A 278756-nucleotide genomic window follows, 5' to 3' on the forward strand; every position below is an offset into this window, starting at 1 on the left:
TAAAGACAATTCCTTCTCTTTTTTGGTACTAGGAACTTAGCAAAGGCCTTGAGTAAGCTAGGCAGTGCTCCTCCTCCATTCCCACCAGAAAGCTTAAACGAGGATTAGATACAGCATTCACATGTCAAAATGGAGGTTGTAATATACAGCTCTCCAAAGATACATGGGTCCTCTGATCTGGCCTTCATTACTTTTGTGTTATATCTCTATTTTACTTATTCTTTCCTTGAGACAGAGTCATACTAAACAGATCAGGGTAGCCTAGACTACCCAGACAGTCTAGACAGCCCTAACTGACTCAGCATGCATAAGTGCTGGGAATACAGGTGCTCACTCTCAAGCACACTACCCTACTCGCCAAGTCTTACCAAAGCGCTGGGAGCCTGAGAAGAAAGCCCTACTCAGGACAAAGGGACGCTCTATGCCACCAGAGCGCTGTATTAGCCCATCTGCAGTCGCCATGTGCTAGGAAGAAAGAGAGAGTGAAGAGCAAATGCCATCTGTCATCTGTGACAACTAAAGAATCCTCATGTTTAAGTGCTGTCCTCCCTTTGTGTACCAACTTTCTTCTCCTGGTCCCTTACCACATATAAGCCATAGATGTTATGGATGTCGCGGTGCTCCCAGCCGCCATAGTGCACAGCATCCTTCAGCATGGTGACCTCAGGACCATTGAACACAGACGGCTCATTCATGTCATTCCACACATAAAGATTAGGAGCTGAGCCCTGAAAACACAGGCACCAATTATGTATGGGAAAAAGAAGAGGATGAAGGTAAACACTGTCAGAAAGAAAGCTACTAGAAATCCAGAACCAAGTATTTTTCAGTATTCTCCAGGATCTTCAAGTCCCCATCAAACATCACAGGCCCAACAAAAGTAATGGTACTGAACAGAAAAGCTTATTCATGAAGGAAAAGTAGAAAAGACAGAAGGCATATGGACAGTCTTTCCTACCTCATAATTGTCAAAGCTGAACATATTAGACCACCAGGCCCTCATTTTTGGGTTAGTGAAATCAGGGTAACTAGCTGAACCTGAGAGAGAAAACAACTCTCAATTCCCAAAACACAACAACAACCAAAAAAAAAAAAAACCCTCTACCTCCTTAGCTGCCCCATAGCCTATCTTTCAATTCTGGGCCTGCTTACCTGGCCAGCACCAGCCCTCATAATCAGAGCCATCCCGAGTCTTAACATACAGCCCATGGTTTCGCAATTCTTCATGAACTCGGTAGCCAGAGTCTACCTTGATGTGGGGATCCACAATGGCCACCAGCTGTAGAAAATAACAGAAGTGGTCAAGGCTACCATGCCTCAACGCTACTACAAGATGACCAAACACTGCTGCAGGACCCCTTACCTTCCGCCTCTTAGAAGCCAAGTGCTCAAGCATATTAAGGGGCTGAGGAAACCGGCTAGGGTCCCAAGTGAAATACCGCTTGCCATCAGCATGTTCAATGTCCAACCATATGACATCACAAGGCATGTTGTGATCATCAAAACCCTGATCCACTTCCAAAACATCAGCCTCATCCCGGTAGTTCCAGCGACTCTGGTGGTAGCCGAGGGAGAAGAGTGGGGGTAATGCCTGGGTCCCTGCAGGTTCGAATAATAGGGTAACCGGGCTGAAGAAATGGCAGAGATTAAGAGGAGCTCTTGCTGCTCTTCCAGAGGACCCAAGTTTGAGTTCACAGCACCAACATCAAACCTCTCACAATCACCTCTAACGTCAGCTCCACATGACCTTTCCTGGCTTCTGAGGGGACTCACACATGTCATGCACACACAACAAAAGGGCAAGAAAGGAACATAATCAGAATGGGGTTTAGATTAAACTGAGATCTTAAAGTGGGAGAGCAAAAGGGACATAGAGCAGGAAACAGGTGGAGAGACTTTCTGAAAATGTACAAACCTAACTTCTAAAGAACAGAAAAGGAGGCTGTTGGCTGGCAGAGTCGAAACGTCACCCACCTGAGAGACTAGCATACTGCCGGAAAACATCGAAAACAGAAGGGCCAAGCATCAGGAAAACATCAATAATGCCACTCTCCGACATCCAACGAATGTCTGTCTGGGGAGTCTCCCCGGATCCCTGCAGGTAATCCAGCATCTTCCCAAACAGGGTCTATGAAGGAGACAAAGGGAAATCAGCTTTTCACTGCCAACTTGAAACAAAAGCAGCTACTTTCTCATGAGTGCTCACACAGCTGGCTCCTAACACCTCACTGTAGCTTAAGAGTAAAGATATTTCCTCAAGGAAGCTTTCACAGACCACACATCAGATTGCCTTTACCACGCCTCAAGTCCTCTTGCCTTATAATAACCTGATGATACCTGTCTTCTTCCCCGAAATAGGGAACCCTCTTCTTTCTTTCTTTCCTCCTTTCTTATGTATTTTATGTATATGAGTGCTCCACTTACATGTATGCCTGCATGACAGACGAGGGCATCAGATCCCATTACAGATGGTTGTGAGCCACCACATGGCTATTAAAAATTAAACTCAAGACCTCTAGAAGAGCAGCCAGTGCTATTAACTGCTGAGCCATTTCTCTAGCCCCAAAGGTTGGTGACATAACCCCTGCAACCCAGAGATGGCAATGGCTTCACATGATGACTATCTGGCAGTGACTACAGACTGTCTCTCAAAAAGCTGTGCCATTAGTGTTCTCACTCAGATCCAGCATCGCCAGCATAAGACATGACAGACTCTCACCACATCTCTCCTCACGCCATGCTCTCACCTTCCCAGCCGTGTTGGAGGATATATCAACCCACGTCTCAGCAGCATTAAGCCAGAAGATGCCCAAGTCTCGATGAAAGCTGTGTGCCAGGAGCACAGGCACAGACCCATAGAGAGCCATGGGATTGTTCAGCTCATACTGGAACACATCCAAATTGTACAGGCGGTATGGCTCACCACCCCTAATGGCAGACAGACAGACTTAGGCCAATGAATGGCCAGGCTATAGCATTTGCAAATGCTACTTCACAGACATAGCTGAGAGAAAAGGAAAGTCTCCTTCCTTAAAACAAGTTTATAAACAAGCAAGGTAACCCAGATACAAAAAGGGAATTATGACTGTCTAGAATATGCAACTATATGAGAAATCCCCAGCCCTGACTGCCTTCTTTTCCAGCCCCACGCTAGTGTTACTAGTGGACTCACTCAGTGACCTTCAGTCTCAGGCTGTCTGCATGCTCAGGGATCCCATACACATGTTCCATTCCCGGCAGAGAAAAGTCCAAACCTACAGACGTGGGGCCTGAAAGAAAAGCAAAGGATTATTTACAGAGCTTCTGTTTGGCAAGATGCCTCTGTGACCCTGCCCAGTGATTTCCCAGCCCCTCACCATAAGGCTTGCTGTCAGAATGTGTTTTGAATGTCTCCTCCCAGGCTCCTGGCTCATCTTTCTCAGCCTTTTCCTGGGTCTCCTCTGGCTGTAAGAAAAGTGGACTGATACCCACTCATGTACCAACTGCCTTTTCCCACTCTCACCATCTAAATCTTATCCTTTAGGACGAGAAGAGGCTCAAGTTTCTCATGGGCCTTTACTCACCAGCCTCCCAGTCAGCCCTCCACTCCACTCCAACCACCCACCTTGTCACTTCAACTTGCCTTGTCACCGTCCCCAGGTGCTGCTTCAGGCTGGGCTCCATTGCCTTCAGCTGGGTCTTTTGATTCTTGCCTGGAAGGTAGGAGAGCTGTCTGCTCCAATCCAGAGGGGACAGGGACGAGGGGCTAATGGAAGGAGGGGTGAGGGAATAGAGAGCCAAGGGTCCAAAGGAAGGAACGCATTGGAGGAAGGGACTGATTGTTAAAGCTTGGGAAGGGACCCCAGTGAGCAAGGATGGGGAAAGAACCGACAAGAAAAGGGGGAGAAAATGCCAGCAGGAAGTACTTTCTATACACAGGCCCATATCAGCAGCCTCTGTTGGTATCCAGAAGAGACAGGCAAAGTGGTTCAGTGACCTGGGTTCTAAACACCAGTCCTGGTTCTGCTGCCATCATAGAGAAAAAAAGCCAAACTTTCGTGATTATGTTTTACAAAGGCAAGTTGGTGGGACCATAATAAGCCTCTCCAGACATACTCTGGGACTACAAAAGGTTTTACCAAAGAATGCTTTTCAAAGGCAGCGGGCAAACAGTTCTCTCCAGAATCTCAAATGTATTTCAAGTGAGAGCCAGGAATCATAGCAAGACAGAGCATCCCCCCCCTTAGTAAAGCAGTAGCTTCCTCCATCCCTTAAGGACTTCCAGCACTCATCTTCCTCCCAATGGGCTCACAGCCAGGGGGACAGCAAACAAAGACCCAAATACCAAGAGTGGGGAGAGGACAGATGGTGAGGGGAGGGAACAGAACGGTCTGGGGCAACTTCCCCAGAGGGCCAGAGTGAGGGGCGGGTGAGGGAAGAGGAACAGATACAGTACCAGTGGCCATGGATTTACCTAGAGAAAAGGCTCTTGATCTTATCCCATATGCTACCGAGCGTGAGACTAACTTTATCCGAGAAACTGGGGCAGGAGGAGATGAGTAGGGAAGGGGAAGGAGGCACAAAACCAACACAAAAACAGAAACATAAAAGTGAGTTTCAGTAGACAAACTTCCAGAGATGGGGGGAAAAAGAAACCATAAATAAATAAATAATAAATAAATAATAAATACATAGGAAGAAAATACACTAGGGGAATGTGATGATGTGAGAAGGGGAAGGAGAGAGCAGATCCAGGCAGACTTCCCAGAGGAGGTGCCTAGTGTACAGCTCAGGGACTTAAGTATCTGCCTCCTGATCTGTACAAGAAAGAGAAAATTGCAACCCAGATCTGGTTTTACCCTCTCTGAGAGTATTTCCCACCCTCCTGCCCCATCTGGCTGTTCTGCACCCAATCTCTTCCCAAAAGTACAATACCAGATTTTGTGACAGACATTTCAAGGCACTACCACAGTGAAGTCCCCACCCTGTACTCACGGGACCCTGGGGGCCCTCTGGTGCTCAAAAGCCATAAGTCCTCGGGCATTGACACTGAGCAGCAGGCTTCGATCTTCTAGCAGGTCAAGGCGGAACGGCCGTGCTGTCAGAATAATTTTGTAAGGTCCTTCAGCTATCGTTAGCTCCACACTGTTGTCGTCATGGCCAGAGACTGAAAGCCTGGAAAAGAAAGAGATCAAAGGAAACATACACATACATACATGGAGGCAAAGGCCAGAGGCCTGTTACAGGCAGCAGGTCACAGCTCAGGGAGAAACAAACACATTAGAGCCTTTCACTCTTTAAACATTTTTGGGGACTGGCAAGATGACCCAGCAGGCAGATGCATGCTACTAAACCTGATGACCTGACTTTGAGTTCCAAAGACCTACACTGTAAAAGTGAACCAATCCCCAAATTATCCTCTGACCTCTACATGCATGCTACGTACGGTGCATGCACACCTACACATACATGCCAGTATACAAAGAACAACAAATACACGCAACAAAATTTCATATTTTCTGTTAACTTTCTATTTCTTTAGTGGGGACAGGTTAGCATGTGCCACAAGGAACATGTAGAGGTCAGAGTACGACTTCTGGGAGTCTGAGTTCTCCTTTTCCCCTGTTGAGTGTGAAAGATTGAACTTAGGTCCTTAGGCTCAGCCGGAGGTATCTTTACCTACTAAACCAACCTAGTGGCCCCAAAATAAATAAATCAAGACTGGGTATAGGAGCACACATCTGTAACCTGGTACTTGGAAGAAAGAAACTGAGCTGCTTCAAGTCTGAAGCCACCCTGTTCTAAAACATGTTCTACACCAGCCAGAGCATAGCAAGAATCTTTCTTAAAGAAAGAGCAAAAAGCTAAAGAGACAAACAAGTAAAATGCTTGCAAAAGAACCTCACTTCAATCCTTCGAACCCACATAAAAGTATAGGTAGGGCTGGACATGGTGGGGCATGCTTGTAATTTCACTGCCAGACAATCCTTTAGGTTAGCTAGCAAGCCTAAGCTATTTGCTAAATCCCAAGCCAATCAGAAAATAAAAAAGATGAAAAACATTAAAATAGGGGGGCACAACCCAGGAAATAACATCAGAGGTATCCTGTAACTATCACGTGTATGTGTCCTCTAATTATCACATGTTATGTGTCCTGTAATTATCACTCACATGTATGTGTCCTGTAACTATCACATGTATGTGCATCTATATACATACACACAATCACAAACACAAATAAATCAATTTGGGGTGGAAGAGACAGCTCATCAGCTATCATACACTGCTTCTGCAGAGGACGCGGGTTCAATTCCCAGCACCCATGTCAGGCAGCTCACAAGCTCCTATAACTCCAGCTCCAGGGATCCTCTGTCCTCCAAGAGCACCTGCACTAACATGCACATTCCCACATACCAGTGGGTCTCACCATGTGGGTCTCGAACCTTTGCAGGGTGGGGGTAACACTTTTACAGGGGTCTCCTTAGACCATCAGAAAACAGGAAAACACAGAGATTTACAATTCATAACAGTAGTAAAATTCCAGTTATAAAGGTGCATCAAAGTAATTTTATGAGTGGAGGTCACCATAACATGAAGAACTGTATTAAAGGGCCGCAGCATTAGAAGGTTGAGAACCACTGTCATACCCAAACACACAAATACAATGTGTGTGTGTGTGTGTGTGTGTGTGTGTGTGTGTGTGATTTAGAGATCTATTAGAAGAGGCACACACACCTGCTTAATAGGCCATTGGGGTCAGGAGATAGGATTTAAAATTTAAAGAAATATTTTAGCATGCACTAATTGTAGACAGGAGCTTCACTACCACATTTCCATCCAGGCATATGGATTCTGTGTCAGGAGCAGTGATGCACGCCTTTAATCCCAGCACTGGGAAGGCAAAGTCAGGAGACCTTTGAATTTGCAGCCAGCCTGGTCTACACAGTGAGTTCTGGGACAGCCAGATCTACATAGTTAGATGCTGCTTCTAAACAACAACAAACAAAATAAAACCTCAGAAGAAAACATAAGAAATACTTTTCTCTGAGAGGGAAACAAAATTTTTCTTTTTTTCCTTCTCAGTTGATGTTTCTGTCTTTGCTTAGTTTATAAAACCAAGTTTCATTTTATAACCTAGGCTGGCCTCTAGTATCTGAGGTAAAGAGATTCTCCTACCCCAGCCTCTCAAGTAACTGGGATTGTAAAAGCCAACCACAATCCATGCCTAAATGAGACAGTTGTTTTTATGTTAGGGGTTAAACCCAGGACCTCATATATATTAGACAAGTGTTCCACCACTGAGCCCCATCCCTAGCCTAAGAGAAACAGTTTAAACAAAGCAATATGCGCTAACACCACAGGGTAGAAAACTGATGGACACAGTCACCTAAGAATATTAACCATAAAAATCTGTATTTATCCAGACACCTTTAGAGCCATCAAGAATATTCCAGGTTTAAACCTGTTGTGCTCCAGAGGAATCTGTGGAGTGTGACAACTGAATGGCTCCAGAATAGAGGAAGTACACTAGGTGGTTAACAGTGCAGCGCTACCAGTTCATTAGGGAAGACAACCAGACGACAGTTACGTTAGAGCTGCAAACTTGTGTGGGCACAAAGGAAGCCATTCCTTCAATTCTCCTATAAATCTAAACCACTGTAAATTACAAAGTATGTGTGTGGTGGGGATGGAAACTGGAGCCTTGCACAGGTAAGCAAGTGTTACTGCAGAGCTAAAAGCTCCCCAGCCCTTCTATGGTGATTTGCTTTTCTTGAATAACTTCAGCAAAGGGCCTAGCAAAGTACTCTATAATTGCACTGCTGCCTTAATCCCAAACTGTTTTCTTTTTTCTTTAACGACACCTTTAGTAAATTAAAAGGTTACAATCTAGCAAAAGGTACCCACACTATATAAATAGTAAAGACTCAAAATTAACAAATTTGCTAAGGTAATAAGGACAGACCACATAAGAGATGAATGGGTGTAAGCTGTCAACTATTATCTCACAGAACAGTAAACCCAAAAGGCAACATATAAGTAAGACCCAGGGAAAGAGCTCAGTTGGCAAAGTACTTGCCTCACAGCTGTGAGGAGCAGAGTTTAATCCCCAGAAACATATAAAAACGCAGTGCAGCAGCTTCACATAACCATTCCAATACTAGAGAGTCGAGTGGGATGCCTGTGGTTCATTGGCCAGTCAGCCTAACCTAATTAGTGTTCCAAGCCAATGAGAGATATTGTTCCAGAGGTTGTTCTCCGGCCCCACAGAGCATACATACATCCATTTATACACACATTAACATTAAAAAATTGTTCAGTTTCATTAACAAACTGAGAAAAGCAGGGTATTGTGTGGTAGCTCAGGTCCTATTATATGAGCCCTCAAGATACTGAAGCTACCAGTGGGACTAAGTGTGACCTACATACTGAACTCCAGGGAAACCTGAGTTACAGAATGAGACTCTGTTTTAAAAAAAAAAAAAAAAAAAAAAAAAAGAAGTGGGGGGAACCAGATAGATGCAGCCAGACCTATCATCTATATAAACGTATAAGTAAATATAAAATAAATATTTGAACAGTTGTGTTCTAAACACGAGAGAAAAAAAGGAAGGGAGGAAAGGCTGGCAGACTACAAAGGTGTGATCTGTGCCTTGAATACTTCCTTGTAACAGTAGTACGTGGCCCAGGCCTGACAGGAAAACAAGCTGCAGCTGTCTGTGAGTGAGTACAGAGTGAAAGAACGGCAGAAGAAGATAAGCTGGACAGGCTGGAAGATGAGGCACTAGTCAGTCAACTACTTCTATGACACAAAAAAAGTAAGTTATCACAAAGATTCACCGGGAAGGAGAAAAGTCAATTAGCCAGATATACTTCTCAGGAAAAATTTACCGAGATGTGGGGGGATCAGCCACTAAAACATCTGGCACTCGGTACCGAGGCCGCCGGGGCTCTAGCTCATCGATCCTGATCCGAGTCATGTTCTTCTGAAGGCCCTGGAGCTCCAGCACAAGCAACACCTGTAGAAACAGAAACCTGACTCTGGAGAACAAAACAAACCAGATTGTCTCTTCTCAGCCTTCTGCCTACCATTTTGATTTAAAACCCATGTTTTGGTTTGCTTAAATCTGTTTGTATGTCAATGTTTTGCCTGTATCTATATGTGTACCATGTGTGTGCCTAGTGCCCACAGCATAGTTCTTGGGATTAGAGTTGTGGATACTTGTGAGCTACTATATGGGTGCTGAGAAACAAATCTTGGTCCTTCTTAAGAGCAACTGGTAAAAGCCAGGTGTAGTGATGGACACCTTTAACATCAGCGCTCAGGAGGCAGAGGCAGGCAGATCTCAGAGTTGGTTGGAGGCCAGTCTGGACTACAGAGTAAATTCAAGGACAGCCAGGGCTACACACAGAAAACTTGTCTCAAAAAAACAACAAAAAGCAACAAGTGCTCTAAACTGTTCAGCCAAATTTCCAGTTTTCTTGATTTATTTTTAACAAGATAGCCCAAGCTGTCCAGGAACTCATGACTCTGCATGTCTCTGTCTCTTGGTATTAAGAGTATATACCACCGTGCCTGATAGCTTTTTTTTATTTTTGGAACCAGGATCTCATGTAACTCATGCTGGTTTTAAACTTACTATGCAACTGATTGCTGCTGTCCTTGAAACTCTTGATCATCTTGCCTCTGTATCCCAAGTGTTGAAATTATAGGCACGCCCCAGTTTCTTCTATTATGGGTTGTAGTCCCTATGACACAGTATAACTATATATGGGGGGGCGGGGAGGTTGTCATGAAAAAACTGACAAGTAGCTTTTCAATATGTAATGAAAATTTTATGAAAATATGTAATGACAAATTCAGAATCAAACATGGAGCTCAATTGATAGTGTACTTGCCTAGTTCAAGACTACCATAGCATAAAACCTGCTATAATATACATTCCTTAATCCCAGCTTCAGAAAATGAAAACAGGGAGATTAGAAATTGAAGGTCACTCTTAGCTACAAAGTTAGTATGAAGTTAGCCTAAACCACATGATACAAAACCTAAACAAAACCTATACAAAAGCAAATTCATAATGAACGGAAGGTTTTCCTAACTGTGCTCACGCACGCTCCCCCGACTACTCTGTACTCATGGCACCCAATGCCAACGAGCACTCCCACTATGCTCAGAGGCGAGACTCCTGTGTGTCATCACCTGTGGTGTTTTTACTCTACATACAAAGTTTCCTCTTACAAAAATGACAGTGATGGTGGTATAACCTTTAATCCCAACACTCAGGAGGCAAAGGCATCAGATCTCTGTAGATTCAAGGCCAGCCTTGTTCTAGGTCAGCCAGAGCTACACAGGAAAAAACCTGTCTAGAAAAAAAACCAAAAACCAAGAACAAAACAAAAAAATGGTAAAATTATATCTGTACCAAAGAACTGTTGTGAGATACATTTATGGCTTACTTACATATTTGATTTGTACACAAACACCACTTACACACAATTAATATTCTCTCTCTCCGAGTTCTATGATTTGTACACACATATCACTTACACACAACTAATATTCTCTCTCTCCAAGTCCTATAAAAATTTCTTGCAAAAATAATTTTTTTAAGGCAAATGTAAGGTTACAGTGTTTTGGCCTAAGAAATCAAGATCAGATTTCTTCAAAATTAAAAGTCTCTGGAACAGAGGTGTCCAGACATTAAAGAGCACTGGCTGCTTTTCAATGAAACCTGGATTTGAGTCCCAACACCCACATACTGGTCTATTAACTCCAGTGCTCACAACAGGTCTATAAGCCCAATCCCAGTAGATCTGACACACTCTTCTGGCCTCCATGTGCACTGCATACACATTTGTACCCAGACCAACATGAAAGGTCAAACACTCATAAAAATGTCAAAGTCTCAAGATCAGCCTAACACAAGACATATAGTTACAAGTTTCTCTTTCCCAAGTTACCACCCATTTCCCATCCCTACCACTCTTTCTTGTCTTGCCTGACCTTGGTGACTTCATGGATCAGATGGACTGTGAGACCATCAGGACCAAGCTGCACAGTGTCCAGCAAGGCACGATAAGGAGAGAGGCCTGGCCGAATGCTTCTCTGCCGTCTGCCAAGTCCAATAGTTGGGAAGTAAGGTTAGAGAGTATCTCAATATTCTTAGGTGCTTCTATTTATCAGTATCTTTCTTACACTACCCACCTCCCACACCCCCACTTCCCATTCACCTCCTATAGAAACATACTTGCAAAAGGAACTCTCATCACAGGTCTTAAAGTTGCTTCTATCCACAGCAAGGGTAATCCCCAGACAGACCCCTAAGTACGCCAGCACCAAACTTAACCAAGACCTATGGAAAGACAAAGAGAACAGTTAACACTCTGGTCAAGAAGGGCCTCATCTTCTTGACATAACCTTAACAGACAACTCATAAAAAGTAATCCTATTATATAGGAAAAGCCAAGTAGACCAAAAGTGAAGTCAATTCTAAGTCAGAATGGTGGAGCACATCTTTAATCTCAGAGGTAGGGCAGATTATCTATGAATTTGAATTTGAGATCAGGCTGGTCTATACAGCAAATTCCAGGTCAACCTATACTACATAGTGAGATCCTGCCTCAAAGAAAAACATTTTCTAAAGAAAAAGAAAAGTTAGTCTTGGAGGGATAGCTTGTTCACACTGCACTGTCCCTGCAAAAGACAGAGAAACTGGACAAAGTATGTCTGGCCTTTAGAGTCTGAGTATTGGCTGTAGTTACATCAGCCTCTCAGAGGAAAGGAACAGTAATAGCCAATCCCAAAGGAAATGGTGGTACCATGTGTATACATCACAACAACAAGACTAACCATGTCTGTCTTTCAGGGGGAAGGCATTAGATGGAACTAATCTGCTAGTCACAACTCCTAAGGTCCTGGAACATTAGACACCCAGCTCCTTTGATGTACAGTTCTGCAACTTCAAAACAAATCAGTCACTATCTAAGGCTGAGAAGAGTAACAGGTGAAAAATACTGCACTCCAATGAACTCCAAGAGCCTAACTGATGTACCCCTAGCTTTCAAATGACTACAGTTTTAAAAGAATCAATACCTAGTAACACCTTCAGAAACTGATTTAATTCACCTAAAAAAGGGTCTGTTTAAGCTCCCTATGGCATGGGGCAGGGTTAAAAATCACTTGAGCATAGGAGACTAATATGAGCAGCAGAGTGAGAACCTATCTCAAAAATCATAATGCAGGCTGGAGAGATGGCTCAGTGGTTAGGAACACTGGCTGTTCTTCCTGAGGTCCTAAGTTCAATTCCCAGCAACCACATGGTGGCTCACAACCATCTGTAATAGGATCTGATGACACACAGGTACACACACAAACAGAGTACATAAAGTATTTTTTTAAATCATAATATGTAAATAAATATCCACTAACCCTAACAAGTAACCAAGACTAAAACCTACTTTACATGCATTTACTTTCCCCCTTTTTTAAATTGTTTTTCTTAGTCAATGTTAGGTCAGTTCTTCTCCAGATCGGAAAATTAAGGCACCCAGGAACAGTCATCTATGGTTTCTGAACAGCTACTAAGGGGTAAAAATGGCCTTGAGCTCAGTCCTGACTGATGTTAAGAATGATCTACAGAACATACAGTACAGCACACCAATCATCAGCAAAACAGATCAGATATGCTGCACTAAAAAGCCTCACCTCACCATTACCACAAACTGTCACTCCCATGATGTGCATCAAATGGAAGACTATGAGCTAATAGCCTCATTTAAATACGTTAGTTTGGGGCTAGAGTCAGCTCAGTAGCTAAGAACAGTAGCTGTTCCTCTAAAGGGCCTGGGTTTGATTCCTAGCACCCACATGCCAGCTCACAATCTTCTGTAATTTGTTTCAAGAGAACCAACACCCTTGTCTGGCATCAGACATACACATGGGGCACAGACATGCATGTAGGGAAAAAAAAACAAAAACACATAAAAAATGATAAGATTTTAGTTTGGAGGGTGTATTTACCTACTAAATGAATCCTAAATAGACTCTCAGATTTCAGTGTCTGTTAATATTTAACCCAGGCAAAGACAAGAGTGTGAGGCCAGCCTGGTCTACAGAGTAAGTTCCACGACTGCCAGGGCTACAGAGAGAAACCCTGAAAAAGAAAGGAAGGAAGGAATAGAGAAAGGGGGTGGGGGAAGGGAAGGAGAGAAAACCTAGCCAAGTGTGGTGGTACAGACCTATAATCCCAGTACTTGGGAGGTAGAAACAGGAAGACAGTTCAATCACCCTTAACTACATATTAAATTTGAGGGCTAGCCTGGGCTATGTGAAACCCCGTCTTGAAATAAAAAATACTTGCTGTAATAAACAAACACTGCAAAACCTTGGACCAGAAGTTTTATTTACTTTCATTTATCTGCAGTGTTGAAGAGTGAATTCAGGGTCTCACATGTGCTAGGCAAACAGCTACATCCTCAGCTTCTAACATCAGCTTTTTAAATAAGTTCCTCCAGTGACTATGATTTAAGTAATACAGGAACACACTCAGGTGTTCTCTAGGAAGGACTGAGGAGATTTATAAGGTTTGGTAGATAAAAGCACTTATAGCCAAGTGTAATTACCTAAACAGAGAAGGAAAGAACCAGCTCATTCCATACATGTACAGAGGTAAACTCACATACATGTGCACGCTATACACTTGGAGGCAGAAGCAAAAGGATCTCTTATGTGTTTGAGGCCAAGCCTGATCTACATACATAGTGAATTCGAGGCCAGAGAAGCCTAAATTGACAAGATCCTGCCTCAAAATATACATGAGTAAAAAGGGGGTTGAGGCAGGGCAACACAGAAGCAATAAAACCAAGAAAGGGCCTATCATACAGTTATCCAGCCTCCATATCTACTTGGAAGTTAAAGGAAATGATCACACATCGAGGTGAATGCAATTCACAGGGCCGTGTTTGATTCCAGAAGCACCGAAAGAAAATTTTAAATGGGATCGATTAACAAAGAAAGTTCCCTAGAAGCAGAAAATTTTGGAAGGTTAGCAGGCAACCACCAGTAGTGAAAAGGGGCAGCCAGCAAAGTGAGAAAGTGAGAAAGCACTAGGAACTAGTGCACTAGGCTTTGGAGACAAGCACCTGTGAGACAAGCAGAAGACAAGGCTACTAGGAAAACCTAACCATAGGCATATATATATATATGTATATATATATATACAGCCTCGGTCCTGAGCAGTGGCTACTTACAGAAACCTTGGGCCATGGGTCCTAAGTAGCACTAGTGAGCAGTTTAGCACTTAAATACTCCCTGGAACCCTATCTTCCAGTCTATAAAATAGGTTTGGAGAGATGTTAGTAAGGATATGATTTCTGAGGGGTAGTTTCAACTATGATTTGTTGGCTCTAGGAATTCAGAAATGCCTTAAGCATCCCAAAGGAGAAGTGTTCACGAGCTAAAAGAATGAACTTTAGGGTAAGTCACATCTGTTTATTAGAGAAAATTTTGCGTATATGATTCACCCTTTTTACACTGCTGTTGACAGTACACGCCTCTCCCGACCCTTTACATCCGTTAAGTGTACCGCGCTTGACGGTGCTGATGTGTTTCCAAGCTTTTTTTAGGCTCAACAAAACTCCAGAGAGTAGACCAAACCATTCGATACATGTTGTGTTTGAGCAACATTATCCATGCAGACTGTGAACTTACTGGATCCTGCCCCAGCAGTGCCCAGCAAATGAACATTAACGAAACTGGCCAAGGCTGGTCGGGAGGGCAAATAATACCTGCCCATCGCATGGCTTCCAGCCTGAAAAAGGAGCAGTGTGGCAACAGGCTGCTTTATTACAGGCTGAGATGCATTTCGTCCTCCTACCTGCCTCGACGGCCAAGCGCACTGCAGGAAGGAGACGAAAGCATTGACCACCCCAAGCCGCCAAGGGAGATGGGCGGCTGGGAGCGGACAAGGCGGAAGAGAGCACCCAGCTTCAGCCTTTCTAAGCCACCCGAGGAGATCCAGGAGTCCCACAGACAAGGGCCGCAGCGACTCGTGAACCTGCCGCTGGGAGGCTGTAGCCAGAGGCCACCATCACAGGGACAAAGAGCCCGCTGCGAGGCCAGGAGTAGCAGGGTGATGGGAAGGCATACAGAAAGAAGCAATATGGGGCTCGGGGGATTTAGGGCCGTTCGGACGCGCCCCCGGGTTCCGGGCTCCTCACCGCCTCCTACGCGCCGACACTGCCGCTATCGCCGCCATCTTGTACCGGGTTTGCTCCTTGACCCGAACCTACCCGCCCCTGCGCACGTTGAGCCACGTACCCTAGTGCCCGCCCCTTCCGGCCTTCCAATTGGCTCGTTCAGAGCGCGGCCGGACGTCTATTCCATTGGTCGAGCGCGTTCTAAATTATGAGGGGCGTGGCTTGACGCCCCAGACTGAGTTCTCAGGCTTTTGGCAGCTTTCCGAGTCAGATAGAAACACTGGACTGTTTGTCTCAACTCGGCAAATTTTATTTAGAAAAAATGGTAGGGTTTGAAAAAAGTGACACCACTCATTACGTACGGACTCAGAAGCCTCCACCTTTCTGTAGCACCTTAGTCTCTTCTCAGTTTAACCTCGCACAACTTGTAGAGGAAAGGTCAAGTCCCCTGCCGAAGCAGAGTGGATGGTGGAGATGCCTGAAAACGGCCAGAGAAGAGCCCCAGTCGATCGATGTTGCGGTGGAGGACACTGTGCAGCACAGACAGATGGGGTCCTCCTTCACCTCCACCCTCCCTGGAAAAGTCCCGGATGAAGCGACCACGCTCAGACTGGAAGATAAACTTCTGGGGCAAGGGCCCATGCTCCCGAAGAAAACCCCAGACACTAAGCAGCAACAGACGCACTTCAAAAGGTGCCAGCTGGCTAAATACCTCGTGCATATTACCCAGGGCTGGTGGCAGGAGGCTTCCCTCAGCCATGACAGCCACTAGGATGCAGGATGCCTCCAGATGCCAGGGGGAGTGGGTTGTATCAGGGTGTCGAGAGGCTTCCCAGTGGCTCAAGAGGGCAGCCAGCAGCCCCCGCAGCAACACGGAGCAGTAGCACAGGGCTGGGGGAGCAGCTGCTACCAGCTTCAAAAGCTCAAACAGCAGAGGTTGTTCCCGGAAGCGCCGACCAATGCGGAGATCCCGCTCCACTGTGGCTCGTGCATGATCCTCTGGGGGCCAGGCCAGCTCAGCACCAGCTGCATCAGGACACACGCTCTCCACTAAGGTCACCGCAACTGCTTTGGCTGCCTCTGGACTAAGGGTGGGAGCCCCCCAGCAACCTTCACGCTCACTGCCCCCAGATGCGCTGCAGCAGTGCACTAGAAGGCTGACGAGGCTCTGGGTGTTATAGATCACTTCCTGATGGTTTCGAGATTGAACAATTTTAGGTGGCTTTAAGCCACGGCCGATGACTCCAGCGTGGAAAACTGACCAGATCCCTCCAGGACCCGGCACAGCTGCAGTGTGCCTCCGGTTAATGTCCAACAAAGAGGCAGAAGCCAAGGGGGTTGAGACAATTGAGAGAGTCTCATTGTCTCCATCCATTTCCCCTCCAAACAGTTCTGTGTTGCCCCGATGTAAGGCTCCCTCAACTAGCAGCTGTAGGACAGCCTTGAGCCCAGCTGGGGAAGTCTGAGAAAGGCGGGTAAGAAGCTGGGAGGCTGAAGCCACACCAGGGGGGCCATGCAGCCTTAGAGAAACGAAGAAGCGGTGTACCCCAGCTCTCACTAGTCCCAAAAGTTGGGAAGGGGACAAGGCTTCAGAAGGAAAGGGACATATTGCAAGGAGGGAGGCAGCAGCTTCAGCTACTTCCTCCTCTGGGTGTAGTAGGAGAGGAGCCAGATCAGACAGGTGGGCTGAGGCAGACTCCCCAAACCGGGCCCCTAAGGCTGAAGGGCCCTCACCACCCTGCTGCTCCCACCCCACCAGCAAGGCCAAATTACGAAGAAACCGGGCTGTGAAGGGAGGCTGTAAAGTCCCTGCATGCACTCGAGCCAGGCAGCTTCGAAAGGCCAGGGGAAGAAGGCCAGAGAGACTAACCACTAGCCCTGCATATAGCTGGGTTGCCAAACTCAACTCTTCAGGGCTTCTGGCTCTGCTCAGTAGATGGCCCAAGGCCTCAGGTCCACAGCTTGGTCGAGTATAGACAGAGAGTAGGCCCAGAAGCTGGTGCTGCCAGAGGAAGCGCTTCCGTTCTAGCCGTAGTGTCTCTCCACACAGCTCTCCAACATGGTTTCGTAATGCATCAAGAAAGGGCACTGGACGAGGAGGTGGGGGTGGGCCCAGCACCCCTTCTCCAGGAGACCCTCCCCGATGATGAACCAGTTTTTGTAGATGTAGCAATAGCAGCTGGATCAGCCGGTCACAGGCCTCTCTTACAGTGTCTGGCACAGCCAGGCCCTGGGTAGTAATAACTGAAGCAGGCATAGCTGTGTCCACTAAGAACTGCAGCAGGCGGTAGGCACCAGTCCCAGAGGCCTGGCTCACTAGATGCACAGCCAGGTTTAGCATGTTGTCTAGCTCTTCTCTGGGGAACCCCTGCAGGTGTTGTTGCAGCTGGCTTAGCACTGCTGGGGGCTTGAGGCAGTCCACAAGTTCTCCAGATACTGTTCCTAGCAAAGCTGGTGACATGACTGCCAGCTGCAGTAAGAAGGGAACTGTGGCCTGAAGAGAGGGTTCCCCATTCCGGCCCCCAGCACCCCCTGACAAGCTATCATGAAACATGCGCAACAGTTCCCGTCGGATGCTGTCTCCATGGCGGGAAGCCAGGTGCCCTAGGATGCCTACAACTGAGGCAATCTTGGGTACCCGTTTTTCCCCAGGGATGGCAGGAGATCCAGGGAAGGGGTCTGTAGAGGGGGTTTGAGAAGAGTTTCCACAAGCACTAGCTCCTCCTCCAGCCCCACTGTGGACACAGAAGTCCTTCAGGCCACAAGAGAGGACTCGGGAGATGATGGTGCCAGGAAAAGAAGAGCCAATATGGGCCACAACCCAGTCAAAGTGTGGGGAATGCTGGACAGAAGTGTCCAGCAAGGCATCCACACACGCATCTGGGCAGCTACCAATGAGAGCCGAGAGGCACTGCACATAGATGTCCATTAATGTGCGGGTGGCCCTGCAGCCCATCCAAAGCTGCAGCAGTTCATTGAGAGAGCCAGTGGCATGGGGAACACGCTGATGCTGACCTGAATATGTGCTGCTCAGTTGTCCCATGAGGTCAATGGACCATGCACTAATCACAGGTGCCCAGGCCTTTGGGTTGGCCCGGATAAATTCACACAGCACCTGCTGCACTTCATGTACCACATCCTCTAAGCCAGGTCCACCAGCAGGGACATGGGATGGTGGAGGTGGACGGAGGTGAGGTGGACCAGCCACAGGACTTTCTTCTAGGGCAGCTAGGTGGGCCCGGACACTCTCATCAAAAACACCTCTCAAGTGGTCCAACACAGCTGCACGAGCAGGTGGCAGAGAGCGGAGCAGGAGAAGACCACATCGAGCATGTTCACGAGCTGAGAGCTGGTGGCCCAGAATAGGGTCTACACCGGTCAGAAAAGCCTTGATTTCTTGGGACAGCTCCTGAGCACTATAAGAAGCAAAAAAAAAAAAAAAAAAAAAAGAGGAATCAGAACACTGGGAGATGTTAGGCAAGTTATATTCCTTCCATGAGCTTTGGTTTCTTTTTATGTATTAATAGGGTAGTACGTCCCTCATAAGAACTTATGAAGGTTTAGAAGCATACCCACTCCTGGTTCACCGTGGTCATTCAATAAATGCTATTTTTCTTCCAGCAACAATAATCATATGAATAATAGATTATCTTTCAAACAGCCATGTTCTTTTTTCTTTTTCAGTACCAGTTATCAAACCCAGGCCTTTAGGCATGCTATGCACTACCACTAAGCTATATCTCCCACCCCACATTTACATACTTCACCAGTACTTTTCAGTCCTCACAACAATATGGCTAGACCATTTATTATGATCCCATTTCACAGACAAAGAGATGAAAGTTAAGAAATCAGGATAAATATTCCAAGAGGCAGGAACCATTTCCAAGCTCCTAAAACAGAATTCCCTTCTACTAAGGTGCTGGTATACAGAAAGTACTCAGTGAAAATTTGTTGAATTAACAAAATATATTGAGTCTACACCTACTTTAACATCTTCCCAGCCACCTATACACGCCAAGCACACTGAACTCTCTCAATGGACAGAAAATTGTAACCTTACTAAAAGCTCTCCCTCCTAAATGTGTACTTTTCCATACTGTACAAGAATTCGGCCTTAACTGGTGGCACGGGCGTTTAATTCCAACACAAGATAGATCTGAGTTCAAGGCTAAGCTAATATAAATAATGTGTTCTGAGACAGCTATGTCAATTCATTCAGAGACCCTATCACAAGAAAGAGAGAGAGAGAGAGAGAGAGAGAGAAAGAAAGGAAGAAAGAAAGAAAAGAAGAAAGAAAGAAAAGAAGAAAGAAAGAAAGAAAGAAAGAAAGAAAGAAAGAAAGAAAGAAAGAGGGAAAAAAGGAAAGGAACAAGTGAGAATCCTAGTCACCCACCCACTGAATTAAACGCCTTCAGTGTGCCAGAAGGGAGGGTGTCCCGGGGCACAGAAGCCTTTCAATTCTCCCCATCCCCAAATATATAAGCTCTGTCTTAGAGTTTCAGAAGGCGACGTCTATTCTGTCAAACACAACCGCATTCTCTGGGCAGATAAGGTTCTGTACCATCCCTCTAATCAAAAATAAAAAGGCATCTCAAAACGAGGGACAGGGGCAAAGGAAAGGCTAGGACAAATATTGAGGCTCCGAGCCTAGGTTCCCAAGACTCTCTCCATGTAGTCTGAGCCTCCTCGAGGTAAAAGGGGCAAAGAGGCTGGGTTCTTAGGAGTGCTGATGTCCCCAACTGCTGGGAAAGCAAGGCAGGCCTAAGAAGGCATTGAGGTCTCGGCAGAGGCAGAACTACGGGCGGGGCAGGGCAGGCATTGCAGCCCAGAGTTTTAGTGAGGCAGTGCCTGAGTTCCGGGAAGACGCGACCAGAATCTCTGAGAACCCTGACGCGGATTCTCAAGGTAAGATCCGGCTTTCTGTGGAGAAGGCTGGGCATCGGCGCGGGGCCGTGCGACGAGGAGAGATACAAGGGGCTCTGACTACCTGAGAGGCGCGGGACCGTGGGTGGCGGGGGCAGGCCCGGGTGGCCCTGGGGCCCCGGGAGGGTCGCACAACGCGGACATCCCGGAGCCCTACCCGGAGCCTGAGGCGGGAGCGGCGAAGCACAGGCGACGCATGCGTGCTGACTGGAAACGCGACAGAAACCAGCGACCCCGCCTCTCAGGAAAATCAGTCCGGCTGAGTCTGGAGCCTTAGTACTTTGGTTCCGCGTCGCACCGGTCACAGCGGGTTGTAACAGGCTTGCTCTCTTTGCAGCCTTCGCTCCCACACACACACACCCCCCCCCCCAGACTCCCCCAGGGATTTCATGGGCAAATGAAAGTTTCCTGGGACTTTCATTTACAGTGCAATCTATTTTTTCTAACACCAAAAGTATAAACGTGCAACTCATGAATCCGAAGCACGGATCCGACAGTTCGGACTCATACCTATAATCCGAGCACTAGAGGCCAACCTTGTCTACAATCTAAGATCCAGGCCAGCCTACATGATGAGACTGTCTCTCAGTTTTTGAAAATAAAATTTTAAATTACTGCGTGTTTCTCTTTTTCGTTTGCCTGCTTATTGTTTGCTTGTAGAGATAGAGTCTCGTGAATTTAAACTCCTGGTCCTCCTACATCTTCCACCACACCTAGCTTTTGCTTTTGTTTTGGAGCAAAACTTCTTAGGCTCTTCTTGGTTCAAGTGCCATTCCTCCCTCAGCTTCCAGAGTAACTGAGACTAGGTGTTTACCATTATCCTGGCTTCTCAACCATAAAGACTTTACAGTCTAAGGGAGCCCATTTGGGTTTGGATTTATCTGCCATTGTTGACAATATAATAAACTCTGAACTGACCTAGCTTAGCTACCTCCAACTCAGATCCACCGATCTCTGCCTACTGAGTGCTGGGATTAAGCCTATGTGCCACTACCCAGCACATATTTCTTGATATAATCCTGAATACAGAAATCCCTCTGAATAACCAGAGGCAGTCTGAAAAGGCTAGAGAGATGGCTCTGTGGCTGCTCTTCCAAAGGACCCAGTTTCAACCCCCACACTCACATGATAGCTCACAAGCATTTCTAAATTAGTTCCAGGGTAGAGGCTACCCTCTACTTGCCTCCACAACACCAGGCACAAAAGTAGCACTAATACATGCATACATGCAGTCAAGGTCAGAATACCAGTACATATAGAAACCTACATTTGTTTTTTCATATCTTGTTTGCATACCTGTCAAATAGGTACATTGTGGTGGAACTGACATGACCACTGCTGTCTTAAATCCAAGTACCTCTGACTACTCCTTGAGACCCTATCAATGCTCCCTTAGAGAAAGTGCTGATCATTGGCCCCTGGCCTGAGATCCTAGCCACCGTGTCCACTATGACTCCCAACCTCAGCAGTATATATAATCTTCCCAGTTACATGTCATCTTGTGAACTGCTAGAATATAGGTGGAAAGCTGAGTTAACTGGAATGCTGTAACTTTGCTGAGTCACCGCTCATGCTAGGATGCAGCTTTTGCAATGCAACTGCCCAAGCCTCACCACACTCCTGTTAAACAAAGACAGTAAATATTGCTGGGTGCTGGCAGAGGTAGTTGGATCTCCCTGATTTTGAGGCCAGTCTAGTCTATACAGTGAGTTCTAGGACAGCCAGGGCTACACAAGGGAAACCCTGTCTCAAAAATAAATAATAAAGTAAAATTTTTAAAAATTGTCAGTAGTTTTAGAGAGATAATTCAATGGTTAAGAATACTCGGTGCTCTCTCAAAAAGCCCAGGCTGTTCCCAGCACCTACATGGCAATTTACAACTATAACTCCAGTTCCAGGGGATCCAATGGCAGCTTTGGCCTCTGAAGACATCTACAATATACATAGTGTACACACATACTTTGAGCAAAGGGTTCAAACCATAAAGTTGTCTGTTACTGATAGGAGAAGGAATGGAAAATTAAATATGGCAAGCCCATGTCTAATTTACCATTTTGACATTTCCTGTGTGTATGGGGGCCTATGCTTGCCAAAATTCAAGTGTGGAGGCAAGAGGACAACATTGGAGAGTCAGTTCTCCTTCCACTATTAGGGTAACAGGGATGAAATTCAGGTTGTTGGGCTTGGGTCAAGTACCATTACCCCCTGAGCTACATCATCAGCCTCCCTCTATTTAGATGTTTGCAATGGTAAAGTTAGGAAAGGGGCTGGACATGTCTCATACCCATAATTCCAGCATTGTGGAGGCAGAATCAAAGGATCATTTTGATTTTCAAACCAATCCTGGGCTATGTAAGGAAGAGCCTGTCTTTAAAAACAAAACAAAACCCTCAGAACTGGCATCTCACAGCATGAGTGCTGATGGGTAAATAGACGGTCAGGATATAAATGGCACAGAGTGGACCTGGAGAGATGGCTCAGTGGTTAAGAGCACTGACTGCTCTTCCAGAGGTCCTGAGTCCAATTCCCAGCAACCACATGGTGGCTCACAACCATCTGTAATGAGATCCGATGCCCTTTTCTGGTGTGTCTAAAGACACCTAAAGTGTACTCATATTTATTAAATGAATAAATGAATCTTTTTAATAAATAAATAAATAGCTCAATGGTTGCTTAGAATGCATGATGCCCTGGGTTCAAATCCCCACCTCCCTATCTTCATCCTTATAATAATCTGTACTTTCCAGAAATGCAAAGTTGGAAGTAGCACAGTCTAGAAAGAGGGGGTGGGCTGGAGAGATGGCTCAGTGGTTAAGACTGTTCTTCAGGAGGTCCTGAGTTCAAATCCCAGCAACCACATGATGGCTCCACAACCATATGTAATGAGATCCGATGCCCTTTTCTGGTGTGTCTGAAGACATATACATGTACTCATATATAATAAATAAATAAATCCTAAAATAAGAAAACTCTAGGCGGGCTGTTTAATTTAAAAGAAAGAAAGAAAGAAAGAAAGAAAGAAAGGAGCACTGAAGAAGCTACCTAGTTTCTTTCTTTCTTTTTTTAAGTACAGAATAGTTTATTCAGGGCATGGGGAGGGGTGTTAAGAGGATAGTAGAGGCAGAGAGAGTAGAGACGCAGAGGCTGGCCATGGGGTGGGGGGGAGCACATGGGGAGAGAAGTGGGGAGAGGAAGAGCTGGAGAGCAGGAACACAGAGAGCACCTAGTTTCTTTTTAAACTAGGGTCTTATAAAATCCTGGCTGTCCTGGAACTCAATGTGAGGACCAAGTAGGCCTTGAACAGATAATGGCCTGCCTCTGCCTCCCAAGTTTTGCTACTAAAGGCATGTGCCACCTCGCCTTTCACTGCCTGGTCTCTTGTTGCCTTTGTTGCACACAATGTGTCCTGCTTCTGAAGTGAATCCACTCACACTCAAAGGCCTTTCCATATGGCTCATGCCCACTGTACTGCACCACACTTGGTAGTTAAAGGACTAAGGCTTTATTACAAAAGGAGTTAACTGCTAGAGAGGGCCTCTCCAGTCTTTGTGTCCTCTTCCCTCCCAGTATATACCTCCAGGGGAGGTCAGGGTCCATTACAGAAGAGGTGCCTGGGAGAATGAGATACGATAATATTTTTTCAAAGTCCTCCAAATCCTTCTAGGTGCTGTTGAGAATCTTCTGGGGGAACAGGTAGGAATTTTAGCTCTTATCTTCGAGATCCTCCATATCTATGTCCTGGGGAGCTTTTGTCTTCTTTTGTCGTTTGGGCTGTGGCTGACTAGTCCTGGTTAACTTGGAGGGGACTTCCACTGAACAAAAGCAAAGAAAAAAAATGAAGCATTAAAGATAAAACCCAGGTAAAATCCACACTTGTTTTTGTGGAACCTCTGTGCCCCAGATTTACCTTCCATGGCTTCTTTTTCTTTCTGGGCAAATCGAATCTGCTGCAAGAGTTTCCTGCGCTTCTTCCCAGACAGCGTGATGTTGGCACGCGCACTGGACCTGAGCAACAGGAAACAACAAAAACACCCAGGTTAACTTGTACCAGCCTAAGCCTCAAAAGTGGCCCCAAGCTAAGAAAAGTTTATGTCTTCTGGGTTGTTTGTTTGAGAAAAGGTCTCACTCAGTAGCCCAGGCTAGCCAACAGACAACCTTTCTGTCTCAGTCCACTAGCACTGGAATGAAAAGCAGAACACATCATGTCCAGTTTGTTTAAGTTTTATAAAGTTCTGGATTCAAATTACTTAATGGGTTTTAATATCCTCAGTGAACTAACTCTAACACTTAGACTTTTAAGCAGTTTACTTGATTTCCATATTTACCTCAAGAGTATTAACCCAGTAACTTAATAATAGTATACACTTACATGTGTGTGCCTTTATCTCAAAAATCTAACAATGTATATAACCATTTGTAGGGTTGGAGACAAAAGCAAATGGATATCTAAGTTCTGAGTCTGGCTTGGACAACAGAGTTCTAGAACAGAGAAACCCTGCTTGAAAAAAAGTCGAAACAAAAACAGCAACAACAAAAGGCTGTGAGCAATGGTATTGGAAATCTTTAGTTTGGGAACTAACGTGAAAGAGAATGAGAAGGTTGGAGTGCTTTGGGCTGCTCTGAAGCTTGGTAGGAAGTGGGTAGGAACGACCAACCGGAGGGGCATAATTCTGTACGTACGCCCGCTTCTTGAGGTGGTGCTTCGTAGTCAGCCCTTCGTCTATCACAGCCCCGACCACCTGGCGCTTCCGTCGTCGATCCCGGCTTAGTACCCTGCGGCGCTTGAACAACTTCTTTTTCAGCTCCTACGGAAGAAAAAGCTGCGCATCAACGTAAGGTTGCGCACGCCCACCCGGGATCCTCCGTACGTAACAACCCCAGCCCACAACTGATCCTGTTTCTGGAGAGGAAAATGCTGGGAAGCAAAGGGAGACAAAGGCGCAATTCCCACTCCCACAGTCCAGTCACCGTCCGGGGACGATTGATCTTTCCTCCCGGAGGTGCCATAGCTTCACTCGGAGGCTTACTCCCGGAGCCACACTTCCGCTCCTCTCATAGTCTCCGCCTCGCATAAAAGACCCCGCCCCCTGACGCCCCCGGACCAATCGTAGTTTGGAGGCGGGTACCAGGCCTATATAAGATTGTTCCGCGCTCTTTGTGGTCTTTCACTGAGTGGCGTTCACGTAAGTCACGATCTTCCTTTTTCTATGTATGGGCGTTGGCATTTTAGAACTACTGGGGTCTGGGCCTGACTTTGTAGATCCTCCTTTTCTTGGCGGTGATCGGGCGTGCGGTCCCGCTCCCCGTAATGTACGGAGGTAGAAAAAAGGGCTCCGGCCCTTTCGGCGTTATGTCTTCGGTGCTTGCGGCCTCCCGTTCGCGGGTTCTATCCTCAGACGCCGGAACACCTCCGTGCAGAAATGTAGCTAGGCCCGGCAGTCCCCTCTGGACTACTCAATGCTTTTCTTTTCTTTTTCAGGTCTTCATAACCCCCCCGGGATGATAGTAAACGTTTTCTTTGGTGTTCATTGTTGTACCAATAAAGGCTGTGAACCCTACTGAGGACCCTGTATGCGCTTCATTTTTTTGCGACTCGGAATTTGTAGAATTTTAGACCGTAAAGCGTATGTTGGGAGTGTGAGTGACTTCACTGAAGATCTCTAGTCGATCTTACAGGGAACTTTAGATTCCTGCTTTCTCTGGGATTTGCCAAATGTCTACCCAGGTGGCGGGTATACGCCAGCCAGGCTTTATGACTATAGAAGGTGCGATCCTAAAGACGTGGAAATCTTAAACCTGTAGTTAACTTCTTTGGTAAAAAACCTAGCATATAATCCCAGAACTAAACTGCAGTAGCATATGCCCTTAGACATTAATTGAGAATGGAGCCCAGATTTACAAAATCTGTGTTCTGGTTCAAAACTCTTGAGCCTGAGGGTGATACTGGGTTCCATGGATGGGGGTGGGGAGACCAACATTATTGGCTGGGCTCATTAAAGCTGCAGTACTGATGAATTGGTTATGTGTCCTGCAGCCTAGAGTAGGCCACAGAACTTTGAAAACAATAATGGAGATAAATTAGAGAATACTTACCCTCAAAGGTACTGGAAGGTGGGAAATAGGAATATTCCATAAGTCTGGTTCTATAGATGCAGGACTCTGTTGGGTCCCAAAGAGGACAGAAATTGGGAGTTTCCTGACCCTCTATATTCTCAGGAATCCAGAAGGCATCTTCCTCTTGTTCTTGACCCCAGCCAAGTCCAGGGTTAAATGTTCTTAAGGGAGATGTGGGGTCCTGTGGGATCCAAGCCCAACCTGGGAGAAGAGTTAGCTTATGAATGTTAAATATTCTTGATATGTCTTTTTGATCTGAGACAAGAGCTCCATAAAGCCCTAGCTGGCCTTTAATTCAACATGTCAGGCTGGCTACTATGCCCAGCCCAGATAAATGTTTTGCCCTATGCATGTCCCCTAAAACCAAAGTTACAGATGGTTGTGAAATACCACATGAGTGCTAGGAAACCAATATAGGCCCTCTGCAAAGGTGTGGTAGGTTCTCTTTGAATTGTTGTGCCTCCTTTTTGTGTGTATGAGACAAAAGAGTTACTCTAATTTTATACTCTACCTCTAATTCAGTACTGGTTCAGTGGGAGTAGGGTTGGTAGCTTGTGTGTTTATCAAAGAGTGCAGGTACAGAGATTGACATTAAGTATCTCCATTAATTGCTCTTCACCTGATAAATTGAGAGCTTGCCTATTCAGCTAGTCTAGCTAAGTAGCTTGCTTGCTCCAGGGATCTCAGCTTTTAGAGTGTACTGTGAATGCTGGTAAGCCATTATGCCCAACTGGTGATAAAAGTTTTTAGCTCTGACTGGTGCATAATAAATGCTCAAAACTTTTTTATAACAACATAGCCATCCATTCATGTCCAAAATGTTAATTACCTCTTGATAGAGACTGGGTAATTATATCTCCCCCAATAATGAACCATTAAAAGATTATTAGAAAACGGCAAGACCCAAGGCAAACAAGATAAATAATGTATCCTGTCTCCAGAAAGCAAAAGAACAAAAGCAAATTAAGGCCATGGGTAAAGTTCAGTGGTTGATAAATTACCTAACATGCAAAAGAGACAGTGCTCTTAACCACTGAGCCATCTCTCCAGCCCCCTTACACACACATTTCTTTAAAAAATTGTAATGGCTCAGCAGTTAAGAGCATTTACTGCTCTTCCAGAGGCCCTGAGTTCAAATCCCAGCAACCACATGGTGGCTCACAACCATCTGTAGCTGAAGGCAGCTACAGTGTTCTTATATATAATAAATCTTTTTTAAGAATGTTTTAAAGCCATGGGTTTAATCTTCAAGAGTACAAAGGAAAACAAAAACCAAGCAAAAAGTAGTAGAAAGTATGGCTCCACAGGTAAGATCACCGGCAATGAGTTTAGTGCCCAGGTCTCAGAAGGTGGAATGAGAGCATAAGCTACCACAACTCTGACACCCACACTCACAAGCAAATCAAAAATACTATTTTTAATTTTTGAAGACATATTCTCACCATGTAGACCAGTCTGGCTGCAAACACAGAGATCTGCGTCGCCTCCATGAGTGGATTAAAGGCAGAAGCCACCATACCCAGATATATTTAAAAAAACAAAAATTTCCTAGACAGGGTTTCTCTGTGTAGAATTTGATCTGTAGAGCAGGCTGGTCTTGAACTCAGAGATCTCCCTAACTCTGCCTCGTGAGTTTGTGGATTAAAGGCATAACCCATCATCAATCAGCTGGGTTTTTTTTTTTTTTTTTTTGGGTTTTCTTGTTTTTTTTTTTTTTTTTTTTTTGTTTTTGTTTTTTAAGAGATGCCACTCATTTCAAAATCAGAATGGCCTAAACCAGGCAGAGTGTAGAGCCTACAGCCAGGTTTGTAACAATCTCAAGATACTAGGAAGGCTGAAGCAAAAGGATTACAAGAGTTCGGGTTACACAGTGAGCTCCAGATCAGTCTGAGGTGCAGGGTGAGCCTGCCTCAAATAAATAAATTATTTAAATTAAAAAGGACTGGAAATACAGTGAAGCAGTACAGTACCTCTCTAGGCTCTGTTCAGTGCCTAAATAAAGGTTAATAAGCAAATAAGCCAGGCATAGTGTTAGAGGCTTGTGATCCCACAGTTTGGGAGGCTGAAGCAGAACTTTAGTGTGAGGATTGTTTGAACTATATAGTGAGACTTCAAAACAAACACACAAAACACCGTAATTGTCCACTAGTGTTCATCAGTGGTATCAACTACCTAGACTTCTCTCACCCAGTGTGAGTGTGTGGGGGGGAGTGTGCATGTGTGCTCTCCTGCACACATGTGGTACTGGGATTAGAACACAGGGTTCTGTACATGCTATTATGTACCTTATTCCTAGACATTTACTGTGGGTCTAAAATATCTAGATGTCAAGGGCTTGAATTAATAAGCTGCCACTTTCACCTGGCTCTTCACTTTGATCCTGGAAGAAAGCTTCTGCATCTTCTTCACCATCAGTGAGCACCAGCAACTCCTCATGTGGCCACTGGTGGTCTTCCTGATCTTCCTCATCCCCCTCTGAGGCCTCTACCACAATAGAGGGCAGGCGGGGCTTTTGAGACACCTGCATAAGTACGGTAGGGGTGTTGGGCCCAATTCGAAAATGAGCCTGTCCCAGGACACAATACAATAGTACTCACCTCAACATCCTGATAACCTTCATATCTGCCAGTCTCTTCTCTGTTTTTAGAGAGACGATTGGCCAACCGGGGACTTTCTGGATGCCGTGAAGGGTCTGGGTTATCTCCAGACCAAGGTCCATCCTTGCTACTCCCCGGCACAAGGGCCATGACAGTGACTCTTTCGGAGTGCAGAGGGTTGGATTCCAGGTCAAGTACCTGTGCCCAATGCCCACACAGACTGTGCTTCAGTCTTCTCTGGAGAGGGCCCCTTAATCACTGCTGAGGAAAGGAAGATAATATGCTGGGAGATTATGGGCCTTCCATGGGAGGAGGGAGCCAAAGAGGAAAGACAGAGCTTTATTCTGTTTACTCCCTGAGAGGCTGGGGATGGCAGTCAAGGTAGGAGACAAGGGCACCTGGATTAAAGCCCTATAAATAAAGAGCTGTGGTGATGGATGTCCTAACTCCTTGTTTACTGGTTCCCTCAAGTGGGTTTGGTTTTGGTTTGGGTTTTTGTTGTTGTTGCTGCTGCTGTTATTTTAAATATATGTAATGTTTGTTGGTGTTTTCCCTGTATGAATGTCTATGTGAGGGTATCAAACGTTCTCCATCCTGAGTTACAAACAGAACTGGCATGTGGGTGCTGAGAATTGAAACCAGATCCTTTGGAAGAGCAGCTAGTACTCCCAATGGTTGAACCATCTATTCCTGTTTGTGTGTTATTTAATGAATACTTATGTGACTTTTGCTACTTGCCAGGGACCCTTTTTATTACTAAAAATGTATTTATTTTTATGAGTATAGGTTTTTGCCTGCATATATGTCTTTTGCCATGAAAACCAGAAAAGACATAGAACAGGAGTTACAGATGGTCACGAGGCACCATGAGGGTGATGAGACTCAAACCAGATCCTCTTGATACACAGTCCATGCTCTTAACCACTGAGCCTTCTCTCCAGCCTGCCAGGAACTCATTGTTTGTTTGTTTTTCTTTTTTTTTTAAACATTTATTTATTTTATTTATACTAGTACACTGTAGCTGTCTTCAGACACACCAGAAGAGGGCATCAGTTCTGATTACAGATGGTTGTGAACCACCATGTGGTTACTAGGAATTGAACTCAGGACCTCTGGAAGAGCAATCAGTGCTCTTAACCGCTGAGCCATTTCTCCTGCCCTGTTTGTTTTTCAAGACAGTGTTTGACTCTGTATCCTGATTATCCTGTAACTCACTGGCCTTGAACTCAAGAGAGAGATCTGTCTCCCTATGGCACCCAAGTATTAGGATTAAAGGTATGCACCACTACCATTCTGCATATCAGCTGAATTCTTTATAATATTCTCCATATCAGTCAGGTGTTGGTGGCACAAGCCTTCAATTGTAGCACTAGAGAAGCCGAGGCGGGCAGATCTCCGAGTCTGAGGCTAGCCTGGTCTACAAAGTGAATTCCAGGACAGCCAGGGCTACTCTGAAAAACTCTGAAACCCTGTCTCAAAAAAAAAAAACAAACAAACAAACAACAACTTTGTATATACTCAAACATCATCAAACTACAAGAACCTCATTTATTGTTACAAATATCAAATTTTAGGCCCACAAGATGGTTCAGCAGGTACATCAACTTGCATGGAAGCAAAGCCGGAAGGTTAGACCTTTTCATCTCTGTAGCCTAAACAGTGTAAGGAAAAAGTCATATTTTTCTAATACAGAAACCAAGATACAAAGAACAAACAATTTCCCTAGAGTAACACATCTAGGGAATATTTCCTTCTCTAGACTATAATTTGTCAGGTTATGAGAAATTACAACTTTTGTAATTTAAGAACAAAACAAAACCCACCAATGCCAAAGGTATACCATAAGGAGAAAAAGCAACATTACTTGTTTACTTAAAGTACACTTAAAGGCACATGATGGCATATGACTTTATTCCCAGCACTCAGAAGGCAGAGGCTGATGGATCTCTGTTCCCAGACAGCCAGACAGTCAGTCATATAGTAAAATCCAGAGTTGCATGGTTACATGGTGAGACCCTATCTACATAGAAGGGAAGGAAGAAGAACAGGAAGGAAGGAAAGAAAGCCAATTAGACTGGAGCTGCCATTCAGTGATAGAATGATACAAGGTTCTGACATCCATCTGTGGGACTGAGAAAAAAAAATCTGATTTTGTGGGCAAAGTAGTACAGGCCTGTAACCACTGGGATTCTAGAGATTAAGGCAGGAGGTTGAGCTCAGAGGTTAAGAGCATTTACTATTCTTAGAGAGTTCCCGAGTTCAATTCCCAGCAACCACATGGTGGCTCACAACCATCTGTAATGGGATCTGATGCCCTCTTCTGGTGTGTCTGAAGAGAGCAATAGTGTACTCACACACACACACATATGTATGTATGTATAATATTTATAAAAAAATTTTAAAGGCAGGAGGTTGTAAATACAAGGTTTCTTAGACTACAGAATAAGCTCAAAACCAGTGAAGAGAATTAAAAACCTGTTTACTACTACCATTTCCACTACCATGAAGATGGCCATGATGAAGAGGAGCCAGGTTTGGTAGCATAGCCTTAAACTCCAGCTTTCAAGAAGCACAGGCAGGCAAAATCAAGGCTAGTCTGGTCTACATAGAAAGATCTAGGGTAGTCAGGACTACAAAGTGAAATCCTACAAGTTCTTAAGAAAACAAAAACAAAAAGGACCAGATTAAATAAGCATATATATGGTACCAAGCTTGCCTGATACTCTGAAGAGAAAAAGAATTTTATTCCCGATCCTGTAAACATGGTTTTGAATAGTTTTGTCCTAACCCCTATGTGCTTTGTTTGGCTTTGAAACAAGGTCTTCCTATGAAGTCTTGATTGGCCTCTGAATCAGACTCTTCCAAATTCACCTTCCTTTCATACTGAGATTTTAGGTGTTAGCCGTTGTGTTAATTACACTGTATACTTAAAACACTAGCTGAACAGTCCTTTATTGATTTGAAACTTCTAGGGGTTAAAAACTGGCAATGCTTTTTTGGTTTGTTTTGTTTCTTTTTTTGGGACAGGGTTTCTTTGTGTAGTTTCAGACAGTTGTGAGATAATGGAAAATTGAATCAAGGTCCTTGGGAGAGCAGCCAATGCTCTTGACTTCTGAAGCACCTCTCCAGCACCAACTTTATTTTTTTAATTTCATTATTGTGTGTGAGAGCGTTTCACCTGCATATGCAGCAAAAGTCGCAACACTTCCCGCGACCAGCCCTCTCTAGCCCAGCTGTACTCTATGATTTTAGGCCAGGCCCCTCCCCGCCCCTAGGTCGCTCTAGCCCGCTTAGGGAGCAGTGAGATGTCATGGCTCCCTTCTAGGCTGCCGGAGGATGCGGACGGTGCCTCGTTTGTAGTGTAGTTCGCCATGGAGTTGGTTCGTAAATCCCTGGTAGTAGTTGCAGTGCTAGGCGCGGGAGCTGGCGTTGGTTCTGTTCTGTTTGCTCTTGTGACCCCAGGAGAACTGCAGAAGCAGTCAATGCTGCAGGTAGAAACAACAGGGCCCTCCAAGGTGGGTGTGCCTGGGGAGAGACCCTGTCTTTTGGCCCGGGATGCAAACATACTTCTTGTCCACAGGAGATGCCGGAAAGGGACTCGCGGCACCGGGACGAAGCCGTCAGGACCCAGGAACTGGTGATGGCTACTCTGAAGGACGCTGCAGCCACGAAGGAGAACGTGGCCTGGAGGAGGAACTGGACTGTTAGCGGCGACGGCAGGTCAGCATGACACCAGAGCTTGCCCATGGTCGCGGGAATCTGTAAGGCGACTTTCTTGGTGCTCCAGACGTGGAGTCGGGATTCAGGACTCTCCAAGGCACAGAGAGCTGCCGTTGGGGTAACGCGTTTAATGAGCACATCGCGTGACAGGGTCGGATGTGTGGAACCAAAGGAATTAATAAATGCAGTTCATCCATTAAGTGGATTTTGCAGCTGTACATCTAATGCTTAGAGAGCTGTGAGGGTTGGTGCAGTGGGAGCCGAAGACCAAGCGAGCTGTATGCCACCCTTCACTTGGAGAGTTAAATCTAATACCTTTTCTGACTATTCAAAACGGGTCACGTGATCTGAATTTGCTTCTGCAAAGTTTATTTTTGTGTGTCTGTGTGTGTTGTGTGAATGAAAAATAAAAGTCGGAAGTCACAGAACACTTTAGGAAGACTGTCTCTACTTATACACTATCCGCTTTGTAGGCCAAGTGCTTTCATTCACTGAGCCATCTTACCTACACAACCTTTTCTTTAAGAGCATCTGATATAGCCGAGGCTAGTCTGGAATCGGATGTGTCCTCAGGATTGATCTTAAAATATTGATCCTTCCTACACTCCCAAGTGCTATAGATAAAGGAGTGAGATTCCCAAGCCCAGCTCCAAGCCAGTCTTCAGATTAGAGTAGTCCTTGAATATCAGGTTTGCAGTGAATACCAACAGAACTTCTGTCCTTTAAGCAAAGTTGGAGAAGGGTCTCTTGAATATTCCAATGCCTCCTCTAATTATTTACTTTGGTCCAAGACTCTTAAGAGAACCTTACTATTACTAGAACTGCTTGTCAGTCCAGATTGTTAGTTCAAACATAGCATAATACACACCTATAATTCCAGTACTCAGGAAGGTGAAGTAAGAAGATAGTAATTTTAGCTTGGTGGTGGTGGCACACTCCTTTAATTCTAGCTTTTAATCCCACTACTCTGAGGTAGAGACAAAGGCAGGTGGATCTCTGAGTTCAAGGCCAGCCTGTTCTATAGAGCAGAGTTCCAGGACAGCCAAGGATAATACAGAGAAACCCTATCTCAAAACAATAAGGGGAAATAGATAGCAAGTTCAGGACACAATGAGACTACCTCTAAAGAAAAAGAAAACACGATACACAACCTCTTGGAGCTGAGTATGGATGTAGCACATCTTTAGCCCCAGCACTTGACAGATGCAAGCAGGCAGCTATCTGTGAAGCCAGCTGGGTCTGCACAGTATATTCCAGACCTGCCGGACGAGAGAAACCTGCTCTCAAACATAACAAAGGTCTCAGTCCACTGAAGGTCATAACTAGCCGGGGGCGTAGGTACTTATCTTTAGTCCCTGCAACCTGGAGGCAAAGGTAGGAAGATAAGAGTTCAAGGCCAGCCTGGTGTACTTAGGGAGTTCCAGGACTGCGGAGGGTTCACAGTGATACCTTGTTCAGAAGAACAAAAAGAAAGGTTATAACTATCTTGAAATGGGTTTAAAAAAAAAAAAAGGACTGAAAAAAAATGCAGCGATACTTGGTGGCTTCTGCCTCTCAGTCTCAGCACTTGGGAGTCAAGTCAGAATGTTAACATGTTCAAAGCTATGAAGTATGTTTCAGGCTGTCTGGGACCAGAGTTAGGATACTACCACAAAATTCCCACCATTCCCACAAAGGGTAGCTGTGAATGGCTGTGGTAAAGGCATCTTAAGCTAAGCCTGAAGACCTAAATCTGATCCCTGGAACCCGTATGGTGGATGGAGAGAACTGACTTCAGTTTCACCTGACCTCCACTGGTATAGCCATACATATATGAATAGAGTCGGTCCTTACCCCTCAGGCTTTCATTATAGTATTATGCTTTCTGTGTCTGAATCATTACACTATTTTTTTGGATATGTCACTGGGAGCAGGAACTATGCCTGGTGACACACAAAAGCCAAACCAAAAGAAAAAGGTCATAGCAGTTGAAACTACAGAAATTAAGCAAGTCTGGGGGCTGGAAAGATGGCTCAGGGGTTAAGAGCACTGACTACTTTCCAGAGGTCCTGAGATCAAATCCCAACAACCACATGGTGGCTCATAACCATCTGTAATGAGATCTGATGCCCTCTTCTGGTGTGTCTGAAGACAGCTACAGTGTACTCACATATATAAGAATAAATAAACCTTAAAAAAAATTAAGGTCACAAATCTTTTTTTGGTTTGTTACTGAGGATTAGGCCTCAGAATCTTGGGCATGCTAATAAACATTACCATTACCCATCACTGAGCTCCACCTCTAGCCCATATACATATATGTGTGTATATGGATCTTTGTATGTTTAAAACATTTTTTATTGAAGGTTCTTGTTGCAGTAAATATTAAAAAGTGGTTACCTTTTATCTGGCTCTAGTGGTTCACTCCACGGCTCCTGCTGATTCTGTCCTGGGTGTATACAACCACCCCGGCATGTTCAAATGTGACTCCACATCCATTCAGTTATCAAACAGGCTTATATATTAAATTCTTAATCCACAAATCCTCTACACAATAAGTTTACAACCAGCGGACAAACTGCCCATACAGAAAAAAATAAATTAGACCCATAGAAACCCTTAGAAACAATCATGACAACCTCATCAAGCTAGAGATGCTCCAAGAGAAACATACATACACATTGGCTTACATCTTCCCTTAGGACTCCCCGTCTCCTCTTCCACTCCTCCAGCCTTTTTTCCCCACCTACCTCTCCACTCTCCAATCATGTATTGCCTTAACATCAACCCATAGGTTCTTTTTGTATGTGTAGCCCAGGCTGATTTTAAAAGTAGTCATCCCATCTCAGCTTCTCAAATGCCAGGATTAGACTTGTGCTATTCCTCTTAGCTTCATTTATCTATTCTTGAACTTATCTTAAAGTTTCTGAGATGCAAATCCAGAAGTGAGCACTGGAGTTTGTTCCAGTTGCTGGTGTCAGCTCATATTTACCATGTGTTTAAGGCAAGGTGTAACCTTGGCTGGCCTGCCTCTGCTAGGATTAAAGGCATGCACCACCACAGCATTTACTTTCTTTACACAGGTGATATTAATGGCTGATGTGTGGCCTCTTCTCTGCACCCAGGAATAAGGACAACTCAGCAGAGACTTGACAAGACTCTAGGGCAGTTGAAAAAGCTCCATAAATCTGGCAGATAAGGTCTTGAGCCACACACCTTCAATCTCAGCTTTCAGAAGGCAGGTAGATCTGAGATCTAGCACAGATAGGACTACAACATACAGCCTGCATGTATGTATGTGTACCATGTGCCCATGAAGGTTTTAGCTTTTGTAATTGGAGTTACAAATGGTTATGAGCCATCATGTGAGCACAGATACCTCGGGTTCTCTACATGAACATTAGAGCTCTTAAGCAGTGAGCCAATCTCTCCAGCTCCTCAAAACACTTAATATTTTTTAACACGAGTGCTTGTATGTATTCATGTGTACCATGTGCATACCTAGTACCCAGAAGGCAAAATAGGGCATCAGACTCCCTGGAACTACAAGTTGCCTAATATGAGTACTAGATCTGAGTTTGAGGGTCAGCCTGGTCTACATAGTTCCAGGATAGGGTTACATAGTCTGTCTCAAAACAAATAAAAAACCCTCAGATACTATTTCATGCTTATGAATAAAAGGTGCCATGTAAATAACCGCCCCCCCCACTACCAAGCAGGTAATCAATCCTAGAAAAATCTACTGTAAACTGAAGATGAGAAAGGTTCTACTTTAACTTCCCTCCCTTTATGTTCTCATGTTGCCCTTCTCAGTGACTCAGGAGAGAGCCAGGCATATACAGAACTCAAAGGGTCTATTTATTAGGAAGGAAATGTCAGTGCTTTATCAAAGATGAAGAGGTCAGAAAGAGATGGTGGGATGGAGGACCCTCAGCTGGGACACTTCTTGGCCACAATGAGTACAGCAGAAGGCACGAGTCCTAAAGATGGAAGAAAACGTTTGAGTTACAAGGATACTTAGGTTTTGGGCTTTCAATTTTCTGGACACATACTATATCCTTTAAGCCCCTTCTATCCCAACTGCCCCTCATTTCTTTAAGCCCTGACTTGGGTCTCACAGTACATACCCAGTTCCTGCAGAGGCCGTTCCATGTCAGCCTCCGAAAAAGCCCGTCTGGGGAAGCCACTGAGCAACTGCACAGGGTCCTGGTCCTGTCCAGGTTCCTCCCCACGGTGAAGCTCCACATAGAGCCTCACAGCTGCCAGCTGTTCCCGGGCCCGGAAAGTTTGGGTCAGTGAAGTTCCATCAGGCAGCCTAACCTAGAAGGCAAGAGAGAGATGCAGTATTGTGAGCACTGAAACTGATTGAGGACTAGGCATGGGGTGGCTCACGCTGATCTCAACACTCAGGGTTATGGTACAGAGCTACAGAGCTGGAAGAACAAATTCAAGGTGGGCATCAGGTACACAAGACCGTGTCTTAAAACAGGAATAAGCAGGGTGAGGCCAGGTAATGGCAGTGCCTATAATCACAGCACACAGAAGAAATGGGAAGAAGGATCCCCACCAGAAGTTAGAGGTCAACTTTATCTTCATAGTGAATTCCAGGCCATTAAGGCTTTACAGCAGGACCTGGCCCCAAGAATAAAAATGTGTGGAGTGGCGGCACATGCCTGTAATCCTAGCACTCAGGCAGAGGAAGGGTAGCTCAAAGTTCAAGAACAGTCTAGTCTACAAAGCGAGACCCTGTCTCAAGTACCTAAGAAAGGGAAGGAGGTCCTACAGCTGGCCCTGCTTTCCTTGAGCATCTGAACCAGGACAAATACTATGTAAAGGATGATGAGTAAGCACTCACTCATGCTCTACTTCAGTGGGCAATGATAAAAGATCTCCAGTTACCTTACAAGACAAGACAGAAGTACCATATTATGAAAACAGCTGTGTAATGAATCTAAAACTGCTTAGTAAGAGTGACTTTAAATAAGACAGGCAGGTGAAATTTGATCTCTCCAGAGTAGAGAAGATAGGATTTCAAAAGTCACGAACAAAGAAGGGAGAGATTTGGCAAAGGGGACTTAAGCGTCAACGGCTCTGGGCTTGGTAATTTATAAGCAAACACTAGGTTCCAGAAGCAAGATGGTCACTTGAAAACAGTACCTGTATACGACACTGGTCATACTCCCGCTTAGTGGGGGGTTCCTGGCTGGGAGAAGAAGGAACAGGACCTGGATCTGTTGCTGGTGGGGATGACCGAGAACCCACACTACCGCCATACTGAAAGACAAAATGAAATATACTATCTCAGGGGTAGCCCACTAGTCTAGCATGTATAAAGGTTCAACCTCTAGCACCAAACAAACAAAAAAACTCCACAAGCAGGTTTGGTGGCTCACAGCTTTTAGTTAGAGTACTGGAAAGGCTGAGGCACAAGAATGCCATGGGTCTGAGACTAGTTTAGGCCACAGAGTAAAACTATGCCCCCACCTCCAAAAAAAAAAAAAAAGGCTCTTTCTGCCATCTTGGCGCCTGGAGGCCTGCTGGGAACAGGATTTCTAAAAAACACAAATATGTCTTGTAGGCTGTGGTGCAAGGCCATTTTGACTGGCTACTGGAACCAAAGAGAGCACACGGCTCTTCTTAAAATTGAAGGCGTTTATGCCCGAGATGAAACCGAGTTCTATGGAGGCAAGAGATGTGCTTATGTGTACAAAGCAAAACACAATACAGTGACTCTGGGAGGCAAACCAAACAAAACCAGTGTGATCTGGGGAAAAGTAACTCAGGCCCATGGAAACAGTGGTATGGTTCGCGCCAAATTCCAAAGCAACCTTCCTGCAAAGGCCATTGGACACAGAATCCGTGTGATGCTGTACCCATCCCGGATTTAAATTAATGAAGAGTAAATAAATGAAAGTAGATTTGTGCTCTTGTTTAAAAAAAAAAAAAAATTATGCTAAGCACATGCTTTTTCTTGAGACTGGAAAAAAACTTAACCCTCCTACTCCATTATACCCAGACTTCCTGGTCACCCACCTTCTTAGCTCTCTCTGCTTTGTCTCTTTCAATTTTTTCTCGAACCCTTTGTCTAGAATAGAGACAGGAGGAAAACAGGTCAAACATGGACAAGGTAAGTCTTCATTTCTTTCTCAGTCAGTGAGCAATGAGTACTGAGACCTGGCAGCTAACTCTTCAGCCTTTTCCCTCCTGCGCTCCTCAGCAGCCCGGCGCATCTCATCTTCCTGTAGTTTCTGCCGCGCAGCTGACAGCTCTTGCCCTTGTCTCCTCCGCTGCTTTTCTCGTTCTAAAGCTTCACGCTCCTCTCTTTCTTCACGTTCCCGCTGCTTCTGTGCCACAAGTTCCAACATTCTGTTTTGCAGAGAAGAAAGAGCTTACGCTGGACATGGAGTGGAAAGGTGAGCTTAAACAGAGAAATTAACAAAATAAGGGCATATGTGTTCCAAGACAGATGAAAGAAAACAAAACAGTAACATAAAAAGGACAAGCTAGGTGGTCGCAGTGCATGCCTTTAATAACAGTGCTCAGGAGGCAAAGGCAGGTGGATCTCTTGAGTTTGGGGCCAGCATGGTCTACAGAGCCAGTTAGTTCCAGGACAGCCAGGGAGAGAGAGAGAGACTCTGGCTTGAAAAAAACCAAAACCAAAAAGGAAAAGTGTAGCTCAGTGGTAGAGCACAAACAGCATACATCATGCACAGGAATTGTAATGGGTTCTGTTTGTTTGTTTTGTGTGTTTTTTTTAAAGGGCAGATGAGAGCCAGACATACTGGTGCATACCTATAATCCCCGCACTTGCAAAGTGGAGGCAAGAGAGTTGGGTTCTCAGGGGGAATCTGCAGTCACACAGGAGTTTGAGACCAGTCTTAAGCTACATGTTCCCCCCAATACACCCATAAACAGGAAAGGCCAGGTTCTAGCATCAGATTTGTGTTTGTATTTGAGAGGGAGGAAGATAACCCATGACCCTTGGGAAAGTGAGTGAATGGGCTAGCGATGGTGGCCCAGGCCTGTAATCCCAACACCCAGAAAAACGTGGCTTTGATTTAGCCTAGGCCACATACTGGGTTCCAGGCCTGAACACAGCTAGATAGACCCTGTCTCAAAACATAATGTAGAGAATAGTGGTGAAGATCTGTAATCCCAGTACTCTGGAGGCATAGGCTGGAGTATCCGGAGTTCAGCCTAGGCAAGAGTTAGGCCGACTCCAAACAAAACACGCACACAAAATGAACTTGCGAGTTACCTCTTAGTCTGTTCTTGTCTCTCCTCTTCACTCAAAATGGGTCTGCTTTCTCCAGCAGCAGACCCAGATCCTACAAACAAGCAACCAGTATTATTATTTATAATAAAATCATTCTGGTTTTCTCAGGCCCTCACAAGATATCTAGAATCACAAGATGTCTCCCAGTCAGGACCTTCAGGGCTAACTTGCTCTGAGGGCGTGGGTTCTCGTCCCAGGATATGGCTGAGGGGAGTCTCTAGAGGCTCGTCCACATCGGGGTCGTCTTCATGCTCCATAAGCCTGAGCAGAGAAAGTTGGCAGGAGATTAGCCTTGCGGCCGCCTTTTCCAGCCAGCGGCCCCCAAACTTCCGCCACCCATGCCGGACGCTCACCAGTCCATCGCAGCCTCGATGCCCTGGTTCCCTGTGAGGGCCAGAGCCTTCTCCCTGGGGGCAGAAACACCGTGAATAGCGCCCACCAGCCATGGTGACAGTCAGGCCGGGCAGGCCCGCGGCCTCCCACCACAGGCTAGGGGGAGGTTCCCTTACGCGCGTCCCCTGGGAAAGCCCATCTCGATGAGGCTCTCCAGAGCCGTCAGCTCCGCCATGGCGCCCGCCTCCGCTTCCGCGGGGACCTGCGGTGACAAGAAGAAAAACGGCAAGGGTCAGCCCGGGGCGACTCCGCCCGCGACGCCGCCCTCCCGGCGCTCGCTAACTCACCGGGCGGGGGACCCGGGGACGGGGAAGTAGACACTGAATGAGAAGAGCGCAGGGGAAGCGGAAGTGCCCTGTCTGTTTGTGTCACGTGGAGACAGGGTGGACGGGTGCCGAGGAGAGCCAGAAATATTCTGTCTGGTGGACGGGGACATCTGTGGACCGAAACTGACCGGAAGGAGACTGACCCACCCACTATGAATAAGCTTCTCCAGACCGGCTTGAGCCGGCTTGCAGGGTTTTAGAAATTAAAGAGTGCGGATGCGATAAATCAGCGGGTAAAAGCGCCTGCCGCTGAGCCTAATTATGTACGCTCGATTCCTAAGACACACGAGGTTGAGAGCAGAGGAAAAAGGATTCCTGTTACTTGTCCTCTGAACTCACTCTGTAGATCAGACGGGCCTGTAATCCAAAGAGGTCTACCTGCCTCTGCCTCCCGAGTGCAGATCAGGAGTGTGTCACCACCACCTCCCGGCATTTTAAAAATTTTCCGTTTTCTTTCTTACTATCCTGTCTTTTTGAGATAGGGTCTCACTATGCAGCTCTGGCTGTCCTGTACCATACCGAGACCAGGCTGTCCCCAAACTCACAAAGATTTGCCTGCCTCTGCCTTCCAAGTGCTAGGACTAAAGTACCACCACACCCAGTGGTGATGTATGTAATTTTAAAAGAAGAGTTTGGGAGAATAACTACTCTGCATGTTGTTAGTAAGTTATTTATTAGGGTCTAGTGGTGTTTTGGCCCAGCATGCTGGAGTCTGTTCATTATCATCGTTATCGCTTTGTTTTTTGAGATAGGATTTCATTATGAAGCCTTGGCTGTTCTGGAACTTTCTCAGTGGACCAGGCTTTGAAACTGATCTCAAACACAAACATCAGTCTACCTCTGCCTTTGTTGTTCAGAGTACTGGGATCAAAGGCATGGGACACCTTGCCCAGCTATCTTAAATTAAAGATTGATTTCAGGATACCCTGATCTCTATGAGACCTCAAAAACCAAAATCTTAGGCCTGTGAGATGGTTCAGTTGGTACTAGAGTTTGCCTCCCGACACCTAAGTTGGGTTTCTACAACTCACGTGGAAGGTGAGAGCCTACTTCTCTCTCTCTTCTTTCTCTCCCTCTCTTTTAAGATCTGTTTATTTAATGCACATGTACACTGTAGCTATCTTCAGACACACCAGAAAAGGGCATCAGATCTCATTACAGATGGTTGTGAACCACCATGTAGTTGCTGGGAATTGAACTCAGGACCTCTGGAAGAGCAGCCAGTGTTCTTAACCACTGAGCCATCTCTCTAGCCCAGAACCTACTTCTCTAAGAAGTATTTTTATCTCCTGACCTTTACCAACAAGGATGACATACAGGCTCCAGTTCCATAATACATCAATAAATATGATCATAATTAAAAGGAGAAATAAGGCTGGATGAGGTGGCACATACCTTTTGATCCCAGCACTTGGGAGTCTAAGGCAGTTAAGTCTCCTGTGAGAACTCTGTAAGTTCAAGGCCAGCATGGTCTGCAGAGGGAGTTCTAGGACAGTAAGAGTCACATAATCAGAACTTGTCTCCAATCCATCTCCTCTTCCAAAATAACTTGAAATCTGGGCATATAGCTCAGTGGTAAATTAGCCTGGCAGTATTTGTTAGTCATAGATAATTCATACTCTTGGACCTACTCACACTATTGGAAGGGATCTAGCCACCCTCCATCCTATCGCCAAAGGGATCTTAATCTATCCCTTTTTTTTTTTTTCCAACAGTAGGATCTATAAAGTGGTGATAGTGTTGCTATGCAAATTTCCTGTCCAGTCACTCTAGGATAACCTGCATGTGACTTGACATAAAACAGGCCCTATCTCTTTAGGCTTGCAGTACCAGCACTCTGCCTGAACTGTCCTGCCTTTTCCCTTCCCTCACCTTCGGTAGCTTCACTTATTTATTTATTTATTTGTTTGTTTGTTTGTTTGTTTATTATATAAGTACACTGAACACGGTAGCTGTCTTCAGATAGCCAGAAGAGGGCATCAGAACTCACCACAGATGGTTGTGAGCCATCCTGTGGTTGCTGGGATTTGAACTCAGGACCTCTGGAAGATCAGTCAGTGCTCTTAACCACTGAGCCATCTCTTCAGCCACATTTCTCATTTCTTTAGACTACCAAGCTTTGCTTGCTTATGTATCTCTCTTTTCTCAAGGCAGGGTTTTTCTGTGTAGCCCTGACTGGCCTTGAATTCACAGAGATCCACCTGTCTCTGCCTTCTGAGCGTTTGGATTAAAGGGGTGAGCCACCACCACCACCTGAGGCTTTTTTTTCTAGTCACTGGATCTCACATGCTCATATGTAGCCCTATTTGGTCTGGAACTTACTACATAGATCAGGCTGGTCTGCAACCTGTATATGTGCCTATCTGCCTCCCAATCAATAAGATTTAAAGGTATAGACTTGGTTTTGAAGGAACCTGGGAGCTTTCTCCAGCCTTACACCCACCACCTCAGGTCAAGACTAGACCAAGTATCAGCTTCCTGCCTCCGGTCAAGTTTAGCCCAAGTTGCATTCTCCACCTGTTCTTGGGAGGAGCAGGAACATTCTTGAAAAAATGCAGAATGTACTGATAGTCACCTGAACCCTCTGGTCCCAGGTAGAGTTTGAATGCTAGCCAATAGATTCAAAAGTCAATATGCTTCAATCAGTTTAAACTGTAACCTTGCTGATGTAACCTGTACCCCTAAAACGTATAAAAGCTGCTTGTTATAGTCATTCAGGGTTGTCTACCAGTCACTCCCACAAGGAGCTGGTTGAGAGTTGACCCCAGCTCACTAGGAAAATAAACCTCTTGTGTTTGCATCAATCTCTGATCTCTCTCATTCAAGGGAGTCTCCAGGTAGTTAAGGCTCCATTCAAGTCTTACAGTTTCACTTTTAAATTATATTTATTGATTGACAGGTGCTTTAAACTTTTTTTTTTTTTAGATTTATCATGAGTGTTTTGCATTAATGTATGTATGGCTATACCAGTGGAGGTCAGGTGAAACAGAAATCAGTTCTCTCCATCCACCATATGGGTTCCAGCGATTGGATTTAGGTCTTCAGGCTTAGCTTAAGATGCCTTTACCTACAGCCATTCACAGCTGCCCTTTGTGGGAATGGTGGGAATTTTGTGTAGGATCTCCAGCTGCCCAGGATTCCAATGTAAACTGAAGACTAGGCTCTCTCCAGGAGTCTTCCAGGCCTAAAGTGCAGGATTGAAATTGTCGTGACATCCAGCTTTATGGGCTGAGCAACTACTGATTCCTGTTGATAAATTTCCTGGACTGCATCAATTAAGCCAATCTAATAGGTGTGTGTGTGTGTGTGTGTGTGTGTGTGTCTGAGTGTGTGTATATATATATATATGTATATATTTTATATATAAAGTCAGGATACATACATACATTTCAGCTCCTCTGAAGAATCCTGTCTACTACAGGGCCTAATCTGCCCATCTTTTATTTTTTCAGTGTAACGTGGTCTTTTTAAATTAAATGTATTTATTTTTACTTTATGTGAGTGTTTTGCCTGCATGTATGTATGTGCACAATGGGCACGATTGGTGCTCTCAGAGGTCAGAAGAAGGCATCGGCTCCAACAGAACTGAAGTTTCAGGTGGCTATGAACCACCCTGTGGGTGCTGACAATTGAAGGCAGGTGCTCTTCGAGAGCAGCACATATTTTTAGCTGCTGAGCCATCTCTCCAGAACCTGCTCTGCGTATCTTTAAAGCTGATGCTCTTCACTCTGCTAGAAGAAAGACAACAGGACACATGGTGGGGCTGTTGGTGACCTCCGTACAATGTAAATAAGACATGGAGACTTTTATATAGTTGGAGCCTGTTGGCCTTTGCTGGGTCATACTTTCGTAGGGTTTATCTAAACTTGACTTCCCTGGCGGTGTCCCTGCTACATGGCTAGCTCTTTACCTTCCTACTGCACTCTGGCCTCCCTTCCTGTCTTTTCCATGTCTGCCTTGAATCTTCAGCCTCTGCTTGTCTGAAAGTTCTACCACTGTACTTCCTGCCCCAGCTATCAGCTGTTAGCTCTTTATTATAACCAGTCAGCAGTTAGATAAAGCCAGAGCATCTCTCTTAGTTTGCCTTTAGACATTAAGGGCTGCCTGGCTTTCATGTTTCCTACAGATATTGGGAGGACGTTTACAAATAGAAACTCAGACATAAGCCATAGAAATGACAATACCAAACCTCATTCAAACTCAGTGTCCCTCCTTCTACTTCCTGTGTCTCTCTAGCGCCCCCTCCCACTCTCTCTTACTCTAAGTTTTTGTTTTGAATTCTTAGTAATACTATGTCCACTTTCTGTCAACTGGTTGCTTGCTCCATCCCTTGACCTCTGGTTAATTTTATTTAATCCTGCTTACAATATTCAAGCAGAAAGCTCTTGGATTTAAGGCATGTGATAGGGCTGAGCCATCCCATGACTAAAAACATTTTCCAGCAAATAGCACAATGCCAGGGTTTACAGTGTGATCAATCAAATAGCTGACAAGATGGCTCAGCAGGGAAAGGCACTTGCTGCCAAGGCTACAACCTGAGTTCGATCCCTGACACTCACATGGCAGAAAGAAAGAACCAAGTCTCTCAATTTGTCTCCCGACCTCCACTCTCATGCATACAAGTAAAAAACATAATGGGTTGGAGAAATGATGGCTCAGCAGAGACCCAGGTTTCATTTCCAGCACCCACATGGCAGCTCACAACTTTCTGTAACTCCAATTCAAGATGATCTGATACCCTTCCATCAATATACATTTTTAAAATTTACAAATTATACAATATATATTATCCCCCACCCCCGGTGGTGGTGGTAGCGGTGTATGCCTTTAATCCCAGGACTACAGAGGCAGCTGGAGCTCGTATCTTCCCTTTTTGTCTGCTTGTTTTTTTTTTGTTTGTTTGTTTTGTTTTGTTTTGTTTTTTTTCTGTGTGTATATCTGATGCTCTGTTCTGGCTTCCATGGATTCCTGTACACACATAGTATGTGTGAAACTCACAAGCATACACACAAACACAGGAAAATAAAATAAATATATATTTAAAGCAATATAAAATTTATTTTCCTTTCTTTTTTTTGGGGGGGGGGGTGACAATATACACACACAGAAAAAAAAACCAAAAAAACAAAAAAAAACCTGCATTCGATGGTCACCTTGAGAAAATGTTAATATCACTAAAGTTTTAAGTAAAAAAGGTTTGTTTTCCTTGAAAAAAAAATTTTAAATGTTTGAAGGGCTGAAGAGATGGCTCAGTGGTTAAAAGCACTGACTGCCCTTTTGAAGGTCCTGAGTTCAAATTCTAGCAACCATATGGTGGCTTACAACCATCTATCTGTAATGAGATCCGATACCCTCTTCTGGTGTGTCTGAAGACAGCTACAGTGTACTCGTATAAATAAAATAAATAAATGTTTTAAAAAAGAAGAAGAAAATGCCACACTGAAAACCCTGCCACAGCCAACAGCAGCAGCACCATAAGTGAGCTAAGCAAACACCACTGTGGTAGAAACATCAGCCATCTTGGAACAGAGAGAGGTGATGGATTTACTTACTTAAAAAAAAAAAAAAAAAAAAAAGAGCTGTTTCTCTCTAGGGAGGCTACATCTAGCTTTCTTGTTTTGGGGCCGCTGAGTGGGATGGCTGGTTTTGAAGAGAGACCTGGGTTTATCAGTGGGGCTATACTGTGAAAGGCAGCCTGGCCCCAGCTACGGAAAAGAAAGATAGCGTCCTCAGGTCTTGAGGCCACCTTCACTATACTGTTGCATGTGGTACTGTATATGTCCCTGTTCTGCCAGTCGCATATACAGGCACATATGCACATAACTGTTCTATAGGCATGCAGGGGATTTCATCGTCCGAGAAGGTGTGTGATTGAGGCAATGCCAACATCCTTAAATTCGAGTCACTGCAGTTTCATCTTCCCTGAAAATAAAGGGGTTTGGGGTTTTGAGGTTGCATTTTTTAAACCAAAAACCAACTGAAATTCATGCTACTGCCAGAGCACAGGAGACACGTTAAAAAACAAAAGTTTGCTTGGTTCCCTTTTTACTTATTCTAAGGAAAAGGAAGACAATGACTACCTGCCAGAGAGCCTGTCCTGCTCTGTTTGTTCATCAAGATGCCTTTCTTGATATCACAGTTCAGCTCTGGATGAGGGACAGGGGCAGGAGGATAAAAAAACAACAACTCCAGAGTTAGGGAATATAAAAAAAATCAAAAAACAGGTACATTCATTAACAAATAAAAATGCAGACTTCAAAGACAAAACAAACAAAAACAAAGAAACAAAAAAAAAAAATCACAACCCAGCTCAAAATGCAAATGCCTGAAAGTTGGCATCACAAAACAAAAGTTCTCTCTTGGTTTGTATACTGACATTCTGAAAGACCCCAGGAGGTTGTGCCAAAAGCCTTTTTAATTCCAGTACTTGGAAGGCAAAGGCAGGCAGATATCTGTGAATTCGAGGCCAGCTTGGCCTACAAATGCTACAGGGAGAAACACTGTCTTGAAAAACAACAAACAAACAAACAAGTAAATAAATAAGCTTTGATTAGAAAATTTTGTCTTTTCTTCTCTTTCTTAATTTCTTCCTTCCTTTCTTTCTCTCTTCCTTTTGTGATTTAGAAAAAGGGGGGAGGGGGGTTGCTTATGTAGCCTAAGCTAGCCCAAAATTTACTGTGGAGTTCAGGTTAACCCCAAACTCCTGCTGCTCTTGTCTCACCAGTCCTAGCCTAATCACCTCTTCTCGCCGGAGACGGCGATGTGAGGTAGCTTTGGAAGGTCAGTGGCATTGAAGATTCACCAAGATTAAGAATGCAGAAGTTGAGAAGTTATTAGAATGTATTGTGGTACGGCTGCTGCAGGTAAGATAGTAAAGATGAAGATAGCACACAGGCATCCCAAGAGGCAGCACTGGGAGAGGTCTCCATGAGGGCAGTGTTTCAATGTCATGGACTCCCAGAGCAATCACAGCTAGGGCTTATGGTAGTTCTTTCTGACAAGATAATAGTCCTGCTCCAAAACAATAGCAGCCTTGTATTATGCCCATCTGTAACAATAGCCCTGCTGTCACTGTGAGGTTTGAGTTGCTCGGTAGCTATCAGCATTAGAAGTGTTAGACCGTCCCCACGTTCCCACAACAGGCCATAAAACCAAAACATTAATTAGGAGCAAGGATCTATTTCGGAGCTGGGGAGAGACATACAGGTCAGTCTTGTCATTGTTGCTGATCTGATACAAAGTCTTGGGCCAAGGACATAAAAGACTTAAGAGTTTCTTTGAAAGAGGAAGGGAGTAGCTTTTGCAAGAGACTGGAGGTCAGATGGTAACATCAGGTCAAAAGTCTCCAGTGGGAACAATGTCCATAGAAATTATTGGTATCTTAAGACATTACCATCTGGGGCTTGTTGGAAGAAGAGATAAAAATTTCCAGATGTCACACTAATAGACTGTGAAGATCCTAGGGTAGAACTAAGCTAACTCTGGATCAGTGGAACCATGGTGACGGTGACATGCCAGGGTTCAGCCTAGTATGTGTGTGTGTGGGGGGGTGGTTTCTATGTAACTCTGTATAGGAGAAACTATGATGACCGTGACATGCCAGGGTTCAACCTATTGTGTGTGTGTGTGTGTGTGTGTGTGTGTGTGTGTGTGTGTGTGTGGAGGTGTCTCTATGTAACTCTGTATGGGAGAAACCATGGTGACCATGACATGCCAGAGTTCAGCCTAGTATGTGTGTGTGTGTTGGGGGGTGGTTTCTATGTAACTCTGTATAGGAGAAACCAGGGTGACCGTGACATGCCAGAGTTCAGCTTATTTCATGTGTGAGGGGGGTGTCTCTACGTAGCTCTGGTTGTACTAGAATTTGGTACATAAACCAGGCTTGTCTTGAATTCAGAAATATGCCTTCCTCTGCTTCCTTAGTGTTGAGATTACAAACATGAGCTACCATGCCTGGCATTGTATTTTTTAAAAAGACCTATTTGTTTTATTTGTTTGTTTGTTTAATGTACATGAGTACACTGTAGTTGTCTTCAGACACACTATTATAGATAGATGGTTTTGAGCCATCATGTAGGTGCTGGGAATTGAACTCAGGACCTCTGGAAGAGTAGTCAGTGCTCTTAACTGCTAAGCCACTTCTCCAGGTCTATTTTGTTTTTAGACTATTTTTATTCTATGTATGTGGTGTTTTGCCTCTGTGTCTTCTGTGAGCCACTTAGTGCCTGGTTCCCATGGGGACAAGAAGAGGGTTTTGTACCCCTGGAACTAGAGTTACAGATGGCCGAGTCACCATACAGTTGCTTTGTCCTTTAGAAGAGTCAATCAATCGTGCTCTTAACTGCGGAGAGCCATTTCTCTGGCCCCTACCTAAGTTCTCAAAGTTAGCTGGAGTGTGCTGTGAACTGTCTTTTTGGTGTGAGCCTAGCCTTTAGCATCTAAACCACCTTTCCAGCCTTATGTATATAATGTTTTGTGTGCCTGTATGCCTACATGGCCAGAAGAGGGCACCAGATCCCATTATAAATTGTTATGAGCCACCATGTGGTTGCTGGGAATTGAACTCAGGACCTCTGAAAGGGGAGTTTAACCTCTGAGCCATCTCTTCAGCACTCTGACTCGCTTCTTTTTACTTTTTTTTTAGTATGGGTGGTTTTATCGTTGTTTGTTTTAAGATAGGGTTTCTCTCTACATAGCCCTGGAACTCATTTTGTTTACCAGGCTGACCTCGAACTACAAACTCATACTCATAGAATCTTCTCTGCCTCTACCTCCTGGGTACTGGAATTAAAGACATGAACTACCACACCCAGTTTAGATTTATTAATTTATTTATTTATCAGTTTGTTTGTTTGTTTCAGAGCTGAGGGCCGAACCCAGGGCCTTGCACTTGCTAAGCAAGCACTCTACCACTGAGCTAAATCCTCAACCCCTAGATTTATTTTTGTTTTACTATCACAGATGTGTTGCTTGAGTGTATGTCTGTGCACTATGTTTATGCATTGCCTGTGAAGTCCAGAGCTGGTTATAGATTCCCTAGAATGGAGTTAGAGAAGGTTGTTAGTTGCCATGTTTGCAAACACTCTTAGCTGCAGAGGCAGGTGGATCTCTGAGTTGAAGGCCAGCCTGGTCTACACACCAAGTTCCAGAACAACCAGGGCAGAGTCAAAATACTTTCTGAAGAAAACAAACAAACAAACAAAAACCCAACCAAACAAACAAACAAATGGTTTTGGTTGTCCATATATTAAACTTCATATTATTTAAAAATTAATTATAGTGGGCCAGGCAGGTCACCCATGATGTTAATCTTAACATTTGGGAAGCAGAGGAAGGTGGATCTCTGTGAGTTTGAGGCCAGCCTCATGTTTCAGGACAGCCAGGACTATGTAAAAAGAACCTGTCTCAAAAAGTCAAAAATAAGATAAATAAAATGAATCAATTATAAATTATGCTTTTTAAAAAAAAAACAGAATTTCTCAAAAACTAGAAAACTACTAAATGCTGGTTAACCCCAGCATGGTTCTTTTTTTTTTTTTTTTTTTTTTTTTTTTTAAATTTATTTTAAAAAATAAAGATAAATGTACAGATTTTTAAGCATTTTTGCATAAAAGTATACAAACACATTTTTATAAGGTTGTAATTAAGTATTTGTGGGTACCTATACATACACATATGTATATATGTAACAATAATATAGGAAAGGAGGTTATTAATTTGAGGAGATAGGAGAGAAACCGGGAGGGGTTGTAGGAAAAAAAGGGGGATGTGATACATTTCTATTTTAATTAAAATATATTCTTTTTTTTCCCTTTTTTCTTGATCTTCACACAGTCTGTGGGTTGTTTCTGGGGTGTTCAGGGCTTTCTGGGGTTAGTATCCCATTATCAGTGACTGCATATTACGTCTGTTCTTTTGTGACTGGGTTATCTCACTCAGGATGATATTCTCTAGATGCATCCATTTTCTTGAGAATTTCCTTAGGCCATTGTTTCTGGTAGCTGAGTAGTACTCCATTGTGTAAATGTATCACAATTTTTGTATCCATTCATCTACTGAAGGACATCTGGGTTCTTTCCAGCTTCTGGCTATTATAAATAGAGCTGCAATGAATATTGTGGTGCATGTATCTTTGTTGTATGTTGTAGTATCTTTGGGGTAAATTCCCAGAAGTGGAATAGCTGGGTCTTCAGGTAGTACTATGTCCATTTTTCTGAGGAACCGCCAGACTGATTTCCAGAGTGGTTGTGTCAGTTTACAACCCCACCAGCAGTGGAGAAGTGTTCCTCTTTCTCCACATTCTTGCCAGCATCTATTGTCATCTGAGTATTGGATCTTGGCCAATCTGACTGGTGTGAGGTGGAATCTCAGGGTTGTTTTGATTTGCATTTCCCTGATGGCTAAGGGACAGCCTATTCAACAAATGGTGTTGGTCCAACTGGCACTCAGCATGCAGAAGAATGAAAATAGACCCTTTCTTATCTTCTTGTACAAAGCTCAAGTGCAAGTGGATCAAAGATCTCCACATTAAACCAGGTACACTGAAACTATTAGATGAGGAAGTAGGGAAAACCTAAGAACTCATTGGCACAGGAGAAAATTTCCTGAACAGAACACCAATAGCTCGAGCTCTAAGGTCAAAGATTGACAAATGGGACTTGATGAGATTGCAAAGTTTCTGTAAGGCTAAAGACACTATCATGAAAACAAAACGGCAGCCAACGGAGTGGGAAAAGATATTTACCAACCCCACATCAGATAGAGGCCTAATATCCAAGGTATACAAAGAACTCAAAAAGCTAGACACCAGAGAATCAAACAACCCTATTAAAAAATGGGGTACAGACTTAAACAAAAATTTCTCAATTGAGGAATATCGAATGGCTGAGAAACATCTAAGAAAGTGCTCAACCCCAGCATGGTTCTTATACTACTTACTGCCTATGCAGTGAGTGGGCTCCCTCTGCAGGAGAGCATGTGCTCCCTCTGTGGAGAGCATGTGCTCCCTCTGTGGAGAGCATGTGCTCCCTCTGCAGGAGAGAGCTTGTGCTCACGTGGAACACAGTATGCACTTAGAACTTTTTAGTTTTGCTGACTAAGAGAAGTAGAAGTTTCAAAATATGTAAGATAATTTCTTCCAGATAAGCATTAGGATAAAAAGGTCTGGAGAGATGGCTCAGTAATTCAGAGCATTGGTTGCTCTTTCAGAGGACCAGGATTCAATTACCATCACCCACATGTGTAAATTACGACTTGTCAAGCATCTATCTGTATCCTACTCTCTTATGCAAGGCTCAGCCTTTCTTTAGAGATAAGAGTTCTTTAAAGTTCTTTAAAGTGGTGATTAAAAGTGCCTTTTATGGAACGAGACCCAGCTGTTTGTTTTGGTTATATATTTTTATAGAAAAAAAGCCATCTGTTGAGGTAGGAGCTGTAGAAGGAAGGGCAAGAGTAAGGAAGGGCTGGAGAAGGTGGGAGAACGTCAAGTCTTTTCTGAAGGGAAATGGAAACAGAGTACCAAAAGAAACCAGTTTCTGGGATGTGGGAGAGCTCAGGGCTAGGAATTGCTCGGGACTATTACAGTAAATATTAAAAAATAAAAATCAGTTCATCTCTTTACCGGCCCTGGGGTCTCAGTCCTCAGGCCCAATTTTAGTTTGGAGCTGCACGCTTCTCTGGCGCCTGGTCTGAGCCACCACGACCCACCTCGTCTGAGCAATTCTCTTCCCTTGGTGGTTTTCTACTGCCTGTTTTCCGCCTCTGTCCCGGAGTGTTTCATTACCCCAAAATCCCACTCAATCACAACTCTACAGCCCAACAGCTTTTCATACAGGTTTATATATTCAACTCTTAATCCACAAGCCCTCTACACAACAAGATTGCATCAAATAGACAAAGATACAAACTGCCCTTCTATATGAGAGATTAGATCTGTAATATCCTTAATGTTTATAGCTTTTTAACACCAATAGATCCCACCTGGTCCAGCTGGTTCTTGGGAAGCTCCATGTTGTGACGACCTTCCCCCTCTTTATTAAATTAATAAATAATTAAAAAATAAAAACATCAACAACAACAAAAACCCAGAGTTTCCTGGAACTTGCTCTGTAGACCAGGCTGGCCCCAAAACTCAAAGATCCACCTGCCTCTGCTTCCCAAGTGCTGGTATTAAAGGGGTGCACCACCATTGCCTGGCCAGTCTTCCATTGTTTGACTACCATGTGTAATGACTACATTGGAGCCACTGTTAGACAGTTTTGTAGTTTAATCTCTAACTCTCCAGCCTTCCTTCCATATCTGAAGCAGCCCCATATCCCACACCTGGTGTTATAATAGAAACACATTCCCATAACATAACTGTGTTTTAAAAGAAACCAGAATTCTCACTACATTCCCCCTTCTGTTTTATACCATTATTTTTACTGTTTTTAGTGATAAATTGTAAACAGAAACATTATCAATGAACCAAATGCTTTTGGATCAGTAGTTTTGTTTTGTTTTTCTATAACCTGGTGACTCTCCGTTGTTCTTATTTGAAAGGGCCCATATTTTTTGCTGGGGAATCTCAAGCTAGGCCCCAAAGCCATTTCCTGATGGCAGAATTTATCTTAGACACCCCTCTGGACCTACACTCACTGGTCCAGTGGCATTCCTTGCGTAGCCCAGAAAGCCTAGGTGTTCTTCCTAACATATCTTAGAGACCCATTGCCCCTAGAAATGGCTTGTTCAGGTTTCTCTGCAGTAAGTACCATATTTCTCACAGTTAATGCAGCAGCATTTTGCTATCTGAGACCTCTAGTTATAGCTTGTCTCATGATACCGGCATGATGCTCCGAGAGCAAATCTCTGTCTCATCTCTTATCCACTCATCCATTGGCACTGCCCAAGTCTTTAGCCATCTAATAACTCTTTTACATTTGGTATTTGCATTATCAAACACCAATGTCTCACCAATACCTCACAATCAATATCTCTATTAATGTCTCACATCAGGGTCTGGTATGATTTTGGTTACAGCTGAGACCAAACTTTGCAGGAAACCTGTGAAGGCTTCCCCAGAGCCTTGTGAATGAGGTGAACCTTTTCCCAGGCTCCTCATCTTCATCCCAAGCTCTTAAAGCTGCCAAGCAACATTGTTCTACAGCAGTACCATCAAACTGAATCTGTTCCTTAGATCAGAGTACTGTCCTTTACCTAGCAAGCGTTAATGATATTCATTCCTCTTGCTCTGTTTTGGTGTCCAATATTCTCGGTTTCCTCCCTCCACCAAGTTAACCATTTTAACTGCAGACCAGTCTCTAGCACAGATATTACCAGTTCCTTCCAATATTGGGGCATAATTCTATTTTGGATAGTTCAGTTACTTAATATTCATTTACATGAGGGAAGCGCATTCCATAGGAAATCCCTCAGATCTATCATTTCTATAGGACGTCACGTTATCGCATCATGATCAGCACCATTAGCAGTCCTGCACTGTACAATGTACTAGGAGAACTGATGGTCACTTTGTAATTCCTGGCCCCTCCCCTGGCAGCACACTTGGCTCAAGATTAGCCCTTTCTCTCAGATCAGGATGGAAGCTCCCACTCTCAGTCACAGATCTGAAGACCTTTTATTTCTCCTTTCTCTGGCACTAATTATGACCTCTACCTGAGATCTCCCCAGGCGCATGATCAATTGGGTAACCTTTCTTCTGGTTTCCCATTTCACCCATTTTTTTTTTTTTGTTTGTTTGTTTTTGTTTTTCAGATTTCTTCATTTCCATTCACAACTTTTCAAACTTCTCAGACATTCTCTCAACCTTTTCTTGAGGCAGGACATAGGAAGAGGAGGAAGAAGAAGAAGAAGGAAGGAGGAGAAGGAGAAGCAGAGGAGGAGGAGGAGGAGGAGGAGGAGGAAGAGGAAGAACAACAGAAAATTTCCTACGAGAGCAAAGCAGTGGGGGAGGGCAATCACGTTTCCCATTCTACCCTACACCTGAAACCACTCATAACTGTAACTATGCTGCTATGGGTTTCTTTATCTACCACCTGTATTCCACCCCAGTCCCTTCCAACTCCCCAATACTAGGCAAGAAAGGTTACAGGGGAAAGGAGGCATGGATCTCTTTAGACTACTTTCTGCTGATTAGGGGCATCAGGTTCCTTGGGGCCAATCTTTAAGACATCGCCAGCCAGCAGCAGAAACCAGCAAACTCAACAGCAGGAACCACCACCAGCAGCAGGGGCAGCAGCAGGGGCAGCAGCAGGGGCAGCAGGGCAGCAGGGGCAGCAGCAGGGGCAGCAGCAGGGGCAGCAGCAGGGGCAGCAGCAGGGGCAGCAGCAGCAGGGGCAGCAGGGGCAGCAGGGGCAGCAGCAGCAGCAGGGGCAGCAGCAGGGGCAGCAGCAGGGGCAACAGGGGCAGCAGGGCAGCAGGGGCAGCAGGGGCAGCAGCAGGGGCAACAGCAGGGGCAGCAGCAGGGGCAACAGGGGCAGCAGGGGCAGCAGGGCAGCAGGGGCAGCAGGGGCAGCAGCAGCAGCAGGGGCAGCAGGGCAGCAGGGCAGCAGGGCAGCAGGGGCACAGGGAGCAGTAGCCCCTGCAGCCTCTCTGGGCTCCGTGTTTTTATATCCTATGAAAAGTCCCCAGAATATTTAGCTGGCAGAATCATGCCCTGCCAGAGCACGGGAAACAATCATAGCTGGCTGCCATTGACAATCTGAAGCAGCCCCATATCTCATACCTGGAATATGTTTAAACGTATTTTCATAACATAACTATGTTTTTAAAGAAACCAAAATTCTCAGTACATTCCATATATAACTCATAACAGGGCAAGTTAATTAACTGTGAAGCCAGCTTACTCAGCTGGGAATGCATGCTCTTTCTAATTAAAGATGATAGAGCTATTTTCTCATTTTTCTGAAAGGTTCACAAAATAGATGAGGCAAAGCCTGTGAAGGTGAGCCATGTGAACCCTGCTGAAGCATGTGCACTTGGTGGAGCTGCTTGGTGGCGTTTTAGTCCCGCGCTGTCACCCACGCGCATGGTGCTGAAGGCACTTAGTAAGTCCTGCTGAGGTTTGTAAATACATGCTCATGTGCAGTACTAGATTTAGTGTGTGTTAAGTTTAAAAGATGAACGATGATACTTTCTTTCTCTGTCTATCTATCTATCTATCTATCTATCTATCTATCTATCTATCTATCTATTGAGACAAGGTTTTTCTGTGTGGCTCTGCTCTCCTGGAACTTTCTCTATAGACCAGGCTGGCCTCCAGCTCAGAGATCTGCCTGCCTCTGCCTCCCAAATGCTGTGGTTAATGGGATGCGCCACCACCACCTAGCTTGAACAATGACACTTTCAATGAGAATTACAAAAAGAAAAACAAAGCGTGAGCAAGTTACTGATCCTGTGCCCTGATCACTGGGCAGCCCTACCTGGCCTAGAACTCTGTGCAGTCCAGATTGTTCCCCAGTCCACAGAGATCCTCCTGCCTCTGCCTCCAGAGTGCTGAGATCAAAGTGTGTGTGCATCTGGCTTCAGGGGTGGCTTTACATTTTCCCCTAGGTTTCCTTATTAATTTACTGAGAACTAGGGTAATAATAGCTTTGCCTCCAAACAGCCAAACACCAAAACAGCCCAGTGTGGTGGCACATGCCTTTAATCTCAGCACTCAGGAAGCAGAGGCAGGAGAATCTCCATGAGTTAAGCCTACTGGCTCTACATGGGGAGTTGGGGGGTAGAAAGGGCTACAATGAGTCTCCATCTCAAACAAACAAACACAACACAGAAGAATGTACATTACTTGGAAAAATAGGCATACCTTTGATCTTGGCCAAAAGGTTAAGAAGTAATGAAATATGTATATGGAATTAAAGAGGATCGTGAGACTAAAAATATAATGATTTTAAATTCCCTTTAATGTTAATACAATGGGAAAAAAACAATTACACAAACTTGTGGGGAGTCATTGGTATAAAACTGTTACTAACAAAACCACTAACTTGAGCAGAAGCCTGTGCCTTCTGTCTCCACAGCCCTGGCTTATTTTCAGTCCTCGGCTTCCATAGATGCAGGTGGACTTTGAGCAGGCTCATCCTTAGTAACAAAACACAAGGAAGCAGAAGGACATAGCTCCAGTCCCACACCTACCCTGCAGAAGCTTATTCTCAGAATCTATCTGGATGCCACCCACAGTTGCAGAGTCCTCTTAAATATGACGGGTGTTGGCAAAACCCAGCCAACGGGCCAAACATGGTCTGCAACTTACCACAAGAGGGCTAGGAGATAAGGACAGTTTACATTTTTTTAAATAGCTACATTTCAAATTATTATTTTTTAAAGATTTATTTATTTTATATATGTGAGTACACTGTCACTGTCTTCAGACACACCAGAAGAGGGCATCAGATCCCATTACTGATGGTTGTGAGCCATCATGTGGTTGCTGGGAATTGAACTCAGGACTCTGGAAGAACAGTCAGTGCTCTTAATCGCTGAGCCATCTTTCCAGCTCTCAAATTAGTTTTTATTTTATGTGTATGAGTGTTTTGTCTGTGTATGTGTGTGTGTGTGTGCGTGTGTGTGTGTGAGTGCCTGATGCTGGTGGAGGTCAGATGTAGACACTGGATGTCCTGGAAATAAAATTACAAATTGTTGTAAGCAGCCATTTGAATGCTGGGAATAACATTCTGGCCCTCTGGAAAAATAGCCAGTGCTCTTAACTGCTGAACAATCTCTCTATCCTGTCCTTCTTTTTGTTGGTTCTGCATTTGTTTTATTCTTTTTTGAGACAGGGTCTTACTATATTATCTGGGTTGGCCTAGGATTTTTCTATGTAGATCAGGCTGCTTTGAAACTCAGAGAGATCTGCCTGCCTCTGCCTCCAGAGTGGGCAAGATTAAAATTGTAAACCACCATGCCAGGCCTTAAATGGCTCCATTTTAACTGGCTATATATAAGTACATATGTAATATCTGTAATTTTACCCCCTCAAGCCCATAAAGCTGAAATTATTTTCATCTCACCTCCAAGGATTAATTGCTATTTTTTCTAACTCCCAGCAGGGAAGGAATTTAGTGACCAGTTAGTTAGGGACTAAACAAGCTCTCAGTGCTGAGAGTCATTGCCTGGGCTTCCGCTCTGGCTTGGCTGTGTGTCTGGTGCCAGGTGGCCGCAAGCCCCACACTCCTCCTGGGAGTGGGTTGGGCTCTCTAGATGAGGCTGGCTGCACCAAAATTGTTTTTAGTCATGGACTCCCATCAGAGAGCGTCTGAATCTTGGGCGGTACCTTGCCGTCGCGGGCAACCCCACCTATCACGAAGGCAGAAATGCCAGACCAGGGCTGCACAGCTCAGCAGAGCTAAGACTGTTCCTACTCCCACGGCTGCGTGGACAAGAGTGGCAGGCTTAGGCGGCATGATAAGCTTGCGACAGGGCCCAAAGGAAGGGCCAGTCCAGTTCTCAGGACCCTCAACATCTGCCCCAGGAACATTGCTCTCCCCGGCATCATTAGAAGCCACCACACAAAGGACATAAGAAACTCCAGGCTTCAGTCCCTTCAGCTCTGCTCTCCGAACTGTGGCGTTGAGAGGAGCACTCTTCTGTGGAGCCCCGATGCTTTCCCAAAGCAGAAGCCAGTAGTGGTTGACTGGAGAGAAGGGAGCGCACCAGTGAACCACCGCGGAGCCTTCCTCAGCCACTATTTGCACTTCTCCCAGGCGAGGAGGCTCGGGCTGTTGATCTTCCCTGGAGAGCCCTGGGCACAGGCAGGCTACTGGCCCAACCTTCTGCAACTCCTTGCAGGACACCTGCAGGTGGCGGCAACGGTCATAGTCGCATCTGACAGCTAAGGAAGGTGTAGTTACTGTCACATCATCCTCTTCCCCATCCTGGTAGTCTTCCAGGGTCAAGATCTGAGCTTGGGAAACCAAGGAGGTGGTCATGGCTGCCAGCCACAGAAGAGAAAGAGAGGCCACCATGGAGTCTGGAAGGGAAGGAGGGGATGGGTAAATGCTGCCAGCCCTGCCTTCAAGGACAAGACCTGTGTGAAAAGCACAGCATAGGGTCGCGTTGGGGAAGGAAGGGGTAGGCTGAGACATACAGTCATTGTTAACTGGCTTCAGAAGTTCTGGTTGTTTGTTTTTGTTTGGCCTACGGCTAAAGTCTAAGGTTGTCTGTCCTTCCACTCCTCCTGTCTACACCTCCAAATCATTAGGATTATTAGTGCGGTTACAAATGACTGATTCATTTGGGATAGAAATAATGAAATACAGCCTCATAGGGGGAGGGAGGGAGGGAGAGAGAGAGAGGGAGAGAGAGAGAGAGAGAGAGAGAGAGAGAGAGAGAGAGAGAGAGAGAGAGAGCGAGCTATCGCGCAAGTGCTGTTTGGAAGGCACCATGCAAAGTGCTAGAAGCAGGCATCTAATGGATAAACAAACGTGCTGGAGAAGGAGGAAGAGGGAAGGATTTATTCGGTTCAGGGAAGGAAGGTGGTACGAGTCTGCAGCCACCCCAAGAAGTGACCAATCTAGAGCAATGCTTAGTAAGATTTACAAAAACCCAGAGAGAAACAGGAGACAGAAGGAAGACCGGGTGGCGAAAGATACTGGCGTCCTCACTCCCTACCTGCATTTGTACAAATCCTGTCCAAGCAATTCACACTTCTCTCTGTCAACCCTCTTCCCGGACCCATAACAGCTCTCACCAGTGGGTAGGTCTTGACACAGTGAGAGTCTGCCTCCAGACATCTGTGGACATCAGGCAGAAAGGTCCTGTCACAGGCCTCTGTCAGGTTGCATCTTCAATTCTATTTTGGCTGAGAACTTTTATACTCCTCAACTCTGATGTCACCACCTAGCCCCTGTGTGCCAAGAAGAGGGCTGGTTTCCTCAGAGGGACTGAGTCACGGGGCCAGGGATAGGGGAAGCCACATGCAGCGGTTTCAGCTGGAGGCCAGGATGCCTGGGTTCTGACAGAGGAATGAAATGTGGAAAGCAGCCAGGAACTGAGAATCCAAAGGCTGCAGTCATGTGAAGGGGTGAGGAGAGGAGTATTACCAGAAGAGGGAGGGCACCTGGCTGGTATCAGACAGAAAAACATCTGTGAATGGCTTGGGGCCTAAATCACAAAAAGCTGTTTTGGTAAAAATCCTACCACATTCATGGCAGTCATTTCCTGTCTTCTGCCTCCCAATGGACAGAGAAGGGAGGGGTGTGAAGTCCAGAGTGATTGATGCTCTCCAGACCCGCCCTACCCTATCCCCCTCCCCTGAGGGAGATGAGAATCACATGGTAGAGCAGGATGCCTGTACTTGCCAGGACAGGGTTTCCTTCCTAGGTTATGGATGGAAAGAGCTACATCGAGTGTGGTGGTGCAAGCCTGAATCTCTCAGCACTAGGGAGGCTGAGGCAGGATCACTTGGAAACAGCCTGAGTTACATAGTGAGAGCCTATCCCAGAAAAGAAGCCAAAGTGCTAACACCTGGGTGGCATGGTGCACTTGGAATTCAGCACTTGGGATCTGTGGCAGGAGAGTTGCTAAGTTTGAGGTCAGCCTCTAAGAATGTTTAAAACTTAATAAAAAGGGAGAAAAACAAAGTAGTTGTCTAAGTCAACCTTGAATACTTGGGCTCAGAGTGTTGGGATTCTGTAAACCCCACCCCAAAGTTACCTGGCAATAGCCAGGCATATTCTACCCCACAGTTACCTGGCAACAGCCAGGTATGCTCAACCCCAGTTACCTGACACTAGAAAGGGGGCTGCTTGCCTTCTCCTTTCTCTCTTGGTCTCTTGTCCTCTTGCTCTCTTCCTCCCTTGCCCCTCCTTTCCCCAATCCCTTCTCCCCTCTCTCTCCACATGCTCATGGCTGGCCTCTACTCTTCTAATCCTCTTCTCTCTCTGCCTCTACTACCCTCTTAACTCCCCTCCCCATGCCCTGAATAAACTCTATTCTGTACTATACTGTTTGTCCTGTGACTAGGCCCTCAGGGGAAAGGGATTCCCAGCATGGGTCCCCAGAGGCATCCTCCTTACCCCATGCCTCACTGCACCTCCATGAAGCCTATCGCCCCCCCCCTTCATCTTTTTCCTAACATTGGTGCCAAAACCTGATCATCTTTTTCCCAACACAAAGAACATTCCTCTCAGCTGAGTAGCGGGAATATAGATGTTCAATGTCTGACAAGAAATTGGGACATTAGACTAAATAATTTGTGTCAATCTTAAATCTTATATAATGCTCTTATACTATCCTTTTAAAGAAAGCAATACAGGGACTAGAGAGATGGGTCAGTAGCTAAGAGCACTGGCTGGTCTTCCAGGAAGATGTAATTTCAATTCTTAGCTGTGCTGATTGGTCTTATGTCAAGTTGACACACAAACTAGTTATATAAAAGGAAGGTCTGGAGAAAATGCCTCCATAACATCTGGCTATAAGGCATTTTCTCAATTAGTTATTGATGGTGGAGGGCCCAGCCCCTTGTGGATTGGGTCATCCCTGGGCAGACTATTGGGTCCTATAAGAAAGCAGACTGAGCAAGCCAGGTGGAGCAGGCCAGTAAACACCACTCCCATAGCCTCTGCATCAACTCCTGTCTCCAGGTTTCTTGTCTGTCTGAATTCTTGTCCTAATTTCCTTTGATGAACAGCAATTTGGAAGTGTAAGCCAAATAAAGCCTTTCCTCCCTAACTTGCTTTTTGGTCATGGTGTTTCATCACAGCAATATAAGCCTAACTAAGACAGTTGCAGCTCCAGGGGGATTCAATGCCCTCTTCCTGCCTCCAGGGCTGAAATGATGGCCCAGTGGTTTAGAGAACTTCCTGGTCTTACAGCAGATATAGGTTTGGTTCCCAGCACCAATATGGTAGCTTACAACTGTCTGTAACTCTGGCCCCAGGGGATCTACCCTCTTCTGACCTTATGGATTTCTGTACACATGTGGTGTATATAATTATGTAGGTTCATAAACAAAATCTTCCATGACCCAAGTTGGACTCGACAGAACCCATGTGGTGGAGGAAGGAGAGAACCGACTTGGAAACTTGTCCTCTGATGTCCATACAAGCAGCTGACACAAAATAATTTATTAAGGGAAGAAGGGAAAAGGTGCCCTCTGGGGAAGTGCTGGAATGTGAGGAATCAGCCCTTTTGTTCAGGAACTGGAGCAGGTTGGACGTTGCCTGAGGCTCCCCAGAGTCTCAGGGGCAAGGGCAGACGCTGAGGCAGAGGTAGACAGGTTGGCGTCTGTCAGCAATGCTGCATCTTCCCAGGAGCCTGAAGCGGAGCCAGAGAGGTGCCAAACAAAATTGCAAGTGAGACAGCATCGGAGGGATGGGATGGCAATCCCACCACACATCACCCCGTTTACACTGCCCCTCACCATCTGCCGCGCGCTCTTGCTCCTCTTCTCCATTCAGGGGCTGCTTCTTTGGTTTCTGTTCCTCAGATAGCTGGCCCTCTTCAGTCAAAAGGGGAACAACAGGTGAGAGAAGGTGAGAGCCAGGCACTGAAGGGAAATGCTGGGGATGAGGATTGAGGAAGAAGAACTGAATCATACCTGCTCCTGGGGGATCCTCAGGACTCTCGACATCCTCTGTCACATCTGATGGCTGGGTAGACTCCCGAGCTTCAGGTCCCACAAACAGAGAACAGCTGGGGTCAGTGGTTACCCCTGTCCTGCAATGCCACCCCACCTCCTCCACCTCTCCCTGCACCCTCTGTTCCAGAGTACCACATGCTTCATACTGGAGGCCAGTCTACCCACCCCTCAAGGATACCATCAACCAACCAGTTTACCTGGCTGATGGCGAGAGACCCCACGCTGGGCCCCGAGTCGTGAATTATCCCTTTGTCGGATGTTAACCTGTGGAGCAGTGAGCATGAGTCCCTCTGCAGTGATCTCGCCCTATCCCAATGCCCCGATCACCAAGGGGAGAAAAACAGGGCCTTTGCCCTTGAGACCTGCAAAGAGAAGCGGTGTCGGGGCCAGACAGCACCCCACACCCACTGCATGTAGCTGAAGAGTGTGATGATGCTGAGGAATGTGAAGTTGCTGGCCACACCCACGAAGGCACAGGTCATGGGGAAGTTGTATAGCAGGTACCTGAGGTGAGAAATGGGGTCAGAAAGGGGACAGCAGTTACTGGATAGCACTAGCCTCTATCTCCCCAGACATAGGACAGCTTGAGTGAGTGTGGCTGGAGCGGTCCTCTGCCACTGTGGCACCCGCTCCCCAGCCCAAGTTCCAGACCACCCTGCACCAGGTTCTAATAAAGACCAAGGATTTCAGTCCCAGAATCACAAGGCCACAGCGTTATGTTACAATGGTTACACTGGTTTCAACTGTAATCTCTCTATTCACTCCAACACTTCATGAACCAATGGATCAAGGCAGTGGATTGCATGGAGATTATATTGGGGCAGAGTGTGTGTGGGGGTGTATGTGGGTCTCACCATGTTCTCTGATTACCAGGGGCTAGACAAGGGGCTACACCTAGCTCATCTGATACTTTTCCCCCTTTTCATTATTTATGTTAAAAGTCTTTGTAGCTAAAGATTTTCTGCCTTAGGCCCACCCAGTACTGGGATGAAAGGGTCTGTCATCTCATATGTGATATTGAAAAATGCCTGTTAAGGTTTGTATGTGTCTGAGTATTTGCCTGAATGTATGTACCTATGTCACATGGATGCCCAGTGTTTCCAGAGACCAGAAGACATGAGACCCCCGGGGAACTTGCCTTGTGGGTGTCCTTAGCCCCTGAGCCATCTCTCCAGCCCCTCTCACATGGGATTTTTAAGAAGCTATCTTGAGAGCTGATAAGCATAGTGAAGCCAGGGGTAAGAACCTCTGGCCTTGTAAAATATGATGTCATTGTTACTGGTCACCTCTGCCTGTGACTCTTCATTTTGGGGCAGGTCTTGGGAAAGCTGCCAGGGCTTCCTTCCATGGTTTCTTACCTGAGCCCAGTGAAGTGCGCGTGGATCCGGAGGTAAGCTCCATACATCTGGACGCGCTTGCTGTGGACCTCAACAATTGCTCCAGTTGTTGGTACATACTGCAAGGGGACGGGTGAGAGCAGAGCCAGTCTTTGTGGCTCTTGCAGTTGCCTATGGGCTTCCTCAAGTTGGTACAACCTTGGGCCAACTGAAGAGTTGTCTGCTAACTCTTCACCCCACTTACCGAATTCTCCCTATAGTCAGAGTAGAGCTCTACTTCCAGGAGCTGCTTCTGCTCAGCAAAGCCAAACAGTAGGAGGCTGGAGAACACCAGCGTGTCAAGCATCTGGAGCAGCTGAGAGCGGTAATGCAGCATCACCTGACAGGGCCAAGAGGACAGGTTGGGGACAGGTGTTCTCTCCATCTGCCCCACACTTGAGCACTAAGCTCATTGGAGGCTTCCTGTTTCTTCACTTTCTCTCTCTAACTCCCAGTCACCACCTACCCCACATTTCCATCTGTTTCAGTAACTGCTTCCAACCTATCTGGCCTCATTTCCTAATTCTAATACAGAGAAAGCCCCTATCTAAAGTGACCTCCCTGACATAAGCAGTCTGCTCACATATAGTCTGCTTTCTGGGATGGATCCGTGACCAACACGCCACTCAAAACTTTCCTCACATAGAGAAGCTCTGTTGATAGTTTAACTGTGGGGCCCAGAGTTGAATGAGGCATTCACTACATGCTAATAAGAAGCCTCCATTTCTTCCTAGTCTTGCTAGGAGGAACTTACTCTAAGACTATAGCAATTAAGCCAGTTATCTCGAGGCTAAAGAGATGGCTCAGTGGTTAAGAGCACTGACTGCTCTTCCAGAGGTCCTGAGTTCAAATTCTGTCATCCATATGGTGGCTCAAAACCATCTGTAATGAGATCTGATGCCTTTTTCTGGTGTGTCTGAAGACAGCTGCAGTGTACTTATATATAATAAAATAAATCTTTTTAAAAAAAGCCAATTATCTCAAAGCTGATATGTTTCTGGTGTCTGCTTGTTTTAAGAACATCGGTTATTGATTCTAAAGTTGGCCATGCCATAGGGTATGAGGTGTTTGGCAAATGTTTAGCTTATTAAGCAGATTCTTCACTTATCCTGGTTTGGGCCTGATCTCAGAGCCAAGGAGGTCTTCTCTTGAAACACTACCCAGATATTCTGATTTTCCCATCATTGTCCACAAATTCCTAGATTGTCCATAAACACTCACTGAGCGTGAAGAAGTGGAGATGATCCGGCCACCTCTGGTATAGCATGAAACAGTGACTAAGAACATGCCCAACTCTTGATTCACAGGGGATTCTGGCAGTTCAAGTTCTAGGGTGACTCGATATGGTTGTCCATACATCAGCACCTGCCAAGGTAACACACATATTGTTAAAAAAAAAAAAATCTTGTGGTGTTTTGAGACTGGCCTAGAACTCACTCTGTAGATCAGGCTGGCCTCAAATTCAGAGAGTCACTGGTCTCTGCCTGCCCAATGCTGTGACTAAAGGTGTGGGCCACCATGCCTGGTATGTCTTATTTTAAAAAAAAAAAAAGTGAACTGTCTCTGCTTCTTTAAGAACTCAACAAAATTCCTTGGGTCCATAGGCCTTCCCATTGTTTAATCATGTTTTGATGCTGCCCCCTCCTGGTCACTGGGCACCCTGGCTTTCCAGACTTTTATTTGTTGGTTTGATTTTATTTGGGGCCTAGAGGTTGCCAGGAAGGGAAGCCTGTGTTTGAGTGGGTCTTGCTACATATCTCTGGCTAGCCAAGCACTATACAGCCTCAAATTCATGGAACTTTTTCTTGTTTCAGCCTCTGGTGCTGAAATTTTGGGCATGTACCACCACATTCACTTGTGAGCTCTTAGGTCTGACTTGGACTTCAATGTTTATAAGAAGATCCCTACTGCATTTCTTCTCCAAAAGTGAACAGTCACATTGCCAACTGGGCCATCTGTGATTCAGGCCTGTGTGCCGCTGGAGCTGTCCCCCTGGGCCTAGTCTGCCTCACTTGCTAATTAAGCAAGTGCTACTCTGCCTCCCTAGCCAGCTCTTGCACAATTACTGTAGTGGCAGATCATCTTGTTATCCTGGTCTTTCTTAATTTTTTTTAAAAGACAGATAGCTTATTAATTGAAAAAAATTAAGTTTGTACACTTGTATCAGTATGTGTGCAACACTGAATTTATTAAAAATAGTAAAGCTGCTTGGGTGGCAGTAAGTGCTGTTAATCCCAGCATTCAGAAGGCCAAGGGAAGAGGGTCTCCAAGTTCAAAGCCAGCCTGGTTTAAATTGCAAGTTCCAGGCCTGCCAAAGCTACACAGTTAAACTCTGTCCCAAGCAAGTAGAATGATACAAGTGGGCACCTTAAGAGGTGAATTGTATATTATATACATTGTAACTTAATAAGCCTATTAAGAAGAAGAAAAAAAACTAGAAAAGTGGTGGTTGAAAAACTAAATCCTGGGTTGGAGAGATGGCTCAGCAGTTAAGAGCACTGACTACCTTTCCAGAGGTTCTGGGTTTAAATCCCAGCAACCACGTGGTGGCTCACAACCATCTATAATTCGATCTGATGCCCTCTTCTGGTGTGTCTAAAGACAGCAGCATTAAGCATGACATACATAAAACAAATAAATAAATCTTATAAAAAGAAAAAGTAAACCCAGGCCTAGCATGGTGGTGCATACTTACTAATAACCCCAGCACTTAGGAGGCAGAGGAAGTTTGAGGTTACCCACTTCCAGCCTGGAATGATATTGTTTGCCTTTAATTCCAGCACATAGGAGGCTGAGACAGGGTGATCACAACTTCAAGATTAACTATTCTTTATTTGTTTTTCAAATAGTTTGGGCTAATCCCTCTGCCTCTACCTCCCAAGCTCCTTTGTTTTATGACAGGGTATCAATATGGGCTGGCCTCGAACTAACTCACGCAGGATGTTCTTAAACTCCTAAACTCATGATGTTCTCCCTACGGTGGTGGATCTCAGAGTGCGATGTCAGCCTGGTCAGCATCCTTCTATGTTAAGTGTCAGGAGTACAGATGTGTGCCACTGTGACAGAGCTGATATTCTACTATAAAGTCAGTTTCTTCTTAAATACTACTTAAAAAAATAATGTTCAAATTAAGATCGACAACTAAAAAAACCTCATGTAAGAAAATTACACTAATTCTTAAAGTCCTTTTTTTTTTGTTGTTGTTGTTTTATTTTTTATCTCAAGGGCCATTTTAAGTTTAGAATCCTATTTCTTATCAAAGCCTCTAGGGAGATAGCATGTGGCTATGCAGCCCAAACTGATAATAATAATCTTCCTACCTCTTTTTTCTCCTAGTGCTGGCATTAAAGATATGTGTCACAATGGCTGGGACCAACTTACAGATGTTCTTTTCAACCTGTTTGCTTCAGAGCCTCTCTTAAGTCTCTGTTGCTCAATCCCTGCTCTCCCCATCTTTCTCAAGCAATCAAAGCCTCTGTCTAGTTCTCATGCTCACCCGATCACGTCCACTCTTAGCCAGTGAGACATTGGCAACAGGGAAAGAGCAGAGGGAGGCGGTGGAGGAATCGCAGTCTGTCCTAAATGACAAGGGACAAATGACACTTTGTGAGGTGACAACCTGCTGTGCCTGCCCACACACTTGATGTGTAGGGCTCCCTCCTCTCATCTAGTCTTGTTCTCCATTACAGGGAATGAAGAACAAATGTGACCACTAGAGTTAAGATATCCTAATGAGACTTTCATCCCCTTCCCACCATTTTTATTGTTTCCTCATTACAACAGAACCTCTCTCTCTCTCTCTCTCTCTCTCTCTCTCTCTTTTACACACACACACACACACACACACACACACACACACACACACACACACACCCTCACAACTTGAATTTGAACCAAGAATACAATAAAGTCACAGAGAAAGAAATTAAAAACAGAGGCCAAAAGAAAACCAAAGAAAATCCAAAAGCCCTTCCTGGGGTTAAAGAAATAATGAAAACCAGGTGTAGCCACCACTCATGAAGAAGACAGGTGGAATGCTGTGAATTAGAAGCAAGTCTGATCTAGATAGTGATTTCCAGGAGTATGTAGAGAGACCCCTGCCCCAACTAAATAAATGAATAAAAAAAAAAAAAAAATAAGGGAGGAACCAAAGGACATGTAGGTGTTTCTACAGGCCCTCTTGAAGATCTCAGAGCATGTAGACTTCAGGATCCCTCTCCTAGAGATCTGATTCAACAGTTCTGAACGGAGACCTATGTCGGAAAACGAAATTCCTCCTAAAGGATCTACGGATATGTCTTTTTAAGATAAATTATATGCAAAACTGCACATAGTATACAGATACACAGCTCATACCTGGGCATACACACATATACCCTATATATGTAGAACTAACGTTCCCTTGAGGCTGGAGAGAGAGCCTTCATTTATGTCAAACGCACTGGTGTTCTTCTAGAGGACCAGAGTTCAATCCCCAGCACCCACGTGGCAGCTCACAACTACCTGTAACTCCAGTTTTAGGGGATCTGACCTTTCACACAATCATACAGGCAGGCAAAATACCAATGTACATAAAGTAAGAATAATTATTTAAAAAAAAAAGACTCATGTTCCATAAATGTTTACATGGACTAGAAATTTGTGACAGGGAAAAACAAGATTTTAAACCACTGATCATAAATGTTTTATGTGGCTAGGTAAGAAGTAGGACTTCCTTAGGTTACTGTACATATCATTGGCTGAAAGTGGCAGTAAACTAAAAGGCAGAGAAGGTATTTCCTAACAGCTCATGTGTTGAAAGCCAGGGCAAGTCTTAGGTGCCCATGGGAGCTGAATTGGCCCAAAGGTTTCCTGCAACCTAAATAGAACAGACTCTGATCCTTATTTGAGTCTAAAAGTGAATTTTCTTTTTCTAATCTTTTTTTTTTTTTTTTAACCCATTTGAGGCAAATTTTCAACCTGTATTCCAGGTTGGCCTGGAACTCATGGTCGTTCTCCCAATTCAGCCTCTCAAGACTGGTATCACATGTGACCAGGCCTTTTCTCCGTTTTTAACCACAATTTAGCAGCAGAGGTAGACCTAGAACCCTAAAGCGATACCATCCCAGACCTGCTCCAGCCTTGGCTCAGGAGGTGAGAAGTTCTGTTAGCACGCTAGAATCAGACTTCATCCTCTGCAGAAGTCCTTCAAGTAATTTTCAAGTTAAGATTATCCTACTGAACGTAGCAGCCTCTCACCTGTAATAGAAATGCACTGGGCTGAGGTGGCTGACCGTCGGCATGTAGGAGTAGTAGAAAGAGCCGTAGAGGAACACAGACACCCAGAGCAACAGAAGGATGGTACAGAAGAGCACCCCAAACTGCAGCATCAGCCTGCGGGCACGGCCTGCCAAGACGTGGCCCACTTCCTGGGCCCACAGTAAGGCGGGGACTGGTGGGTCATTGACCATGATGGGGACAGCAGGGGATCTGGCCCCAGCTTCAAGCTTTGAGTTCCTGGTTGGTCTTCCACAAGGACGATACCCTTGGCCATGGGATAGGGCAGCTGAAGGTTCCTGGAGAAAGAGAAGGGGAAAAATACTTTCTTTCCCAGGGGAGCTGGAGACAGAAAAGACAAGCTTATTCAACTGCCTTTGAAAACTAGAGATAGCAGGACAAAGCAATAGCATTCTTTCACACGTGTTTCTCTTCCAATTCCGCCTTCACCTCCCTCCACTGAGTTCTCCTGCGGCCACTGCCTCAGTGGAACTCTTCCCCCAGTCACTGGAGCCTGTGACAAATTTCCTTGATACGTTCACAGAAGTATTACATACAGAGAACACGGATGACATGAAACCAGAGGTTTACAAGGAGGCGAGTGACTTGCCTAGGGTCGCACAGCCTGCCAGTCCCGCTCAAAGCCAGCAGCCTCCTTAGAGCAGTCAAAATTGCCTCCCGAGTTTCTTCCCTCCGCCTGGACCTGTGCTCGGTCACGGAGGAGTGACCCCTAACCTGGCACAGCGCCCTGTGCCCAATGCTGCAGCGCCCACCCCTGGGGTAACGCGGTGGACACCAGCTCGCACCGCAGCGAGGCGGACTCACCGGCCTCCCGCTGCCCAAGCAACTTAGAGAAGGCAGTTCCGGCTGCCGAGGAAGCCCCGCCCTCTGGTCTGTCAATCGCCTGCTGGGGCTGAGCCTTGCTAGGAGGGCAGAGCCTGTAAAATGCTTTGCTCGACACTGTCTCTGCCAGAAGCCCATTACAGTTTAGTTGAGTGACTAAAGGAGCAATTCACTCTGCAATTCACTCTTCATCCAGGCCCCATTATAATCTTCATAATCTTGAGATCCGCAGCATCCCCTTGGTCCTCCTTTCCAGGTGTCAGTCACAAGCCTCTGCCAATACCTTTACCACTTTTCAGTCGGACTGAACTGGAGGTGTGAAATGGATGCTGGCTTTGTTTGTTTGTTTGTTTGTTTTTGTATTCAGTAGAGTTTCTTGGGCCTGTAGGAGTCCAAAGGGAGCTCAGAGAACCTTGCACCCTGACGGAACCTAAATCGTGTGTGTTGCGCAGACGATGCCTTCCGCTAGTCGAGCATTGGCTCCATTTCAGTCTCTAGCTTTTATGCTGCGTGACTGACCTTCTGTGACCCACGTGATGCAGTCAACCTCAAAATCCCTACAAAAACATGAGACTGGATCTCCAAAGGTGGTGTCTTCTAGCTAACGTCCTACAGGAGGCAGGGCCATTGCCCATATTTTTGAATAGTAGCAATCTACTCAAGTTACGTGAAGAATTTCAAATCAAGTCCCTATCTCCCCAATTCCACCTCTTGCCACCCTACTTCCCACTCCAAGAAGCCCACCTGTGTTCACAATATTCACACTAACTCTCGTGCAAGGTGCCTTACCTCCACTTTGTCTGATCCTTTGATCTGGTCTCTGCATGTGTCTTTTCCCCCAGCTTCTCTTCCTCGATGTATCATTTCTTCAGATGTCTTCCTGCCGGCTACCTCTGCTGCCCCCGGGTCTCCCCACTTTAGTCACTTGTGGGTACGAAGTGGCGATCTAGAAGCTGATCACCTGTAGAGTCACATTTCCCTACATGAAGAATGGAGGGTCACTGAAGGAAATGAAGATTCAGGTACTAAGTGCTGTGTCAGGGTTGTGTGTGGGGGGGGGTGTGCAGCCCAGCTGATGTCAGACTTTCAAATGAGCAGGGTCTCCCGCAGCGGGTACAGACTCTAATGCAGGGGCTGTCACAGGCTCAGACCACCCCATTTGAGAGGGGAGCCTGCTTCTGCCTCAGGTCCTTTGGGGAGGGATCTAGTTTAGACTAAGGACCTCTACCATGGGCAGGGGCAGGTAGTGAGGTAGCAACAGTGAGGGTGTGCACAGGGGATGCGAACAGCAGACAGACTCCCCCACTGTCCAGGCAGTTGGTATGCCCCAGAATCTGAGCAGCTCCTTCTAGCATCCTTCATCCTTCAGGTACCAGCCATCTGGGCAGTGCTTAAGCTGTAGAAACTGAGACCACCCCTCCAAGGCTCTCCAGTCTGAGCTCTCCAGTGACCTTCTCTGCATTAACTATCAGCGCTACTGATATTTTTAGCTCCAAGTCCTGGCAGGGTGGGGCACCTATCTGAGACAGGGTTTGGTGCCCCCTCCCCACTGACCCTACAACCCAGGCTGCTGCTGCTGTCACTTCAGGTGAGTACAGAGCAGCTTTTTTTTTCCTCTTTAGGGTTTAAGGGGACATGTGGTTGATGTGATTTCATCAGGGTGGGGCTCTTTCGGATTGAGGCTTTCACTGTTGGTAACATACTTGACTTAAAGACTTAAAATCCTTAAATTGTTTGTTTGGTTTGATGACCAGGACCCAGGGATTAGGAGAACATTTCATTTCATCTTCTCCACCCCCCGCCCAAATGGGATGGCCACTGGAGAGTGGAGATATTAGGGGAACAAAATACTGGGGCACAATCCCAGCTGTGTGGTTGCTGAAGAGCTGAGTGCTTCAGATGAGAGAGTACTGAGCTGTCCGTCTTTACTCCAGGATGAAAGGGGAGACCCCTGTTAATAGCACTATGAGTATTGGCCAAGCACGCAAGATGGTGGAACAGTTAAAGATTGAGGCCAGCTTGTGCCGGATAAAGGTGGGTGCGACCCTGGCTCCCATTAGTTCTCCAGGCCTCAGCTGTAGGTTTGCAAACTCCCGGGGGTGGGGGTGGGGATGCTTCTTTTCTTGACACCCTAAGGTCAGAAGCAGAAACTGGGCTTTGTCAGCAAAGTTGTTTCAGGGAGGAATGGCGATGGGGAAGAGGGCTGTCTCAAAGGGCACTAGAAACAAAAAGATAGCCTATTTGGCGAAAGAAACGGCAGTCCCTTTCAGTAATTCTGGTTAATGTTTCCCCTCCTGGCTGTGCCCCAGGTGTCCAAGGCAGCTGCAGACCTGATGACTTACTGTGATGCCCACGCTTGTGAGGATCCCCTCATCACTCCTGTGCCCACTTCGGAGAACCCCTTCCGGGAGAAGAAGTTCTTCTGTGCGCTCCTCTGAAGAGCGCTGTATCTCCTCTGAACTCATCTCTTCCTCCCAGACCCGCCCTTAGATTGGAAATTGTAGCAGTCCATTTCTACCCGCATTTATTCTGCGATTATCTGAAGCACAAGGCCCTCCTTACCCATGTCTACCCCATCTCCTCACCCTTTCAGGGCAACTCCAAGCACCTTTAACTCTATCTATAAAAGGACCCCGCTAAACGGCCAAAATCCTGTTTCCCTCGGTGATCCATCCATTCAGGCAATGGAGAGGGGGATGCCCGGGTGCTCACCTGGAGCTATGAAAAGGTAAAGGCATTTGAAGAATAAAGTCATTCAGAGCCTCAGAGGACAACGCCTGTGCTAGCGTTCTTGGAAAAGTGGATTCTTAGTCGATACACTTGCCATATCCAGGGAACAGGACCAGTCGAACCGGTTAGATATTGTAAGGATTGGAGATCGCAGAGTAGAAGGTACCCGAGCGCCCCCAGTGGGGGGTTGCTAAAACAGTGCTCAGAAGCCGCGGAGCATTCACGAACGTGCAACGAAAGCGGCGAGAATTACACAAGGGCTAGTAGGGTGGGTTTCCGTGGGTTCAGGGAAAGCAGCCCCGGGTGGAGGTGGCCTGAAGGGCCGGTGGGGTGGGGCAGGACAGGGCGACTCAGCGCCTGCAGCCGATGTCCAAGATGGCGGCTGCCTGTTTGTACCCGCATGGCAGCACGCGCCCAGGGTGTACGGCACTGCTCTTAAAATGGCGGTCCCCAGCGATCCCAATATGGAACGATCCCTTACGTGATACTCTGGTCTTAAAATGGCTGCTCCTGCCCTATCGAAGCCCGAGTCAGATTTTCTGTCCCATAGATATAGTCTGGAACTAGACATGCTTTGGAGACCAAGCACGGGGTAGGGGTGGGATGACACTCAAAAAGGTAATGGGTTCAGTGTGCTGGAGGCAGAGGCAGGTGGATCTCCGAGTTCCAAGCCAGCCACAGATACACAATGAAATCCTGATTTAAAACAGAGGTAGAGAGGTTCCTTTTGAGGCATTGTATGTAATAATACAAGTGTGTTACAATCCACCTTGGAGCACCCGTTCCTTGGTCTGAGACCTGTAAGTAAGAAATTTGTTTGTGCTTTCTTGTGTTGAATTAGGGCTTTTTATTTCTCAAGGTGACTTAAGAACACATTGTGAAGGGTTCAGAATGGTGTCTGACTGGAAACCATGTCTCATGAATACCTCCTAGATTAAGAATTGGTGGAGGTTTAGGAGACCCAGACTACCTCCCAGAAGCTTGTTCTAGGAGTGAATGTACACAGATGCTTATCTTTATTCTGGGTAGGAAGGTCTAATTAGGCTAGTTCAAACTTTGTACATGGGTACTATTGGGCTGCCAGGTATGTTCTCTGGATAGCCCATCATTCCCAACCCCTGTCTTTCCTAAATTTTGTCCTTTCCCAAAATGACAAGGGGGAAAGGAATAAAGCAACAAAAGTGGGGTGGGGATAGTGGCAGGCAGATTCCCTGGGTGTCATAACCAACTGGCTGAACAGATACAGATGCATGATTGCAGGCCCAGTGAGTTTCATCCATCAAGGTGGTGGGGATAACTCAAGAGTTCTTCTGACTCATAATAAATTTTTTTTCTATATGCTTAAAATATACACAGGGAATAGCAAAAGACTAAAAAACCTACTGTATCAGTGTTGGGCAAATACCAGGGCAGTAAGACTCCTTACTTATTGGATACTCCTTATTAGCTCATATGTGGCAAAAAGCCAAAGTACTTAAAATGTGATATTAAGTTGACCCATACCGTACTTTATCCCCTAAGACACCCATCTTAGTTTTCTCACGTAATTTGATACCTATTCAAATTAGGACTGAATATCTGGTTGTGGAGAAAACAGGACTAGCAACTAGTACAGACAAGGTGTAAGCTATTTCCATTAAAATAATTAAGAGCAGGGCTAACCGAGTTTTAGGATTAGCTGTTGCTCTTACAGAAAAGCTGGGTTTAGTTCTCAGGATCCACATGGTGGTTTACAACTGATCTTAACTCCACTTCAAGAGTATCCAATACCCTCTTCATGCACCAGACTGTACAAACACAGTACATACAGATATGTGGAGACAAAATATTCATGAATATAAATTTTAGGAATAGACCATTAGCACATTGATACAGGATTTGAACTCCTGATCCTCTTGCCTCCAACTCCCAAGTGCTAGAATTACACATATATACCACTACACCTTACTATTCTTGGTTTGTTTTTGAAACAGGGTCTTGCTCTGTAGGTCAGGCTAATCTGGAATATTCTGATTTTGAATTCATAGCATTCCTCCTGCCTTGGCCTATCTAGTGTTAAGACAAAAGGCATGTGATGTGTCAGGCTGAACACTAATTATAATCAGCTCTAATGTTAACTTTAAAATGCCCCAATAATGGAGCCCAAGATAGTTCAGTGGGCAGAAGTGCCTACCATCATGCCTGATGACTGGATTCAATCCTTGAATCCTAAATGGTAGAATAGAGAACCAATTCCCAAGTCATCTTGTGATCTCCTAGGTGTAACGTGGAACATGTGTGCTCCCCACATACAAAACTTACAGGCAAAAACCCAAAAGTCCTACTGAGCCATGTATCGTAGCAGCCTGAGTGACAATAGCCAATATCCAATTTCAAAAGACAAAAACACTAAAAAGTTCTAGCTGACAGTGGCAGCACACACAAAACCTTGTCTGTTCAGTGGTAGCATTGTTTCGGTGGCTTTCATTCTTCAAATTCATTAGAAAAATGAAGACTTTTCTTCTTAGGTGATAAATATCCATGCAAAAGCTTAATGGCGGGCTAGAGATGGCTCAGTGGTTAGGAGCACTTGCTGGTCTTGCAGAAGATCAGGATTCAGTTCCTAGCACCACCTTTAAGCCCACAACTGTGGGTCACTCCGGTTCCAGAGGATCCAATTCTTTCTTTCTAGCCTCTAAGGTACTGCACAAATATGATAGAGCCAGATGCAGGCTTAACATTCATGCACATAAATAAAATTAGAAGTAAGAGGTTACTATAAGGCACACACCAGGTAGATGGATCCCTACATAGGCAGTTCCTAAGTGAGGGTGTTATAGAAAGCACAGCAGTCATACACACAGAAGCTGTCCTTGGGAAAGTACAGCAATCATACACATACACAGAAGCTGTCCTTGGCTCCAACTAGTGCATCTTGACAGCTAAGCACTGAAAAATAGATGGCTCTGCACATCATGCAAGTTTGGTAGTTTGTGTTTGGTCCTTGGAACCTGCATAAGGATAGGAAAAAGATTCCACAAAGTTGTGCTCTGACCACCATGTGACCCATATCCCCATTTTCTGCCAAGTACACTCAATCCCTGTGCACACAACAAAATTTTAAATAGGCAAATAAGATGGTTGTAGTGACAAACATGTATAAATGTAGCATTTGGGGTTTTAAGGCGGGATGATTAAGAATTCCAGGCTAGTGTGGGATACAAGGAGATTCTGCCTCAAATTATTTTGAAAAGATACATTATTAAAATAAACACCTCCATGATCATTCCAGTCAGTGCAGCCACAGGAGATAGGAAAATTCAATCCAAATGGTTATTTATTCTAAAACTGGAACTACTGTGTCTACATTTTTTTTTTTGCCAGAATGGTGTAATGAATACAGGGTAAGAGTTACATATGTAAACAATGACACAGTTACATTTTTAAAAATGGACCCCCCTCAGTTTTTACTGGCCACTTCCAAGAATGCTTTACAGGTTGTGCAAAAACATTTACAGGCTCCATGTGGTATTTGTTTCTTTCTTTCCTTTTTTTTTTTTTTTTTTTTTACAAGCTTTTCCATCTACAACTACAACAGACATCTGATAAAACACTAAACAACTCTACTAAGAAAAACAAAACCAGGATTCCACTTATTACCATAATCTACACCCCACACCTGCCCCAATAACATTTCTTTTCATAATAAAAACACAAGACAGAAACAAAATGCAGACATCCACTTTGATGCAGAAGACCTCCTGAACAGACCCAACAAGGATGTGGCAGTCTCATTCTCCGTTCAACTAGAAAAACAGCTTTTTAAAGAGAGGACTTTGACTTTTCTGATGTCGAAAATCAATAGCGAGTATACTCTCTAGCCCCTATTGCCCCAAACTTCAGTGTTGAAGTTTTTGCCTTTCTGAGGGCTCTACCACCTAAAATCCAGATCACAGACTACTGTGAAAGTGTTATTTGTTGGGGGACTAAACATCTGAAGGGGCAGCTTCTGCCTCTGGAAATTAAGTTTCCTATTATAACATAATCTTGTTCTAAGGGGATTGATTTCTTTGGGCTCCAGTTTCCATCTTTTTGCCCTGACATTATAAACAATGCTTTCCCAAACTCCCTTTATAATACCAGTGAGTTACAAAAGATGCATGCAATCATTCTACCCACTGCCACACACAAACCCATTTGTGGCACCATAAGGGACAAGTGCAATAGAAAAGACACAATATGAGCAATCTTATCTCCTTCCAGGCCCCACTCCAGCCTTGGAAAGAGGTCCTTGAGCAGAATTATGTGTCCCAACAAACCGGAGACTCAGAATGAGGTCTGCACACCCTGAGAAGCCCTGTATGGAAAGGACATGAGGACAGGTGAGATCCAAATCTCACCATAAATTTAAACAAGAGAACTGCTTAGACAAGGAAGTGGAAGTGAAGTATGTCCTAGTAACTCAGCCCAGAGGTTTTCTTACCAGGAAGTGCTGTAGGGATGCTGTTGCTGAGTAAGCTTTTAGCTAAGCAAGATAATGATTTAAATTGAAGATCAATATTAAAAGAGCATTGCTATAGCCTGCCCACATTCTTGAACCCAGCAACCTGTAGCTGTCAAGAACTAGGAGGGTGTTGTTAAAGTTACAAACTATATAATCCCAAATGAAGTCTCTTGATGAGAGCCCTCTCTGGGGAATTGAAGGGAAGCACCCTTGAAGGAATCCTGTTTCAACAGTTGGGAAAAGGTGTTTCCTTACTCGCACCCACACACACATTCATAGTCTTCCCAAGTTCCTGCAGCCCAACTGAGCTGCCTCCCCACCCACAACCCTTTTCTACTCACTCTCCGTATATCAAAACATAAACAAAAACAAAAACAGCAGCAGGGCAGAGCCCCCCACATTGTATAAAATAGTTGCAATTCTCAGCACCTGGGCCTTACAGCCCACACCACAGGACTCACCTATATACAGATCCTGACCAGTGAAGTCTTGCTGCACCTCCGTGAGCTGAAACCCTGAGAATCATCCCTCCTCACACTTCTAAGAGGCAGGCAATAGTAATAAATGACTCCAGAGATCTTTTGCCTCTATCAACTCGGAAGACAGAGACTAGGGACTGGCAAATCACCATCTTCAGACTATGGGCTGTGTTCCCATCCTCCTCCAGACTTTACAGGAATTTATTGAATACAATATGGATAGGGACAAAGTATTCTGCAGTCCCCAAGAGCTCCTGTGCCCCATTGGCCTGGGAATCCTATATAATAGAACCACCCAACTAGGAGTCTCTGTGCCTAAGGCACAACAAAGTGGACAATCTATTAACTTGATAGCCCAAGAGGGAAAGGTTGGTAAAGAAAATACAAACGGTTAGTTGGTGCAAGTGATTGAAAACAGCCAATTGTTTATTTCCACTGCCCTTGCTCACAGGCACTCCATCTGCCTTTGCTCATGTCTCCTGTTCCCACTCCTGACTGCTAGCAGAACTCCCTCATGCTGTTCCCCTTCTCCCCACACCACTGTCCCTTACTGGGACGATCCAGCTGTCTTAGAACGCTGGAGGGTGTCATCTTTAGCTCTTTTCCTACCCAGCTATAGGGCACAGAATAAGCAGCACTAGGGGCTGCTTTCTATGCACGTTTTTTGATTACAAATAATCTAACTAGGTTTGAAATGTTTTATAGAATAAGACAATATTTTTTCAACAAACTTTAAAAAAAATGTACAGTTTTGTTTCCACTCCTCCCTCCCCCACCCCTGCTTGCACACCCTCCCCCCAACCACCCCTCCCTGGCAGCTCAGCCCCACCCCGACAGCCCCTGTTTTCCTTGGTTGTGTTTTGGGGGGTACCAGGCACCCCCAGAGACTCAGCTTCATGGCTGACAGGTGAAAACAGCAGGGGCTTCACCGATACCCTTGGTAACCGTAGTAATTCCTGTAGTATCGGTCTCTGTCCTGTTGATGGTGGTAGTAGTAATTCTGCCACTAGAAGAGAGGGAAAACCCATCACTCAGAGCCAGAGCTGGCTGAGGATGAAGAGGCACGACACTCATCCAGCCAGTTGTCCCCTTAGCCCTCAATATACACCAAGATAATACTACTCACATCCCGGTTGTATTGTCTGTAATAATCTCTGTATCTGTTGTACTCATAATCTCGACTGTAGAATCGTTCGTAGTCACCTCTGTATCGATCATAGAAATTACGGTAGCCCTGAGGAAGGAAAGAGGAGCGGTGACGACATGTGTCTTTAGAAGCACAACCCAGTTTCCCATTAACGAACAAGACATATTTCATCTAGACACTCTAAGCAGGGTAAATTCTTTTCCCGGGTTAAATTCTTCCAGATGAACATATTAAGTGGGCAAAACCCTAAAGCCCTAAGAAAACAGCCCAAACCCCTCTGCTCCCCAAGTCAATAGGAATGAATGGCTTCACAGCCCAGAGGGAGGAGCAGAAGGAGAGCTGCACTCACCCCTCTGTTTCCAGACTGCCCCCAGTACTGCTGCCCGTAGGCCCGGTTGTCGTAGCCTCGGCGCTGCCCGCCCACTGGAAGAGAAATGGAGAGGGCGCTCAGACAGCTGGCATGGGGTCCTGGCTCCACATCTGAGTGGAAATCAAAAAGCTGGAGCCAAAGGCAATACTAGGAGAGGAGGAGGCTTGCTCTGGCCAGGCTCACACACTGTTAATTAAAGCACCAGCCAGGATCCTTTATTAAAAGAATCTGAGAGGGGAGGGCACAAGAATAGACACAAGAAAACAAAGCCACCCTGCTTTTGAAGCTCCCCAATCCTGCAAAAACATTTTATATGACAAAAGGATACATGGCAGAATTAGAATTATAAATAAAAACTGCCACTCACAGGATCAGACTCTCAGCCCAGAAAGGGATCTGAGGTGTCATATAGCCTATACCCATCACTGTACAGAAAGAAAACAAAATCTGCATTACTCAAGCCTAGGAACCAGTTATTCTTGGTATCTAGCACTAACCACCTGCTGACTTACAGTTGTACACACATAAACATATACTTTTAAAAAGAGCAATTATAAATATGCACTGGGGATTTAACAAACTAGACATTCTGAGGGAAAATTAGTTCCACTAATAACTAACTTTCCTCGTAACACTCTAAAATGAGGGAAGAATGCATTCACTTTTATCTGCCCAATTGGACTGATTTGATAAAGCATCAAGAGATCTTAAGAAGAGAACTAGATCTCACTGCACATCCTTAAGATGGCAGTGAAGTAAAGAACCAATTTGCTCCCTTGCATGGAAGGTAGGCGTATGATGGGGCACAGTACTGTTTCAAGGAAATGTATTTTTGCCCCACAGTAACTATCTTCTGGCTTCAAGATTATGGGGAAAGTATATGAAGTGTGTGGGGGGCGGGTGTAAAGGGCACAAGAAGAAATAAACTTCATCAGGGAGGCTGTTCATTGTGGGTAGCCAGGTCTCTAGGACTCACCATAGCCTTGGCCTCGGCTTCGGTTCTGCCGGTTTCTCTTGTTGCGGTTATTTCGGCGGTTTGTCCGCTTCTCGGAGGGGGGCAGTAGCTTCCTAGCTTCCTCCTTGTACTTAGTAACAATGGGCTGAGCTTCCTCTTTTTCCAGCTCCCCATACGTCACCTCATCCATATAGTCGCATTTCTCAGGAAGAGAGAAGTTGGCTATAAGAATAAGAGAGAAGCTTGTGGGCCTAGAAAGTGCACAGACAGGGTGAGAATGCATGAACATCCACCCCAAGAAGTCATCTTTAGTTTTTGGTGGTTTGGGGAATCAAAACAGGCTTTGCAAATGTTAATCAAGTGCTCTGTCACTGAGCTATATCCAATTTTTTGTTTGTTTTTTTTCCCCATTTTGAGACTTAGCCATCAGGCTAGCTATCCTTAATTGGCTTAATGTCTTGCCCCTTCAGAAACAGCATTATAGTTATGTGAGTCAACATTCAGTTATTTATTAAAACAGGAGCTTTCTACATAGTCCTGGCTATCCTAGAACCCACTATGTACATCTATCTGGCTTGGATTCAACCATGCCCAACTTTGTTATTAATAGTGTCTAAATCACACTATTCCTTTGCAGACAGGGTCCTTCACAGGGCCCTCAAGCATCTCAGGGTGAGCAAAGGCCCTGTGGCCTCTTGTTTTCTGAAAACTGGAATTACTATTTTAGCTGTTGCTACCATACTCTGCTTCTCTATTCAGTTTTTTTTCCCCTTTGAAATAGTTTTATTATGTATAACTCAGGCTGGACTTTTGCTTTGCTATGCAGATTGTGTCCACTTCAAACTCAAGATCCTCCTGCCTTGCCCTCCCCAAGTAATAGAACAACAGGTCTGTTCACTACAGCAAGCCAAGCCTAACATTTTCAAAGCTTAACTTAGTAATGCTCTAAAATGTGCTAAGCTCATACTCACCCTTAAATAATCAAACTAACTGCTTTTCTGAGACAAGATCTCATGTAGCCCAGGCTGCCCTGGAACTCCCTTATATACTTGAGAACGACCTTGATCCTCCTGCTTCCAGTCTCACAAGTACTGAGATTATAGGCAAGTGTCACCATGACTTTTCCCCCTTTGTAAAGGCAGGGTCTATTTCTATAGTCCAGGATGACCTAGAACTCACAACAATCTTCTTGCCTAAGCCTTCTGAGTGCTAGACAAGCACTACTATGCCTAAATGCAAACTTTCTTTTCCCTAAATTGCAACAGCACAAGACAACAGGCTATGTGCAAACTAGATTTATAAGCTCTTAAGTAATCCATAATAAATCAGTAGTGAGCTATAAGGACAGAAGGAACACAGGCTAAATGTAACTGAGAAAGTTTTGGTGTTACTTATAAAGACTTGGTCTCAGGACAGATAACTCAGTAGTAAAAAGCACCTTGTTGTCCTTGTAGAGTACCCAGATTCCGTTCTCAGCACCCATACAGCAGCTCACAATCATCCATCTCTAAGTGCAGTTCAGGGGCTCTGATGCCATCTTTGGACTTCCAAGGGCACCACCATGCACACATTTAATTATTTAACACACACACACACATACACATGTACGTACATACATAGGAGGCAAAATACAGAAATAAAATAAGTAAACCTAAAGAGAGAGGGAGAGAAAGAAGAATGTGGTCTTATGTAGTCTGCTTGGCCTATAACTTCCTGTCTAGATCAAGGTGGTCTCAAGTTAACAAAGACCTAACTGTCTTTGCCTCTGCTGGGATCAAAGGCAAGCACCACCCATGCCTGGCCAAGAAGTAACATTATTAGAGCTTCAAGCTGGGACTGAGGGTACAGATGGGGTATCACACTTGCCTTGCACGTACAAGGCCCTGGGCTTTAGTTCCCAGCACAACCCACTCCATAGACACACACTTACATAAAGGCATTTCATTCATCAGTTACATATGATGGCCAAGTACATCATCTGCCTGTCTCTGGACACCAAGTTCATAGACTATGTCATAGTGAGTTTTATCTCAATTATGACTCTCAGATGAATCCAGTCATCGCTATTTTATAAAACTACACTAAATTCCTCTAAGTGCCTGAATATTTGCCAGAGGATGGTATATAATTCTATGTAAATTCAGATGCTCCAGATTATAGATGTGGGAATTGATTTCCACAACTAGGGGTTAAGAGTTTCCAGAGCCAGCAGTTCACAGGATAAGTAGGGTGCCACAAGCTAAGTATAACATGATGAAAAATATAAGAAGTACACAGTGTAAAACCAATCCACATAGTTAACACTGCCTTGAAAGGACAGTGCACTCAGGAAATACCAAATTAAGAAAATAAGCATAAATTAAAACAAAACATAGGGCTGGAGCGATGGCTCAGTGGTTAAGAGCACTGACTGTTCTTTCAGAGGTCCTGAGTTCGAATCCCAGCAACCACCTGGTGAGTCACAATCATCTGTAATGAGATCTGATATCTGATGCCCTCTTCTGGTGTGTCTGAAGACAGCTACGGTGTACTTATATATAATAGATAAATAAATCTTTAAAAAAAAAAAAAAAAAAAAAAAAAAAACTCAAAACCATAAACCTATTAGCATACCAGAAATCAAGACATGGGAGAAAGACAACTTCTATCACTAATGTAATTTAATTTTAACACTAACAATCATCTTTGCCATTTTCGTGAACCATCGATCTCAATTTTAAAACGTTAGTTATGAGTGAAGTTTCTTTTCATATGCCTGTATTTCCTAGTAACCAGGGTAGTACTGGACAAATAAGCACTTATTTAATAAGTGACTGACTCAAGCTCTCCCTTCACTTCAAGTATCTTGTTTGGATTTAAGCGTCTCATTTGTCACTTTTCCATTTTTTTTTGAGATAGCATCTCATTTAGCTCAGACTAGCCTCCAACTTCTTATTCTCCTGCCTTCATCTTCTAAGTAATGAGATTATAGGCATGCAGAACCCTGCTTTTTTTCCCACCCAAGATCTGATACCACTGCACCGTAGAGGTTGGTCTCTCCTAACTCATACATAGTCATCTTTCCTGAAAACATCTGGAAAAGTGCTGGGATTCCAAGCATGTGCTACCACGCACAGACATCTACACCCTTTCACTCTGCTCATCAGATTATCTGGTGCTGTGTCATTAAACTGCTCTTAAATGTACACTTCAGATGTGGAGAGTCACTCTTGGTGAGAAGAGGTTCTAGCAGGGTTGCATAACCAGGGAGTGGACTCTCTAGTCCATGAAATCTTAGCCCACCTTTCATCTCCAGCATTATAGACTCAGGCACATCATCTCCCTCCACTTCTTTCCTCAACTCCAGTCTCTTCTTCCAATCTTCCTCATTAGGAACAACTACCACCACTTTCCTGGAGAAGGTCTTGAACAGCAATAACTTTCTTCGTTGGCCAGAGTTGTACACATTACACTAGTAATAGGAGTAATAATATGTTTAAGGGTAATGGTCACTAATCAACTTATGAAAGAAAACTTTATCTTCTATAACTGAAGCATCAGATTAGAAGTCAATACACAATTTCCTTTAATCACTATTATCATTGCTTTGTGGTAATCAGGATCAAACCTAGGACTCTGCATATGCTACCACTGAGCTAAAATCCCAGCTCTCCTTTGATTTTTGAGATATGACTCGACAAATATTTTACATATCAGGAGAATTAAAGTTAGAGAGGTAAAAGACTTGTCCAAGATCACAAATGTAAGTAAGCTAGGATAGACTGAAGAATCCAAATGACACAAGACGCAGAATTTTCATTTCGGGATCTCCTTTAAAACCAGATTCCTCTCGAATGTCTGCCTACCTGATCAAGAATAAAGTTCCTCTTTGATCGTGAAGCAATCTGGACCAGCTTACTAAGGCACTGGGAGGCTTGCTGAACTAAGAGGTCTCGACTTTTGGGGTCCATCTCTGGCTCCTCAAGCCCCTTCATCTGATGAGTGAGAAATACAAAAAGAGTCACACAGCAAGTTTAGACTAAAAGTCAACTGTTCAAATCCTAAAAAGATCACATGAACTCATTACACTGTCAATTTCCTATAGCAGTCACTTCCAAACTTAACCTGGATTTATTCCAGATTGTATGTTTGCAGAAATTTGACAATCCAGGAGGGGTGGGCATATCTAAATACACTGGCAGTGTGTGGGGTCTTTGTTCTCATTCTCTTCAAAGACCCGCCATCCCTGACTAAGAATAAGCTATCAAAGATTTCCAGTGTCTCTACAGCAAACACCATAGCTGACTAACCATCCTTCACCACCTCTCAGCAACTGACCCTCATCTGAGTGAGCACAGTCTCAGCTCCCAGGACATTGTATCTTTTCTCAGGGTTTTCTTTTGCATATTTCAGTGCCCACTGGGTCTTTCCAGATCCAGGAAGTCCCACCATTAAAATCACCTGCAAGTAAAAGAAACAGGAATGAAATAAAAATCAATTTTATAAAACCCAGCTTTCTTTAGAAATTAATTTCCCTACCCAAGTTTGACAGTAATTTTAGAATACATTTGACAGCACACATCCTCCATTATTCTGAAGCATGAAGCCCATACATCTGCATACCTCACATTCCTCTATGGTCTTGGGAGGCACTGCAGTCCGTACTCGCTCCTCAACAGGCACAGCATGTATGAACACAAACTCTTCTGGTGGTGGGAAAAAGGGCTCCTCCTTCTGACCAAAGTTTAATTCTATGACACAATTCTTGCAAAGGACATGGGGTAGAAGGGCTCGATCTGCCAGAGATTCCTTGCTGATTCGGAATGCCACACCTAGGTCTTCTCCATTCTTGGAGAAGGAAAGCTCAACTTCTCCTGTCTCAAAATTCTATAAGGACAAAAACACAAGAGCGCTTACAGGTTGACAGGTTTTTAGGACAATGAAGTCTTACCACTTTTTTTTTTTTTTTAAAGGATGGGAGGATGGAGAGATGGGTCAGGGGGTAAAGATACTTGTCACCATATATATTACAAATTTGGTCGCTAGATCCCACATAGTAGGAAAAAACTGTCCTGACTTTGATATGTCCCCTTCCCCACAAGTGTAGGAATAAGCAATTAAGTGAATGCTGGGGCTATAACCAAGCAATACATCAAGTACACAAAAGTAAGTAGTCGGTAGGTAGCACAGCTGAGTCTTCTTAGTCTTTTAGCTACACTTTGCTACAAATTCACAATTTTCAGGAACACTTACAGCAAAACAGCCAATAACATCACTCTCCCCAAATGTCTGGCCAAATTCCTCAAACTGCCCGTTTTCTGCCTTGAGTCCTCTACCATCAAAACCATAGGAGAATTCATCTTCACCTAGAAGAGGCAACAATAAATTACCTATCTGCAAAGTTCCCAGAGTAAGCAATATAGTAACAAATACAAACAAGAAGTTACAAAATAACCTCACCAAGCTGTGAACAGGAAAAATCAACAGACCACCCAACTCGAAGGACAGAAACTTCTGTGCAGCCTTCTTTCATTGGGAGATTCTGAGTTACCTAGTCAAGTCAGAAAATGAATTCTTAGAGTCTATGACAAATGGAAGTACAAAGAGCTTTTACTAAATCTAATCTAAAGTTGTGGGCCTGGAAACACAGCTCAGAGATACAAGTGCCTAATATGAACAAAGCACTGAGCTCAATCACCAGCACATAAAACAAAATAACCAAACAAAAGTCATAAGGTCAACTGTTCAGTGTTAAGGGTGCGTTTAAGCAGGGTGCCTTTTCCTGAACTAATGAAATGCCGGACAGAAGTCTAATACACAGTTTAAATTAACATATGGTTTTCAAGAATGACTTACCTTGGCCTCAAAGCAAACTTTTCCCTTTGTTACTCCATAAGTACTTCTTGCCCCAGACCAAAGAGTAGGGAATTTTTCTGAGAAAAGTGGCTGGCCTCCATATCGGTCTTTGCTTATCTGAAAATGGAGATCCGAGGTATCTGTTAAGAAAGAAAGATACAACTGATTTATTCTAATGCTCAAGACTGGGAAGTGCTGGGCAAACGAATACATATACTGTAAAGTACCTAAGCCATGACGTTATATTCCCAAAAGTCATTTTTACATTACTCCAGAGGGTAACACAGGAGGATCACAAGTTGGAATCTAGCCTTAAACACACAACAAAGCAATCTGCTTTATACATACACGTGTCCAGGTTCACAAGCGTCTGATCCTCCTCTTCATCTTTTGCTTCTTCTTCTGGAGGTGGTGGGGACTTTGAGCTAGGTAGAAAAGAGTAAATGCAATATAACCAATGCTACCTTCTTTGAGGTGTCTGTATGGCACTGTCCATTTTACACTATCAGTGAATTATCAAATTCCAGCAGACAGTTTCTTTCAGTCAATGAGAAAGGGGAATAGGAGTTTCCATCATAGATTTATTTACTCTAAAACGTATGCCTATACAGACCTAGTCCAGTTTTCAATCCACCCTCCTTCCATACTGTAATCAACAACAGGGATACCAAAAGCAGAGCAGACACTCCCATCAAGGGCGTGTTTCCCTCACCGGCTGTGGTAAGCCTCCTCTCGGAATTCATAGTAAGCTCGGCCATGTTCATCCTTCTCATCCCGCTGTCTCTTTACCCCCCGCCGCTCACCATCTGAGCCTGCTGGTTTTGACTTTTCACTATCTTGGTCATCTCCTACAAAAGGGAGGGAAAGAAAATCAGTAGTTTTTATACTGGAGCGTATAATGAGCTCAGAACTAAGAGAATTCGAGTTAACTTGTGGAAACTGAAGCTATCTGATTGAGACAGTGTTCCTATTATACCCATTTTATTTCCAAATTCCAAAATCATTGGTTAAGACGGGCGGGGGGGTGGGGATGGGATGGAAGGGAGACCACCATGGGATAATTAAATTAGGCAAATTTTCCATTTATATTTATCTACTTCAATAAAGCCAACCTGGCAGACCTCCACACTGATAGGATAGAAAAACATCCCTAAAATCTTTTAAAAATATTCATAGGTGAATTTCAATTCTCATCAAATCTGGATTTATAGCAAGTACTTAATGACTCTTTTCTAGCACTTTTCAGCAGCTAGATGACACAGAAGCCTCACATTTTCTTTAAGAGACTACCTTTTCTGCATTAAAATGCACAGCCTTACAATGACAGGTGTATTTTTAATAGGAACTTGAAAGTTACCAGAGAAAATCTTAAGTCACAAGCAAACCATAAATAAATAACACTGCATCTTTACTGCATGGAATTTGGGGCAGGAAGGTGGTGTTGCATATTTAGTAACATCCTTCTTTTTTTGCTGTTGTTTTTTTTCTAGACATGGTCTCACTAAGTAGTTCTGCTTGTCCTAGAACTCACTTAGAGCAGAGGCCTAAAATACAGAGATATGCCTGCCTCTGCCTTCAAGTGCTGAGCCTGAAGGCCTGTGACACCAAACCTGGCAGCAACATTCTTTACAAGGAGTAACACATGGAGTTTTTCCTTAGGTTTTAATGCTTTGAAGGGTTAAGTATTTTCAACAAGTCCTCTAAAACACTCCCTTATCCTTAAATGCTTTTTATCTGCTATTTGGGATAATACAAATTAAGGGTTATGTAATAGGATTTTGGTTCCAGAACATCAGACAACAAAACTCCCAAACACTATATTTAGTGTACAATTATTGTAAAATAGATCCCAACTTTATAATACTAACAGCCAAAAAACAAAACAAAAAAACCAAAACAAACAAAAACCAACAAAACAGCACAAAAAAAAACCCCTAAGGCAAAAAAAAAAAAAAAAAAAAAAAAAACAAAAACAAAAACCCCAAAAAACAAAAAACCCCAAAACCAACCAACCAAACGAACGAACGAATGACTAAGAAGCAGCTCTCTCTCCCTCGGAAAGTCACTCTATAGATTAGCTCTAACCATGCAACCATTTCAAAAGGAGAAAGGTCACTAACTCCTGGGGGAAGTCTCCACAAATCTACCACAAGGTTATTCAAATGGTCCACTAGCACTTTTCAATCATTTCAGCTCAGGAAGTTAGGATCCTTAAAGGCACCAGTGTAGAATAAGTCTATAAACATGCTTATTTATAGACTGGGCAGGAGAATTAAAATAAAAACACAACAGGGACAAAGTAAAAAGGCCCAGTCATGTAACTAATCTACTAAAATGTTACCAGTCTAAGAGTTTCTCTTTGCTAGTTAACGATTAAACCCAACAGGCTCACAGTCTCCCATCGCTTAAGCAGGAAGGAGCAAGGTTAGACATCCACAGTCTCTTTGAAGACTAACGTGGGTTTGACAGAGCAGCATTTCACGGACTGTTTATTGCTTAACGTTTTTAAGGTTAGGAATGAACTGTCAGGTAGGCCGAAGGCCTAAGCTTCCAACTGGTCCCTGTAGATCGCCAATTTTGTCAGCATATTTTCGGCTAAAGGTATTCAGCTAAAGGGGGTGGGCAACAGAAGACTGATCCACAGGTAGCTCGAAAGCAACACACACACACTCTCTCTCTCTTTTCCATCAACGGACACCAAGGAACCACGTTAGGCAGAAACCTCCCTCCTGCCAACAGTGGAGAGACAAGACACCCAAACCCTTAAAAAGATGGGCAGTGAATGAAAGCCACCTTCCTGGGAGAAGCCCATCAGCCACTAGAACAGTGCACTTTCGGGCAAGTGGAAACAAGGAATCAGATAGCGCGGTGCAGGGTGGGGTGCTGGATCGGAGACGCACCCGGCAGGTTAGAGCCTGGCGCTGCTGTCAGTTCCTCACCTTGTTCCTCTATGGCCTTGTCACCCGGTGCCTCGGATCCGGGAGTGTCGTCTCCGCTCCGTTCCTCCGGCCCGTCTTCCTCCCCCTTGCCGCTGTCATGCTCTTCGCCACCATTTACCCCACCTGACCCGGCCGTGGCCTCCGCCGGTGTGTCGGAAGCTTCGGGTTCAGCCTCCATGGCTGACGTCTCCGGGGGCTCCGGAGGCGGCTGAGCGGCCTGGCCCAAAGCCTGAGCAGGTGGTGGCTCCTCGTCTTCGTCCTCAAGCAGCGCCTCCTCGTCCTCCTCCTCCTCCTCGTCGTCCTCCTCCTCGTCCCCGCCCGGGCCTCCGCCCGACGCGGCCACAGGCCGAGGCTCCGCCTTGCAGGCCCCGCCGGACCCGGCTCCACCAACGCCGGCCTCGTCCTCCAGCATCTCAGCATCCAGTGCCTCTTGAAGCCGCTGCGCCAGATCCATTTTGAGGCCGCGCGAATCCAGGCCCCGCCGCTGAAGCTCCGACCGCAGCTCGGTCACTTTCAGCCGCTTCACCTCCATCGCCGCCGCCGCCTCCTCCGCCTCCCGCCGCCTCCTCCCCTGCGAACTGTCGACCGAGCCCGACCGCGCAGGCGCCGCCGCCCGCCTCCGCCTCCCGCGCCAGCACTGAGCCCGCGCTAGCAAGCGCACGCACGCACCGGCAGAGACCGCACTGTTTTCGCGGCGTGTTTGTGTCGCCTTCCTCCTGCCCTGCCCCTTTCTGCTCACTGAGCCCAGAACAAGACAGTGAGGAGCAGCTTCCGAGACACTCGGTACTCGACCGCGGGGGAGTGCGCGCCGAGGACGACGGAGTTCCCTCACTCCTCCTCCCTCTTCTCAGAGATCCGGGCCAATCAGCTCAGGCGGCATAACCGCGCAGTCGCACCGAAGCCTGAGTCGGCCAAGGCTGGCCGCGGCTCAAGTGCCTCGTAGCACGGAAGCGTGTGCGCGCTCCCCTTTCCGTACTTCTGGTGTAGGCTTTGCGCAGTCGCGCCGGAGCCCCGCCCTCCTCACGTCTCTTACTTCCTGCCCGTTCCCAATTGCCGGAGCACCCTAGGTCTTATTCTAAGTCCTGTCTTGCTTATTCTTTGACTGCAACTGCTGAGACTAGCAACCGAAGACAAGCTGGAGATATGGGTGGTGCAGGGTTTTCATAGCTATAGGTAAAGGCCTTTTCAGCACCAAGGAGGAGAGAGCAATGGCCGGGACCTCTTTCTATGCTTAAATATCTACCCAGCAACAGAGGCGCCGACCCCACCCTTTCCTTCTCTCATTGGCCAGCTTGAATCGTAGCCTGTTCTCTGATTGGTCATCTGATATCGTGCGGCTTTTTTTCCTATTGGAGAAGTGGCCGGGAATTTTTTTTTTTTCCGGGTTGGTCCGCTGGGGAGGCGGAGCCGGTTCTGCGGGATTACTTTTCTAGACTCGTTTCTGATTGGGTGGCGTGACGCAATGCGCGCGCCCCATTAGATGCTAAACTGCTGGCCGGTCCTTTCCTCTCCGAGCTGCACTTAAGCAGAGTCTCTGGAGGTGTCTTCCGGGTTTTGACCTCTGCTGTGGTGCCGTGTTTTGGGCACGGTGCTTATGGCCTGTTTGCCTCACCTGTGGATTGGAGACTCAGGCCTCATTCATTTCGGTTCTTCAGTTAACAGCAGAACCATCAACAGATACTTGTTGGATAAGGACAAATAAAGAGGTTGGAAAGGAGCGAAGCCTTTTGACTTGTTTTAGTTGTTCCCGCCTACTCCATCTTCTTCCAGGTCAGAGGGTGTGCCTCAGAAAGAAGAAAACGAATTTTGCGGGCGGTCACACACTTCGAACGTTTAGTCGGGCCTTTGAATCTTCCTAGAGTCTATAAATCACGCCGGGATCTCTTCTAATGGAACTCATTTGGTCTATGGCTTCACTACCCTCACATCATTCCTTTTTTTAATTTGCCGAACTTCTACCACGGTAGAATAGATGGGACTAGTAAAAACAGCAAAGCTCAAATCCTTACGGGCCTCTTGAAGGAGGGTAATTTTCTGTTTACAAAAGAGATGCCCTAATCAATTATTTTGATCCCAATACTACTCCCTCAGTTTCTCTTTCATTTAACAGTTCCAACAGTCATGGAGAAGCGCCTTCAGGAGGCTCAGCTATACAAGGAAGAAGGAAACCAGCGCTACAGGGAAGGGAAGTATCGAGATGCCGTGAGTAGGTACCATCGAGCTCTTCTTCAGCTGCGGGGTCTGGACTCAAGTCTGCCTTCCCCTATACCCAGTCTGGGACCTCAGGGCCCAGTGCTCACACCGGAGCAAGAAAACATACTGCACACCATTCAGACCGACTGCTACAACAACCTAGCTGGTGAGTGTGGGACTGGAGGGTGTGCAGAGCATCAAGACAATACCACAGTGGTGGCACATCTCTTTAATCTGAGTACTCAGGAGGTAGAGGCAGTACAAATACAGAGCGAGTTCCAGGACAGTCAGGGCTACACAGAGAAACCCTGTGTCAAAAAGCAAAACAAAAAAGATAGAACCATCAGGCCCTGTGAACATTGGAAGATGATGTTCTTTTTCGCTGCAATCTGGTTATTTAGCAGTGAATTGAAACCTGTTTCCAGTTTGTAGAGTATTCCTAAAGCAGGCAGGATTTCCTCAAACCTTCCCTGGAGAGTTTGTGAAACTACACTTCCTGGGATCTAAACACCAGATATCTTTATTTAGGAGACCTAAGGTGGGGCTACCAATGGCTTTATCTGGAGAAATGTTGCTAACGCCTGTAATTCCAGCACTGGGGAAGTCCATGTATAAAAATGGCTTCACGATTAAGATCCAGACTGGCCTGTGGTGTGTGGTAATAACCTAACTCAAACAAGTGAGTGTAAATTGAAAAGTGGAAATACTCATAGTCCTGAGGATGTTCCATTTAAGAAAGGATAGTTACATAGGACTCATAGATGTGACGTTTATGACAGAGACTGTCAGGTGTTTAAGTCACTACACATTGGTCTATGTAAATGTCACAACAGTTCTTTCAGATTAGTCTAAGGAAATCCATCAAGTATCTGGTAACAAGTAGATTCAAAAGTATACTCAAATAGTCTTAATTCCCAGAGCTTAAATGCTTATTGCAAGATTCTGTGTCCTTTAGAAAATAGAAAATGTGCTAAGGAATTTGCCAAAGATCAACTTTCTTCAAGAAGCCTTCAGTAATCCAGCAACAGTTTAATCTTACTTACTCTCTAGCAGCTTTCTTTTCTAGAGCATAGTTAAATTTCATTTGTGTAGACTTCCCATTCTGTGGTGTCCTGACAGTATCCAATCATTGCTCTCAGTTGCTCCTCATTAGGGATCAGTGGAGCCATATATCCTAGGGCACTGCCGCTAAACTGGCAAAATCCTGCCTCGAAGCTGGGGCCCAAAGGTAGAGTAGGATGATACGATTGAGTGCATTATAGCTTATCTAGTGTCATCGATAATCCCTTAAACCAGGTCTCTCCTCTCAGGTCTATGAAAATGTTCTTTTGTTGCTGGCTTTCCTACCTCAGCCAACACCCCCTACCCCTAATGGCCAGCATTACTGAAAGATATTTCTAGTGAAATCTGTTTCAGCACATGATGAGATGTCCTATCGAGCCTGGGGGGGCATTTTATTATTTAGAATAAACAAGGTTAGAGAGATGGCCCAGTAGTTAGAAACACTGACTGCTTTAGCAGAGGATCAGAGTTCAATTCCCAGCACCCACATGGTGATCTACAGCCATCTGTAACTCCAATCTCAAAGGATATGGGGGATAGATTGTTACCTCCTCAGGCATACACATGGTTCATAAACATAAAAAGAGGCAAAACACTCATATACACAACAGTGAATGTGTGTGTGTGTGTGTGTACACATAAAATCATCATAATCTTCGCCTTGTTCTCTTTACGTTTTGCTCCTAGTTTAGTGTCTGATCATAGTCAGTGCTTGGTAAGTAGTTATGAGTTGAAATATTAAAGTTAAGTGCTAGATTAATTGATTTGTGTGTGGAGAATACCCCCAAGTAAAGTTTGCTTGGTAGGGGTGTTATAGCAGGGATGTAAAGATAGTCCAGCCTTGTTAATGACTTCAGTATATCTGAATCTTTGCAACCTGAAGATGATTTGGTTATGTTTTACAATTTTAATTATATTTAATCCCTGTAGCTGTAAAATAGAATGTTTTTCTCTTACTATTTTTACTTTAAAAATATAATTATTTTATTTTTAATTATGTGTCTTTTTGTATGTGTCTAAGGGTATGTGCACCTGTCAAAGCAGATACCTATAACATCCAGAAGAGGGCATCAAATTCCCTGGAGCTGCAGTTACAGGTGGTTGTGATCCTTCCAATGTGGGTGCTAGGAAGCAAACTTGGTCCTCTGCAAATGTAATATGTGTTCTTCACCATTGAGCCATCATTTCATTCCCTTTACTTTTTTTGGTGGTGGTGGTGATTGAACTCAGAGCTTAAGTGTCCCATTCATTCAGTCTTACTCAGCCACAACCCTTCTTTAAAGCAGAACATTGTCTTGAATGTTGCTTTCTCAAAGTCCGTCCCCAGTGACACACTCTCCAACAAGGCATCACACTTCTTAATCTACCTCAAATAGACTTACTACTCTCTGATGACTAAGAATTCAAACATAGGAACCTATGAGGGCCATTCTTATTCAAACCACCATATCGAGGATGACCTTGGATATTCTTAATCTTGCCTCTACCTCTTGGGCAAGCGTTGGGATTACAGGTATGCACCACTGTGCCATGTTACAGTTTTAAATAAACAAAAATAAAGCATGGGGACTGCAGAGATGGCCTACCAGTTAAAAGTCTTACTGCTGGTGTGGAGCACTTGGGTTTGCTTCAGCACCCACAGAGCAGCTCATATTCATCTGTAACTCCAGTTCCAGGATCGGATGCCTGTCATGACCATTTTAGGCTCCTGCATGCATATGATCCACATCTACACACACACACACACATCCATCCGTGCGAGCAAAATGAAATAAATTTTATATATTTATCATGTATGCACACATACTCCAGCATGACATGATACATGTATTATGAATGTCAAAAGAAGATTTGTGTGAGTCACTTCTCTTTCCTGGGAATCAAATGCAAGTCATCAATCTTGGTAGCAAGAGGCTTTACCCACTTAGCCAGCTTGTCAGCCAAAACTTTCATATCTCTAGTTCCCAGATGAAGGTATGGATATGGAAGACACTTTAGTTGAATAAATGAATATTGGGGAATGCCTTGAGCTGGGCAGTGGAATCTTCTATATAATAAGCCCTCCTCTCTCCCTTTAACTTGGCCATTAGCCTGTCTCCTCCAGATGGAGCCAGTGAACTATGAACGAGTGAGAGAATACAGTCAGAAAGTCCTAGAACGACAACCTGATAATGCCAAGGCCTTGTACCGGGCTGGAGTAGCCTTCTTCCATCTGCAAGACTATGACCAAGCTCGACACTACCTGCTGGCTGCTGTCAATAGGCAACCTAAAGGTAAGTGAGTGAAAGGACTTATGGAGATGAGCATATATAGAATTGTTGTCAGTGTGATTAAGATGACAGTGCTAATTATTGTGGTCTGACATTACAAATACATCATGTATCAAGCTATATGTACCGTGCCCATTGTTATATATAGCTATTAGAAATCAACAGAAAAATACTTCTTAAAGAAGAGGAAGGGGTAGAGATGGATGGTATACATATATGTCAGTCTCATCTTAGTTGATAGGCATGCACAAAGCTCTGGTTTCAATCCTCAGCATTGTTGGATACAAAGGGTATATAGTGGTGTGTATGCCTGTGATCCCAGCACATGTGAGATAGAGGCCAGAGGGTCAGTGTCTGTTTGTTACATAGGGAGTCTGAAGATGGCCTGGGCTATATAAGACCCTGTCTCAAAACAAAACTTTTTCATTTTGGATGGTTATGGCACATCTTTAATCCCAGCACTTGAGGAGGCAGAGGAAGGTGGATCTCTTGAGATTTAGGCTAACCTGGTCTATAAAGTGGATTTCAGGACAGCCAGGGCTATACAGAGAAACCCTGTCTCAACAAAACAAAACAAAAAATACCCCGCAAAATCTATTACACTGGTGTAGTACCCATGACAAGGTGGTTTTAGTTTATTTAACTTTCAGTTTATTGGTTTTTCTTTTCTAAGTGTACCAGTGTTTCACTACATATGTATTCTTTACCACTTTGTTGGTGGTATGGACCTGGGAGAGTGGGGTCTAAAAATGAGGTCACTGGGCTGGAGACATGGCTTAGCAGTTAAGAGCACTGACTGCTCTTCCAGAGGTCCTGAGTTCAAATCCCAGCAACCACATGGTGGCTCACAACCATCTGTAGTGGGATCTGATGCCCTCTTGTGTGTCTGAAGACAGCAACTGTGTACTCATAATAAACAAATCTTTAAAAAATTAGGTCATTGAAATCTCAGTAGCCAACTTTACTAAGAACATTAGACAATTTATACTTTGAGGGTTAAGAAGAATCATGAGTAAGGTATTGAGTTACAAGGACAAGCCACAAATGGCAAAAGAAAGACATGCACTTTCCACTGAGGCATATAAACAAATAGTAGTAGCCGGCTGTAATGAATGCTCTAAAGTAAACTCATTCCTATCCACTATACCTAGGAGGGGCACAAAAGCACATTCCAAGATCAATTCCTTGTTTTTGAAGAGGCTGAAATCACAAGACTTATTTTCTTGGAGTTTTCTCACAGCACTCAGAATTCCCTTCCCACAACTACACTGTTGGACTGTGTTCCAACACTATAGCTGTGCACCATATGTATGCCTGGTGCCTTTGGGCCAAAAAGGCAGTTATTCAATCTTCTGAGACTAGAGTTACAGCCTGTAATAAGACACTATATGGGTGCCAGAGCTGAACCTGGGTCCTCTGTAAGAGCAGTAAGTGTTCTTAATAGTAAGTCCCAGGAAGGAGCAGGGAAGGTGGTCATGAAATTCTCAGCTGAGGAGCAATTGGCACTTGATAGCTGTTACAAGAGGGAGGGTTAGTTTTCTGTAATGAGACGATCCCCTTGTAGGTCAACCACACTCCAAGACAGGCCCCATTCCCAAGAGTTGAACCCCACAAGTTTGACTAGAGGGGGTTGAGGAAGAAGAAAACTCAAACTTGTGTGGGGAGGGAGTCAGGGAGGCTGGAGACAGCAAGGTAGATATGAGAGGAGTGGGAGAGGAAAAGAATATGATTAAAGTGCATTGTGTAAAATTCTCAATAAAATACTATTTTAAAATCCACAACATTTTCTGGGTGGGGTGGTACATAGATTTCAGAAAATTTAAGTATATAAAAGTATGCACTTAAATAAGTTTTCTACTTCGGTGGGATTTTTTTAGGTTTTTTTTTTTTTTGTTTTTTTTTTTTTTTGTTTGTTTGTTTTTTTGTTTTTGTTTTTTACTTGTTTTGTGTGTGTTAGGGTGGAGCATTATACAGCACATATAGAGATCAGAGGACACCCTGTAGGAGCTGCTTCTCTCCTTCCAGTGTGGGCTCTGGACTCCCTCTGCTTGTCAGCCTAGCTGGACAGCAAATGCCTTTACATACTGAGACATTTTGCTACTCCATGGTTTTGTTCTTTTGAGACAGGGTTCTCCCTTTATTGCCCAGACTAGCCTACAGCTGCATCTCTAGTGCCACCCTCCCTGAGTTCGAGCTTTGCAGATTGTCACCTCACTCAGAATACTTCTGTGTTCTTGTTTCCACAGGAAAGCACTTGTTAGTCCTATCCATAGCCTTAGGAATATTTATGTTTAAACAGACATATGTGTTACTCTTCCCTGTACCAGCTCTGTAGGTCAGTGGTTTATATATACAAACCTGTTGCTGTTTATTTTGCTGTGTTATAGATCAAACTTAGGGCCTCATGCCTGCTCTGCAAATATTCCTTCCCTAGACATCCCAGCCAATTTATTCTGCATATGTAAAATATCTACTACCACCCTACCCCTTTCTGTTTGCTGCTGGAACTATACTTAGGATGTTACACTTACCAGAGACTGCGTCCATATCCTTTTAAGTTAACTAGTTTATTTTGGAGTTTTGTGGGACAGAATTTCACTATATAGCCCAGGCCAGCCAGGAGTCCTATCTATTGCTCAAGCTGGGTTGAACTTGGCCATCTGAGTATTGAGATTATAAGTGAGTACAATGAAGATTTAGGAACTTTTTCTTCTCTTTTTGTTCCGTGTGTGTGTGTGTGTGTCTGTGTGTCTGTGTGTGTGTGTGTGTGTGTGTGTGTGTGTAGACAGGATCTCCTGTAACTCAGGCTCACCTTAAATTCAGTTTGTAGCACAGGCTGGCTTTGAACTTCTGATCTTCTTCCCCTCTACTTCCCAAATGCTAAGGTTACAGATATATACCACTATACCTAGGAATTTCATTTAAAGTTACTATATCTTTTATAGAGTGGGTTAATGGAACACTGTAAATGAACCGGATCATCGTTGTTGAACCTGCTCTCCAGACAGGAGCTGGCCTTTGCTTTAGATATTTTATCATTTAGCTCAGCTAACTCCAGATGTGACCTAGAAAAAAGAAGCTACTGACCAGAATTTCAGATTTGCACTCCGTTTTCAGTACAGAAAGGAAACTGAAGCAGATGGCAAGTTCATTTCTATGTTGCTGGGTTAACACTGAATATCATTGTCATTCACCCAATCCCACCCCACCCCCAATTTTTTTTTCACAGGGTCTCTTTACATGGTCCTGGCTGTTCTAAAATTCACTGTGTGGACCAGGCTTGCCTCAAACTCAGATCTAGTTGCCTCTGCTTCCTTCATGCTGAGCTTAAAGCCACCAAGTCCAGCTTTCCTTTTATCATTCTTAAAGCAACTACTGGAAGCTAGTAGCAGAGGAACTCCAAACATAACACTAATAAAACTTTACTAATTTAGGGCTGGAGAGATGGCTCAGTGGTTAAGAACATTGACTGCTATTCCAGAGATCCTGAGTTAAAATCCCAGCAACCACATGGTGACTCACAACCATTAGTAATGAGATCTGATGCCCTCTTCTGGTGTGCCTGAAGACAGCTACAGTGTACTAATAAATAAATAAATAAATAAATAAATAAATAAATAAATCTTTTAACAAAAAAAATTTTTTTACTAATTTATTGAGTGTTGAAGCCATGAACTAATGAAGGAACAAAAGTCATTTGTTTTTATTTTTTGACTTCATGTATACAGGTGAAATGCTACTCACTGGGCACAGTGGCACACATCCAGTCCCAACTATTCTGAGAGCCTGTAAGTTCAAGACCAATCTGGGCAATACAGCTGACTACATTTTTGTTTATTCCCGGATCTCCAGACAGGGTTTCCCTGGCTGTCCTGGAATGTCCTCTGTAGACCAGGCTCACGTCAAACATAGTGATGTGCCTGTCTCTGCCTCTAAGAAAAGCCCACTTGGTAGTTTGCCTGGACTCCCATCATGGAATCAAAACTAAGCATGCTAGTGCATGCCTGTAATTCCAATATTTGGGAGGTAGAAGTTAGAAGACCGTGAATTTGAAACCAGGTACAAATAAAACCAACCCTAGCCCTATACAGGTTTTGTTTGCTTTTTAAAGATTTATTTACTTATTTTATGTGAGTGTGCTGCTGTTCTCTTCAGAAAAGTCATTGGATCCCATTACAGATGGTTGTGAGGCACCATGTGCTTGCTGGGAATTGAACTCAGGACCTCTGAAGAGCAGTCAGTGCTTTTAACCTCTGAGCCATCTCTCCAGTCCCTTGTTTGTTTAATTCAGTTTTAAGCTGGGTCTGGTGTTAGAAGCAGAAGAATCAGGTGTTCAAGGCCATTTTCTAGTATGGATCAAATTCAAAGGCAGCCAGATCTACAAGAGTCTCTCAAAAAAAACCAACAACTCATAGTGGCATTAAAAATAGATTTACTATTGTATGGAATAGTGTGATACATTCAGAGTTTGGAGAACTAAAATAACTAGGAGTGTTAACAGTGCTCTCTGGTCCATTTGGGTCATTATGCTCTATCTGTAAATGTCTTCTCCGTTGTCTTTGAAGATGCCAATGTCCGGCGGTACCTCCAGTTGACACAGTCAGAACTCAGCAGCTACCATAGGAAAGAGAAACAGCTGTACCTGGGCATGTTTGGTTAATGAAAAAAAGATGCTTCTCAACTTGAACTCAAGTGGACAAGTAAAGACCCATCAAGGGAAATCTGAGCCTCAGCAAGAGAAATTCACCCTTTACCTCTCACCCGGGTGATTTCCATTTTGTTTCCTGTTCTGCACAAGCTCTTTGCTAAGACCATCTGCATCGTTTGTTGTCTGTTCCCTAGTATATTTGTATGGTTTACAATCCATATTGTTTGCCTTGAGAAATAGACTATAGAATATTCATCGACTGTGGGCGGAATCAACTATTTGTGGCATAGACTTAATGGGATGTTTTCAGATACAGAGGAGAGGGCCAGTGAAGGACGAGACAGTAAGGATAGGCAGAAAGGAATCTACTGTTTCCTCGGATGCCTTTGTTTTTCCTAGTGTGATGTGTGTTTGTATTTGTGTGTTATTGTGAAACAAGATAATTATAAATTGAGCCCAAGTATATTTACATTAAAGATTTAAAATTAATCATTTTAGGGCTAAGGGGGTAGCTCAGTGGTAGATGCCTTGCCTAGCATATATAAGGTCCTGGGTTTGATTACCCAGTGCTGCAAAACTAACCAATTAAGTAACAAGGAAAGAATCAAAGTTTTGTTATTTAAACTAATCTTTTATACTCCTTTAATATTTCAGACACATTCAGATTCTTTTCCCCCATAAAAGTATGTTCTTTCTAGGCAGATGTGATGGTACAGACCTGCACTCCCAGCACCTAGGAGTCTAAACCAGAACACTCACAAATTCAAGGCCAGCCAGATTTTGTCTCAGAACTAGAAGGCCGGACACACAGCTCTACAGCAAACCCCGGGTTTAATTCGCCTGGTTTCTGTTTTGCTTTTTTCCCCACCTGGTAATTTCTATTCCTTGCTATTACTTGCCCTCAGTTCATTGACACAGTGACTTATTTGTCATTAATTTTTTTTAAGCTTCTGGAATGAATGCCTGGGATACATGAAACCCTGTTTTTAGTTTCTGGAGTCAAGCACTTAAGTAGATGAGAATATTTACTAATCCTCTGTCCTTGTGCCAAGAAGGAACCCAAGTGCCATGAGCTTTCTCTGGGTGCATGCATGTGTGGTGCTGGAGTTTAAACTCACCTTGCACACACTAGGCAAGCATCCTGTCATTGAGCTACACAGCCAGTCCCACAGTATTTGCTTTTGTGTTTCAGAAAGAATTTCTCTGTAGCACTGGCTATCCGTGTCTTAATATTTAATAGATACATTTCTAAAGTGTGCTCACTTTTCTGAAAGGCATTACTTTGTCTTCTTGAAAGTGTACCTTAATAAAGCATGACAGAATCTGTTTCCTCTTCAGCTGTCACTCTGTCTTGTGACAGAGGAACCTCACAGAGGAAAGAAGTTACAAGGAAGGTTGTTTTGCTTAGTGTTTTGGAAGCACCTGACAGAACCCTGAAGAACCTGTCACTCATGCGTGCAAATCTAGGGTTGTCCTTCCTCTGGTGTTCATCTACTGGTGGCTGCTTTGTCATTCTGTTTACTCTGGACTGTGCTGATGTCACAGATGCCCATTAGTAGCTAGGACCATGGAATTGCCTGTCATAGGCCTCTACGATCATAAGTAGAGATAATAAGCATGTGTCTCTAGCCATCATACTATCATAAACCAAATATGTTTCTTGGGGTGGGATCAACTAGCTTATTGATAATCCCTAAAACTCTCCTAATACTACACTTTGAATCCCCAGAACTTCAATAAAACATCCTACAAGATACAACAAAGGGTTTTCTACCAAACCTAAAAATGTCCAAGGGCAGAACTAAGTGAACTGCTAAGGTTAGCATATGTCTGTGATCTCAGCACTCAGGAGGCTGAAGCAGGAGGATTGCTTTAAGGCCAGTCTGGGCTATATACTGAATTCCAGACTAGTCAGGGTTACCTAACAAGATCATGTCTTAAAAACTCATGGTTAAAATCCCTATACTGGTTTGATAAAATTTTGTAATAGTGAATCCTGTCACATTTAGAAACCCTTTTGAAGTTTCAGTTCAGTAATTTTCCTCAACATTACTCCTTAGGTCCAATCTCTGCCCCACTGCAAAACCTGGTTACTGTGGTTCCTGTGGTATGACTCTGCCCTTGAATGGTCTGTTCCCCATGCTTTTCAAAATTAAGTCGTTGTCTTGCATGTTTTACTTCTTCAGAGCTGGTTTTGCTTCCTGGTTGTTGTGTAAATATTTTATATTAAAGGATGCTGTCCACTACATCAACAAGGAAAAAAAAATAAAACTGATATTTATAAATGCATCTTAGAATTTTATTTCGTTGATCAATTTCTCAGCCTTCCTAAGAGGTAGCACAGTGTCAGACTTATTCAGCAGCTCTTATTATGAAGCTCAGCTCCCAACAGACACTTTAAGGCACAGAAACATAAAACCAAATCTGGCATAGGTCTTGAAGAGGTCTGATGAGCCCACATTGTGAATCAGCCTTGTTCAGAAGTTTGTGGAGGGAACAGGCTCCTAGCTCTCCTAGGCTTTAAGCATTTCTAACGAGGATTTGAATGAAGAGAAAGTCTATGTGAAGGGACACACACAAAGGGCAGTTTGAGACCATATTTCCCAAACTGAGACCCATTCCTTCCATAGTTTAGCCTCAAGTGTTTAGTCAATGTGAGGGGTCATACAGGTTAGCTTTGCGGTGGAGCTAAGCTAATTCTTTAAATTTTGAATGTTCCTGTAGCCTGGCCTGCACTTGATCTCTTGGAGGTTCTCTGTGCTGGCCTCCTGGGTGCTAAGATTCCAAGCTGGAGCCATACACCAGCTGTCTTTATTCTAATTGCATTAGTGTTTTTTCTGCTTCATGTCAGTATGTGAGGGTGTCAGACCTTGGAGTTAGAGACAATTGTGAGCTGCCATGTGGGTGCTGGGAATTGATACTGTGTCCTATAGAAGAGTCAGGCTTTTTTATCTGCTGAGCCATCGCTCCAGCCTCACTAGGCTATCTTTACACACTGGTTCTTCCTAAGTTGCCCAGGCTAGCCCAATCTGTTTTGCTCATGTAAATCTTCTGCCTGAGCCTTCCAAGTAACTAACTCATGTATATTCCACTCACTTGCCTTTAAAAACAAGTGTATTTACTTATTCATGGGTTCTTGTTCTTTTTCTTTCTCCTGTGCTAGGACTTTATGAATGCTAGGCAAGTACTCTCTCACTGAGTTACACTCTGGCCCTCTGCCTTGTCAGTTAAGTATTGGGCTGACTAGCTCAGTAGTGACTATTACTCAGACTGTCTAGAGAAACTATATCCATTGCATAAGAACATTGCTTTTTACTTTGAGGAACTCATGTTCTAAAGACAACATTCTTTTCAACTCCACTCTCTACTTTTTAAGTGAAAAATCATTAACTATAAAACCTGCCCCTTTGAAGGCAACTAATTTTTATAGGCATTTTTGATATTTACTGTAGGAAACACTGAAAAAGGTGCTCCACTTACCTAGAGTAGCTTTTACTATTTATACCTATATTTTGACATCTTGGGAGGAATTAAGGCAGTAATACATTTGCATAAATAAAATTGGAAGACATATATAAAGAACGAGCTGGGATTGGTTGTATATCCTGTAGTCCCAGTATGGATAAGGCTAAGGCAGAAGATCTAGGGTTTCAGGGAAGCCTGGTCTACATAACAAGATCCTGTCGCAAAAGACCAAGGAGGCAGGCATAGTAGTATATGCCTAGACCACCAGAACTTAGTGGGTTAAAAGCAAGTGGATCAGGAAGGAGGACAAGTTAATCCTCAGCTACTTACCAAGTTCATGGCAAGACCGGTCTACAAGAAACCTTGTCTCCAAAACCATAAATCAAGGAGGAAAAGGAGTATCACTGGTATACAATTCGTCTTTCATTCTGGAGAAGATGGGGTCTTTCTTTTTGCTGCCTCCAACTGCCAAGCAGCTGGGACTATAGGAGCAGCTGCCACTGTACTTGCATTCAGATTAGAAGTTCTAAATATGACACCTCCAGGAGGTAAGAGATAAAGAAAGCTTGTTTTATTTGGACTTTTCAGTTTTCCTTCCTGTTTGATTTTCACTTAGGTCCTTACGTGCAAGAGAGGTTGTGTATAGGGCACTGGCTGCCATGTTCTACAGCTCCACCCTTCAGACTGGAAAGTTGCTTCATCACATTGAGCTTTTTCCCTTCGTCCCATCTCAACACTTCACAAACTCTGGGTTTTGGTTTATCACTCTCTATTGCCAGTAGCTGCCTGTGTAAGTTTACTGGGATCTTTATGCTCTTTAGGCTGCTGTTAACACACTGTAACCTTTTCTGGAGTACTAGGGACCAAGCCTAGAGTCTCAGGTAGGTAAGCAATCAGTCTCCAGCCCCACACATTACAAGCAAAGGTCTAAGATTAGATGACTGTAAGACCCTCATGGGGTTTCCTGCTTTTGCTTTCTCAAACAGCTATCATTTGGGTGCCTTCACAGGTTCTTAGCTCCTGTGAAGTCTCTCCCAAAGGATATATTGTTTTCTCTCACCGGTTTCTTATCTTCAGATACCTCAATTCAAATTCACAAATAGGCAAAATCTTCTAGTTACCAATATTTGACACCTTTCATGACAACAGTGTCTGTTATTAAAACAGCCAAAGACATTTCTAGGTTCAGTACAGGTGACATACAGGTGCCATACAATCAAAAGAAGAAAACTATTGGGGCTGGAGAAGTTATGATTACCCCGTTCTTCAAGAGGATGCAGGTTCAATCCTCAACATGTACATGCTGGTTAACAACCATCCATAACTTCAGGTCCAAGATTCCATGCCCTCTTCTGGTCTCAGATAACAGGCATGCATGTGGCACATAGGCAAGCATGCAGCCAAAAACCCATACACAAAATAAGAATACAGAATGGGCAGAGAGGCAGCTGGATCATTGTGATTTCAAGATGGGCCTGTTCACAGACCCATGTTCCAGGACAGCCAGAGCTACGCACAGAGAAACTGTGTCTTGAAAAAACAAAATAGGAATACATTTTAATTTTGTTTTTTGAGATAGGGTTTTTTTTTATATAAGACTTATTTATTCTATATAAGTACACCGTAGCTGTCTTCAGACACACAAAAGGGCATCAGATCTCATTACAGATGGTTGTGAACCACTATGTGGTTTCTGGGATTTTAACTCAGGGCCACTGGAAGAGCAGTCAGTGTTCCTAACCACTGAGCCATCTCTCCATCCTGAGACATCTTGGAACCTGCAGACTAGGCTGTCCTCAAGAGATCCATCTGCCTCTGCTTCCCAGTATTGAGATTAAAGTTCTACTATCTACCACTGCCCTGCCAATAAATCTGCTCTTGGTGTTTTGAGATGGTCTTTCTGTGTAACAGTCCTGTGTAATTCACCACTACAGCTGCTAAATAAATACATCTTTTTTGTAAAAGGCCAGTTGGTGCTGGTACACAAATTTGATCTCAGCACTGGGGAGCTAGAGGCAAGCTTATCTCTGAAGTCTCACCTGGTCTACAGAGTGAATTCCAGGACAGCCAATGCTGTTAGACAGAGAAACCCTGTCTTGGAAAAAAAAAAAAAAGCTTCTACCTACCTTGAACCTTTGCTTTGGACCAGTGTAACAGGCATATTGTCTAAAGTCACAAGCCAAGTGCAACAAACTTTATGACCTTGAACATATGAATAAGTCCCAGGTTTCTAGAAAGGGAGGTGGGGCTAATAACCCTCAGAAGTCGTCAAGAGCCTAGAACACAAGTTCAATTCCAGGAACCCATGTGTAAGATCCCTCTCTGTGCTCTTTCCCTAAGTCTATACCACCCTCTCCCTGTCTCACTTTTTGCCTCTTAAGCAATTAGACCCACACGCTTACCCATACAGGTGTCAGATAAAAGAACTAGAGGGCACACATGAAGGCATGCAGACTTGAAGAAACCAGTCAACACCATTCAAAGAGATAGTTTCACTGCTACTTTTATGTTCCAAAATGTAGAATGAGAAGCAGCTGTACCTCAGGAGACTTCCCAGTGCCCTTGGAAAATTGGCTGGCCTGCTTTGCCCTATAATGTTCTGTTTATCTGTCTGGACAAGAAAGGGGTAGACACCTTCAGCTTGGGAAGAATCTTCATTCTGCCACCCAGAGTGATGAGATGCCTCCAACCTTCTCTGTAGCCATCTAACAATGGGAAGAACAGGCCTGGCATCATTTTGTGCCCCCCGGATGTTAATTTTTGGGACCAAGTACAAAATCTTTGGGTGGACCTCCACCACCACTGCTATGTCTCTCTGTTGTTTGGGAGCTAGAGAGGGGCTGCACCCCTAAAATGGTGCTAGCCTCTGGATCTGGTTTGCTGCGTTTGGCCAGGTCCTCATTGTGAGCCTTGCGGATGTGGCGGTAGAGGTCCCCTGACTGCGTGTAGCTTCGTAAGCAATAGCGGCACTCATAGGGACGCTCACGCGTGTGCACTGTGGCATGTCGCCGAAGTGTATAAGAGCATGAGAAGGTCTTTCCACATGTCTTGCAGGTGGGGACATCCTCTGCAAAACTACCAAAGCTCCCTTGGGCTGCTTCATACTCAGAAGGAGGGTAGAGCGGTTCATGCAGGGCTGGTGGTGCAGGCAGGGGTGAAGTCACCAGCCCTCGATGATACTGTCCTGGACCTGGCAGCAGATGGTATGGTAGATGAGATTCTGGAGGCAGGAAGTGGTCACTTGGCCCCACTTCCTCTAGTCCTGTTGCTCCTGGCTCCTCAAAAGCCTCTCCCTGTGAAGGCTGTCCCCCATACATTGCTCCTCCAGATGGGAACAGTCCTTCAGATCCCTGAGGCTGTTCCTCTGACAAGTCAGTCTCCTCATCGGAGATCACAATAGCCTCTACTTTTACCTGGACCAGTTCTGCTTCAACTGGAGCTGGAGCCTGGGATAGAACTGGGGCTGGTGCTGGGGGTGGGGCTGGAGCCGGGGAAAAGAAGCCTTGCAGCGGCCCTCCAGTATCCCTTGGTTCCACCACCCTCAGACTCTCAGGAACCACATCAAGAGGAGTCAAAGGTTCCACTGAAACTGCTGGAAGACCTGAAGAGAAGTAATTTACAGGAATGGTCTCTGTAGAGCTACTGGGACTAGCAAGAGAGACAGAGACATCAGCCACTGGTGGAGGAGGTGCCCGAAGATGTGATGAGTCAACTTCCATGCTTGGTTGTGTAGTGTCAGCCCCACCAGACACTGGTGGCTCATCCACAGGTAAGGGAGTGGCTGGACCCTTCCATTCCTCTTTGCTCCAGCGGGCTGATGGTTCAACAGATGCCAGTAAAGGCTGTGGGCCTCGAGAACTGGCCGACAAAAACTCCAAACTAGCAGGATTGGTTTCCTCTTCCTTCTTGGTACTGTCTGCCTCTGCCAGAGCTCGGGCTTGCAACCGTTGCTTACAAACCTTAACAATGTCATTCATGTGCAAGTAGCTTGCAGCTGCCAGTACATCTTCTAGAGGAGTATCTCCCCGAAGAGCCAGCTGGCCGGCATACATAAAGTCCAAAAGCAACCCAAAGGCTGGGGCCGTGACAATCTCATTGTGAATACACACCAGATCCCTCTTGTCCAATTCCCGCTCCTTGTAGAAAAGCTGAAAGAATGGACTGCAGGAGGCCAGCACAGCCCTATGGGCCAAGAACTGGGTACTACCAACCATCACAGTGCAGTCACAAAGGAAACCCTGGGACCGTTGCTCCCGCAGGCTCTGAAGCAGCTGCTGACTGTGTTCTGGGAACTCCATAGCACCCCAAGGAGGGAAGGGTGCCCAAGAAAGTTCCCTACCACTGAGCTCCCTGGGAAGAAAAGACAGTGAGTTAGAACAGGTAACTTCCACAGCAACCTCCACATTAGCCCTTAGAGCTGGCTACCCTAGGCCTCTGGCAACAGGCCATCCCCCACCCTCAACCATGTTTCAGTTTACTTCCCTTCTTTTTCCTACTGTCCCACCCAAAGACCTGTTGGCTCCGCCCCCTAAACCAAACGTTAGGAGTCGTCCCCGCCCCTATTCGAAAAAAAGCCCTGCCCCCGGAAGTCCCGCCCCCTAACCAGCCTGTGCTTCCTCGATCCTCAGCCGGTGCCTTACAGTGACTCCTCCAACTAGGACTGTCTTTTGCGCCCAAGCTTTCCCCGGCCGATGCCTTCACGCCCCAGTCCCGGAACTTCCTGCGCTTCTCCCTCTCGCATTCCAAGGCTAAGAACACCCAATGTAGGAACTAGCAGAGAAAGCTGAGCCCTCACCCACGACCTAGCATCTACCAGGAGAGCTCCGCCCCTTCCCACCTCCACCGTCTTAATTGGCCCAAGCTTGCCTTCTCTCGTTGTGGATTGGTTTATTGTGCGCTCGGTACCGGCTTCTCCAAATTGGCAATCCCTGCCATCGCTCAGGATTCGAGGCTCACGATTGGTTGTTGCTCCTGTCCTAAACTTTTCTTCCTCATCCCGCCTTCTTTCCCCCAGAGACTTCAGGATTGGCTGAACTTCACCCGTTTCCTGTAGGGAAATTACCCGCTTGGGTGGGGCGAGGTTGGCTCTTACTCTGAGTAATCGGGAGTAAATCCTGTTTCTCCTGCTGAGTGCCTAGAAAGAGATAGAATAAAATGGTGTGATAGCCTGTAGGCGCACGTCTAGACCAAGCTTTGCCGAACTGTGGGCAGTAAGCCACACTTCTCAAAAGTGCAGTTCAGTCTTGCAGATTCCATCCTCAAAAATTACAGGATGCACCCACTAGTTCCAGGCTTAGTAGTGGTGTTAGGAACTACCTGTAAATCTTATAGTGAAGATGATGAACTGTTCTGTAGGCAAGGCCTAGTAAGGACAGGAATGAGACAGAGTCTAAGAATATCTGTGTTGTTAAATTCTTTTTCTTAAGGGAAATGGAGGGGGGCTGCGATCCGGGTGTAAAGTGAATAAATAGAAAAAAAAAACTTTTCCTTTTGGCCCAAATAATAAGCCAAGATACTATGCCACTAAACGCTTGGGCCCCAGAGAATTTATTGGGCATTGGATTTATTTACAGAGCCTAGGTGAGGAGTGTGGGTGAACCACTTCAGAAGGCCTGGGCTGAAGTGTTCTTGTAGCCATATAGAGGTCCCTCCCCCAATCACTCTCCAGCTATAAAATTCTAGTACACACTCACTCACCCCTACCTCACAGCCCTGGAGATCCCGGGATCATGTGCAATTAGGGAAGAATTATATACAACTGGCTGAGGGGAGCGACTGGATACTCGTGAGGATCCTCCACAGTCCCTCATCTTATAAAGGAAAGTCCATGGTCAACAAGCATAGCTGAGACATCTTCTGCTTGCAGACCCTCCCTGCCAAAGTACTGAGGATGATAGTAGTTTTCCTCCACAGAGAGTCCTGTACGGTCCCATGTGGTTGTGCAGGTCTGCAATACATTCAAGAGGTACAAGACGGGACATCAGAACTTCAAGTGCAGCCAGAACAACAGAGTTTCAGGACAGCCCAGACAGCATAAAACCCAAGTGTAGGTGGTATGTTCTTTTGATCCCAGCACTTGATAGGCAGAGGCAGGCATATCTCAGAGTTTAAAGACAGCCTGGTCAATATAGTGAATTCTAGGCCAGCCAGAGCTGCACAGTGAGTTCCTGGAAATAGTTCCAGGACTGGATTTTGTTTGTTTGTTTTTTAAATATAGCTATTTCTTGTTTGCTTAAAAGGATTTCCCCATGTAGCACAGGTTGTCCTAGAACTAGGAGTGCTCCTGCCAATCTCTTTACATTCTGAAACTGTGGGCAAGTACCATCACAGTTGTCAATGATGACGGGTCTAGTGATGAGGAAGCTGAAGAGACCTTTCCCCCACCTTTTCCTTTTTTTTTTTTTTTTTAATGACAGGCCCCCACTTAGCACAGGTTGTCCTTCCTCATGTTTGCTCTTGTGGCCAAGGATGACCTTACATTCCTGATCACTCTCTACTAAAGTCCTGGGAATAAATTTTTCAGTCTGTAGATGCCCAGAGTAAAGGGTGTAAAGAGATCTCTGTCTCTTGTCTACTCTATTTAAATGCAAATTATACAAGGTTTTCAGGAATGTGTAGGTGCCCTGTCGTTCCACACCAAATACCACTTTGTGCCACGTAGTCTCAGGTGTAACTTCAATTTTTCCAAACACCTATGTTTAACAATGGTTCTTAAAAGCTTTACTCTCCTTTGTAGCCCACCACCCACCAGAGGCAGTGGAAGAAAAAGGATACAGGGGAAGTGGGCCTGTCTAGAAAGTTTCTCTGGAGCAGCTCCTGTCTGTGTTGTCTGGATATCAGCAGTTCAGTTCACAGATACAGCAGCAGTCCAGATCCGGAGATTCGGGATGTAAATATAAGTCAGCAGCAGTGGCATGACCAAGCAGAGACAGCCAGGCCTCAGCCTCCACATGAGTCAGCAGGAGGGACCAGGAGGAAGACCAGGAGAAGTTCTAGGCTGGGCATCTCTCAGGGCAGTGAAGATCAGCAAAGACTTGAGACAAGTGTTGCACAGTTAGCTCTATAAGCAAGCCTAGCTCAGCCTCCATCACTGTCTATCGAGTCCTATTTATACACTCTCCAAACATCCACCTTCCTTTGGCTCCTGAACTCTGGGATTTAAGGCATGACACCACTTCCAAGTGATTTTTGTTTTCATTGTGTTTACCTAATAATGTATATTATCTGTATATGAGTTGGAGCCCATGAGTGCTGGTACCTTCTGAGGCCATGAGAGGATTTCAGGTCTCCTTAGAGCTGAAGCTGTGAGACTTCAGATGCAGGTGTTGAACTCAGGTCCTCTGTGAGAGCTTTATCTTTATTTTAGATATAAAAACCTTCATTTTAATTTTATATGGATGAGTCTTCTGGCTGCATCTATGTCTGTTTACCACAAGGGTGCAGTGTCCATTGAGGCCAGAGAGGGCGTTGGTCACCTAGGATTGAAGTCTAGCTAGTTGAGTCACTATAGTTGTTCTAGGCATCAAACCTGTTTCCCTTCAAAGAACAACCATTGATTTAAACTGTTGAGCAATCTCCCCAGCTACCCAATCTTTATTTTTATTTTACAAGCATGAGTGTTCTGCCTACATTATGTCTGTGCCACTGGCATGCAGTGCTGAAGGGAGCCAGAAAAGGGTGTCAGTTCCCCCTGAACTGGAGTTACAGAGAAGACTGTGAGCTACACTGTGGGTGCTGGGATTAAATCCTGGACCTCTGCAAGAGCAGCAAGTGCTCTTAAGGACTGAGCTATTTCTTCAGCCCCTAAAATAAAATTAAAAAAAAATTAATGTGTGTAAATATTTTACAGGGTTTGTATACATAGCCCTGGTTATCTTGGCACTCACTTTGTAGATGTGGCTTAGCCTGGAATTTAGAATCTGTCTGCCATTGTGGGTTTAAAGCATGTGGCAACAAGTCAGACTTATAATACCCTTAGCCTTTTTTTTTTTCCTAAGGATTTTCGAGACTGGGCTTTTCTATGTAATTCTGGCTGTCCTAGAACTTACTTTAAGTAGGTTGGGCTTAGGAACGCTGATGGGCAGGCCTGAGGGGGTGGGGCTTCATGTATCCCCGCCCACAACGTTAAGCTTGAATCAGATCAGCGGAAGCGACAGCGAAGAGGTAGTGGGACCTTTGCTAGTGCTTCCGGCGAGGTCGCTCTCTGGAGTGTTCTGGGCGCTGCGGTTCAAGCTTCTGTAGAAGATGTTTTATCACGTAAGCTGGATGCGGGGTAGCAGCAAGGGCAGGGACAGGAGGAGCCTGGAAGCCGGGAAGGGCCGACTGGTCACCTCCTGTGTTCAGTGTGGCTGGCGGACGCTCCATCTTCCTTTCTCTGCAGATTTCCCTGGAGCACGAGATCCTCCTGCATCCACGATACTTCGGTCCCAACTTGCTCAACACGGTGAAGCAGAAGCTGTTCACCGAGGTGGAGGGGACCTGCACTGGAAAGTGAGTGATTCACAGTGTCGTCTACTGAATGCACGCACAATGACGGTAGTTTGTAACCTCTACTTAACTCCTTCTGTCGGGGCTTGGCACTTATTCTGAGGAACTCTTTCACCCTCTCCGGCACCCGAAGCAGCTAGGTTTTGCCTGTTTTGGGCCCTCTGAAAAGTTGCTAAACAATTTTTTTTTCCATTGTGTGAGATCAGACCGTTATTATTTGTGTTGGGTTTGGAGGTAACCTCACTATGTGGACCAAGCTGGCCTCTAATTCAGAGATCTGCCTGCCACTGAGTGTTAGGATTAAAGGCTTTTGTCACATTTTTCTCTGTCTCGTTTGTTGTTTTTGAATGACCTAATTCACCTTTGACCCTGGTAAACCCTCTTGCCACAACCTGGCCTGAGACCCCAAGTCCTTCTGCCTTTGTCTACACGGTACTGAAAGAATAGTGTATGTCAGCATATCTGGGCCTTCTTGGGCATTTACTGTACAATTATGAGAGTATCATTTAATATTTCAGGTACTAATTTCAGGTGTCCTGCCTCATCTTGATCATTGAGCTATCTGAGCAGAGGTTCCATCACACACAGCTTCCTATTGCTGGTGGCTTTTTAGAGGCTCTTGACATACAGTAGCTGTCTTTCTTTCATCTTTCTTGCAGATATGGCTTTGTAATTGCTGTCACCACCATCGACAATATTGGTGCTGGTGTGATCCAGCCAGGCCGAGGTTTTGTTCTTTATCCGGTGAAATACAAAGCTATTGTTTTCCGGCCCTTTAAGGGTGAAGTGGTGGATGCTGTGGTTACTCAGGTCAACAAGGTAAGAGTGTTACTTATAGAAAGGCTTTGGGGTATTTCTTAAGGTGAGAGTCCACTTTTCTTAAGTCTTTTGTTGCTGTTAAGATTTATTTTATCTTAGTTTTGGTTTTTCGAGACAGGGTTTCACTGTGTAACCCTAGTGCCCTGCAACTCAACCCACAGACCAAATTGGCCTTGAACTCAGACATCCACCTATCTCTGCCTCCTGAGTTCTGGGATTAAAGACATGAGCCACCAACACCCAGCAATTTATTTTATTTTTAATTATTTGTATGTTACCTGGTGTGAGTTCGAGCCCATGAGTGTGAAACTTCTGAGGCTTCAAGAGCTGGAGTTGAGACCCTGGATATGGATGCTAAGAACTGAACTCAGGTCCTCTGCAAGCACTGTCAGGCACTCTTAATTATTTAGCCATCTCTTTAGTCCCACTTTTTGGTTCTTCACTATCCTTACCTGTCAATATTTCCTAGCTAGCATGGGAGCCTTCTGAACTAACATCAGCTACAATGGAAACCTGCATCGACTGAGTAGTTACTGTAACTGGTAATATGCAAGCTACTCCCTGACCTTTTCTTTTCCACTCTCTTCTCCAGACCTGAAGGTCAAACCTCACAGTTCAGCTAAATTTCCAATCCTAAGACTTTTATTCATTTGTTTGCTTTTGTTTTTTGAAACAGGGTCTCACTGTGAAACCTTGGCTGGCCTGGAATTTATTTGAGATCAGGCTGACTTTAAATACATAGGGATTTGCGTGCCTCTGCCTCTTTTAAGTGATAGGATTAAAGGCTGGTGCCACATGCCTGTCTTTGTGTGGATGTTTTGTTTGCATGTTTGTGTACCACGTGTGTGCTTGGTGCCCATAGGAGGAGTGTTGGCTCTCCTAGAACAGGAATTAACAGAAGGTTGTAAACTGCCTTGCAGGTTCTGGGAACCAAACCTAATTTCTTTGAAAGAGCAACTAGTTTTCTCAACCACTTGAGTCATTGCTCTAGCTATCTCTCCAGCTCTTTTTAAAATAAGAGCTGAGGCTAGGCCTGTGATTTTAGCACTTGGGAAGCTGAGTGAGATTTATGTAAGTTTTAAACTGCCATGGGCATAGAGTTGAGATTCAGTCTCAAACAAAAAAATAAGGATCTGGGATATCGTTTGGTGAATAAAGTGTTTCCTATGCAAGCACGAGGACCTAAGTTCTGATCCCAGCACCCTTGTAAAATCCAGGTTTAGTAATACAGGCCTGTAATCCTTCCAACTTAGAAGGGTGAAATGGATCACAAGTTTAAGGCTTGCCTGGGCTATATAAAGTAAATGCATGATTAGGTAGTGTAATTTAGTGATACCCTGTCTAAAATGTAGAAGTTAAGTTTTTTAAAAGCCAAGGGTCATATAGCTCAGTGATTTAGGGCACCTGCTGGTTCTATAAGACCTAGTTTGGCTCCCAGCATTCACATAGTGGCTCACAATCCATCTTCTGTATCTCCTAATTCCAAAGGATTCTAACATCCTCTTCTGCCTTCCATGGGCACTGCATATACATGGTGCACAGGCACACATGAAGTCAGAATACTCTCGTACATAAAAGTAATACATAAAGATGTAAAGAAATGGGCTGGAGAGATGGCTCAGGGGTTAAGAGCACTGACTGCTCTTCCAGAGGTCCTGAGATCAAATCCCAACAACCACATGGTGGCTCATAACCATCTGTAATGAGATCTGATGCCCTCTTCTGGTGTGTCTGAAGACAGCTACAGTGTATTCATATTTTAATAAATAAATAAATCTTAGAGAGATGAAAACAAATGCTACAATTTAGACTGTTATAAAACATGAATAATATAATTAGGAACTAGATAAAGATGCTTCAAAGCCTTTGAAACATGATCATTTTCCTTCCAGGTTGGGCTTTTCACAGAAATTGGGCCCATGTCTTGCTTCATCTCTCGACACGTAAGTCTGGGCATACTGGGTAGAGCCAAGGAAGAGAAACTGGTCTGTGACTATCATGTACCAATGCAGCTGTTTGAAGTGCTAACCTTTGTGTCAATTTCCTTTCAGTCCATCCCTTCAGAAATGGAGTTTGATCCAAATTCAAACCCCCCTTGTTATAAGACCATGGATGAGGTGAGCAAGTCAGGAAAGTTTGCAAGAGGGATGAGGATGACTCACACTGAGCCCAATCCCCAGTCGGCTTGACTACACTGTTCTTTCCTTTCCACAGGACATTGTAATTCAACAGGATGATGAGATACGCTTGAAGATTGTAGGGACGCGTGTAGACAAGAATGACATTGTGAGTCTCTTGCTTGATTGGCCTGGAACTCATGAACCTCCTGCCTCAGCCTCCTAAGTAGTTAGAAATAGTCCTACTGAGGATTTCTGAGAGCTGTAAATTTCTTCTTTTTTAGGACATCGCTATTTTAATATTTTGTAAAACTGTATTGTTTATGTCAGTGTGTGTTCGAGAATACACACTAGATACAGTGTGACATTTACACAGCTGTCAGATTCTCTCTTGCTGCTGTGGATTTTGTAGATGGAGGTCAGGTCATCAGGGTTGTGCAGCAAGCTCCTTCCTCAACTGCGCTGTGTTTCTGGCCAGAGCTGTTGACCTCTTGCCATCCACAATTGTTGGGATTTCTGTGCTGTTTCCATGAGGAGGGAATGGATGATAGGAGGCTTGGAATCTGGGTGGGGCCTTGCCTCACCTTCCTTTCTTCCTTTCCTCCTGCAGTTTGCTATTGGCTCTCTGATGGATGATTACTTGGGTGAGTACCTGGCGTGGCTGCTGGGACTATTCCCTGAAGAAGGGATGTGCTGGAGAGAGAATGGCTATAGGACTTAAGTGTCCTAGTCAGAGACATAAGAAGTTGTCATTCTGTTCTCTTGGAAGTCCCAGATACCTACCTGTCCTTGGGGTGGGAAATCTTTGGTTTTTGGCTGCCTGGAACACACTGATGTTTTTCCTGATTTCACAGGACTTGTGAGCTGAGCGAGGGAGCCTCCAGCCTGGTTTGGTCCTGATTTTGAAAGGATGACTTTCCAACAACTTGACTGTCCTACCAGAGGTTCAACCTGGTCACTGTTAGGGAGGAGAGAAAGTTCCTTGTCCTCAGAACACTTCAGTTGTTTCTTCCAGCTGAGCTGTGCTCTTAGACTTTATTCTTGTGTTCTAACCATAAACATGTTGTCCTGTCTTCTCTTGGTAGAAATAAAAGCTATTTATTTATTTTATTCTTGGTTTGGTCTTGTGATTTTTTTTTTTTTTTTTTTTTTTTTTTTTTTTTTTAGAATTTGGGGGAAAGTGAATAACATTTGAAATGTAAATACAAAGAATATCCAATAAAATTTAAATTAAAAAAGTTATTTATTGGGCTAGAGTGCTCAGAGGTTAAGAGCACTTTACTCTTATAGAGGTCCTGATTTCAAGTCCCAGGAACCACATGGTGGCTCACAACCATCTGTAAATGGAATCTCCTGCCTTTTTCTGGTGTGTCTGAAGACAGCCATCTATGAGATCTGATGTCCTCTTTTGGTATGCAGGGATATATGCAGGCAAAACACTGTACATATAATAAATAATCTTTTTAAAAAGATGTAGTTATGTATGAATACACTGTAGCTGTCTTCAGACACACCAGAAGAGGGCATCAGATCCCATTATAGATGGTTGTGAGCCACCATGTAGGGAAGTCTGAGACTTAGGATTCCACCTGCGTACCTGCTTTCTCTCCCTCCCCGCCACTATGTATGTATGTATGTGTGTATTTGTATATATATATATTTGGTGGCCCCGATGCTAATTTGGAAAGAAAGGGAGGGGAGATAAGCTCTTCACAGGGTGAAGTGGAAATTTCTTAGGTCTGATCAGGTGGGACACCTGTTGTTGTCTAGATGGTATGACATATTGCTGAGAACTAACTTTCAGTGTGGGATGCCTGTCCTTGAGACTGGCCATCTGTCTCAGGCATGTGCAATTAGGAATCAGGCCTCTGAAAGTGTGTGTCTGCTCATTAAAGAGTAGAATTCTTTGTAACTTAAGATAAAGTGTAGAAAGGGCTAGTTGAGTTGCCTTGTGCTCAGAGGCAGTAGATAGTGTAGGCAGAGCTTAAGGTTACCACCTGGTTACCTGGTTTTGCTCATAAGCAGTAGGAGCTCAGGATGCTTTAACATATGGTAGCTTTGTTCTGAGGACGGAATGGCTCAGCACAGTGATCCATCCCAAATGGCATCCACAGTAGCCACTTTTTTTCCCTGTGGTAATATCAATCTCATTACTGCCTCCTGAGCACCTGCCTCTGCTCCAGTTTGGAGTAAATAAAGCCCAGATAGATTATATACAGCTTTGCTAGATCTGATAGTACCTGGCCAGGTCTGGACTTTCTTCCTCTCCTGTCTGCAAGTGGCCAATGGTTGTCCAAGCATATAAATGTGAACAACCCAAATGCTACTGACTGAGCTGATAAACTAAGACCTCTGGGAATGGCCTCTCTTTCATAGGCGGACAGACTGTTCAAGCATGGAAACCACACCAAATGACTCAGCAGGGTCAGCAGCCTCAGGTGGTGTTGCCATGGCAACCCCAGTTCCACCCATCTGGCTTTTTTAGCTCAGTTCTAGAAGATTTTCTTTTTCCAAGCAGCAGCAGCAGTATCAAGACCTCAAAGAAAGAGGGGTGGATGTATATAGCCATGTTCTCATGCAGGAAGCTCCTTTCTGGAACTAAAAAAAAAAGGCAGTGGAGAGAAGGCTCAGTGGTTAAGAGGTTAAGAGCACCGACTGTGAGATCTGATGCCCTCTTCTGCTGTGTCGGAAGACAGTGACAGTGTACTCACATACATAAAATAAATAAATTTAAAAGAAAAGAATAAGGGTGGGAGAGATAGCTCAGTGGTCAAGAGCTCTTTTTGCTCTTGCACAGAACCTCAGTACAATCACCCTCACACCCTCACAACAATCTGTTTCAGGGATCCAACTACTCTGGTTTCCTTGATCACAGCCTGCGGTCAGGTGTATACACACTTACCTACAAATAAAAAATAACAGTATAAATCTTGGGGCTAGAGGGATGGCTCTTCCAGGGCACCAGTCTCAGGGGATTTGATATCTTCTTCCTTGAACCCCAGGCACACACATAGTGCACAGATATACATGCAGCAAAGCATACATATAAAATAAGTCCTTAAAAACTTTAATTAAAATTAATCTTTAGGAGATGGAGAGATGGGTCAGTGATTAAGAACACATACCAATCTTTTAGAGGATCAGGGTTCAATTCCCAGCACCCACATGGGAGTTCACAACTGTCTGTAACTCCTGTACCAGGGAATAGGACACCCTACACACACATACAGCCAAAACACCAGTGTGTATATAAAATAAAAAAATAAAGTATAGAGAACACCGAGGATGTAGCTCAGTGGTAGAACATTTGTCCATCAGTTGCAAAGCTGTTGGTTTGAGCACCTAAAGCACAGTAAATAAATGTTACTTTCTTAGGGTTTCCTATATCCCAGTTGATATGTAGCCGAGCTGGTATCTAGCTCTACCCAGGACTGGTGAGTTGGCGACCACAAGTAAAAGAGCTTGTTGCATAAGTCCGACCACCTGAGTTCAACTGTTGGTCCCTACATGGTGGAACAAGAGCATCAATCCCTCTAAGTTGTCCTCTTTTTTGCAAGTTCAAGCACACAGAGCTGAACTTTTCTTTGTTAAGATCAGAAACTGGGAAGCGGTTTGATCCCAGCACCCTGGAAGCACAGGAAGGCCTACGAGTTCAAGGCCAGCTAGCTTGTTTGACGCGGTGAATTCAAATTCAGCGTGAGCCAGGGAACAAGACACCTGTTAGCTAACCAACAAGAGCTGTTGCTTTAAGAAGCGCCACTCACGTCACCAACGACGCTTGAGTGCCTTTACCCCACATTCACACCGACCAATCTTGAGGTCGAACGCCTCTTTGGTGGGCGGAAACCTCAGTAGTCGGCCACCGATTGGCTCCTCGTATGGAGGGCGGAGCCTGAGCGCGGAGAGAGGGAATTACCGAGAGCCAGGTGAGTGGAAGCGGTCTTTACCTCCGGGGCAGGCGACCTCCCGACGCCGCAGTCCGCAGGTAAGCAGGTCCGCCCGGACCCCGGGGATCGCTTCTCACGGTGGGCTGCTCACCAGCCTCGGAGCCCGCCGGGGCCCACTCCTTTACCGAGCACGTGACACAAGTTCCGTAACCCCTGACCTCCTTACTCGACCCCACGCCCTCTGGATCTGGGATGGAGGAAGTTGGGTGGGAGGATGCGCAACCTAGAGGCCCTCATCGGTCAGTTCCCACGCCTTCTAGTCAGGAGGCCTTGGAACTGAGGCTGTGCAGGACAGGAGAGGGAGACCTTGGTCACAGACTGGATTTTGTGAGGTCTCAACAGGGGAATAGGCAAACTCCATTCTGGCTTTCCACTTACGCAAGACTGAACGCTTCCATTTTACAGATGGGTAAACTGAAGCTTACTCAGTGATGAGTCTAGTGGTGGGACTTCAAATCTTTGGGCTACAAAGCCAGGCCTAGTTCAAATACAAGCCTACTGCTCACGAATATATTATCCTGAGTTCAATTACAACAAAGCTTTGAGTCGCTGCAATCTAATTACCCAGTGCTTACTGTTTGGTTTTGGACAGTTCGGGCAACTTCTCTGAGCTAAGACTTCCTCGACTTTGTGAAATGAACAGATGTATACAACTATATATTTCATTATTAATGAGGATAGGATGAGGTCATAGAATGTTGCTAGCTGGAAGCCACGGGTATTTATGTGTTTAGGAAAATAACTAGGCTGGAGAGATGGCTGAGAAGTTCGCTACTCTTCTGGAGGACCCAAGTTCAGTTCTTGGTACCCTCATGGCAAGTCACAACTGTCTGTAACTACAGTTTCAGGGTATCTGGAACCTTCACACAGACACATAAATGCAGAGAGTGAGTTTTAGGCGTTGTCTCGAAAATAAAGAACAAGCATTCTTTCTTTCTCTTTTTTAGCAAGTGTTAATGAGGGCGTAGTCTATGCTGACCTGCTGGAGGCCTGGGATGCAGAGGTGAGCATACACACTGGTCTTTGCTGTTGTGCAGCTTACAGTCTACTGGACATCACATGCTGATTCCCCAGTACCCCTTTAAAGAGAGTGGGCTTGGTTATAAAGACCTGTGCTGTGTAGTGTGCCTTACATCCTGAGTGCTGGGGTTAAAGATGTATGCCACCACTGCCTAGCTCCAGCCTTATTTACATTTTATTTTGAGATAGGCTGAGTTGTTTGGGTAACCTTGAACTCACTTCATAGTTCAGGTAGACTTTGAACTATTATTCATCCTCCTGCCTCATACCTGAGGACAAATGTTAATACAGTCCGGTAAGACCTCTCTGACATTCACATGAGGATCTGAAGGAAGGAGTAGGTGATGGGTCACGGAGTCGAAGAGATTTGGGGAGGAGAACAAAGAAGGGGCACCGTCACACAGAGTGCTCTGAATTGAGGAAATACAGGTGGCCATGGGTGGAAGTCTAGAACACAAGACAGGGAACAGTAAGGTTTGTAGATACATGCTGGGAAGGCGCATGCATAGCCTCCCAGCTCGGGCCAGTATCTCTGTATTACAAAGGCAACAGGAACCACTGGGAGATGGCTATATGGACAGTATAGGCTGCACACTGGTTCTGGAGAGAAAGAGTGATGGGCCCTTGCTGGGGTCCTGGGAGCATTCCTGGGTCGGTCATCTTGGCCCTGGGCTGTGCTGAGCCTTTGGCTTCTTTGTGGCTTATGAAGCAGAGGAGCAGACATGGTTGAAACGGTCTCGTCTGCTTCATGCTTGAGGGAATCTCAGAGATACTGGGCAACTTTTCAACCTTTTTCCACTTGCAGCTCCACCGGGACCATGTCAGAAAGAGAAGAAAGGAGGTTTGTGGAGATCCCTCGGGAGTCAGTCCGGCTCATGGCAGAGAGCACGGGGCTGGAGCTGAGTGACGAGGTGACAGCTCTGCTCGCTGAAGATGTGTGCTACCGCCTCAGAGAGGCCACCCAGGTGTGCCGTTCCCAGCTCCCCTCGCTCCTCCCTTTGTTCTTCCCTGTCACTTCTTCCCACTTCCCACACTGACAAGCCCAGCAAACGTATGCCAGGTGTCTTGAGGTCACAAGAGAGTCTAGGCCCGAGCCTTTTAAAGAGTCTCTTTCTAGCCAGTTAGGCTGGGCACTTTCTCATGACACTTTCTCACAGTGTCCTGTTACTGAGGCAGAATAGATGGGTAGTGACACTCTGCACATGAGACACTGAGGCACACACTGGGGACATGACATGAGGAAGGTATACAAAAGCTGAGCTGGGAAGTGCAAGCTTTTGGATTGCTGGTGTGGGGTTCTTTTTTTTTCCTTAAGATTTATTTATTTTTTTGTATGTGAGTACACTGTTGCTCTCTTCAGACACACTATTACAGATCCCATAATGGTATCAGATCCCATTACAGATGGTTGTGAGCCACCATGTGGTTGCTGGGATTTGAATTCGGGACCTCTCGAAGAACAGTCAGTGTCCTTAACCACTGAGCCATCTCTCCAGCCTCCACATTGCTGGCGTGGGGTTGTTTTTGTCTTTTCAGTCTAGCTCATTTCCCTTGGGGGTTCTCACATTTGCTCCCTGCCCCCTGATTCTGAATTTTCTTCCTCCCCTCCCAGAATAGCTCTCAGTTCATGAAACACACCAAACGAAGGAAGCTGACAGTGGAGGACTTCAACAGAGCTCTCAGGTGGAGCAGTGTGGAGGTTCGTGCACTATGGTCATAGAGGGCCCAGGGGATGGGAAGCCACCTCTTCTGTTGAGATCAGGGATGGCAGTGTGGTGAGACACGGGGACAGACACACAGTGCAGCAGGCCCAGGTACTAGGCCCAAAGAATGGAAAGGCCCATGAGTTCCTGGCAGTTAGGGAAGGTTTCATAGAAGAGGTAGAGCTTGAGCCAGGCCTTAAAAGAGTGCTGAGGAAAATAAGCTAGAAGAAATAAAAAGGGATGTTGGGTAAGGAAACAACCTGAAGAAACATGGGGATATTAACCTGTCTTGGTATAACTCTGGGGCCAAGAGTACAGGGAGGAAGTATGTTTTGAGAACTGGGTATGAACAGGAGAGACTTGTACCTTAATGGGGCATAGAACCCTGACAGGTATTTGAGGAAAGGCAACATATAACCTTGACCCAGTGAACCACAGACAGCTCTGATCAACAGGCATCTCTAGCTTCTGGGGACGTAAGGACTACCCTCCAGCATAGGCTTCCCACCCGTCAGGAGAGCTGAATCCTGCCTCTTGTTCCTCCTCAGGCTGTGTGTGGCTATGGGTCCCAGGAGGCACTGCCCTTACGCCCCGCAAGGGAGGGTGAACTCTACTTTCCAGAGGATCGAGAAGTGAACCTGGTGGAGCTGGCACTGGCCACCAACATCCCCAAGGGCTGTGCAGAGACAGCTGTCAGAGGTGGCTGCTAGGGTCCTTCTTGGGGTTAGGACAGGAACCAGATGGTCTGAGTGGTGTTGATGGGCCAGCTTTCAGGGAGGGCAGAATTTGGAGGGGTAAAATCTCAACTGACATTTATTTATATCACCTAACTCTAGTTCATGTCTCCTATCTGGATGGCAAAGGAAATCTGGCACCTCAGGGATCAGGTAACTCTGTGGAGAATGGGCTGTGTGGAAGAGCTCTGTAGGAGCAAGGGGCCTCTGTGCCTTTTGGTCTGCATCTTACAAGCATGTATGGTTACCTGCTGTGCTCTAAAGGGACACAGGCCCTTGTCCAGAAGGCTTATGGTTACAGGTGGAACCCTGACTTGTTAACATTCATTATGTTGGAGGTCAAGACAGAAGTCTGGTTTGCATGCCAAGGTCCCCGAGAAGTATCTTACTTCCAGGGGATGCTGAACAGAGCTTCAGAGAGCCTGAGGCTTGTCCACTGGAAGCTTGAGAACTGAGCAGCAATCTGGGGCAGAGGGGGTTGGGAGTAGATAGAGGCGATACCCATGGAACGTACCTGATCAGAGTGCAGCTGGAGCCTGTGCCTACTTGTTCTGCTTGAATGGGTTTCTTGTGGGTGGGTGCAGGGCTGGTTGGAGGGCAGCAGCCCGCAGAAGGCTATCCCTCCACTGGTGATCACTTCCTTCCTATCTCCTCACAGTGCCCAGTGCAGTGTCTTCACTGACAGATGACCTGCTCAAATACTACCAGCAAGTGACACGGGCTGTGCTGGGCGATGACCCACAGCTAATGAAGGTGAAAGAGTGAGCCTGACTAGGCATAAAGTCAAAGTTTGAAATCTTGAGATATTTTCAGCTATCTAGTTTCTATTCTCCATAGAGCTAGTTGCTATGGTAGAACCTGTTCTCCAGTGGTGTGTGTGCTCTGGGTGGTCTCCTACTATGCCGGCCAGTCCTGACTCCTTATGCTGTGGAGAAACCCTTCTTCCTTGGGCAATGGGCAGCACAACAGGTGTTTGTAATGGTTGTGTTCCCACACCTTCATTTGGATTCCCTTTTTTTTTTTGGGGGGGGGGGTGTTTATTGATTTGGAACCAATTGAGGCATTTATTTATCTGGACTTGGTAAGGAAAGGAGAAGAAATAGAGGTCCCGGTCAGGTGCCCTTAGGTGCTCAGCCTGGCATGTTCTACAGGCTTAGTTCCTGGACTGGTAGCTGTTTCTATCGGTTTAACCTCTGCACACCACCCGTGGTCTCTCTTCTGCCTGTGGCCAGATGAGGGCTTGTGGTCTGCTCAGTGATGTCACCTCTCTATGTGCGGTTTAGATCCTTCATCTTCACATATTGAGCTGCTGCTGTTGTGCTTAAAAAACTAGGAACATGGCCAGCATGCGTTTCTATCCCCAGAACTTGGCTGGTAGGCTACCTATGCATTGACTTTCATGTGCAGAATCCTGGATTGAAGTCCCAACACTCTGAAGCAGGCATGGTGACACAGGCCTGTAATATTAGCACTGGTTGGAAGACTGCAAGTTTGAGGCGGGGCTGTGGGTTTCTTTGTAAGACCTTGTCACAGTAGATAACAGAACCCAAGGAAACAAAATTTTTGCTCTTGCTTTGCTTCTTAGTTGCCTGTAGCTAGCAGCTGTGGGGCCTGGGAGCTAAGCTCTTCTTCACTTTCTCTCCTTATCTAGAGGGCTTGGAGGATCCAGGTTTATGGACGAGGTGGGTTTCTTTGGTTGGTTTATGTTTTTTGGGTCAGGGTCTCTATGTAGGTTGGCCTGGAACTTTCTATGTAGGCTCAGCTGACCATGAGCTGAGTAGATCAGCCTGCCTCCTTCCCTGGAGCTCTAGGATCAAAGGGCACCACCATACCCTGCTGTTTGCTTTTTTCAGTTTGTTTATGTTTTACTCACTGAGATCCTCCCACCTCTGCCTCCTGAGTGCTGGAATTAAAGAACTATTTACTTTTTATTTGATGTGTATGAGTGTTTTGCCTACATGCATGTAAGTGCATCATCTTTGCTCAGAAGAGGGTGTGTGTCCCCTACAACTGGAGTTACAGACAGTTGCAAACTGTTTTGTGAGAGCTGGGAACTGAACCCTGGTCCTCTGTAAGAACAGCAGTTGCTCTTAACTGCTGAGCCATCTTTTGTTTTGTTTTTGCTGTAATAAATGTCTTCCACCTACAAAAGTAAGACCAGTGTGTATTTATTATGGAGCTACCTCTGATATAAAAGTGCACAGTCTTCTGCCTCCCACTCATGTATTTGCACCTGCTACAAGTTACTACTCTAATCTCAGCATAAGTGGTATCTGGTTTAAAGCTTACCTTTTTTCCCTTGGGTTTTGTTATGTTTGAGACAAGGGTTAGTCTTAGTCTTGCTGTGTAACCTTTGGCCTGGAACTCACTGTGGTAGCTCACGCTGGCCTCAGATTTGCAGCAGTCCTTATGTCTCAGCCTCTCAAGTGCAGAGCTTTACAGCTTTAGCCACCAAACCAAACCTATAGCTTTTTCTCAGCTGAAATTATGTTGAATAACTAGGAACTAGATATGGTGGCAAACATCGGTAATTCTAGCACTTAGGAAATGGGAAGCAGGGTGATCAGAAGTTCAAGGTTGTCCTCAGCTACAGAATTAAAGGGCAATCTGCATCAGACCCTGTCTCAAAAACCAAAGGAATTGCTCACACACTTGTGCATGCTATGGCACATGTGTGAAGGTAAGAAAATACACTTTGAGCATAATGGTGGCACTTGCCCTTAGTTCCAGTACCTGGGAGGCAGAGACAGGAGGATCTTTGAGTTCAAAGCCAGCCTGGTCTACAGAGTGAGTTCCAGGACAGCCAGAGCTGTTACACAGAGAAACCATTTTCTCCAGAAAATACTTGTTAGCTCTCTTCTACTATTATATGGTTTCTGGGATTTGAGCTTAGGTTGATGGCCTTGTGCAGCATGTATTTTTACCAGACTGAACAGTCTCATTGACCCCACCTTTTTTCTTCTGCTGTCTTTACCATGGTCCTCTACCTGCCTCCTGTGCTACATCAGGCCTTGTGCTCACTTTGTTTTGTTAACAGGTCCTGTTCTTGTCTGTGTCAGTGGGATTTCTGAGTCAGGACATGAACATTTAACATGATAATACATGGATTCTAACCCAGCCTCCAGAGTGGTGGCTTTTCTTTTATTGAAGTGATTCCTTTCAGGTTGCCCTCCAGGACCTGCAGACAAATTCCAAGATTGCAGCACTCCTGCCTTACTTTGTTTATGTGGTCAGTGGGGTAAGTGGTTAATTCTCTGGTGAAGATTCTTCTATGAGTCTTAAAGCTCATAGAAGATGCTGTTACAGTCGCAAACTCCTGTGTCCATATCTCTCTAAGCCACCCACTCTTGCCAACAGGTAAAATCTGTAAGCCATGACCTGGAGCAGCTGCACCGACTGCTGCAGGTGGCACGGAGTCTGACCCGGAACCCACACCTCTGCCTGGGGCCCTATGTCAGATCTCTGGTGGGCAGCGTGCTTTACTGTGTTTTGGAGCCGCTGGCTGCCTCCATCAACCCCTTGAATGACCACTGGACTCTGCGAGATGGAGCTGCCCTTCTACTCAGCCACATCTTCTGGTAACCACTGGGCTCAGGCTGAGCAGAGGCTGGGCTAGCGTAGTTGATTGGGTTGTGGTAGGGAACTGTATAAAGCCTCTGGTTTCTAGATTAAATGTTAAGTGTGGAATCTCTCCTTCGAGCTCCCTAGCCGGCATGCCATGGTACAATTACAATATACCAAGATATTATTAGTCTTTTGTCCCTTGGATTCTGGGCTAGTCACTCCTGGCAGTCTGTCAGAGAGGTCTACAAATGTTGTGGTAGTATCTCATTGTCCTGACTGTTGCTCTCACAGGACTCATGGAGACCTTGTCAGTGGCCTCTATCAGCAGATCCTGCTGTCCCTGCAGAAGGTCCTGACAGACCCTGTGCGGCCTCTGTGCTCTCACTATGGAGCAGTGGTAGGACTGCATGCTCTAGGCTGGAAGGTGAGGACTCTGGCTTCTCATAGATCTCTGAGAGTGGCTAGAAGCCTTGGAAAAATATCATTCATGCATATTTTATTGTAAAAGTGGTGTCTGTTTTCTGCCATGTTGAGACCTTGCCTTAGGCCAGGTTTATTGTGTGCCTTTCTTGACTGTCTATATGTAAATGTGTTATCCCTTCAGAACCTGTTTTTTTTGTTTTTTTTTTTTAATTCCTGCCCATTTCATAACACCATATTAGAAAATGCCCTTCCTTCCTTCCTTCCTTTCTTCCTTTTTAAGTTTTATTTGTTTTATGTATGTGAGTATATAGTCTGTCTTCAGACACACCAGAAGAGGGCATTAAAGGAGAAAAAGTATCTAAAAATAAAAAAGACAAACCAAAAACCAACACTCCTCACCCCCAAAGAAAGTATTTTGCCATATGCCTGTAATCCCAGGAGAAGCAGGCAGATCTCTTGAGTTTGAGGCTGGCCTGTTCTACAGACTGAGTGAGTTCCAGGACAGCCAGAGTTAACAGAGAAACTTTACTCAGCCCCTGACCTCCACTGCAGGGATTAAAAGCTTGAGCCATCATGCCTGGCTTTCTTAAACAAACAAAACTAAGGATTTAGAATGAAGCCTAGACTGGCCTCAAATTTGTAATTAAACTCCTGTAAGAAAAAGATACTAACGTTTCTGTTGGGTTAAACTGGACTTTTATGTGTTGATTTATCCCAGGCTGGCCTTGGACTTGCTTTGTGACCTTGAACCTCCTCCCACTTCAGAGCTGCCATGCTAGGGTTAAAAGCATGCACCATCACATCCATTTTATGAAGTGCTGGGATCAAATGTAGGGCTTAGAGCATGTTAGCCAACCACTCAACCAACTGAGCTACATTTCAGCTCCTTTTGAAAAAAAGTCATTACTATTAACATTACGCATTTGCATCATGTGTGTGCATAGGCATGCTTGCCATACTATGTGTGGAGAGTGAATTTTCTCTTACCTTTACTTGGGTTCAGGGCATTGAGCTCAGGTCATAAGGCTTCTAGAACAAGTCTATTTACACAGAACCATCTTGCTGGGCTCCCTCAAATGCCTTTTGTTATTGTTATCTTAGTAGTGGCTTTTAAAAAAATGATCTTATTTTTATGTGCATTCATGTCTTGCCTACATATATGTTTGTGTAAGGGCATCAGTCCCTTACAACTGGAGTTACATTTGTGAGCTGCTTCATAGTTGCTGGAAATTGAACCCAGCCAGTGCTCTTACCACTGAGTCATATCTCTGGTCCTTTACTATTGGTTTTCTAAACAGGGTCTCCATCTGTATTGCCCTAGTTGTCCTGAACTTGCTCTGTGGACTAGCTTCAAGAACTCAAGAGACTCAACTGCCTCCTCTGTAATGCTTTCCCATCCCCCACCCCTAACTCCAAATGGTGGGATTAAAGGCTTGAGCCACCATGCTTGGCTTTTTAAAAACAAAAACAGGGACTTAAAAGTGAAGCCCAGGGGCTGGAGAGATGGCTCAGTGGTTAAGAGCTCTTCCAGAGGTCCTGAGTTCAATTCCCAGCAACCACATGGTGGCTCGCAGCCATCTGTAATGAGATCTGATACCTTCTTCAGGTGTGTCTGAAGACAGTAACAGTGTGCTTATACATAATAAATAAGTAAATCTTTTTTTTTAAAAAAAAGTGAAGTCCAGGTTGCCCTCAGATTTGAAATCAAGCTCCCGAATGCTAAAGATCTGTACCTCAAAATCTAGCTCATTTACTGGTATATGATTAAGATAACCTTTTCTTTCCTTTTTGTACCATGTGCATTTTTATTGAATCCCTGGGGACAGATTTGTGAAAGTAACATTTGCGTATGTATAGGGTAAAGGGTCAAGGCCTCTTAGCCTAGGGTGAGTTCCAGATGTGGACAATGGAACCTGAGGCAGCTAGAATCCAGAATGTGACATTCTTTGTGAAATCTGTGAAATCGACTGGAAGACTACCACTGAGGTGGTAGAGAAAATAATGATGCAGATGATGACCTTGAGGATGCTGAAGATCAGGGAGCTGATGTTCAGGCACTTGACAGTGGAGGCGTAGGCCTGGGCTCCAATCACATTGCCCACCATCTTCCTGTCCCTGGACTTCACGGAGTAGGCATAGGCAATGAAGCCCAGGCAGCCGGCATTGAAGAAGAGTGCATTGAACAGGCACCAGACCACATGGTCAGGCACAGAAACCTCTCTGGGCATGTTGATCATGGTGGTTCTCAAAACAGCTCAGTCACCCTGTACTCATCTTTGATTGTCTAATAGCTTAGAGGAAGTCTGGCATTGGTGGGCAGTAAGGCTCATGGTATTTGACTCTGGAACAATCACTGTCTGGAGGATAGCTGCTGCTAAGACAGCTTCTCTGAGTGTATATTAATATCTGTAAATCTTAGCAGGATATTTTGGTATCTTTCATAGTTATTTAAAATGTAATCCCTACTTTTAAAAAATATTTTTCCTAGTAATTTGACAATTGGTCAGCATTTTCAAACATTCATGTCAAAGCCCATTTCTAATGTCTTCGTCTTTATTTAGACATGCTTTGCCTCCAGATGATTACAGAATTTAGAACTGTATACAGTCAAAGTCACGTGTGGTAGTACACTGCGTATAATCGCAGGGTTTGGGAAGCCAAAGGGAATTCTCATGAATTCAAAGCCTAGTATGGGCTCCCAGTATTGTTTTTATGTGTGTGGTCTGAATTCAATTCTAGTTTCTCTAATCAGAACACCACTTCCTTGCTGATTGTATTTACTAGCAGTCTGCAAACAATTTCTGTTTCATGATGATTTAATTATGCCTTATTAGCCCATAGTAAATGTCAGTAATGGGGCTTTTTAAAATATTGCCTGTGTTTAATGTTTTTTTTTTTTTTTTTTTTTTTTTTTTTTTTTTTTTTTTATCCCTTATGCGTACCAAAAGCTTACACATACAGTAAATCCCAGAGACACGGATATCTCAATAAGGGAGAAAATAGAGGACTGAGCCTTGTCAAAAATTCAGTGGATCTTTTGTGGGAAAGGGTGGGTAATCATGAGGGCATATAGAAGGAACAAGGTTACTTAACTGCATTCCTTTCCATTCTAGGCAGTGGAACGAGTCCTCTATCCACATCTGCCTACGTACTGGACAAACTTGCAGGCTGTGCTGGATGACTATTCTGTATCTAATGCCCAGGTCAAAGCGGATGGGCACAAAGTGTATGGAGCTATTCTGGTGAGTTACCAGTCCTAGCTTCTCCTTTCTGTCGGCGCTCAGCAGACTTATGGCACCTGGGCTTTTTGTTTACAGGTGGCCGTAGAGCGACTACTGAAAATGAAAGCTCAGGCAGCAGAGCCCAACCGCGGTGGCCTTGGCAGGAGAGGGTACCGTCCTGCGGAGGACTTGCCTTGGGACAGCCTCCTCCTACAAGAGTCTCCTCCCGGGGGCGGCTCCGAACCAGGTTTTGGGTCTGCTCTCCCACTGCTGTCAGGGGTTGCAGGACCAGAGGACCCTTCTTCCTTGACCCTGGCAGACATCTACCGTGAACTATACTCCTTCTTTGGTGACAGCTTGGCCACCCGCTTCGGCACTGGCCAGCCTGCTCCCATGGCCTCACGACCGCCTGGAGACAAGAAGGAGCCTGCGGCTGCCCCGGATTCAGTGCGGAAAATGCCGCAGCTGACTGCCAGCGCCGTGGTCAGCCCTCAGGGTGACGAAAGCCCGTGCGGTGGGACTCTGGCCGCCGCCAACGCCGCCTCTGAGAGCAGGCCGCTGCCTCGTGTACACCGGGCTCGGGGCACTCCTCGTCAGCAGGGTCCCGGCGCTGGAACGCGAGACGTCTTCCAGAAGAGCCGCTTTGCACCCCGTGGCGCCCCTCACTTCCGGTTTATAATCGCAGGGCGTCAGGCCGGGCGGCGCTGCCGCGGGCGCCTCTTTCAAACTGCTTTCCCCGCACCCTACGGGCCTAGCCCTGCGTCCCGCTATGTGCAAAAGTTGCCCATGATCGGCCGCACTGGCCGCCCGGCCCGCCGCTGGGCGCTCTCCGACTACTCGCTGTACCTGCCGCTGTGAGGCTGCCGCGCCTCCGAGAATAAATCCGTGCCCGGAAGTGACGTGTGTGTGTGTGCTCGTGGGCGGGGCTTGGGCAGTTGGCTTCCTGGTGGCTTGGGCGCCATGGCGCTGCCCTGGTTGCAGCGAATTGAGCTCGTGCTCTTCGCTGCCGCATTCCTGTGCGGTGCTGTGGCGGCCGCGGCGCTGACCCGGACCCAGGTGCGGCTGCGGGGGCGGGCCAGCCTTGGGATCCAGCATTCCTGCTAGAGGGCTGGACGCGGTTTCTACATCGGGCTATGGGCTAGAACTTCCAAAGGTCTTTCCTCCCCAGAGGAACTGGACGGGCAGAGCGTCTTCCAGTCCAGTTACTAGGGTTTTGAGACACACGGGTTGTCTTTGCATCCTTCCAATAATCGAAACATTTGTGCAAAAGAGCCCCAAATATAGTGTAGCAGAGATCATGGTGCCTCATGATTATAACACGATGTGTAAAATGAGGAAGCAACATTCGAGTCTTAACTACTAGGTAGTCTTGGTAGTAATAGTACTTTGAATCACTATAGGAGTCTAGGACGCCTACTTTTACAGATTAGGAGAGCTTGTTAAAGGACACACAAACTTAGTGATTGCTGTAGAATTTCTTCTCACTGGAAAGGGCAAAACTTGTTTTCTCTTGGGTTCCTTAACGTCTATAACCCACTGAATTCTGGTCCTGAGTACTGAGATTTTGTTGCCAGCAGGCTAGTATCTCCGTTTCACCTAAACTTGTGAACTAGTCCTTACATCTGACAGGAACCTGCATCTTGGGTACTGAACTAAAATGGACTTAACAGCTTCTCTCCACAGGCTTCCTTTGGTGGTAGCTGTCCCTTGTATGGTGTGGCTGCACTCAATGGCTCCTCTCTGGCCTTGTCACGTCCCTCAGCCCCTTCCCTCTGCTACTTTGTGGCAGGGGCTTCAGGCATCCTGGCACTCTACTGCCTTCTACTTCTCTTCTTCTGGGTCTACAGCAGCTGCATCGAGGACTCCCAAAGGTGATTGCCCTACTGTTGACAAGGGTTCGAGGTGAGATGAATCCCACCTCAGCCACAAAACTTGTTTTCTCTTTCTCAGAGGTTCTATATGGCTCCGAATTGCATTGGCCATCTCAGCTATAGCCATCTTCCTGATCTTGGTGTCTGCCTGTATACTTCGATTTGGCACCAATTCTCTCTGCAATTCCATCATCTCCTTGAACCGTACAATTAGGTAATGGGAGGAGGGAAGCCTGACAGGAGCTATCTTCTCTCTGTAGGGGACAGGTCATTTAAGGTCTTATGGCCCTTGTCTCCAAGGACAGAAATGTGCTTAGAGCATGTCCCCTCTTTCTAACAAGTTGTTTCTTTAACCTCACAGCTGCTCTGAAGCCCAGAAAATCTCATGGACACCTCCAGGAACTGCTGTGCAGTTTTACTCCAATCTACACAATGCTGAAGTGAGACAGAGGGATAGAAACCGTAGCTTAAGAACATTCACCATGTAGTATATGCTTGGCTGTACGTCAGTCGAAAGCTCAAAGTAGCTATGGGGCTTGTCACCTTTAGCCTGGTCAGTGTGTGGGTAGGCCTGGATTGGAGAGGGCTTCCCTCCTCATACTCATCTTCTCTCTCACAGACCTCTTCTTGGGTGAATCTGATATTGTGGTGTCTGGCCTTGATGCTCCAGGTCATTCAGTGCAAGTTTAAAGCCACACGATACCAGCCCCAGGAGAGGGGTGACCCAGAGTGGAGCTCTGAGACTGATGCTCTTGTTGGGCATCGCCAGTCTCACTCCTGAAGACTACTCAAGAGTGCTTTCTGCAGCCGGAACCTCCATGCCCATCCTCATCTCTGTTTATATTAGAAACCTCAGTTTTTCCCTCCAGGAGGGAAACATTCGAATTGCTTTTTCTCCTTAACTTTTTTGTACCAAAATAATATATTACTTTTCCTCATCATGGTATGGATTTCTTAATGTTAAACAAATAGACCCTTGTAGAATAGATTTATTGGCTTTTAGTGAATCCTGGGCACCTTTTCATTCCCCGGGTGGTCTCCTCATCCCTAAAGAGTTTGCATCATGTGAGAAGGATAAGCCAATTTTTCACAGGCTCCGGTAGGCACCCACAGTGTTATCAAAGAGTTGAGTGTTGGTAAAGTGTCCAGCTTTGTCCAAAAGGAAGTAGAAGCGCCGGCCTTTGACCTTCAGAGGCAGCATAGCAGGAACTTCACCTCTGTGGGCCATGCAGGAGATCTGGTTCAAGGGAACTGTGAACCGGGTACCCAAGCCAAAGGGGGCATAAGTGGTCAATGTCACCTGCTGCCCTCCTGCAAGGAGCATGACAGACCGCACAGATCTATGTGAGTAGAGGAGACCAGCACCAAGGACCAAGGCTCCTGCAGAAAAGCAAAGTGGGGTAAAAGGTTATTTAAACCCTCCTTGCAGTCGAGTCAAATTACTGTAACGGAAGTAACAGTTTTGAGCAATTATACTCTAAAATATGTTCCTAAATCCATTAAAAAAATGGTAGCTAGGCAGTTGTGGTGCACTTCATCACTAGCGAGCCAGTCTGGTCTGCTGAATTTCATGGCAGCCAGAACTACACACAGAAACCATGTCTTGGAAAGCAGAAAAGGACAGGGTCCATTATTCCATGCTGGCTAACAAGCTTGCTATATGTTCAATAACTTGTGATATATTGTCCCAAATGCTATATACAGGATGTCACTATGTATATGCAGTATTGGGGATCAAACCTAGGCCTCATGCATACATACTAGGCAAACACTCTTAGAAACCAAACCAAGCCAAGTCTCCACCCCATCAACACTTTTAAATAGATTTCTCCATTGTTAAAGGGAGAAAATTTGTCCGTGGCTTCAAACGCCTGCTCATGGTTAGTGTGAGGGGCAGATCCTGGTCTATGGTATGCAAGGTGGGGTGCAAGGCATTCCCGGAACTGTTACACCATGCCCGTACCGGGTGTTCCACTTGCTTTTTTGGAAATCCCTTTTTTCTGAGTGAGCACCACAGCAATCTGGAGCCCAAGCGCTTACCCATCGTGCCGCAACCAACAGCTAATCCGTATCGCCAGAGTGCGGGGCGCAGGTCCGGGTAGTCCCTGTTGGGATCCTCCGCAGGTACTCGGATCAGAGGTCTGGACAAGGCTGCAGCAGCCAGGGAGGTCCAGAAGATGCCCTGACCCGCACAAAACAGTCCAAGGATGACAAAGAAGCGGCCCCGTTCGTGCTGGAAAAGCAGCACATCCCGTGGGACCCCGTTTTGAATAGACCGGTGAACATTTTGGGACCGCAGCACAGCCAAAAGCCGGTTGACGCACGGCGGCGGCACAAACGCCGCCATGGCGGAGCACTTCCGTCTCCGGGGCGGGACTTCCTATCACGACGCAAATTCCCACCCCTCCTGCATTGAGGGAAACAAGCCAGTAATGGGACACAAACTACAATATCACTCTTTATCTTAAAAAGTAAAGGAAATCCTGGGGTTAAGTACACAGAGCACCTAAGTCCTTCGGGTAGTTTAGTGTCAGCTCTACAAAGTAAGCTTTGGCTTCCTGGCACCATGAGGCTCAATCTTCCGGAAGTCTTCTGTAAGTCTTCCAGAAGGTAGGTGAGGAGGATGAAGCAGCCCTTCCTCCTCAGTCACAGTTACAGGGTGGCCTCGGGCTGGACAGGAGACGGCAGATGACAGCCAGACAATATTATCCAAGGGCTATTTACAAGGGAACTTTTCTTGTGATCATTTCATAAACGCTACTTCTGGAATCCCTCCCTTGGCCTGCAGAAAGATAAAGTAGAGACAGGTGACCTCTCTCCCACTCTCTCTGCTCTGCTCAGCTCCTGTGACCCGCTGGCTGTCCAGGTACTGTCTCTGTAGTCCACACTAGCCTCGAACTCAAGAGCTCTGCCTCCCTCTACCTCCCAAATGCTAGATTAAAAGCAACCATCACCACGAAGCCTTCATCTGACCCTTTTTAAAGGCTCAGAGATTCGGTTTTAGCCACAAAATTCCCATACTTTACCTTGAGAAGAGTGAAGGCCTGAGCAGATCTGGTGTAGTCCCAGTTATTGTCTTGAAGGCACCTGGCGTATGATTAAAATAGAAAGCCACATGAGAACTAAAATGCAGCCAGTCACTCTGATTACTAAATGCCACTCCAGAATCCAACTCATGGAAAAGGCACCAATGTTTTTCCCTAAGTTTAACAAGTGCACCACTTTTTTTTTTTTAATTTATATGAATACACTGCAGCTGTCTTCGGACACACACTAGAAGAGTGTGTTGTGTCCCATTCCAGATGGTTGTGAGCCACCATGTGGTTGCTGGGAATTGAACTCAAGGCTTTTGGAAGAGTGACCAGTGCTCTTAATTGCTGAGCCATCTCTCCAGCCCCAAGTGTACCACTTGTACAAATGAAACATAAAGCAATCAAATGTCTACCAAAAATGACCACTGTAGTTTTACATTGGTAGGGAAGGATTTGCACGATTTAAAAACTAAGTTCCAGCAAGGCAAGACAATTCAGGCCTTAATCCTATCATTCTGAAGCAGGCGGGGACCTCTGTGAATCTGAGGCAGACCTGGGCTACATACACAGTGACTTCCAAGCATCCAAGGCACATACTGAGATCCTATCTCAAAACAAAAGTTGCGGAACCATATATTAAAAGACTTTGAAACTAAATATGTACCTATAGTCCTAGCTCCCTTGGAATGCTTAGTTAAGACCCTGTCCAAAATGAAGGACAAAAAATAAAAAATAAAGGGCTGGAGAGATGGCTCAGCAGTTAAGAGAACTGCTCTTCCACAGGTCCTGAGTTCAATTCCCAGCAACCACATGGTGGATCACAACCATCTGTAATGAGATCTGGTGTCCTCTTCTGATGTGTCTGAAGACAGCTACAGTGTACTTATATATAACAAAAGTAAATAAACCAAACCAAACAACAACAAAAAAATTGTTGGCCAGGTCTAATGCCTCATGCTTTTAATCATGTGGAGCAAGAGGCAGGCAGAGCTCTGTGAGTTCAAGGCCAAACAAGTACGAAGTGGGACCCTGTTTCAGGTTGTTTTAACCACCTGTAAAGGTCTCAGTGATAGAGTGACTGTAGTATATGTGCAATCTAGGTTTAATCTGTAATTCTGTTTGGGGAAGAGGGTAACCGTAGGTAGCTTGGAGGACAGAGACTATTTCTTCATTTATGCTTTAAATTTTTAAAAATAATTTATGCAGAATTTTTAGTAGGTATCTTTTTATTAAAGCACTATAATTCACTGTCAGGCTATCTGTTTTCCCTTGGTCTTATGCATGTTCAACACTCACTTCTGAGACCACTCGAGGTTCATGCCAGACTGAGTAGAAAATGCTTGCAACATTTCCTGCTGTTCTGGGGAAAGCGTGGGTACTGGGCTGGAGGAAGGTGTGGGTGCAGGCATGGCGAAGGCTCTTTGGATTTCTTCTGGGCTGGCATTCCGCACAAATAATTCATCATTTACGATACATAACCTTGGGGACAAAAAACATCTTAAATAAATGGACAAATAACCTCATCTTTCTACATTGTCTTTGTTCTCAGATCTGGTTAATATCCACATGCTCCTTCCATGTTACCTTTTATCATTTATTTATTTATTTATTTATTTATTTATTTATTCATTCATTCATTCATAGACTAGGTGTTTAGGAGAATTATATTCCAAACACACTAGACTTATACATTCACTCCCTAACATACTGATAGTTGTTAGTCACTTCATAAACTTCTATTAATTTTCTACAATTCTAAAAACTACCTGAGGAATATCTCTACCTTCCAACTATCATACTGCTATCCTGGGACTGAAAATATAACTCAAATTGATAAGCTGAGTACTCACCCTGAATTGCTGGCAGGAACAGCAATGAATGTTCTTGTGAAAGCACGCAAAGAATCTCGAGACTTCCCATCCACTGCAATGAGAATGAGCAGCAATGGTGACTTAGAGTCGCTCAAGCTTCATCTTTACAATTATCACTCACATCATGGTATTTAATACAAAGACCCCTAACTTGGCCAGGTAAGGATGGTTATTTGGTCATAAGGGAACAGAGGTAGGATTCCTCATAAGAGGAACAAAGGAACAGATTAGGAAGAATAGTAACAGAACTTGCTGTGTGCTCTAGGAAGTAAAATAGCTTAGAAAGTGTTAGCCTAGCCTGGCAAAGTGTCTGAAGTCTTTTCACTTCCTCAAGTACCACTGTGCAAGAGTATTATGAAATCATCCAACAAAACAGAAAACGAGGGGGCTGGAGAGATGGCTCAGGGGTTAAGAGCACTGACTGCTCTTCCAGGAGTTGTGAGTTCAATTCCCAGCAACCACATGGTGGCTTACAACCATCTGTTATGGGATCTGATGCCATCTTCTGGTGTATCTGAAGGCAGCTACAGTGCGCTTAAATATAATAAATAAATAAATCTTTAAAAAAAAAAAAAAAAAAAAAAACAGAAAACGAGAATGCAAGATTCAACTTTCCCAGACCCACAGAATTAACACAGGGATGAAAATGGAGACCTGCCTGACTCTTACAATTTATACTGTTCTGGTCTGCAGGTTTTTGTCATACTGCAGGTAAGACATGTGGAAGAGTTTTAAGGCCAAACCAAGATGGACTGGGCAAAATAGGAAGGAGTTGGAGAAGAAAAGGGATGAGAAGATAGCTGGGAAACTAAAGATACTGAGAGAGGCTGGACAGATGGCTCAGCAGTTAAGAGCACTGACTGCTATTCTAGCAACCACATGGTGGCTCACAACCATCTGTAATAGGATCTGATGCTTTCTTCTGGTGTGTCTAAAGACAGCTACAGTGTACTCATATACATAAATGAATCTTTAAAATTAAAAAAGATACCGAGAAAGGTTCAGAACTAAAAATTCTTACCTTCCTTGAAGACTCCATTGACAGAAAAACACAACAATGTGCTCTGAAAGAGAAAAAAAGCACCAGAAGCAATGAAGGTTTCCAACCAGAGTCTGAGCCTCCTTTGCCCAGTGAATGCTGAACTCATTAGCAACCCCACTTCTGGGCTTCTGTTAGGAGAAAATATGTACTTACTGTTTGGGCACTTATATCCACCACAAAGGAGTTAATGTCATGTTGAGTTTTGGGTAACTCATTGAGGAAGGCAACGACATTAAGACGTGTATGCTTTAACAGCCGGAACCGCAGGGCTGCAAGCAGCAGAAGGAAGAGAAACCAAGGTCAGGGCATATCTACACTGGCTAGCTCTGCTGATTGTTTCTCATTTTGATTGCTCACACAATATACTTACTGGGCTCTTTAACCTTCTTCACATTTCTGCTGTCTTTGCAGTATTCAGCTAAGCTGTTTCTAGACAGTAAGAGGGAACAATGGTGGTGGTCAGAATAGTGACTTGTATCTCCCAAAGACTCCTTTGGTTCTGGATAGGTTCTGACATGTGACACTTACCGGACAGGGTTCTGAGAGTTGGAAGGAATGCTTAGTGAGCAACAGGCGCCATCATGGTAGGCATCCAGGAGACCCTGGCGGTCTCCTGAGTCATAAATTGTATAGTACCTGTAAGAAAAGTTAAAGAAGAATCTCAATTCTGTGTCTGGAAGCAAAATGACACAGCAGTAAGAATGTAAAGGCCAGTCATTATCCCCAGCACTAAGGGCTCCTGGGATACTCACTGCTGCAAGAAGTGCAGGACCAGACTCTTTAGGTTTTCTGTTCCAAAATAGCTTCCCTGAAATCAAGCAAGACATTAGGATCACAGGACCAGTATGCTTTTCATTCACAGTTCTAATTCTAACCCCATTTCTGACCTTCACAGCTCTAATTCTAACCCTAATTCTGACCTTGCAGGGTGGTAACATAGTAGGAGCTTCGACATCAAAGGATATTGGAGGGGGTAGCTCATGGCCATCCTGCGAAAAGAAGTGAATGTAACATGAGAAACAGAAGAAAGACTAGATTTGTGAGCATACAGAAAAGCTAAAAGGCACAGAGAGTGTACAGAGATCCTATATAAACTTTGTCCATTGGCATTTCCAGAATGATGATCACCATTGTTAGCAGATTCTCAAAGAAATCTACACACCCACATTGGTGATTACAAAACACAGTCAAGACCTTGGTTGTCCTTGTTATTGAGAACAAACTGTCAGACTTACCAGGCGTAATAACTTGGGAAATCGTTCGCGAATGGCGCTGTCAAGAACAGGACAGAAGTGAGTGACGCTTCAGAGCCATCATGCCTCCTGGGCTGCTCTAGGAGCAAATACACCAAAAACCCGAGGAACAGCCCATCCCATCCTGCTCATCACCCAGTCCTCCCCCAGCTTAAACTTGGGGACAAGAACCCCCATTCCCCTCCTCACCAGGGCACCCCCTTCTGAATTGCCTTGAAGGCTGGTTCTGTTGTCTCTCTGCCTGATCCCAAGTGCCACAAGAGGACACTCTCAGCCCAGGCTTTAAGCCTAGGGCTGCCTTCCCCACCTTGCCCCCCTTACCTTCCACCTACTCACCTGTGCAGCCCCGGGAGGAGGGAATGGGGTGGGAGCCCAGGGGCTCCGCTGCCTCACCAGGTATCCACCAGTTCTGCCAGGTCTGGCCTTCGCCAAGACCAGAACACACCACAAGTATGGCACAGGATGTTGGGGCAAGGAAATGAACAAGACAGGGCTCAAGAAAGAAAGAAAGAAAGAAAGAAAGAAAAGAGACCAAGGGAAAAGAGAAGAGAAATGGAGAAAAGTAGAGCAGGGACAAAAGAGAGATGGAGAGACAAAGAGGAAGCAGAGCAACAGGGACAGATCTGAAGGCAGTCATTCAGAAAAGAAAGGCAGAAAGAAAGACCTCCTGATAACAGCCTTTTCCTTCAGCTGCCCCTTTCCTGTGGTCCCAAGGTAGATATGGAGAATAAATTCTATATATAATGGTTTGAGTTGCTGTGGGCCAGGTCTCTGTCTGCTCCCTGGGTCCCGGTCTGAGCTGGGCGTGGGAGGTAAAGCAGCCATGGGGTCAGGAGACCTCCCTCAGAAGACACGAGGGTTCAGGCCTCTGCCGAGTTGGGGGGGTGAGGGTCTGTGCCCCACCTCAGTTGGCCCCCAAGTTCTCTCCTGATGGCCCCTCTGCGACTGTGCCTGTCTTAGGTTGTTCCTTCCCTGAGGAATCTTACCCGTCTCTGGCTAACCAGCCATCCTCCGGGGCCAAGCAGGGTGATGTGAGGTGTGAGAGTGAGGGAGGGGCCATGCCCCTCACAGGGTCATTTCTCTGTCTCCTTGGTAGCAGATGCCCCTGTGGCCTCCACGCCCAGCACTTGCCTTGGGATCCCCTCGCCTGCTGGCGGGGTCCCAGCTTTGGTCACATCTTAGGGAACCCAGGTTTCTTCTCCAGGAAGGGCCCAGTTCACAGCACTGGACAAGAGAGACCACTGGCATGGTACCAGCCTCCAAGAGGCATCAACCTCGTCATAGGCAGGAAGGACCAGGCCACAGCCTTGGCTAAGTGGATCATGAAAGGAGAGTCCCTCTTAATACAATGCCAAGAGGGACCATCGAAGGACAAAGGAAGGAAAGTCCATCTCAGTAGGTAGTCCCAGTAGAGAGGGCTTTCTCAGCCTGAGCACACCAGGCTTTTGGCTGAAGACACACACATAGGTAGAACATATAAGACACCTCCACATCAGAACAAAAAAGGAGAGCTGTCCTTCCTGGGATAACAGGTAGGGAGATTCTAGAAAAGGCTGTATTCAAGAAGAAAGGAGAAAGGCCAGAATACCAGAGAACAGTAGTTAGGTGAGAAGACAGGAGAGGAGATCTGGGACAAAGCTAGGAGACACAGGCAGAAAGGAGTACGTGATCCTCCTCCCAAAGGACAGGTGGTTCCAGCTCAGGGCTGCATGTTCTCCTGTAGACGGGCACTGGTCAGGGTGCATTAGCTCAGCCTCCCAGGGGGTGAATGTCCCCAGGAGGGGAGACAGAGGCTACAACTGACCTGATATAGGTGGACTGGTCTCGGAAGGTGTCACACATGGGGTTTCTGTCAAGCCACAGCTCTTCCAGCTTCAGCCCTTTTATCTTGTCTAATTCCCACTCAGACTTCAACTGTGAAGAACGAGGAAAGAGTAAAGGGAGGAAACAGACCTTACTGAGGATAGCATAAGGATAGCAGCTAGACCCCACACTTCCAAATACTGCCTAAGTTTTCTTTCTTGCTTCCCACCATGGCTACCCAAACTCTTTTCGCCCTCTGCCACCAGAGATACAGCCAGGGGTCAATGTGATGGCTCAGTGGAAAGAAGCTCTTGCCTTGTAACCACAACCCAAGTTCTAGTCCAAGAACTTGAACTTCCACTGTGGAAGGAAGAAAAGAACCAACTCCCAATGTGGTCTAACCTCCACCCATTCATAACCAGTAACTATTAAAAACAAAAGCACCACTAGATATCAGTCTTACTTTGTTTCCAGAGAGATTTAGGGTCTTTAGGTTTGGTGCCTTCTGCACAATGCTGGACATATCATCCAGCCTGTACAGCCTGTTGTTGCTCAAGTTCAAAGACAATAGCTGTGAAGAGAACAAAGAAGTTCAGATGTAGTACCATGAGGTAAATATGTTCTTCATCCTATCCTACCCATCTCACTCTGCTTTCTAATGCAAAAAAAAGAGAAACTTTTCTCACCTCAGGAATGTTTTCTTCAATGATCCTCAGGGCGGCTGCCATACAGCTTCTGCGGTTTAGAACAACATCGATGTTCTGGGCCACCAAATCTTTAGCAAACAGAAAGAAAAGGAAATCTGAGAGGGTTTTGCCCACACCAGTGTTATAAAGGCCAATTGTTCTCCCTCTACATTTAGTAAGGATCATTCCTGTCAGCCATACCTGGGTCTGAGCGGAGGCCCTTGAGGTCAAGTGCTTGTTGGGAGCCATCATATCGTTTGCTCATGATCAACTAGAGGAAGGAAAACAAAGGGTTTAGTGGTCACTGATGGAGATTTAAAGTCTGCTGGACCATGTCACTTAAGCCAGCCTTACCTTGAGCTGTTCTACTTGTTCAGGCTTCAGTTCATTCTGTACAGTGTGGGGTGGAGCAGAAGAGTTGATGATGATAGATATCTAAAGACAAGGCACAAAGGCAAGAGTACACTTGAGGGAGGCCTAATCACCAGCACTAAGACCTAGTCCCTTTTAGTGCATCAGCACAACTGTACCATGCAGGCCCTTTGTTCACATACCCTTCTGTTTTCTCGATCCTGAATCTTATGGTTGACAGCCTTTAATGCAGAAGCGGTACTGGCATCTTCCACAAAAAACTGGGCCCGCGTACTTTCATAGTGAAACTGGAAGAAGGAAAACAAAGCGTTAGATTGAGTCCACAGGCCGTTCCATACATAGTCTTTCAAGTTTAAATTTGTCTTACCTCAATGGGGTTGAAGGGCACACTGCACTTGCTCTGAATCATATTCAGAAGCCACATTTTGTCGTATTTTCTGCCATAAGGAATCTGGAAGCGAGTAAGAAGGGTACACATGAAACCAAGCCAGCATATTTCAGTTCTCCTTTTGTATTTTCTGCCAAGATTGAAAATATGTCTAGCGCTTTGTCAGAAAGCATGCTAACATGGCATGCATGAGGCTGATAGAAGGCACTTAGCATGCTTGACTTCTCAAGAGATAGGAAGCATGCTTACATGCACAAGGCTGATTAGAGCCCTTCTATCCTAAAATAGCTGTTTTTTTTCTCCTAAAGAAGGGAACAGATGTATGGATTCCACTTGAGATATAAAGATTCCTCAAACTCCTTTCCATATACTTATTACTTCCAGCAAGATAGCTCAGACAACATGGCCACATAATAAATGCATTCTTTCTAAAAATCCTAAGGTATTATGTGTGCCTTACTTGGCCCCCAGACACTCCTCTGCCTCCTATAGTCACTTTTAGCTTAAAATGTTATTCTACATCTTGACCACACTCAGATTCTCCCCTTCCACATGTCACCTTGCCTATCCTCCTGAACTCTCTTCCTTATCTCTGTTCTTAGATGTTCTATTTGAGGAAAAAATAGACTAGTTATGATACTTCACTGTTGAGTAAACATTAGAGAAAATGGATTTAAGGGGTTAGAGGCAGGTGTCAAAACACTTTCACTGAATCCAGTCCTGTTTCCTGAATCACCCACTCTTCCAAGTACTCACTGTAATCTTGAACCAGTTCTTAGTGGTCCCATCTTGACTGGTACCAGCTCCTCCTCTCTCTGGAGGAGCTCTGTCTCTCCGTACAGTAATATGAATTCGATCTCGATCATGCCAAGTATCTCCCCGACGGTTAGGTCGGTTGGTATAGGGATTGCTGTTGGGAAGCAGAATTACATTTCTATAAACACTAGAAAAATGAAACTATCCTGATAGTGAAACTATAGCTACTAAATTGGTTCTGTCAAATATCACTTTACAAGGTGAGATGAGACATGACAAAGACAATAAATTACAGGGCTACATAATTCAGTGGGTCACTATTCAAAGCAGACCAATTAGTCACTTACTATCTTACTCGGGGGCCATCCTGGGGATCATTCATTGCCACATCTCCATCATCTTCCTCAAATCGGGAAGACCGTATACCAGAACCTCCTCTTCCAGACCTACAATTCCCCTCACTACCCTTCCATCGGAAAGGCCCACGGCCTTTCTTTCTTCTTGGAGGGAAACTAACACGGTCATCATGCTCTGGAGTTAGAAACAGACACAGAAATTAGTAAGTGCATAGTAAGGTCTTAGTTACTTTGGTGTGACCACCAGCACTCTGTACTCTTGGAAAAAACAGATATAACTAAAGGATTCCTCCACAGAGATGCCCATGCCCTAGCCAGAGCAAAGAATTTTTTCTAGGACATCAACATTATGAACAAGTTACTGGAAAACTATAGGGATGTTAGAAAATAAAAGGGTCAAGAATGTACCTAAGGGCACTGGAGAAATAACTTACCACACACCACCATCACAGGGTTTCTCTGTGTAGCTCTGGTTATCCAAGAACTAACTATAGACCAAGTTGGCCTCTAATTCAGAGATCTACATGCCTCTGCCTCCCCAGGTGCTAGAATTAAAGGAATAAGCCACCACCCCCTGCAAAATTACTTTTTTCTTTTTATTTATTCTTTTCTTATACAATACATCCTGACTGGAGCCAAACACTTATATACATAAAAGAAAAACCATAGTTCAGTAGTAGAATGCTTGCCTAGCACCATCAATGACCTGGCTATTATCCCCAGCATCTCCTCAAAATAATCAGACAAGTAACAAAAAGAGCATTTTTCATTTTAGTGTAGTAGTCCATGGTTTTAATACCAGCAGCTGGTGGATAGCAGGAGAATCAGGATTTCAAGGTCATTTACAGCTACACCCTGAACTTAAGATCAACCCAGGCTAAATGAGATCTTGTCTTAAAACAAAAGTTTAAAAGGCAGAAGGAAAGAGTCTCCCCACAAGTTCATATGAGCAACCTTAACTAAACTTATTAGGTTAGAGGCTGGAGAGATCCCTCAATGATTAGTTGTTGCTCTTTTAGAGGACCCAGAATTGGCTTCCAGCATCCACACAGTAGCTAACAGCTGTGCACTGTAGTGTAGATGCTGGGAATCAAAGCTGGTATTCTGCAAAGTGCTCTTAAGCAATGGGTCTCCATTAATATATATTTGACCCTTTTATTTTTCAACATTCCTGGGTTTTCCAATAATTTGTTCCTGACGTTGATGTCTGCTGTCTGTATGGAAGTAGCCTTTGTAGTTAATCCCAGGGAATCCAATGCCTTCTTCCAGCCTCTGCAGACACCAGACATACACACGATACACACACACACACACACACACACACACACACATATGTATATGTAAAATACTCAGACTCAGGAAAAAAAACAAAACCAAAAAAACTTAAAAAGAGTAAGGCTGGAGAGATGACTCAATGGTTTATAGCACTGGCTGCTCTTACAGAGGTCCTGAGTTCAATTCACAGCACCCATAGTGGTTCATGACTATAAAGGAATCTGATGCTCCCTTCTAGCATGCAGGTATACATGCAGCAGAGCACTTATACATTAAATAAATTAATTAAATAAACAAATAAGTAATTTTTAAAAAAAGTAATGAAAGGTGAATAAATCACAATACATTGTATATATGTATAAAATTGCCAAAAATATAGAATTTTTTAAAAAAAGAAAAAAGAAAAACACCCAGAAACTAGTTCCTATAGAGAAAAATGAAATGTGGAAGTGTGAACAACTCCAAAATCTAACCAGACTCCTGAAAACCACCTAAAATCTGCCACTTGCAATTTCTTTTGTTTGTATGTACAATTGATGGTCACAGAGCCAGATGTTATGGCCAACACCTGCAATCCTATCAAGTGGGAAGTGGAGATTTAATTACACAAGAGTTCAACGCCATCCTGGGCTACATGAGATTCTTTCTTGAAAAGTAAGAAATTCTTACAAATATGATGTATATAAAGTCTCCTAAAAACAACTACCATTTCCTTTACTCTCAATTTGGGAAATAAATGCTAGTTTCTTTCAGCAAAACAGACTACACCTCAAGGGACTTCTAGATTCAGGGTCTGGTGCAGGTTTCATATTAGGGTCCCAAAATGTTCTCCAATGTAACCAGTGTTTGAAGCAGGAGGACTCCAAGTTCCAGATCAGCTAAGACTATGCCTTAAAAAAGGGAAAGATGCCAAACACTGTGGCCTACAACTTTAATTCCAGATAGTGGCAGACAGAATTTTTAACTTTTGAAGGCCAGCCTGGTCTACTCAGTGAGTTCTAGAACAGTCAGAACTACACATTGAGACACTGTTTCAATAAAATAATAAGTACACAAATAAAAATAAATAAAACCAAGTATAGTAGTACACTGTTTAAGAAAAAGAGGATCAGAACCACACAGAGGTCAAGGCCAGACTGGGATTGAGACCCTGCCTCTCTCTCTTAGTGTATGACCTGCATATATGTAGACAAAACAAAAGGAGGGCTGAGGATACAGCCCAGGTAATAAAGTGCTGGTCTATCCTTCACACACACAAAGATCACCCAGACAGGGGCTGAAGAAGAATTTGAAACTTCAAGCCAGTCTGGGCAACTAGGTGAGCCATCTCAAAAAAATGACAAGGGATGGGACTATAGCTCTCTGTGAGAGAATAGAAGGCCTGGGGTTTACTGGAGGATGATCTTGAACCTCTGATCCTCTTACCTTAAACAATATACTACTACACTTGGGTTCTATTTATTCACCTTTTGCCAGGCTTTGAGTTCAACCAAGAACCAAAATAAAATAAAATAAAAAAGTAAAGGTTTGTGAGGCAGGCATGCCCGCTTAGAAAACCGAACTTGGAAAGCTGACACAGGAAAACTGTGATGCTAAGGCTGACCCTATAAGGGAGAATTAGCCTTCCTTAAGGATGAACTCCCTAAATGGTTATCTAATCCCAAATGGTAAACTTTACAAATACATACACCTAACACTAAATGGACTCAGCAGGTTGCATGAATTTGGCAAGAGGGGTGACATGGAAGTGGCTGGAGGAAAGAGATGAATTAATTATACCTGAATTAAAATAAAGATTCGCTGGGTAAAGATTTTTTTCAGGCATGGATTCATCAGTACCACACAAAAACAAAAAAGGTTCACAACTTTTAAAGAAATCTACCTAATATCTAGCATCCTCTAAACAATGATCCTCAGCAAGTAACCCTAGTAAAAAGAAATACATTAAGAGACAGTGCCACTACAGTTCACTGAAAAATATTCACTCCAGTCACTGTGTTTGAGGCACCCGATAGAAAATGATCTCATTCACACACACGCACGAACACACACACTTGGGAGACAGGTACCCACATGAAAGAGGTGGAAAACAAGGCCTGAAAGTTTAACTGGCTCGGGGTTAGCACAGCCAACTCCAGATTCAAACCTCAGCTGTCATACTATCCTAACCACCACAATGAGTTAACAAGTCAGGGTAGGTGTTTGGACTAGAAAACGGGTAAACAATAAGAAGCAAGCTGTACAGACAGGCTGATCGTATTTAAAAAAAACAAAAAAAACCAACCAACCAAAAAAAAAAAAAAAAAAAAAAAAAACCATAGGGAACCAGGGTAGCCCACGACCAAGTGACTACTGACTCACAATTTAAAGGAAGAGTCCAGCCGCCAAACTGAACTGACAGGCATCAACCACCGTCAAAGTTGAAAGGAATCTTGTCACCCCACCCTTGAGCCACAGGTCCTCCAACGCCAGAATCCGGGCGACTCTAGAGTCCCCGGGTCCCGCGGCGCCCCGCGCCCCCTGCCCGCGAGGCCACAGCTACCTACGGACGTAGGGCTCCTCGCGGCCTCCCGCCCCCGGGCTGAGGCCTAGGCCGCCCACCCCGACCCACCGCGTAGTCTCCCGGCCCGAGGCCCCGCACTGACCGTTGTATGACTTCCCTTCGTCCGCCATGGCACAGGCAGGTACAGGGGCGGGCTCAGGCGCAGAACCTGACGCCACCAAACGCCTGGACGCCTTGGCGCTCAGGACAGAAGCTCTCCTACGACCGGCGCCACCGCATTTATCCGGCGAAGCACGTCGCGCGCCGCCGACGTCCCCAGGATGTGGGCGGTGCCGCGGGGCGGGAACGCGCTCTCTGAGCCTGCGCAGAAGCAGGGCGGCCGCTGAGAGGCGTGGCCAGGCCCTCCGAGGCCCGCCCACGGCCGGAGCTCGGGGCGCGATGGCTTGTAGGCTGGCCCCGCCTTCCTACTTCTCCGCTGGTTCGGTAGCACCGAGCGTCGCGCCGGAGCTGAGTGGTCTGCTTTAACACTGAACTCAGACGCAGGGACGAGGGCTACACAGAATGGAGAGCTGGTCTCTGAATGGGAGTAACGGCTCACAGTCCCCGCCGGTGGGATCCCGGCAGCGTGTAAGTCGCAGCTCAGTTCCTTACCAGCCGCCGACCTATATGCCCTCCCACTTTTCTCGATTCTGCAATGGATTATGACGAAATAGAAAATTGGAACGTAAGCCTCACTGGAGCTGGAACTTAATGCGCAACTTTTCTTCCTCCAGCGCGCCTGACACAGTAACTTGCCCAGTGTGATCCCCCAAGTGTGAATTAGAGAAATCCTGTCATGTTCCCTTGTCTTTTACAAATTGCCTAATCAAAAAAAAAAAAAAAAGCTTCAAGCCGGGTGTAGTGGCGCAGGTCTTTAAACCTAGCATTTAGAAGGCAGAGACAGGCGGATCTTTGAATTTGATAACAGTCTGGGCTCCATAGAAATTTCTAGGACAGCCAGAGCTATGTAGAGACCCTGTCTCAAAAAAAAAAAAAAAAGCTTTAGTCTCAGACTCAGTAGTTTGTTGTTTACATAGCCAGTACAGAGATAACTAGTGAAGGTTACATAGTGAGACTCTCTCAAAACAAAGTCAGGGACCTAATGACCAGCGATCTCCACTCAAGGCTCTAGTCGTCATGCTGAAGCCTAATAGGCAAACCCAGGTCAGATAGGTAGGTAGGTAAAGTTGCTAATTGTTTTGGTTTTGAAATAGGGTTTCTGTGTAATTCTGGTTGTCCTGAAACTTGCTTTGTAGACCAAGTTGGCCTTAAACTCAAGAGATTCACTTGCTTCTAACTCCCAAGTGCTGACTGAAACTTTTAAATGGCAAACCCAAGAGCTCTTCTAGGAAACTTGGTGTGGCTAGGAATATCCTCCGATTCCTTGGATCCAGATGCTGCTGTGGGAGGAGGAATCAGATGGGGCACTGGTAGGCATGGAGCATGACTTTTAATACTGATCAGGAAGGACAAAAAAACCTCATTAACCTCCCTTGAGAGTCTGTTAGGTGGGTCACCTCCATTTTGTAGTGGTTTTGCTGAGGATGTTTGAAGGTGCCAAAAAGCTGGGCAGCAGAACTCTTGTTTCACTCAATTCAAAAGTTAGGATCAAGTGATTTGAAGATACAGGCAAAACGGGCTCAAACTGTTTGGGAAAGTTCTAGAAGTTGCCACCCAATAATGAATACACTTAGCTCCAGTTCAAAGGAAAATTCTAATGAAGTGCTGTTGTGGGTACAGAGCCCCAAAGCTCCCCTATCAGTGGGCCCATCAAAGCCAACAACTTAACCCTTTTGGTTCTGGTAGAGTAGTGGTTTGCTTGCTGCTGAAGCCCAGGACGATCCCACCCAGAAATGACAACATCACTAGTGAGGCTGACAGTCTTGCTGTAATTGGGAGGAAACAGGCTGCAGCATGTTTGGCATATTGAAAGTCACCAGTAGCCAAAGTCAGGTTTGTGCAGGCAACTGTAGGGCTCAGAGCCCCCTCACCTCACACAGTGAGGAGAAGGTGGCAGTCAAGTTCTAGCTGACCCAGATGATTAAGTTGGTCCCTGGGATAGTTTTACTTCCTTGCCTCACTCTCAAGAAGGCAAGGAAGGGCATTATCTCCTCTTGCTGCCTTTGGGGGAGGCTGGTATGGGTTTATAAAAATCTCATGGTGGAGACAACCTCCCCCACTGGCCCCTAGCTGGCTTCTGTTCCTGGCCACTTCACAGCAGAGTCCAAATCCAGAACCAGTGTGTTTCATGGGCCTGAGGGTAGGACAGGGTGGCTGGAGACAAGGGTGACAAGGGTGGGGAATCAGGGACACTGGCCATTCTCAGCAGTTCCAAGGAAATGGCCTTTCTCCCAACCACCTTGCACAGGCTCAGTGGCAACAGTGGCCACCTGTCCCCCAGGAGGGTCCAAAGCCCTCCATGGAGTGGCTCAGAATGAGGGAGGAGGGTTCAGGCAAGGAAGACCACAAAGATGATGAAGAAGACAATGAGGATGAGGAAGATTTTGACCATGAGCCAGCGATTGGAGGTGACTGACTGGAAGTACTTGAGGATCTCTGAATGGGCAGCCTCGACATCCAGCTGGGCTCCAAGCACATTCTCATCGATCCTGGAAACAGCCAGGAGATAAAACAGAAGGACACTGGGTTAAAAAGAAGGTTGAGGACATCCATTTATTGATATGAAAAGGTGATCACAGTATGTGGAAGTAAAAGGTGTTTCATACTATGTGAACAAACATTTATATACACACATACATACACACAAGTTTTTTTGAGGGTAGTAGATCATGCTTGACTCTAGCTTTAAAACATTCTGCCAGTTATTGGCTTATGATTGAATTATTTAACCAGTCTTATTTTCCACACCTGAAAAATGAGATAATTGATAGAAGCCCCTACCTCCTTTCAAGAGGTTTTTTTTTTTTTTTTTTTTTTTTTTTTGGTCTTTTTTAAAGATTTATTTATCAGGCTGGAGAGATGGCTCAGCAGTTAAGAGATCTGACTGCACTCTGGATTTCAATTCCAAATACATTAAAAATAGTATTTTGTTAAAAGATTTATTTTATGTGTATGAGTACACTGTAGCTGTCTTCAGACACACCAGAATAGGGCATCAGAACCCATTATAGATGGCTGTGAGCCACCATGTGGTTGCTGGGAATTGAACTCAGGACCTCTGGAAGAGCAGTCAGTCCACTTAACCACTGAGCCATCTCTCAGGCCCCTCATGAGGGTTCAATTTTCAGTGAGTTAAGTGAACCCCCAATCTATGAGCTCCCTAAATGCTGTCAGTTCTACTCATTAACATTTCCTGATTTTTTTTCTGTAATGAATATGTAGGACACTATGGGGGGAGAAGTTCAAACCATTACAGTCAGAAAATCCTGGTTGGATGATGGGAACATCTTAATATAGACAGGAACTCAAAGGATAATATAACCCTTACATCCAGAGATCATTATCTTGGGGGAACAAATCCTCAGAGGAAAGACAACTTTGAACTCAATGAGGCAAACAAAACCTTCTCCAGCCAATCTATATATGCAACCCTAAAACCCAAATACTGTGGCTGGGTAGACAGCCCAGTAGGAAAGTGCTTGCTTGGCCACCATGAGGACCTGAATTTGGATCCCAGCACTCAAACAAGCTGGCCACAGTCTCAACTGTGCCTATAGCCAGATTACAGCAGGTTAAGTGTAGAAAGTAGGAAGAGCTAGGTTTTGTTGGTTAAAAAAACCCAAACTAAGCAACCAGGTTGAAAAAAACCTCAAACAAACAAACCCCCAAAACTTAAGTTTTAGGCTAAGAGGGAGATCCTACCTCAAAGAAAATAAAGTAGTCAGACATGGTGGCACACCTCTTTAATCCCAGCCCTTGGGAGGCAGAGGCAGGCTAATCTGAGTTTGAGGCCATTCTGGTCTACAGAGTAAGTTCTAGGGCTACACATAGAAACCCAGTCTCAAAAATTAAAAGAAAAAAAAAAAAGTAAAATAAAACTAATTTTTAAAAAAAGGAGAAAAAATGAGAGTAATAAGAGGACAATCTGATCCTCTGGTCTACAAGTACTCATATAACACAATACACGCATGCCTTGTAAAGAATCTAAAACCCAGGTACTGTGTCCTATGTCACAGGATGTTTTAGACAAGATGGCCTACATATAAAGCAAGACAACCCAGTAGGATTGTACTGCCTACTGACATAAAAGTTATTTGAGCTCATATAAGTATATTCTGTAATGGTAAAGTCATCAATGACAGATTTAAGACTCGGCCCTATCAGTAAGTAGTAATGCATGATGAAATACACATTGACTTTTGCAAATGAAAATCTGTGACATAGAGCCCTAAGGAGCTGAGTATGGCCTATGTGGGGCCTTGGCAATCTGGCTAGAGAGGAAGAGCTGACAAGGGGCTGCAAGCTTAAGGTCCCACGATGACAAACATGAAGACTGAGTTCATCTCAACATCATAAACTAAATTGTGTGGGGTTTTTTTTTTTCTTTGTTTGTTTTGATTTTTTTTCTCTACATTGGAGAGGCCAAAGTATCAGGCTCATAGCTTTTGGCTATAACTACTTTGTTTTGTTTTTTTGAGACAGGCTCTGTGTAGTTCTGGGTCTTGGAATTTATTACTTAGACCAGGCTGGTCTTAGAGATCCACCTTTTAGTGCTTGGGATTAAAGTCATGCCACCATGACGTTTTTTTTTTTTGTTTTTTTTTTTTTTTTGTGAGTACAAGTGGTTTTGTTTTTTTTTAAATAATTATTTTATGTATATGAGTACACTGTCCCTGTCCTCAGACACACCAGTAGAGTCCATTGGATCCCATTAGAAATGGTTGTGAGCCACCATGTGGTTGCTGAGAATTGAACTCAGGATCTCTGGAAGAGTAGTCAGTGCTCTTAACTACTGAACCATCTCTCCAGCCCTGTGAGTCCATTTGTTATCTCATAATGAATAAAGCTCATTAAGGCAATTATAAATAGCTTTGCTTAAAAAAGATAAACCTTATAAATGCAACCTGGTATATAAAAGAGTAAAGAGGAGCTGGGGTACTTGTCTAAGGATCTGACTTATATCCTTGGGATCCATATGGTAGGAGGGAAACAACTCCACAGATGCTGTGTTACTTGTGCACCAAAACACACCTGCAGACAACACTAATTCTGCTGGGTTTTTATTTTTCTGAGTCAAGGTCCTACTGTGTGGCCCTGGCTGACCTGGAACTCACTATGGCTGGTGGGGAAAAAAAAAAACCCTTCTTCAGTTAAAAAGTGTCATGAGTTCAAGGCCAGCCTGGTCTACAGAGAGAGTTCCAAGTCAGCCAGGGCTAGAGAAACCCTGTCTTTTTTTAAAAAAAAAGAAAGTGTTTGGGGGCGGGGGAGGCGCTAGAGAGGTGGCTTAGTGGTTAAGAGCACTGGCTGTATTTCCAGAGGTTTTTAGTTTAATTCCAAGCAACCATGTGGTGGATCACAACCATCTGTAATAGTATCCGATGCCCTTTTCTGGTGTGTCTAAAGACAGGAACAGTGTATTCGCATATATAAAATAAATGAATTTTTAAAAAACAAAGTGTCACAAATAAGACCAGGCAGGGATGATGGTACAGGGCTTTTAAGCTCAACATTTGGGAGACAGAAGGAGTTAGTCAGTCACTCAGAGTTCCATGCCAGGACTACAGAACAGACTGGAAAAACATTCAAAACCAAGTATATGTAATTTATGTCTAGATGAAGCTTTAAAATTTTCCCCTCTACATTTATTTTGTGTCTGTGTATGTGTATAAGTATGCATGTGCGTGGCCCTCGTGTGGAGCTCAAAGAACATGATGTGGGAATTGGTTCTTTTTCACTATGTGGGTTCCAGGGATCACAGTCAGGCCATCAGGCTTTCTAGCAAGCAACCTTATCTGCTGAGTTTTGCCTTGAGTTATCATTCACAAGGCTAAAAACAATGACTGAGTGTGCAACTTAGTGGTAGAACACTGTCCGGCATGTGCAGTGTCCTGGGATTAATCCTGGGGTGGAAGACTATATCTGATATCTGTCCTCCCTGATATAATAAAGGTAATCTGACATTAAATGCTTCTTAATGAGATACAAGTTACATAGCATCTTCTTTCAAGTTATTCCATAAAAAGTAATATAAGCAGAGCCACTGAAGCCTGTATTTGGTTTTCCAAATACCATTAGAGAACCAAACTTTCCTGTTTTAAAAGAATAGTAAAATAGTAACAAGGACAGCAAACAACTTCAAGGCATGCAGCTTTTTCTCTTGACAAGACAGGATCATCAGGAAATAAGAGCATCAATCAGGAAACTCTACTGCACTCCATTCTGATATACATGTACAGCTGGCTGATACTTCACCAGTTTTCAGCATAATGACCAGACCAACTTCATAAGAACTGCAATTCCCCTCCTCAGTTTCACTGTCTTTCTGCTTACTAAACTCAACTTTGTTCCAGTCTGACTTGTCCTGAGATTCTTTCCTGAATGGAACATTCATATCTCTCAGGCTCCAGAATTCCAGGATTATGAATACAATCAATGAAACATGACTTTCCCTGCTTCATTCTGAAACAAAACTCCTGAAAAAGGTTGTATGATCTTTTTGCTTTTCCTTTTTCCTTGTGGTATTAAGAATCAAATCCATATGTCAGGCCTAGTAAACAAACCGTAAGCAAGTAAACATTCTATTATTGTATACTAGCTTGCGTATTACCTGTTTGTATTTTGGAACTGGGTCTTTTTTTTTTTTTTTTTTTTAAAGATTTATTTATTATAAATTTAAGTACACTGCAGCTGTCCTCAAGACACACCAGAAGAGGGCATCAGATCCCATTACAGATGGTTGTGAACCACCATGTGGTTGCTGGGACTGGAATTCAGAAACTTTGGGACAGCAGTCAGTGCTCTTAACCGCTGAGCCATCTCTCCAGCCCTGGAACTGGGTCTTAAAATATAGCCCAGATTGGCCTTGAACTTCCCATGTAGCCGATGACCTTTTAACTCCTGGTTCCCATCTTCATCTCCCATATGCACTACACCAGCCTCCTCTAATTTTTGTTTAAAATTTTTTTTATCATGTATAAGTATTTGTGGAGGTGTTAGATCACCTGGAGCTAGAGTTATAAGTGGTTTTAAGTCACCTGATATAGATGCTGGAACTGAACTTGGATTCTCAGGAAGAGCAGTGAATGCTCTTAAACCATGGAGCAATCTCTTTAACCTCAGAGTTTTTGTGCGTGTGTGTGTGTGTGTGCGTGCGCGCACATGCACGCGCACACACACACACACACACACACACACACACACACACACACACGAGTGCCTATGGGTACAATAGTCAAGTTGGGTATCCTGTTCTATCATGCTCTTTGAGACATATGTCTCTCTGTGCCTCTCCCTTATCCTAAACTTTCCTATTTTAGCTAGGTTGGCCAACCAGTGAGCTGTTGTCATCAGTCTTTGCTCCTGCCTTTGCTCACACTGGGGTTCCAAGTATTTGAGGCCATACCTAGCTTTTGTGTGGGGTGATGGGGATTTTAACTCAGGTCCTTATGTTTGTGCAACAAGCACTCACTATTTTACCACTGAGCCATCTCCTGCAGCCCTCTCCAGATCGTTATTCTTACATTTTGAAGTAAGAGCTTACTAACTGCTAAGGATGGTCTTATCTGGCTCCCAAATTGTGATTCTTTTTTCAAACTAATAGTCAGGGTGGTGGTACTTGTACCTAACACTTGGGAGATGAAGGAAGGAGATCAGGCATTCAAGGACAGTCTCAGTTACACAGGAACTATTTATTTTATTTTATTTTTTTACGATTTATTTATTATACATAAGTACATTGTAGCTATCTTCAGACACACCAGAAAAGGGCATCAGATCTCATTTCAGATGGTTATGAGCCACCATGTGGTTGCTGGGAATTGAACTCAGGACCTCTGGAAGAACAGTCAGTGCTCTTAACCACTCAGCCATCTCTCCAGCCCACAGGAGCTATTTCTATAAAGTAAATTTAAAGCTAGTCTGAGATCAGACATGAGAACCAAACAACAGAATGAAGATAACACTGAAAACATGTTTTGAAACATGTTTGTTTGGAAACAGGATTTCACCAGTAGGTCTGATTGTTCTGGAACTTGCTATATAAACCAGGCTGGCTTCAAATTCAAGACATCTCAGTATTGGAGAGAGAGCAATTAAGAGTACTTGCTACTATTGCAGAGGACCTGGGTTCAACTCCTAGTACCCACATGGTATTTCACAAATGTCTGTTAACTCTAGTTCCCATGAGTCTCAGCCTCTGGACACCAAGGCACAAACACTGCTCCACATACAAATGCAGATAAAACACACACACACACACACACACACACACACACACACATAAATCTAAAAACACCAAACTAGAACAATAAAACCCTTCAGATCTGCCTGCCTATGCTCTTGGAGTACTAGGATTAGAGGCATGTACCACAATACCCAGTTCTCATGTCATCTTTAATTTTTTTAAATTAGACTTATTTTAAAAATGTTTTAACTTGTACTTTGCCTGTGTGCATGTTTGGATATCACTTGGCATGTCTGATGCCTGTGTGGATCCACTGGAACTAGGGTTAAAAATGGTTGTGGGCCTAGAGAGATGGCTCAGTAGTTAAGAGCACTCACTTAAAAGTCCTGAATTCAATTCCCAGCGTCCACATAGCAGTTCACAGTTGTCTAATGCTATTGTCTTAGTATGCAGATGTACATGCAGACAAAACACCCATAATATATAAAATAAAATATAAAAAGTAAAAATTAAAATGGTTGTGGAACACCATGTGGGTTCTACAAATTGAACTCAGTTCCTTTGGAAATGGATCAAGTGTTCTTAACTGTTGAGCCATCTCTTTTAAAGTGTTTAAAATAGAGCTTAATTATACTGGCAAAGCTGGCCTTGAACTGGGCTCAATCATTGCTTGAGAGTAGCTATATTTTAAGGTTAGTAAGTACATTTGTATTTATTACTATGGGGTAGTATCCTGTGGTGCTGGACTCTTCACTTTTACCTGGTTACAGTTACCAAGCTCCTGCTAACTAGGCTTGTGCGGAAATTGTCTTTACCCGATGAGACTGCTGGTTGTCCCTAAACTCACTATGTAGATCAGGCTAGCCTCAAACTTAGAGATCTGCCTGTTTCTGTCTCCTGAGTGCTGGGATCAAAGGTATGCAAGCATCACCACACCAGCTCCACAAAAAATTCTTATTGAATGAATAGAAGCAGGTGAATTAGGACTAGTGGGTGGACAGGATTCACTCTCTTCTTCCAAGAGCACTAAGCTGTCCCTGGGGACTTCAAGATATCAATCCATGGAGAAGAGAAGGCTGCACAATTTGGGTTGAGAGTGTCTCACCTCTGAATCGTTTCCTCCTGTTCTTTAACCATGTGTGCCAATTGCTGAAAAATGGAGCCGAGCTCAACGATTGTAGACTCAATGTTCTGCATGGTGTCTGCCCGACTCTGGATGTAGGAATCCTTCAGAAGAAGAAAACACCATGAACTAGGGCCTAAGTTTTTAAGAACTTTTCACCACAACACATTCCAAACACTCTGGGGAACACAGAAGACAACAGAGAAACGGATCCTCTGGATTTCGGAGCCTGGTACCTGCTCATCAATGAGTTGAAGCTGTTGGCTTGTTCTAGGATCCATCATGTCTATGGCCACGTCCCTGGAGGCTCGGGACTCTGCTCCCAACACTAAGGGACCACTTCCTGGGGAAGAAAACAGGACATGGTACAATTAATGGTTAAAAGCAGGTTCAGAGCTCAGCATGGTGCTACATGCCTTTAATCCCAGCATTCCAGAGGTTGAGGCAAGGGGATCTCTATTAGTTTGAGGCCAATCTGATCAGCCAGCCACGACCACTGAGAGACCCTAACTGTCACTGTCTCTCTGTCTCTTACACATAAAGAAAGAGAGAGAGAGAGAGAGAGAGAGAGAATATGCACACACACCAACACAATTCAAGAAGAGCATGGTGGGGCATGCCCGTTATACTAGCAATAGGGAGATAGAGGTAGTTCAGTCCTCAGCTAACAAGCTAGAGGCCAGCCCAAGCTACATGAGACACTAGTTTTAAAAATAGAAAAACATTCAAAACCCACTGGCACTAGATTTAAATCCACCTCTGAATAGATTATTTGATATAAGTCTCAGGTTCCTCATCTGTAAAATGGAGCTAATAATAGTTTCTTTTCCAAAGGATGGTTATAAAACTTAAACAAGAGACTGTGATTGTGCTGGTTTGCATATGCTCGGCTAAGGGAGTAGCACTATTAGAAGGCATGGTCTTGTTGAAGAAAATGTCATTGTGGTGGTGGACTTGGAGATGTAGAACTCTCAGCTCCCCCTGCACCATGCCTGCCTGGAAGCTGCCATGCTCCTGCCTTGATAATAATGGACTAAACTTCTGAACCTGTAAGCCAGCCCCAAGTAAATACTGTCCTTTATAAAACTTGCATTGTTCATGGTGTCTGTTCACAGCGGTAAAACCCTAACTAAGACAGAAGTTGGTACCATGGACTGGGGTATTGTGTGATAGGCCCGACCATGCTTCCGTTTGGAAGAATGTGGATTTTGGGACTTTGGATTTGGAAAGCACTGAAATGCTGTATGTGGGGCTTAATGGGCCATCCTAGAAGAAATATGGAAGACTCTGTTGTTGGATTTAACTGTGCAGCCCTGGCCCAAGAAGTTTCAGAGAAGAATTTCAGTATGTGGCTTAGAGAACATTTTTGTGGTATTTTGGTGAAACATGTGACTACTTTTTGCCCTTGTCTGAAGAGTCTGCCTGAGTCTAAGGTGAAGAGACTCAGATTAAATGCACTGACAAAGGAAGTCTCAGAAACGCCCATCACAGACTTTGTTCTCTGGCTAAGTCTCATGAAGAGTGTATTAAAAAGCATAGCATGCTTATAAAGGAAAAATATAAAATATATGGCTCTAGTATTAAAGGGATGCCAGGAAGTGAAATGGAGCTGAATCCTGTGTTCAAGGATATTAAGGAAGTAGTGACCTTGGGGAAAAATTCCACCCAGCTAAATTTAAATCCAGGCACTGTGGTACAAGCCTTTAATCCCAGGAGGCAAAGACAAGCAGATCTCTGAGTTCTGGCCCAGACTAGAACAGAGCAAGTTCTAGGTGAAGAAAAAAATTCAGGCTTGGTGAACCACAACTCTAATCCCAGTGCTTAAGAGCACGCAAGATATCTGAGCTCAAAGTCAGTCTACAGAGCAAGATCAAGGACAGCCAAGCTTAAGTAGTGAAGGAGTTGGATAAAGGAAACTAGTGAGAATGTAATAGAACAAGAAGGCCAATGGCGTTCCAGCTCCAGCAAGCAGCAGAACTCGGCAGCTTTGACCACGTGGCTCTGGCTTTATATTCAAGAGAAAAAGAAGAGTACTGGGACAATTGATGCTGGTTAGCAGGAGCTAAGAAATTAGTGGTGATTAAGAAGAGACCAGCATCACTGAGGTGAAATCTTCTGGGAAGTGTTTTCTGAGAGCACAAAGAAGCTGTGTTCCAGAAACAGCCAAGGTTGTACCTCATGCTGCAGCTGTACTTGGTAATGTGTAAGAATCACTCAGGTGGTACTAATTTTGAAGGCATGAAGAACAGCTGAGGCTTGGCACTGTGACAAGCCATGGAAGGCCATTGGTGAAGGTGCAGCCTCAGCTGTAGTTGATGGCCCAGGACTGAGTCATGCAAAGGAATTGAGGCTTGGCACCACAAAAAGAACCTATGAGAGGCCATTGGTGAAGCCTAGTTACAGCAGAAGTCCCCAGTGTATTGGAGATGTTAGTACCATGGGACAATCACCAAGAACAGCAGCAGCAGTGGAGTGTATTAACCTGAGCTTAGAGTGCTACAAAGGGCAGAGTTGGAGAAGTGATACTAGCCTTGTGGATCCTAGACATTGAAACAAGCTGTAACACTGAAGTTGCCTTGCAGTCTCAAAGATGTTTGAGATGCTAGAGTTGTGGTCTATCTGCTGAAAAATGCTGCTAACAGGGAGTGGAACTGGCCCGGGAGAAAGAAGTTTGTTGTAGTCAACAAAGGAGTTGGAGATATGAAGACTGCTTTGACATGGAGATTTAGAGTTTAGAGTTTGCCCAGCTGGTTTCCTGTCTTGTTTGGGGGATTACAGTTAAGTAATTGGACGAATCTCAGAAGAGACCTTAATTTTGGACTTTTAACACTGTTGATACTGCTACAGACTTTTGAAGTTAGATTAAATGTATTGCATTATGCTACGTTTAGGTATGGCCCCCATAGATTCATGTTTGAACAAGCCTATGGGGTCCAGGGAGTGGAATGGGATGGTTTTTGTAATGCTCTGCCCAGGGAGTGGCGCTATTAGGTGTGGCCTTGTTGGAAGAAGTGTGTCACTGGGGGTGGGCTTGAAGACCCTCCTCCTAGCTTCCTTCAGATGAAGATGTAGAACTCTCTCAGCTCCTCCTGCACCATGCCTGCCTGAATGCTGCCATGTTCCTGCCTTGATAATGGACTGAACCTCTGAACCTGTAAGCCAGCCCCAATTAAATGTTGTCTTTTATAAAACTTGCATCGGTCATGGTGTCCACATCAATAAAACCCTAAGACAGTGAGTAAGTACAAAAAGCCAGACACTGTCATTTTTTTCTGATATGTCTGCATTTACCCCCATGAGAAGGCACAGGAATTAAGTGTATGTAGATCATTGAAATTCAAAACCAGGTTTGTACTTTGAGGTAATGCATAGCATCATTCTGGCCACTCTATTCTCCTACTCCACTCCTTTGTTTTACACTCTAAAGTTTAGAGGATGTACAAAACCCAGAAGAACTTAGCCCCTAGACTTCCCATAGTACCTTGACTTACCAAGGTTGTTGGGGGCAAGAGGCAGGGCTGACACTGGTGCCCTGGAGAACTGTTCCCGACGGTTCCTCTGCTGTTTCAGATTCTGATGTTGGGGAGAAATGCAAAGATCCTGAGTCCCTGGAAAGTGGATATGTTGGCCCCATACTAGATTTCTATCCACCTACAGATCTCACTTACTTCAGTCCTCACTTCTAAAACTGATTTGAAGTCATTGGACATGGAAGCCAGTTTTGACTAAAAGGCAAGGACAATTGGGTCATTTAAAGAAGACACTCTCTGTTACTCCTCTCCTCCCTCCCTCCATCACCAAGGTCCCACCTGCAATGAAACTACAATGGTGTTAGAATGGGTTTGCAGATGCCGGCCACTCTGGCTGCCCTTGGCTCTCACAAAATCTTGAAGCTGGGCAATTTGTTTGTTGAGGCTATTGATGTCCTGGTAAGAGATCAGAAGAAGAGCATTAAGCAGGGAGTCTTCAGTCATTGATCCCATCTATGGCTGTCTCTGGCTGGGAAGATAAGAGAAAACCCACTAGTGGGGTAAGCTTCTAGTCAGGTTAGAAAGTGGTGCTAGACTTTTCAAGCTCTGAAAAAGAAGTTGGGGTTTCACCATTTGTAAATGAATGACTTGTCTGCTCTCCACCTTTCTGCTCTAATTTACCCTAGGAGGCCAGAGAACACTGTCAAAGGCAAAAATTTTGTACCTACAACATGCTGACAGAGTACCTGAATATTACTCAGGAGAAGGCAAAAACCTCTCTCTCTAGGTTTCTAGATGCATCAAAGAAGCAAATTTTAACACAATTTTTCTAATATTGTAAAAGATTAGCTAGGACTTATTTCTTCAAAGCAATATATAGTGACTTCCTATCACAGCCTATGTGTCACCTACATTCTGTTCTCTTACGAGGGCAAAGAAAACCTGTCTTGATATACTATGACCCAAGAAAGTTCCAGAATAGAAGGCATCAAGAATAGTGAGTATAAGGGTTGGGAGATGGCTCAGAGATTAAGATCACTGACTGTTCCAGAGGTCCTGAGTTCAGTTCCCAGCAACCACATGGTGGCCAACAACCATCTATAATGTGATCCAATGCCCTCTTATGGTGTGACTGAAGACAGCTGACAGCATACTCACATACATTAAAATAAGTAAAATAAATCTTAAAAAAAAAAAAAAAGCCTACACACATAGGGGGGAAAAGTGAGTAAAAGGCGGGAGCAATAGCTCAGAGGTTAAGAGCACTGTCTGTTCTTCCAGAGGTCTTGAGATCCCAGCAACCACATGGTGACTCAGAACTATCAAAAATGAGATCTGGTGCCCTCTACTGGCCTGCAGGCATACATGCAGACAGAATCCTTTATACATTATAGTTTTTTTTTTTTAAAGGAAGTATAAGGGCCAGCAAGATGGCTCAATAGATAAAGAAGCTTGTTCCCATGGTTCAAAACCTCAATTCAACCCCAGGGAACCACAACTCCACATGCATGCCTTGACACGTAGGCACCACCTCTGAAAACACAAATAAATACAACTCAGTTTCACTGATGACAAGTCTATTGTCCTCAAAATTTTGATCCAAATGCACTTCTGGATTTGTTTGCTAGAATAGCTCCTTCCCTTAGGTTCTAGCTTGAGAACAGTACTATTTCCTACACAGGAACTCAAGATGAAAACTCTCAGCATACCAACTATGCTATTATAAATATAATCTATGATCCTGGCTGGACAGGTAAAGTCTCCTGATAATTTACTAAGTGTTTATTGTATACACCATATTACATCAAATATAGTAAAAGGTCTGGGGTGTAGAGCAGCAAACACAGGCCCTGGGTTTCCTTTATTGCACCCAACCAACCAACCACCCAAAAAAAAACAAGACCATTAACTGCTTTTTATTTATTTACTATTTAAGCCTTTTGCATAACAAAAAACCCTCTTCTACTTAACTCTTAATTTATTCTCTCATGGTCACATCTCCTTTGCTGCTTTCTCCATTTTAGTAAATTCACCACCATTCACCAGATACCTAGTAGTCATGGTGGCTTATACTTAAAATTCCACCTGAGGCAGGTAGACTGTGATGAATGTGAGGCCAGTCTATACAGAATGAGACTGTTTTAAAGATTTTTATGTGAATTGATGTTTTGCCTGTATGTATGTCTATGTAAGGATACTGGATCCCTTGCACTTGGAATTACAGACAGTTGTAAGTTGCCTTGTAGGTGCTGGGAATTGAACTCAGGCCCTCTGGAAGAGCAGCCAGTGCTCTTAACCACTGAGTCTCAGGACCTCAGGACTCTACCTTAAAATAGAAAGAGGCTGGAGAGCTGGCTCAGTGGTTAAGAGCACTTATTACTCTTGTAGAAGACACAGTTCAACATCCAACAACTATACGGAAGTTCAAAACCATCTGCTACTATAGCTCTAGGGTGTCCAATACTTTGTTCTGGTCTTACAAGCATCAGGAACACGTGGTACAAAGAGATACACAAAACACTCTTACATTTTTTTAAAAAAATGTTTTTAAGTAGATGCAGTGGTGCATACCTTTAATCTCAACACTTGGGAGGCAGAAGCAGGTGGAATCGAGTTCAGGGCCAGCCTAGTCTATATAGTGAGACCCTGTCTTAAAAACAAACAGAAATCCCACAACTCAAAATTCCCCTTTTCCCCATAGCCATTATTGGTTTTGTCTTCCTGTGTGTATTTTAAATCTATCCATAATGGGACTGGAGAGACGGCTCAGTGTAAGAATACTGGCTGATCTTCCAAAGGACCCATGTCCAATTCCCATCACCCACATGGCAGCTCCCAACTGTCTCTAACTCTAGTTCCAGGGAATCTGACCTGCCCCCCCCCCATAGGACAGAAGTAGGCAGAATATGTATGCATAAAATAAAACAAGAACTAACAAAAACGTTGTAAATCTATCCATACCATGTCCTTTCTACCTCATATACCCTAACCACCTTGTTTACTCTCAAAAAACCTCCAAGAGCCTAAGTGACTGCCCTCTTTCTAGTTTGCTTTCATAAGATCTGCTGCCTAGTGTCCAGTGTCATCTTCAAAACCAAAATCAGGGTATTGTCATCACTGCTTAAAAATCAAGAGCTCTAAATACAGAATATCTAATTAAAAAGAAAAGAAAAGAAAGAAAATGAAGAGCTCATCACACAATTTGGAATACAGCCTAAACGTCTAAGCTGCTTTTCACAGGACTTGTCTGGTCACTGCCTACTTCTACCATATCCTACTCCTATGCTTCCCTAGCCTGTTGTCTGCTGCCCACACTTGAAACCTTTCCTTTGGCTACACCCACTTTCGAAATGGGCATTCCCACTTTTTGGAATGCAGACCCAGCACATCTTCAGATTAATTGCTTTTCCTCACCATTCAAACATAGCTCAAATATCACCTCAGCCAAACCAGCTTTTATCAACCAATCCAGTAGTCATGGCCTTTGAAAAAGCCAATGTCATCAACTGACAGAAACAAAAGGGTGCTGAGGTGGAGAGAGAGATTGGGAGAGGGACCACCTTCATGGAAACAAGTTGAGGGGAGGAGAGAGTGGAGTGGGGAAAGGGTATAACATCTGAAATGTAAGTACAGAGAATATACAATTAAAAAAAAAAAAAAGAAACAAACAAAAGAGCCTCACAAAATCTGCCTTACTGATAAGACAATGGCAACTCAGAAGTTAGGAGTTCACACAAGGTCACAACCCTAGTGGGTGACAAAGCCACTTCAAGTTCTTCAGAGTGCAGTGGGACAGTTCTTAAGTGGTCATCAGTGATAGCCCAACAGTAATCCAATGCTCTCTTCCGTTACCATAGCACACCTTAAATGGGGTCCAGAGCTGTCTTCTTAGCCTCTAGCCTGTCCCCTCCACATTCCATCAAAGTCTGCGTGTCCCCCAGACCAGTCAGGATGATTCTACACTTGTTATCAAAGTCCACCATGTTCTTTACAACTGGCCACTCAGTTAAACAACCAACTTCAACATACTCATTTAGGCAACCAACAGTCAAGTCAGACCAGAGACGATTATAAGCATTTGTGATATACACGTGAACAAGCAGAATGAAAAATCCTGGGCAGGCACGGTGATTCATGGTATGATAGCTGTGTTTGGGATACTGAAGGAGGAGAACCAAAAATTAAACACCAGGTTGGAGCTATGCATGGTAGGCACATGCCTTTAACCCCAATACTCAGGAAGTAGAGGCAGGCACATCTCTGGTTTGCAGCTAATCTGGTCTACAAATGGAGTTCCAGGACAGCCATGGATATATAGGGAAACCCCATCTTAAAAACCACCAGCCTGGGCTATACATGTCACTTGCAAAACTAAAGAAGCTGCTCCTGTGATGTCTATGAATCTTTTGTTCCCACTCCTATTTTCTTCTTTTCTTTTGGAAAAGTAGAAGGATAGAGGGAAGAAACACAAGCATCAGTAATTATAGAGAATATAGCACCTAATACTTGAACTTTCCCTTTTTTTAAAAAAGATTATTTATTATATGAGTACACTGTAGCTGTCATCAGACACACCAGAAGAGGGCATCAGATCTCATTATAGATGGTTGTGAGCCACCATGTGGTTGCTGGGATTTGAACTTAGGACCTCTGGAAGAACAGTCTTAACCACTGAACCATCACAGTTTTTCTGCAACCATGTCTGTCCTGGAACTTCACTATGAGACTGGGTTGGCCTCAAACTCACATAGATCTCTAGCTTGCCTTTGCTACTTTGTGGGTTTCTTTTTCCCACTCTCCCTCACCCACCCCCACAACATATATACCTATCAACTAAATAGGAGAGAAAGAAGGGAAAGGGAAAAGAGAGACAGAGATCTGTGAATCTAATTTCTTTCTCAGTTCTTCTTCAAGCATACTCCCCTTAAAATAACCAACAGCCCCACCTCTTGGGGGGGGTGTCCTAGCATTTATACACCCTCTGAAAAATTCCCAGAATTCCAAACATTACACAATCACAGAAACTATCTGCAACTGGCAAAACCAAGCTTCTGCTCTGCTAGATCATGAGGCAAATTACAGTCAGGTGCTGCAGACAGTCCAAGGCAACCCCACATACCTACACCTGGGAATAAAACGAAAACAAGATCACTACAGAGATCCACCTACCTCTGCCTCCTGAGGGCTGAGATGAAAGACATACACCCACACCTGGCTGAACTTCTGCATATAACCTCCTCAGGTACCCCTACATAAGCTGAGTCAAGCTCAGATTTCATACCTTTGGTCAATCTTTCCCAGTATCCTGCTTCATTCATCACTTTGTAAAATCTTTTCTATACTAACACCTACTTATTTTACGTCAAGAATTTTGATGCTGGGTAACTTACAAGGAAGATGAGCTCTTGAGGACAATAATCTTGCTTCACAGTTGTTTCATAGGCATCTAGAACAGTGCTTTATAAATACTAGATGATCCCAAGAATCTTACTGACTCAATGGAGGAGCAGGGTGTTTGGACATGGGTCTGGATACTTACCCTCAGGTTTCATGGTGATGGAACTAATCTAATTAGACTGTTGGGCTCTCCTGATGGCTAGCAGCTCACCTGTTTGATGATGTATGTTAGCTCTTCAATTTCTACTGCTTTATCATCAAAGAGGGACTTGCGCTTTGCCACTGCAGAGACAGATGAAACGTTATGACAGGTGAGGGTAATTGCAAGGCTCAAAGATAACAGTTGAGTCGTAGAGACACTTGCCTTAAGGTATAAATCCCGTTTAAATCCCCAGCATCATAGGGAAAAAAATAAAACAAAACCTCCATGAGCCTCACCTCCTAGTACTATGTTTCACTGTCCCACCTAGGAAAGGCCTCCCAAACACTCACAGATTGTTAGCTTCTCCAGCTTGGCAAATGTATTGCTGAGATCTTTCCCAATGTGCCTGCAAATGACCATCAGTGAAGTTGTGGTAAAGGGCAGGTAAGAGGCTGTTACCATAAAATCCAACACAACCAATTCCACCCAAACCACAGGCATATCTACTGAAGACATTGTATCACCCACCACAAAGCCCTCTCAACTCACCTGGCCATGAGGGTAAATTCACTGCATTGTCGGGCAGCATGCAGAGCTGGTTTACTTGTTTGGATTCCATTCTGAAAAGTATCAAAAAGTTGATACTTTAATTCCCTTCACTATTTATGTTCAGCTTCCCACTGCTTGCTCATAGCCACTAAACACTCTAGTGCTGCTGGTGTCAGATCATCTAAACTTATCAGTGGTTCATAGCTAATTAAAAAAATAAGATGTAGGTTTAAATCCTGACTCATCCTTTGTGGTATTTAGGACAAGTTACTTAAAGCATTCTTAGTTTCTACAAAAGACAATTCCTCCTCTCCTATTGGTAAGATTCGACTACCTAAGAGTTGTAAAGTAAGTTTACACAACCAGCAAACAAAACCTAAGCATTAGCTAAATGGGCTCAGGCCTGCCTTTCCACTCCAGATCCTTACCTGACGGCTCTGCAGCGACTTGCAGGCAGACAGGAACTCCTGGGTCCGATCCCGGCAGGACATAGTGTCGGGAGGGGAGGGGACCAGGGCCACCGGGGTGGGCAAAGGAGCGATGTCACTGCTGCTACTGATAGCAGTTGCAGGGGACAGAACCTGTGTCTTTGAGAGACCCAGGTAGACACCCTGATCCGTGTTCTTAGATCCGTAGCGTTTCCGCGGGATCATCGAGTCGCATAACCTCGGACTGTTGTGGAGAGGAGAATGTCATTCTCCAGACAGCCTCTTTCCCCAAACTCTCCCCTCAACTAGCAAATCCTCGGGCCCTTTTCCGTATTTGACAGACTTTCGAGCCCAAGGCCACCCACTAATCCTGCACCCCGGACACGGCGAGAATGGTCAGTCTCCTCCAGGCCCAAGGCAAAGCTTCCTCAGATTCTCCTTCCAACTTGGCTGTAACTACAAGAGCACCAGCCGGAGCCCTAAAGTCGAGAAAACAGCCACATCCTGGTCCTGCGGCCCTGAACTTCCAGCCAGACTTTTGTGGTTGGTCCAGGTCTTAATTGTGCCCTCTTGTATACGTGATTTCCTTCACCCTTTCATAGAAAACGGCAACGGACCTCCAGAGATGGGCTCACTCCGGAGGGCGGGGGGCTAGGGGGGGTACCTCTTAAGTGTTTATTTGAAACAGGAAGTCCCACCTCCGTCAAAGTTCCGCCTGTTGGAAGACTGCAGCCACTGATTGGACAGGGCCAAAGTTTGTCTCAACAAGACCTTTCCTGATTGGATAGTGAGGTATTCGCTTACGCGGAGCCGCCAGCAGGACTTGCCCCTGGCTCCCTTCCCCCGTCAAGCCGCTGCCCCTGAGCTGAGCCGACCGACAGAGGCTAAACTCCTACTGCAGCGAAACCCCTACCTCTTCTGTTGCCTACCGCCACCGCCAGTGCCACTCTCCTCAGGTCTATGCCGCCTCCTCGCCGGACTTGTAAGCAGTGGAAGCCGGACCAAAGAACAGGAGCCGCCACGTCACCTACACGTACCTCTAACCCCGTGACGTGCTGCTGCGCCACGCCCCCTTTTTAGCCCGGTGACAGAAGGAACACACCCCCGCCCACGCAAACTCGATTCCGGTCTCCAATTGGTTAGACTGCCGCTGCGGCCCAACCACTAAAGAACAAGACCAAAACTCGAAGGGCTAGGCTAGAGGAGCCTTAAAGAGCCTGTGGCTGAGGAGCCTACAAAGCTGGAAGCCTAGGCATACGTGTTTTCAGCAGATTCGCAATATTAACTTTATTCTCTGGATGTTGGGAAGGACTGAGACACGGGTCGTAGTCAGCCCTTTTCTGGTTCCTTGTGGCTTCCCTCATGTGCAGTTCTGCGCTCCTGCATCTGATTGTCCTGCTTGCCTGACCGTGAGGACCCCCGACGGCTGAACATGGATAGCCTGCGCCACAGCACGGTGATCAGAAGACTTTCGTTAGATCTTTGTTTATGGCGGCCTGGGCTGTCCGCTTCGTTGCCTACAAGGACGATGGGACCCACTTAATTCAGTTCTGCTCTCTCCAGCCCCACCTCTGGGGCAGTCTCTTGGGGCACCTCCCACTCCCGGTCCTGAGACCCTTTTTTGTATCTAGTCCTACCTTCCCTGCCTTCCTCTGTTACTTCTTCCCTGGCTTGCTCATCCCAGATCCCACGGTCCTTGTCCTGACAGCAGCCCATGGCCCCGAAAAGGGCAAGATTCTGTCACCCTCCCAACCCAGCTTAGCTCTGGGCCTAGCTTTTGTGACGTCAGATCTCCCACTGCCAGTTGAGGGAACCCCTCCCACCTACAAGCTCTCCTTTCTCCCATCACAAAAGGTCCAGGCTCTCAGTATGTGTTGGGCTGTTTATTAACAAAGTGAGCAAGGGGCTTCAAGGACTGGTGGATCCAGGCCGCTTCTTTTTCTTCCTTCTTTGGAGAGCACCATGTGTCTGGTCCAAATCAGGGAGCTTCCGCTTGGCAGCTGCCTCCAAAGATGCCCAAAGTTCATCTGTCTCTGTGTCTTCTGTGGGCACTAGGTTGGGCTCTTGAGATTCTTGAGGCTCATCCTGATAATTAAAGACATTCAAGAGTCAGGACAGGGAAAGGGACTGGCTGAAAAATAATTCCTCTGGGCACCACTACTTTGATCTAGAAACCAATGCTCTTGTGTTCTGGAGGACCTCACCCTTGGCAACTGCCTATAAAGGCTTGAGCACTCCTCAAGGAAATTAAGTTACAGTAAAGAAGAAAGCCCTGGTCTGGATGCTAGCTGCCTCCTGTTCTCTCCACAGAGAATCCCTTACCATCATGTCTTTGGCTCTCAAATTCTCACACTTAAGTAGTTGCTCACCTCCCAGTTATCCCGGCCTGATAGAAGAAGGCAGTTTAGTCGAGACTTGAGATAAACCTGTAAAATAAAAGGAGTTTTGGGGCCCAGACAAGCTGAGACAAACATTTTTATGTGTAGCACAGGAACAGGGAGAGGCTCCAGAATAAGGTCAGTTAGAGTTGGAGAATGCCAGAGTTTAGCTCTCTCACCTTATGCTCTAGCCCACGTGGATTGCGGATCCTGTGTATCCTCAAGACTCTGTCCAAACCACAAGAGGCTAATAGGGGCTTGGAGGGATGACACTGCAGCCCGCGAACACTGCCTGCGAGGCCCTTCAGACAGCCCAGGAGACGCCCTGGAGAAGGGTGGGGCATCAGTGCTCACAGTACAGCCACTGTTCAAATCACTTACATTCCAGTCTTAATCCTCAGAATAATCTAGAGACAGGAGCTACCAGTGATATTTCAATTTTACAGGCAAAGAAACAAAGACACAGATTTCAAATAACTAGTCCTAGGTCAGAGTTTTTGGTGAAAAACAGACTTGAACCCAAAGAATGAATGTGACACTGACAAGACTCAGTGACTCAGTAGTGACCTGACTTTCTCTTTGCCCTCTGCCCTTCTCAGGCAACCCAGTCCGTCCACTTACCTTGCCGAAAATCAATTTCTGCCAGCTGCCCATGAGTGTTCCCTACGATGACGGAACTAAGGAGGATACCAGAGGGGACTCAGTACAACTTCTGGACCCATTCCAGAGCACTTTCCCTTTCCCTCAACACTCACTTGCCCTCAGGAGTAAGGGTCATGGCTGTCAGTGGGTACTCTCCATAGGTGGCCTCTAGGACCGGCCGGCGCTGCGGGGAGACTGGATCATAGATACGGACCTAGAAGAAGACTGGAATATCACAAGCGTATCCTTACCCACACTGGCCCCCATTATCTCACTTATCATCATCCTTCTAAAGACTACTGTTTTGTTGTTGTTTTGAGACAGGATCTTTCTGCATAGCCCTGCTTGCCCTGGAACTTGCTCTGTAGACCAAATTAACCTCAAACTCAGAGATCCACCTGCTTCCAGTGTGCTGGGATTAAAGGGGGTACACTACCAGGCTTGACGATATTGTTTTCTCATTTGAGGTATGTATTTAATCTCATCTCAGAATACTGGGGGAAGGGCACAGGCACCCTCATGAGCATAGTCTAAGGACAGTGGAGGAATAGAAAAGCTAGAGTGTGGTGAATTTCAAACAGGAAAGTTTAATCTTACTGAGGGAGCAATGGTCTTCATATGCTGTAAGCAAAGGTCTAGTACCTATAAGACTTTAATGTGCAAGACCATACAAATGACAGTAGTGACCCAACCCTGCCTGAGACTCAGAACTTCAAATGAAATAAGCCACAAACATCCCTAGCCAAGCCCTCACACAAGACTGGTAGAGCTGAGATATGCTCTTCCAGAGGTCCTGAGTTCAATTCCCAGCAACCACATGGTGGCTCTCAATCTCTGTAATGGAATCTGATGCCCTCTTCTGGTGTGTATGAAGACAGCTACAGTACATTTATATAAAATAAAATAATTCTTAAAAGAAGAAAAAAAAATCAGACTAGATGAGGACTACAAAGTTGCAACCATACCAGCTAGAATATGCCTAATATTGTTAGGTCAATGAACCTGGTTAGTACTACACAGAATGATTACATCATTGTTTTGACAGCCAACCTGATGTTCACCTATAATATCTGTTCCCTGTGGAACTACTGTGAAAGGAACACTCCCTTTGCTTTCTCTTTTAGGTATAGAAAGCCAGAGTTCAAGAATTCCACCCTGGAATGCAGTAAGGAGAAAGTAGTTGGCTCAGCCATGGGCTTGGTCAACAGAGAAAGTATGATATCTTTGAGAACCCAGGACAGAGATACACCATGGGACACTTTTCTGTCAGGAGACACTTTTTCCCCCCCTGAATTCAAGCTACTTCAATCTGGGAGTAAACAAAAGAGCCTCACCTGGTGGTACCCTGTGCATGTTACAATTTTCTGTGACCCAGGGAGGAACTGTATATCTTGGTCCCAAATAGGAACCCGTAGATCAAGCCAATCATTCCGTACCTGGTGTGGAAGGTAAATATGGGACACAGGTGTTGGTAAGCCTGACATGTTTCCTCCAGTCCTCCATCTCCCAAAAACCCATCTAGGTTGTGATCACTGTCAATGGCATTCATGCCCCCCCCCAACCTCAGACATAGCATTTTCCCACCCCTCATCACTTACATTCTTGGCCCTGAACACAGGCTCCTCAGACCCCTGTAGGTCCCATACTTTCAAAGCATTCTCTTTCCCACATGTGGCAACCACCTGTGTGTGGGTAGGATCTTGGCGCATCCTACACACCCCAGGACCCACCTTCAGTTCCAAGAGCTGAAAAGAACCAATGATGAATCAGTCTCAAAGCCCTTAATCTTTCTTTTACCAAATTCCCCATCAGTCCCCTACCCTACCTCCCATTCTCTTCAACCACTGGGACAGGTGAACCTTACTGGGTCAGAGGATGCCTCCTTGTCATTTTCACACCAGACTCTGAGGATCCCAGAATCCACACATGTTATAAGGGTGCTGCAAGCAATCAAGGGGATATTGGGATTTTAAAAAGTGTAAGTCAGGTTTTGTGGTGCATACCTACCTGTAATGATATGGGAAGTAAAGAGGGAACCAGGAATTCAGTCAGTCTGAGCTACATAGTGAGTTCAAGGTCATCCTGGCTACACGAGACACCCATGTTTGTCTCAAACCAAACAACAAAACACCCCCCTCCCCAATCACACACAAAATGAGCAACTCAACCCAAACAACAACATAAATCTCTTCCCTAGAAACCCAAGCCTTTCTCAGGCTCTGGACAACCTGTGCCTGTGTTCTTCCTCACATCTGCCTACCTAGGCTCAAGATCTAGATTGCTTGTCTGGGCTGTGGCAAACAGCATTTGTGATGTTCTTCACTCCTGCAGGTTCACTTACATATATAATGATGCCTTCTTGTCTTCAAACTCCAAATGGTACTTGTCCTGTATATGTAACATTTTAGTATTTTAACTCCTTAGTGTCTGCTTTTTAGAATGTCTTTATCTCTTCTGTCAAGATTATACTTGTATACCAGTTCAAAACTCCATCCTCTGCATATACTGTCTGGAGCTCACCAGCTGAATTACCAAAGCAGCCTTCTTTCTTCATAGATCTAGAAAAGCTGCTCCCAGGTTACTAACCTTGGTGACTCTTCCTTCCTAGCCATCACTTTGGAAGCTTCATTATCTTGTATCAATCACTACTTAATTGCACGTTCAAAAGCATTAAATGTGCACAGAACGTTATAAAGGAGACAGGATAAAAATTCTATCTAGGATGCAAACTTTTTCCTTCATGCCTTCAGTAGCTGTCCGAAAAATGCATGTTATAGGGATGAATGAAGACAAGAACCTTGTTTGCAATCACCTACCCCAGGGGTTGTATCACCTAAGTTGTCAGTTCATCCAAGAGAGCCCCAAACACTCTGTGACCTGGTTCTTACCCATCGGCCTGGGCGAGACCACGGAACGTGCCCTCCCCTCCTGGGCAGTATCTCTGGCTCTGGAATGTACCCTCCTCGGCATTAAAGTGCCTCACGGTCCTGTCCGCACAGCCCACCAAAATCTGCCAGTAAAGAAAGGAATGATGGGAGAAGAGCAAGGCTGCCGAGCACCCCTTAGCTCTAGCCTGGCCAGTGGCTACTCACCTGGGTCTCGCCGCCTGTGCCCCAGCACAGAGCATTCACTGCCTCCTCCCGCCGCGGCTGTCCGGACGGCGTGAAGTTTGCCGCATGTTTCCGCTGAAGGTTCACACCTGCGGGACAAGGACGTCAGTCACGCTGGGGTGACCAACAAGTGAATCCTGCACTTTCCTACAAACAACTCAGATACTCACCTTTCAGGATTCCAGTCTCAGTACCGACCCACACATGGTTCCAGCGAGCCGAGGTAGCGGCCATCGCAGACCAGCCTATGGCTTGCACTTCCGGCGCGCCGCCACCTGCATCATCAGCCGGCGCCGGATTCAGTCCGACAACGCGGGTCTCTATCCTTCTGTACCCTCCCCAACGTGTCGTTTCCTCTCTCCCTCCCCTCTTACGCCCTACCCTCAAAAAGGCACATATTTTTTTATCTCTGCATTCTGGAGGCAGAGGAAAGAGGATCTCTAGGCTCCAGGACAGCCTTGGCTGCACAGAGAAACCCTGTCTTGAAAATACAAACAAAAGAACACACCACACACAACAGACACCCCTCAAACAGGACATGCATATTTATGGAGAACTGAAAAGTAAGGATCATCTCGCATTGTCTGTGAAAAGCATAATTTCTGAACTGTAATAACAAGCTCTGGAAACCCTAAGCCTGAGAGATGACAGATTTTGACATCTAATAAAAACAGACACTACACTTGATTTTAGCCAAAAGGCTGAGAACCAGTACTTTTATTTTCCTTCCAGCTGCTCATAGCTTTTGTTTTTCTAATTTTGATATAGGCCTGATGTTTTAATTATTCTCTGATATATAATTTTTAAAATCAGTGTTTCACAAATCATACTACACAATAGTGTTTTAAAAGCTGATTATTTTTCTTTTTTAAACATTTAAAAAGGTTTATATCATTTTTTTTATTTTAAGCACATAATTATATGTTTATTTCCCTAAGGAACTCTTGAGGCAGAGGAGACCTGCTTAAATTATGGGGAGGGAGCTGCACACGGGGCTTTAATGGGGTTAGAAAATTTTTCTGTCTCCTTCAAAGGAGTCTTGGGAGGAAGGTTAGAGCAGATCCTGCGCTGGCAGTGCGGAGAACATGGGGATGGCCAGATAGCAGAAGGGTGAGGACGGGTCACATAGCACCGTCGATCAGTACTGGCAAAGAGAACTTGGGCACAGCTCCAAGACCCTCACCTCCTCCTGGCAAAGAAAGGAAAGAGCTGAGGAAACGGCCTTTCCCTCTTGCTGGGTCATGCCCTCCTCAGGAAAACATGCACACAGACATGCGCACTTCCATAGGAGATGGTCTGGTTTGCACCAAGGGGCAGGTGTGGGAGGGTCAAAGGATGCAGCTTTTGGTGAGAAGGTGAGGATGTATCCGCCCTTTTCCCTCCTTGCAGCCTGAATGCCCTGGACTTTGGGGTTTCTTCTTTTTGGCTGATGTATCCCCCCCCCCCCGTGGACTAGAGAGGATCCACAGAGTCAGTTAAGGAATTTGTCACCCAGACGAAACAGAAAGGATTCTTGACGAGGGCTCTTACATTTCTTGCTTAAGAAAAGGCCTTTTGTGTGAGAGTAAGCTGGGTAGTGTTGAGTTAGGGGCAGCAGGGAAGATGGAATGGAAGTACAGGGGAGGGGATGGTATAGGCTTAGGAGCCTGTCTGGAATAGTAGAGATAGCCTTTAGTGGACATCATGTGTGAAGGGACTGTCATTATCCTCCTTCTCCTGAGAGTAGGAATCATGGCTTATTTTGCTGAGTTGGCTCCACCTCTAACAGCACCCGGGCTCACACAGGTGCACAGTGTACCTCAGGATGAATTCGGTTCAGCCTGTTATGGCAGAAGATAGGGCACGGAATCAGACTGCCGTTACGGGAAAGCGTCCACTGGGCTCATGCATGACATCTATCTATCTCATCTCTCAGAAAGTCCAAAGTGTGGTGTTCATGGCAGGATGGAGTCCAACAGGGTTGAAGTGAGGATAGCGCCTGAGAACTAGGGCCAAGATTCACAGTCCCAGAGTTATTTATTTGATTCCTTAGTATCCACTCTATAGCCACCAAGATGCAGTTCCAGCTGGGGACCACAGAGGGGTTGGAGGTGACAGATGAAATGAGTGCATCTAAGGCTGGTAAGAGGTGGTCAGCCCTGGAGAGAGGGGGAGGGGGAGGGGGAGGAGGAGGGACAGGGAGGGAAAGAGTTGGGGGAGGGGAGGGGTAGAGGGGGAGGAAGATGGGGAGACACAGAGACACACAGAAACCTCATCTGTGAGTGTGATACGCAGGTCTTCTATACCCTGAGAGGAACAAAGGTGGCTCAGGTAGGACAAAAGGGCTGGTACAACAGGGTGTGGGAGTGCAGAGCCCTGAGGCTGCTTGGAGGTTGTGTGGCCAGGGACATGGGCCTCGTTCACTGACTGATTCACATACAGTCAGGGAAACAGCACCTAAAATCCCATCATTTTCAGGGAGACAGAGGTGTGTGCTGGAGTCCCGGCTCTTTCCTGTTTCCCAGAACCATGACCGAATGTCTTTCTGAACTCTAGCCATCTCATCCAAAGAGCAGAGTGTCTTTTGTCTTTTCAACAACTCAGGACTACAGGGAGCTGATGTGTCGGGAGTGCAGTGGTAACGAGTTCTTATAAGTTATTAACTTATTTTCATGGCGTCATCCTGCCAGCCAGATTATGGCTTTGGGGAAAGGCTACTTTTGTCCAATAGGAGCCAGAGTGACTTTAGTCCACTTCCCTTCCTTCCTGGCCACATTTTCTACATGCAGCAGATGTTGGGGAGGTTAAGGGGGGCTGTGGAATCCCTCATTTTGTTCGCTGGTAGAACTGGAAGACAGCCTTCTCTTGTTCATACGTTTCAATGGATCCTGGTCGCAGGCGCCAATCTCAGCGATGGCATCTCCTGCGGCCAAACCCTGCTCCTTCACCAGGTAGCAGGCCAGCATGGTGCCAGTTCGGCCAAAGCCTAGGGCACAGTGCACTCCAACGGCCTGCAAAGGGGAGGCTGATAGAGTGGAGTCCAATGCCCTTCCCAGCACCCCGCCCCACACATCATAGGCCCTCAAAGTACAAGAAATGGCCTTAAAGCTGTGGGGGACTGTCCTTGCTTCTGGTGACTAGGAGGCCTGTGAAATGTTTGATTCTAAGCTGGGCTCTCAGCCTGCGTCTCCTGACCTCTCTCCTGCGCTGCTTTATACACGGTACATCCAGCCAAGTGTGGTGCAACTTTTCCTGAAATGTGTCCGTCAAACCTGGGATGAGGTGCAGAATACTTACCAGGCTCTGAAGATGTAGCATGAAAAAGACTGGGTATGCCTCATTAATAATTTTGTTTCATATTGATTCTGTGTTGAAATAATATTTTTGACTTACTGGATTAGTACAAAATTAACTTCACCTAATTCTTTTTCATCTTAAAAAAAAAACCGTAGCTGATAGTAAAATTTAAAATTACAAGTGTGTCTCTATGACATATGGACCTCTAGTAAATGGGTTTCGAACCGCTTCTGACTTCAGCACTCCCGGACTCCCGGAAGTATTTCTCTTGACAGTACTTTCTTCAGCTTACTTGGCACCACCTCCTTTCCTAGCAGCATAGTTGATTCTAATCAGGGGATGGGTTCATCTAGCTCCCACCCCACCTCGCCCTGCTCCCCCACTTCCCCTCCTTCAGCCTCCCCCACTTTCCCTCCTTCAGCCTCCCCCACTTTCCCTCCTTCAGCCTCCCCCACTTCCCCTCCTTCAGCCTCCCCCACTTCCCCTCCTTCAGCCTCCCCCACTTCCCCTCCTTCAGCCTCTCCCTTCCCCAGCCTCCCCCTTCCCCAGCCTCCTCCCTCCCCCAGCCTCCCCCTTCCCCAGCCTCCCTCACTCCTTCCTGACTCCAGCCCCGGCCACGCCCACTCGTTTCCTTCCAGGCTCCGCCCTCTCGCTTTGGCTCCTGAACGCGCTGACCTCTCCCCGGGCATTGGCCTGGTCCATGATCTTCACAAATTGGTCAATCTGCTCCGGGGCCGGCGGGCAAAAGTCAGGGATGCGCAGTCGGTGCAGCGTGAGGCCGGGGCAGCTGTCACTGTGAGGGGGCCCGCGCTCCGTCAGGGACACCAGGTGTCGCACGCCCAGGTCAAGCAGGAACTGGTAGTGCTCAGGCAGCCGCGGCAACGCCAGCCCGGCCAGCCGTCCCGGGAGCACCCAGGAGAAGTTGGGGGGCTGCACGCCCATTGTGGGGGGTGGGAGGGCACCGAGAGTGAGGCTGGCCAGTCCTACTCTGCCCTGTGATCAGGTCACCCCCTGGGGCTGGATTCCGTCCCTGATCGGCACTTGTCCTAGCGGGGTTATTTATCATTTTTATATAAGTACAGTGTAGTTGTTTTCAGATCAGATTCTATTACAGATGGTTGTGAGCCACCATGTGGCTCACATGCTGGGAATTGAACTCAGAACCTCTGGAAGAGCAGCCAGTGCTCCTAACTGCTGAGCCATTTCTCCAGCCCCCTCTTTATTTTTCAAGATTTATTTATTTATTATATATAAGTACACTGTAGCTGTCTTTGGACACACCAGAAGAGGGCATCAGATCTCATTACAGATGGCTGTGAGCTACCATGTGGTTGCTTGCATTTGAATTTAGGACCTTTAGGATAGCAGTCAGTGCTCTTAACCACTCAGCCACCTCTCCAGCTTGAGTGTTTTTTAAAATACTGCTTTAGAACTGTCTTTCACCGTCTGCCTCTTTTGCAGCTATTTGCATAACCCTGCCCATCCCACTTTAACATTCTCCTGATTGGTCCACATACTTTAGAATTGCAATACCCAAGTGGGAGAGGGAGAGAAAAAAGAGAATCCCTGAATATAATTGATTTTCTTGTTGGTTCTTTGAAAACTACAAACAGCCCCTCCAAGGATCAGCAACCACCAACCCTGCCTGGTGGGGGCCCTAGCTTTTATATACCCTATGAAAAGTTACCAAAATTCCAGTTGTCACACACAAAAACTGTGGCAAAACTACACTTGTACTAGAGTACAACAAAAATCATAGCTGCTGTGGACAGTCTGAAGCACCACCATATCTGTGCACTTGGGATTAAAACAAAAACACTGTTTTTAAAGAAACCAAAGTTCCAGGATTTTCACTATATATGAGGGAGTGAAGTCCTGAGTGTACCTTGTATGACACGACAAAGGCCAAGTCCTTAGACCCAGGACTAATTGGGTCTCCATATGAGTTAGGCTAGAAGGCAAGGTTGCCTTCTGACCCAAGTACAAGTGTTTAACTGGTGACTGTGTAAAACAAAAACAAACTACAGCATCACCCTCCCGAGTATTTATAGCCTGAGACTATCTGGCTACAGAGACTTCTTAGAGACTATCCCTTCCCCATGTGCTATACCTAATAAGCTGAAGTTTTAATGAAGAGGCTGAGGTTTAGTTAGGAGGTAGTAGGATCCATTCCACCTGAGTGAGCATACCTGGCCTGTAAGTATGTCTGTATATATTCCCTTCATCTCCTTGCCACCTCTAATCAGGTTTCTAGGACCCAAGCCTTGCAGAGCAGCATAAAACTTCCTCTGGAAGAGAAGTGCTCTTAACCTCTAAGTCACCTTCCCACTACCTCCACCATATCTCACAGGAGTGTTACCCAATCACTGATTCCAGCTGACTGGCTGGCCAGCAAGTACCAGGAATCCTCTGGTCTTTTTGCCTTCCTAGAGGTTAGTTTCTCTGTGTAGGTCTGGCTGTTCTGGAACTAGCTCAGTAAATCAGGTTGGCCTTGCAACTCAGAAAACCACCTAAGCACTGGAACTGATACTTGAAAGTTAGGGACCAACTAGGGTCTTAAACTTTTGTGGATCTTTACCAATAGTGTCATCTTCACGGGCTCTGCTTGGTTTTGTTTTATCCACTTTTTAAAATAGTCTTGCCATGTAGTTTCTTTTTTAATGATTACACAGTAGTTGTCTTCAGACACACCAGAAGAGGGCATCAGATCCCATTACAAATGGTTGTGAGCCACCATGTGGTTGTCGGGAATTGCAGTAGCTCTTAACTGCAGAGCCATCTCTCCAGCCCGTACACCATGCGCTCAGCTTCCAAAATGCTGGAATTAGGGTGCAGTCTTGGATTGTAGCTAAATTTTTTCATCTGCATTATGAACTCATGGGTTTTGGAGAACTCCTTGGTACCTTTGGAGGCCAGAAGAGGGCATCAGATCTCCTGGACTTAAGAGTTGTGGGTAGCTATGAGCCCCTTCAGTGCTAGGAAGCTATTTGCCAGCTAGACATTGATAGGATTCTTACTGGGAACTTCCCCTTTGTACCCAAATGAGGAATGTCTCAAAAATTATAGCGATGGTAGGATGTCTTTGAAGCAGTCATCTGAGCACGCATTTGGGGTCCTGCCTGGACATTTTAGTGGAAACCACCTACTTAATTCTGACAGCTGGATTTTTACCCATGCCACACTTTAACTTTTATGTAACAAATAAACTTGTCATACATACAATAGACTCCACCAGTTAAAACTTCATATTCAACTATGCCTGCTAGACATTAAGCATTCTGTCCTATCCCAACTACTGTATTGTTTTCAGGCAGGGTTTCTGTTGTCTTGGAACTTAATCGGTAACTAGGGAAAAAACTAGAACCTCCCAAGTGCTGAAATATCAGCACACATTATCAGTCATGCAGTATACTCTATACAACCATCTGTAATGGAATCTAGAGCTCTCTGGTGTGACAGCAGGATAGTAAACCACCAATAAGCATTTAGAAGCATTCACTCCCAAAGCCCTTTACAAATAGATGAATCCACATAATAGTTTAAAGAACAGTTTATTGCCAGGAACAGAAAGCACTCAGTAGGATTATACATTAGCCCCTACAGATTAATGTGGCAAGAAAGGAAGTCAATTTGAAATCGCAAAGATTTCATGGTGTTAAGAGTGGTGTTTTGTAGTAAATCGATCAACGTGCTTCAGCAGTAAAGACTGCTAAAGATTATTCATTCCACCTGAAGTGCTACTGATGTAAACAGGCTGTGGCCCATGATGAGTTCTAATGTTGATTATGCTTCTGTCAGTGGCCTGGGTAACCTTAGTTCCTGTAAGGAAATTTGAATTAGGAGCAGAAAGCAAAACATAACCAGCTTCCCACCTTGCCCCCAGCCAATTCTAATGATCTGAAGGGATACCTACCTTCCCCCTCTTGCAGTTCATTCTTTTCCTCAGACCTAGAAAACAGATAAATCACCTTATTGCCTTGTTAATCAAGTGACCATTTTTCCCTTCCTATGCACAAAAATGATCCCTCAGACAGTTCCTTCTGGAACAAAATTTCCTCTTTTCCCCCAGCCAGCCCCAGTGGGTTCACCTTTTCAGGCTCTGGAGCTAGAACAGGAAGTAAGACATGTGAATGTTTCTTCATAGGGACATTATAGTTCAGTACATGTTACATCTGTTTTCTCACCTTAGTTAGCCTGGACTTGAATGGAGACATGCTTTTCATTTGCCTGCAAGATAGCAAACAAATTTGGACCACTATTATTATCCCTATTGCTAGAGGGTATTCTACAGGAATTGCACTAGCCTATTTTTTATTTGGCCCAGGATGAGCTCACAACTCAGAAAATACCTTTCTCCACAGCTATCAGACTGGGGCGGTATTCAATTCATCAGGGTGAGCAGGAATTCACAGGATCAAATTACATAATACACTACAACAAATAAAAATAGCACCAAGACACTTACCTAGCATGAACTCTTTGCTGTCAGCCACTGTATCTGAAACACAAGATAGTTATTGCAATTTAAAAAAATCCTGCCAGTCTGCTCCCATCTAACCCATCATTCTGAGAAAAATCAGATTTCCATGTCTCAACAGCAATCATCAGCCGAACGAGATTCTATGAAGTCATCACATAAATTATGTCAATATTATATATACTATTATGCTGAAATTACTTACCTCTGAACCAACAAGTATGACACTGGTAACAGAACCTGGGGAAAAAAACAAGGTATTTTAAAGGCTGGACATAAGCATCCCTGCCCCCACACTCTATCCCTTTAGTTTCTCAGGTGTTCATTTGTTTTCATGAGCAGTCATAGTGAGCTAGTTAGATTCATCATAGAAACAGCTAACCTGGTGAACAAACTCCACCCAAAGTAATTTAACTAACCTTTGAATCCTGGAGACTGGTGGTATACATGAATAAACCCCTAAATTAAGAAAGTGAATTAGTTAAGTACCGAGTTTGGTTAAGACCTTTCTTAGTTCTTTTTGGCTCTTGCTCTCACCACTTTGTCTCTCCTCTCCCATTCCCTTCCCCCCTCCATGTGCTCATGGCTGCCTCTTCTATACTATCACTACCTTCCCCCTCTATGCCCTGATATGCTCTATAAAAATTCATCTGGTTTTCAAGATTTGTCCCCAAACCTTGCCAGTTTACATGGCAGTTTTTAATCAAAATATGCTCAGTTTGGTCTGGAGAATCAAGTATCCAGAATTAAGGAAGCAAAGAAGACCTGCTAAAGGCTTTAGTGACGAAGCCACCACCACAGACTGTCTTTCATTAGTGTCAAGAAAAGACCCACTTTACCTTGAAGAAATCACCAGGAAAACCTGGGGAAGAGTAACAAGCAGTCACCTTCAACCATCAGGACAGAACAAAAAAAGCCCTTCCTCACCAAACTGCCATCAGAACTCTAACATGCTATAAATTCACACCTTCACGGAGTATCAGTCCATCAATTCAAATCATCTGACAGTGAGTTTAGAACAGTGTTCTCTAGAAACACCATAAGCAGCAGAAAGGCAGTGTGCTGCTCCGCTGCTTCTCCGAATTTTCCCTTGAGAAAGCCCAACCTCCATCTGGACAATTACCTGCCATCATCCTGGGAGGAAGTCTGAATTCTTCATGTTGTCACAGTACCCTTAACACAGGGAAACATTTTGTCACTTTTTAATGTAATCACAGCCACCTCAGCACTTTCTTTTTCAGCCCACTTTTCAGGAGTAAGATGACATCACTAATGTTCAGACATATGCTTGTCACTTAATACATTCATCATCAAGTGGTTATCTAAATATGCTCTTCCTAAGAAAGCACAAACCATGAATACCCACCTTACTACAAGCAAAATGTGTCATTTGTAAAATTGCACAGGCCTGGCTCCAAAGCGTCTTTGGGGCTGAACACACCTGAAACAGAAATCACCTGAAACTCCAACAGCAGCCTTTACTCCAAACAACCCGAATACATGTTACTTATTGTGCTACTCAGACAACTTTTCTTTTCTCCACTAAGCCATCAGAAAGAGAGAGTTCAAGTTATAAATCATCCCAGCAGCACATTCCCAACTGAAACACAACTAACCCCCCCCCCAAAACAATCCTGGGAAAGCCGTCAACACTCACTCTGAGATAAATGCTTACTCCCATCCTTCCGTATGTAGGCAAGTATTCCAAACCTGTAGAGAAAGCAGGTTCGAGTTATTTCTACACCGCTTTTACAGAGGATCAAAGGCCGCAGGTCCGGGGCCAGCCTCCTCAGAGTTAGTTATCCTCAGAGATTCAGTACAGGTCTGTGAAAAGATCCTCATCACAGGGGATGGCCTTGCATTGCCGCCATTTTGTCCTTCACAAAATCCTATCGTCTCTAGGTTTTGAACTCCGCAACATCGCCTTCCCACTATGACTACCGTACAAATTACAAAAGTCCACCTCTACAAATGCTATGTCCGGGAGGATTCTCTCAAGCCACCAGAAGAAAAAAATTCATAATAAGCAGGCGGTTGTTTACAACAGAAACAGGGAAGTCTTTGTGATAAAAGTCATGCGCGGGTATAGCCACGCTGGTTTACAGGAAGGAGTAAAGTATAAAAATAAAACAAGAAAAAGAAAAAAAAAAAAAAAAAAAAACCAAACAATTTAAAACCAAGACATAGGAAACGCTACTCACCCAGGGTAAGGAAAAATGAGACCGACGCGAGCAACGTGTGGCCTATAAATAGCCTCTCGCAGAGGCCCACGGGATTTGGAGGTGGGACTAGAAGGGACGCAGGCGCCAAGGTAAGTCTTGTGCGAGCCTGAGGAATTGTGGGTAGAGGATTCCGCCCAAAGGCGCGAGTAGAGCGCTCCGCCTCCGAATTTGCAGCGCGGAAAAAGGCGCAGGCGCTTTAGGGGAATGCGGTGGTAAGCCGTCGGCAGAGCTACCAGGCGGTTCCCACCCACTGCGGTTGAAACGTCATCGCTGGAGGTTGGGCTTCGCGACCCCTACAGCTTCACTGACTGGGTCACAAGCATACGTTGATTTCTTGCCCTCGCTCACGCTAAGCCCGCGTGTCGATCCATCTCTATGGATCCCGAACCTACTGAACACTCCACCGGCGGCGTTTCGGCTCCCCGCCAGCCGCCCAGCGCGCAGACGGGGCTTGATGTCCAGGTTGTCAGCGAAGCTGGCGACTCAGGTACTGGGCCCTGGGCTGAGCTCGGTTGGATTTTCGCTTCCTTGCATGGAGCCTTTTAGAGAAAGGACTTGATGCCCTGAGTCATTCTGGAGACCGATTTTTGTGTTTTGCTTTCCGCCATGATCTTGGCCAGGATTGAATTAAGTAGGGCCAGCATTAGGTGTCATGTATGGAGCATGTTGCATGCTTTTGTTTTTAGCTGTGCTATAGATTAAACCTGCTGCAAAGGGCATGTGTAGTAGACAAGTGTTATATATACTACTGAATCTGACACCTCTGCACAACTGGGCTTACCGTTTAAAGCACTCAATATGACTTAATCTTCCACACTACTAAGAGTTAGGGATAATCCTCATTTTATACATTGGTGGTCTTAGATATAAAGAGCTCTAAGGGGAGCAATTCTTAGAATTTACCAGTTGTCTAGGTCGCAGCTATAGATTGGTTATTAAGACTATGCAACAGCCGCATCACCTCATTAATCATATGCATATAACAAACGTCTATATGCATAAGCTTGCCTTGTAAACAATTATCATTACTCTTACTAGTTGCTTTCCTGCATGACCCCACTCCATAATTCTACTATTCAAGTTGGAAAGTGTTAATGTAAAGTAATGGATGAGAAACCTGAGGCCCAAAGAGGTTAAGTAATTTGCTGAATGTAATCCAGATAAGCAATATCAGATCCAAGGAATAAATCTAGGAAGCCTGATTTCAGAGTCAGCACTAGTTGCTCTTTGAGAAGACCCTAGTTCAATTCCAGTTCCAGGGGATCCAAAACTGACTTCTGGCTGGCCTCCAAGTGCCACTCGCTCACACACCTAGAGTAAATAAATTTAATTAAAAAAACAATGTTGGGCAAGTTGATACATGCCTTTAGTCCCAGCACTAGGGAGGCAGGGTTAGGCAGAGTTTGAGGAACTCAGCATGTGCCTCATAATGAGTTCTAGTCCAGCCAGGGCTACATAGTTGAAAACCTGTCTCAAAAAAGAAAAAAAAAATGTATTTTTGTTTTTATTTTTTGAGACAGGATTTTCCTGTGTAGTCTTGGCTGTCCTGGAACTCGCTTTATAGATCAGGCTGGCCTCAAACTCACAGAGCTCTACTTGCCTCTGCCTCCTGAGTGCTGGGGCTAAAGTTGTGTGCACCACCACATCCCAGCTTTTCTTAAAAGATAGATTCCATAGTGTTTACGATAAGGGTAGAAGTGATGATTCAGCAATTCAGATCAAATGGTGTTTTTGTAGAGGACCTAAGTTTAGTTCCTAGCACCCATGTCATGTGGTTTATAGCCACCTGTAGCTCCAGCTCCAGGGAATCTCTCTTCCGGCCTTCTTGGGCACCTGTAAACATATGGCATATATTAATGAATATACAAACGTACACATAAATAAAAATTAAAAGGAAAAACAAAAGGAAACCAAAGCACAAAATCATTTCACTTTCCAGATGAGAAGAGTGATGTGCACATACATGTATGTATACATGTATATGTCTGCATGTATGTATGTATGTGTGTGTGTGTATGTGTGTATATATATATATCTGGTAGGACTTGGGAGAATGGAGCCGATAAATAAGCCGACTCCATATGCTTCTGCCTCCCTAGTGCTGGGGTTAAAGGCAAGCCACCATGCTTGGCTCATTCTGGACTAAAATAATTTTCTAGGATTCTCTTTTGAGTTACTTGTTCTTTGATTAATAAGTTGAATAAAATCCTGTGTTTCATCTTGTGTTTGTTTTGAGTTGTGTTTTAGCTTTCAAAAATTATACCTTAATAACTCCTTGGCTTTTTTTTTTTAATTTTTTTATTTGTGTGTGTGTGTGTGTGTGTGTGTGTGTGTGTGTGTGTGTGTCTGTGTATAATGTGTATGTGGGTTCAGGAGTCTCTGGAAGTCACAGGTTGACTTTGAGGAATCCATTCTGTCTTTATAGTTTGGGTTCCAGGAGTTGAGCTCAGGCCATCAGGATTGTGCAGCAAGTATTTTTACCTGATAAGCCTTCATACCACCCCATGGATCTTGTTTGTTTTGCTTTTTTTTTCAAAGATTTATTTATGCGAGTACACTGTCACTGTCTTCAGACACACCAGAAGAGGGCATCAGATCCCATTACAGAGGGTTGTGAGCCACTGTGTGGTTGCTGGGAACTGTGGAAGAGCACTCAGTGCTCTTAGACACTGAGCCATCTCTCCAGCCCCAACCCATGTTTTTATTTTGTTTTTGAGTCATTTTCTCATGTAGCCCAGTTTGGCCTGGAACTCCATATCTAACCAAGGATGAGATGACTTTGAATTTTGGATCCTTTTGCCTCTACCCTTTGAATACTGGGATTGTAGGTGTGTGCTAGGGTACCAGGCTTTATGAGGCAATGAGGTTCAAACCAGGACTTTCTGTATGCTAGCAAGCCCTCTAACTACTAACTGAGCTATATCCCCAGTCTTACCCCTCCCCTTGGTTTTTTCCCCAAATTGCCACACTCCAATTTGTTCCCTTCTAGTCCATTCTTTACGCTGTAGCTATAATGTCCAATTCACAGCACCTACATGACAGCCAACAACCATCTGTAACTCCAGTTCCAGGGATGACACCTTCTGGTCTCCAAGAACACCAGACAGGCACACAGTGCACAGACATTCATGTAAACAAAACATCCTTACACATAAATTAAAAAACAAAAACCAAAACCTGTTTAGTTCACTTCTCCCCTTACCATGTTTCAGTGCCCCTTTGCTGTCTTAAGGCTACAATCCAGTTTGACTAATGCTGTTGTAAAGAAACAGTGCTCCCTCGCTTCTGTTCCCGTTTTCTTCCTGTTGCTGTGATAAAATACAAAAAGCAACTTAGGGGGAAGACGTTTATTGTAGCTTACAGTTTCCAGTTACAGTCCACCATTGTCAGGGAGTCAGGACAAGCCTCTAAAAGCCACATTACCTCTGTAGCCAAGAACAAAAACAAGCCACTGCATACATGTCCACCTGCTTGTTTGTCCTTAGCTCAATTTCTTTTAGCTCAGGACCCACTACAGAATGAATGATGTCAAGTACAGTGGGCTTTGTCTTCTGATATCAGATAAGCCCGTTAACCACAGAGAGGGTTACACGTTAACCCAAGGTAGACAGACCATCACTGGGACTCTCTTCCCAGGGATTTAGGTAGTGTCAAGTTGGCAGTTAAGGCTGGCCATCTATAATTTTTTTAAAACATTGTTGCAGTTATTTGTGAGTGAGCCCACATATGCAGCTGTGCCCCAATGCAAGTAGAGGTCAGAGGGGAACTTTCAGGAGTTGTTTCTCTCCTACTCTAGGTCCCAGAGATGGTACACACAGGTCATCACAACCAAGTGAGTCTCAGGGACTGACTGATGGGCTTGAAGGCAAGTATCTTTAATTACTGAGCTTTCTCACCAGTTCCTTCCCCGGCCTGACCCACCATTTTCACCAGCCACAAAATGCCTGAGATTTGCCTAGGAGGATATAAGACACAAATAGAATACAATACGTAATTATTAATTTACTACTTCAGATGCACAGATGACAGATAGGGATATAGATGATATATAGGCACATGCATGCTAGATGGTGCTCGACCACTAAGCAGATATATACACATGCATTCTTTGTTTTTGAGAGCTGGGCTGGTTATGAGCTCTGACTCCTCCTGCCTCAAACCCCCCCCCCCCCCATATACATACATTTTCCCCCCAATCTCAACTGATTCTCCCATCGCTGGCTAGAGTGTGGATGAATGTTTGGTCACGGAACAAGCCTGCCCCCACCTGGTAGCAAGAGGCACTGCCTCCTTGTAGTGGAAAGAGGAAATGTGCAAAGAACTAAAGCTTCATTTTGGAACTGGGAGGCCCAAGTGGAGAAGTTCTGTCGGTCAGCCTTTGTTTTAGGGACTTAAACATTTTGAACACACACTGTACCACTAAGCTATAGCCCTAACACTATGCATTTATTTAATAATTTATTTTTTTTATTTACTTACATATTCATGCGAGTGGGTGCTATGTAGCAAGTGTGGAGTTCAGGAGACCATTTTTGAGGGTTGGTTCACTCTCACCTTGTGAGTCGCAGAGATTAAACTCAGGTCATTATGTATGACAGCAGAGGCTATTTCCTGTTTATCCATCTCACCAGCCCTAAGCTAATTTTTTTTTTCCTGTCTTTTATGATTCTGAGGATTGATCCCTGGAGCCTTGTGTGTGCTTGGCAAGTGTTCCTACTACTGAACTACACCCTAGTCTAATGGATTCATTAATTAATTTTAAGGCTTTATTTATTTTATGTGTGTGGGTGGTTTTTGCCTGTATCAGTGTCGGCATACCATGTGTGTGCTGTGTCCTTGGAGACCAGAAGAGTGCATAGGAGGTCCTGGAACTAGAATTATAGATGGTTAGCTGCCCTGTGAGTGCTGGGACTTGAACCCTGGTTCTGTGGAATAGCAGTCAGTCCTCTTAAGCACCGAGCCATCTCTCTACTCCCACTATAATTTATTTTTGAGATCGTGTTTTCCTCTGTAGCCTAGGTTGGCTTAGAATTTGTAATCTTCCTGCTTCAGCCTTCCGAAGTGTTAGGACTGTAGGTGTTCCTCACACCTAGTTCCCTTCTACTTAGTTTTTCGAGGCTATTTAAGAATATGACTATCCTCTATTAACAGCTGATACCCACCAATTCTGCCTTTCATTTCTTCCTTTATGTGGCCTGTTAAAGACACCCTGTGTTATGTAGGTGCTTTTCTGCATGTGCATAAATGACAGTGGCTCTGATGGGGGTCTCGGCTACTGGCCTAGGCTTTTGATACTTGCAGTTCTTTTGGTTTTGCTTCAGCCTGGAAGAACTGTTTCAAGGGTTATCAAAGACACGCTGGATCGCTATGATGTTAGACTTGGTAGGGTTAGACAGTGTTCAGCACATGATAGTATGTTCTGGATGTGCTGTGACTCAGTGTTTCCAAGTCACTTTGTACTTTGGTTCCATGTGATAAATGTGGTGGTTCGTTCCTATGGTCTTTGCATTCTCAGGGGCTCAGCTGTGCCTCTCCCCTTCTCACTATCAGCGCCAGACGGTCCTGGAGCCACTGCTTAGCTTGCAAATGATGCAGACACTCCTCTCAGCAGTATACTCCTGCTGACTTTGGTAACCGGCTCCTCTGCACCCTTCTTGGGCTTCAGATCTCACTAAGCCTCACACCGTCTACTCATCCCAGCTAGAAAGCTGCTATAGCTGGATTAGGAAGTGATTAGGAAGGTGTGCTGGGTGAAAAGACTGAGGGGTGTTCACTTTTCTAAGATGCTTAGGAATAGATTCCTGCCACTTGCATGTGGGGACTGGGAAATACCGGGTTACCTTGGTTTGTATTTATTTTTTGGAGGGCAGTGAGCATGTGGGGAGGTCAGAAGAAGGCTTTTGGGGGTCAGTTCTCTTTTCACTGAGGAGTGAACTCAAGCTGTCAGTCCTGGTGGGTGAGCACCTTTACCAGATGAACATCTTGTTGGTTTGATCCAATGAGCCATCTGGTTTCTAGGGAGCATTTCATTGAACCCACTTAAAGATTACTTCTGCTTCACAACCTTGAGCTTTCTGGCTGGGTATAAAGTCTGTCTGAGACTTTTCTTATCTGGCATGCCCAGGGCAGGGTAGGACTCTTATCAGCTGTGAACACTGGCATGACCCTTAACCTCTACCCACTTTGCCTCTTCCTAGGAGCTGGTGTGTAGACTTTTCTCTAGCTGGGGAGGACCTTTGGGAATTCAAAAGGACAGTGGCAGGGAATGAAACTTTTCACATCCCGTTTTCTCTACTGTTCAGACCTTGGCTTCTGTTTTCTTCTAAATACATCGCAATCTTGGCTGCCAGCCTAGGTGGGGAGAGGGAGAAAGGACCTGTTGTTTCCTTCTGCTGCTCTCTGAAAATAACCAAATTGGCTGTGGTAAAGAACACGAAGTTCCTGAGATTGTTGGCACCTCCTAGAGTTGATGTCCACTTGTTCCTGCTGTGAACCTAGCCTGCCCCATTTACCCTTCTTGCCAAGGACCTCTGCAGGGGGGAGGGGAAGATTTGAGAAACTTTCAAAGTGTGAGGGAACTAAACTCCCTCCAGGGCCTAGCTTAGTCCACGGATGTAGCCCAGCAGGCCACACTGGAGGGTGTGAGAGTTACTGCAAGGTGGGTAAGAGTACAAACAGCTTGTATATGAAAAGGGTAGATGCCTCACCACCTTTGGAATGTTTATTACAGCCCCATTAGTCTCTTCTGGATGCCTGATGCCCAGAAATTAAACATTCTCACTAGTAACTAGGGAAGGGTTCACTTCAACTCTGCAGTTGAATTTTAAAATCAAGAATAACGGATTAGAGTTGATTCTATACAATCCATGAAGCAAAGGATTGGAGTGGGTGGCCAGTAAATAGTTGTTGCCTGAGGAATTAAATTCAGAAAGTCTTGAAAGGTGAGTGCGTGTAAACCCCGAGGGGAATTTTGGAACTAAGCTAAGTCCGGAGACTGAGAAGATGTGGGTAAAGCAGAAATGGGATGTAGTGCCAAGGTCTGTGTGAAGTTGGGGAGATTAGATGTTGGCTTGAGCCGGGCCTGGGCCAAAAGTATGATGGAGGCTGGTGTCATCTTGCAGAGAGAATAGATGCTTGCAGGGAAAGGGTCCGGAGGAGGGGCTTTGGAACCTGGCCAGGACAAATTCACGTTTGTTATTCTAAGGGTTACTGGCTACAAGCTCAGTTTCCCAGACTTCGCCAGGAATAAGCGTTTGGGGTAGACTGGCTCCTACAGCGAGGCTTCTTCACTTGCGAAAAGACTTCTCTGCATCTCTTTAAGAGGCGGACCGGGGCGGAGTCCTGGGTCACTTCACCGTCGCCACGCCCGCCCGGCGGCAGAAGCAGTTAGGGAAGCTAAACTAGCCTCACGACCACGGGACACCTCTAAGCTAGGAAGGAGATCTAGGCAGGATTAGAGGCGCCCCACTGACTACAGGCCGTGTCGTGTAGCGGTTTCTGCAGGCACCATGAGCCAGGACACCGAAGTGGACATGAAGGACGTGGAGCTGAACGAGCTAGAACCGGAGAAGCAGCCTATGAATGCAGCGGACGGGGCGGCGGCGGGAGAGAAGAACGGTCTGGTGAAGATCAAGGTGGCCGAAGACGAGGCGGAGGCCGGGGTTAAGTTCACCGGCTTATCCAAGGAGGAGCTGTTGAAGGTAGCAGGCAGCCCGGGCTGGGTACGCACCCGCTGGGCGCTGCTGCTGCTCTTCTGGCTCGGTTGGCTGGGCATGCTGGCGGGCGCCGTGGTCATCATCGTCCGGGCGCCACGGTGCCGTGAGCTGCCGGTACAGAGATGGTGGCACAAGGGCGCCCTCTACCGCATCGGCAGCCCTCAGGCCTTCGTAGGCCGGGAAGCCGGAGGCATAGCTGGTGAGTGGGGGGGAGCACACCCTCATCCCTCGCCCCGTGTACCCCTCGTTTAATCGGGCATTCTATTGCTCTCCTCCTTCCTCTTTGCCCTCTCTAGAACAGCTCTGATGCTGCACCTATTTTCTGGGACGAGTCCCTGGCAAACAATCCCTTCCTTTTTTTAAAAAACAAAAACCCCCCGCTAACTCGACCCCTACTTACTCCTAAGGGAGCCTGACTCAGCACATCCTCTTTCTCCTCCCCCAACCACGAGGCCCCTGAGCTAGTTCAAACCGGTTTCTGAAGTAAAGTGCTAGGCTCCTTGCGTCAGCTGCTTTGTCTCGTGATCCAGCCCCCTTCAGAGGGAGTCGGGGCAAGTAGCGGAGAGAATGTGGAGGCTGGAGGCTTTTCGTGCCCTACTGGTTAACCTAACCTCTCCTTATAGGTCTGAAGAACCATCTGGAGTACTTGAGCACCCTGAAGGTGAAGGGCCTAGTGTTGGGCCCAATTCACAAGAACCAGAAGGATGAAGTCAGTGAAACCGACTTGAAACAGATTGATCCAGCTTTAGGCTCCCAGGAGGATTTTAAAGACTTTCTACAAAGTGCCAAGAAAAAGAGTAGGTCTTTCTAAGGAAGCAGAAAGGGTTTGGCGTTCTGGCCAAGGATAGGGATTTTGTCTGGTTTTCTCCTAACTGGCTTAGTTTTTTCAAGGCAGGAACCGGGGAGATAAATTATGTGGCTCATGTGTGAGAGTAATTTTTATATATTTTTGGTTTGGTTTTGAGGTAGAGTCTCACCATGTAACTACCATGACCAGGCTGGATGAGGGCTTACTCCACTGGTCCCAACTGCTAGGTTTAAGCATGTCACCGTGGCTCGATAAAATAAATGGCTTTTAAATTTATAGAGTAGATCCTATATGTGTAAGAGATTCAAATACTGCTTTATAAGTCAATATAGAGGACTGAAAATGGAGCTCAGTTTGTAAGCGCGCTGAAGTCCTGAGTTTGATTCCTCAGTACCACATAAACAGATGTGGAAGAATGTGCCAAAATCCCACACTTGGGAGTAGATGGAAAAAGAAGAAGAAAACAAAACATCAATATAGAAATATGTTGAAAGACTTTACCTTGTATGGGTGGGTGGGTGGGGTAACCCCTGACCCAGTAGCTCAAAGTTATTTGCTCTACTATAAAACCACTTGAGGGGGTTTGTGGGTTTTATTCAGATTTTGTACAAACTATACATAGGTGCACTTAGTAACCTTTTGTTGAAGTTCCTTGTTTCCACTTCTTCCCCAAAGAATTTCTCTAAACTGGTTATTTTTCTAGGCATTCACATCATTTTGGACCTCACTCCCAACTACCAGGGCCAGAATGCGTGGTTCCTCCCTGCTCAGGCTGACATTGTAGCCACAAAAATGAAGGTGAGGTTTTATGGCCGATAGCATACAGCTGGGGCTGTGTGGACTTATTCACAACAAGCCTCCTGTGCATTTAGTGTGGTTCTCGAAAGCAGGAGTAATACCTCTTCCCATAGCTGGAAGTATAGGCCCGGGTGCACTGTGTTTCTTCTTGTTTCTTTTCTGACTGCTTTTTTTTTTTTTTGTGTTCTTTACTTTAGAAGCAAGGCTGTGCCGGGAAGGGAATTTCTCAGATGTCAGTCTGGAAGTTTAGTTTTTCTTTTTGTGATAGGAAGTCTTTTCTTTCTCTGTGGGAATCCTGACCTGACTGGTTTCCCGGTTTTTGTTTGATCTGTTTGGAACAGAGCCCAGTCTGAAATTATAAGTACTGGAGTCTTACTATGTATCTGGGATTTTATCTTACCCCATACTTTATTATTTTTTTTAAAGAGTTAAGTCCACTATGAGTGTTTAAACATTTGATTTTATGAGTATTTACATGCATGTGTATTTGTGTACGGTGTGCATGTCTGGAACCCCAGGAAACCAGAAGAATGTGTTAGATCCCCTGGAGTTGAAGTTACAGATAGTTGTGAGCTGCTTTGTAGGTGTTGGGAACTGAACCTGGGTCCTCTGCAAAAGTGGCAAGCTCTTAACTCTGTAAAAGCTCTTAACCACTGAGCTATTTCATTAGCCCCCGTCCCAAGTATTTTATAGCTGTTTTCTAATTGGTTTTGTAAGCCCACAAAATACCTTTTACAGCCAGCCTGTTAGTGAAGAAACCGAGATGCAGTCACAAGGAGTCTTCTGGTCTGCCTTTCTCTTGAGGTAGTGGTTTAAACTTGGTAGCCACCAGGCAAAGGTAAAGCTTCTGATGTCACCTTATCTTCTGGTGCCTACGGTTTAGGACATAACAAAGTAGAGGCAGATGCTGACACTTTTGGATGCTAAGTATGTGGTGAGACTCCTATAATCATCCAGTTTGGCTCCTGTTAGTTACTGGGAGATTTGTGTTCTAGAACTGCATTGCTGAGGATGGATAACCTTAAACTCCCAAATGCTGGGGTCCTATACTTAATAGGAAGTTTGTTGAAAGTTACTGATAAGGAAGTTCAAGGTAGTAGAGAAAACCTGTAGTCCTAGCTCTTGAGAGTTGGAGGAGGCAGGAGGAGAAGTTATAGGACAGCCTCAGTTATGTAGTGATCTGGAGACTGGTCTGAAGTCAAAAAGAAAAGTTACTAGGATTATATTCAGGTGGTTGCCTCAGGTGAAGATGGGAGAGCAAGGAAAGAAGGGGGGTGTGGGGCTGGGGTTCTGTGCTGAGTGCCAATTGAAGCCAGGGCTTAAACCTTCAGGCCTCGGCCTGTTTTACAGAGCTGGCCTCTTTTCAGATGTCTCAACAGCCCTCGGGCTGTGTTTTGAATTCCAGACTTTTCATTCTTGGCCTTGCTCCTACCTGCTCTTGTGGGAGAGCACACATTCTCCAAACCTCAGGAAACAGAGAGAAGAGCAAGTACATTTGCTGTAGGGTCTTGACTGGTATTTTAATCTAGTCCTGTCTCTGCTGTTCCCCAATTATGACCTTGGCCTATTTCTTCATCTTCAGCTTGAAAGTATTATCATTCCATATACTAAGTGTTAAGTGTTAGAGCTGTGTGTGCATGTTTTTTCTTGGGTCATTTCAGTAACTGTTAAAAATGAAGGTATGTGATTTGCCAAAGACAAGACAGAGAATAGAACAATGTTATTATACAGTAAGAGTGTGGATGGAGAACCAAGGGCCAACCTTTGGAACTGGGAGATTGAAACTCTATAGGTCACAAGGAAAGTTGAGGTAGGTAAGAACTTGCTTGTATGCTGATCTTTCCTGTCTTTTGTCCCCTGTAGGAAGCTCTGAGTTCTTGGTTGCAGGACGGTGTGGATGGCTTCCAAGTTCGGGACGTGGGAAACCTGACGGTTAGTGCCCTTTCTGCCTTAAGAGGCACAAAGCTTTGGTGAGAAGAGTGAGTGTCAGCCGGGGCTGAGTGATGTTTCCTGTTCTGACTCTGCTTTTTCTCCATTAGAATGCATCCTTGTACTTGGCTGAGTGGCAGAATCTCACTAAGAACTTCAGTGAGGACAAGTAGGTGCCCAACACCCCTGCCTGTTGGAGCCTATTTTGAGAGACTCGAGAAGGGAGTCTCTATCTCGTGGCGTTTTCTAATGACACTCCTATCCTTGCTTTGTGCAGGCTTTTGATTGCAGGGACTGAGTCCTCTGACCTGCAGCAAATTGTCAACATACTTGAATCCACCAGCGACCTGCTGCTGACTAGCTCATACCTGTCAGGTTCCCCTTTCACTGGGGAGCGTATAGAATCCCTAGTGACCAAGTATTTGAATGCCACTGGCAGTCACTGGTGCAGCTGGAGTGTAAGTACCATGCTGGTGGGTTTAGGGGAAGGTGGTAGGTGGGTGGACATGCTCAGAGGTATGTCTTCCTCCAGGTGTCGCAGGCAGGACTCCTGACAGCCTCTATACCAGATCACCTCCTCCGACTGTACCAACTGCTACTGTTCACTCTGCCAGGAACTCCTGTTTTCAGCTATGGGGATGAGCTTGGCCTTCGGGCAGCTGGCCTTCCTGGACAGGTACTACATGTCTTCTGTCCAGCACAGTGTGGGAAATAATGTTTATTACATTATGGCATCTGTGAGTGGCAACAGATAGACATCAACCTTGAGGTGGAACTTTGTCAGTCATCTTGCTATATAGCAAATGTGTATCTTTTAAGCAGGGTTTTCCTGTTGTTAACCTCTGCATATCCTGGGCTGGCCTCAGACACCATGTAGCCCATTCTGGAATGAAACTCAGTTGGGGATACTTGTGTATCTATGTGGGGGAATGGGGGTAGGTACATACACAGAGATCAGAGTGCAGTTTTGTGGAGAAGATTCCTGCCTTTAGCCTTTATGTGGGTTCTGGGAAATCAAACTTAGGTTGTCAGCTTGCATGGTGCTTTTACCCATTGAGTCATCTTCCCAGACCCCAAGGGCCTATTTTTAAAGGTAATAGGTATCTGGTAAGATGTTAGTAACGATAGCTAACATTACTTTGTCGGACAGTGGTATTTTGCACCCATTGGCTAGACTTTGAGCCCTCTGGGAACTGAAGCTTAGTGAGAGTCCCGACTAGCAGAAAGGTACAAAGTAGTGGGTGCCCTGTCACAGAGCATTGCCACAAAAGTATCAGAAATTAAACAACACAAATGATGAAATAAAATTTAAAGTCCCACATTCTTTCTTTGTCAGCCTGTGAAGGCCCCATTGATGCCTTGGAATGAGTCCAGAATCTTCCACACCCAAAGTCCTATAAGTCCCAACATGACAGTGAAGGTAAGCAGTTTAGGCCTGGGCATGATGGGCGAGTGCCTTACAGATATCCAGAGACCCCCTCATTCCTTCCTTCTGCGTGTGTCCATTATTTTCAGGGCCAGAATGAAGACCCTGGCTCCCTCCTTAGCCAGTTCCGGCGGCTGAGTGACCTTCGGGGCAAGGAACGCTCTCTGTTGCATGGTGACTTCGATGCACTGACTTCCTCAGATGGCCTCTTCTCCTACATCCGCCACTGGGACCAGAATGAGCGTTACCTGGTGGTGCTCAACTTCCAGGATATGGGTCTGAGAGCCAGGGTAGGGGCCTCCAACCTCCCTGCTGGCATAAGCCTGCCAGCCAGCGCTAACCTTTTGCTTAGTACCGACAGTAACCGGCTAAGCCGTGAAGAGGGCACCTCCCTGCAGCTGGAAAACCTAAGCCTGAGTCCTTATGAGGGCTTGTTGTTACAGTTCCCCTTTGTGGCCTGATCCTGCCTATGCAGAACCTACCACCCTCTTTTCTGCTCCCTAGGCCTTTTGAATTGTGGTCTTTCCTTGTTTTTGTTTTTGTTTTTAAACTTTTGCAGATTACATTTGAATTCTTACACTGGTTGTTTTTGTCTTCAAATAAAAAATTGCCCCTGCCTCATGAGGTTGTGTCTTTCCATAATAGAAGAAGGGACTTTCTCTTCCTCCTGTTCTCTTTTGCTCTCCCCGACTCCCACCATAGTCTCAGTTCTGTGCTGCTGTTCCAGCTCTTACATCAGTCATATAGAAACCAAGGCTAACAAAACCAAGGTGTTTGGGCTGGAGCAGCCATACCCCCTCACTCTGGCCCAAGAGTCTTGGGGATTGCCAGTTCTTCCTTATCCTTCTCAGCACAGGTTACCAGCCCTTGTGGTCAGTTCTCTCGTTTTGTTTGTTTGTTTTTTTTACCAGTTTGTCTCTTCAAGAAAAAAAGGGTGGGATGAGTTGACTGCACACTGCCAGGGCTTGCCCCCCCCCCCCCCCTTTACTTTTCAGACTCTGATCCCAGCACCATTCCCCAACTCTGGAAATAGACAACAAGACAAACCCCTTGCTTCCTTAGGCTATGTAACCTCTTGTGTGGGAATGGAGAAGAAATAAGGAATAAACATCTTTGTATGATGGATATGGATAAATGATCAGGAAGGAAAGGGGGCTGGAGAGATGGCTCGGAAGTTAAGAGCACTGGTTGTACTGTAAAGGACCCTGGTTCAGTTCCCAGCATCCACATGGTATCTCACAACCACTGAGAAGGTAAAAACAAAACTAGGAAGGTGTTTTTGAGAGCAGGAGGTTTGGGCTTGTATTTGGAGGACTCAGCAAGAGGGGTGGGTTAATTCATGAATGTGGCCCAGTCATAAACAAAAGGTTTATACTGTTATAATGTCGAAAGTTAGACATGGGGTGGGTCTGTGTAGGATTTTGGTTATGTGAATGGGAGCGTGGTTGGTGCTCATGAAGTGGGAGTAAATGAGTAAGAAATGAAGATTTTTCAGCAAGGGGTGGGCAGATCACAAAGGGCTTCATAAGGTAGTCAGGGTACACAATTTGGTAGTCCATGCAGGGGCTATGGGACTGCCCTTTCAACAGCAGTTGCAAGCCACTGAATTGTTTTGTTAGTAAAGGATAGACAACTAGCTGAAGGAAGAGGTAAGTGGGCAGAGCCTTTAGCCATAAATGGTACCAAGGATGCAGGAAACTTACTTGAGCCTTAGGTGACCAGAGTTTTGGATTATCTCAGTTTCAATGGAGCCAAGAATGAGGAATGATGAACTAATTCTCCTGCCTCTACCTGTTAGAATTACAGGCATGCCCCAATCTGCCCACCTTGTTTCTGTTTTGTTTTTGAGGCAGTGTTTAGCAAGATAGTCCAGACTGTCTTCAAATTCTTAGCAGTCCTGCCTCAGTCTTCTGAGTACTGTATAGACACGCATCACCAAGCCCTGTTTCCCTGGAACCTAATCATATCAACTCACCTAGTTTCTAGCTCTGGTCTGCAACAATACTTGAGCCATTTCCCAAAGGTCGCATGCTCCATGTCTGATATCCTAGCTGATACCCCACATGCAACTCCTAAGAAACCTAGAAATTACCTTGAAGCTAAGGACAAAGGCCAGACTTACAAGCAAGAGTCACATAAGGTCAGAGAAAGTGCAACAGGCATTGAGGGCCTGGAGCCGAATGACTTCTGATTGTTTTAGCAGGCTTGATGTGTGATGAGTGGAAAAGGGAGGTTGCTGAGGCAGGTTTGGGTCTGTAATCAAGGATATGTCCTAGGATAGTGATGGAGGAGGTAGTCAGTGGAGGTGGTGGTTGCATCATGCATGGATTTTGCAGGCCAGTCACAGGATTTATTGTCCCTATTGTCAGCCAGTGATTTTTTTCAGGTGGGCCCCATAGGCTTTGGTGTTAACTTTGGCCTTCAAAGCCTTAGGAACAAGATGATATTTTGGCTAGCCTTGGGGAAAAGAACCTGTTGGACCCTGTGTGTAGGCATCCTCTACAACAGGCTGGAGCTTTGTGTGGCCTGGGCTTCTGAGGGTACTCTGGTGTAGAGGACAGATCCAAGATATTAAACGACCTGAGACCCAGCCCTTGTTTCTTCATCTTGCTCAGTAACAGAGCCTGAGCCTTCGAGAGGAGTCCATACTGACTCCTGCTCTGAAGACATACACCATCCTTCCTCCCAGCCCCACTTAACTCCTGGCATTAACTCCTCCTCTTCCTGAGGCTTCCCACCCTTTCCCTTGGTTTACTTTGCCATATCCTCCCTCCTGATCTTCCCTTTCTCCTTTTCTTTGCTGCTTAGTTTTTCTTGTATTTTAGCATAAGGTCTAACTATATCCCTGGGTGGAACTCATATAGGTCCCCCTGCTTTCCTTTCCCCTATGGAACCACTGAGGCTAGCACTCATGGGTTCTGTTTGGTTCAGATTTTACTGTGAAGTATTATGGTACTATTTTCTGCTTATTTTTAAAGTTTTTGTTTATTTATTTTTATTTATATAACACACCAAAAGAGGGCACCAGACTTCTCTCATTACAGACGGTTGTGAGCCACCATGTAGTTGCTGGGAATTGAGCTCAGGACCTCTCTGGAAGAGCAGCCAGTGAGTGCTCTTTACTGCTGAGCCATCTCTCCAGCCCCAAGTTTTTATTTTTTATTTTTTGAAGTTTTTTTTTTCTTATAAGTTTTTAATTTTTTATATATGTACTTTGTGGACTGGAGAGGTGTCTTAGCAAGTAAGAGCACTTTCTGTTCTTGCAGAAGACTTGGGTTCAGGTTCTAGCATCCTAATGGTGGCTTACCCATAGCTCCGGGTCCAGGCAATCCAGTGCTCTCTTCTGACCTCTACAGGCACCAGGCACATATGCAGCACACAATACATAAATGTAGGTAAGCAATCTTAAACATAACAAAAATAAATAAATCTAAAAAGTTTATGTTCTGGGCTGGAGAGATGGCTCAGTAGTTAAGAACACTGACTGCTCTTCCAGAGGTCCTGAGTTCAAATCCCAGCAACCCCATTGCAGCTCATATCATCTGTAATTCTAGTTTCAAGAGATCCAATGCCTCTCCCGGTTTCCAGGGGCAGCAGCCACACATGCCGTCAAAGCGTCACACACATAAAAAATAATAAAAGGCCTAGCAGTAGATAATAGATGTGAAGCAAAACAAGAAGAGACCTAGTTTGCTGCTTACAGCTACCATGGTGCAGGGAAGCCTCAAAATCTGAGTTTGTCTGGCAGGGTCCTGGCAACAGTCTGCCTCCAGATCTTTGTGTTGTGGGAATGTAAGTGGAAACTCACTCCCCACCCCCAAAATCTGCCAGTTCTGGACCCTGGCATATGCAATCATCTTGAAAGCCAAGCACAGTCTGGTTTGGTTAGTATTTACCTAGGAAACCACCTGGGAATACCAAGTTCTGTAAGACTAAACATCAAACATAAAAGAAAGGAGCTGCGAGAGGTGGCTCATGGCTTTATTGCCAGTATTCCAGAGGTAGGGGCAGGTGGATTTACATAGGTCAGAGGTCAACTTTCTAGAGCCAGTTCTCTTTCTATCTCATGGATTCAGGGATTGAACTCATTAGGGTAGTCATTAGGATGGTCAAGCAAGCACCTTTGCCTGCTGAGCCATCTACTTAACCTAAGATTAAAGATGATTTACTGAGGCTTGGGAGATGGCTTAGCAGTTAAGAACACTGACTACTCTTCCAGAGGTCCCGAGTTCAAATCCCAGCAACCACATGGTGGCTCATAACCATCTATAATGAGATCTGGTGTCCTCTTCTGGTGTGTCTGATAAATGAATCAAGATAAATTACTTTGTGGAATTGGATGTAGGGCCAATATATTAGGCAAATGCTCTACCACTGAGATACATTCTCAGTCCTTGGATAGACTGGCTAAGTGGTTCTCTAGGACCTGCAGATGGAGGTTTCTAACAGGAAAGAGTACAGCTTAGTACAGGGTAAGATCTAAGGTCACTTGAGGTATAGATGGGGTGTATAGGAAGTATTGCTAAGTGAAGAGAAAAGCAGAAGGGGGAGGTTGGAGCCAAAGGTTAAGCATATTTACAGGATAAACAGGAAGAGACTCTAACAAAGGAAGAGTAGTAGGTAAAAGCAAACTGAGCCCTAGGCATGAAGATAAGGAGGCAAGAAAGTACCAGGCAGATGTCAGAGAAGTATCTTTCAGATTGGTGATAAAGATGTAGTATTGGTAGTCTATAGGGGAACTTAACTGGAGCCTCTTGGAGAGAGTAGAAAAGTAGTTTTCTCATTGTACAGGTTTCTAGATAGTTTCAGTTTGTGCATGGTTCTCTAAAGTACCAAAAGAACTTATTGGAAGGCGATCAGGAAATGCCAGAAGAAAGCAAGACCAGACTCTGGAAATGGGCAGGAAGCAAACACCAAGAAAGCAGGAAGTTTGATTGTCTTTCAAGTGCCTGGGATGCTGCCACAGGGGACGTACTGCTAAGATCTTGTGGTTGGGCACAAAAAGCACAATGCACAAAAGCGTAGCCTCCCTGGGTGGGGTGTGGGTGGTGTTGGAATTTACAATGTGTTCTGCTTGAATGGTCCTGGTATGTCCTGAGTCTCAGGACTAAGAGGGTCATTATTTTTTAAGTGTTCTTTATTTTCAAAAAAATTTAAAATAGGGGCCGGAGATGACTTGGCTATGAAACAAGCCAGGCATTTTGCACATGCCTGTAACTCTAGCTTCAAGGAGAGAGCAAAGAGGATTGCTGGGGCTTGCAGGCTTCCAACTAGGCAAGAAAGCATGATCCCCAGGTTCAGGGTGAGACACTGCCTCAAAGGAATAGTTGGAGAGTGATTGAGGACACTCAAAGCCCTCTTTCAGCCTGCACGCACAGCACCCAGCACCCTCCCTCCCACGCAGATACACACATAAATACATGTTTTTAAGAATGAAATCAGGGCCAGTGAGATGGCTCAGTAGGTGAATGTACCTCCTGCTGAGCCCAATAATCTGAATTTGACCCCCAAGACCCACATACCTGGAGGATAGAACTGACCCCCACGTTGTCGGTCGACCTCCATGTGTGCACCTTTGCAGGTGTATTGTATCCCGTGGTAAGCGAATGTAAAAAGAAGTAAAAAAAAAAAAAACATTTTTTTTTCCTGTAAAGGCAGGGTTTCTCTGTGTAGTCCTGGCTGTCCTGAAACTCAGTCTGTAGACTGTGCTGGCCTCAAACTCAAGAGTCTGCCTGCCTGTGCCTCCTGGGATTTGCCTCTGTTCAGCAAGAAGTAAAAAACTAAAATTAGTATAAGTTGTACTAGGTTTCATTATGTATTTTCAAACAAAAGTTGTTTTTATCTAGTCTCTTGCTTTCTCCTCCATCTCTGTGGCCCAGTTTGTACCTTTTGTCCCCTGCTTGGCCTCCTTTGTCACGGAAGTCCTTCATGCCTTTTTTTCTTTCTCTTTTGTTTGTTTTTTAAAACAAAGACTCTGTATGTGGCCCTGGTGTCCTGGAACTTTCTTTATCATGTGCACCAGACCAGGCTGATCTTAAATCCACAGAGAACTGCCTGTTTCTGTTTCTTAAATGCTGGGATGAAAGCTGTGCTAGCATGCCTAGCTTCTTTTTCTTAAAAAAAAACAAAAAAAAAAACAAAAAAAAACATGATTTTGTGTGTGTGTGTGTGTGTGTGTGTGTGTGTGTGTGTGTGTGTGTGATGTGTATGTGCTGTTCACACCACAGTTTGTATGTGGAGTCAGGGGACAACTTTGTGTGATCCTTTTCTACTTTTGTGTGGGTTCTAGGGATAGACTCAGGTCATCAGGTTAATGCAGTCAGCACCTCTACTCCCTGAGCCATCTTTCTAGTCTCTCAACACTTCCTCCCTACTCTGTGGCCTCCATTCTAATACTGTAGCCCATACCCACACTCATTCTCACAAATGATTCTCTATAAGCCCTGAAAGCTAGGATCTACACACTGAAAAAGAACATGCATCTGAATCTGGGTTAAAGAGTATGCATTAGTCAGGGTTCTCTAAAGGAACAGAACAGAAAGAATGAGTTTAAATATATTAAAAGAGTTTATCAGAGTGGCTGAGGGGCTGGGATTTGGCTAGTTCAATAATGTCTGTCAAGTCATTGGGAAGTCAAGAATCTGATAATTAGCTGGTTCTTGAGGCTGGATGTCTCTGCCAGTTTTCAGTATACATTGGAATCTGGAGAAATAGGCTCTCATACCATGGAAATAATATGTCCACTGAAGTATTAATAAATTTATGAGTGAGAGGGAGGACCAACAGGAAAAACCCCGTACATTCCACTTGTCCTTTTACAAAGGCTGCCATCAGAAGTTGTAGCCTAGATTTAGGGTACGCCTTCTGACCTCAAATGATCCAGATTTAGGGTGAGTCTTCCCACCTCAAATGATCCAACCCCCCCAAATTCCTTCACAGGTGTGTGTTGCAGGAAATATTAAAAGCTAAAAAAATGGTTTATCTCTGTATCGGCCCCACAGTCTCACTCCCCAGGCCCGATTCTAATATGGAGCCCTGAGAGCCTCTGTCGCCTGATCATGCTATAAGGAGCCAATAAGAGAGGGAATTGGCTTTGGGTTTATCAGCATAGAGACCTTTGGTGACCTTGACAAGAGCAGCTCTTTTGTTTTGTTTTTCATTTATTTATGTGCACCTCTGGTGACCAGGGCTGCCTCTGTCTCTTGAGTGCTGATAGCAAAGGCATGTGTAGACAAGGCTTGCCCTGTGTGCAAGGGTTGCTTTCACTGCGATGGGACAAAACTCCCAATGAAGGTGGTCCCGGAGGGGATGTGAGGAGGAAATGGAGTTAGTGGCTAAAACTCAGCTGTAAAGGAAGAGAGAGAAACAAAGTAGCAGATAGAGAAACAAGGGAACAACAGATTTTCCTTTTGTCATTTTAAAATTGTTTTTCTAAAACATATTTTTAGATTGATTTTATTTTACCTGCATGTATGTCTGTGCACTATGTGTGTCTGGTGCCTGTGGAGGTCAGAGAGGGTGTCACTATTGTATGGTAATTCCACAAGAGAACACATGGATTCTCTTGTAGCTGAATAGAAATACTGCTGGCTGACAACTGGGTAAGGAACTTTCCCAAATCATGCAGCCCCAAGCTTTTCTTTTCTTTTTTTTTTTTTTTCAGCAATTATCTTAATTTATTGCTTCAAACAAAAAACCTCAAGAGGAAAAAAAAATCTAGTATCATCTTTTACTAAAATTTGATAAATGTCTATTATGGGAAAAAATGTTTATTTTGAAATTATTTTAATTTAGAAATAAAAAAACCTCATAGGAAGGTGGAAAGAAAAACCACAAAGCATCCAGGCAACGTTTTACTTCATGAGTTTGTCATCCCCTCATTCGTTCACGAATCCCAGGATGAGAAAGGACTCAGCCACCCACAATAATGTTATTAATAGGGATGTGGATCAGTTTCACAAAGAAGCCAATGAATCCCATGATAGCAAATCCTATCGCTGTGGCCATGGCGATCTTCTGGAATTCTTTTCTGTCGGGTTTGGTACATCGTTTAACCAGCCGAATCGAGTCCTTTACAAACTGCCGACTTGGCTCAACAAACTGCATTACCTGATCCATGTTTGTGGGATGGTGGTTTGAGAGGGTAGAGACACGTAGCTTAGGAGAGACTTGAGCCCAACGGAACCCTTTTTTTTTTTTTTTTTTTAAAGATTTATTTATTATATGTAAGTACACTGCAGCTGTCTTCAGACACACCAGAAGAGAGCATCAGATCCCATTACAGATGGTTGTGAGCCACCATGTGGATGCTGGGAATTGAACTCCGGACCTCTGGAAGAGCAGTCAGTACCCTTAACCGCTGAGTCAACTCTCCAGCCCCAAGCTTTTCTATTCTTTGTCTTTTATGCACAAATCCCACACCCTGGCCGACACACTTTGTTTAGAAAGAGCAGTTAGCACGAAGCCAAACTACAGAAGTAGAAACCACATGAGGATGTTTAGAGACTCTCCTGCATGTTGGAGCTATAGACTGGATTTTTGATGGATTAGATTTTTGTTTGGACAGGTGTTGGGGCCTCCATGCTGGGCTCTAAGGTCAGAATGGTGCCTCTAATGTGGTGTCAGTGGTGCTAAGATCTTGGGGCATGTTACATTCCTGACTGGTCCTCTGGGCAAGATGTTATATAGCCTCCTCAGCATTAACAAAGAACAGAATTTAGGCAGGGTCTTATAGTGAGTGCTAGGAGCAAGAGGATTAATGGCCCAGACATGGCCATAAATAGAGTAGTTAATGAGGCAGACCAGGAGAACACCTGTTGATAGTAGTTGTTAGATCTTTGACTTTTAAGGTTATTTTTGACCATGGCTAAACTTTCTCTAATTACCCCTGGATTGGCTGGCATAGAAACAGCAAGTTTCTCTCAGGGCTGTATGGAGAGCTTCTTGTGTCATGAAGAAGAAGACCAGTCTTCTGTGATTCTGAAGAACATTTTTTTGCTAAGGAATTTACCTGGGTTTTTAGATGGGAAATAGAATTTTCTGATGGCCTAAGTCTATGTCTACTCGAGCACTGACTTAAAGTTTTAACCCACCACAAGTAGGGTTGAAATTCCAATTGCAGCAGAGCCTGCAATTCCTGTCCTTACCAACAGGGGGATGAGAAGGGGATGCTTGCCAGGCACAGGGGTAGGTTCTCCTTTAGTGCAAACAATCCAGAAGAAGCACACTTACTTAAGCATTAGTGCAAGCACACCTAGTGGATTCTGGGGACTGGGAATATATCCAGCAGCCATTTCTGGGGTTAACCTGTTCTGCATGGCTATAGGAATTTGTACTGGTAGAACTTCTGGGGAGCATCTTAGCAGGCACTGTTCCCTTGGAAGTCCCCTAACTCGTCCTATTTACAGCTGTCAGTGTTAGACGTGGAGTTTATTGCTTGATTAGGTTCAACCCCAGTGTGTGAGTGTTTGGGGTTCAAGCATAGCCAGCTGTCCTGACCTATGAATGACTAAGGATCTGAAGTACATTTTTTTAGCATTCCAAATTTAGAGGCTGGCTTCCTGGGGTTTGCCACCTCAGTAGAGTGACTATGAGCTCCCTGGTTCTGTTATTTTTTATTTATTATAACCAAGGTTCTGGCTCAGGGGGCTTTGGGGACTTCCTCATGGGAGACAAAGAAGACAAAATTGGACAGTCATAATCATAGGGCCTGTGTCAGTCTTATCTTTAGGGGAGGAGTTTCAATAATTCACCTGTTATTGTCTCTTGAAATCTCCATCTGGATGCAGTGGACCTGTGGGTGACACTGGTGACTTTCATTGTGATGGAGGTGGTGAGCGCAACAGGGTATGGATCTTTCCACACTGGCTCCAGTTTTACCCGCACAAGATCACCAGGCTGGAACTTGTGGGCAGGTTCAGACACGGGCAAGGGTGCAGCCTTTTAAATAGTCTTCTGAGTCTGTGGCAGGGCCTGTAAGGACTTGGGGAAGGAGTGGCAGTAATTTCTGTCTTATGAACATCTCTGAGCTTAGGGAAGAGTGGGAAGTGCCCCAAACATAATTTCAAGTGGCATGAAGCCTTCCTGGTATGGGGTGAACCTGGCCTTAAGGAGGGCAAAAAGTAGAAGGTTGGCTCAATTTTTGCTGGTCAAAGGACATGTTAAAGTCTCCTTCAACGCCCTGTTTATCATTTTATACTTCTCCTGAGCTTTGTGGCCTGAAGGCACAATGTAGTTTTCAATCAACATTCAAGACTTTTGCCAGCTTTGGGGAAATTTTGGTCATGAAGCCTGAGCCATTATTAGCCCCCAGGGAAGGGGGCAACTATAAAAAAGGAATTAACTCTTGGAGAAGTTTCTTGATGACCACTGAGGTTAGCATTTGGACGGGATAGGCTTCTATCCTTCCAGGGATGGTATCTATGAAAACTATCAAATACTTATACCCAATAACCGTGGATTTTATCTCTGTAAAGTTCACTTTCCCAAGTTCTCTGGGGGTGTTTCTTTGGGCGTGGATTTCTTCTGGAACCTTTTTTTTTCTCCTTTGGGGTTTAATTGTACACAACATTTTTGATAAGATTGTCTAGTTGAGGGATGTAATTTCTAGGCATCAGTATTAGTTGTCCCCAGATGGATGTTGTGATGGAGTTTGGTGACCGTGTTTTCTGATAGTGGCAGGGAGTATGAGTCTCTGTGCAGTGAGAACCAACACCTGTTTACCTCCTGTTTCATATCTTCCCTTTTTGTCCACTTTGTTTCTCCCTGTGTGCAGGTTGAGCACTAGAGCTATTCAGGTTCAGGCAGGGTAACCATGATCTGGAGAGGCCCTACTGGTTCCCAAGGCTGCTCCCATTTCCTCAGGCCTCTGGGGAATCCTCTTCTTGATGTCCTTTACAGTGGACAATGGCTACATTTTTAGCAGCCATATGGCCTTAGTCCCCTTTCTTGATAGACATGGGCTATGGCAAATGTATACTGACGACACAGTGATGACTCTGCTAGTCACCCAGTGGAGTACCTGAGTTAACATCAGAAAGTCAGCCCTTTGTGTTGAGACCCTTGGCTGAGGGTCTGAGCCCACGCTGTCCTGTCCAAGGTGATAACTGTGGCTCCAGCATACCTGATTTCAACTTAAACAAAACTGTCCACATGAGTGTAGCGGGACACCTGTAGGCCAGGTTTGATGGATTGGTCCATTCTCCTCTAGGCAGTCATGAAGAGGCTCTCTTGGGCTAGTCCCCCTCCCCCAGGAGGGCCACTACACAGTCCCTGTCCCAAAGTCAGTTTGTGAGTTCCTTTCACTAAGTCATTTTGTCTGTCAGATCCTTTCACTGGTGTGCCTGTAGTGACAGCTACACGTATACAAGCTGCCAAGATGGCAGAAACAGGGTCGAATCCTTTGGATAGGTAGGCCATTGGCTTCTCCCAGGGTCTTAGTGCCTTAGCAAGGACCCCCTTTCCAATCCTTTACATAGGGCAGGGCATTTTCTTCCCTCCTCTTTCCCAGTGTCTCTGACTTCACCCTCTACCATCTCTTATTAGTTTCCCTGGGTGCTGCCAACATGGCTCAGGTCAGTCTTTTCCTTTCCTTTGCTTCTTCAGAGTCATGGTTCTTGTAAACTGCCAGGAGCTGACAGGATTAAGAAGTTTTCTTAGCCCGAGTAACACCATTTTACATAGATCTCAGCCTAGGTTCCTGTTTCCCACAGTAAAGGCCTTTTCCCAGAAAATAGGTGATCTCCCTTTGGTCAGGTAGCTAGCCCAGTAGAACGGTCACCCAGACAACAAATCCTGCTTGGCAGAACATTCTCCCCTGTACCTGGGTTGTCCCCCTCCTCAAGTAATTCTTCACAAAGGGTATTGTGAGAAATCCAGAAAGTTCCCTTAGTCCCATGCCTTACTTTCCCATGCCTTCTTTCCTTCTACTATCTGTATAAAACTAGCATGTGAAAAAATAAAATTTGTCAGCTTGATCAGACCACTTTACTTGCTGGCCTTCTTCGCACCTCTTGTTCCCCCATTCTCTCCTAGGTGATCCCAGGTTTCTGTTGACTGTCCTGCGGGTTGGGGCACTAAACCTTTGGACAACCTCTAATTACTGGGATCTGTTTATACCCCAAAACCCTTCTAACATCTGATGTTTCTTTCTAATATCTGGGGCTGAGTGCATGATCAGGATAGCTCCTACCTCCAGCAATGGCACCATCCACAGGTGATGAATGGACCTGGCCCATCCATCGCCATGGAAACAGCCAAGCATCCCCAGGATACACGGGTTCAGAAGCCCACCTCCACCTGGAAGCAAATGATGTCATTACTCTGATGAAAGACCAAACTCTCCTCCCCTTTTCTCTTTCTCTCCTCTTCTCCGGACCCTACCCATGTCTCATCATTCTGTTAAACCCCTTCACATGGAACTGTGCTAGTTTGGTGTGGTTTGTCCAGGCATGAGCCGAGAAATCTATTTAACAACCCTTGACAACACCAATATTGATTGTTCGCTGTTTTTTTGGTACATCTGGGTCTCTGAGGACAAATATCCAGTAAGCCTTGCAGAGGTGTTCCAGGAACCCAGAGGGCAATTCTTGGGGCTCTTGTATTACCTTTTTCACCTGGTAATTTTTCTAGTGGCTGCCTTCAATCATCCTAACAGAACCTGGAGAAGCACTCGTCATCCAGAGCCTCCTTACCTTGCTCAGTGTTAGGGTCCAAGTCAGGGTGTATGTATGAATGAGAGAGAGAGAGAGAGAGAGAGAGAGAGAGAGAGAGAGAGAGAGATCGATCTGCTTTATTTGGGTCTACTGTCCAGCAGCTATCCCCCCACCAGGCCTAAGGGTGGCTTTCCTACTTTCAAGCTGGTTCTTTCATACCTTAACTTGTAGCTGGGAGCTATTGACAGTCATCTCAGGTTGCTGTAAAAGATTGTCTCAAAAAGGCTAATGAGAGCCTGAGGTTTTTCAGAGAATGGTGGTTTCTGAGCTTTCCAACTGTACATATCACGGGTTGAGAAGGAGACATAAACTGTGAAAAGGGAAGGAGAGGAAGCACACAGATGACAGGCAGATGGAGGGAGGGTCCTGGGCGGGGAATAGCTGGAGGCCTGAGGTGAGAGGCTGGGCCCCTTCCCACTTCCACATAGGGACTTGGACTCTGGGACGGAGAGACAAGGGGCGAGATCGGTGTCAGTCTCACTCGGGACTGGAGGAAACGCTCCCAGGGTAGAGACAAGGCTAAACAAAGCATTTCCAGGAGGAAAAACAAGGACAAGAACCAAGACAGCAAACCACGAAGCAGTTAGAGAGCAAGAAAGGAAGGAGGAACTCTCTGGTGGAGGGGAGAAGCTACCTCACCCCACCCCAACACAGCCTGGGGAACTATTTCCTCCTCCTGCAGCAAGACCAGGGTCTATACTGGTTCTCCACCAGGGGAAGATACTGCTTAATCTGGAGAAACGGGATGGGGTGGCCTGGGTCTCCAGTCACCACATTTCAGATGTCCTGAACTGCCTGGGGACCCAGAGATCTGTCAGTGAGCTGTATCAAAGGAGGGCCAATTCACTTCACAGAAGGTTCCTGGGTGAGAGACTGAGACTGTAAGTCATTGTCCACAAAATGTTCAATGGCATAATTTAACAATGCTTAATTTAGCAGTGTCTTCGGGCTGTTCATTCCCCTTCCTATAGAAGCTCCCTTTTTTCCTGCCAACAGAATTGACAAAAATACATAGAGAGACACACAGCAACAAAGACAACCAGGGCAGCCACCACACAGTCTTAAACCAGGAGCTCTGATGATGTCTCATACAGATCCCTGGACACTTGAATTGGGGCCAAATCCAGCCTTCCCTATTCATCCTATGCAGAAGGCATCAAAAACACATTTACCACCAGAGGGGACAGATCCAGGCAACTTTCTGTAGTTTCCAGTATAGGGTGGAGGCATCAGGAGCCTTTGTGTAGACAGGGGCAGTCTGAAGAAGTTCCAGGGGCTTTGGAACCTCTCAGGATGTGCACCTGCTAGGAAATGTTCATTTATCAATCTAGGGGAATCTGAAGCCCCTGCGTCCCTACATCTTAGTTTTTGGGAGTCTCTGGGGCCTCCAGAATTTCGTGATAATTCCACCAGAGAATACACGGACATTCTTAACAACTGAATACAAGGCCATGTAAATCACGTAAGCTCCAAGCTTTAATTCTTTGTTTTTATGCACATAACCCACATCCTGGTTGACAACACTTTGGTTAGCAAGAACAGGTAGCAAGAAGCAAAACTACAAAAGCCAAAAAGCAAGGTTAGTAAGTTCATTTAGGAACTTTCCTGGATCCAGGACCTTTGTTCTGCCCCCTCTCTCCAGGATGCAGGCATTCTTATTAACCAATCAGGGATAACTTGGGGAGCAAGGTCTGCACAACAAAAGCTGGTGTGTTTGAATTCACTGTCTTGGGGCAAGAATGGTCTTGGGATACAGAATTTAGCATTGGAATGCAATAGCAGCACCAGACCAACCCTCTACATCCCTTCTCCTCCTGCTTATCTTTCTCTTTTCCTTTCTAGCTTTGAGGGTCAAAACTAGGCTCCAGTCTGTGGTGGGCTGGTGCTCTACTGTTGAGCTGTGCCCACAGCCCTGAGTAGCTTTTGTTTATCTGGCTCTGCCTTGAAAACTTGAAAGCTTCTTTAACTGTTGGTAACAAACCAAAACTTAAACCAACAATTAAACCCCAAGCAAGCAATGAAACCTCATAGCCGTTCCCCCACACAAACAAAAACCCAAATAGCCAAAAACTGTCATTGTATAATCTTTGTACTCGGGAGACAGACAGATAGATTACCACAAGTTCTGGTCCAGTCTGGCCTACACAGTGAGACTCTGTCTCAGAAAATGAAAAGCTCAAACTGAAACAGAACCAAACAAAATACCTTAGCCTAAGAAGAAAGACGTGCTCTTTTGTTCTTTTCCTGCACCCTGCAAGCATCCTTCTGGAAGTTATTCCAACAGGAGTCTTCTCATGCTGCCAGATTAGAGCTAGGCTTTGTCCCGAGAAAGTAACCTTTAGCTTAAAAAGCTTGTGATTCTGATTGCCTGTCTTTTTGAATAATGCGTTGCCATGGTGATACTATTTAAATTCTCAGCTCTGTTTTCTAGAAGGTATAAATACCTGTGGATTTTCTTTGTTAAGCCAGAAGAGGAAACAGAAAGATCTGTACCTCCTTTCCAAGTGAACTAAACTCAAGGTTCAAAAGATCTTTCTTCCCCCCCCCTCTCTCTCCATCTCTCTTCCTTTTTTTCCTTTCTTCTTCCTTTTGACTTGTTGAGATGGAGCCTCACTAAGTATTCCTAGCGGGCCTTAAACTCTCTTGCTGGCTGGACAGTGATGATACACGCCCTTAGTCCTAGCACGTGGGAGGCAGAGGCCGGTGGAGCTCTGAGTTTAAGTGCAGTCTGGTTTTCAGAATGAGTTCAAGGACAGCCAGGATTACACAGAGAAACCCTGTCTCAAAAAACCAAAGCCAACCAACCAACCAACAAACTAACCAACCAAACAAACTAAAAAAAGTCACCTGCCTCTGTCACCTAAGTTCTGGGGTCAAAGGCATGTGCTGCCATGTCTGGCTTTTGGAAATGTCTTAACCAGTCAAGAAGTTGGAGGATCTGGTGTCTTTCTTTTCATCTTGCTGATTGTTTGGAAGTGGGATCTTCCTAGATTTTTTTTAGTGTTGTTAGTTAGTGTCACATAACTTTCTCTGGGGAGTCTATTTCTATTCACCTCATAAAGAACAGCAACAACAGACTAAAAAAAAAAAACAGTTCTACCCAAGGATAGCTTGCTTAGTTACCAATGAGCCCACGGGTCCTCTGGAACCCAGGTCCTCTGGAAGAGCACCCAGTGTTCTTAACCACAGAGCCATCTCTCCAGACCTAGTGGTACAGAACTTTGCCTGGTGACTATTCTATGTTGGGTAACAAGAGGAGGAAAGTCCCAGTGGTTAGGAATTCTGCAACTGGGACACCCTGGTGAGAAGCCCTGGATTGTAAGAGTTTGAGTGTCTTTATCAATGCCCCCAGGTGGCTGTGTGTTGGATTGTCCTAAAGAACTGTGCCAACACCTTGACTTTGGGTTTCTGCCTCCCAGAACTGTGAGACAATCTGCTTCTGTTATTGACTCAATGTGTGTAAGTAAATGAATCCTTTTTTAAAAAAGATTTATTTATTTATTATATATAAGTACACTGTAGCTATCTTCAGACACACCAGAAGAGGGCATCAGATCTCATTACAGATGGTTGTGAGCCACCTTGTGGTTGCTGGGAATTGATTGAACTTAGGTCCTCTAGAAGAGCAGTCAGTGCTCTTAACCACTGAGCCATCTCTCCAGCCTAAATCTTTTTTTTTTTTTTTTTTAAGTGGTTTACATTATGGCCTTGTAGATGTGTGTATGTGTGTTTTCTCTCTGTAAGTTCAAAAGATGGCTGGCAAGTAGAGGTAAAGGTGCTTGCTGCTAAGCCCAGGAACCCCACTTTGATCCCCAGAAGGAGAAAATAGATTCTCCCAAACTGCCTTCTGATGTCTGCACATGCTCAGTGGCATCCATGTGCATGTGGTGCGCGCACACGCACACACATAATAAACAAATATGATTAAAAAAAAACAAACAAAAGCTTCAAAGAGTGCTCTTTCCCCTCATATGTGACACTGTCCAAATGTATCCTAAGCTACTGCATTTAGAGTCTCAAGGGCAGATCAGTGGCAAAGTGCTTGACTAGCCCGCACAAGGTCTTAGAGTCCATCCCTAGTACTAGCTAATATTGGGGTTGGCCTTGTGTGCTGTGTATTCAGATGCTGAGTTCTGTGCCCAAAGATCAAGCTGCAGTCTGGACATAGGCATCACATTGACCAATGTGCTGTAAAGAATACTCCCCGATAGTCTCTGACTGGTAAATAAAAGGCTCGAACTTCTGACTGGGCAGGGGAGATAGGAAAAGGAACTTCAGATCCAGTGAAGGTATTTCAGGTAGGTACACAAGGAGAAGAATGTGGAGAAGGAAGAAAGGGATTGTCATGAGGCAGGGTGGACCACGAGCATGTGGCCAAGAGAAGCTCACACTAAGGACACACATGGAACAGAACCAGACTCAGATGGCAAGTTATAGGGTATTTATCTGATTATTGATAGCCTACCTGGCTTAGAATAGCTCCGAATCTGCCCAGCATAGTGCCATCAGGTGGTTAATAAAGGTCGATGTCTCTGTGTTGTTTACTTGGGAGCTAAACATGTTAGAGTGGGGCAGAAACCCCATGTAGATAATTAGGAGCAAAAGGTGGCATAGAAGCCCTCCCATAATGTCACTACTTTAAGCTAACAGCTAATCAACTAACTAATAAAAATATCTGTGATTCAGAGACTGAAGAGGTAGCTTAGTGGCTAAAAGCACTGGCTACTCTTTCAGAAGACACAGGCTTGATTCCCGGCACCCACATGACTCACAACTGTCTGTAACTCCAGTTCTATGTGGTTCAAAGCCCTCTTCTGGCCTTTGTGGACACCAGCACGTGTACATACATGCAGACAAATCACCCATCCAGATAAAACAGAAAATCTTGTCAGTCATGACTTACAAATAGGCCTGTTTGTAATTTGACATTTTGAATTTCATCAAAGATTGAGGCAGTCCAGTGTGGAGGCCCTATCTTTGCTTCTTCAGCTGTAATGGCTCCGCTTTCCCAGGAAGGGAACGGAAACTCAGAGATGTGCAGAAAGTAAAACACACAGACAGAAACACATGACACAGACAGAACTGCACCCAAGTCTTCTGCAAGAGCAGAAAGCGCTCTTACTTGTAAGACACCTCTCCAGTCCACAAAGTACATACGTAAAAAAAAAAAAAACTTGGAGCTGGAGAGATTCACATATCTTAAGAGATGAAAGTGTCATTTTGTCCAAGGGTGGACCCCTATACACATCACCTTAGCAAATGTCTCTCTGGAAATTGTTGTTTGGATATGAAACATCTCCCTTGTTTTGTATTGAAGTCTTGCTCTCCACTTATTGGACCCCAATAAGAACAAATCAATCAGGAGAGTGGGTGATAACTTTAAAAATAGGCTACCATAAAGTGGGGCCTGGTTGGAGCAAGTAATCTCTGGGGTCTTTGAAGGGCATGCTTTGCTGTGGCACTTTCCTAGTGAACACTTCTGCTGATCATTCCCTCTGCCTGACAGTCTGCCTCACCAGAGGCACAGAAAAGGGACTGTGGACTGAAAACCCCAACAGTCTTCCTTCTTTTAAATAGTTTCTTTCAGTGACAACCAAGATGTCAGGTAACCAGGCCCTTCGAGGCTGAGACTGTCTACAGTAGGAATGGTAAAATGGTATTAAGGGTGAGGTGAGGGCAGAAAGAGCTATAGAAAGACAAGGTGCATTCTCTCTAGGACCCACACACACAAACCCACTTTGGGACAGATTTTCAGGGAGGACCAGAGAGGAGGAGGAAGAGGAAGAGTGTGTGAGTGTGTTCGTATGTATGTGTGCATGTGCATGCACTTCACTAATTTCCTATTGCTATAAACAAACTTAGCTAATTTACTATTGATCAAACCAACTTATAAAAGAAAATGTTTACGGTAGCTTATGGTTTCAGAGGGTTAGAGTCCATAATCATCATGGCAGGGATCATGATGGCAGGCAGGTAGGCATGGCTGTAGCTGAGAGCTTACATCCTAATCTATAGGCACTAGATATATATATAGAGAGCTAACTGGGAGTGGTATGGGCCTTTGAAACTGCAAAGTCTGCCCCGAGTGACACACCTCCTCCCCTAAAAGGACACCTCCTAATTCTTCTGAAACAGTTCCACCAATGTGGACCAAGCACTCAAATATATGAGCCTATGGTGGGCCTTCTCAATCAGACCACCTCCATGTGTATGCATTTATGTGTGCACATATACACACAGGCTAAAAATTGTCATGTAGTATCTTCCTTTATCATTTTCCACTTATTTAATTTTGATTTTTGGAGACAGGGTCTTGTTGGGTGGCCTATAACTTGCTTTATAGATCAGAGTGGCCTATAACTCATAGAGATCAGCCTGCCTCTGCCTGATTGCTGCAATTAAAGGCAGCCACCATCATGCTGGGCTTCTGACTTCTGACAGGGTTTCTCACTGAACCCAGAGCTTGACTTATTGGGTAGACTGCTGACTAGAGAGCTCTCCACTCCCTCAGGATCTCTGACCCCCAGCACTGGGGTAACAGGTGTTTGGGGTTTTATGTAGGTGCTGGGAATCCAGACTGTTGTTCCCACAGTTGTGCAGCAAGCACTTTGCCAACTCAATTGACTCCCAAGGTCTCCCATTGTTTCTCAGTTGCCATTTTCCTGTTTATCCTGACTATTACCTTCCTTCTCTGCAAAGCCCTTACTCCCAGACATCTCCCCAGTGTCCTCTCTGTTTAGTGGTTTTCTGGTGTTCCTGCATCTTCTGGTCCTCTCTGATCATTTCTTCCACCTCCAGGCTGGCTGAAATCTGTTGTCTACTGAGGTGCCTGGAGTCCTAGTGAGTAAGTGCTCTTCTTTCTGGATCCTGAAGGGAGCATAGGCAGTCTTGAAGCAAAGCAGAATAAGAAGAGTCCAAGCAGAGGAATTGGAAAGAGGAAAGGCACGAAGGTGTGAGTCCAGAGCCTGTTCAAAGACCAGGAGAATTCCAGAATCTGTTAATGAGCTGTAGGAGGGTTCATTAACCCAAGAGGCTGAATGTGAAGGCCTTTGGCTAAGGGCTTGCTTTGGGTTTTGGAGATATGGCCTCTCCCCCCACTCCTGTATCCCAGGTTAGCCTGGAACTCCATAGCACAAGCTGGCCTCAAGCTTGAGATCCTCCTGCCTCAGTTTTCAAACTGTTGAGATTATGTGACTAGCTTTCCGTTTGTGTGTGCATTCTCTCTTTCTTTCTCTATCTCTCTTTCTCTCCTTCCCTCCTTCTCTCTCTTTTTTGAGACAGGGTCTTATATAGTTCAAGTTGATCATAAACTACTGATCCCCCTGCTTCTATTTCTTGAATGCTGGGATTACTCCGGGAAAGAACAGTGTGTGTGAGTTTGTGTGTGCATATGTGTATGAGTATGCATATGTGTGTTGTTTATAAAAAAGATGTATTTATTTTTATTTGATGAGGACGAGTGTTTTGCCTGCATGTATGCATACGTATGTCTGTATCATCTTTGTGCCTAGTGTTCATGGAGGCCAGAGGAAGGAATCAGATTCCCTAAAGCTTCTGGTGTGGATATTTGTGAGCATCATGGGGTTGCAGGGAGCTGCACCTGGGCCTTCTCTAAGATCAACAGATACCCCTAACCACTGAACCATCTTCTCAGCCTGTGTTGTTTAAAGGCTTAAAAATGAGAACTGGGGCTGAAGAGGTGGTTCAGAGGCTTAGAGCACTGGCTGCCCTTGCAGTGGACCCAGGCTCAGCTCCCAGCAACCACATAGTAACCACTTCAGCTCTAGTTTCAGGGGGTCTGTTAACCCTCTTCTGACCTCCATGTATGCACATGGTGCACATACATACATACATGCAGGCAACATATTCAAACTCATAAAATAAATCTCCAAAAGATAAAGGCTTAAAACAGTAAGAGGGGCAATATTTTCTGATGCATGAGAATTTTGTTAGATTCAAATAAAGTTTTATTGGTATAGAGCCATTCTTATTTGCTCTGGTACATTATTTATGGCTGCCTTCAACTGCAGTGACAGAGACCATGTAACACAAGAGTGCTCATGTGTAACCTTCATTTTATCTCTGTTCTCCGGCCTTTTACAGAAAAAGTTTGATGCTTCTGAGTTGAGGGATTGTGTTAGCATGGTAGTAGGCAAGAGCCCTGCAGTGCAACAGAGAACAAAGGGTTAATTCTAGAACTATTTAGAGGTAGGCTGGGTACAGGCGGTGCAAGGAGCCCAGGCTGCCTTACAACTCTCTGACTTGAGCAACTGTGTGAAAGGTGGTTCCAGGAAGGCAGGAAAAACCAAACACCAGGACATGGAGGACAAGAACTGGGAGAGAAAAAGGACAGCTGGACTTTTTAGATAGAACACTCCAACTGTTAGCTCTGGTTTACCACGAGAGCAAAGGCCTTAGGAACAACACACTCTTCAGAGCCCAAGGCTGGCAGGGGAAACAGCATTCTTGCTCTAACGGTGAGCAGGTTCCTAATGCGATTTCTATTTACAGTCAGTTTTGAGTTCTGTGAAACCTGAGCTAGGTGCCTAAGAATAACACCAGGATTCTACAGGCCTTTGTTTGTTTGCTCTTGAGACTTGCATGGAGCTAGCCCCACATATCAAGACCCCTTTGCCATGCTGATGGCATACTATTCAGAGAGGGAAGGACCCATTTCTGAATGTTTACATGTGTAGGTGATTTGCTTGTATGTGTTCCTCTGCACACTGTGTGCTTGTTGCTGGAGGAGGGTCAAAGAAGACGTGGAATTCTGTAGGGCTGAAGTGAGCTCCCTTTTGTTTGTTTGAGACAAGGCCACACACATAGCCCTGGATGTCCTGGAACTCTTTATGTAGATCAGGCTGGCCTCAAACTCAGGGATATACCTTGCCTCTACCCACCAAGTGCTGGAATTAAAGCTGTATGCCATCATGACTGGCACATTATTTATTGACTTATTTTGAAGACAGGCACAAGTGGATGGGGGTGGCGTTGACAGCTTTCACTTGTATGTTCTTGCCTTCTACTGTGAATCTTTGGGACATAACTCAAATCCTCAGCCTTCATAGCTAATGCCTTTACTCAGTGAGCCTCTCACCAGTTTCCACTCTTTTGAAATTTTAAATGAGGGCTGGAGAGATGGCTCAGCAGTTAAGAGCACTGACTGCTCTTCCAGAGGTCCTGAGTTCAAGTCCCAGCAACCACATGGTGACTCATAACCACCTGTAATGGGATCTGATGCCCTCTTCTAGTGAGTCTGAAGAGAGCAACAGTGTGCTTACATAAAATAAGTAAGTAAATCTTAAAAAAAAAATACAGAAAATTTAAACAAAGAATAAAGACTTTGGCCTGGTCAGTTTTGGTGTATGATTTTTTTTTTGCAATGTGTTTTTATAATTAAAAAAGTTTATGCAGGAGACATATAGTTCATTTGTAGAATGTTGGCCTAGCATATGAGAGGCCCTAGGTTCAATCCCAATACCAGCTTTTAAAAGGAGGAGGAAGAGATAGCAATTTAGCCAGTGTGATGGTAAATTCTTTAATTCCAGCATTTGGAGACAGGCAATCAGATCTCTAAGAGTTCAAGGCCAGCCTGGTGTATATAGTGAATTCCAGGCCAGCCAAGGTTATATACCACGATCTTTTCTCAAGAAAAAAAAAAAGGGGGGGGTGGGGTGGAGGTAGGACGTATTTAAATATTTAAACATCAGGTTTCTTGATTGCCAGCAGGTGGCGCTAAAATGTCATGGTGGAAATGGAAAATGGGGCGGGGCTTTGAGTGTAGAAGGAATTCTAATCTGTTCCTCTTTAGCTGCAGTTTGGTACTGGTAGAAGAGATAGTATTCACAAAGACACAAAGAGACCTTATTCTCTCCTTATTTCTACGAGAAGGCCTTTGTTCCTGGGATAAAGAGACTCCCTCAGGGTAGAAGTGGGTGCTGTGTTTGGGATGGAAAGATGCCCATGAAACCACTCTCTCCCTTCTGGCTCATGTCATTTCCTCCATCCTGTACACCCTGGGTTGGCAGAACTTCCTTCAGAGGCCGGCAGGACCCAGATTCCACCTGCCCTTTACCTTCCTTCTTGCCCAGGTGTGCGCTGGACAATCTTTGAACCCTGTCATATTAGGATGTAAGGTTCTTCTTCCTGGTTGGGGGAATAGGACTCTTAGACTTTCCAAAGCCAGAACAGGGGTACAGGGTAACACATGGGTGAGAAACTAGACCTGGTTTCTGGCCATCACCTGTGACAGCCTCTTCTGTGGTGACACTGATTTTATAGTCATCAAGTACCTTTGCCAGTTTGCTTCATCCCTCTGACACCTGCAAGGGGTTTGCTCCCCTTTTAGAGATGAAGACACTAAAGACAGGTGGTTATTTGGGGGGGGGCATGACAGAACCACGGTGAGGTCCCCAGGATAGGAAACAAGTGATAGGTGTGAGCTGCTACTCTCGTGACTGGTCCTGATGCTGGTCTCACCCACTCCTTCTTGATCCTAACCCCACTCCCTCTTCCCTTGATGTTCCATTGGCTCCAAAGCTTCATTTCTTCCAGTACTGCTTAGCTTCCTCTGCCCCTCCACCTCCTTACCCTTGACACAGGCAGGGCATTTATTTCCAAAGGGGGCTTAGAGCTACAAGGGGGCATGGGCAAAAAGCCCTTACCAGGGTCTCAGCTGGCAACCTAGGGGGCTATACTGGTGATATAAGAGGTACAGGGTTTACATCGGATGATCATTTCCACATTGCTGGATCTCCTAAGGCTTCTGGCCAGCTTCTTCATGTCCACCTAGTGGGCTATCCTTGCCCACACTATTGGAAGATTCCATTCTATAGGCTGTGGGTGATGTGAGGGTGATTGATTGAGACATTTGACACCCCATTGGCTACTAGGATTGATGAAACTCATCTGGTTGACTAAGTAGGTGTTTTCTTCCTCTATTATCCCTCTATATTCATCCTGTCCAAAGCTGTACACTCAGTTCAAGAGGAAGACCTTACTAAGTAGAGCAGGACCCTCTTTTGGCTAAGGGTATATACCCGGAGTGGCACACCACAGCTAGAACCTCCAGATAAGTTCTCAAAGTTCAACATTTTCTGGGAGTTCAGGAGGCTTAATGTGTGGGGTGAATTCTCACTCCTTCCTCTGCAGGAATTAAAAAAAAAAGATTTATTATGTATACAGCATTATGCCGGCAGGTCAGAAGAGGGCACCAGATCTCATCACAGTTATAAGCTACCATGTGGTTGCTGGGAATTGAACTCAGGACCTTGGGAACAGCAGCCAGTGCTCTTTACCTATCTCTCCAGCCCTGCAGGGATGTTTTTGGAAGGTCCCACCCAGGACCTCAGCCTTATAGGATACTTTTTTACCCACCCCAAACTTTAACCTGTACCAGAATCACCTTGAGGTTGCTGGTTACATACAGCTGGTTTCCATCCTTGGAATTCCCCTTTGAGTAAATTCGTGGTAACCCCAGAATTTTACCTATAGAAGTTTCCAGGTGCTGGCAATGTTCCTGGTTTGGGCCACTGATAGCTTAGTGGACCTTGAGAATCTTGGCTAACCACTGGATTATCCAGCCTAGAAGAAAATGTTTGCTTGTCTGTACCCTGGAGCACACTAGAAAATCTATACTAAGAGTACGGTTTGTGGTGGAGGTCCTGGACCACACTCTGTCCATTAAGTCTCTAGAGGGGCTGGATACTGTCCGAGGTCAACCATCTAGGCAGTCAGCCATGTCCCTTCCTGTGCCCATCCTCTTGTAGAAACACCTGTCACTAAGGTTCTGGAGGGTGTTTGTAGCTGGCAGGGTCACCTGAGGGCTGTGTACAGCATTGCTGGAGTTAAGTACTCTGTGACTTTCTGGGGAGAGAAGTGGCATTTTGTGATTCTGGGCTTCTGCTCTGTGTGTTCTTCAGCTGTGACAGAACTCTTCCACTGTGACAGTGACAGACTCTAGTGGCTTTGCAGAATTCTGTTTTCCCAGCAACTCACTGACATTAGGGTTGGCTTTGGGCCTTGTGGCCACTACTACACTTTGACAACCACTGCTTAGGACTGTGAGGTTAACCTCTTTAGGTTCCTTTTCCTTACAGCACTTTAGACTGTGCCCTGAAGGTGATTCTGATTGAATGCTTTGGCCTAGTACCCTAGGTCTGTCATCCCTACAGTCTGGAGGTCAGGAGATGTGGATTACTGGAAGTCTGGGTGTTGTTTTGTGGTATAATCCTAAATGATTCTCCTGGGTCTCTGGGTTTTAGTTTCCCTGGTTACAAATAGGAGTCTGGAGAAGTTCTGTTCTTTCTGGGTATGACAAGGCCATAGAGCTGCTATGAACAAGACACATAGGGGGGTTTCACCTCAGCACCTCATTTTCAGAGGTCAGGTTAGCACCACTCACCTGAGCCAAGGACCCACAGGCTGTGCTGGGGCACAGGCTTTACTTGTTCTAGCCTTTCAATGCTGTCCTTCCTGGGTCCGCCTCATGCTGCTGCTCACTTTCTGAAGTAGTTCTTGTGTCTTCCCTGTCCTTGCAGTCCTGGCCTTGGGGGCCAAAACAGGGAGGAATTGCTTGTAATGCCCACTAGTTACGTGGCTTTTATTCACAGACTCAGCATATGCTGAGGATGGAAGGAAAGAACAGGGGCCAGGCAGGGCCTGGAGATTAGGGTGGCAGAGAGGCCATGCACGGATTGGATTGGGGAGTTTACAGAAGAGAATCTAGCCAGACCCGTGTGGGGCAAGGCTGGAGGCAGGCAGCATGCAGGAGGTCTGGCTAGATCTGCCTAGAGCAGATCCACCCAGGTTAAAGGCTGTGAGCCAAGAGGGAGGAACCAAGGTCACTTTGGGGCAGGGAGAGAGGAGAATGGGTGTGAGACTGGATAGCAGGCACCTTATCCCGCCCCCTCCCCCCCCCCCCCAGAAAAATGGCATAGAGGGCCGGTTAGGACTCCTGATGTCCGGTCCGGATGCTGCTTTGGGACTTGGTGTGTTTAGCCAAGCTGCTCTCCTCTGGTGTCACTGTCCTGCTCACGCTTGGGACATTTGCCTTGGAGATGATCCACATAGGGATGACCTGGGGACATTTGTAGGGAGGTTGGACAGTCCTGGAGAGTGTGCCTAGGGCCTACCTGGATGAGCTCTGCCTGTGTAGGGAGGAGATTTCCAGCCAGGGGTCACCACCTCCCTCCGGTTCTAAACTTTTCTCCCTGTGCTTGGTGTCATCTCCCATGCATTGGGACGCAGCGGGTGCCATCGCCACTGCAATCCAGGCCCCCTGCTGGGCCAAGGAAGGCCGCACCTTTAAACTACTGGCCCGCCCCACTGGCTCCTGACTTCCTGTTTAAGCGCAAACAGTCCAAAGCCCGGATCCTCCTGCTGGGCCTATTCCCACACAGCAGGGATCAGAAAAACCAGTTCCCCGGGTTTCACTCCCTGTCTGGGAATAGCAGCGTTTGGAAAGCTGTCTCTCTGGGCTGTCCAGGAAGGTGACCCAGGGGCCTGGGAAGCCAGGGGAGTCCTGAGCAGGGCTCTGGGGCTGAAGATGCAGCCCATTTTCCCGGGACACTTTCCACCGCTCTCTCCCTGGAGCTGGGATGGAAGGATGCAGGAGAAGGGGGCCACTAGCATTGGCGGGAAGGGGTGCGGTGCACGGAGCCAGGGCGCTTGGGGATCTTGCGCCAGCGCCGCTTGTCCCAGCGGCAGAGCAACAGCAGGCGGAAAGTGTCCCGGAAGGCTTTGTTGCAGAGTGCATAGCACATGGGGTTGACAGTGCTGTTGACGTAGCATAGCCAGTAGCCCAGCTCCCATAGCGTTTCGGGAACACAGTCCTTGCAGAAGGTAGACACCAGCACCATGATGTTATATGGTGTCCAGGTGAGGATGAAGGCCAGCAGGATGGCACTCAGGGTCCGAGCTGCCTTCTTCTCCTTGACCAGTGAGAAGGTCTTTCGCTTGGCCAGTTGTTCCTTTCCTCGGGGTTTTTGGCCCTTGCCGCCTCGGTCTCGGCCTTTCTTGGTGGGTCTCTTGACTGTATTTGGGGAGCTTTTGGGGGGCTGCTTGGTAGGTGCCTGTGCCTCAGGATCTACCATTGGCATCTTGATCACCACTTCTGAGCCAGGCTCCTCGCCTTCAGAGGATGTGAGGGACTCCATGGAGCCTTCATCCTCTTCCTCTTCTTCCTTCCAGCTGTAGGCCTGCAGAAGCCTGGGTGCCCGGCAACAGCGACAGCAGCGGCCCGGAGGTGACTCCGGTGAGCCCTCAGCCCCTGGCTGTGACCTCTCTGAGCTGCTGCTGCTGCCACCGCCTTTGCCTGGTGTCTCAGAGCCCTGTAGGGCTGCTAGCTCCCGGGCTCGGTTTTCTGTCTCCCGGTAGATGCGCCAGTACAGCGTACACATGACCGTGACAGGGAGGTAGAAGGCAGCCATGGCTGTGCCAAAAGTGATGATAGGTTGGGAGAGGAACTGGATGTAGCACTGCCCAGCCAGCACTGTCCGCTCCCCAACTAGGTACTGCCAGAAGAGGATGGCTGGGGCCCAGAGAACGAAGGAAACCAACCATGCTAGGCCAATCATCAGAGCTGCCCTGCGGGGAGTGCGCTTGGCTCGGTAGCTCAGGGGTCGGGTCACTGAGAAATATCGGTCAAAGCTGATGAGTAGAAGATTCATGACAGAGGCGTTACTGGCCACATAGTCCAGGGCCAGCCAGAGGTCACAGGCCAGTGTGCCCAGAGCCCAGTGGCCCATGAGCAGGTATGTGGTATAGAGGTTCATGGAGAAGGTGCCAATGATGAGGTCAGCACAGGCGAGGCTCAGCAGGAAGTAGTTGTTGACTGTCTTGAGCTCAGTGTTGACCTTGAAGGAGATGAGCACCAGCAGGTTGCCTGTCACTGTAGCCAGAGACAGGAGACCTGTGGTGATCCCGATGAATGCCACCTGCCAGGGACCCTTTCCTGGTGCCAAGACGGTGAAGTTGGGACTGACAGCAGGGGGCACTGAGGTGTTCATTGCAGCCAGATGGAATGAAGGGGCAGCCCCTTCCTCCGGTCACAGGTTTTCCTCAGAGAAGGGGCATCACCTGAAAAGAGAGGACACGAGCTTTGGCTAGGCCACTTGGCACCTCAGATGTAGCCCCAGAGTGCCAGGCTGACAGCATCACCTCCAGGCACTGGCACCTACTCACAGTGGCTAACTATGTGCTTTCCGACCACAAGAAAACTTGCCAGCAGCATGGGGCAGTCCTGAAAGCCGAGGACCTAAGTCCTCATTCCAGCTTCCCCTTTCAGATTCCTAGCCTCAGTTTTCTCACTGGAAAAAAAATCACACTACTTCCTGTCTTCAACATTTTTTTCCATTTACTTTTACTTTATGTGATGTATTTTGTCTACATGTATGTCTGCGTACCATGTGTAAGCAGTGTCTAAGGAGGCCAGAAAAGGGACATCAGATCTCCTGGAACTGAGTTCCAGACATTGTGACTGCCTTGTGGGTGCTGGGAATTGAATCTGAGTTCCCTAAAAGAGGAACGGGTGAGTGTTCTTAACTGCCAAGCTGTCTCTCCAGCCCCTAATTCCTGTTTTCCTTACATTTCATGTGGCAGGAATTGGGAGAATTATTTTGTATACGGATCTGTGAAATTTTCCAAGTATTTTGCTCAACCTTATTAACGTCTTCATTTAAGAAGGACTTGCTACATGCCAGACGCAGTGCTAAGCACCTAATCAAATTATCTAATTTAGCTGTCCTCCTGCTCATCCTTAGCAGGAAGGCCCTTGTCATCCCTTTCTTGCTGGAGGCAATGGTGACTGAGCAGCTTCAGCCTCTGCTATAGTAACAAGAGTGGGATTAGAGCCTGCTTCCTCCACTTGCTTTGCATGGGTTGCTCCACTGTGCGTCTTTCACCAAAGAAAGAGTTGTGGGAAGAAGGAGAAAGCTCCAGAGAAAAGAAGAGGACCGGGAGTGGTGGTCCACAGCTGTAATCCCTGCACTTGAGAGGTGGAGGCAGAAGTTTTCAGGAGTTTAAAGTCATCCTCTGCTACACAGTGAATTTGAGGGTAGCCTGGGCTACAGTTGAGGGCAGTGTTGAGACAGGCAAGGGGGTACAGGGGAATGTGTGTGTGTGTGTGTGTGTGTGTGTGTGTGTGTGTGTGTGTGTGAGAAGCAGGCAACAGGGATGATGAACTCAGCTTCCAGTCTGTAAGGATCTGGTCATATATGGAATGTGAGTGGCTCTCCTTTCTCTCTGGTCATTTCCTGGGGGCAAATGGGAGACAGGAGGGTTCCCTAAACTTTTCTGGGATCTGGAGTTTGTCCCAGGCACTAAGATTGTGAACAATGTAAGTCCAGGAGTCAGGAGAAACCCCCAGCCAAAGCCAAGGCAGATCGAAGACTGAAGGCTCTACTCAGCTAGAGCCCTGCTGCTATGTGATTTGGTGGGTTCTTTATTGTACCCCCATCTGTCTACTAAAGGAATTTAGGGTCTTTCTAGCCCAGAGCTTTGGCTTTTAGGATTGAACTGGTGGGAAGACTCTTCCAAGTTGCTTGGGGACTTGGTCTGTGACCATTGTATGACCCGGGCTGGAGGCATCTCTGTAGCTCTTGGTGGACTGTCATTGTGATAGAGCCCTCGGAGTAGGGAGGAAGATTAGTGTGTGACAGCAAGGCCCATGTGTGCATGTATGTGTGACAGTACGGTTAAAAAGCAGACTCCAGAGCTAGGCTGCCTGCTTGCTAACAGGCTGTAGGAAAAGTGCTACCAAACAAGAGGGTATTGGTATTGCCTTGCTTGCTCTTTTTTCAAGACAGGGTTGTCTGTATAGCAGTTCTGGCTGTCCTGGAACTTGACTTGTAGACCAGGCTGGCCTCGAACTCACAGAGATCCACCTGGGTCTGCTTCCAAAGTGCAGAGATTAAAGAATTAAAGGTGTGTGCCACCACACAAGGCTTTTTTTTTGGGGGGGGGGCGGTTGTTTTTTGTTGTTGCTGCTGTTTTGAGACAGGGTCTCTTATAGCCTAGACTGGCCTCAAATTTTCTATGTAATCAAGAACGACTTTGAACACCACATCCTCCTCTTTGCCTCACTGTCCCAAGTGCTGCTGGGACTGCAGGAAAGGCCTGGACTTGAATCCACACTTTGCCATTTATGTAACTTAAAACAACGGCAGCAGCAGCAAACCACCCATAGGATCTGGAGAGATGGCTTAGCAGTTACAGAGTTTAATTCCCTGTACCCACAACTCATGCACTTATGTGTAGGAAAATATCCATATTCATAAAGTGAAACTAAATAAATCATAAAAAAACCAAATAATTCTCTATAATACAACTTCCACACCCAAGGCTCAGAAAGATTATGAAAGTCAGAGAACCAGGACATCAGGATGTTTGCTGTGAGATGCTACCTTATAAGAGTGTCTAAAGTTCTATCCATTACGTCTCACCAACATGACTGGGTAAACATGAGCTGAATAAGGACTATGGAACGGACATGTTCCAGTGGGAGAGAAAACCCACAAGGCTTCAGAATTGCACAAAGAACTACAAGTAACTAGGAAACACTAAGAGCGGGAGAGATGGTCTTCCTCAGGGAAGAACATGCCACATGTTTATCCAGTATCAGTGCTCAGCCCTGAAAACATTTGGACAAGCAGCATTACACAGACTGTGCAAGTTGCATTTATATATTTAGGTATACACACACACACACACACACACACACACACACACCAACAAGTAAGGAAAAGAGGCCATGAATTTGCAAGAGATCAAGGAAAGGTATATGAGAGGATTTGGAGGGAGGAAGAGGAGGGGAGAATTGCTGTGATAGTATCTCAGAAAATGAGAGAAATCATTAAAAATGAACCATTAATTAATTTGTGACAGGGTCTCATGTAGAATGTATAGGCTTACTTCCCTGTGCAGCTGAGGTGGGGAATGACTTCAAACTTCTGATTCTACCTTTACCTCTCAGGGATAGGACTGAAGGCTTGCACCACCATATTGTACTTTATTGACTACTTTATTTAATTTACTACTATTACTTTCTTTTAAGTGCTGTAATGCCTGTAACCATAGGGTCCTCGACTGTGATGTAGGGATTAGCTAAGACCTTTAAGCTAATACCTCAAGGAACTGTTAAGAGGATTAAATAAGTTTTTGAAAATTGTGTGATTAGAATGGCTCTTGATGTGAGCATTGGGTCCCCATAAATTCAGTCTGTGTAGGAATGAGAGCTCCTTCCTGCTTAGGAGTGGCCACTTTAAACATCTCCCCTAGAGAGGGAGGAATAGTCTTACCCAGGGATGAACTTCCTAATAGATTAGGTTATTCCAATACCAAGGGACAATGCCCTGAAATCATATACATACACGTAATACCAAATGACTGAGCAGTTTGTAGTGATGTATTTAGGCATGCATACATACACACATACATACATACACACATCCACACATACATACACACATACATACATACATATATAGCAACAACAAAAAAGATGGTGTGGTTTCAGAGGGAGCAAATTCTGAGGGTACAGGAAAAGGGTTGGAGGGAGAAAAGAGAAGAGGAAAAATGACATAATTGTATTTTAATTAAAAAAAAAAACCTCTCCAAAAGATGGGTATGGTACACCTTTAATTTCAGCACTTAGGAGGCAGTCAGATCTCTAGGTGTTCATGGCTGGCCTGGTCTACAGACTAAGTTCTGGGACAACCAGAGCTACAATGAGAAACCTTGTCTTGGAAAGAAAGAACAAAAGTAAGAAAAATCAATCAATCAATCAATCACAATCAATCATCAATCAATCTCTTAGAGGGCTTGGGTATAGCTCTCAGTAAGTCACTAAGCATTAATAGGGCCCCAAGTTTTATCCCTAGCACAGGCCGGTATCTCTGATGGTACAATAGTGGTGACCATGATAATGGTGCCTATTGCTGTTTGACAGCTCACCCCAGTCACTGTTAAAGTATTTCTATACATTCATTCATTATCTTACTTAATCTTGTGTGTGTGTGTGTGTGTGGTGTGTGTGTGTGTGTGGTGTGTGTGTGTGTGTGTGTGTGCATGTGTGGTATAAGGAATCAAACATGGGGCCTTACACATGCTCACCAAGCACTCTACCACTGATCCTCAGCCACAACTCATCTCCCGTTTTGTTTTTGTTGTTGCTGCTGTTTTTTTTTTTTTTTTTTTTTTTTTTTTTTAAGACATTTCATGTAGTCTGGACTGGCTGGAAACTCACTGTGTAGCCAAGGAAAATCTCACACGTTTGATCATCCATCTTCACAGTGCTGGGGCTAGAGGCACAGGGTACCGTGTTAGTTTTACCTGGTATGGGTGATGAAACCCCATGCTAGGAAAGCAAATTGAGCGGCTTCTCCAACCCCCACACTGACTCTCAGCAGGAAAAGGCACAAGTTTACAGATAAGGGAACAGAAAGATACCCAAGCAAAACAGCCAGAGAACCTGCAGAAGACCACACAGGAAATGCACACTCGGGACTGGACCCTGTTCTTTTTCAGTGAAACTTCATTTATAAGAACCTACAACTGAACATTAAAAACCAGCCACCCCACCCCCAATACCAAACAAACACAACAAAAGAACAGAGTATCGGGCTGGAGAGATGGCTCAGTGGTTAAGAGCACTGACTGCTCTTCCAGAGGTCCTGAGTTCAATTCCCAGAAACCACATGGTGGCTCACAACCATCTGTAATGGGGTCTGATGCCCTCTTCTGGTATGTCTGAAGACAATGACAGTGCGCTTACATATAATAATAAATAAATCTCTTAAAAAAAAAAAGAACAGAGTATCTTTGGAGACTAATTCACCAATTTGAATTTTAAAAGCATTGCATTAAAACTCAATTCAGCACCCACCTACACTCCCACCAGCGTTGTGTTTTAAATCTAGGACTTTGCAGCTAGCTAAACAGTTTGCCACTGAGCCACAGCCCTAGCTCCTGACACAGTCTTGTATCCAGGCCAGTTTCGACTCACTGTGTAACCTAGGTTGGCCTTGAACTCATGATTGAGCCTCCTTCCTTAGCCTCCTGAATGCTGGGATTAGAGCTGTGAGAAACCATATCTTGTAAAATATGATTTACCTTTACTGCCCAGTCTTGTCACACTCCTTCTAAACTAGAGGCTGGGATCTGGCCTTCCCTGGTAAGGCTGCTGGTGACACTATCTTGGGTATTTGTTCTACATAGCTAATGTCTTGGCTTTCTGAATTCGGGGTTGTTTAATGCCCATTGTCCAGAGGGAACACTGAGGCCCAAAAACATCAGATAGAAAGCATAACTAAAGTCTCTTTGTTCTTAAACTGTGTACAGTCCCCCATGTGCTGGCTCTATGTGCTTTGGGGCAGCAGAGCTGAGCAAAGACCTGTAAAGGAACTCAATCTCCAGATGATCGGAGAGGTTGCATCCTCCCAACTGCAGAGATTGCCGAGAGGTGTTGTATATCTTGGTCACAAAATTTAAAGATGTCCCCTAACTTGATAGTAAATAAACTAATATTTTGTGTAATACGAAAAAAAAAAAAAAACAACGCAAATACAGTCTATGATGAATAAAATGTCTACGGCAGGATCCAGCTCTACACATGTGAGATCCCATTTCCTTAGCCCCCAAACCCCAAACCTGACCCTAGTTCCCAAGTAGTTCTTTATTTACAAAAAGCCAGTTTGTTGTAGCATTGATTGATTGAGACAGTCTTCCTGTATAACCCAGGCTGGTTGCACACTCAGAATTCCTTACCTTACTCTTCCAATGCTAGCATCATAGCCAGTGCCACCAAGTCTGGCTTGTTAATTGATTATTTTTTTATTGGATATTCTTTGTATTTACATTTCAAATGTTATCCCCTTTTTCCCCACTCACATCCCCCCCTCCCTCCCCTCGCTTCCATGAAGGTGCTCCGTCAACCACCCTCTCTACTTCAACAGCTTGGCATTCCCCTACATTGGGAAAATAAGCCTTCACTGGACCAAAGGCCTCTTTTCCCATTGATGCCAGACACTCCCATCCTCTGCTGTATATGCAACTGGAGCCATGGGTCTCTCCATGTGAACTCATTGGTTTGTGTTTTAGTCTCCCGGAGCTCTGGGGGGTTTGGTTGGTTGATAATGTTGTTCTTTTCATGGGGTTGCAAACCCTTTCAGCTCCTTCAGTTCTTTCTCTAACTGCTTCATTGGAGTCCCTGTGTTCAGTCCGATGGTTAGCTGCGAGCATGCTTAGCTGTATCTGTATGGCTCAGGAAGAGCCTCTGAGGAGGCATCCATATCATGTTCCTAACAGTAAGCACTTCTTGGCATCAGCAATAATGCTTGGGTTTTGTGGCTGCATATGGGGTGGATCCCTTGGTGAGGCAGTCTCTGAATGATCTTTTCCTCAATCCCTGCTCCTCTATTTGTCCCTGTATTTCCTCCCATGAGTGTTTTGTTCTCCCTTCTAAGAAGGACTGAGGCATCCACCTTCTGGCCTTCTTCTTTTTGAGCTTCATGAGGACTTTGAACTTCTGGTCTACTAGTCTCCACTTCCCAAGTGCTGGGATTACAGGTATGTGCCACCACACCCAATGGGCGCTAGGGACCCAGGGTCTCTTGCTAGGTGAGCAGACTACCAAAGAACTACGTTCTCAGCTAGTTTTTCATTTTTTTTTTAAACTTCAAAATTTCTGGGTGTGATACAACCCTCTTTTAATCCCAGCATTCGGGAGGCAGAGGCAGGTGGATCTCTGAGTTTGAGGCTAGCCTGATTTAAGAGTGAGCTCCAGGCTCAGGCTACACAAAGAAAACCTGGTTTGAAAAACAAACAAGTAAACAAGAGTTTAAATTTGTGTGTAAGTTTGCCTGCCAAGGTAGTACTTGCTACATTTGTGGGTACAGTAAAGGCCAGAAGAGGGTGTCCGATCCCCCGGAACTGGAGTTACAGGTATTTGTGAGCCACCTGACATGGGTGCTTAGTGACTTAGTTTGAGGTCTCACTATTTAGCACAAGATAGTCAAAGATTTATTTATTTATATTTTTTATGAATATACTGTCACTGTCTTCAGACAAATCTAGAAGAGGGCACTGGATCCCATTACAGATGACTGTGAGCCACTGTGTGGTTGCTGGGAATTGAACTCAGGACCTCTAGAAGAACAATCAGTGCTCTTAACCACTGAACCACCTCTCGAGCCCCCCTAAGATAGTCTTGAACTCACAGCAATCCTCCTGCTTCAGCCTTCTGAGAGCTGGGAGTATAGGTGTGTGCCATCATGCCTGGCCTATCATTTGTATGTATGTATGAATGTAGTATGTATGTATGTATGTATGAATACTGTATGTATGTATGTACATATGTATGCATGCATGCATGTATGTATGTATATATGCATGTATGTATATGCTGAGTTGTTTCCCCATTTCTTATGCCAGGCTTACTGGCCTGTAAATTTCTGGCAATTCTCCTGTCTTATCTCCCACATCCTTGTAGGAGCAGCAGGATTAAAAGCAAGTGAAGATGTTTGCTTTTATGTAGGTTCCTGAGGTTTGAACTCAGGCCCTCACCCTTGCATGACAATTTACTCATAGAGCCATCTCTCTCTAACTCTTTACTGGGGAGGTTTCACTATGTGCTGATGGATACTGGAGGATGGTAGTCACGAGTTAACTTGGTTTCTTATGATTTTAATCATCTGAAGGCCGAGAGACAGGGTGTTGGGATTAAGTAATGGATCCAGAAGTTTTATGATATAGGAGTTCAGGTTAGTTCTCTGATTGAAAGCATGTCCTATTAACATTCATGGAGGGCTGGAGAGATGGTTCAGAGTTTAAGAGTGCTGGTGTTCTGATAGATGACTGGAGTTAAAGTCCCAGAACCCATATGGTGCCTGACCAGTCTGTAACTCTAGTCTCTAGGGGATTCAAGGCGCTCTTCTGGCCTCCAGGGGCAACAGACAGGCATGTAATGCACAGACATACAGGCAAAACAGCCCATACATGAAAAATAAAAATATTATTTTAGTTTTTGCTTTTGAGATAGGGTTTATCTGTATAGCCTTAAATATACTAGAACTCATTCTGTAGACCATGGGCCTTGAATTCACCTGCCTCTGTCTTCCACGTGTTGAGATTAAAGTCTTTTGGCAGTACTTCCCAGCCTAATAAGTCTTAAACAAAACTGAAAAAGCATTCATGGAGGAGCAGGGAGATAGGGATTGCAGGGTGGGGCAGGCAGAAATCTCTGAATTCAATCTTCAGCTTCAAGCTTCTGTCATACTGACCTTAGGAAAGTCACCATACCAACCTAAGAGCCCTTATGTGGGGCAGAGTTTCTAGTATGAGTGTTTGTGTGTGAAGGTGTGTGCATTGATGAATGAAACCAGGGAATGGTGGGGTGAGCTCATAGCTTTGTAGGAATGGGTTGGGATTTTGGGGCTTTTCATGGTTTAGATACAAGGTGTTAAGAAATGAAGAGTGATTTTCTGCCCAGGACTCTGGCCTCCCGATGAAGACTGTTGGGAGCCTTTAATAATATTACTATTATTATCATAGCAACTGATATTTACTGGCTGCATGAGTATACCAGACATGGCTCTACGAATTATATGCATAATTTAATTTACTTGTTATAACTCCTTGAGAATAGATTCTATTATCTCCGATTTGCAAAAGAGGTGACTTTATAGCTCATCAGTGATGCACTCGTCTGCCTCTGATACCCGTCTCTGGGAGGCCCTACCCTAAACTGTTTCTGCTGGGGTATGCAGGAGAGTCTCAGTGGTCTCCCCACCCATTCCCACTAGCTTAGCCAAACCCTTGCTTTTAGGTTCTGGCCTGTGTATGTGTCATCCATCTGTGTGATGAATAAAGACTGGGTGGGGAAGGGGAGATCCAGCCATAACTGATGGGTGAGAAAGGTGGTAACTCTGCTTGTTCCATTTATTGCTTTATCTTAAGGCTTGCTACATTGTAATTGCTCAACAAATATTTGTGAAATAAATACATGAATGTGTACATGGAGAGGGGGTACACCTGAATGACTTCAGGCTCCGGAGGTTGAAGAAGAGCCTATGGGGATCATGACCTGCTTTGGAGCAGGGTCTAGGGGCCCCTTGCTTTTATGACCCTTACCCACCAGGCCTCAGTTCTCTTGGGTAAGGGTGTGTCTAGCCCGAGAGCATAGGAGAAAATTAAGCAAGAGCATCTTCATTTGTTCAGTGGTTCAAGAAAGCCCTGCCTTATTGAGAGGTACAGGGAAGGTAAGTGAGGTTCACAAATAGATGTGGAGCGTGTGTGTGTGTGTGTGTGTGTGTGTGTGTGTGTGTGTGTAAGTTAATATGAGCTCCGAGAGTTAAGGGATGAGGTCAGAGTCTCTAATACAAGGCAGACCAGACTGATGAGACTGATGACCGCCAGGGCCCTGAACCAATCCCTAGGGACTGAGGATCTGGCTGGTGAGAGGAAGAGAGAAAGAAAGGAACCACTGGGGGGAGGTTAGAAGTGGGGGGGGGAGAAGAATTCCTGAACATTAGGCTTTCCTGAGCCTGGTCAGGGAGTGAGAGGGGAGGCAGAGGATGAGAGCATGCCGGGGAAGATTTAAGAAGGAGGTGTGGAGCCATCTTGTTATTCTGGGGCTAGAAGCTGTCAGAAAAATCTGGCTGGGGCAGAGATAACAACTAGGGTGAAGGTGGCCTTCAGAGAGGGCTGTAGAATTGGGCCCCTGAGACCTTAAATATATATTAAGTGGGTAGTTCTGGCCAAGGCTTTTGACTATTCCCTTCTTTAGAGGCCATGGCCCAGAAGCCAGCTTTTCTGGGTGGCTCCCAGTAGGTTAACTTCTCTTCAGGTGGCTCTTGGTTCCTTAAAGGTTCATGACACTCCCATCCCTGATCCCCTGGCCCTGGAAACAAGGAAGTAAATAAAAGGAACAGCTCTTGTGTTTTAGGCTCAATCTATTACTGGGAGTGCCAGCTAACCTATTGGAGGCCAGTCGTCATTAAGTAAATGCTCCATAAATGCACTGCTGATCTGAAGGAGGGGCAGCTGTTGGAGAGGCATGGCCAGATTTGCTCCCCAGTGATGGTCCTTGACTACTTGACCATCTTTAACCAGGTTGTGAAGAGCCTGGCTGTTAGCAGGCTGCAACCTGGACTTTGCTCTGCAAGTGTGGCATCAGCCATTCTGGGCCCCCTCATCCTCTTCCCCACCTGCCCCTAGATCCTCACTCCTTGTACTCCCTCCTCCTTTCTCTTTCTTCTCTCTCTCCCTCCCTCCCCCATTCTTCTAGGCATCACCATGGCATCACAGCCGAGCAGAAACTCAGCTCAATTCACCCACCTCTTCTCTGCCTGCCTGCTTGGGAGCCCAAGCTCCTGCTTCACAAAGGTTGCTACACCCTTCCCTTTCCTGTCATATCCTTTCATCCTGTTCATGGAGATGTAGCACAGCATTATGCTGAGGGCAAGAAGAATGGGATTCAAGTACCAACAGGACTGCTATGTCTCCCTTCTGTGGCCATGAGTATTTTCATTTTCCCCTTTCAGCCTCATTTTCTCTGACTGTACATTGGGACAGCTCAGCCTAGACCTTTCTGGACACTTAGAACTTCCTATTGCTCTTCAAGATCTGCCAAAGCCAAAGCTATAAGCCCAGCATGGAAGTCAGGATACTTTGTAGCCCTGTTCCACCATCTCCTCCTCTTAAGTATCTCAACAGCTACCATAGCTTGCCAAGTACCCGAGGTCAGGGGTTAGAGAGCTTTCCTTGGGCAGCTCATGGAGTAGCTGGTTACCCTGAGACAGAACACTGGCTGCTGGAGACTGCTAGCCAGCGAGGCAGGGGTCACTGAGCCAATGGGCTGGAGCTGCAAATAGATGTGCACTTTAAGAAGAACTGAACCGGATCCAGTTGCATATGTAGCTGAAGATACCAGTGTCTGGCATCAATGTGAGAAGAGGCATTTGGTCCAGGGAGGGCATGTTTTCCCAATGTAGGGGAATGCCAAGGCAATGGGGTGGAGAGGGTGATTAGGAGGGAGTGCACCTTTGTGAAGGCAAATGGAGGGGGAGGGGGATGGGAGTGGGATGGGGGAAAGGGATAACATCTCAAATATAAATACAGAATATCTAATAAAAAATGAGAGAAAAACAAAAAGAGCTCAGAAAACAGTCATGAGAGCAAATGCGTAATCGATAACTGGACTATGGATCTAAACAGAGTTCTTAGGGGAAAAAAAAAAAAAAAGAACTGAACTCCTCTTGGCTGGCATTAAGAAGCCCTAAGGTGTATAGGTCTTCATGAGCCAACTGCCCCTTCTCCAGACACCTGTCTTAGAGGTGGCAAATGCAAGAATCAGACCCTCTGGCTTCAACTCCTCCTTACTGGAGTTGGGGGACACACATGTGTGTCTTAGTACCCTTGTATTGCCTGCAACCTGCCTTTTGCAAACCAAAAAACACAGGGAGGCCCTCTGGGTCCCCGTGCATGCCAGGACCACATCGTCTGGGTGGTGTGGCTATCCATGTGCTTATTTGTCCCCAAAGAGCACTGAGGCTCTTTGCCTGGTCTGCTGGCTTCTGGCCCAACACCCACCTTAGCATCCAGCTTGTCCATCTGGCCAGCAGCCTCATTCAATCCATCTTGGGGGGCTGAAGGTGGTTAGGGGAGGTAGGATTCAGGGTTTCCTGAAGGAGGAGAGAAGGAGGCTCTGGGACTGGTGTCCCCAAAAGTATATTCATGGGGTCACTCATCAATTGGGTGCTGGTAGCCAGGGCTGCCTCCTGCCCTTCCCCTTCTGCCTTTAGGGTGCTGGGGGATCTGCTAACCAAATCTGAAGACATCTCTTCTGAAGTCTAGGTTGAGTTTCCTAAGAAGGTCTTTACCTCTTCTGCCAACTAAAGCTCAGAAAAAACATCAGATGAATCCACTGAAAACCAGCAGACAGGGTGTTTGTAGCAACCAATGCCCACTGCTATACAGCCCTCTTGGCCTCTAGACCCCTCCCTGGCCACCTCCCCTTTCAAGAATCCACCCCCATTCCTGTCTCATCCTTGTCCCTGCCCTGTGTCAGAGGACCCTGATGCTTCTGCACCCAGCTCAACACAGCCTCTCCCAAACCCTCCCAAATGTACTCACCATGGGACTGGAGAGGGGTCTGTAGGGTCCTCAGCTTCACTGCTTCTCCGGGGGCCTGCAGTGTCTCCTGGGACCCAAACACCTGGCTCCCGGGGGGGAGCTGCGCCCTGTGCTGGCAGCCGGAGAGGCACAGCCAGTGATTGGCATGTCCCACCCCCTGGCACGCCAGCCTTGGGGGGGAGGGAGGAAGGGAAAGAGAGGGAGGGAGGAAAGGGAGGAAAGAAAGGGAGGGGGAGCAGGAGGGAAGCCTCAGGCAGCATCTGGGGTTGGACTAAGTCCTGGAGTGTGCCCCCCTCGACCACAAGGGCACCCACTTTGAGCCTTGAGAAGGAGGAGGCAGGACATAAGGAAAGAAGAGCCCAGGAAAGCTAAAGTCCAAGAGGAGAGAGAAGGCGGATACAGGGAGACAAACACCCACACCCACTGCACACAGACTGGCGGCACACGAGCACACACACACACACACACACACACACACACACACACACACACACACCCTCACAAAGGCACACTCTGTTTCCCGGGCGCCATCCCCCACCCAACCGGAAAGCCCCCAACTCCTGTGCACCATGTCCCAAAACACATACCCCGACACACATGCCCCGTTATTCACACGCCTGCTTCCTTTGCATACCCTCCCCCATGAACGTGCCCACGCACCCACCCACCCAGCCACACACCCAGCCACACACCCTGCTCTTCCTCCCCGCTGTGAGGGAGCTAGATTCCTTCTGTTTAAAAATGACACATTGGGCCTCACGTGAGAGGTTCCAACTTGGAACAGACCCAGAGGGTTGGCTCACCCACCCTGGGACTGAGTGATATGCCCAAATACCGGGCAGTGCACTCTAGTGTATGGGAAGCTATGGTGTGAGGGTATATAGGTATCTGGTTTATAGGGACTTGGGGGGACCTGTGCTTGTTCCATATGCTGTTCAGTGTCCGGCATGTGTGCATCCCTGTGTGCTCATGTCATTGTGCAGCCGGCGTAAATTCAGGTGTGACCCTGCCAGTCTGGAGCCAGAACGCGTGTGGGAGCGTGTGCCTGTGCTCAGTGTATGTCTGAGTGTTGCCCAACTGTGGAATTGGCTAATTTTGATAATTGAGGTAGCTTGTACCTCCCTGCCCGCCCCACCCCCAGCTTCCCCTTGGAAGACAGACAGACAGCTCTCCTCCCAGCTTGTCAAACTGTCTCCCGACTCCCACTCTAGGTTACAGGTGTGTACCTGGGGAGTATGAGCCACTTCTTTCAGCCTACAGCTTGACCCTCATCCCTCCCCCAGGCCCGTTTGGATTTCTGTGTAGAGTTTCCTCGGAGATAGAGACACCCCCAGGGGGTTTTGTCATAGGGACCTGGATCCAGCCACGCCCCAACAGAGACTTCCTGGAGAGCTGACCATGGAGGGAAATTGGAAACACTAAAAGCTCCTGTGTGTTTTGCCCCATGGGCTGGCGATGAAGCCCTGGGCGGGAGGTGGGAAGGACAGAAATCAAGATTGCCTTTGTGTAGGAGAGAAATGAGAAAGCTGAAGGTTCGAGGTGAGCCACCATTTGGTGCGGTTTTGGAGTCTGGGGCACATCCATTCTTCCTTCTCTATTTCTTACCAAGCACCCTAGTCCAATGTTGAGCCTGGAGCTCAGTTGCCTAAGGAACCAGAAAAGGAAGAAATTGGCGTCTCTCGTGCTTGGGCCAGCAGATACAGGACACAGGTGGCAGGTACATGTTGGGGTATCAATACTTTTGAGGAGCCAGGCTGCCAAAGGTACCCAGTACCTTCTTTGGCATATACTACAGTTTGGGGGAGGGAGGTGTCGGAGGCAGGGGATCTGAGCAGCTCCTCCTCTCACCCTCGGGGTCATTAGACCCTTAGGGTTAGGTAGAAAACAAGCAGTCCGTGGGGTGGTCTGCCCCCTGCTGGGCCATCATCCTTAGGTTGTTTGGAGAGCCGTGGGGGGTGCGTGTACTTGTGCGTGTACACGTGGTTAAGAGTGGGGGAGTTAGGCCTCCACATCCATTTCCGAGTCTGAATCAAGCTTCCTCTTTGCCCCCTTCCCCCAATCTTCTTGCTCTCCCTTTTCTCCCACCGCCTCTGCACATGTCCCTTTAGAAATAAAAACACTTATTTTGTGGGCGGGAGGGGAGGGTGTCCAGCTTTCCCCTGCCTCCTCTTGAGCGCCCCCCCCCATCTTTGGTCCATGCAGCGTTCTGGAGTCTGTGCAGTTTCAGAAGAAGGGGTCTATAGCCCCGTACCTCTCATTGTTGTATCACGCTTTTTGCACACCAGCTTGGCTAGGTCTCCCCATACCAGTTGGGGAAACTGAGGCACGAGGGAAGAAGGGAGGCAGCGCAGGGAGAAGAGCTCCCGCCCGGCTCGCTCACCACCCCCGCACTCGCGCCGGATTTAGCCGCAGGGAGGCTGGGAACATTGTCTTTATTTTAAGCCGCCGAGTGCGGCACGAACGTGGCAGCTCCCGACAAAGGGCTTCGCTTAGCGGCTGCAGGCGGCGCACGTGGGGGTCCGGCCAGTCCCCCACGTGACCCCCCTCTCCAGCTGCCCTGACCCTCTGCCGCTTCCCGCCCCCCTCCTTAGGTGGGGGCGGGGCCTACACAGGACTTGGGGTCTGCGCTCCTGATGGTTGCTATATTTGATCAGCGTTGGATGACTCGACCTAATCATAAATGCTTCTAAGTGGGGGTGGGGGAGGAGAGCGAGTTGTTCTGTGTTCGAATCCAACTTTAGGTTGGTTCATTCGCATTGCCTGGCAAGTTAGAGCTAGGCTCTAGGTCTGTTTAACCAGTGACATGGGACAAGTACCACCTCTCTTGATGGGCAGCTACATCAAACGGCGCCTTCAGCGTTTGAAAGAGAAAGCCATTATTGTTACTTAGGATAGGTATTGAGCGCTTATTCCCGCTAGGCTCTCCTAAGCGCTTTACTATAATTAACCTGTCGCCCACAGTTCCTGTGGTAGGCCTTTTCTTACTCCCATTTTACAGATTGAATAGATTCACAAAACGTGCCTCCCTCCGGCTTTCTGGAGGGTTCAGTGTGCCTGAACAATCCAGGGGTTGGGAACTGGGTGGTAGCTCGCAGGCTGTAGTTTGAGGCTAGTATTTTCTCCCAAAGTTAGAATTCTATTCGTCGCGTATGGTGTGGGCTCATGTGAACGCAACATTCCTGCCATAGCACTCAGGTGGAGGTCAGAGGATGACTGGCTGGAGCCGGTTCTTCTTTCACCACGTGGGTCCTGAGGATTCCATTCAGATGTGTCAGGTTGGGGGTAAGTTCCTCCCATCGTTGAGCTTTCCCCAAGCTCTGGGTAGTCCCCCCCCAAAGGCCTTCATAGGGTGGGGTGGGGAGTGTTCACGTATAAGGAAGTGTAAGGAAGCACTGCATCCCTTTTTTTTCTTATATGCTCATCCTCGATCTCAGTCCAGGACAGAATCTCAAACCTCGCTAAAACCTTCAGGGTGTCACTTCCTTCGCGCCTCAGGAAGGGAGGGCATTTCTTCCAGTTTTACCTGGTCTGTCATGCAGGTGATGCTGAGAGCCCTTGGAGAGAGGGCGGTGGGTTAGAGGAGTCACCGCTCCTTAGGGCGGACGACCTGTCTGCACCTCTTCACTCCTTCCGTTGCCAGAAGTCCTTAGTTTTAACTTTCCCAGACCTCCCCCTACACTCCAAAGGACTGCTTTCTAAATTTAAAAGGAAAGGCTACAATCCAGGTCGGAGCTTCCAACTGGCCAGGGCAAACTCAGTCACAACAAAATTATGGGTCAAGAAATCGAGGTTTTACAGTCTGGTTCTTCAGATGTAGACACACAGTCTACTCAACCAATTCTTCACCTTCCCAGCCAGTTGAATCCGGTTCCTCTTAGCAGGGGGTGATCTGGAAGCCGTCTATCCCTCACCTCACAGTCCGGAGCTTTCAGGGACCTTAGTATACCACTACCACCCAGAAGGTGAGAGGAGCTGGTTGCTAGTTTGCGTGTGTGCCCTCAGGTTCAGGCGCACTGGCTGGAGCCAGGGTATCTATGTGCAGGTCAGAGCACAACTTGTGGGTACCAGAGATGGAACTCGGGTCAGAGGCTTAGGGCTTGCCACAGCCCCTTTACCCGTAGAGTTCTTCTCTAGCTCCCCATTCATAAACTTCAGGGCATTTTTCTCCCTCTTCACAACAGCCCCATGATGCAGGGCAAGTTGGTTCCTGTTTTGCTGGACCTGAGAGGTTAGGTTAATTGACTCTGCTGTCTTTGCCGCTTCACATTTTGTGGTTTTGTTCCCAGCTTGGAGCCTAATTAGCTGGAAGAAATTGTTTTGTAAGAAAGGATGTTCTGGGAAACCCTGAGCCAAAGTCTCCCCACCCCCCATCACTCTGAAGTAATAATAGTAATGGCAACAACAACAACTATTATTATTTTCAGAGAAGCTCTCATGTAGCCCAGACTGATGTCAGACTTGCTTTGTAGCTGAGGATGACCTTGAACTTCTTATTCTTTTGCTTGCAGAGACCACACTGGTTTTCGGTGGTACTTGGGGTAGAACCCAGTGCCCTTGAATACTAGGATGTGCTGAGCTCTGCAGTCCCAGTTTTTAATGGAAACTCGAGTGCATCAAGTATGTGGTCGACTGGTTTTGAGTGTTTCACATGTTTGTAACTAATTAAAAACTTTTTAAAAATTAAAACAAACAAACAAACAGGACCTCACTGTGCAGCCCTGACTTGGAACTTACACAGATCTACTGGCCTTACCTCTGGAGCTCTGGGGTCAAAGGTCTACATTACTACATCTGGCTCACTGAAATTTGTTTACTTATTTTATTTTATGTATTTTAGTATTTTGCCTGTCTGTACATCTGTGCACCCAGTGCATGCATTCCCAGGAAAGTCAGAAAAGGGTTTTGGATCTCCTGGGACCAGAGTTGTAGATGGTTGTGGATCAACATACGGGTCCTGAGAACTGAACCCTGTTAGGTGCAGAACCAGGTTGCTTGACTTCGAATTATTGCTTTTGCCTTTATAAAGGTTCCCAGATGTCAATATGTCCACATCAGCCCATGGGAAATATGAAAGGAGAGAGCTGACTCCGTAACGTTGTACCCTGAGTGCAATGCTTTTTAGCTCTGAACCTGTAAAATCAAGTCGACAAGATCCTGGTCCTCTGAAGGCCCCTTCCTGCCCCTGGGGCCTCCTGTCAGCTTCAGCACCAACAGAGTCCTGACCAGGGTGGAGATTGATGAGAGAGGACCTCAGGCCTCCTGTTCACCCGGTCTGCTGAACACTCGGTGATTAACTTCGGAATTGAGTTAGGGCTGAAGCTCCCAGGCTGAAGCGGGGAAGGAGGAGGGGCAGAAATGGCAGCTCCTTGGTTCTGGTACAGCTTTGTAAGGGCATGGAGTCCTGAAGGCTCACTGGGATTAGCAGCACTAGAGGAAGCTTGCGGGACCTCCAGGGTATGGCCACAACCTTCCTTGCTTTTTCTATCTCCTTTTTACAGAGGCTGAGTATATCTCAGCTCCAGGGCTTGGCCAAGAAAGGAAGGAAGCCATTTCAAACCCAGAGAGACCACCGAAGAGGACATGTCACTGGGGAGGGGGAGAAGTAGGTAGGTGCTGTGTCTGTTTAGGTTTTGAATTGTGGAAGACCAGTCTATCTGGGTCCCAAAGCCTCCTCTCTTCTTGGGTAGTTTTGTGTTTCCATGCCTTTTTTTTTTTTTTTTTTTTTTTTTTTTTCTGTGAAGGGCTTTTCTCTTGAGGACATATCTAGCCTGATGTGGCTTTCTTAACCACAATAGTTAGTGGAGTGGTTCTGTATACTGCCAGAGCTCACAGATTTCCTGGGAATAGGAGTAGGGGAAAGAAAGGCAGAGGGATGTTCAGTAGAAGCTGTACCCAGAGAGGAGAGTGTAGGCCTGGGGGAGGAGGAAGACTCGGTTTAAGTAGTTCTATAATACGTTGGGGCACCAGATTGGACTAAATTGGAGTCCATAGAAACCCCATGAAAGAGGGAGTCATGGGTTCTGTCCCAGCCTCTCTTACTCTGTCCATAAATTTTGTACAGGGGAAGGCAATGACATGTGAGATGGGGCCAAGGTGCTATTTCATCTCTCAATTTCTCCAAAGATACTTTACCCAGGTGTGGCCTGAGTTCTGTCTCGCTCCCTCTTCTTCAAACTCCAGTTTCCAGGGAAGGAGAAGGGGAGGCTCAGCGAACAAAATCTAGTTTTTGGATGTCAATAGATGTTATGCAAACCAGGAAAAACCTTCATGGTTTTGCTCACAGGAAACTGTTGGAGCTAGATTTTTTAGGTATTCAAGATACCTATTCAAGATTGCCCACCAAGCCTGGAGATCAGAGTTTGATCCTTGGAGCCCATGGGAAAGATGGAAGGAGAATCCTGACTCCATAAAGTTGAACCTGAGTGCAATGCTTTTTAGCTCCGAGCCTGTGAAATCAGACCAATGTGTGATCACTCCAATACACAGTGGTCAGACAGACATGAGGCATGTGCACTCTACGATGGTGATCTTGGTTGCCTACTTGACGTACTCAGAAATAGGGAACCTCGGCTAAGGAACTGTCTCAGTCATGCTGACTTGGTTGGCATGTCTGTGGGTGGGGCATTTTCTTAATTCTAATGGTGTGGCATGTGTGTCCTCCATTGTATACACACACACACACACACACACACAGACACAGACACAAATTAAAAATTAAAAAAAACAAAAAATGGCCTGCAAGGTAGTTTAGTGAGTGAAGGTGATCGCTACCAAGCCTGATGACCTGAGTTTAGTCTCCAGGATTCACAAGGTGGAAAGAGAAAAATCAACTCTTACAAGTTGTCCTTTGACCTCCACATGCCCTTTGGACCAGTAAACTTGGTCTAAAGCTCTTAGAACAAAAGAAAACAAACAAACAAACAAAAAATCAACTCAGGAAACTAGTAGGGCTTTCTTTCTGGTGGGAATCTCCCAGAGCCTTTCAATGTCAAATGGCTATTAACTTTTGTTTTGAAACAGGGTCCCAGAGAACCTCAGACTTCATAGGCAGCGAAGGATGACTTGTGTTTTCTGATCATCCTGTTTCTATCTCCCGTGTGTTTGATCACAGTCGTGGGATACCAGACTTCCTTTCTGCAGGGTCTTTTTGATGTGAAGTGTTTCACTTGGTCTGACTGCTGAGGATCATGCCTGGGTCACCCCCGACTAGGTACAGAGAAACCCTCTGGCTCTGACACAGGGTAGTTTTAGGCCTGAATTCCTCCCTTCAAGGGCTTCCTTCCCAGGAAGGCGGAGGCCTTTCCTGGATGCTTCCCACCTCTGGGTTGTTTCCTCTGCTCTCCTCAGGGTGCTCTTTTTGTGTGCCAGGCTTCCTGTGGCCTCCTTGTTTAGCTTCATTGAAGACTCAGACTTCAATCTTGTTTCTTCCTTGAGATTTTTCAGTGACCTGAGGGCCACTATCTGAGGTCTTCTGGCAGGGTTCAGCATGGTGGTCACCCTCAAAACCAGATGCTCCACATTTCCTAGGCTGAGTTTCAGGCCCTAGCCCCAGTCCTCAGTCTCTGTGTGTCTGTCTGTCTGCCTCTTTTTTCCAGCTCTAAGCTATTCTTTAACCCACACCTCCAAGGCCCAGCCTGCTTTCTATCGGGGCATCTAGTTTTCCTTTCCAAAGTGGTTTCTGAGATTCTGGGCTCTTAAGGGTTAAGAAGCAGTCCCTTTCTCTCCAGCTGCAGCTGCAACCTACTTGGTTTTGGGCCTGGGCCAGATGAGGACAAGTATTTAGAGTAATCCTACCCTATTCCCAGTCTGGTTCACGGTGAGGGAACCCCTGGTAGGTAAGAATTACAGATTATAAACAGGAACAGTTTAGGCAGGTAAGTGGGATAAGGGAGGGGAGAGTTAGGTTGTTTTAGTTGATTTTCTATTATCAGTAACAGTACCACAGACTGGATGAATTATAAAGAAAAGAAGTTTATTTTGGCTTATGATTCTGGAGGTCTAAGGTTGAGGGGCTGCCTCTGGTGATGACCTTGAGGCAGCCCATAGTATCACATGACAAGAGACACAAAGTACTCATCTCAGGCATACGTGTGTCTGTTGGTCACATTTTCTTATAAAGATACCAATATGGGGGAGGGGCTCTACACTAATGACATTATCTAATCTTTTGTTTAATTTTTTAAATTAAAATGTGTGTGTGTGTGTGTGTGTGTGTGTGTGTGTGTGTGTGTGTGTGTGTGTAGATCTGAGAACAACTTTTGTGAGTCCCAGGTTTGGATACAACAGCCTTTACCCACTGAGCCATCTCAGTGCCAAACACTACCTAATCTTAATCACGTCCCAAAGTTTGCAACTTAAGCATTAGAGTAGGGTTGTTTTCATCCTATTAAAAACTCATGCTGGGGGTTAAATTTCAACCTGAATTTTGAAGGAGACAAATCATATTAAAATTTTGTCTCAGGTCCCCTGTAATGATTAATGTTTTGACAGGATCTAGAATTACCTGAGAAACAAACCTCTGTGAAGGATTATCTAGATTCAGTTAAAGAGGTAGGAGGACCTACCTAGGAGTGGGTAGCACCATCCCCTGGGCATAAAATGGAGAAAGTTAGTGGACACCAGCATTCTTCTGTCTGCTTACTGACTGTGGATGTGATGTGACCAGCTGCCTACCCTCTTGCTGCCATGATTTCCCTGCTATGATGCACTGTACTCTGTGCCTCTATACCCCAACTGTGAGCCAGAACAGACCCTTCTCTCTTCAAGTTGATTTTGTCAGATACTTTGTCTTAGGGATGAGAAAAGCTCATCCCCAATATTCCTTCTAACAAATACAGCAACTATTTCACCATACAGCCCCCACTTCTTAAATTGTTCTAGCATCAGTTAAGGAGTCCAGAGTTCAAGACCATCTGAGACGCAAAGCAAATGTCTTTTAGCTCTGAACCTGTAAAATCAAACCAATGTATTTGCTTCCAATACACAGTGATAGGACAGACACAGTGATACATAGGTATGCATACTCTGTGATGACTGATCCTGGTTGTCAACTTGACTTGGCCAGGAATAGGGAACCTCAACTAAGGAATTGCCACAGTCATACTGGCTTGTTGACATATCGGTGGAGGCACTTTCTTGATTGTTAAATGATGTATGAGGGTCCAGATCATTGTGGATGGTGCCACCCCCGGGCAGATAGGCCTGAGCTATATAAGAAAGGTATCTGAGCAAGTCAGAGGGAAGAGGCCAGTAAGCAGTGTTCCTCCATGGTCTCTACTGCAAGTCCTGCCTCAAGATTTTTAATAAAGTATTTACTTATGTGAGTACACTGTAGCTGTCTTCAGACACACCAGAAGAGGGCATCAGATCCCATTACAGATGGTTGTGAGCCACCATGTGGTTGCTGGGAATTGAACTCAGGACCTCTGGAAGAGCAGTCAGTGCTCTTAACCACTGAGCCATCTCTTCAGCCCATGCCTCCAGATTTTTACCTTGAGTTCCTGCCCTGTCTTCTTTCAGTGATAGACTGTAAGTCAAATAAACCCTTTCCTCCCTAAGTTGATTTTGGCCAGTGTTTTATCACAACAGCAGAGAAACAACCAGGACAGGCTCCCAGACAACAGAGATAATCTCAGAGCAAGCTTGAAGTGCAGCAGGGCAGACATGGAGTTTAAATCTCCGAGCCTGTCATGTTGTGCATGCTGTATGAGGGGGTTAGCACCTAAGGCACCGAGCTGACCTTCCATTGACTTTGTTGATGGTGGTCTAATTCATAACTGGCCGGAGGAGGAAGGGCTGTGTGGATGGGTGTGGCTTTCTGGATGGGTGTGGCTGGAAGTGCTCCATTTTCGGGGTCCTCATTGTGGTTCCGTTTCCATGGCTCTATTACATATCGCTCATTGGTATTCTTCAAATCAACCCTGTGGCAAAATTTCTGCTTGGCCTCCAAAGCTTTTCTGTGAAATCTGAGTGGGAGCCACCACAGCTCTTACTGTGTGCCCACAAAACCATGCGGATAGAGGGCTGCTGTCTACAGAAACTCATCTGGGCTTGTTTGATGGAGTGAATTTTCTGGAAAGCTAAGTTCTGGAGGGAGCTCAGGACGTGCATCTGTGGGAAGTATCCTTCAGTCCTTGAAACAAATGTGGACTTTGAGGCTTCTTGACTTGTGAGGAGAGGGGTGTCCTTGAAGAATTTTGAGACATCACAGCAGTCTGCCCTAGGATTCCACCGGTTAGCTCCTGGATTCTTCTTGTCTGTAACAGTCTCTAGTTTGAAATCTTTCCTGAACCTGGCCAAGTTGTGAATCTTCTTTTTCTTCTTTATTTTAAAAAGATGTATTTATTATATATTAAGTACACTGTAGCTGTCTTCAAACACACCAGAAGAGGGCGTCAGATCTCATTACAGATGGTTGTGAGCGACCATGTGGTTGCTTGGATTTGAACTCAGGACCTCTGGAAGAGCAGTCAGTGCTCTTAAGCATTGGGCCATCTCTCCAGCCCTCATGCAATTTTTATACCTTTTCTAATGTTTCCTCTTGCCCCCTGGATGTTGTTCATCCTTTCTCCCCCATTGGTGTTTCTATCTTCCCACTCCGTAGGCTTTGGAGAAGCTGGCCTCAGCCTGTGATCCTTCCTATCCACGGCTAAGTGAGTTTATGATGCTGGGTTCTGTTTATAGTCCTAGTCTGTGCTCTCCACTGAACCCCAGCTATACAGACTTCCTCGCCTGTGGAAGGGGCTAGTGACGTCTTAGGAAAGTTATAAGGATTAATTGATCCAGGCTCGTGAAGTGCTGGACATACTGCTCGAAGTGGATACTACAATTTCAAATGTTTTCTAGTAATTATTTTTATTTTTTGTGGTGGTGGGGATGAAACTCGGGGCTTTGTTCCTGCTAGGTAAGCACTCCACCACGGCACTGCACCCGAGGCAGAGGTTGCTTTATGGTGCAACTGTGATTAATGTTATCACTGTGGTTGCTCCTGCCAGCGGCTCCATTTGGACATCTAGAATCATCTCCAACATGACTCATCTCTAACTCCAAACTTATGCTCTCTGCAGCGTTGTCCTCTCAGTACATGACAACTGGGCTCTCCCAGAAACTCAGGACAGGAATCTTGGAGTCATCTTGCCTTTCTTTTTTTTTTTTTTTTCTTTCTCACATCCCAAATAGAATTCATTAGGAAACCCATTATCTCCCCCTGCAATGTTTTCAGAGTGTGGCTGCTGTGTCTTTGCCTGTGTCTTCCTGAGTGATTGATTTCCTCCACGCTGTCTTCTTGCTCCCAGCCAGGTCTAGCTGTGCTTTCTTCTCAGCACAGCATCTAGAATGTTCTTTTTTGATATGTGAGTTGAGTCATGTTTGCTAATGCTCCGACTTCCTGTCTTTTTCGTTTCTACCTGCATGGCCTGTGAGCTGCCTTCTCATACCTGTTTGTCGGCTTACCTTCCCCATGTTAGTTCTCAGATGTGCCAGACACTTTCCTGAGGACTTTCTACTACTGTTGCCTTTGCCATAGCAAAACAGATCAAAAATTTCTCTCTAAAAATAATTAGGCAAGAATTTCTGTCCTGTTCTCCCCATCACCTTTAATTTTTCTTTTATGTGTATGGGATTTTTGTCTGCATGACTGTCTGTGCACCATGTGCATGAAGTGCCTGTGGAAGCCAGAAGAGGGTGTTAGATTCCCAGACTGGAATTACAGGCAGTTGTGAGTTGGGAATGAACCTGTGGTCTTCTAGAAGAGCAACTAGTGCTCTTAGGTGCTGAGCTCTATCTCCAGACCCATATTGCCAAATTTCTACAGGTTAAGATTATGATAGAGTTTGCACAAAGGACTGGAAGTTTGGGGGCTGTGAGCCAACCATATAGAGACCATCCTAGAGACCTTGTTAGGGCCAGATTTCAAAAGTCTTTAGGGACTGAGGCAATGGCTCAGTGGATAAAGATGCTTGCCATCCAAGTGCCAAGCAAGACCCGAGTTTGAATCTCCGGAACATCTGTAAAAGTCTAGAGGCAGCAATGCACCTTTGTAAACCCAGTGCTCCTACAGGGAGATGATGGGGGCAGAAAAACTCTTGGAAGCTTGAGGGTCAGCCAGTCTGGTTTACACAGTGTTGAACCAAAGACTGCCTCAAACATGGTGGAAGACTGACATGCAGACTTGTCCTCTTTCCTCCATATGTGCTCTTGACACACGTCTGCCCCATTCATATACATGAGCACGGATATGTACACACACACACACACACACACACACACACACACACACACACACACATACACACACACGCATGCAGATTAAAAAGCAAGCAAAACGTTCTTGAATGACTTTGATCTGCAGGAAAACATGTGTGTGCAGGGAAGGATTCAGAACAGAGTAAAATAAGGAACAGAAGCAGCCACCACAGGTATTTTAATGCACTATTAGAATGTAAAAATGAATGCTCAAAACTATCATAAAAATACAAAACTTTTTGGGAGGCAGAGGCAGACAGATCTCTGTGAGTTCAAGGTCAGCCTGATCTACAAAGCAATTCTAAGACGGCTCTGTTATACAAAGAAACCCTGTCTCTAAACACACATGCGTACATACATTTTTTTCTGACTAAAGGCCTATTTGGGCTAGAATTAGGATGGAGCAAGAGTTGAGTTCAAGTGTAGTACCTCACTCACTCACATCAGTCTGGGCCCCAGCCAGCAGGACAAGGGCCCAAGGTCTTTCCTAGACTGGGATGAGAGGCAGATTGGGTGTCTGGGAGGGACTGGCTAAGCAGGGACACTATGCTGTTTTCTAGGGAAAGGTAAGTACAGGCTTGGTTTGGAGGCATTCATCTGACAGGAGCTCCTGGCCTGGGAAATGAGTTAGTGAATCTGGCCTCAGAGGAACCAGAAAGCCCTTTATGGGTTGGCTGGGCAAAGAACAGGGAGACGAGGTATTGGATCCAGGCACACATGGGCAGTGAGGCCCTCATCTGGGTCTTGGTCACTGCTAGGATTCCTCATAGTTTCTACTCTTGGGTCCTTTCTTAAATCAGAGTCAGAGGTAGCACAGGGACCAGGTCTTGTTCTGGGTGGCAGACCATGGCCAGCCTCCATCCCTCCTACACTTGATCTCTCCAAGGTCATCAGTATTGTTCCTATTGGCCAGGGAGAGGCAGAGAAGGATGGATGGGGTCCGTCTCAACAACTCCTAAGATCTTCCTGGTGTGTCACCCTTGCCAGCAGAGAACTCTCCAGATACAAATTCCAGAAAAGCCCAGAAACGGATGCAGAAACAGGAACCTTTCTCTGATTTTGTGGTTCGATTAGTGGAGGCTGCAGGAAGGATTTTTGGTGATCCTGATCAGGCTATGCCCCTCATTAAACAACTAGTCTATGAGCAATGCACCAAAGAATGAAGGGCTGCCATTACTCCTTACAAACATAAAGGACTTGAGGCCTGCTGGATGAAGGACTTGAGGCCTGCTGGATGAAGGAAATAGGGGGGCCTCTAACAAATGCGGGCCGCGCCGCTGCTGTTATGCAGATCACCCAAAGGAGAGGAGGGAACTCAGGAGCTTGCTTTAAATGTGGCAAGCTAGGACACCTTAAAAGGCAATGTCCAGAAAGAGGAAATACAGCTAATACAGGAAGTGGCCAACACCTTAAGATACTGGGGCCATGTCCAAAGTGTAAAAAGGGGAACCACTGGGCCAGTGAATGTTGCTCCGTAAAAGACATCAGTGAACAACCTTTTGGTCCAGGTTATGGTGGAGCTTGTCCAAAAAACGGGCAGCGGGGCCCTCGACCCCAGGGCCCACAAATATATGGGGCAGTGGAACACCATGATACAGAGCAGAATCCTGAGACTTGGCCCTCCCTTCAACATCTGAGGGACCTCGGAGAGCCACTAAAGGCTCTGTAGGTTTGGACCTCTGCTCCACCACCAGACTCGTATTAACTCCCCGAATGGGGGTCCAACTAATAGAGACTGACTTTAAAGGACCCCTTGAGCCTGGAACAGTAGGATTACTTATAGGAAGATCATCTACAGCTCTGAGAGGAATACATATCCACCCAGGAGTTATTGACCCTGACTATACTGGGGTGGTGAAAATTATGGTAGAGTCTCCGAAAGGAATTACTGCTGTTTCCCCTGGTGATAGAATAGCTCAGTTGTTACGGTTGCCTAGCTTGCATGAAAGGTTTGCTGCTCAGTCCACAGAAAGGGGGGAGAAAGGTTTTGGGTCTACCGGCTCTGACTTGTCATTCTTAGCTTTAGACCTTGATCAACGGCCAACTTTGGAGTTACAAATTGATGGCAAAAGGATTCTAAGGCTCTTAGATACCGGGTCTGACAGAAGCATAATAGTGAAGAAGGATTGGCCCTCTGGATGGCCAATACAGGCCTCTTTTCAAACTAGACATTAGGTAACTGGGAGAATTAAAACTTCTTTCTTTCTTTTCTTTTCTTTTTTTTTTTTTTTTAAACAAAGTCAACATTCCTATAGAAATGGCACTTTGGAGTGACCAGTGTTAGGTGCTAGCATCAATTATAATAACTGGATCCACAGAATAGTACTTTCCTTCCCACCTATTCTACCAAACAAACCAACACCACTTTAAAAGTGGCCACTTTAAAATCACACATTAGAAAGACCATCCTATAAGCTGCTTGGTTTCAGTAAGACTGGTCACAGCAACCCTACATAAAGGAAATGAGGAGGAGGTGGAGTAAGGAGTTTCCAAGGGAAAGGACAGTGGGTATTCTAACAATATAAAACATGGCTAACTAAGTACATGATAATCTAAGCCAAAGGGGAGGATTGAAGTTGTAATATCCAGCAGGGCTAGGTTCAATACCACAGTAGATGGGAGACTCCAGAGATTCCTTCCTAAAACTCTTGTGCTAACTCCCTGCCTAGATTCACACACAGAAGGATAATCTTATAATGACAGGACACACGGACACAGAGACACACACCCTTAACAGGAAAGTCTTAAGTCCTTAACTAGGGCTACAGCACAGCACCTTCTGCTCCTTGCCTTAATAGACTGCCACTGCCTCTGGGGTCAAATGGATCCACCACGATGGGCTCAGTACCTTTGATTTCACATCGGCAAAAAGGACAGCCCTGACTTTCTGATTCCTGCCATGACATGAGGCAGGATATGCACATGAGGTGTCCACAGGGCTCAGTCTTTACATCCGTATCATTCTCAACACATATCTCACATAGTTGAAATGTGGAGCCCATTTCACAGTATTGTTCCTGGGTGACTTTAATATGATCTTGAGGAGTTGGTTCACATAAACCTGTCAGGTCAGGATTTTGATTTCGTCCATCAGAAAACAAATAGAAGCCTTCCCTGAAGCCATCAATCAGTGCTTGGAAGATTTACTAAGAGACTTGGGCATTAATTGACTAATGAGTATTCTGAAACATCCCAAAACATTATGAAACATATGTGCTATTTCCCAGGCAAAGGTCTAGGGAAGTATCTACAGGGCAGAATAAGTCCTGTTCTACCTGTGGGAAGCCACTGTATTCGCCATTACAAGATGGCGCCCAGCCCGAAGGGAGAGTGGCCAGTTTTGAGATAAACAACCTAAGTGCGCATGCACGCCTGCCTGTTTTTGCTGAATCATGGTGACTCTGAGTATGCGAATTAGGGCGCACAGAATGCACCAATCAGGTGGCGGCACAGTCCTCCTAAGCATATATAAGGAGGGCTGGTTGCTGGGCTCGGGGTCTTTCGCTACTGCAATCAAGCCCACAATAAACGCCTGTAGAAGGATCCTGTTGTGGCGCGTCTTCCTTGCCGGCGAGATAGGCGATCGCTACAATTGGTGCCGAGATCCCGGGAACAAGAAACATCTGAGGCACAGGCGAAGACCCCAGTACTCTGGAGGATTCAGAACTACACGGCGTGGGAATAGTCCGGTAAGTATCACGGAAGGTGTACCGGATTGCTCTGAGAGGTATGCCTCCATTTGGTGTAGATCCGCTGTGGGTTGGGTTAGCTTTCCCTGTCTTGGTCGTAATTGTGCTGCTTATCTGCTATTTTCTCAATTGTCATCGCCCTGGAAAAGAGTGTATTTGTTTGGTATAGAAAAGCTGGTAACATGAGCGTAGACAGACTCGCTAGCCCCGTGTGTAAGTCCTTGTGTAGCTAAATAAGCGACATGGGAAATTCACCATCTAAAGCTATGATATCGGCTCTCGAAGCATTACTAAAAGAAAGGGGATTGAAGATTTCGGAATCAAATTTGGGACGTTTTATAAAAGAAGTAGATAAGATGGCGCCTTGGTTTGTTACCACAGGTTCTCTCAATTTACCAAGTTGGTCTAAGTTGGGGCGCGATATAGAAAGGGCCGCAGAAGAAGGGACTTTAGCCTCGGGGATAAGGCCAATATGGAAGTTGGTAAAAGCTTGCATGCAAGACAAAAAATGTGAGGAACAAGTTAGGGACAAAAGGTGCTATCGGATTACCAGGAGAGCATGTCAGAAACAGAGCGAGAAAAGAAATTAGGAGCGCGCGAGAAAAACCCGTTAAAGGAAAAAGAAAAAAGAGTGCACAAAAAACAAAAAGGACCAGAGGAAGAAAAGCGCGGAGCAAAGCCGCTTTACCCTCTGGCAGAGTTAGAGCTCCTCAAGCTGACGAGTTCTGAGGAGTCTGGGCTTTCTGAAAGTGAAAAGGAGGATTTAGAAGAAGCTGCCGCTGAATACGAAGCGGAGCGCTATAGTCCGGAAAGCCTTGCTAAGATGGCGGCTAGTGCGCCACCGCCGCCGCCTTATCATAATAAAGGCAGAAGTGAGTGTAAGTTCTCCTTCTGCTCAGAAAAGACGCGTAGAAAATTACAACAAATGTTTCCAGTGTTTGAGGATGCAAACAATGTTAGATTCCACCAACCTTTAGAACTTAAACAAGTGAAAGAGTTAGCAGAATCTGTGAGAACGTATGGCGTTAATGCTAATTATACACAGTCTCAAATTGAGAGGTTAGCAAGTACGGCAATGACTCCTACTGATTGGATGCAAGTGACAAAGGCCTGTTTATCAATGGGTCAGTATTTAGAATGGAAATCTATTTGGCATGACTATTGTCTAACCCAAGCTCGCGCTAACGCGGCAGCGGGACAAGCTGCTTGGACCTTTGACATGTTAACAGGGCAGGGTCAGTGGTCCAACAATCAAACGGCTTTTCCTTTGCCAGTATATGAGCAGATTAATATGACAGCAGTAAAAGCATGGAAAAATCTGCCAAATAGAGGGGAGGTCAGAGGAAATCTTACAAAAATAATACAAGGAGCTACTGAACCTTTTTCGGACTTTGTTGCTCGCATGATGGAAGCGGCAGGTAGAATATTTGGGGATCATGAAACTGCCATGCCTCTGATAGAACAGTTGATATATGAACAATGTACCAGAGAATGTAGAAACGCCATAACCCCATGGAAGGCTAAAGGATTACAGGCCTGGATGAAGGCATGCAGAGAGATAGGTGGGCCGCTCTCTAGTGCAGGTCTGGCAGCAGCTGTTTTGGCTGCCCAAAAAAGGAAAGAGATCACCTGTTATAAATGTGGTAAACGGGGACATGTACAAAAACAATGTAGACAGGAAATAACTCAGCTCAGACAGAAAAAGACTCCGGGGATGTGTCCAAAGTGCAGAAAGGGAAGACATTGGGCTAATGAATGCAGATCTGTAAGAGATATGTAAGGACGACTGCTTACCCCAAATAATCGAGAGTCAAAAAACGGACAGAGGGGCCCACGTCCCCAGGGCCCACAAATGTATGGGGCAGTTCAGTCTCCTGTATCTCTCCATCCACCGAATCCCTGCGCAGAGCCACTACGGGTTCGGCAGGACTGGACCTCCGTGCCACCACCAGAACAGTATTAACACCCCAGATGGGATGCCAACCTGTCGCTGTAGATTTTAAAGGACCCTTACCAAAAGATACTGTAGGGCTATTACTAGGGAGATCATCTTCTACCTTAAAAGGCTTAGTAGTGCATCCTGGAGTTATTGATCAAGATTTTACTGGACAGATAAAAGCTATGTGTTCCTCCCCACGAGGAATCTTTGCCATTTCACCAGGAGATCGGATAGCTCAGTTATTAGTGTTGCCAAGTTGTCATAGAATGTATCCTAGCTCCCATAAAATTAGAGAAAATCATGGCTTCGGTTCCTCAGGTACAGATGGAGCTTTCATATCATTACAATTAGATCAACGCCCTACGCTCACATTACAAATTGAAGGCAAACAATTTTCAGGTATATTGGACACTGGGGCAGATAAGAGTATCCTTGCAAGTAAGTGGTGGCCTACCTGTTGGCCTGTAAATCAATCAGCTCATTCATTGCAAGGATTAGGTTATGAGTCCACCCCCTTGATTAGTGCTAAAACTTTAACCTGGAAAGATGCAGAAGGAAGGACTGGTCAATTCCAACCGTCCCCATCTTAACTAAATCACCTTTAGAAGCCGCTGCAGACTTCCATGCTCTCTATCATGTACCTGCCACTACATTGAGGCTTAAATTTTCTATCTCTCATGCAGAAGCACGAGATATAGTCCTAAGATGCAGTAAGTGTGCAGACTTTATTTCACAACCTAATGTGGGGGTCAACCCTCGCGGTATAAGACCTTTAGACATATGGCAAATGGATGTGACTCATATCCAATCTTTTGGTAAACAACAATATGTCCATGTGTCTGTAGACACTAGTTCTGGTGTCATGCATGCTACACCCCTTTCGGGTGAAAAGGCTTCCCATGTCATTCAACATTGTTTGGAGGCCTGGAGCACGTGGGGAAAACCACTGTTGCTAAAAACAGACAACGGTCCAGCTTATACCTCAAGCAAATTTCAACAATTCTGTCTGCATATGCAGGTTAAACATCTTACAGGATTACCCTATAATCCTCAAGGACAAGGCATAGTTGAACGGGTGCATCACACCCTTAAACAATATTTACTAAAACAAAAAGGGGGAATAGAAGGAGTTGCATCTACCCCTAAGACGATGTTATCTCTTGCTCTATTTACACTTAATTTTTAAAATTTGGATGATAATGGCCAATCAGCGGCAGAAAGACATGGTCAATGGCCTAAACCACCCATTGATAAGGCACGATGGAAAAATGTATTGACTAATAAATGGCAAGGCCCGGATCCCGTGTTAATCAGATCCAGGGGAGCTGTTTGTGTTTTCCCACAGGATGAAGAAAATCCTATTTGGGTACCAACGAGATTGGTGAGGATCATCAAAGACCAGGATGAAGGACGAGTGACAACCCCGGAAAAGGATCCACCCATGGATTCTGGGAATACTGATGGGAATGTGGTTTGTACAGACTGAAAGTATCCCATTATGGGCCATCGTTAGAACCTGGCCTGTCCCTATACCTGTGCATGCCAATTCCATGGTGTTGCCAGTGTTTTTCTCAGTAAACTGTGCACAAGATGTTCCATGTATAACACCTCTTGGGGAAAACCCTCAGCCTTATAATGCTACCAATTTTACCATATCTGGTACCTTATGTTTTGCTCTTTCTCTGACTCGAACCCTTGCATTTGGATCCGTAAAGGTGTTATTGCACATTGGAAAAATCCTCTTGAGGGTGCATCAGCTAATACCATACAATCTGCTCTAAGCGCCCTTCAAGAGGTTGCTAAGGGATCCCAAACAGGGTCGAGAAGCAGTGATAGTCATGTTGAAACATATAATTTAACCACACTTCTTATGATTCATGAAGGTACAAGACCACTTAAGCCAAAAGATCCTACTATTGTTGCTAACAAACCTTCAACTAATAGGAAGATTTTACCCTTTTGTTATCCCTATGAGGGCTTTCCACCAGTATATACCCCCTGCCAATCTCCTAAAAGTCGCCCCCAAGATATTATTCCAGGATTTGAATTTTCACCACCTCTTGGTAATGTCAATTGGGATAAAAAGAATAATCAAACTGGCATAGATAATACTTGGCCTTGGTTCCAGTGGATTCTGTCTAATAAGAAAGGAGCTGCTACAGTTTTGACTCCTTTTGACAGATTTCTTGGAGCGACTTATAAATTGTATAATATATCGGGATATTATAATTTTTCAGATGGACATGTCACAGTGACGTCATTTAATTAAAAAATTAATGAGGTAAATATTTCTGCCTCATTTGTGTGCTTAAAACCCCCATTTTTCTTTTTGTTGACCAATAAGGTAACTAATAGTATGATCTTATGCAATAATACACAAGTTTCTTGTCTACTTGCTGAATGCTGGAATAAAACCTATAAGTACGCTGTGGTTGTTAAGATTCCCACTTTGGTACCTATTCCAGTAGAAGCTAATCCTGAAGAATTTCCCATTGCCCAGCTTTTTAGATATAAAAGAGATTTTGGAATTACAGCCGCTATTATAACTGCTGTAATGATATCTGCTGGTGCAGCGGTTACTGCTGGGATTGCCATGGCCAATCAAGTTAATACTGCTACAACTATAAATGAAATATCAGAACAGACTTCAGAAGCATTGGTAACCCTACAAAGGACCGATGTACAATTGGCATCTGGTCTCCTCTTTGTTAATCAAAGAGTGGACCTATTACAACATCAGATAGATGCTTTAACTGATATGGTACAATTAAGTTGTGTTTCCCAACAACCAAACTTATGTATAACCCCTATAAAGTATATTAATGATTCTCGATTTTCTAGTGAAAATATTTCAGATTATTTGAAAGGAGAATGGTCTGCAGAATTGGAAGATCTACAACAAAGACTTCAAATACAGATCCTGACCTTAAATGGCACTCGAGTGGAACCAACTACCCTTGGAGATTTTACTTCTTGGCTTTCTTCTGCATTTTCCTACTTTAAAGAGTGGGTGGGAGTTGTTATTTTTGGTGCACTAATATGCTGTGGAGGTGTGTTGCTTCTATGGTTGTTGTGCAGACTTAGAGCCCAAAAAAGACGAGATAAGGTCATCATTACTCAGGCTCTTATGGCCATTGAAGGTGGTGCTTCTCAAGATATCTGGCTATCCCTACTTAAAGAATCTTAATTCCCGAAATGGTCAGCTTCCACAATCTCCTAAAGTAATCTAGGCCCTACCCTTCGTCCCTGGGTCCTTGGGAGGAATGAAAGAATGACACAAAGTAGCCATTCTTGATGACGGGCAACTTCCTCTAGCCCCTGACCAACCTAAGACACGGAGCCTTGAGGACGACAAGGTAATCCTACGACAGGTAAGGCTTGGGTTCGAGAGGTCGATCCTAAGACAGAGATGGTTACAGATCGGTCACGTATTCCTCTACCCAGTTTTTTCCCTAGAGGCCTCATAAAAAAGAAAAAAGGAGGAGATGTGGGAAGCCACTGTATTCGCCATTACAAGATGGTGCCCAGCCCGAAGGGAGAGTGGCCAGTTTTGAGATAAACAACCTAAGTGCGCATGCACACCTGCCTGTTTTTGCTTAATCATGGTGACTCTGAGTATGCTAATTAGGGCGCACAGAATGCACCAATCAGGTGGCAGCACAGTCCTCCTAAGCATATATAAGGAGGGCTGGTTTCTGGGCTCGGGGTCTTTCGCTACTACAATCAAGCCCACAATAAACGCCTGTAGAAGGATCCTGTTGTGGCGTGTCTTCCTTGCCGGCGAGATAGGCGATCGCTACACTACCTGACAGGAACAAAAGAATCAAGGTTTGGGTTTTTTCATAGGGGCCACTGAGGAAGGCATTCCCATTACCTGGAAGACAGAGGAGCCAGTGTGGGTTCCTCAGTGGCTACTTTCCTCTGAAAAGCTTGAGGCAGCTAAAACATTAGTACAAGAACAGCTGGCAATGAATCATATAAGGCCATCAGTGTCTCCTTGCAATAATCTAATATTTGTTATCAAAAAGAAATCAGGAAAATGGAGATTGTTGCATGATCTGCGAGCCATTAATCAACAGATGCAGATCATGGACCCAGTACAACGTGGGCTGCCGCTCTTGTCCTCCTTGCCAGCTTGCTGGCCTGTAATAATAATAGATATAAAAGACTTTTTTCTCTATACCTCTCTTCCCTAAGGGTAGTGAGAGGTTTGCTTTCACTGTCCCATCATGCAACCATGAGGAGCCAGATCGGAGGTATGAATGGGTGGTCCTCCCCCAAGGTATGGCCAATAGCCCTACAATGTGTCAACTGTTCGTGGGTAATGCCATTGCCCCGCTAAGAAGCAAATATCCTACTTTGAGATGTGTTCATTATATGGACGACATTTTGTTAACTGCTAAGGATGAAGGCCTGCTAGATACCACATATGGAGAATTAGTAAAATTATTAGAAGACAAAGGTTTGTTTATTGCCCCTGAGAAGGTCCAAAAGGGCGACCTAGTAAATTACCTGGGAGCAAGAGTGAATTCATATGCTGTCATTCCCCAAAAGGTGGAGATAAGAAAAGATGATCTTAAAACGCTTAATGATTTTCAAAAATTATTGGGAGATATCAATTGGATTAGGTGTTATTTAAAATTACCAAATTATGAATTAAAGCCATTGTATAATATTTTGGCTGGAGATTCGGCTTTAGATTCTCCCAGACAATTGACTGCTGAAGCAAGGGAGGCTTTAAGGAAAGTTGAAAAGGAGTTACAAAATGCCACCTTAAATCGATGGAAAGAGAGTGTGGATATTAAGCTCTGCATATTAGCCACTTATTTGCAACCTACAGGGCTGTTATGGCAGGATGGCCCTCTACTTTGGATATATCCAGAAACTTCCCCAGCTAAGTCAGTAGAGCACTACCCTACATCTGTCACAGAGTTGGCTCAGAGTGGAGTTCAGCAGTGCATACAATTTTTTGGCACAACTCTGTTGGAAGCCGTACCACATGTACCACACACGTCACAGCCTGCTCTCGGGGCATGCTAATGAGATACTGGAGGGTGCACCAATCAGGTAGCGACATGAGTCTCTTGGGCATTTATAAGCAGTGCACTTTTCTTCCACGTGGTCCCCTGCTCAAGAGTACTGTACAATAAAGGTTGTTCGCAGAAGAATCCTGTTGTCGCGCGTCGTTATTGCTGGCGAGATGTTAGGCGCGTGACAAGTGGTGCTGAAAATCCTGGGAAGCCTTAACAACGCTGGCGCCAAGGGGAACCTTCAGTCCGCTGAAGTGGATTCAGAACTGCGAAAAGGTAAATTAAACAGGTAAGCTCCGAGAGGCATGTCCGTCTTTGCCAAGAGAGCATGTCAGAAACAGAGCGGAGTGAAATTGAATAGGTTAGCTCCGAGAGGCATGTCCCTCCTTGGATTCTCTCTGGCAGTAGAAGGGTTATTGCTTGCATTCATGGTGACTGTTGTAACAATACAGAAAGTTATCACGCAGCACCAACAGGGCATGTCAGAAACGGAGCGGAATGAAATTGGGAGTGCACAAGGAACAAAAATTAAAACAGGTAAACTCCGAGAGGCATGTCCAGAGCACGTCAGAAACAGAGCGGAATACAAAATGAAAGTGAAAGAAAACCGAAAGGCTGAAAAACCGCTGAGAGAAAAAAATAGTTCAGCCCCAGGAAACGAAATACAAGTTTCCCGGAGAGGATACTTTGTATCCGCTAAAAGAGCAAAAAGCTTTAGAGCTGGCAGACAAGGAGTTAGAGGATGAATTGTTTGAGTCTGAAGAGAAAGATTTAGAGGAAGAGGCAGTGGAATATGAGGCGGAGCAGGGTGGAGGGCTCCTGTAGCGAAACCGAAAGCTCTTAAAGCAGCCGCCGCGGTGGCCTCTGCACCTCCGCTTTGTCCAGAGAGGAAGTGCGAGTTCTCCTTCTGTTCACCGGAGACACGCCATGCCATCAGGGAAATGTTTCCCGTGTTCGAGGATGATAATGGTGCCCGTGGTTATCACCCCCTCGAGCATAAGCAAGTTAAAGAGTTGGCAGAGTCAGTCCGAACTTATGGAGTCACTGCTAATTATACGAAAAACCTGGGGAGGCTAATGCCACCTGGATTGCTGGTCGCTGGCCTATTTCCCAGCCAAAGGGTAATTTGTCTATTCCAGCCCAACCTAAGTGGTCACCCTTCTGTATAGGAAGAAGAGATTCAGCCCTGCCTCCTTGGACTGGCTGTCAATCTTGGGGAGTACGTTGGGCAGTTAAGGGCCTCTTTACCTTTTCTCCTAATATAAGAACTGTTTATAATAATATCTTAGAGAATTGATCTGGTTCAAGAACAGATAGATATATTGTGGCAGGTTGCCCAGCTGGGCTGCCAATAGAAGTTCTCCGGATTATGTGTGACCAGTATTCAGTATAAAAATTTTACTAAAGCTGCAAATTATTCTAAACAATTATCTCAGTATCTTTTACATGTGTCCATTGATACCTGTTCAGGAGTCATTTTTGCTTCTCCTTTATAGGGAGAAAAGGCTTCTCATGTTATTACTCATTGTCTTGAAGCACGGAGTGCATGGGGCATACCTAAAGTGTTAAAAACAGATAATGGTCCTGCCTATACCTCAGCAAAATTCAAGCAATTTTGCCATCACATGGGAGTTTCACATCTGACAGGATTGCCTTATAATCCTTATAATCAGGGTCAAGGCATCATTAAACGCGCTCATCGCACCCTAAAGGTTTATTTAAAAAAGGGGGAATTGAAGAGGTGCCCCCTACACTCAAAATAGCCATTTCTACTATACTTCTTACCTTAAATTTTAAAAATTTGGATAGTCATGGCCATTCAGCTGCCGAGCGCCATGGACAATGGCCCATTCCACCTAAAGAGTTAGTAAAATGGAATGATGTCCTCACTGGTGATTGGAAAGGCCCGGATCCTATTTTAATACGATCCAGGGGAGCTATTTGTGTGTTTTCACAGGGAGAAGAAAGCCCGATTTGGATCCCAGAACGTCTTAACACGTCGAGTGCTACCAGAACAAGATGCTGTTCCACCTGCATCTGATGAGCCTGTCCTGCATGACGATTCAAGTGGAACCGCGATGGGGGATTCTGTCGGTGTTTCCAAAACCGATGCCCATTCGCCTTAATGCAAAATTATTTCCTCGTTTGTGTGGCACCAATAAAACCTTTGATGTACTTGCCCTTAGACACTGAGATAACAGGGTTAGGGGAAAATAGAACTTTTGCCTTATCAGGTAGTTTTTGGCATGCTTTTATGTGGAGGGACTGTGTTTCTGCTCTGGATGGTGTGCAAACTCCGTACTCAACAACAACGTGACAAAGTGGTCATAGCACAAGCTCTTGCTGCACTCGAAATGGGCACCTCTCCCTCTGTTTGGCTTAGTATGCTTTAGGAAAAATGTTGGGTCTGTGTCTGGATAGCCCTTGCACCCTGAGCCTTTGAGGCATTGCACCAGGAATGGGTATCCTACACGTAGGCAGCCTTTGCACCCTGCAGGGCTTGTTCCCATTGCATGCAGGAAGGTGCCTTACCCAAAATTATTGCTGATCATGGTCTCGAACCCTAAAGGTCCAACAAGAGCCTGATGGTTGATCGGCCATGTTTTATTTAAGGAAAAAGGGGGAGATGTTGGAAGCCATTTGTGCTGCACCCAAAGGTGGCGCCAGCTTCCTGCCAATGATTCAGCTAACAGAGCCGTTGTCCAGCCCGAGGGACATAGTGTGCATGTACCACACACGTCATAGCCCGCTCTCGGGGCATGCTAATGAGATACTGGAGGGCGCACCAATCAGGTAGCGACACGAGTCTCTTGGGCATTTATAAGCAGTGCACTTTTCTTCCACGTGGTCCCCTGCTCAAGAGTACTGTACAATAAAGGTTGTTCGCAGAAGAATCCTGTTGCCGCGTGTCATTCTTGCTGGCGAGACGTTAGGCTCGCGACACAATTCCTCCCTCCATTATAGTGCCTTATACCAGCCAGCAGGTGAAAGTCCTATGTGGCACTGTGGATGACTGGGCCATTCTCTGTTGTGGATTCCCAGGAGAAATAGATAACTATTATCCAAAACACTCATTATTGATATTTTTCAAGGAACATCCAGTAGTTTTTCCAAAGGTTACCTCCACTGTTCCCATTAGTGGAGCCCCTAATATCTTTACTTATGGATCTTAGACAGGCTGTGGGGCCTACATGATAGAACAACAAGAGCCTGTGTTATACTAATATCACCCAGGTTCTCCACAAGTTGTTGAGTGTAAGATTGTAATAGAAGTGTTCAAAAATTGTTCCTTTTAATTTAATTTCAGATTCAGCCTATGTTGTAAATGCTGTTAAAATATTGGAAGTGGCAGGGCCAATTAAACCTAGCAGCGCAGTGAGTGCTCTCTTGCAGGAATTACAAAATTTGATTTGGCATAGAGATCAGAAATTTTTTATTCAGCATGTTAGAGCACATACTGGACTGCCCAGACCACTGAGTGCAGGAAATGATGAAGTAGATAAATGTACCCAGAGAGAGTATGTTTTTCTTAGCTCATCTCTTGATCAGGCATGACAGTTTCATCAACAATTTCACATACCATACAGGACTTTACAGCAGAAATTTAAGTTATCCAGAGCTGATGTTCACAAAATTGTCTTATAATGTCAACAATGTATCACCTTCCATCACCCTCCTGGGATAGAAGTTAATCCCAGAGGTCTCTTGCCACTCACTCATATTTCTAGTTTTGGGACTCTAAAATATGTTCATGTTTCTGTACATACCTGCTCAGGTATCATTCATGCTACACCCATGAGTGGGGAAAAGGCATGTAATGTCATTGGACATTGCCTAGAAGCCTGGGCTGCCTGGGGAAAGCCCCAACACTTAAAACTGATAATGGCCCAGAGTACACTGCCCATTCTTTCAAATCCTTTTGTAAACAAATGGATATACAGTTAAACCATGGTCTGCCTTATAATCCCCAAGGACAATGTATCGTTGAGCGAGCTCATCACATGGAAAGAGTGTCTAATAAAACAAAAGGGGGGAATAGGCCATGGCAGGTCACCCAAAGAACACGTATACTTAGCCTTTTTACCCCGAATTTTTAAATTTTGGATGATGATGGCCTCACTGCCGCTGATCGACATCAATGTCGAGCGAGCACGTTGAAATGTTACATCAAATGGAAAGATGTGATTACAGGTTTATGGCATGGCCAGACCCCGTGTTGGCATGGGCGAGAGGGTCTGTTTGTGTGTTTCCCCAGGACCGACAAGATCTACTGTGGGTTCCCGAGAGGCTAACCAGGAAGTGCAACAAGAATGAAGATGCTACTGTGGCTGAGTCTACTCAGTGTGAACCAACTGCAGACTCAAGCGGAGCCCTGATGGGGGATACTGTCGGTATTCCTGAGACCCAAGCCTATACGTCATGATGCTAAGTTGTTCCCTCATCTTTTTAGTTCCAATAAAACCTTTGATGTGCCATATTTACCTTTAGATAGAGATATAGCTAGTATTAGAGAGAGCAGAAATATATCTTTGTCTGGAAGCCTATGCTTTGCCTTTGAAAATGATACAGCTCAGATTAATCATTCCTGTATAGAGCTATATTCTCAAAATGCATCCTGGAATTATTATGACTTAAGTGGGAATTGTGATTCAAGTATTACCTCCTGGATTTTGGGTTGGTGGCCAAAGGGAGAATGGCTTAATGGAAGTGCACCTCCACAGCCCAGATGGGCACCACACTGTTACAGTCAAGACTGGGGATAGTTGTGGCCCTGGACAGGGTGTCAATCTAAAAGGATAATTTGGATTAATAAATTTTTTACATTTTCTCCAGGAGCAAAGGCGAGACAGTGGAATTATGCCCTACTTAGTAGTATAATTAATAATGCTAAGCTTTTAGGATTCTCACTCTCTGTATCAGCAAAAGGACAAACTAATATAAAGACTAGAGTATATTATTCTCCTAACCCTTTTGACATTTGGCTTCTGTGCAGGACTTATGGCAGTTGCATGAATTTAGAACCGACAGCCATGATTAAAGGAGGTGAAAGCAGAGTTTCCAGCCCTGAGCAAGACAGGTCATCTGAAAGCAAAACACCCACTCCTATGCCTTGTGCTGGGAGGAAAGGAAAAGTACTATTCAAAAGTGTCACTTTTAAACCCACTCCTGTGTGTGTCTATTCTCCTTTTGTGTTTATTGTTAGTAATGCTAGTCAGGAGTCTCAAGAGATTTTGTTATGCTCTGATAGTACATGTTTTTACACGCAATGCTGGGATGCAGAAAAGTTTAGTATTGCTGTGGTTGCTCGCATGCCCAGATGGGTGCCCGTTCCTGTGAATGCACCTCATGCTATGACCTTGTTCAGGCAGAAGAGGGACTTTGGCATCACTGTGGCCATTATTACTGCCATATCTCTTGCTGCTGTGGGAGCTACCACCGCAGCTATTGCCATGAGCCAATCTGTGCAGACAGCCGATGCATTAAATAATTTATCATCTAATGTTGCTCAGGATCTTGATGTACAAGCAAGTGTTAATGCCCAACTTAAGGGAGGATTGATGGTGGTCAATCAAAGGATTGACCTTGTGCAAGAACAAATTGATACTTTGTGGCAGTTGGCCCAATTGGAATGCCAATGGAAATATTCTAGCTTGTGCATTACTAGCATTGAATATGAAAACCTTACAAGAGCTGCAAATTTGTCTAAACAAATGTCTAAGTATCTCCTAGGAAATTGGACTGGCGAGTTTGATTCCCTGATGGACCAGCTTCACATAGCCATTGTGAGCGTGAATTCCACCCACGTAGACGCCTCCCTCTCAGAAGGACTGTCATCCTGGATCATTTCTGCTATGAACCATCTGAAGGAGTGGGTGGGAATGGGGGCTTTTGCTGGTAGCCTTTGTATGCCTCTGGTGCTTATGTAGATTAAGGTTTACCCAACATTACCATGCGGCCATCATAGTCCAGGCATTTGCAGCCATTGAGGCTGGACAGTCCCCACAGGCTTGGCTGACAGTTTTGCAAAACAAATAGTGCCTTAGCATTCCTAGCATGAGATATCATCCCTGAGCTTTGAAGTGACCCTGCCCAGTGACGGGCAACTTCCCTTTCACCTAAGACAGGAGACATGAGGATGACACGGTTATCCAGAGACGGGTACAGTAAAGGGATGATCCTAAGATGGGGGTCGCCCCGCTCAGCTTATGCTATTAAGGCCAATCGCTGTGCTCAGCTTATGCTATTAAGGCCATCCTAAAAAAACAAAAAGGGGGAACTGTAGGGAGCTGCGCTGTGCCGCACCCCAAAGATGGCGCCGACCTCTGCCTTCTGCCTTCCCGATGGCGAGCACTCCCTGTGATAAACAACTCCTTATTTGTATACACTTGCCTGGCTCCTTAACTTCCGTATGGTTACAACCTATCTGCATTGCCCACGTGGCAGCTTATGGTTTGCCAGTCTAGAGTATTTAGCCTGCTTCCTTCCCTCCCCCGGGAGCGGAGACAGAAGCAGAAGCTGAAGAAGAAGCTTGTACAAGGTTCCTGAATAAACTGCTCGAAGATCTTCCCCGGGTCGTGTCTTCCTTGCTGGTCGAGGTTGGGCGCGACAATCCATCATCTATGGATCTTCAGCTCTTACACTCACACCCCCACACAGACATTTACACAATTAAAAATAGTAAAAGCAAAGCTTTAGTATCGCCATTTCATCCTTTTGTTTAGCTTTGTTGAGATGAGCATAAGCTCAGTGTGGCCTTGAATTCAGCCTAGTCTTGAAACACAGCCCCTGCTCCCCACCCCACCTTGTTAAGAAACAAGCTCAAATGCTGGGATAATGAGCACAGAAACTGCAACATTGTTTTTGTTTTTTACTTTTCTGCTCAAAATTGACTCAATGATGTTGGTTCCTTATTTGTCAATGTAAATTTTAAATTTTAGTGCAAAAGTTTCTGAGTTCCTAAAAATGATCCCAAGTAAAATTCTGATTATAGCACATTAAGTTTGAGGAAGAAGTCATTGTAAAGATGAGTATGAAACGTTTCTCGTCTACTGGGATAAAATTTGTGATCATCAAAAGAATCCAACATTTCATTTTCTCTCTGAATGGCTTGAGTATCCTTAACTGCTTAAGTAGCACTGAGTTTTGGGTACTGTTGTAGTATCTTAATATTCAAAACTATGTTTTAACACAGTAGTTTAAACTTGTTGCTATTGCTATTTTGATAATTTGGTTTTTCAATCCAACATCCTTGTGTGGCTTTTTTATTACTTTTAATTGCTTATTGATTTTGTTGGCTTAACTAGATAAGTGATCAGATTCCTACTAAGTAATGCTACTTTAAAGCCTTCTATTGTAATCTTTAATTTTCTTGTATTTTTTAAAGTGGAGTATGTGTTCATCAAATGAATGGCCTTTCTGCTGAAGATGTGGTAGGCAGTCTCACTTGGACTTTGTTTCCGTGCTGATGGATGGCTCACCCATCTAGGGTCCCACCTGTCAGGTGATTGGCCTACTTTTTCCATACTCTCTTTTTATAGGAAAAAAATTACATTTTGGGACGAGTCTCACTGCTTAGCCTTGAGCTCATAGAGATTCATCTATTTCTGTCTCCCAAGTATCAGGATTAAAGGTATGTTCCTCAGTGTCCAGTCTGCTAATTTATTTTTATTTTCTGTATATGATAGTTTTGCTTGTGTGTGTGTGTGTGTGTGTGTGTGTGTGTGTGTGTGTGTGTGTGTGTGTGTAAACATACCTGGTACCCTCAGAGGCTAGAGGAAGGTGTTAGATTCCCTGGATCTAGAGTTACAGAAGTCTGTGAGCCACCACGTGGGTGCTGGGAGTTGTAACTTGTTCCTCTACAGGAGTATCCAGTGCTCTTAGCTGCTGAGCCATCTCTGCAGGCCTCTCCTTACTATTCTTTTGGTGATGGTGGTGTGTGTCTGCCTGACTCCTTCTAGGGTACTCAAGTAATAGTTGATGAATTCTAATAAAGGCTTCATTTGTAATAGGACTTCTGAGTTTCTAAATCCTATTTGTAAAATTTATAGGTACCTGAGTCTTTAGGCAGTGGAGGAGACTTCCGAGGTGACTGAGGGAAAGAGGACAAAGAGGAGAAGGATCGATGGCTGTTTTCCAAGGATGGAGCTGAAGGAGAACACGAATGTTTGCTCAGCAGATTTTTGCTGTGCAGATATGCTGCATGCACCTCTTTGTCTCCCAGTGGAGTCCTGCAAAGTTAATGATGTTTAGCGACATTTGTGGTACAGATTTGCTCTTTTTTGACAAGAGGAAGGACTATTCTTTGCCTTAGGGTAGGTAGAGGGCATATCAGAAAGCTGTGGCGGAAAGACAGTCTTATATAAGCCACATTCCTTCCCAGATAAACACTTTAGGAAAGTCTGGGAGGCATCCTCATCCACACCAGGTGCACTTGCCCTTTCAAAAGTCTCCAGAATATCTCTGCAATAGACATTCTGCCTCAGTGAGGCTGGGTTTTAGAAACTGTGTGATGGGTAACGTGTTGTGCCAGCCAGGGGCAGCGGGGCTACTCCCTAAAGGGATTTGGGGCAAATAAGTAATGTAGACCAAACAAAGCCAAAGCAAGCAAACAAAAAAAGAAACAAAGTTTCTTTCCTTTTACTCTGTGCTAAATTTCACATGCATAATGATACAGCCTAAAACCTAAAATGTGCTTTTTTGAAGAAAGTGTGGTTCTAAATTAAATATTAATTAAATAGTTCTAAATTCAAGGGGAGGAAAATTTTTCTGTGTTTTTGTTTTGTTTTGGGTGTTCAAACCCAGGGCCTTAGGTAAGCATATTATCAAGTTGCCAACCCTGAAAAAGGCTTCTGAGTATAACCTGAAACTCAGAAGGTGATTTAAAAAAAAAAAAAAAAAAAAAAAAGCTGCCATGATGTCCCATACCTGTAATGGAAGTCAGAGGCAGGAAGATTTCAAGTTTTAAAGATTTCAAGCCCACTTGGGGTGAATAGTGAAAACACTTTCTCAAAAAACCATGAGCTGGGTTGTAGCTTGGTGGTAGAACACTTTCCTAGCCTTGGGTTTAACATTCAGCCCAGAGAGAGAAGGAGAAGGAAGAAGAGAAGGGGGGGGGGCAGATGGAAGAGGAGGAGGAAGGGAAAGGAAGAGAAGGAAGAAGAGGAGGGGAAGGAAGAGGAAACAAAGTTAAAGCATTATGGTTGGAGATACAGCCTAGTGACAGTTCACTCACTCAGAGTGCATGAGGCCTTGGGTTTACTTCCCAGAACCAGAAGAAGAAAAAAGGGAAAAGGATAGATGTGATGTGATTATATAAAGTGATAAGAGAGGTTCTGTTTTCAAAAGAAACAATGTATTTAAGGGATTATTTTCACTGGTGGCACACACCTGTTATTCCAGGGGAAAATGGAGGGGGAACCTCTAGGGGTTACAGGCCCCGTGAGCTGCCTGACAAAGGTGCTGGAAACTGAACTTGGGTCAGAGCACTGCAGGTGGTGAGGGGGTGAGGTGGGAACATCTCCCTGAACCTCCACCACCTCACAGCAGACAGGTAGTCAGCTCATGCCCTCCAGGACAGCATTAAATACTTGAGATACAGCATTCATTCATGTGAATTGTTAAGAAACAGGTTCAAATAGTGTAGTTATGGAAGCCTTTGCTCCGTAATTCAGCCTTGTCAATCACTCATCTGCTGGGCAAACTCCCCGGCATCAGTCTTCCCTGCACATTCCTGCTGTGGAAATGATTTAATTCAGCAGGGGAAGGTGGCGTGCAAACACAGGATTCCCTGTCAGGGAGGAAGGACTGGGGTCCCAGAGACTGAGATAGTTAAATGAAATCCCGATTCCTTCTCCTCTGACAGGGCGTGGGGGGATCTTGCTCTAAAACTAACCCATGAGGAGTTCCTCCCATGTCACCGCCACAGATCTGTCTCATAATTTACTTGAAGAAAATGCCTTTTTTGAGATGTCTGCTCGGTTTATTTGCTGTTTCTGAGCTCTACCTGCTCCGTCTTTCAGGGCATCTGCAGTATTCCCAGACCAGCGAACCAGTCTCCCTTAGACATGGGAAGACATCTGACTCCAGGATTGGTCTGAGTGAATTACATTCTTATGAATTTGCGAATGTGACTCAGACAAGCAGGACTTGTAAGGACATCTAAAGTTGGAGCTGGATAGCCAAATTTGTGTCAGTATAAAAGTACAGTGGAGAAATCTAAAGAAGAATGGGGAGGGGGAGAGGGGGGAAGCAAGCTCTGAAGGGAGTGAAGAGAGAGGGAAGAGGGGGAGAGAGAAGAATGAGGCACTAAGGTTCGGAGAAGAAAAAAGAGGAAGAGGAGGAGGAGAAGGGAAAGAAAAATAAAGGGTCACAATCCTGTCAGAGAGAAGTTATGACAAGAAATTCTGCACCTGATGGGGTGGAGAGTCCAGCTGCCTGGCTCCCATGTCCCTAAGATCCTTTGCCACCTGAGATAAATGGTAATTGGGCCCACACTTAATAACTTACGAGGTGTTGTTCTTACAGAAAGTACCTTTAGGGTGCCTGCTAAGATTATTTTGAATAACTGATTTTATTATTTAGAAAAGATTTTGGGTGCCTGGCATTGTGGTTCATGTAATCCCAGAACTCGAGAGGCAGAGGCAGGAGTTCAAGTTATTTTTAACACATAGCAAGTCTCAAGTCAGTCTGGACTACACGGAACCCTGTTTCAAAACACTTAAACCAGTGCTGAGGAGATGGTTCAGGGGGTGAGGACACTTGCTGTGTAAGTCTGAGGACCTGAGTTCAAATTCCTAGTACCCACATAAGGAGGTGGAGATGGCTGTGCCAGTCCGATGCTCCAGAACCGAGGATGTAGAGATGGACTGACCCTGGGACTTCACTGCAGCTCTGGTTCTTTGAAAGACTCTGAAAGGAGTGAGGAGGAAGCAGTAGAGGGAAACCCCCGACACCATCCTCTGGCCTTCATATATGCCCTCACACATAAATGTATATATGTGTGTATATGGAACTATATAGTACATAGCTTTTTCAGATTGGCTCTTTTGCTGAGTAATATGCACTGAAGCTTCCTTCATGGCTCTTCATGGTTTGGTAGCTCAATTCTTTTTATCACTGAATAATTTTACTGTTCTTTTAATTCAAGATAAGAAAAGAATTCCCCTTCTGAAATTATTTCTTCTGTAGGTGCAATCAAGCAGTTCCACAGCCTATAGAAATGGATACTGCCGAAGGATATATCATTACTCTTAAATTGAAATGATGATGAGACATTAAATGGATACTGCTGAAGGATATATCATTACTCTTAAACTGAAATGATGATGGGACATGCCATTCTTTATTTCTAAAATTAGAAGCTTGCTTTTGTGTCCTTTTGGATGGGTTGTAAAACTGTCATTTTGTTTGCTAATAGACAAAAGGACAAGGCTCCCAGTACTTGCGAGGCAGAGACAGCCGTGGATCTCTATCAGCCAGGACTGTATAGTGAGGCCCTGCCTCAAAGAAACAACAGAGGACCACAAAGAATGAAGACAGGGAAATCTGATTGAGCAGAGCAGCCAGCATCCCCATGAGGTGTGCAGCGTCCAGAGGATTCACCCTCCAAGCAGTTGCTGGATGGGCCTGATATATTTGGAGGGAAATCCTTGTTTGTAAATTTTGTTATTGTGGGATTTGCTTAATTAATTAATTGTGTGGTGTACACACTTATTGTGTGTTATATATGTGTGCACATGTGTGTCCACACATGCATATCTGCCCTGCTTTATCACTTTCTGCCTTATCCTCTGAGACATGTCTCTTTGAACCTTGAGCTTGCCTTTTTAAACCCATGCTAACCTCAGCAATCTTGTCTCTGTTCCCCATCATCCTAGTACTGGAGTTACAGATGTGCATGGCCACACCCAGTGTTTACATGGGTGCTGCGAATCTGAACTCAGGTGTTCATGGTACATAACAAGAGCTCTTACACACTCACCAGCCACACTGGGTTTTTTTGTATCCTGTGGATGCAAGTATCACATGATGCACAACTTGGGACATCAGCACTTACATGCTTTGCTCAGGGAGCAATGGGATTGTATTAGTTAGTCTTCTGTTGTTGTGGTAAAACATCCCCACAAAAAGTAACTTGAGGAAGGAAGTGTTTGTTTGGCTTAGGACTCCAGAGAGATTGGGTCCATAAAAGACAAAGCAGAGAGATTACATTTCATCCTCACATAGGGAATAAGAGAGAAAACAAGAAGTGGAGCTAAGCTCCTTCAAACAGCCTTCAATTTCCCCACTCCTGACTGTGCAGGACATCATCGAGGGTACCCCTGCTAACAGTTCCACAACCTCTGCAAACAGTGCTACCAGCTAGGATCCATGAGCCTATGAATACATTTTTCATTTAAACCACACCTGGAATGGTTTTCTATTTTGTTGAAACAGCTACTGTTATATAGGTCTACATACTGTCTGATAAAACTTATATTTATACTACGTTGTGGTGGTGTATCAGAGAAGGCTAAGAATTAGTTTTAACAACACATGAATGAAACAATGTGTGTGTCTCTGTGGGGATACACATTGGAACACACTGTGGAGACTGGGTTAACGATGTTTTGAACAGAAGCAGAGTAACAAAAGGATAAAAATCAAAAGGATGTCGGACAAAGGCAAGAAGAAATCAGAGGGATGCAATGAGAAAAAGTCTGGGGTGGAAGGCATGGCTCAGAGGGGAAAGGTATTTGCTTTCTAGCCTGACCCATTTGATCCCCAGCCAGAACCCATGTGGTTGAAGAAAAGAAACAACTGCTGCACGTTGTCCTCTGAGCTCCTTATGTGTTATGGTACACACGTGCATACACATGCACATAAATAAATAAAAACAACAAAGCAAGGAAGGGCTGGAGAGTTTGCTCAGTGCTTAAGAGCACTTGCTGCAGATATCCATCCTTAATCTCAGCTGCTCCTGATTGGCCAAGGAACCCTGAGCTGATAATGTTATCCAACAGCCCCATCTCAGCTGCTCCACAGTGGCCAAGAAACCCTGAGCTGATAGTGTTATCCAACAGCCCCCATTCAAGCAGAGCTTTTAAAACTGGGGCTTGGTGTTTGAGGGGAGGATCTGCTGTGACCTCACATCTTGTCCAGCACTTACCTTTCTCTGTTTTAGATGTGCTCTCTGCAGTACCATCTGGGCTTTTGAAGAGGAGCAGAATTCAGGGCACACACAGGACTGGACTTAGCCTCCCTAGGTGCCACAGTCAGATGCTGGACATGGATTTATATATAAATATGTGAATATATATACCAGCTCATCACAGTCATCTTTGTTGTAATCATTTCTGTGTTTATAAATGCATTATCTCTGAAAAAAAAAAGGACTCTTGCTGGATGTCTCACAGCTGTTTGAACCTCCAGCTCCAAGGGACTCAACATCTCTTTGTCTCCCTGGGTATCTACATGTATCACTGGCAAACACATGCACCCCACAATAATAAAAGCAAATCCTAAGATCTATACACAGTTTAGATTTTCCAGATTATGAGCTTGACAGTGTCCCTGAATATAGAAGACTCAGAAAAAAGTCTCTTGGCTTCTTGTCTGCTCTGATTTGCATTGCACATACCAGAGCAACAGTTGCCTGGGACTTCTGCCATCTCATTATCATTAGCAATTACTATTCTGTTCTCCTCGTGTGTACCTGAAAACCCGGGAGAGCAAGTATTTCTATGTGATCCTGTGCCTTGAGCATAGAGAACTGTTTTTTTATCAATAACAGGAGACTAGGTCTAGGAATATACAATGGTGAGTTAAGAGAGACTAAGGCAAGCCTGTGTTCCTGACCCCATACAATTTCAGATAAATGACAGATGCTCTGAGACTGGCCTCAGGGGAAAGAAAAGGAGGAAAAGAGAAAGAAACACGAGTGACCACAGGATGTCGATAGGAGGCATGGTTGTTCATCCAGTGGGCAGGAGACTCAGTCATCCCATAACCATAGTGAGGAGGGACACAAACCAGACTCTTAGTCTTGGCTTTGGGGCTGGGGAGATGGCTTAGTGGATACAGTGCTTGCTACATAAGCATGAGCACTGGGGTTTGGATTGTCAGTACCCACAAAACAACTGGGAATGTGTGGAGGACAACTCCCAGCACCGGAGTGTAGAAATGGGGTTATCAGCTAGCTAGACTGGCTGAATCAATGAGTGACAGGTCAGCAAGAGACCCTGTCTCAGTGAATAAAATGATCAAGGAAGAAACCTGACACCAGCTTCTGGCTTCCACATGTGTATGTGTACACAGGAATGCACACATACATACAGCATCACTCCACACATTTAAACATTCACATATACCTATCTATATGAAACGCACACAGCACACGGGGGAAGGGAGGGAGGGAGAGAGAGGGAGAGACAGAGACAGTGTGTTGGTGGAGTTGGGTGACAGGATCCCCTTTTCGTCTTGGTCATAAAGTTGATTAGGATGACCCCAGAATGACAAGAGTCTACCCCACAAAGAATGTGTGTACAGTAGATGTACTCAGCATACAAGACAAGCAGAGGAAGGCCAACAAGAATGCTGATAGTATCTGTGTCCTTGTTCCCATCCTCATTGTCTCTAGGGCAGCTATAGCTTGGTCCATTTTGTGGTTTGATTATGAGAGCCATTATACATAACATTTATGCTTAGAATAGCTACATTTGTCATAGAACTGTGTATAAACCAAGAAGAATTCTGACCAACATAGGTTTAGAAAAGCTGCTGTTTATAACCTAGAGTTTTTCTGGTGCTTGTGTGTGCTTGTATGCCTGTGTGTGGAGGCCAGAGTTTGGCACTGAATTGTAACTGGTCTTTTGCTGCTTTGTGGGTTCTTCTCTCTTCCATCCTTTTCTACCCCCTTTTCCATTCTTCCAACCCCCTATCACTAGATAGGGGAAAAGTCTAGAGAGAAAGGCAGCATTTTTGTTAGACTTCCTGCTGATTAGGGGCTTTGAGTTCCTTGGGGCATTTGATCTTTGCCATCAGGATTGCTAATTTCTTCTTTCTTCTTTGTGCACAACTACTTAACAAATATGACAGTAATAAATAACAACCAACAGTAACAATTGCCAACCTACCAACAAACCAACCAAGAACACACCAACTGACCTTGCCTCTTAGGGCTCTTTATATACCCTCTCAAAAGCCCCTGGAATCCAAACATCACACAATTGCAGAAATTATCTGCAGCTAACAAAATTATTCCCCTGCTAGAGCATGAGGCAAATCATAGTCATCTGTTGTGGACAGTCCAAAGCAACCTTATATTCCATACCTGGGATTGAAACAAAAACATATTCTTATAATATTTCTGTGTTTTTCAAAAGAAACCAAAAATTCCATAATTTTCACTACACTGGCTGTCTTTCTGTCACTCCATCTTATTTACTTTAAGTTTTTTTTTTAAAGATTTATTTATTTATTTTATATGAGTACACTGTATCTGTTTTCAGACAGACCAGAAGAGGGCATCTGATCCCATGACAGATGGTTGCTGGAAATTGAACTCAGGACCTTTGGAAGAGCCGTCTGTGCTCTTAACTGCTAAGCCATCTCTCCAGTCCTTACTTTAAGTTTTATTTTTAATTATTTAAAAATGATACATTTATGTGTAGGGTAAGTGTATGCATGAGTGCAGGTGCCTTTGGAGTCTAGGAGGGGGACAGATTCTCTACAGCTGGAGTTACAGGCAGTCGTGAGCCATTTGATGTAGATGCTGGGAACAAAACTCGGGTCCTCTGGAAGAACAATATGGGCTCTTAGCGAGTGAACTATCTATCTCTCCAGTTCCTCCATCTTTCATATTTATTTATTTATTTATTTATTTATTTATTTATTTATATTGAGTCAGGACCTCTCATTGAACTTGAACTGGACTTAACTCAATGGCCCATGAATTCTTGGGGTTTCATTCATGTGTGTGTGTGTGTGTGTGTGTGTGTGTGTGTGTTTATACCCATAGTTGGCTTTTGTATGGATCTAAATCCTGGTCCTCATGTTTGCTGATGAAGCCATTTTCCTAGCTTCTTGTCTAGCATTTCTAATTTACAAGAACAACTTACAGGAGTTAGTTTCTCCCTTCAGCACGTGGAGTCCAGAGACCAGATCAAATATGGCTCATCAGGCGTCTTTACTCACTGAACCATCTTGTTGGCCCCAGGGATTTTTGTTTTTGTTTTGCATTGCATGAAGACTGATGAGTCACCTTTCCAGGTTGTGGCATCTTTAGGAGTTCTTCTCAAGGGGCATTTTGGGACTGTCTTTCCCAGATGACAACCTGGTTTGTTGCACTTACCAGACATAGCCATGTGGTCTTGGGTGAAATGTCTTCAATGCAATTATGCTTCTTGCTTAAGTAGTCCCTGCTGATTTGTGAGCCATTTCATTTGCTTAACTTCTCAGAAGGTCCAGTTTCACATTGGGTTATGTGTGTTAGCTGCCTATTATCCTAATGATTTGTTCTTGGGAGGCAGCCACAGCCCTCGATATTATTAACCTAAGGAAAAAATATCATGACTGTTTATAAAACAGACTTTCTAATGGTCCATGTGCTGTTGGTTGATAGCCTCATCTACCGAGTCCATTGGAAGATCATTCTTGGCATCCAGGGGGCGTGTTTGGAATTAACCCAGGGAATGAGATAACTGTGTATCTATCTCGGTCAAAAAAATGTTGAGGAGATTACTATCAAGTCTTCCATTTATAAGGGAATTCAAGTTGCTCACTTATTCAGATTCCTTAGATGATTAGAAATCTGAGCTTTTAGATCAAACTGCCTGCTGTTTGGGACAGAAGAGCAGCAGGTAGGTTGGCAGCAGGTGGGTTGGCAGTTTAGAGAGCAGAGTTAGCTTTGGAGCCGATTCCACAAAATGGAGACCATACCTTGAAAGGGGGAAGGAGGGGGAGAAGGAGCTGGCAAGGGAGCCCAAGAAATAAAAGTAAAAAAAGCATTTCCCAGGATAACCTGAACTTGACCTGCAAAATCCACATAAAGGTAGAAGAGAACCAGAGTTGCCCTCTGACCTCCACATATGGTCTCTTCTTCTCCTGCATCACACACACACACACACACACACACACACACACACACACACACTACAAAATAAAATTTAAAATTAAAATAAAGAAGAATAAAGGGAAAGCAGAATTGGAAAGATTGATAAGATATGTTGAAGTGAATAGACAAGGATGTCTGAGATCTTGGGTCTGAAAATAAAGAAGAAATCCCCAGGCTGGAGAGAGAGAGATGGTTGGAGGGGTGGTGGCGGGATGGTGGGGGGATGGTGGAGGGATGGTGGGGGATGGGTAGAGGGATGGTAGAGGGATGGTGGGGGGATGGTAGAGGGATGGTGGGGGGATGGTTGAGGGGATGGTGGAGGGATGGTGGGGGGATGGTTGAGGGGATGGTGGAGTGATGGTGGGGGAATGGTGGAGGGATGGTGAGGGGATGGTAGAGGGATGGTGGAGGGATGGTGGGGGGATGGTTGGGGAATGGTGGGGGAATGGTGGAGGGATGGTGAGGGGATGGTGGGGGGATGGTTGGGGAATAGTGGGGGAATGGTGGAGGAATGGTGAGGGGATGGTAGAGGGATGGTGGGGGGATGGTGGGGGGATGGTGGAGGGATGGGTGGAGGGATGGTGGGGGGATGGTTGGGGAATGGTGGGGGAATGGTGGAGGGATGGTGAGGGGATGGTGGGGGGATGGTTGGGGAATGGTGGGGGAATGGTGGAGGGATGGTGGGGGAATGGTGGAGGGATGGGTGGAGGGATGGTGGGGGGATGGTGGAGTGATGGTGGAGGGATGGTGGGGATGGTGGAGGGATGGGTGGGGGGATGGTGGGGGATGGTGGAGGGTGCAATGAGACAATTTGTAACCATGAGTGCAGGTGCTTCCAGAGGCCAGAAATGGCAGATCTCCAGCAGATCCCCAGCAGATTCCCAGCAGATTCCCAGCAGATTCCCAGCAGATCCCCAGCAGATTCCTGGCAGATCCCCAGCAGATCCCTGTCAGATTCATAGCAGTTGGTGTCACAGATGGTTGAGAGCTGCCTGACTTAGGTGCTGGGAACCAAGCTTGGGTCCTCTGGAGAAGCAGGTGCTCTTAAAAAATCATTTTATGTGCATTGGTGCGTTGCTTGAATGTAGGTCTGTGTGAAGGTGCTGAATGGATTACAGACAGTTGTGAGCTGTCATGTGGGTGCCGGGAATTGAACTTGGATCTCCTAGGAAGAGCAGCCATTGCTCTTAACCATTGAGCCATCTCTTCAGGCCTGAGTGCTTAGTTGCTAAGAAAGCTCTTCAGGCTCCTTGAATCTTGTGTACCTGAAGTTATGTCCCCTTTGCCACTGGCTTATTTGAGAGAGGCTGTTCTTGCTGACCAAAAGACCTTTGTCTGGGACAGAGGTGTAGAACATGATTGGTATTATAGCTGTGAGGTTCAGAATGTAGCTACAACCCACTCAGCAGACCTTAATGATCCAACAGTGTGTGTGTGTGTGTGTGTGTGTGTGTGTGTGTGTGTGTATGTAAGTGTGTGAATGTGTGTATGTGTGCGTATGTGTATGAGTGTGTGTGCGTGTGTGTGTGTGTGTGTGTGTGTGTGTATGAGTGTGTATATGTATAGCTAAGATGAAAGGAACCCCACAGCCCTGTTGTCCTTCTCATCCCATTTTAGCTCCTTGGCTACATTCCATCTCCTTCCTAGCTTAGCTACAGGGAACAATTTCTAGATAAAGACAGGAAACTGTTTCTGTCTCTAAAACTCGAGCTCAGAATCTCCAGTCCCCATTCTTTTTCTTCTGTACCCACCTTGTCTGATTCCCCAGGGTTTTTTTTTGGCATTTTGAGAAGGTGAAGGTTAGTATTCAGCTCCTGTTGCAGTGTCTTCTTTGGTGTGGGCTGGGCAGAGAACTGCTTCCTGCCAGGATTACTGTATTTCCTCCTGGATGAGCCTCTCAACTTGAAAAGCTCTGTGTTTTGGGCAAACTCAGTATCGTCAGGGTCTTCCCCTATTTCAGACAAACTTGAGTCATGATCACTGACTGTATGTGGAGAGGGTAAGAGGGGGTGGGGAAGGGGTCTTGATGGGCGTCTTGGAAGGACTTAGAAATACGGAGCAGTTAAACTTTTGGGTGCATCTAAGAGGATATTTCCAGAAGGATTTGACTGAAGTGGAAAGATCCACTCTGAATCTTGGTGGCGCTGTTCTGTGGGCTGGGGTTTCTGACTGAATAAAAAGGAGAAACGTAGAATACAGTCAGTCAGCTCTCTGGCTCCTGACTGCAAATTCCATGTGACCGACTACCCATGCTGACTCTCTACCATGATGGCCTGTGTCCCCTCTGTGAGCCAACATCAACCTGTTTTCCTTCTGCTAGGTACCCGGATACAGCACTGACCAAGGTAATGGACACAGCTGCAGCAACGAGGCTGGAGAGTGGCCCAGGTTTCCTCACCTCAGCTGTGCTGGCAGAAGAGAAAAAGACAGCTATGCATGCCTGGCTTTGCAACTCCTGTGCTGCTGGCCTCTGTCATTGGAAGAAGATTGTTTCCATTGGAGGAGAGAAGAGGACACAGGACTTAGGCAGCCAGGCCTAGGTCTCCTGTCTTTTCTGAAGTTGAGGAAGTGAAAGAGAGGGGAACATGTTAGGGATATCTGGGAGGAGTTGAGGGTGGGGGAAGAAACTTTGCATGTTTTATTTGCATGTGCGGAATTGTCAAACAATAAAAAACATTTTATTTAAAAAAGAGTAAGTTCTTAATGTAAACGTCTGATGTCTTTTATAAAAAAGAAGCTGTGTGTGTGTGTGTGTGTGTGTGTGTGTGTGTGTGTATGTGTGTGTGTGTGTGTGTGTGTGTGTGTGTGGAGAGGCCGTGTGAGGACACGATGGGAAAGTAGCCAAGGGAAGAGGCTTAAACCTGCTGATTCTTTGATAATAGACTTTGAGCCTTAGAACCGAAAGTTCTAAGTGAGAAAGTGCTTTTCTGTTGAGTAGGCTGGCTAGCCTTTGGTATTCTGTTTTGAAACTCTGTATACTAGACAGCTTTCTATCACTATGACGAATACCTGAGGCAAGTCAACTTACAAAGAGCAAAGGTTTACTTTGGCTCACTACTTCTGCCATTGCCAATGAATGGCAACAAACTTAGGGTTTTGTTTTGTTTTGTTTTTATGCCAGAACTGGATTTCTGTTTCTTCTTTTCAGCACATTACAGTATTTGGTCTCAGTTTATTTCCCAAGAAGAGAACACATTTATCAATAGCCTATTGGGTAGTTGGGGGGGTTATTGAGAAAACTCAGCTTGAGTAGTATGACCCACAAGCTAGTCCTGTGAAGGCCCTGGGGTCTGCAGCTGAGCTGTGGACCTATCACTGTGGGGGAGTATTCTGTTGGGCTCCATTTTCAAGTCACTGTCCCCTGAATCAAAGTCCATGGTGAGTAGGTCTCATTAGCTGAGTCTCAGCCTTCAGGCTGCATCTTGGTCACATGGACTGGGCAGGATGTCCAATGTCAAGGGGTCACATCTGGTGAGAATCTTCATGCTGGTGAGGATCCTGTAGAGTTCCAAGGTGGCTGCCCAGGACACCACATGGCTGCGGCGAGTCCAGAATATATTATGTGTTAGCTGTTGTATGGGTGTGAGCCACATCTTCCTATGGTCTGGTATTCATTTTTTCTCATGTCCATTGAGGTTGATCATGTTTTGTGCTTATTTCCTGTTCTTGTATCTTCTATGGCAAAGCCCGTGTTTATGGATTTTTTGCTGTGTTTGAATTGGGGAGCTTGAGTTCTTTTTACCGAGTTCTAGGAATTCTTCTTTTAAAATTTTATTCTATTCTCTCTGTTTGCATGTGGAGGACAAAACATAACTTTCAGGAGGTAGTTCACTTCTTCCAAAGTGGGTTCCAGGGACACAACTCATGCTGTCAGGTTTGTGTGGCCAGTGCTTTTACCCACTGAGCACCTCACCGGCCCTAGAAATTCCTTTTGCTCATTTGTTTATTTACTTATTATCGATTGATTGATTGAGACAGTTTTAGGTGGCCGAGTCTGATCTTTTGTGTGTTTGGACTGCAGGCATGAAGCACCGCACCTGATTTGTTTGTATTGCTGAGATAGATAAGCCCTCTACCAACTGGGCTGCGTCTCCACTGCTAGGAATCCTCTTTAGACTCTGAAAATCCGTGGTGCCTGGTGCTTGTGTATCTCTCTCATCTTTCGAAGCTTTATAGTTCTCAGTTCTGCAAATTCTAACTGCCTTGGCCACCTTGAACATGTATTTTGTTCTCCTCAACTACGGGGCATTGCCTGGCTCTCTTTGGACCCTGCTTCTGTATTGAGGTCCAGAATCTGCTCCCAGGAAGGAAGCTTGGATGAGAGCAGCTCTCCTGTAATTTGTTCTCTTTCAAGGATGGCCTGGTGCTTCCTGGTGTCCGGTATCTGAACTGCATTTCCTTGAGTCTTCCTTCTACCTTTCCTTCAGTTTTCTAGTTGTTGACAGGAGAAGAGTTCTTTCAGAACCGTTTTCTCGTCCACTCTCAGTGCTTTTAGAACAACAACCATGTTCCTTGTATAACTAAATAGAGAGTTCACATAGAGGTCACTGAGTGGCATCGGGATTGGTTAAATCTATATGCCAAGGTTATTTTCAAGCCCAGGAGTAGTTTTAGCTTTCCATTAGGTTGCATTTGGGTCTTCTCACCCATTGCTTCCCCTAGTGGCTGCTGTACTTTGAGACATCCCATCGGAACATTGTCATCTACCACCCACATCTTATCTATAGCTGCTTTGGGTTCTTACATATGTGACCTCTCTTGAGAAGGAATTTAAGTGAAACAGGTGAGACTGGATTGGAGCTGGAGGAGGGAATGGAGCCTCAAGATCATGTTGTTACTGGTTTGGGACAGATTCAGCTACTGGCATGTAGTCACAATCTGAGCTGCATGGAGTTAACCCTCAGAGATCACTGAAGATTTTCTTGGGGGAGGCTGGGGCACAGGGCCATGCAGGGTTTCCTTCCCTTCCCTTTTCTTACTTACGTGTTCATTTTTTTTTCTTCCCTTGAGACAGCACATATCACAAGTACTTGGCTGACTTCATACTAACGGTGAGTGTCACGCGCCCACGCTTCCCGCCGCTAGGAACAGGCGTGCAACAAAACAAACTCTTCTGCGGATAATCTTTATTGAACAGCACTTTGAGCAGGGGCTTCATGAGCAGGAAACTTGTCTCTGAGTCGGGGACTCCCTACCGAGTTCTACTGTCTAGACGACCTCTCACGCACAGTCCCCCACGAGCGTTCTCTCTGTCCAGTCTCTGTCCACGCGGGACCTCCCGCAATCACTATTACCGAGTCTCTCTCCA

At 45.2% G+C, this 278756-nt stretch overlaps 24 protein-coding genes and 1 long non-coding RNA gene across 36 annotated transcripts in view; 8 read left to right on the top strand and 17 right to left on the bottom strand.

The window, feature by feature from the left end:
• GANAB (glucosidase II alpha subunit) overlaps nucleotides 1-15236 on the bottom strand; it is a gene marked incomplete at its 5' end in the record, with an annotated part of 19517 nt that extends 4281 nt beyond the window's left edge. The window contains 16 exons of one of the 3 annotated variants that reach the window (XM_080913246.1): nucleotides 369-465; nucleotides 585-728; nucleotides 959-1038; nucleotides 1153-1279; nucleotides 1364-1599; nucleotides 1975-2128; nucleotides 2748-2928; nucleotides 3173-3269; nucleotides 3357-3444; nucleotides 3623-3692; nucleotides 4454-4519; nucleotides 4975-5154; nucleotides 8869-8996; nucleotides 10985-11093; nucleotides 11229-11333; nucleotides 15199-15236. In XM_080913246.1, the coding sequence (XP_080769372.1) occupies nucleotides 369-465; nucleotides 585-728; nucleotides 959-1038; nucleotides 1153-1279; nucleotides 1364-1599; nucleotides 1975-2128; nucleotides 2748-2928; nucleotides 3173-3269; nucleotides 3357-3444; nucleotides 3623-3692; nucleotides 4454-4519; nucleotides 4975-5154; nucleotides 8869-8996; nucleotides 10985-11093; nucleotides 11229-11333; nucleotides 15199-15236 (1900 nt within the window). Of the gene's footprint in view, nucleotides 1-368; nucleotides 466-584; nucleotides 729-958; nucleotides 1039-1152; nucleotides 1280-1363; nucleotides 1600-1974; nucleotides 2129-2747; nucleotides 2929-3172; nucleotides 3270-3356; nucleotides 3445-3618; nucleotides 3693-4453; nucleotides 4520-4974; nucleotides 5155-8868; nucleotides 8997-10984; nucleotides 11094-11228; nucleotides 11334-15198 lie in introns of all 3 variants that reach the window. The other 2 variants (XM_080913247.1, XM_080913248.1) reach the window with 2 other exon arrangements.
• A 240-nt stretch (nucleotides 15237-15476) lies between these two features.
• On the bottom strand, nucleotides 15477-20294 carry INTS5 (integrator complex subunit 5). Its single transcript, XM_080911196.1, has 2 exons — nucleotides 20168-20294; nucleotides 15477-18593 (listed from the first exon to the last, which is right to left on the bottom strand). Exons 1-2 carry the CDS (start codon nucleotides 20245-20247, stop codon nucleotides 15617-15619), a joined length of 3057 nt encoding a protein of 1018 aa, XP_080767322.1. The 5' UTR covers nucleotides 20248-20294; the 3' UTR covers nucleotides 15477-15616.
• A 3295-nt stretch (nucleotides 20295-23589) lies between these two features.
• Nucleotides 23590-28964, bottom strand: LBHD1 (LBH domain containing 1; the record flags this gene model as incomplete). Its single annotated transcript, XM_080911652.1, has 6 exons — nucleotides 23590-23915; nucleotides 24011-24108; nucleotides 24784-24908; nucleotides 26197-26418; nucleotides 28579-28738; nucleotides 28815-28964. 6 exons carry the CDS (start codon nucleotides 28962-28964, stop codon nucleotides 23885-23887), a joined length of 786 nt encoding a protein of 261 aa, XP_080767778.1. The 3' UTR covers nucleotides 23590-23884.
• Nucleotides 28965-32120: 3156 nt separating this feature from the next.
• UQCC3 (ubiquinol-cytochrome c reductase complex assembly factor 3) lies at nucleotides 32121-33439 on the top strand. Its single transcript, XM_080911724.1, has 2 exons — nucleotides 32121-32305; nucleotides 32395-33439. Exons 1-2 carry the CDS (start codon nucleotides 32186-32188, stop codon nucleotides 32542-32544), a joined length of 270 nt encoding a protein of 89 aa, XP_080767850.1. The 5' UTR covers nucleotides 32121-32185; the 3' UTR covers nucleotides 32545-33439.
• Nucleotides 33440-36350: 2911 nt separating this feature from the next.
• Nucleotides 36351-40535, bottom strand: UBXN1 (UBX domain protein 1). The gene is made up of 10 exons (XM_080911388.1): nucleotides 40470-40535; nucleotides 40299-40384; nucleotides 40143-40196; nucleotides 39944-40050; nucleotides 39772-39841; nucleotides 38688-38879; nucleotides 38547-38598; nucleotides 37671-37787; nucleotides 36641-36833; nucleotides 36351-36493 (listed from the first exon to the last, which is right to left on the bottom strand). Exons 2-10 carry the CDS (start codon nucleotides 40355-40357, stop codon nucleotides 36444-36446), a joined length of 894 nt encoding a protein of 297 aa, XP_080767514.1. The 5' UTR covers nucleotides 40358-40384; nucleotides 40470-40535; the 3' UTR covers nucleotides 36351-36443.
• LOC308416512 (large ribosomal subunit protein eL33-like) lies at nucleotides 38081-38401 on the top strand (the record flags this gene model as incomplete). Its single annotated transcript, XM_080911530.1, has 1 exon — nucleotides 38081-38401. The coding sequence occupies one exon, from the start codon at nucleotides 38081-38083 to the stop codon at nucleotides 38399-38401; it is 321 nt and encodes a 106-aa protein (XP_080767656.1).
• Nucleotides 40536-56457: 15922 nt separating the features above from the next.
• On the bottom strand, nucleotides 56458-59282 carry LRRN4CL (LRRN4 C-terminal like). Its single transcript, XM_080912499.1, has 2 exons — nucleotides 59197-59282; nucleotides 56458-58476 (listed from the first exon to the last, which is right to left on the bottom strand). The coding sequence occupies exons 1-2, from the start codon at nucleotides 59237-59239 to the stop codon at nucleotides 57752-57754; spliced, it is 768 nt and encodes a 255-aa protein (XP_080768625.1). The 5' UTR covers nucleotides 59240-59282; the 3' UTR covers nucleotides 56458-57751.
• A 2276-nt stretch (nucleotides 59283-61558) lies between these two features.
• On the bottom strand, nucleotides 61559-72566 carry BSCL2 (BSCL2 lipid droplet biogenesis associated, seipin). Of its 2 annotated transcripts, XM_080910951.1 has the most exons (12): nucleotides 72276-72566; nucleotides 70353-70542; nucleotides 68703-69019; nucleotides 66961-67042; nucleotides 64686-64829; nucleotides 63670-63804; nucleotides 63447-63544; nucleotides 62451-62592; nucleotides 62286-62352; nucleotides 62047-62115; nucleotides 61870-61947; nucleotides 61559-61763 (listed from the first exon to the last, which is right to left on the bottom strand). In XM_080910951.1, the coding sequence occupies exons 2-12, from the start codon at nucleotides 70425-70427 to the stop codon at nucleotides 61642-61644; spliced, it is 1329 nt and encodes a 442-aa protein (XP_080767077.1). In that variant the 5' UTR covers nucleotides 70428-70542; nucleotides 72276-72566; the 3' UTR covers nucleotides 61559-61641. The 2 variants fall into 2 exon arrangements, with proteins under 2 accessions (XP_080767077.1, XP_080767078.1); XM_080910952.1 differs by lacking the exons at nucleotides 70353-70542; nucleotides 72276-72566 and adding an exon at nucleotides 69331-69549.
• GNG3 (G protein subunit gamma 3) lies at nucleotides 71499-72001 on the top strand (the record flags this gene model as incomplete). Its single annotated transcript, XM_080911552.1, has 2 exons — nucleotides 71499-71597; nucleotides 71873-72001. The coding sequence occupies 2 exons, from the start codon at nucleotides 71499-71501 to the stop codon at nucleotides 71999-72001; spliced, it is 228 nt and encodes a 75-aa protein (XP_080767678.1).
• Nucleotides 72567-78073: 5507 nt separating the features above from the next.
• Nucleotides 78074-89323, bottom strand: HNRNPUL2 (heterogeneous nuclear ribonucleoprotein U like 2). Its single transcript, XM_080911500.1, has 14 exons — nucleotides 88502-89323; nucleotides 86275-86410; nucleotides 85911-85987; nucleotides 85563-85702; nucleotides 85167-85257; nucleotides 84960-85072; nucleotides 84330-84593; nucleotides 84045-84167; nucleotides 83573-83701; nucleotides 83010-83178; nucleotides 79749-79949; nucleotides 78752-78825; nucleotides 78382-78489; nucleotides 78074-78261 (listed from the first exon to the last, which is right to left on the bottom strand). Exons 1-14 carry the CDS (start codon nucleotides 89031-89033, stop codon nucleotides 78181-78183), a joined length of 2238 nt encoding a protein of 745 aa, XP_080767626.1. The 5' UTR covers nucleotides 89034-89323; the 3' UTR covers nucleotides 78074-78180.
• A 751-nt stretch (nucleotides 89324-90074) lies between these two features.
• TTC9C (tetratricopeptide repeat domain 9C) lies at nucleotides 90075-100959 on the top strand. 4 transcript variants are annotated; one of them, XM_080913311.1, is made up of 5 exons: nucleotides 90075-90207; nucleotides 90612-90860; nucleotides 93847-94029; nucleotides 97755-97814; nucleotides 98592-100959. In XM_080913311.1, exons 2-5 carry the CDS (start codon nucleotides 90623-90625, stop codon nucleotides 98684-98686), a joined length of 576 nt encoding a protein of 191 aa, XP_080769437.1. In that variant the 5' UTR covers nucleotides 90075-90207; nucleotides 90612-90622; the 3' UTR covers nucleotides 98687-100959. The 4 variants fall into 4 exon arrangements, with proteins under 4 accessions (XP_080769437.1, XP_080769435.1, XP_080769436.1 ...); XM_080913309.1 differs by having other exon boundaries at nucleotides 90127-90271; XM_080913310.1 differs by having other exon boundaries at nucleotides 90127-90860.
• Nucleotides 100960-104892: 3933 nt separating this feature from the next.
• On the bottom strand, nucleotides 104893-106918 carry ZBTB3 (zinc finger and BTB domain containing 3; the record flags this gene model as incomplete). Its single annotated transcript, XM_080912173.1, has 2 exons — nucleotides 106780-106918; nucleotides 104893-106489 (listed from the first exon to the last, which is right to left on the bottom strand). Exon 2 carries the CDS (start codon nucleotides 106435-106437, stop codon nucleotides 104893-104895), a length of 1545 nt encoding a protein of 514 aa, XP_080768299.1. The 5' UTR covers nucleotides 106438-106489; nucleotides 106780-106918.
• A 3366-nt stretch (nucleotides 106919-110284) lies between these two features.
• POLR2G (RNA polymerase II subunit G) lies at nucleotides 110285-114672 on the top strand. Its single transcript, XM_080911969.1, has 8 exons — nucleotides 110285-110395; nucleotides 110520-110629; nucleotides 111286-111445; nucleotides 113338-113388; nucleotides 113497-113562; nucleotides 113660-113731; nucleotides 114173-114206; nucleotides 114417-114672. The coding sequence occupies exons 1-8, from the start codon at nucleotides 110384-110386 to the stop codon at nucleotides 114428-114430; spliced, it is 519 nt and encodes a 172-aa protein (XP_080768095.1). The 5' UTR covers nucleotides 110285-110383; the 3' UTR covers nucleotides 114431-114672.
• A 2780-nt stretch (nucleotides 114673-117452) lies between these two features.
• TAF6L (TATA-box binding protein associated factor 6 like) lies at nucleotides 117453-129069 on the top strand. The gene is made up of 12 exons (XM_080911734.1): nucleotides 117453-117547; nucleotides 118457-118512; nucleotides 119335-119494; nucleotides 120142-120228; nucleotides 120781-120931; nucleotides 121069-121119; nucleotides 121625-121719; nucleotides 124130-124204; nucleotides 124324-124544; nucleotides 124822-124954; nucleotides 128067-128195; nucleotides 128271-129069. Exons 2-12 carry the CDS (start codon nucleotides 118481-118483, stop codon nucleotides 129030-129032), a joined length of 1896 nt encoding a protein of 631 aa, XP_080767860.1. The 5' UTR covers nucleotides 117453-117547; nucleotides 118457-118480; the 3' UTR covers nucleotides 129033-129069.
• Nucleotides 129070-129104: 35 nt separating this feature from the next.
• On the top strand, nucleotides 129105-130958 carry TMEM179B (transmembrane protein 179B). The gene is made up of 5 exons (XM_080911768.1): nucleotides 129105-129230; nucleotides 129858-130045; nucleotides 130125-130259; nucleotides 130407-130485; nucleotides 130665-130958. The coding sequence occupies exons 1-5, from the start codon at nucleotides 129135-129137 to the stop codon at nucleotides 130824-130826; spliced, it is 660 nt and encodes a 219-aa protein (XP_080767894.1). The 5' UTR covers nucleotides 129105-129134; the 3' UTR covers nucleotides 130827-130958.
• A 96-nt stretch (nucleotides 130959-131054) lies between these two features.
• On the bottom strand, nucleotides 131055-132445 carry TMEM223 (transmembrane protein 223). The gene is made up of 2 exons (XM_080913242.1): nucleotides 132086-132445; nucleotides 131055-131425 (listed from the first exon to the last, which is right to left on the bottom strand). Exons 1-2 carry the CDS (start codon nucleotides 132390-132392, stop codon nucleotides 131133-131135), a joined length of 600 nt encoding a protein of 199 aa, XP_080769368.1. The 5' UTR covers nucleotides 132393-132445; the 3' UTR covers nucleotides 131055-131132.
• A 65-nt stretch (nucleotides 132446-132510) lies between these two features.
• Nucleotides 132511-145655, bottom strand: NXF1 (nuclear RNA export factor 1). Its single transcript, XM_080913241.1, has 21 exons — nucleotides 145525-145655; nucleotides 141596-141779; nucleotides 141249-141402; nucleotides 140472-140555; nucleotides 140287-140391; nucleotides 140087-140167; nucleotides 139934-140003; nucleotides 139733-139821; nucleotides 139510-139617; nucleotides 139048-139157; nucleotides 137226-137262; nucleotides 136911-136979; nucleotides 136743-136798; nucleotides 136519-136626; nucleotides 136361-136419; nucleotides 136144-136259; nucleotides 135970-136012; nucleotides 134928-135000; nucleotides 134374-134556; nucleotides 133072-133132; nucleotides 132511-132827 (listed from the first exon to the last, which is right to left on the bottom strand). Exons 1-21 carry the CDS (start codon nucleotides 145550-145552, stop codon nucleotides 132789-132791), a joined length of 1857 nt encoding a protein of 618 aa, XP_080769367.1. The 5' UTR covers nucleotides 145553-145655; the 3' UTR covers nucleotides 132511-132788.
• A 1635-nt stretch (nucleotides 145656-147290) lies between these two features.
• On the bottom strand, nucleotides 147291-165870 carry STX5 (syntaxin 5). The gene is made up of 11 exons (XM_080911846.1): nucleotides 165746-165870; nucleotides 164833-165076; nucleotides 164405-164475; nucleotides 164206-164261; nucleotides 163925-163995; nucleotides 158656-158772; nucleotides 158515-158571; nucleotides 158338-158419; nucleotides 155083-155189; nucleotides 154829-154950; nucleotides 147291-148030 (listed from the first exon to the last, which is right to left on the bottom strand). The coding sequence occupies exons 2-11, from the start codon at nucleotides 165055-165057 to the stop codon at nucleotides 147871-147873; spliced, it is 1068 nt and encodes a 355-aa protein (XP_080767972.1). The 5' UTR covers nucleotides 165058-165076; nucleotides 165746-165870; the 3' UTR covers nucleotides 147291-147870.
• A 291-nt stretch (nucleotides 165871-166161) lies between these two features.
• TEX54 (testis expressed 54) lies at nucleotides 166162-166548 on the bottom strand (the record flags this gene model as incomplete). The annotated part of the gene is made up of 2 exons (XM_080913636.1): nucleotides 166162-166349; nucleotides 166470-166548. 2 exons carry the CDS (start codon nucleotides 166546-166548, stop codon nucleotides 166162-166164), a joined length of 267 nt encoding a protein of 88 aa, XP_080769762.1.
• A 192-nt stretch (nucleotides 166549-166740) lies between these two features.
• WDR74 (WD repeat domain 74) lies at nucleotides 166741-171214 on the bottom strand (the record flags this gene model as incomplete). Its single annotated transcript, XM_080912154.1, has 11 exons — nucleotides 171133-171214; nucleotides 170945-171051; nucleotides 170741-170862; nucleotides 169717-169792; nucleotides 169451-169597; nucleotides 169187-169288; nucleotides 167966-168066; nucleotides 167832-167887; nucleotides 167390-167535; nucleotides 167202-167258; nucleotides 166741-166917 (listed from the first exon to the last, which is right to left on the bottom strand). Exons 1-11 carry the CDS (start codon nucleotides 171194-171196, stop codon nucleotides 166741-166743), a joined length of 1155 nt encoding a protein of 384 aa, XP_080768280.1. The 5' UTR covers nucleotides 171197-171214.
• Nucleotides 171215-172959: 1745 nt separating this feature from the next.
• On the bottom strand, nucleotides 172960-175286 carry DUSP23 (dual specificity phosphatase 23). Its single transcript, XM_080912160.1, is given in 3 exon segments — nucleotides 172960-173844; nucleotides 173847-173952; nucleotides 174914-175286. Coding segments are annotated over 3 exon segments (450 nt in total). The 5' UTR covers nucleotides 175181-175286; the 3' UTR covers nucleotides 172960-173767.
• A 2486-nt stretch (nucleotides 175287-177772) lies between these two features.
• On the bottom strand, nucleotides 177773-180662 carry LOC308417878. 6 transcript variants are annotated; one of them, XR_013974947.1, is made up of 4 exons: nucleotides 180373-180662; nucleotides 180082-180156; nucleotides 178152-179888; nucleotides 177773-178057 (listed from the first exon to the last, which is right to left on the bottom strand). It is a non-coding gene; the product is annotated as an uncharacterized lncRNA (long non-coding RNA). The 6 variants fall into 6 exon arrangements; XR_013974949.1 differs by having other exon boundaries at nucleotides 178152-178955; nucleotides 179135-179888; nucleotides 180082-180662; XR_013974950.1 differs by having other exon boundaries at nucleotides 178152-178736; nucleotides 178921-179888; nucleotides 180082-180662.
• Nucleotides 180663-181131: 469 nt separating this feature from the next.
• Nucleotides 181132-194234, top strand: SLC3A2 (solute carrier family 3 member 2). The gene is made up of 10 exons (XM_080912132.1): nucleotides 181132-181424; nucleotides 188429-188851; nucleotides 189276-189449; nucleotides 190164-190258; nucleotides 192122-192190; nucleotides 192298-192356; nucleotides 192465-192645; nucleotides 192720-192863; nucleotides 193524-193607; nucleotides 193703-194234. The coding sequence occupies exons 1-10, from the start codon at nucleotides 181313-181315 to the stop codon at nucleotides 194072-194074; spliced, it is 1713 nt and encodes a 570-aa protein (XP_080768258.1). The 5' UTR covers nucleotides 181132-181312; the 3' UTR covers nucleotides 194075-194234.
• Nucleotides 194235-201366: 7132 nt separating this feature from the next.
• LOC308416219 (protein transport protein Sec61 subunit gamma) lies at nucleotides 201367-201787 on the bottom strand. Its single transcript, XM_080911129.1, has one exon. It carries the CDS (start codon nucleotides 201729-201731, stop codon nucleotides 201525-201527), a length of 207 nt encoding a protein of 68 aa, XP_080767255.1. The 5' UTR covers nucleotides 201732-201787; the 3' UTR covers nucleotides 201367-201524.
• An 18164-nt stretch (nucleotides 201788-219951) lies between these two features.
• CHRM1 (cholinergic receptor muscarinic 1) lies at nucleotides 219952-221334 on the bottom strand (the record flags this gene model as incomplete). Its single annotated transcript, XM_080911776.1, has 1 exon — nucleotides 219952-221334. One exon carries the CDS (start codon nucleotides 221332-221334, stop codon nucleotides 219952-219954), a length of 1383 nt encoding a protein of 460 aa, XP_080767902.1.
• Nucleotides 221335-278756: the final 57422 nt, after the last annotated feature.

This window comes from Micromys minutus, assembly GCF_963924665.1.
Source record: "Micromys minutus genome assembly, chromosome: 2".
NCBI lineage: Eukaryota > Metazoa > Chordata > Mammalia > Rodentia > Muridae > Micromys > Micromys minutus.

Coding starts and splice junctions, on each gene's coding strand:
- INTS5 (XM_080911196.1), bottom strand. CDS start 20,247: ATGTCCGCGTTGTGCGACCCTCCCGGGGCCCCAGGGCCACCCGGGCCT. Junction 18,594..20,167: donor CACGGTCCCGCGCCTCTCAG/GTAGTCAGAGCC, acceptor TGCTTCTTATAG/TGCTCAGGAGCTGTCCCAAG.
- HNRNPUL2 (XM_080911500.1), bottom strand. CDS start 89,033: ATGGAGGTGAAGCGGCTGAAAGTGACCGAGCTGCGGTCGGAGCTTCAG. Junction 86,411..88,501: donor CAAGGCCATAGAGGAACAAG/GTGAGGAACTGA, acceptor TCCCTTTTGTAG/GAGATGACCAAGATAGTGAA. Junction 85,988..86,274: donor GAGGAGGCTTACCACAGCCG/GTGAGGGAAACA, acceptor TTTTCTACCTAG/CTCAAAGTCCCCACCACCTC.
- UQCC3 (XM_080911724.1), top strand. CDS start 32,186: ATGGAGTTGGTTCGTAAATCCCTGGTAGTAGTTGCAGTGCTAGGCGCG. Junction 32,306..32,394: donor AGAAGCAGTCAATGCTGCAG/GTAGAAACAACA, acceptor TCTTGTCCACAG/GAGATGCCGGAAAGGGACTC.
- STX5 (XM_080911846.1), bottom strand. CDS start 165,057: ATGATCCCGCGGAAACGCTACGGATCTAAGAACACGGATCAGGGTGTC. Junction 164,262..164,404: donor GAATTTACCCTCATGGCCAG/GTGAGTTGAGAG, acceptor GGTCATTTGCAG/GCACATTGGGAAAGATCTCA. Junction 155,190..158,337: donor TCTTGCCCCCAACAACCTTG/GTAAGTCAAGGT, acceptor TTTCTTCCCCAG/GAAGTGGTCCCTTAGTGTTG.
- TMEM223 (XM_080913242.1), bottom strand. CDS start 132,392: ATGGCGGCGTTTGTGCCGCCGCCGTGCGTCAACCGGCTTTTGGCTGTG. Junction 131,426..132,085: donor TGTTGGTTGCGGCACGATGG/GTAAGCGCTTGG, acceptor GCTTTTCTGCAG/GAGCCTTGGTCCTTGGTGCT.
- LRRN4CL (XM_080912499.1), bottom strand. CDS start 59,239: ATGTCTGGAGGCAGACTCTCACTGTGTCAAGACCTACCCACTG. Junction 58,477..59,196: donor GTGTCAAGACCTACCCACTG/GTGAGAGCTGTT, acceptor CTTCCCTTCCAG/ACTCCATGGTGGCCTCTCTT.
- TMEM179B (XM_080911768.1), top strand. CDS start 129,135: ATGGCGCTGCCCTGGTTGCAGCGAATTGAGCTCGTGCTCTTCGCTGCC. Junction 130,046..130,124: donor TGCATCGAGGACTCCCAAAG/GTGATTGCCCTA, acceptor TCTCTTTCTCAG/AGGTTCTATATGGCTCCGAA. Junction 130,486..130,664: donor CCAATCTACACAATGCTGAA/GTGAGACAGAGG, acceptor TCTCTCTCACAG/ACCTCTTCTTGGGTGAATCT.
- BSCL2 (XM_080910951.1), bottom strand. CDS start 70,427: ATGATACATCGAGGAAGAGAAGCTGGGGGAAAAGACACATGCAGAGAC. Junction 63,545..63,669: donor CTGACTATAGGGAGAATTCG/GTAAGTGGGGTG, acceptor GTCCCCTTGCAG/TATGTACCAACAACTGGAGC. Junction 62,353..62,450: donor GACACCGCTTCTCTTTGCAG/GTCTCAAGGGCA, acceptor ACTGCTCCACAG/GTTAACATCCGACAAAGGGA.
- TTC9C (XM_080913311.1), top strand. CDS start 90,623: ATGGAGAAGCGCCTTCAGGAGGCTCAGCTATACAAGGAAGAAGGAAAC. Junction 94,030..97,754: donor TGTCAATAGGCAACCTAAAG/GTAAGTGAGTGA, acceptor TCATGTATACAG/GTGAAATGCTACTCACTGGG. Junction 97,815..98,591: donor CCCAACTATTCTGAGAGCCT/GTAAGTTCAAGA, acceptor TTGTCTTTGAAG/ATGCCAATGTCCGGCGGTAC.
- POLR2G (XM_080911969.1), top strand. Junction 113,389..113,496: donor CTTGCTTCATCTCTCGACAC/GTAAGTCTGGGC, acceptor ATTTCCTTTCAG/TCCATCCCTTCAGAAATGGA. Junction 113,732..114,172: donor GTGTAGACAAGAATGACATT/GTGAGTCTCTTG, acceptor TTCCTCCTGCAG/TTTGCTATTGGCTCTCTGAT.
- NXF1 (XM_080913241.1), bottom strand. CDS start 145,552: ATGGCGGACGAAGGGAAGTCATACAACG. Junction 139,618..139,732: donor TTGAAGAAAACATTCCTGAG/GTGAGAAAAGTT, acceptor TTCTCTTCACAG/CTATTGTCTTTGAACTTGAG. Junction 133,133..134,373: donor AACCTCGAGTGGTCTCAGAA/GTGAGTGTTGAA, acceptor ATCATACGCCAG/GTGCCTTCAAGACAATAACT.
- LOC308416219 (XM_080911129.1), bottom strand. CDS start 201,731: ATGGATCAGGTAATGCAGTTTGTTGAGCCAAGTCGGCAGTTTGTAAAG.
- UBXN1 (XM_080911388.1), bottom strand. CDS start 40,357: ATGGCGGAGCTGACGGCTCTGGAGAGCCTCATCGAGATGGGCTTTCCC. Junction 40,197..40,298: donor GGCTTTCCCAGGGGACGCGC/GTAAGGGAACCT, acceptor TTCTGCCCCCAG/GGAGAAGGCTCTGGCCCTCA. Junction 37,788..38,546: donor AAGCAGAGAGAGCTAAGAAG/GTGGGTGACCAG, acceptor TTTGTCTTTCAG/TATGGCGGTAGTGTGGGTTC.
- TAF6L (XM_080911734.1), top strand. CDS start 118,481: ATGCTGACCTGCTGGAGGCCTGGGATGCAGAG. Junction 118,513..119,334: donor TGGAGGCCTGGGATGCAGAG/GTGAGCATACAC, acceptor TTCCACTTGCAG/CTCCACCGGGACCATGTCAG. Junction 119,495..120,141: donor GCCTCAGAGAGGCCACCCAG/GTGTGCCGTTCC, acceptor CTCCCCTCCCAG/AATAGCTCTCAGTTCATGAA.
- SLC3A2 (XM_080912132.1), top strand. CDS start 181,313: ATGGATCCCGAACCTACTGAACACTCCACCGGCGGCGTTTCGGCTCCC. Junction 181,425..188,428: donor CAGCGAAGCTGGCGACTCAG/GTACTGGGCCCT, acceptor CGTGTCGTGTAG/CGGTTTCTGCAGGCACCATG. Junction 190,259..192,121: donor TTGTAGCCACAAAAATGAAG/GTGAGGTTTTAT, acceptor TGTCCCCTGTAG/GAAGCTCTGAGTTCTTGGTT.